Source organism: Nelumbo nucifera, chromosome 4 (assembly GCF_055504915.1).
Source record: "Nelumbo nucifera cultivar China Antique chromosome 4, China Antique-T2T, whole genome shotgun sequence".
Classification (NCBI taxonomy): domain Eukaryota; kingdom Viridiplantae; phylum Streptophyta; class Magnoliopsida; order Proteales; family Nelumbonaceae; genus Nelumbo; species Nelumbo nucifera.
In genome coordinates, this window is record NC_142652.1 from 92,883,592 (window position 1) to 93,114,485 (window position 230,894).

Consider the following 230,894-nt stretch of genomic DNA (forward strand, 5'->3'; position numbering starts at 1 on the left):
GTTTTTGTTCATAATATGTTTTACTTCTCTACAGGAATTCAAATTTTCGACTGCCAACAGGCTTCAGCATCATCCCCCGATTGAACTATTCAGCAAGGTAAAATTTAAACTTACAAAACCAGATCTGCTGTGATCATCTTTTTATTTTCCCACTCCTGGATCTCTCTTTCTCTCTCTGGCAAGCTCCCATATATTTCTCAAGTATTATAAATTGACTTTGTAATTTATTTATCTTGATTTCTTTTTTCTCATGAATTGTAGCTGTCCTTGGCATCTGAGCTGCAGCAGAATACTGTACCACAGCAGAAATTCCCTCAGAATACTTCTATACCTACCAAGGTTTTCTTTGTGCTTGTTAATAACTTTTGGAAAGTATAGCAACTTCCGGATTCCATTAAGTGCATAGTCACCCTGAATTTTCATATTTTTTGCCATATTGACATTTTTCTCTTATTTGACTTAAGGGCTTGAAAGAGAATATAGTGGGCCCTTCCCAAACAGAACATGGGGTAAGCTAGTATGAAAGTTTCTATCAGTTTCCAATGGATATCATTTTCTAGTCTTCTAGGTTTCTTAAAACAAGATTTCCTTATAAGAAAGTATTCTTTCTTGTCTACCTGCTTTCTTTATTTCTTGTCAGCTAATTTCTTCAATCTCAAAAAATCCAACTTCTAGGTGTCACATACTAGCAAAGAGAAATTACAACAGCTTGTGGGGAAGCAGCAGATTCAGTGTGGGACTGGTGGGCGGATATCTGAAACTGGGCATCGAGCCAACACTAGCAGGTACACAACACAACCTGTCAGTATAGAGTATAGATCTATTTTTCTTTTTTCCTTCCATATTGCATTTTATGTCATCAAATCTCTTAAAAATTAAAATTCATTTTGATTAAAGAAACGTTATTCTAGTTTGTTAGTTGTTACTTATATTGAATGAATCCATGCTAATAGGTAAATTGCACCAGAAAATTCAGACATGATTTTATATGTACACTGTGGCAACCATGCCAAAGTTTTCATGTATATCCCAACAGCAGGAAAGCTAAACTAGGATTTCCCTTTTGCCAGTAATACAGAGACCCACATGATAAATGTTATTAAATATTCAGAATCAGACCTTGACCTTGAAATTATTACAGGAGCTTGAGCATCCGTTGAGAGAAAAGGAGGCATCAATGAGGCTGGGTTTTGGAGTTCTATCAATGAAACGAGGGAAATGGAGAATTTTGTTTAAGCTGGGTCTTGCATGAGCTTTTGTTCTCCTGGTTTCCAGCATACTGGCGCAGGATCTCTCCTCTTGGTTGCTTCTTTCCTTCCTTTTTTTTTTTTTTTCTCTATATCAATTGTATCAAGGGTAAATGCAAAGATGCATTGTTCATTCAGAAATCAATAAAACGAAAAAAAAAGGCCAGAGTTGTACAGTTGCAATGGCCTTAAATTTTTAAATTGCATTATTTTTTTCCTTCTCTATTGCCATCTAGCAGTGTAAATTCCAGCTAAGGCACCACATGTAATGATAACCCTTGATGTAAAGAACGTTTTTATAATTATCAGTGTAAATTCCTTAGCTTTCATGTTCAGGTGAATATTAACTTGTTTTTAGAAGAGCCCCTGATTTAAGATTATGGCTTTTATTGACAAAAATTAAAATTAATTATATCAAGATGTTAGGCATGAATAACCATAACTGTCTCTTCTCGCTCTCGCTCTCTTTTGCTCTCTCTCTCTCTTCTCACTCGCTCGCTCTCTCTCTCTCTCTCCCTCCTATCTTCTCGCCACCGCCACCGCCGTTGCAGCTTGCAGCGGTTGCGGTTCCACCGCTCTCTCTCGCTTGCTCTCTCTCGCTCGCTCTCTCTCCTCGCCACCGCCATTGCCGCTCTCAGTCTCTCTTCTTTCTCTCTCTCTCTCTCCTATCTTCTCGCCACCGCCACCGCCGCTGTAACTTAGCGGCAGTTAATTATTTTTATTATTAATTATTTTTTATTAATTATTAATATTTAATAATTAATTTTTATTAAACATTACTAATATTAATTATTTTTATTAAATGATAATTTTTAATTATTACATTAATTTTTAAAAATTATTTTATTTTTATTTGTATAAATTATTAATTATCAGTTATTTTAATATTTTTAAATTATTAATTTTTTTTTTATTTTTAATCATTTCATTTATTAATTATTTTTTATGAGATAATGTAAATTGATCTCAACACTTGCAAATAATATGTTCTAGGGGTAAAATAATAAAATCGGTAATTTCAAATAATAATAAACTTATGAATTCAGAGCCTCTTAAAAAGTAAAAAAGCATCTATGCTTCTTTTTAGATTTCAGACACTTTTAATATCTTTTTAACTATTTAGATCTTAATTTTTAGGTTTACCAAACGCCACCTTAATTTATTTAGGTTAAGTACTTGTAATTTTAATTCCCCAATTTATAAGTTAATTAATTACTAATACATTTTTTAATAATACACCTCATCATATATTAATTTTAATTTAATATTAATGTTATTAATGTAGGTAGTGGTGATTCCGATCACCAAGCACAAGAAAGAACCATAAGACTTTTAAGTTTTAACAACCCTAGGAACATAGTTCTCTATGATTTTATCATCAATGTCAACAACCTTGGAACTAATTGGGAATTTTATTTATTGGGCTCTCTTGGCCCTAGCCCTTAGGATAGCTGAAGCCCAAACCTAATCTCAGCCAGGCTTCACCATGCATACATATATATGCATATGCACATTTATGTCAAAATTTAGTATAGGCTAAATGACCAATCTGAGCTCGGCCTAGGCGGAAATCCAACTCAATTACATCAAATTTCAGTGTATGCTGGGTATGGATTGGACAGATTGGATTTGACCTCAGGCTCAATCTAGGCAGGAGTAATAGGCCCAATTTGCACCCCGTAGGCAGAAAAACCTATATTTGAAGGACACCAAAAGTGAAAAATCTGGCTAGTAGGGCTGTTTTAAAGCTTCCTAACATATGACCGCACTTAGATTTTTAGAAAAAAAAACATTTAATATTAACAAACGGCAAAGGATTACAACCAGATTAGTCCAAAAAAAGGAGAAACCCAAATAACCTCCTGATCAAATGACTTGCTTCAAGAAGGTAGGGAGTGTACTAAAATATTTAAGCTCCTACCAATATGACAAAAAATAACAGTATCCAGAAAAGAGTAAACAAAATCAATATCATCTACAAGAACAAGGAATCATATAAGAGTTTCCATTCAACCCCAAAATAGCCACCGAAGAATCAGATTTCAACTGCTTATCACAAAGATATTTAGCTCTCATGAACCCACTTACATCTTTTGGGCCATATTTGGTTCGCTACTTTGGACAAGAATGAATAACATTATGAAAATTGGTACATGGGAATATGGACATCCATTTGTACCCTAATAATTTGCACAGAATCCATTTATTGGGGAGGAGGGGGGGGGGGGGGGGGGGGGGGGGGGGGGGGGGGGGGGGGTGTTATGTAGCATAGATGAGAAATTAGTGGGTGCCTACACCACACATTTTGATTCTATGTATCTCATATATAGTTTATGAAGTGATTTACACAATCGATCATAAATGTTTAATTTGTATAATTTATATAATAAATAAATTAAAAAAAAGGCTTTGACAATTGAATATTAACTAAAACAATATTAATTTCAACAAAAACGATAATAAAATAATTAAAAAAATAAATATTGTTATTTTATTGATAAAAATATTAAAAAATAATATTTAAACAAACAAAATAACGAATTATTACAAGATAAGCATAACATCAAACTATTTATACAAACTAACGAATTATGGTGGTTAGACTACGTTCGGGGGTCTCCTTGAAAAACGAAGGAAGATTGGGTGCAGGAGGTAGGCTTGGAGGCTGGGGCAAATGGAAGTGATAAGGCGGCATTATAGAATGATTGAATGATCAAATGATAATGGATGCGTTATGAGGTGGTATCTTATTTATAAGGGGAGATCCCGAGGTCCCTAAAAGGAGCCAAAAGTGTTTGATTCCCATTAGGAAAAGGAATTTTGGATTCGTTGTTGGTCATTAAGGAGCACTGCTAGGGTTTTGCCACATGTCTTATAAGACCTCTTAAGGACTGACTTTCCTTTCGTCTAAGGATTCTCATAATCCGCATGTGCTACTCCCTTTTGTGATCCATTCAACGGACGTGGCATTAGTGACTTTATCATTTAGCGGGCATACTTTTACTAAACCTACGTGGCGCCATACCACGCACGTAACTTAAGGTTGCACGTGTAGTCGGTACTTATTTCCATTTCACAGTGATCCCGCAATTTTGTAATGATCTCGGGTTCATCGCAAAATTGTGCGCATCCAAAGTTTATCGTAGAACCTCGCATATTCGAGGTTTATCGCAGAATCGTGCGCATCTAAGGTCCATCGCGAGTTCTCATTAACCAGAGTTCATCGTGAGTCCTCTTAAGTATGAGTTTGTTTCAATTGTGCGATAATGTCGTCCAATGGATTGTAAGCTCATCACAAGTAGTTGATGGGTTGTGAACTCATTGTAGGGGTCTATGGGGTACCAATTCAATTTCCTCTGTATTTTGATGGTCTGAGCGATCACTATGTACTTATAGAGAGATTCAGCGGAACACAGCGGTATAGATGTTTGGCGGTGGAGACCTTCAATGGTAATGTATAGGGTTTAGAGGATGATGTAGAGCAAGGTATTAAAATTGAACCTGGACCAACTCTATTCATGAAAAAATACTATTGATGATAATTTGGAGTATGGAAAGGGCCGATCCATGATATAACGTGGACTGGTCCCATCTATGACCAACCGAGGAAATTCATCATGTGGCGTGAGCTGAAACGGTCCACCAAGGAGATTGTGACATTATGTATCTGCTGCAAGTATCAAGTATGGAAACAAGACGGCAAGATGTGTAACAAGAAATCCGGAGTGAAGTCCTCCTCGGACCGTTACGGAATCTGGGTTATATGGATTCTGGAGCATATAAAATTTGGACATTTTTCATTCACAGTCATGTCATATAGATTTTGGAGTGATCTTGGACTTCTTGGACTTGTTAACAAAAGACAACTCCCTGCTGGGAAAAGAGCTAAAAACGGCAATGCAAACAAAATAGCGTTATCCACACTCAATCTCCTCTTTATCATCTGATCCTGCTGCCTGAAGTCTGTAGAGAGATTTGCTTCCCGAGAAATTAGACGACGGATGTCCATCAGAAAGCTCAACAAAGAAATCTGAACTCAGGCCATGCCCCAGAATTTTCCTACCCTGACACTCATCTTAAATTCGTAATGCCCTCTTTAGTGTAGTGACTACTGACGGAGATAGAGCTCCCTAGGCCATGGGTGGAATTCTCAGACAACATTAAAATAGCAACTGTGAATCCAATACCCAGTAGGTAAAAAAAACAGAGACTCTCACTTGCCTTTGTCTACCTCTCTGTTTTTGAAGTCTATTCCATTCCGCAGGATCAGCACTGCCACTGCGGCGTGGCAGAGTACTATTGCTAGCTGGTTGGTGGCTGCCTCCATGTACGTAACATCCTTTTGCTACAAAAGAGCTTTGCCTCTCAGCTTCTCTCATACAATACCCAATTATTTCTGGTTTCTCACCCTTTTTTTTGACTCTTGATTAACGTAACATCCTTTTAGGAAATCAATATTATGTAAAGTTCTGAGAAAAGAAATCGCTCAAAATATATAAAAGATTTCTCCTTTCACCCATGTCCCATCTTTTTCCCCCTCTCCGGGGCTTAAGTCACTGTCTTCACTATCAAACAGCAGTTAGACTGGGTTGCATCAGGCTGAAGTCCGTCTACTATTAAGAACCAGGGAAAATAAATAACAGAACGCTTCTTTTGAACCATCGAGCTACATGGTTAGGTCAGAAATTAGAGCAAATTGAGTAAAGGATTTCGAACAGACTAGTTTTGCTGAAGGACTGAGCTCGAATGTTAGGTGGGCTCCGATCACAGACGGGGATTGGTGGCCTGGTGGGTATGGGTGAATTAACATTTAAATATCAAACGGTTGAAGGTCGAGGGATTACTCCATATCCCCTTTCCAACTGGCCTGATGATCCAACGTAGCAAGTTGCATCTCTACTTATCGAGTGCCATCGAATATAAACTTCTACACCCTTCTTATACATGGATTCTCTGATAGTCTTTCAATCTGTCAAAATAACCACCCAATATTGCTGCTTCCTGTAATATGGATACTGGAAAGACAACGAATATAAACTTCTACACCCTTCTTATACATGGATTCCCTGATAGTTTTTCAATCTGTCAAAATAACCACCCAATATTGCTGCTTCCTGTAATATGGATACTGGAAAGACATTTACATTGTGGCACAAAAACCATGGAAAATACATCAACTTCGTAGCAAAAAGCACAAAACCATGTAAATACATTAACTTGGTAGAAGAGAAGATAAACAAAATTCATTTAACCCATCCTATATTGCTGCTTCGTGCAAGTCCAATTGTACAAGGATACGAGACGAGTTTAACAGTAAAATTACATCAAAAAGGTATTCTTCTGTTGATTTTCTCCTGTTCTTTTCTGAGTGAGATTTTACAAAATTCCCTACCGACCTAGATGTAAGACCAACGTGTGACCGCTTCAACAAAATCAGTCATCTCCTCTGTTTTCAAGTATGTGGATGATAGTAATCTATTTATAGGCTATTCTTAGAAATAACTTCGCCAAATTTCACAAACCACTGAGCATCTGAACTGTTGTTGTTATCTTGCTGCTGATGCTGATTCTGCTTTCCTTCCTTGTTCACCACAAACTGGGTATAGTTGAAAGGCTTTGGAAGGGCTGTGCAAGATTTCGAGCTTAGAGGTGGCAACAAGGAGACCAGAACCCGTGAGACCTCGTGCATGGTCGGTCTGTCAGATGGGTGCCTCTTTGTGCACAGCAGCGCAAGTTGAAAGGTCTTCCTAACAGCCCCCATGTCCATGCATGTCACAGATACCTCTGGATCAACCGCCTCCATCACTGTATTGTCATCTGCTTTCGACAGTATCTGAACCACAAAAACCCCATTTATGATGTTAGATAAATCAACAACACAGGAAGCAAATTAAAGTAACCAAAATAAGGCCTACAGACCAGTTGATGCAAGTTGGACTCGTTGTCAACAGCCTTCTTCCCTGTCAGCAGCTCCAAAAGAACAATCCCAAAGCTGTAAACATCCGATTTCTCATTCAACCGGGAGGTGCGTGCATACTCTGGATCAATATAGCCAATTGTACCCATTACAAAAGTCGAGGCATGGGTTTTCGCAGATGAAATGCACTTGGCAATCCCAAAATCAGAGAGATGTGCTTCGAAGTTCTCATCAAGAAGGATGTTTGAGGATTTAACATCTCTGTGGATAATCCTTGGGTTGCAGTCATGGTGGAGGTAGGCAAGTCCTTGAGCAGCTCCAACTGCTATTTTCAGCCTCGTGTCCCAGTCAAGTTTAACCTTCTTTGATGGTCCTGCTAGCACAAAGATACAGAAATTATCACCAAGTTCCATCAATAAATGCATAAAAGAAGGAACCACTTCACAAAGGAAAAACAGAAACAAGAGAACAAAGACACTAAACCATCTAACCATGAAGGAGATCCCAGAGGGACCCATTTTCCATGTAATCATAGAAGAGGAGGTTTCCATGTGGGGAGAGTGAATAGCCATGCAAGCTCACAAGGTTTCGGTGTTTAATGCTGCCAATGGTTTCTAGTTCAGTCTCAAACTCTCTAAAGTTGTGCGGATACTGAGTGTAAAGTCGCTTGATGGCAATGGGCTTGGAATTCTTTAGTACACATTTGTAAACAGTGCTTGAAGCACCATAGCCAATTATGTATTTCTCACTCAAATCTTCTGTAATCCTCATGATATCTTCATAGGTGTGAATAGCCATGTCCATGTGAAGTATGACAAGTTTTGGAGGACCTGGAATGAGAAGGAACAAAATTAAGTGACCATTTCAAGGGGGACAAAACCAAGTAAAACACATTAGTAATACACTAGTATCCTTGAAAGTAAACATGCCTTGCATAGTTCTGTTTGATCCCTTCAGGAATTCATTCTGTAGGCTGGCTCTATAAATTGCAACTACAATCATTGAGACTACCATCACACAGCCTAATGTTATACAGACAATAGCAGCTCTGGAAGAAATGGCTGCAAGAAAAATATATCAACTCAACGAGGACTCCAACCAACAATGGAGTAGGAAAGTTGACATGCATAATACAAAACCATCATATAATGACAATACCTTTCGATTCTCGCACATACGGTTCACATAATGACCCCATCCAGTACCCACACAACAATGGGTTTCCCAAGAAACTGATCACCATAAAAAGAATAAAATGAAACTTATTCAACCAATAAGTGAAATGTATAATTGAATATCAACGCACCTTTCCGGTGGAAACCTTGTAAAGTTTCGGGTAGGAGGAATAACACCTGATAAATTGTTATAAGAGATGTTCCTGCATCCAATAGTTGTCGGTGGTGAAAATGCTTTCAGAAAAACCAGAGTTAAAGTATAGTTAAGAAACTCACAGATTTACAAGGCTGAAACAATTGGTTAACTGAGGTGGAATTCCACCATGAAGGTTGTTGTTGTTCAGAATACTAGGAGCAGCAAACAGAAAAAAAAAAAATACCAAGACAATTAATAACCAACAAAAATAAATAAAATACGACCTCAAATCTAATAAATAATTAGACAAACTCACAGGGCAACAATGTTTTGCAATTGACCCAACTCTTCAGGGATTGCACCAGAGAGATTGTTGAACGACATATCACTACACAAGGTCAAATCAATATGGTAATTACAAGCAAGACATGTCCAAAACTATGACCTGAAAATAAAATCTGAAAATGATGTAGAAAAGAAATGAAAAATATATAACTAACATAATTTGGATACTTCTGAGATTTGCAAATTCTACTGGCAGAGGCCCATCGAGATGATTTCTGCTCAAGTTCCTACAGGGCACAGATATAGAACTTAAATTAAATAATATTTCCGCAAGTCCTTATGGTTTGATTTGTAATACCAATTCACCACGTACAGGGTTAGAAGATGCTCAAGATCACCAATAGAAGATGGAACAGGTCCTGAGAAATCATTACTAGATAGATCCCTGGATGATGTAAATGAGGCAGAAATTGTCAACTAGACGCTGTTAAGATAAAACCAAAAATAGCAATGTGACAACTCTCAACTCACAGTGTATCAAGATTGATGATTCTTCCCAATTGAACAGGTATCCCACCTTTGAAATTATTAGAAGACAGGTTCCTGCAATTGAAGTTGTCAAGTGCCAGGGCAATGAGCATCATTTTTTTTTGACAAGCAATGACTATCTAATTTTGCCAGATCCACAATGCAAATGTCATTACGAGGGAAGTCCAAACTCACATATAGGTTAAGCTCTCTAGATTCTGAAATCCAGAAGGAATGGAACCACTTAGCCTATTACCATGCACATTACTGAACAAAAAATAAGCATATTCAGCCATATGTTCATTTCACATTAACAATACAAAGAGTGAGAAAAATTGCGGTCTCACAATTGGTTGAGAGCTGAACAAGAGCTGATGTTTTGTGGGATGGGTCCTTCAAGATTGTTATTTGCAAGATTTCTGGAACATGGAATGTACAAAGCCTCACTTGAATTAACCAATAATGAAAGACATAAAAAATACAAGGCATCGAAACAAGACAGAAGAAAAGCTTACAGTTCAAATAGTTCCTCCAACTTCCCAAGTTCTGCAGGAATTCCACCAACCAGCTCATTATCATTCAGCTGCCTGCACATCATGCGGAATATCGGTTCCAAAACAAGAGTACTTTATCCACATGCAGAAAAATTATAAATTGGAATGCACACTTACAAATAGCTAAGTTTTGACATATTCCCCAGCTCCGGTGGAACTTTTCCAGTAAGCTTGTTTCCATGCAAGTACCTGTACGTCATCATCCACCATGATGTATTTATGGTATATAACAATGAAAACCAAGGAGATTTACAAGTATGCTGCTAAGGTCATTGAACTCACAATTTCCCTGTATACGACAGATTGCCAAGTATTGGTGGAATTGGACCAACCAGTTCATTCTCACTTAAATCACTGAAGAACAAAATGAAAAGGAGAAAGATAGAAACACCATGACTAACAGAACTTTCTGACAAACAAATCATCAAAAGAACATGCCACTTACAGAACGGCAAGAGCCTGCATTAGACCAATAACTTCAGGAATCTTCCCTGTAAGCCTGTTACCTTGAAGTGACCTAGCATGGGAAAAGATCAGCTTTAAAACACCGACAGGACCACAAACACAATCATTAACACCAAGAAGAATTGGAACAAGGCATACAAGGTGGCCACTTGTAGGAAACCAATATTGTAAGGAATTTCCCCAGTAATCTGGTTGTACGAAATATCCCTGCAATTTAAGAAACATACAGAATTGAGTGTAATGCGACATGTAAAGGCAACAAGGTACAAGATGGACATGATTTAAGAAACATACAGGATTTCAAAACTGGTACAGTTTCCAATGCTATCAGGGATTGTTCCTGTAAGGTTATTCCCCCTCACATCACTGTAACGAGAAAATAGAGATTTAAGCTTAAACACTCAGAACTATAATGGGTAATAAGAACATTGTTTAGAGCATACTCACAAATACCAAAGGCCAGTCAATTGGCACATATCAGGGGACAACGTTCCAGTCAATGAGTTGCCTCGAAACCCCCTGCAAAAAAGAATCATGACGTTGGAGAATCAACTTACCAAGGAAAAAAATGAAAAATAAAACGTCATCAAATCACAAAAAAGAAATATGGGTCGGGGACTCGGAGGAAACAAATGCTCACAGATATTGCAGAACTTCGTTCCAATAGATTAACCTGGGTATTTCACCTGTAAGCTGGTTCTGGGCAAGATCCCTGAAAAAACAGGTTACAAGTTTATAACATAATAGAGAGGTAGGTTATCAGACCTGAAGAGCACGACAAATTAGAAGTAGACACAATACACTGAAGATTAGGTTAACTCACAGAGTTTTGAGATTTGGAATCTGAGACAAAGTTGAAGGTATTGGGCCCGTCAATTGATTATTCTTCAAAATCCTGCATTAACAGATTAATGATGCTGCATATTCTTGCATAAAGGACTCTATTTCATTTAGAACTAGATATCCTCGGGGGCACGCAGTATAACTTACAAATCTTCAAGCTGTTTGAGTTTGGAGATTGAGAAAGGAATATCACCATAAAGAGAATTACTGGACAAGTCCCTGATCACAAGAGAAGAGCCCACATGGTCGTCAATCTTCACAAATTACATTCCCATTGAATTAAAACTCGGAAGAGATGGTCAAACTGATTTGAGGCGAGAAATTACAGAGTTTTAAGAGAAACGCAGTTGCCAATCTCATCTGGGATTTGCCCGGTTAATCTATTTCCTTTCAAGTCTCTGCCCATAAATAAATAAAAGAAGCTAACAGACATGCAAAAAGAAAGCGAGTGAGATTTGGAAGATAAAAGGGGGGGAAAAAGCGTACAAGGTCTGCAAAACCTTCAGGCCTCCAATGGAGGGTGAAATCTCCCCACCCAGATTCAAATTCGACAGGTTCCTGTGCAGAGAAAAGATAGATAAAATAAGCAAGCAGGAAAAGATTTAAAAAGGAAAAAGTTGAGATAGAATGAACTTTGAATGGTAAAACCTACAGAGACACAACAGAGAAAGTAATGTTATCGCAATTGACGCCTCGCCAAGAACAGTGATCCTCGTTGCGCGCAGCATCCCAGTCGAGAAGCACGTTGGCTACATCGCTAAAAGAAGCCTTAATCGACATGAGCGCATTTCCTGCACGATTATGCCACTTAAGCACACAGTAATCTACAATATTATTTAGGAATTTAAACACAGAAGAGGAAAAGCCGGAGCAATGGTAACTACTAAGGAGCTAGAGTAAAATACAGAGTTCATACGCTCCCAAATAGTTGAACGTTCAAAGATTATAAAAATGGGCACCACAATATCTAGAAAAAAGGGATACAACAGGCCAACATTTCCATAGTTTCGTTGTTCCTTTACTTTTCAGCTGCGGTAAAGCGAGTTGGGCAACTTGCTGCACCCAGTTTCTCTGTTGAGAAAGCTTACAGAGCTTAAAAGGTTATCATGCGAGCTACGAAGCTTTTAGAGTTTTTAAACGGTGAAGCAGAGCGGAGAAATAACAAAAAGTTAAAAGGAGAGAAGGAACCCACCTTCGTCGGAGAGTGGTAGAACAACCTGGAAGAAAAGAAAGAGCATGGCCATTACTGAGAGAATAGAAAACTTGTTCTGCAACAGCGCTCTGTTTTCCATTGTCGAACCAAAAATAAGAGAAAGAAAAAGAGGTAGAAGCAATGAGAAATTGGGTTTAATATGGAGAAATGCAGAGACGGGTGCAACTGCAAGCAGGGAAGAAGACGGGGGCCATTTGCAATTCCAGAGAGAGAAGAGTGATGAGCTGAGGACAGGCTTTTGGCGTGAACTGTAAGGATGGAGAGAGAGAGTGAGAGAGGTGGGGTGTGTTTATGTGTTATTAAGAGAGGGAAAATAGTAAACGGCGGTGAGGCGACGTTAGTGATTGACGTTGGCAGCGACCGTCGATCGTACTTCCGTTTCCCTAAGTGGTGTTACAATCAGAACAACTTGGCCACGGGACAGCCAGGTTCTACAGTAAATTGAGTGAGACATAGGGGAGGAGTGGACTGAGGAGGAGTCTCTCTCTGTGTCTGTGACTCTCCCGTCTCTCACTCTCTCTCTTTATAACTTTTTTTTGTTAATCAATTTTCTCTCTGAGCTGATTCCAATCGTACGGTTAAGAAGAGAGAGAGGACGAGCGTAAAGTGTGGCTGATTGATACCGGAAAGGGGGGCGAAGGATAGAAAATTAGAAATAGAAGTGTGTAGGGAGGCAGGCAGGCAAGAGGCACAGCTTGTTGGGACACTTCACACTTGGGAATTGCAATCGGAAACACGGCGACAGATAAAAGGTCTCTGGTGCTGGAGGGGCCTCTCTCTCTCTCTCTCTCTCTCCTATTTGTTGTTTGTTTCAACATCAACGCTGTCTTATGCAATTCTTCTGTTTTTGCAACTCTTTTGGCTGCTAGTTCTCATGAATTCCTTTTTATCATTCACTTCAAATATTATTTTTGCTTTTCTTCTCGATAAAAGAAAGAATTTCATTGCTAATAGATGATTGGCGCTGCATCGAGAGCAGGGCGGAGCAGTCTTACAACTTAAAAAAACTGTGGGTTCAGCGGCGGCATCGGTAGCATGTTTAATTCTTTTTGAAAATAAGGATCCGTTTGGTTCGCAGTAGAAATCGGAATTGGAATCGAAAACCTTGACAGTATTGGAATGGTTCATTCTCATTATCTATTTGATTTATACATGAAAATTAAAATCAATAAGAATGAAATTTTATTTCCAAGAAAGAGGCGGAGAATGGCTATTCTCTCAAATGAGATAATGCCATTCCAACCAAATGAGAATGGGATTCCAATTCTGCCTAATCAAACAGTTGGAATCGGAATAGCCCATTCTGATTCCGATTCTGGACCCCCTAACGAGCTCAAATGCTTATTATTCATAACCACTGAAATGAAAACACTTATTCTAAATAAGAATAAGAGTAAGATAAATAATGTGATAGACAAATTAGGGTTGTAGTGTAACTTGGTTGGGTTAGGATTGGAATTTTATCAAAATTTTAGTGAACCAAATTTGAGGTCGGACCTTAAAATTTGTGTTTTTAATTCCTCGTTAATCCAGTCGGTTTTTTTTTCCTCGAATCCAGCCGGTTGAATCATTCGAGTCCTCATTGGGCCAAGATTTTGGATCCACTTTTTTTTTATAACATCTGAAAAATAATTAAAATTATTTTTTTTTTTATCAAAAAACAACCAACCAGATGACCAATTGGTAACCCATGACTCAAGGTAAAAACAGTTAACCTCCGGGTTGATTTTTGAAGTTCTGAATCGCAGTTGATCCAGATAGTTGGGCCGTTTGACTTGGGAATTGTTCAGTCAATCAATTTTGTTTTATCTAAAATCTAGTTCTTAGCCAAAAATCGTTGAATTCACCATTGATCTATTAACCTGAATGATAAAACTGGTGATTCATTGACCCATTCAATGATTTGTGACCATTTTTTAATTTATTTTATCAGAATGAATCATTAATTTAGATAAAATAATAAAACCATTAACCCAAAAACCGGTAGTCAAAGCGATTCCTTCTGGATTGTTTTTTAAAACATTGCTTCAAACAATACAAAATGTTAATTCGAATCAACCCGAGTTGCATTTATTGGGCCATCACAGTAAAAAAAGAAATAAGTACTTATTAAATTATCATTTAAAAATAAACTCGAATTTTGAATTTCTCGAATAAATACTATTTTCAGAACAAATAATTATTTTGGACTTATTTCCAAAACGTCGGTAAACAGTTATTAGCGTGGCATCGACTATCGATCCAAAATAAGTACCTAATCAGATAAACACTTATCTTAAAAGAAGTATTTATCAGAATAAACGCTTATCTTAAAAGAAGTATCTATCAGATAAACGCTTATCTTAAAATAAGTATTTATCAGATAAACACTTATCTAATTATCTTAATCACTCCAAGCTTAATAAAAGTAAATCAAAGGATCAGGAGGTAGAAGGGGGGGGGGGTCTTTGCGTAGTTTTACTTTTACAACTCTATCACTCTCTTTTCCCACTCTATATGGACTACGGAAGATTAGCTAGCTGAGGCACCTGTGCCCTAATAAATAAAAGATGGACACGTGGCAATGAGTCACGCAACCCATGTCTGAAAATGGACAGTTATTAGCTGCGGGTGCAGCCAAAACCCGGCAATTTCTGCGCTGGTAGCTGCCGTCATTTTGCCGTCTCCGTCAGTCAATGCCGGTCTATTCTATCATACTACCCTTTTCATCGACTGACGGCGTGAGCCTACGCTGCCGCTTTTTGTTCCTACTTTGGACTTTGCACCAACGTCTAGATATAGGTAGGGCCTGCCCTATGCCTACGCATTCAATTCTGATTCAGCCTCTCTATTATTCACTTTTATTCGGAGAAAAGGGCAGACGAGATTTTGGCTTTTGGAGGGCATTTCCCAATTCCCCTTTTATCGAGGGAGAGTTTTTCACTTTTGCAGACACTGGCTACGGTCTGAGGAGTGGGGCCTGGCTAGTTGGGTTGTAGGACCCTCTTCAGTCCTAACTTGCCACGTGGATTATTCATTATCTGTACGATTCCCCATTTACAAAAAATAGTCATCATGATCAAACCAACGCATGCATTTGCATTTGATTCAGGCATCGTTTTCAGAGCCTCCAAAGTGTTTTATCATTTGTGTGCTGATTTAAGAACGCTGATCTTGGATTATGGCTCAATTAATATAGATTTTCGAACCCATATCCAAGTTTTATGGGATTAGCATATATCCACGTGTCCACAGGATTGCGAATTGCAGTAGACATGTCCCATCCATTATTATAGACACGTGTCCATGAACGACAACGTAGCACCACGTTGCCACACTATATCTGTAACACAAGAATACAAACAAAACAAAATATTGTATTTATTTATGGGATTGGCTTGTGTACGAGGCGTAACACCGAAAGCAGTCACTGTGGTGGACTGTAGGGGCCTCTAACTTACCCCGTGGGGTGGGGGATAGCAAGAATATCAACATTTGAAAACACTCAGGACCTGCTACCTATAAATTATTTACACATCCTTATCCATAGGGCACCGACATTGAGAACATCTCGTCGAAATGATAGGGAGATATTCTCGATGTAAAGCTGTAATGTCTTATGAGTAGAAATGTAGAAACATTTGTGTGTAGCAGATCCAACCCGGTTAAAATTAGGGTTGCTCACGGACCTATTTTTGAAACTAAACCGTTATTACCTTTTTTTAGAAAAACTAAAATCGAACCGAAATCTTTCGATCGATTAATCGGTTGATTAATTGGGTTTATTGATTTTTCAGTTTTTTATATTTATAATATATATTATAAAATATATATATAATATATAATATATAAAGAAATATATATATATATAGATATTGTTTTTTTATATTAGTTAAGCAAAACCGAATTGATACCTTCAATTTTTTTTTAAAATACAGAACCAAAACTGAACCAACTAATTTAATTAACTAAAATTTCAATTTCGATTGATCTTAAAATTTTTCGATTCTGTATAATTTTTTAATTTTTCTTGCTCCCCCCTACTTCAAACAAATTATATCTAATCACAATAAAAACTGTCCCAACATGCTTTCTATGTTCACACATTGACCATGAGATTGAGGCCCACCATAACTGTAAGACCAATCATGCTTTCAATGCACAGACATGGATCATGTAGGACAGATTTGTATTGTAATATGATCCGAACTCACTTTGAAATCTCTAGAGCTCAGATTACTCCCCACAAAGCCCATTCCCCTGTATTATGGGGAGATTCCCGATTTACGGAGGGGATGGGTTGTGGAGCGCTTGATTTCAAGTAGAACCCATTAAATTATAGGTCCCAATGACATCCAATTTGCTCTTCACAGAGCGCCTTTTACACCAATTTTACAGTGCATCGCATATGTGCATTAGGAACAACATCTCGAGAGATATTCTCAATATACGACTGCGATGTTTCTGTAAGTTGATTTAAGGCGCTTTATCTGAGGAGAAAATCCGAATTCGGTCCCAGTAATCCTGAATAAGACAAGACAGATGGATAGCTTATTAGGGCCCGCCCACCTGACCTTCTTTTGTGATTCGCTGAATAAGAAAAAATAAAAAGGTTAAAAAGGGGAGATAAAGGAAAACAGGAAAGAGAAAGAGAGAGAGACAGGCATGTGGTGGTGGGGATAAGATTACGAGAAGAAGGAGAAAGGGCCCACAACAATAAATAAGGGGAGGGGAAACAAAGTAAAACTTTAGATAGAATTGATTGCACACATTATAAAATCCGTGAAAGGGTGACACCTACACGTGTAATTAATATTTTATTTTCAAAAAATGAAGTGGGAGTGTATGGTTGGATGATGGAGACGAGAGATATGATGACGATATGCATGATTCATTCCAATTCCCTACCAACACAAATCGCATGAATCATCATCACCGTCATAATTTTCGACAACTCCTTTTCGCCGTTCTACTTCTACTCCCTCCTCTCCGTTGTGAATATTTTAGCCACGTGGATGATTCGGGTAATCCCGAATGCACTCGCAAAGACGACCGTTGTAGCTATCGTCCGTTTACTTATTGGCCTGGGCCTGGGCCCGCCATCCTCTTTCACCTTGCCCATTTTTAAAACGTTCTTATCGTTCGTTTCCCTTCATCAGAACGAATGAAGCTCTGAGGCGTGTCTGAAGACACTATCTTTAGAACGTTATTTGCTCCCATTCAATTTATTGAATTTATTATTGGGTTATAGGCAAATTCGTTCCCAAGATACAATAGAGCCTTGGGCGAGAATCTGCAACCAACAAAGTTGAAGAGTCTCCAGAGAAACCTTTTGTAAGACTGTAGCAGACCGGACTGAGAGAGAGTGAATTTCGAAATTGTGTGTTTTGGAATATGATTCATGCTCCTTAAATAATTTGTGAAGAGGTATGAAGAAAAGGTAGGTGTTAGTTTAGAGAAGGCACCTTGAACAGTCACAATTTCAAACATTGTGACGGTTTTAAAAGTAGTTAACAATTGGTGACTGTTAACTTTGAATTGTGCCTCTTGATCATACCCGATCGAATCGTGACCATTGATCTTATCAACAGCCATCAATGCACCAAAACCAAAGCCGCCCATCGCGAGCCACGCGGGTGCGAGCAAAGTGCGCCTCATTGCGCCGCACACATGCGTGTGCACGCGTTGCGTGGTATTGAATCCCCATACTCTCCTCTACTAATTCTAAGGAATGTAAATCAGCTCCTATTGAAATACTAAAAACAAAACTTATAATTTTCCAATGTGGGACAAGTTCAAAACTGGGTTTTGTAAGAGAAAAATTGATTTTTTCAATCAAATGTATAGGTGCAATTAAGGGTTCATTTGGTTTGTAGTTATAATTGGAATCATAATAGTTTATTCTTAATAGTCTGTTTGATTCAGACAAAAATGGTAATGAAAATTGGAATCAACAGGAATGAAATTTTATTTTCAAGGGAAGGGTAGGGAATGATCATTTTCTCAAATGGAGAGACGTCATTCCAACAAGAATGAGAATGAGATTCCAATTCCAAACCCCTATTCCCACAAACCAAATGGGGCCTAAAAAACAATGAAATGATTACATGATGAGAAATGGCCTAATTCATGGTTAATCTGATTCCATGATGATGAATTCATCATAGAACCTACGAATGCGTTTGGTTTGCAGTTGGAATCGGAATGGTCTATTCTCATAGTTTATTTGGTTCAGACAGAAATTCGAATGAAAATTTAAATAAATTGGAATAGGACTTTATTCCCAAGGGAGGAGGCGGAAATGACCATTCCCTCAAATGGGAGAATGTCATTCCACCAGGAGTGGGAACATGACTCCTGTTCCACCCAATCAAACAATTGGATACAAAATGGTCCATTCAAATTCCGATTCCAGACCCCATTCCCGTAAATCAAACAAGACCTAAGATTTTATTTTATTCTGTTTTTTGTAATATTGAACCTTAGGCAAATATAATGGTGAAGGGAAAGTTTTTCTCTTTAGGATAAAGCGGCTACAACGTTAGTAGAATCCTGAATAGGGTGATATTTTCAACCCAGCCAGGCTTGCACATATTAATATATAATTTATACATATTCAATATTTTACACATAAAAACTATAGGCCCATAATAAGATTTGGCCCGGCCCATGATCACCCCTTACACAGTTACACTTAAACTTGATACTCCCCATTCAATTGTAACCACATTTCATTTCACAAGTGGGTTTTTAGAAGGAGAAAGAGAAACAAACTGAGAAAGAGCCAAGTACATGACTCGTTGAACAAGCTTTTAGAAGGGTGAAGATGCAAAGACTCACCGAAAATAGGTAAACAACCTCCAGGAAGGGGCTAGCCAAAAATCAGTTAAACAAGATTTTAGAATATTGATGAATGTAGAGATGCTTGCCAGAAAATGATTAAACAAGCTCAAACAAGAGGAAATATACATTTCCTTTGCTTGAAATTGAGTTCATCTTCCTCCTCATTTTCCCTCAGCCATCTTCCATAATACTTCGGAATACTCGCCTTTGACATAGATTGCAAAACGAGTTTCCTTCCCATGGCCAATTCTACCGCACAGGAAGCAGAAAACCGGTAATTTTTCATATTTGACTGGGAGCCATTCCACCTCTCCATCTCTCTTCAACCATTTAACAGCTAGGATAAGTACATTAGTTATCCATCTCTCTTCAACCATTTAACAGTGGTGATGATTTACATGATAAGTACATTAGTTAGGATAACTCTATCCGTGATAGAGTTTGTGATATACAATAACTCTAAAGGATAACCTTATCATGAGTTACAACTCATGCAAGAGATAAGATAACTCGTGCAAAGGTGACGTGAATGTGAGAGACTCTAACTCAGCCATAATCTGGTTCTTTTACCTTCAAGATCGACAGAAGCAATAAATAATAAAGTGGAACAAAACGAAAAAACACAATGGGATGAAAGGCAAAACTCCCTTGAAAGATTAGTGGGGAAAGTATACAGAAGTAGTGTCTGCAAGCGTCTTCTAGGTTATCATCAGATTTCCCACAGCACATCCCATCTGTGTATTGGGAACATCTCCCAATGACAAATACAGGAGATGTTCTCAATGCACTCTGAGAAGTACAAATGAGGCACCCTTTGTGAGGCACAGATGTGAACTCAGATCCATCATACTTCATACATGCACTGATGGGTATGGGCTGCAGGCCATTCCTATCCATCTGAAGGGAAGAATGGAATTATGGGTTCTGGCCTTCTAGGAGCAAATTCGGAAATGAGATATGTATACGAGTAGAAACAATTGGTTACTCTTTAAGCTGGTCTGGATTGTCTGGGCTCAACTCATTCAACCCGATGCAATGTAGAAGAAAATTTTTCCTTTTACAATTTGGAATATTGTAAATATCTTTTTTGCCCTTTTAAGGTCAAAACAAAAATTTCAATCCTAGTGAAACGTACACAGCTGAGAGAAAGGGAAGAACGTTCTTCTAAGTTGCAAGAACCTGATCATTTGAATAAATTTTAATTTTAACATCTAAAACTCCTTTGTTTGCAATTCAAGTATCTTTTGCGTTTCTGTAAATGAATGGAAGTGCAAATTGGCTCAGTGAAAAATTCTGATTTACTTTTACTTTTTAGATTAACTCTATTTTGTTTGTTTGTAAAGCTCAGTTTGGAAGGAGTACAAATACTAATATGCAGAGTACAAAATCTTGTATTGTATGTATTTGTATTTGTACTCTTTCCAAACTGAGCTTGAGGCTGTATTTGGTTATAGTGCAATTTTATTTGCACTAGTACAAATGTATGGGAGTGCAAATGTAAAAAATGCAAATTCTCATTTAATTTTGTTTTGGATTTCACTTTATTCTGCTTCATGTCTTAATTTACTTTATTGTATGCAACCAAACAAAATAAGCTAGAATTCGAAACAAAAATATGTCAGAATTTACACTCAAATTTTAGCTGCAAGTCCTTGTCATTCATGATGAAGACTTGAAGTGTGTAAGTCATCTGACCAATGTAGAGCCACTACCGTTTAAAATTGATTTTCACTATTACTGTTTTTATATTTATATTATATATGTATATCACATGGAGAACAGAGTTGGCCTTTGATTAGTACCAAGTCATGAAAGGATAGTTTGACTTGGATACAGTTAAGGGCTTGTGGCAAGTTCTTATGCTCAGTTTGGAAGGAGTACAAATATAAATATGTAGAATACAAAACTTTAAATTTTTTACTATTTTCTATGTATTTGCACTGTACATATTCGTATTCTTTCCAAATTGAGCCTTAGGAGAAATTACAACCCTTAAAAACATTGTCTCAACAAGGAGGGATTGGACTAAACCAAGAGTCTTTGGGGTCAGTTTCAAGGCCCAACGTTCAAGCAGATATCATCAGCAAGTATAAATAGGGCTTTGGGCCCATAGCTCTTGAGCATGTGAGAGTTTAATTGTATCCTGAACGCATAACAAGGACAAGTTGTCAGATCATTTATTTTCAATATCTTTTGAAGGAATTATGATCACCTGCCAACAAAACAAGCTCCAACACCCTACCAACATCTCGCTATAAAACTAAGGCCCATCATAAAATTGGGACCCACCATGTGTGAGATGTGCGGTGTCAGATATTGTTGGTAGGGTGTTGGAACTTATTTTGTTGGCAGACGATCCAGACTCCTTTTGAAGGGCTAAACAATAGGGGGTAGCCCGTCCCCTAACCCATAACCCCCCCAAGGTGCATGTGGGAATTGATCCCAAGTTTCTGCCAAGACCAACAGGAGACCTTACCAACCAACTGATTGGAAACTTGCTAATCAAGACTCCTGGGCTTTCAATGATCCGCACTTCATATGAAACAGAAAGAAAACAAGAGTAAGTGAAACAAACAATGATGTAACCTCCACTTTATGTGGTGGAGAATTTAGGAAGGTGGTGCAAAATTTGCACTAATTTTGCAATGCATAATTTAAACTGCCAATGAGTGCAAAAGACAAAAAAAAGTGCAAATTTTTGTATGAGTTAGTAATGCAGATCTGAATTAGGTGCAAATTTTGTATCCATTTCAAATTTGCATTGTGAACACATAGAACCAAGGTCCAAAGTATATTGGGAACTTCCTGATACACCCCTACAGAGGGTGTGTGTATCAGGGTTTTGACCGATTCAAGGGATGGACGGACCTTAAACTGACCCCTCTGAACCGAATTAAAAAAAAAAACTAAAAAACCTATCAATACTGCCCAATATGCCTCTACAAGCATATCTATATTTTGAACCTTGCATAGAACCTGCAAACAATTTTTAGGAGAGCAAAAAAAGGCACCAGAGATGAGATGTATGATGTATCTAGTCCAAATAGTCCATTATCATATAGAAGGGTCAGTATATCAGTTCTCCATGCGGGACAAGAGTCCTTATCACTGCAAAATTCAAAGTCTCAATTATGAAACCGAATGAGTTCAGGGCATCATGGCCTGTGAGAGAGCATGCTTATTCGACTATGATTTGCATTTTTTCATGATATGAAGTTTGTGTTTTTTGTCTCATTTTCATTTATAGTAAGGTTTAAAACATCAATACAATACTCTTAATATAGGGTGTATGATATCAGTTTCCAAGCTAGGGCATGGGTGGAATGGCCAATATTGATGCCATTCCTCCATGCCAGTTTGTATCCGTGGATATCGATACCATTCCTTTCATGTCAATTTGTATTGGCCAAAACAAACCATACATTAATATGCACCAACAATTTTGGTAAATGAATTCAATTTCAAATTAGTTTCCATTTATTAATCCACCGTTCATGTCCCTTATTTGGGGATGGACAAAAATTAAGAAAGCAATGCTATTGGAAAGATTTGAACCTAGGATCTAAACTAAGGGCATTTACCACTAACCAATAAGCAATCTCCATTGACATAAAAATTATTAACGTAAAATAATATTTATTTAAATCAAGTGTCATATTTATAATTCAAATAACTATTTCTATATTAATCTATACTAGTGGAAGGGCACATGTTATGCACGTGTGTGTTAGGATAAAATATAAGTTGACATTATATAATCAAATTTAACTCTTATAATCCCCATAGAAACCAAGGCAAGGCAAGTATCCGCTTTACAATTGTATAGATTTATGCCAATAAATGCTTTTAAGATTTTTAGTAATTTTAATAAAAGTAGTAAAAAACAGGTTATTTTTTTACTAATGATATAATTTACAATAAACAATAGCATATTTATCATTTAAATAAAAAAAATATTGTCTATAAAATTAATTAAATTAACATTAGTAATCTGCAAGAAGATATATAGCCATTGCCTAATATATATAATCATTAGCTAGCATATTAATAATTTAACATCATGTTAACTTTTATGTTGGTAATATAAACGAATAAAATAATAGAATGTAAAATAAATTTTTAGTACTAAAATAATAACTCATGAGTTACATCTTAGGTCTTGGAGTTATGGATCTTTTACGTTCTTATAGATCTAGTGTATTTTTTAAATTAATTATATATTTTGGTAATTACTAATTAATGATTAAACTTAAATAAATTATACGATATTAATGGCCTTATACACGTAGTAATTTGTAAAATAATATATAGTATACCACTGGCACTCCCATGCATTTGTAATTTTGTATCCTTTTATACTCTCCTAGATTGACGTAAGGTAAAACCTAACGCAAAAGTTAACCAAAATCTGCACTCCCATGCATTTGCATTTTGCACCATGTAAAAGTAATAAAGAAAAGAAATTACAGTGCAAGCAAGGAGAACCAATCAACCCAATCCAATCTCATCGAAAACACATGCACACATACACCTTTATTTTCAGCAAATATGTTGCTAGCTAGCCACATACTTGATCGAGTTGCGCACTATCCACAGTTCCTTTTGAATGGATCCAAAATATAAATGCCTGGCTTTCTTCCTATGCTTCAATGCTTGCTTGAATTCTGCCCCAATTGACATTTCCTTTCCCTACGGGCTAAAGGAGCGTCTCTAACCTGCTGCTGATAGCCTTTTCTTTCTCTGTAATTTATATTCAATTCAAGGACAAAATCCTCTGTGCTTGTCCTTGCTAATGATTCTATTGTAGGCATTCATTCTTAGTTTCAAAAGAGCACGTTAGAATGACAAGAGAACAGGATTTTCATAAGCACGAGCTCAAGCGCCTGAATTAGGAAATGCTTTTCCAACAAAAGTGACTCAATTTCATGTATCTTAACTTCAGGCTTAATCCATCCAAATATTGCACTCCAGAATGGTGCCAACCGACAGAAGTCAGAGCTGTAAGCTGTTCCACTTCTAATAGTAGAGTCATTTTCCAGTGTTAAACCAGTAGATCAGGAGGAGCTCGGCTGAAGTTTGGTGTTAGGAAGGAGAAAAAAAAAACAGATCTGAAGGGCACCAGATTTGCAATACATCCATTAGTCGATTGAATATCATAAGAGCATAGACCACCAAGCATCAATTGACGCAAATGGTTCCGCAAGTAATTTTTTATTAAGAATTTATAACAATGAAAAGAATTGTTTCACAGAGAATCAGAGATAACAATTAAATTAAAATGCATTAAACAAAAAGAACCTAAAGAAAGGGCTATTTTTTCAGGAACTAACTATATTCCCAATGAGATCTAAGCATGAATACCTTTCAGTAACAAACACCCAATTTTCCAGAATAATTTCACAAACGCTAAAACCCACACTCCATCTGGAATTATGGATCTTTAATTTCAAACCAACAATTAAAAGAGTCTTTCAGATTAGACAACAAGCGCGTAAGTAGAGAAACAAAACCATCACCAATCTGGGAGAAACAATAGTTTCCTTATCAATTAATGGAGGAGCAGTTCAAGCGGAAGTTGATCTAGCTAGAGAGATCTTTCAGAAACAAAAACCTACAATCAACAGCTCAGAAACCAAACCATGTCTAAGCTACTCTGATTGCAGGCTTTACAGCACTTGATGACACCAATATCATCCACACAACAAGACTAGTTCACTAGCTACTTAGAGAAGTTCAATTCTCTGTTTTAATGTAAATCGCCCAATTACCAATTTACCACGGATGTATAGGCAGGAAGTTTCCGGCCTGTGCTGAAGAGCTTCCTACTAAAATAAGGTTGAATTGCAACTTGCAACCAATAACTGATTTTGGTGAGAACTACTACAATGACTACTAATCAACCAAAAAGTTAATCCCTCCAATGAAGCAACTAAGCACTTTGGTAGTTGGTACCAACAGAAAGACTTGACTTTCAAAGAATACCAAAAACAATACATCTTCTTAATATTATATAATTAAGATGGAACAAAATATTGGGAAAACATAAAAATAACAGAGTTCAAACAACAGGAGGGAAGGGTGCTCTCAAGTTTGATGAACTGGGAGAAGATATTGCTTAGCATTTACTTCTCCCTGCCACAAGGCTACAGAACACCCAAAAGAATCCCAATCAATCATCTGTGTTCTTGCCGCAAGAACCAACATGTAAGAATTACATATAGAAGCGAGTGGAAAAGAGAATTTCTTTGTTCAATTCTCACCACCCCCATCAGGATCAGAGAATAAAGGAAAAATAAGGAAATGGAAGAGATCGCTTTTCTTTACTCCACTGTTCACCCTATACAGTCGATTCGATTAGATTCGGTTCGATCTTTCTCTGTCTTTTTAGCTGTGGTCTGTAATTGATGAATTTGAAGGACAAAGGGAAAAAGCCATAAAGCACAAGATGGGGAAAAGCGCCTCCGGCATACCTGGCTAGTAATGGATAAATTTAATGAGCTGTAGCTTTGGATCTCTTCTTTGCTTCGCTGTAAAGCACAACCCCCATAATTGTGACGGCAAATCCCGTCATCCCCATTACCGTCACCGGATTTCTAAAGATCAACACTGAAACAACGGCCGCGACGGCAGCTTTCGCATTCCCTAGCACCTGAAGCGTCAATGCACTGGTATGCTTCGTGACCAAGAAATTTGTCAAATTCACCAAATAGGCGACAGTGGCATTCCCCAAAAGAAGGAATATAATAAAAGAATCATGTCTAGCCTTCTCTAGAGTAACCACCGTTACATTGCCCTCGATGTAAAGGGTAAACGGGAGCAAAATCAAAGCAGCCATAGGAGCCATGTACAGAAGCAAATTCATGGAATGAAGCTTCTCCGCCTCCGATGTCAAAAGTATCCCCTGAACCACCGATTTCAAAGCTCGGCCGGCGGTTGATCCCACACAGATCAAGAAGCCGAACAGATGGAACAATGGTTCGCTATTGCTAGCCAAAACGATACCGAAAACGACGGGCAACAGAGCAAGGTAGACTTCCGCCGATTCCTTCTTACAGGTAATGATGAAAGCAAAAACGGCAGTAAAGAAAGGGGTGGTGGCGCCGATAGCTTGGTTGAAGGAGACGGGAAGGTAACGAAGAGAAGTGTTTCCGCAGACGACGGAGAAGCAGAAGATTGCACTGAGAGCAGCGATCTTGAGGAACTGACGACGAGAGACGATGTGCTGGAAGGGGACGAGCTCCAACCAGTGGATGGCGATGAAGCTGTAGGCGGCGCAGGATAGCATGTGGATCATGGTAAGGAAGATGGGGTAACGATAACCGTAGTAACTTAGCAGGTACTTATTGAGGAGGAGGACTCCGATGTTGGAGAAGTACCATGATGCGATGATCAGGGCCGTCAATAGGTTAGGAGACAACGAACTCCCAATGCCGCTGTTCTGGTTCCGTACGTCGCCGGTTGGGGTCGCCGGAATGTCGAGCACCTGCTCGGACTCTAGTCTCGGGTTGCTCATCCGCCTCGTCGTCCATGTTTGTGCTTCAACCATGGCCTCTGGCACCGGCTTCACAACGGCAAAAGTGGAAACAATATGGCTTCTCTAATCTCTCTCTCTCTCACCTCTTTGCCGCAGAGCAGAGAGAATAGAGAGACAGAAAGAGGAAGTACAGATCTGGAAATGGCAGAGTGGGTGAAGGAGAAAGTGCAGAGCTGACGATTGATGATGATGTGATGATAGATGTTGGTTGGGAATTGGGAGTGTGGATAGATCTAATCGGACGGCTGCTGTTTAGATTTAAGTTAGAGAGGAGGGATCAAAGGCAGTGTAGGATGAAAGAAAGAAATGGAGACTTGGAGAGGAAGAATCATTAGATACCATCATACCACGTGAGGAGGAGGAGGCGCTGAATGCATAATAAGAGTGTCGGTATTGGTTGCTTTACCTTAATTAACTACTCTAGTAAGACCCCAAGATCTTTCGGGCCGGAAAATAATGCTGGTTTGGTGCCCAAATCCAAACGTGAGTGTCAAAAAGGAATTTTTTAAGTCTCCCTTGACTGTCATTTCTTTTTTTTTTTTCGCTTCATTGGGCTACACAATAGGGGGTAGCCCATCCCCTTTCCCTTAAGTCCTTAACCCCCAACTCCTGGTGGCAACGGGATTATTTGATCCTACGTCTCTACTCCGACGAATCAGAGAACCTACCAACTGACCCACCATCAGTTCGCACTATACCCAACCAATACAACTCCGCTCCAGGTCGATTTCTGAATATGGCCCAACACAACTCCACTCCAGGTCGATTCACACATAAATCTCTCGACTTTTATGGCCTTTTCCCTACTCCCTAGACCCCAGGGGTGCTAACGCTCACGGTTAACCGAACCGGCACTATTGGTTTTTGAAAATCGGTAATCGAAATCGAACCGGTGCCAATGGGTTAATTAGTTGAACGGTTTGGTCCGTTGATTTTTTTGTTTTATTTTTTATAATATATATTATAAAAGTATATAAATATATAATACAAAATTATAAATATATATAATATTATATTTTAAATAATAAATAATATATCATATATTATAAATATATTTGATGAGGCCAGATTTGACCCTCCGCTGACCTAACAACACGTGGCACGATAGGACCGTTGCATGACACTTCAATGCCACACGAACAGTTACGGATCCCACTAAGTCAAGGAGGTAGACCTCGTAACTAGTCCAAGCACCTCATATACAACTCAGACACCTCAATAGAATAGCTAGTAGCACCTCGTCTAGGTTTGACCTGTGGTACATCGTTGTTATCGATCCAATCGACTTCGGCGTGAGGAGCAACCTCCTTGAAGACTTGTCGACATGACTTGCCGACCTAACTAAGGTCCAGGTGGTGACCTATGAGACGTATTCACCGACCTCTGCATGCATCCCATCACTCCCAAGTCTCTTGAAAGTCGACTCCTGCACCAAATATTTTGGAGGAAACCAAATAAGGCACAAAGCTTGGTCTATGTGTGTGGCTACCTCCAAGGACTTCGGACCAGTCATGCACATCTTCTTGGAGATCTCGGACACGGTGCAAGAAGCCCACGCCAAACAATGCCTATATAAAGGTCTCAATCTCCTCCCTAAGAGAAAACGTACGTGCGATCTAGCTCTCAAATACTAGCAATCTTGCTTTCAACTCTCTCTAAAACCTCCAATTCGCTAACTTAAGCATTAGAGTGCCCACACCGGGTAAAGCACCCTGGACACTCTGACCTGTCTTCTTGTAGCTCGACTAGGCGACCTAACTAACTCGACGTCTGAGTTGTCCTCCGGCAAGGAGCACCAGATCACGCATCATCAATTGGCGTCGTTTGTGGGAACCACTATACAAAAGCTAAGTTCTCATTCGTTCTTCGAGTCTTAAGTAATGGCATCCTCAAGCAACAACAACAACACCTAGATCGAAAGAACTTCCCAAGGGAAAAATCAAAACAATCGGCCCAGATAAGTTCCAGTACCCTTGCTCGGACAAAATCTCCCAACCTTGACTGTGAGGCCGCTCCCGCATGTCGAGCCCTACATGCTCTCTGTGAGAGTTGACGACCAACAGATTGTGAGGCCACCCTACAGGTAGACCTGTTCATGGGTCGGGTAGCCCAATGGCCCGGCCCGCACCCCGATTGTGCTTGGTCATGAAATTAGGCCCACGGGCCTGACCTCGAGCCTAACAGAGTAAGCCCAACTGTGTTTCGGGCTGGGCTCGGGATTTGTCAAAAAAGCTCGACCCGGCCCGATTCAGCATTATATATTTTATAAAATACATAATGTGTATTTTATATATTATATAAAATATATAAATAATATAATATTTATTGAAATATATATATATATATATATTTATTTATAATTTAATATATACATTTTTTATAATTTTTCTCTCTCTCTCTATTCAGTCGCTTCAACAGTAGGAACAACATGGGCTAAATTTTGGGCTCGGGCCCAAGTTGTAGGCCTGATGGTCGGGTCGGGCTCGGGCCTTAGAAAAATCTGTTAATACAGAGTGAAAGCCCGGCCCTGCCCGGCCCATGAATAGGTCTACCTACAGGTCAAGCCCTCCTTGGTTATCGTGGGAGTTGATGGCCAACAGATTGCGTGACTACCCCGCAAGTCGAGCCCTCCATGGTTCCTATGGGAGTTGATGGCCAATAAACTGTGGAGTCACCCTCGCAAGTCAACACTGTCGAGGTGACAAGGTGTCTGTAGGCCGAGATGCTAAGAGCGAACTAGCCTGTTAAAATTTCAACGATTTGACTGAGACTCGCTTTGGTGACCTGGACCTGCCGGCTCTCAACATAAGTAATCAGCCCGAACAAGCCTCGTCATCTCTGTTCACGATGTCGCCCCTACAAGTTGAGCCTTTCGCGATTCCTGTGGGTGTCGATTGCCAATGGATTGCAACCGCCCTTACGGGTCAAGCCTTTCAAGGTTCCTATGCGAATTGGCGACTTGCAGTTAGTAGAGTTGTCCCCGTAGGTTGAGCTCCTTGTAGTATCGTAGTAGATGACTAGCGTGTCCGAGGACTGACGCAGTGTAGCCATGGCACGAACTCACCATTCAAACATTGATAGTGATGCACGTATCAATGGCACCATCACAAGGGGGCAGAAACTAAACAACCAGCCCGGGTGAGATTCAGCAATCTGGCCCAGATTGTCTCCCAGCCCAACTGGAGAGCTCACTATTGATCGAGCCCTCCATGGTTCCTGTGAGAGTGGGCAGCGAGATGAATGTGGAACTGGCCTCATAGGTCGAACCTTACATGGTTCCCATGAGGGTAGGCGACCCCGTAGACAGTTGAGCAACCACGTCAAGGTGAACCTTCCATGGCTCTCGGAGTAGACGACCAACAATTGAATGCAGACCCAAGAGAGTCAATTCTATGTGATGGCATAGATGCAACCATGTTTAAAGCTACTACATAATGATCATCTGCTTTGGCGACCTGGTTAAACTGAACTCTAAGGGTAAGCCAAAACCACTTTCAGCATGAAGGCCCCTAAGCCAACCTCGAAATGTGTCGGCAACAGGTAGTCCGCCCTATGTAGGTCGGCCCCCATCTATCTAGCTCGACATCATTTTGATGGCCAAAATTATAACTGCTTTGGCAACCTGGACGAGCCGACTTGCAATACGTGCTCATCGGCGAAAATCTACTGAGGGGAAGCCAAACCTCTTTTAGCTAAGGCCCCCTACGTCGACCTTAGGATAAATCAACAGTTCGACAGCTTGACATCATTTTGATAGCCAAAATTATGAGTAACCGCTTTGACAACCTGACCCAATCAAATTCTAAGGGGAAGCCAAATCGCTTTCAACATTGAGCCCCCCTAAGCCGACCTCAAAATGTGTCGGCAACAAGTAGGTCGACCTATGTAGGTCAACCTTCACCTATCTAGCTTCGCAGCATTTTTGACTTTGCCGCTACTACACTACATCGATTGCAAATGGCAAAGGTATCTCATCGCCGACCTGATAAAAAAAAAGAAAAAATAAACGAAGGAAAGGAAGACTTTAGAGTGGATTTCATACAACCAGCGAAATAGAGCGCAAGTCACCTCAAGCCTCATCTTCAAACAAGCTACACCCTTCGCCAAAATGACCTCGGCTCAAGTGTGGGGGGCAATTAATGAGGGCAAATTTGGCCCTCCGCTGATCAAGCAACATGTGGCACGATAGGAATGCTATATGACACCTTAATGCCACATGAAAAATTGCGGATCCCACTAAGTCAAGGAGGCAAACCTTGGAACCAGTCTGAGCACTTCGTACAAAACACAGGCACCTCGACAAGGTAGTTGGTAGCACCTCGTCCAAGGATGACTTGTGGTACCTCATCGTTACCGTTCCAATTGACCTCGACGTGAGGAACAACCACCTTGAGGACTTGCCAACTTGTGGTACCTAGTCAGTATTGGTCAAAGTGACCTTAGTGTGAGAAGTGACCTCCCTCGAGGACTTGCCGACCTAACTGAGGTCCAAGTGGTGACCTGCAAGATGTGCTCGCCGACCTCCTCTACATGCATCCCATCACTACCGGGTCTTTCGAAAACTGAATAAGGCATAAAGCTTGGTCTACGTGCGTTACTACCTCCGAGGACTTCGGACCGGTCAAGCACGTCTTCCTAGAGATCTCGAATACGGTGCATGAAACCCACGCCAAACAATGCCTTTATAAAGGTCTCATATCCTACCTGAAAGAACGTACGTGCGATCTAACTCTCAAATACTATCAATCTTGCTTTCAACTCTCTAAAACCTCCAATTCACTAACTTAAGCATCGAAGTGCTCACACCAGGTAAAGCACCCTAGACACTCTGACCTGTCTTCTCGCAGCTTGATTAGGCGACCTCACTAGCCCAACGTCCGAGCTATCCCCCAACAGGGAGCACCAGATCGCGCGCCATCAGTATATATAATATACATAAATATATAAAATATATAAAAATATATATGCCGATCGGTTCAGTTAACCATTAATTTTCTATATTGGTTAACCGAAACTGAATTGATATCTTCGGTTTTTTTAAAACACTGAACCAACCAGTTCGGTTTCAGTCGAAATGTTTTTTTGCTCACCCCTACTTTTCCCCCCAATTTTCACCCAAAAGACCCGATTATAATAAACTACTGAAAAATATATATATAATATTAATTTATTTAATATATAATCCCACACGTATATATAGATATATTGGGTCGGGTCTGCATTGGTTTGGGATTGAGTGGAACCAATCCCAAACCAATAAGAACCGGGGCAATGTATCAAAAACCGGAACTGACCGATAAGTTCCGGTTCTTGGACCAGGACCAACACAATCGGTTCGGGTCCATTTATCCATCGGGTCCAACCCGACCCATTGACAACCCCGCCGATTAGTAGGGTTATTCAATTTTCACCGGTGGTAGAAACTAGAAACTAAAAAGCAGTAGAGACCCCAGGAAGCACAAGGACGTGGTGGCATAGTGTTTTTGGTTTTCTGTCGGTTTGCACATTCAAAGCAACTTCCGTGGTGGCCAAGCCTGGCCCGTCCCTCGGAGGCTGGGTGGGACACGATCCAACAACTCACGATTGTGGTTGCCGATAGCCCAAATCTTCTTTGTTTTTTTATTTTTTTAAATGCGAGTAGCAGAGCACTAACCGGGTTAAGTGGGCATACTAATACAACTGCTAAGGATCCATCCACCAGAAAGATTGAAGCCACATCCCATAAAGCACAAACTGATGAGACGATGATCGCTGCATCTGGACATCCTTCTGATCATCCAAAGGAAATCAAATTGTTGTAGCAATAACAGCCAACACTCGTAACTGAAGAGCTGCGTCTGTCTTGCTTTCTATCTGCATTTATGATCCAGCAACAAATAGCTTTCTCACAGTGTGTCGGTATCCCCATTGAATAAAGGCCACGGACTTTTACAAATAACAGAATACAAACAAATTTATACATAATTACATAGAACTAAAAAGTTTAGCTACTCTCTGAAGACTATGCACACTCATAAGCCATTAGGGAGCCAAGGAGACGTTACGACTTACGACATGGGCAATTAATAAGCCGTGAAGTGCTAGATGCAACAGTTACGCAAGCTGCTCTCTATTTTGTCACTCTCTACTGGTCTCTTCCGTTACACTTCACAAAATGATCCTTATCCGTAGTAGACTCAATCGATCAATCAAAATTTTTTCATGACAAAATAATAGAACCTAACCTATAGTATTTATTTAGGATTTAGGAGGCGTTTGACAAGTCTTGTCACGTGATCTTTCGAGCTTTTTAAAGTTTGGAAAGACGAAATTTTGGTCTCTCTGTTTGACAATAAAAGTAGAAAGTTAAAACTAAAAATCTCATAAAACACATAAAATCTTTTATTTAACAGGTTTATAGATCATGTAGGTTAAAATACTTATCAAATAATCTAAACCTTTAAAAGACAAAATCCTAAAAACTTATTACATCTTTTGGCTATCTAGGCTGTCGAAAGATCTTCTTAAGAAGATTAACCAAGTGGCATCTTATTTATTGCATAAAATTGCTGGTTCATACTTCATACTCAAACCCGTTTCTGATCTTGTTAACTTAGGTCCTAACATTGATCTATGCCTAAATTATATAGTATTTTTTATAAGACAATTTGATCCATAATCAAGTGCATGGCATGGGATCTGCTGCGAATAAAAGTGTGTGAACCTGGACCATGAGTACAGAACACTGCCATGTTCGCTCACAATGGATTAATCACGTAGCCAGGTTTGCACACTTGTGTTCTCACCAGAACCGGGCAGTATCAGAAAAGTGGTAACCGATCAGTTTGTTTGTATTCATCAAAATTCAAAGCTCTTCCAGATACCGGCATCATAGATTTAGACATGCTTGCTCCACCGTTGACATTTAAGAACGGAAGGAGGAGCTCCGATTATGTAAGACTGGCAACATTCTGAATTAAGGCTGCTTGGGGTTGAGTGATTGCAATGAGTGCTAATGGCAGTACACATACATAACTGTTCCCCAAGAAACATCTGACCGTCATCAAAATATTGTTAGGACAGAACTCACAAACAAATAAGCGACATGAGGTGGTAAATACTGGAAGAGTCTGTCCCTTTCAACAATCAAAATGAACAAGATTAATGTGCAATTCCACTATCATTTTCATTTGAGATGCACGCAGGATACAACTGGGAAACAAGGAGAGAGGAGGTGATTTTACATTCACCACAGAAATGAATTTTACTACAAGTTCAGAGGCATGATAAAAGTTCACCAAAAAACTTGCCCAAGTCATAATAAGAACTCCTGATAATAAGAAAAAGCTTTGACTGTGTACTAAGAAGTGGTAGGAGTAGGAAAACAGGTGGTCTCAATATGGGTGTTAAGGTCTGATGGTGCACGATCTGGTCGCTTTTAGCTGGATGGCGGTTCGAACGTCGGTTGCCTAGCTAGCGGGTCGAACTGTAAGATAAGAAGGATTAGAGAACCTGGGGTGGCTAACCCGGCGTGGTCACTTCGATGCTTAAGTCAGTAACTGGCTGTATGTGAACTGACAACTTGTAAGTATGAGAGCTAGTGAGCAAATAATCACGCGTCTTACTTCTTTTCTTGTCAGGTTGGAGGTTAGGCCTTTCTATAGGCGTTGCTTGGCGTGGGCTTCACGCATCGCATCCGAGTTCTCCGGGAGGTCGTGGCCAACCGGTTCGAAGTCCATGAAGGTAGCCGTACACGTAGACCAGTCTTCGCACCTTGCTCGATCTCCTTCGGAACATTTGGTATGGGGCCAACTTCCGAGAGACCCGGTAGTGATGAGTCATGTATGCAAAATTGGTCGGTGAGCACGTCTCGCAAGTCGCCACTTGGACATCAATCAAGTTGGCAAACCCTTGAGGGAGGTCGCTCTTCGCGTCAAGGTCACTTTGGCCGGTGACGAGATGCTATAGGTCAGTCCTGGACGAGGTGCTTCTAGCCGGCCTAAGTTGTGGTCGAGGTCGCCAGGTCAAGGCGAAAACAAACCGCGATCTGAGACTCCTAATCATTGCTTAGGTGGTGTCTATGTATCATCCAACTACTCCAAAATGCCATGTGGCATGATGTCATTGGAGGCCAAATCTGCCCTCATCAATTACCCCCCACTCCCGAGCTGAGAGTAACTCGGCGAGGGAGTAGATTATTCCTTTTGGCCTGAAATGACTGATTCGATAGGCTCGTAGTCGTAACTCGTAAGCATCGGTCCAATTTGCTCCTCAGTTCGAAAGAGTCGAAGTGTTTGTAGCCTTACGCAAGACCTTGTCGTCTTGATTTTTGGGGCATGAGAGCGAATTCATCCGCTCGAGAGGTGGAGCAGGTACCCCAAGGACAACTACCTTACTAGGGATGCAACCATCAAGGGACCCAGCAATCCGACTAAATACCTCAAGAGCGAAGCTCATCATGTCGTCCTCAAGAGGGGGTTCTGTGATTGCCTCGTTAGGTCGCTCCACTCAGGTAGACTTCGATGCAATGTCGTTTGAGCCTGTTCTTCGACAAAGTAGCCAGCGAGGTCGATGCAAAGCCTGAAATCGAGGTAGAGGTTGGCTGTGAAGAGATCGGCGATTCTACAATGGTGCTAAAAGAGAACTAGTCGTCCCTTCATTTTTTTTTGGTGGCTAACGTCCTTTTAGATCAATTCAAGTGTGCTTCCGAGCTATATAAACGGGTGGGCCCACCTTTTGAGGTCGGCCTTCCTGTTGTCGTTAAGGTGGATAGTCATTCTATTGTGGCTTTAAAGGTGGTTGCTTCTATGTCGTCACTTGGGACTGGGTTCTTTGGGTAGGTGCTTGCGAGATCATGGCGTGCATGTATTGTACCTTCTCCTAGAACCACTGGTTGCCTACTACTGGAGTCATGGGAAGTCACCTGGAGGGGGTGTCTCTGTTGTCCGCGGGTCATCTACTCTCACGGGAACCACGAAGGGTTCAACCTGTGAGGCTGGTTCCCCATCCAGTTCGCTTCCAACTCTCACAAGAACTATACAGAGCTCGATCAGCAATGAGGCTTCGCAGTTCGGGCTGGGAGACAATCTGGGCCAGATCGCTGACACTTGTCTGGGGTAGTCGTTCATGTTCTGCTTCCCTCGTATGTTATTGTTAGCATTGGCCAGTAGTTCGATGCCACGGATACACTGCATCATTCCGCTGGTCGTTTACTTATACCAGAGCCACAAGGAGCTCGACCCGTGGGGGAAGCTCTACTAACTATAGGTCGCCAACTTGCTCGGGAGCCTTAGAAGGCTCGACCTGCAAGGGTGTTCGTGCAGTCCATTGGCCGCCTACTCCCACGAGAGGCACGAAGGGCTCGACCTATAAAGGCGACCTCGCGAAATAGAGTTGATGAGGCTTCGTCCAGGCTAACTTTTATTGAGAATAAACGTAGTATGAGTTTAGATCGGCGGGGCTTCTTCATAGTTTGTTGGCCATCAACTCCCGTGGAAATCACGAAGGGCTCAACCTGCGAGAGTGGCCTCACTCCGAGGTGCCTATCGCCGTATTGCTGGTTGTTGAGGTCGTTCTATTGCTGTTTATTCTGTTGTGGTATGAATGCACTGAACTGCTCTTCACGTGCCACATCTAGAGATCCATGCTTCAACTCATAAAACTGTCGTGCTTCAATCCCGACGGGACCCATTGATGGCTCTACAGCGGGGAGAGGGGCGTTCACATGAGGTAGCAACGTGTTTATCTGGGGTACTCGGAGTGCCAAGTTCAGCGTGGTTGCAGTAGATTGTCACGGGGGGGTTCTCAAGGTTCATCGTGGATGCTCTTGCCCCCCAGTAATTGATTCTTGTTCTTGATGTTAGTACTGCTAAAAAATGTCATTGATTTGATAAAACCAGGAATTAGAAGGTGAAAACTTAGCAATCCAGAATTAAGAATTCAGCTTTTTTTGAAGATGATAACTTAGTTTTTTGTTGTAGATCCCACAAATGGCACAAATTAATGATGCACGATCTAGTCGCTCTTAGTTGGATGGTGGCTCGAATGTCGGTTGCCTAACTGGCAGGTCAAATTACAAGACAAAAAAGATCAGAAAACCCGAGATGACTAAAGGAGCTGTTCAGGAGAAAGAAGAAGAAATTGGAAGAAAAGAGGAAGAGAAGAGAGTAGAAATTATCCCTCTCTCCCTTAATCCCTTTATATATGTGCTGGAATAAATAAAAGAGAAATTACATGGGCGCCCCTGGTTAGGCAGCTGACCCAAAAAAACATATCAAATAAAGGTTTTAAGGAACCATAGAGACAGCCCATTATATCAGAAGTAAAAACAGTTAAGGCCCATTCGGTCCAATCTCTCTACAACATCAGGCGATTCAGGCGGCAGTTCCTTAATCAAGCCAATTGAAGGATTACCTAAAGTGAGAACCTTCTTAGAGCTGTATACTCTTTTTCACCAAAGAAGATGAATACTCTCATAATCCTCCATATTTTTCTGCAAGAAATATCTTTCGTCTTTCACCACAAAGAATCAGAAAGGAAGAAAATCAGATTCCATATTGTGCTTAAACAATACACAGCCTCCAAAAAAGCTTTGAGGTGAGTAGGTTGCATGCCCACCTTACAACCACTGACCTACAAAGATCATTTTGTTTCACTTCTCTCCGTGACAAAAACTTCAATTTTCTATAATGTAATCTGATGAAGGAAGATTTGGCCCGACCTCGCAAATCACGCCACGTGGCAAAAAACAAGTAGCTCGGCACTTAAAGCAGCATACCGAGGGTACAAACACTACAAGGGGCCCGAACTCCCCTCGAGGAGACCAACTCCCTAAGAGGAGCCCGAACTCCCTACAAGGGGCCCGAACTCCCTAAAAGGAGCCCAACCTCCCTACTAAGAGCTCGAACTCCCTACGAGGAGCCTGGACTCTCCCTTTGGCCCCGAGCCACACAAAGCAGTGACCCGAACAGGCCCGTCTCATGACAGTTCGGGACACCCCCCCTATCCGAACTCAAGACTTTGCCTCACACCGCTCCAAGCACTTCGCCTCCAGAGCATTGAACTGGACGAACCACACCGTACCTGACACCGAAGGAGTCCATATCCAGGGGCGGCGCACCTGACTGACTTGGGATCTGATGCTTGACGGCCGCACTTCAACGGCCACCTGCCACCGTCACCTCGCAGCAGACTACCAGCAAGATCGGCAACCTCGCCCGCCTCACAGCTCGCAGGCGGATCGGGAACCTCGCCCGCAAGATCGGCACCTCGGCGCTCCAAGCCCGAGTTCCCGCTCATGGAAAACCGATTCGGCGCCCTGGCAGCAGACTACTAGCATTCCGGGCCCATCGAGCTCGGCAACACGGAGGCCAGCAGCGCCAGTACAAGGCCACTCAACAACGAAGGGGCCGGCGAAGTCACCGAACCGTCACCCGTGTCTTGTCAGAGCTCAGAGGCAAAGAAGAGACGAGCTCGGACGAGGTAGGAGCTGCCCCGATTCTCTCAGTTCCCTCCCCACTCGCATCAGAACTCCTGGCGGTCCCCTTGCCCAGAGATTTCAAGCTTCCACCTCTGGACAAGTATGACAGGTCCTTCGACCCCAACGACCACGTTGACGCTTTCCAGTCCCAAATGCACCTCGCCAGGGCCAGCGAATCGTGCATGTGCGTGGCCTTCACCACCACCTTCAGGGGGGTAGCCCGCACTTGGTACAAGAACCTGGCCCCCGGGTCAATAAAATGTTGGGCCCAGTTCGTGCAGGTCTTCACCGCACACTTTGTCACCAGTAAACAGTGCCCCAAAACAGAGGAAAGCATCTTCGGAGTAGTCCAAAGGGAAGGAGAATCCATCCGGGGCTACATCAAGCGATTCAATGAAGCATGCTTGCAGATACCGCGGTTAGACCCCGCGGTGCAGCTCGCGGCGGCCAAAAGAGGAGTAACGCAAAAAGAGTTCAAATGGCACATGGTAGCTAACCAGCCCGCAACCGTGGCCGAATTCCTCAAGCTCGCGGACAAGTTCATGAGGACAGAGGAAGAAATCAACCAACGAACCGAAGGCGGGAACGAGAAAAGAAAGAGGGAAGGCGAGCCCTCCAACCCAGTCGACAGAAAAAACCCGGCCCGGGAGCCGAAGCCGAACCAGTCGTTCCGAGCTCCCCTAGCAGTTCGGACGGATTACACGCCGTTAAACACGAGGCGGACCGAGGTCTTAATGACGATCAAGGACGCCCCATACGTGAAGTGGCCACTTCGCCTAAGGGGAAATCCGAACGAGAGAAATAAGAATTTGTGTTGTAGTTTCCATAGAGACCACGGTCATAGTAACGAGCAGTCTAATAATCTCCGGGACGAGATAGAGGGGCTCATCCATCGCGGATACTTAAGAAATTTTGTACAGCACAACAATAATAACAATAAGGCAAATCGGCAAGGGGAGCACGAAAAGGATGCCCCCGAATCTACCAGCAGACCTGCCGAACCGTTGCAGCGACAGCCTCCGGAAGAGAGGCCAGTTCGGGGATCCATGTAATTGTGGGAGGTTCGGTGGTAGCTGGGTGTACCTCGGCAGCAGCCCGGACTTCAGTTCGTGAAGCGGCCCTCGAGGAACGGAACCCCCCAAAAAGACCAAAGACCAAAAAACCAATCTTCTTCACGGAAAATGACGCGCGAGGGATCCACTACCCCCACGATGACGCGCTTGTCATTAAACTAAGGATCAGCGACTTCGAGGTCAGACGCGTACTCGTAGATTCGGGCAGCTCAGCGGACATCCACTTTAAATCAGCATTTGACCAGCTACAGTTACAGAGGAGCGAGCTGAAGCCCGTGAACACTCCTCTGGTGGGTTTCAGCGGAGAGGAAGTCAGGCCCCTCGGAAAAATAACAATACCTGTGAAAGTCGGCACATGGCCTTGTGCGGTCAGACTCAACCATGATTTCTTGGTGGTCGCGACCCCCTCCCCATAAAATGCCATAATAAGGCGGCCAATCACGCATATCCTACGGGCGGTGGTTTCCACCTACTATTTGGCCATGAAGTTCCCTACGGACTTCGGTGTGGGGGTAGCGCGGGGCGACCATCTCGAGTCCAGCAAGTGTTATGTTGCCGCCCTGAAGGGAAAAACCAAGGGGGCTGACAACCTTGAACTGGAGCGGCCTGCGGAGCAAGGCGAGGAACGAGCTTCGCCCATAGAGGAAACGGTCACAATCCCGACTTCGGCTACGGAGCCAGCTCGCACACTACAGATCGGTGCTTCCGTTGAGGAACCCCTACGAACCGAACTGTGAGTTTTTTACTTCAAAATTTAGATATTTTTGCCTGGTCCGCGGCCGACATGCCCAGTATTAGCCCCGGCCTGATAACTCACAAACTTAATACAAACCCTGTAGTCAGACCCGTTAGACAGAAGAAACGCAACTTAGACCAAGAGCGCTGGAGGGCGGTCGACGAGGAGGTCGAGAAGCTCCTCGCAGCAGACTTCATAAGGGAAGTTCATTACCCGAGCTGGGTGGCCATCCCAGTGCTAGTAAAAAAGGCGAACGGCAAGTGGCGCATGTGCGTCGACTACACCGACCTGAACCGAGCTTGCCCGAAAAATTGCTTCCCCCTCCCCAGAATTGACCGCCTAGTGGACGCAACATCGGGACATGAGTTGCTAAGCTTCCTAGACGCCTACTCAGGCTACAACCAAATCCGGATGGACCAGTCCGATGAGGAAAAAACCAGCTTCATAACCGAGTTCGGCCTGTACTGCTACAAGGTCATGCCCTTCGGATTAAAAAATGCCGGGGCGACATTCCAAAGACTTGTAAATAGGCTGTTTCGGCCCCTGATTGGCACAAAGATAGAATGTTATGTAGACGACATGGTCGTCATGACACAGTTTTCATAGGAATTAATACAAGACTTAGATTCTGTTTTCCAAATCCTGCATCAATTTAGCATGAAATTGAACCCTAACAAATGTGTCTTCGGCGTCACCTCGGGCAAATTCCTAGGGTACATTGTCAATCGGCGCGGTATTGAGGCCAACCCGGACAAGATAAAAGCCATCCTAGATATGAGACCACCCCGGAAAGTAAAAGAAGTTCAGAGGCTAAATGGCCGCATAACCGCTCTAAGCCGCTTCATGTCGAAATCAGCAGACCGCTGCCTACCTTTCTTCAAAGCAATCAAAGGCAAAGGGTTCGAGTGGACCCAAGACTGCTAGCTCGCGTTTGACGAGCTAAAAGCTTCCCTCGCTAGTGTGCCAACCTTAGCCCGGCCCGAGGAGGGCGAGGTCTTAGAACTGCACCTCTCGGCAAGCGACGAGGTGGTCAGTTCGGTACTAATAAAAGAAATAGACCGGGTCCAGCGACCCATATATTATGTTAGTAAAATTTTGCAAGGAGCAGAGACAAGGTACCCGCAGATAGAAAACTAGCATACGCACTAGTGATAGCAGCTCGGAAACTCCGCCCGTACTTCTAGGCTCACATCGTCATCGTCCTGACTGACAAACCTCTGAGGCAAGTTTTACTCAAACCCGAGGTTTCCGGTCAACTGGCGAATTGGGCCATCGAACTCAGCGAGTACGACCTCCAGCACAAGCCAAGAACTGCTATTAAGGCCCAAGCCTTGGCAGATTTTATCGCCGACTGCACGGTTAGCCTCGAAGCCCTTGGGCCGGTCGAGCCCGAAATCCCCAGTTCGGGCGAGCCCGGAGCTCCCAAGCCAATATAGTCTCAACCCCGTGAAGTAGCAGCCAGTGTAGCATCTTTCCTGGTCAGGCCAAACGCAAACTGGGATGAGGAGCCCTGGATCCTTCACGTAGATGGCTCCTCGAACCAGCAGGGCAGCGGGGCTGGAATAATGCTACGCGGCCCGAGCGGAACAAAATTGGAATACACACTACGCTTTGAGTTTGCAGCATCCAACAACGAGGCAGAGTACGAGGCACTGATAGCTGGGCTGAACCTAGCACAGAAGGTCGGAGCAAAGCACGTAGTTATCTGTAGTGATTCCCAGCTCGTGGTCAACCAGGTTATGGGCGAGTACGAAGCACGCGAGCTCACTATGATTGCATACTTTGCAAAAGTAAAGGAGGCTCTGCTCCACTTCCAGTCACACTTCATCAGGCAAATCCCAAGGTCAGAGAACACTGAGGCCGATGTCCTGTCCCGGTTAGCCAGCACGAGTCACAACGCCATGAGAACCGTGTACATAGATGACTTACCTCGGCCCAGCATTCTCGATGGGGCAGAAGAGGTCGCTCCCGTCCTCGAAGCAGAGCCGAGCTGGATCGACCCACTCGCGAGCTTCCTGATAGATGGAACCCTCCCTGCGGACCGCAATGCAGCCAAGAGGGTGCAGTGCCAGGCAGCCAAATACGTCATAATAGACAAACGGTTGTACCGACGATCCTACACGCTCCCCTACCTGCATTGCTTGCGACCTGCCGAAGCCGAGCTCGTACTCCGCGACACTCATGAAGGTCTGTGCGGCGGACACCTATGGGGCAGAGCCCTCGCCCAAAAGGCACTTCGACAAGGATACTACTGGCCAACGATGAAGGCAGAGGCCGTCGAGCTCATCAGAAAATGCGACAAGTGTCAGAAGCATGCCAATATCCACCATCAGCCTGCTGCCGACCTCAAGTACCTCACCAGTCCATGGCCCTTTGCACAATGGGGCATCGACCTTCTGGGGCCATTCCCGCCAGCAACAGGTGGGAGAAAGTTCCTAGTGGTGGCAGTAGATTACTTCACAAAATGGATATAAGCTGAACCTCTGGCAACAGTTACAGCCCGAAACATACAGAACTTCTTTTGGAAGAACATAGTATGTCGCTTCGGGCTACCCCGGATACTGATCTCCGACAACAGCAAACAGTTCGAGGATATCAAGTTCAAGAATGGTGCCAAAGTATGAGAATTAGTCAGAACTTCACGTCGGTCTCACACCCGCAGACAAACGGTTAAACAGAAGTAATGAACAGAGCCATCCTCCGCGGACTGAAAGCACGACTAGACTGAGCTAAAAGGTTGTGGGCGGACAAGCTACCAAGTGTTCTATGGGCTCACCGAACCAAGGAAAAAACTGCCACAGGAGAGACCCCCTTTAACCACACCTACGACACCGAAGCGGTAATCCCAGAGGAAATCGAAGTACCTACGTTGCAACTAGAAGCATACGACGAGCAGACAAACGGAGACGAGTTACGCACCAACCTCTACCTGCTTTACGAGGTGAGAGACCTCGCGTACATCCGAACTGCGGCCTACCAGCAAAAGGTAGCTCGGTACAATAACGCCAGAGTAAAGAAGAGGAATTTCCGCGTCGACGACCTGGTTCTCCGTAAGATCATGGTACCCGAACCCGGCGTAGGAAAACTCGGACCAAATTGGGAAGGACCCTACAGAGTAAAAAAAGCACTCGGGGGGGCATACGAGCTCGAAACCTTAGAGGGAAAGCAAGTACCTCGAGCATGGAACATTGTCAACCTAAGGCGATACTACCTATAGACCGCCAAGCAAAGTGGATAAAATCACCACCAAAACAGGCCGTGTGAGTGTGGTAGCTCGGACAGGAAACAGATCAGACGTATGATTAGTTCGGCAAATATGCTCAGTTCGGGAGAAAGAACAACCAACACTTAAGTAAAAGTCATTCCATTTCAAAAGTAAGGTCGTACATAAAAAAAAAAATTTACAAGCCCGGAGCTATTTCTTCATTATCATAAGGCACTTCAACAATACACAGAGGCCCCGCCTCGCCCTCGGAGTCTGGCTCACCGTCAGCAGCATTGGCCATCTCCTGAGTTATGCGCGAAGTGGATATGGCGCTAATATCGAGCTCAGCGTACGTATTCCGGATCATCCACTAGCTTAGTTTAAAACCCCTCCTGTATGAATCCACCATCAGATTATCAAAGCCCGGCGAAGCAATGTACTCATCGACAGCCTTCTTCTTGGCATCTTCGATACCTTGAGAAAAGATACGCATCCTCTCCCTGATGTCCTCCTGAAGGTACTCGAATTGATGCTGCAGATCCAGCCTCAAGTCCACCAAGTGCTTCACCACCACTCCCATGGCCTCGGCATCTCTCTGAGACCTCGCCTGCCTGATCCGTGAAAAATGAGTTGTCTCTTCGGCAGCACGAGCAACCTCCTCGGCAGCACGACGAGCCTCTTCGGCAGCTCGCGCCTGCCTCGAGCTTCTCTCCACTTGAGCCACCAAGGCGTGAATAGAAGAATTCACCTACCAAAAGGGACCAAGTGATCAAAAGAACCAACAAAACGAAAGCCAAAGAGCTCTAAAAAACGGAGAACACTTACCACCATGGCATGGGTAACGGCACGACAGGCCACTTGATGCAGAGGGAGATCAGTCCACGCCGCGACCTCCTCGGGGAAAATAGCCTCCTTACTCTTTTGAAGAGCATGGGTCGGCGACAACACACTCCTGAAATCCCCCGGGGCCCCCGAGCCCGAGAGCCCAGCTCGCGTATGAACAGACCCGGAGTAAGCAGGAGCACCGGAGTATGTAGGAGCCCCTGTGTAGGTAGTCTCAGCATAAGGGCCCCCTGTCGGCTCCTACATTGGAGGGAACATCTCAGGCTCCCTGGGCAGATCTTCTGGCTGATAGTCCGGCACCTCGGGCTCTGCATCCCGGGGCATCTCGGCGCGACTTCGCTTGGCAACCCGCTTTCTCCTCTTCATGCCTTGAAACAAGTGCCCACCCCGGGTCCCTCGAGAATCCATCACACCTGTGAAAAGAAGTTCGCCATCAGTAAAAAGCAAGAAAGACAGCAAGATAAGAATCTCTAAGTGAAGAACCTACCCAAACTCAGACCGTCCGCATTGAGTTTGGCCTCCATGAGATACTGTTGACACTTCAGCCCAAGCCGCGCCCATTGCCGGAGGCCCTTCGTCGTCTCTTTGTCAAGCGTGACCCCAGAGTCAGGAGCGGTCATCCCCCACCCGGTCTGAAACGGCCACCCCAGCACACTTCGCACCCCGAAATAGTCCCGCTTCCATGATGGGACCTTGTTGGGGAGCTCATGTAAAATCTTAAAGCCCGGGCGAGGAGACAGGTAGTAAGCCCGCCTACGCCCGGGGAGGGGACCCGCTTGCTTCTTAAGCATCAAGATTGAAGAAAAAATCTCCAAGTCCAACAGAAAGCTCTCTTCGCAAAATAAGGAGATTGTCCCCACCAAATTTCGAATGGAATTCGGGTGAAGATGGAAAGGCAATCGCAGCCCCGCCGACCGTCACGCCGAAGTGGTTCAAGACTTCGACAAAGAGGGGATGGAAAGGCAATCGCAACCCCGCGGCGAGCTGCTCCCGGAATATCACGATCTCATCAGAACCGTGTTCCCAAGGAAAGCTATCGAAGGTATGAAATAAGCGTACTCCCCGGGCAAGTTATAGTAGGTAATGAGGGATTGGAGCCCCTCGGGCGTCATGGTCGAAGGACCGAACTTGTCTAACATCCGACCCCAACGATAGGTGGACGCCAAACTACCCAAAGCGCCTCGGCCTACGAGCTCAAACTCTTCCTCGAGCTCTACCTCCGACTCGTTAGGGCTATCGGGGGATGCAACTCGGTTCGTAGAACCTGCATCAGACCCGCTGAAAGGACTATCTGAGCCATCCAAGCTAGACATCGGGGAGTGAGATGGGATCCAGGAAAGTACTCACCCAGACAAAGGCTGTAGACCACAGGAGCTCGGACGAGCGGAAGACCTTGAACGCGAACCGAACAAACCTGGACGCGAACTGGGTGCGAGCTGAAACTCGGACGCGAGCTCGAGAGAAATACAGAAGTGACAACAACTAGGGTCCCCCCCGCTATTTATACTCACAGTGACTGAAAGGCGACGGCTTACATCAAAGCCAATCCGACGGCCTACAGCCGCATAGACCGCATGTCCCCCGAGACCAAGACGTGATTGGCGCACGTCTTTCTGAAACTGACAGAGCGCCGGCGCACATCTTTTTGAAACTAACGGAACGCCAGCGCACGTCTCCTCAGTAAAAGCGGCAACGACACGTCTTTTTCAAATTTGAAAAGACGCCCGCTATCACGCCCCCCAAGCGGCACGCTTTTTTGAAATTTCGAAATAAAGCATGCCGCCACATCTATCAGCGTTTAGGCAAACCAGCACGCTTCCCGCCTAATGAACGCTTGAAGAAACCCAAGGAACCCTAACAACTCACCTCGCGCCGTCAGAACCAAGATTCAAAGTGCAGGGCAAATCTACCTGACACCTTGCGAACTCCCCGCGCCAGGGCAAGACCCTTAGCACGAGGAGTGGGGGGCAATTGGTGAAGGAAGATTTGGCCCGACCTCGCAAATCACGCCATGTGGCAAAAAACAAGTAGCTCGGCACTTAAAGCAGCATACCGAGGGTACAAACACCAAAGGGAAGAGACCAACGGTCCGAACTCCCCTCGAGGAGACCAACTCCCTAAGAAGAGCCCGAACTCCCTACAAGGGGCCCGAACTCCCTAAAAGGAGCCCGGCCTCCCTACTAAGAGCTTGAACTCCCTACGAGGAGCCCGAACTCTCCCTTTGGCCCCGAGTCACACAAAGCAGTGACCCGAACTGGCCCGTCTCATGACAGTTCTGGACACCCCCCCTATCCGAACTCAAGACTTCGCCTCACACCGCTCCAAGCACTTCGCCTCCAGAGCATTGAACTGGACGAACCACACCGTACCTGACACCGAAGGAGTCCGTATCCAGGGGCGGCGCAGCTGACTGACTTGGGATCTGACGCTTGACGGCTGCATTTCAACGGCCACCTGCCACCGTCACCTGCCACCGCCATCTCCAGTTACAGGGACGGCTTCGACAAAAAGAGCAGTGACGGTTCTGCCCCAGCAGAGGCAATGACGCCCGAACTGGCAGAAGCACGGAAGTAATCATTCCCGACCTGATAGAAGTCTAGGAGTGAGTGCGCGAGGTGATTATAAAAGGCTCTCCACTCCCCAAAGAGGTGGTATGCAAATTTTGCGCTATCTGGTTTTATTTGCCTTTGAATGATTCTAACTTGAACTTCGGAGCCTTTACACCAGGTTCCCCCCGGAGCTTCCTCATCTACCCGGATTGCGCATCATCATAACCACATGTCTAAGACTTCTTCAAAGCAAATAAGCATGCAACTCAATAAACATAACAGAAAATGGAATAGATTTCAGGAAGAAGATTGATTTGCAAACTGTAACAAAGATTCAAACCATTCTTAATCACAAACCTCAATGCCATTCAAAACACCCCCTTTACTACTCTTCGTCACTGTTAAACAATCATACCATTCCCCACAATAATCATCAGTTCATAATTTTGAGATAAGGAGGGAAGGGCAAGGGCATAGGAAGGGCGCAACCATCCCAAGAAAAAATACACAGGGCCAAATAGATACCATTCCCCACAATAATCATCAGTTCATAATTATGAGATAAGGAGGGAAGGGCAGAGCACAGGAATTGGGAAGGGCGCAACCATCCCAAGAAAAAAAATACACAGGGCCAAATAGATAGATCCTTTTTCCCTCTTCAAGTTCCAGCCAAAATAAAAACAAAACTGTGGAGAGTGAATGATAAGGCATGCCATGTTCAGTGGAGACATCATTGACATCTCTAACTAAATCATCTTCGTACCACAGCATTACATGTACTGGCGGCAGAGCCAGTGTCTGACATCTATCTGACTCAGGAGTCCTGGCACCAAGAGAAGAGGTCTAGATAACAATGTCAGGAGCATGGAACAATTTGTCCCTTGCAATATAGGTTTAAAGTCATACAGTGGCTGGAATATGTTCTTCAACATTTAAGTTGAGGTTTCCCAACCATTTTCTTGCCTTTGGAAAACCTCAACAGGATCAATACCAGTATGCGGTCTTTCTCTTTCAATTAAATTGCGGGCCATTAGAAAAGCGTATTTCCAGAACGGAAACACAAAGTTGAACACAAGCAGCACTAGGAAGAATATATAGAATAAAACTCTGACTAGCTCGCTTCCAAACCAATTGAATATAATTCAATCTAAAAATCAACTCATCTTCCATTTCTGCCTAACTGAACCTAATGGATATAAACTATGCCCGGAATGAGAAATAAGAAATTGTTAGCAGCAACTAGAAAATTCAAAACATTAAAAAGAAATCTCTTGCAACTTTAACCGTAAAAGTAAGCCAACCTACCGGCACGCAATAACTCTAGAAGCAAATTATGCTGTAAAATACGTTCTATGAATTAGCTCTAGCGATGCTGCAAGTGCGCAAGAAATTCAACATCAATAATGAGTTAATTGGCGCTATACTTACAGAGAATAATGCCGGAGAGAAAGAAATAAACCATCGAAATCAAGATATTGACGTTGAACCGGTGGACGTCGGATTTGAAATGCTAACGTTAGTTCTGAAGGGAATCAAATTCGGCTTCGCAAGTATTACAATGCAAGATTCTTGAGGTCCTGAACCAGATTTAAAATGCGAACGCTGCTCATATCTCGTGCGGCGGATCAAATGAAGAACTTCCGAAGTGAAGTTGGCTGAACGAAGAGAAGAAATTGGGTGGAACGTCCGACACTAGAACGCCAACTCATACCGCTGCTTGATCGTTGGATTTTAGTCTGTTACCACCGCGTTACGAAAATTTTCAGAAATAAAGGAGGGAAAAAAGGGTTCTTAAAACGAAAGAAACATTGGACAGCATGGGCTGTCAACAGGGGCCTTATTACAACACGTACCAGATACTTCAGCCGTGCATCGGGAATATCTTTTCCCACGATTGACAACGGAGATGATGTTCCTTATGCATGGCTATAGATAGTGACATTTTATTTGATAAATTAGCGGGGCCCATACAATGCACGGCATTTGTGAAGAAAAAAATGAGGCAGAATCAACTGAATAACGTTATGTTGCCATTCTTGCAGGGAAGTAAGTCATCTTCCATTCTTCCTCTCCTTCAGCAACCTATTGATCAAAAGCAGAGACAGATTTGGGTCAGGCACCACATTTTCAAAGATAAAATTATTTCTAGATTTCCAAATCACCCAAATAATTATTCCCGAGATGCTGAGCACTTCATCTTTCCTGGATTGAGAGACAGAGCAAGCTTTCACCCAGAATTTGAACCATTTTGCCAAACTTGTTAGATTCCTCAAGATTTAAAGAGCTACAAAACCAAACAACACTCGCATGATCACAAAACAGGTTCATAGAAAATTTTTTATTTTTGAGTCTATCTTAATTTTCCGGAGATCCCTCCACATATTTTTTCCTTCTAATTAGGGTCATATTTTTAGCTACAAAATACCTTGACCTGACCAATAGAAAGCACCATTCTCTGTCTTGGTCCACACTAGTTTATCTCTCCAATTTCCTACAGCTAGGGGGATTTTTAGGATATTCTCTGCTATGGGTTCCACAAAACTGTTTCTCACTGAGGTCTCATTCCATTTTCTGGTGGGACCCACTATTAGGTCCTTGACCTATATTAAATCTGACTGGAGGGGTCTGGGTGCTATGATTTTGAAATCCTGGATCATTGGCACAAAATTTTCACATCATCCCCCGTATTTACTGCTCCTTGCCTTAAAACTTCCCTTCCAGCCAGAAGCCTTTGCCAGCCCCAAGACCCTCTTTTTGGGAGGGCAAAGCTTAGAAAATTCCTTCCCCTTAGGTATTCGCCCCTTATTACATTGCCAGCTAGAAGGCATAGGCATAGGCATAGCCTCCAAGGCTTGCTAGACTGAAGCACAAGGGGTCCCTAAAGCCTAGTCTCCCATTCCCTTTGTTTTTACTACTAATCTTTCACCAACTTACCCAATGTGTGCCCTTTTATTGTCTCCTTTGCACCACCAGAATTTTCTTTGAATTTTAAAAGGATTGAGTCACACACTCCTTTTGCGAGTAGAGCAGGAAGCAAGAGATAGTATATGCAGGAATAGCCGAAACCACAGATTTTAGTAATATTTTTTACCTGCTTGTGAAAGTAGGAGTTCTTGCCACCCAATTGTTCTCTTCTCTGCCCTCTCAATGAGATGGTTAAACAGACTTCTCTTGGTTCTTCCTATTTCAGGGGGCAACCCAAGATAAACCGAAGGATATTCCACTCTTTTCATTCCTACGGAGGAACCCAGTAATATTTGGAGTTTATGGTGCAAGTTTCTACTAAAATAAGTTTCAGATTTTTCCAGATTTACCGATCGAGTCCAACAAGATTTGACCCTCGTTTGGAGCTGCCCTCGTGAATAGATAACTGGCATCTGCAAAAAATATATGTCAGACAATAGGGCAATCTCTATTCATCTTGACCCCAGAGATGTGTTGAGACAGAACAAGGGAGTTTAATTTTGCAAAGAGAGCTTTTGATACAAGGAGGAACAAATAGGGGGAAAGAGGATCCCCTTGCCTAATTCCTTTTTCTGGGTAGAGAGGTTTACTTGGGGAGCCATTTACTAGCACTCTATAGGAAACAGTGGTTACCCACTCCATTACCCAGGTCACCCATTTGGGGAGGCTTTTCCCTGCGGTGCGCAATTCGGATGGTTCTAGTTGTCAACGACCTTGTCTCTGAACGGAGTTACAGGGAGCCTGAAACAGAGAAAATGAGGAAGCTCCGGGGGAAACCCGGTATGAATGCTCCGAAGCTCAAGTTAGAATTCTTAGGCAAGATAAAACCAGATGGCGCAAAGTTCACGTACCTTGTTCTTGGGGGTAGGGAGCCTTTTATAGCCACCTCGTGCACTCACTCCTAAGCTTCTGTCAGGTCGGGTATGATTACCTCTGGTCTCCTGCCAGTTCGGGCGTCATCCCCTCTACTGGACAGAACTGCCACTGCTCCCTTTTGTCGGAGCCGTCTCTGCGACTGGTGATGACGGTGGCAGGTGGCGGTGGTAGGTGACCGTTGAAGTGCTGCTGTCAAGCGTCAGATCCCAAGTCAGTCAGGTGCGCCGCCCTCGGATACGGACCTCCTCGGTGTCAGGTATGGTACGTTTGCTCAGTTTGGCGTCCTGGAGGCGAAGTGCTAGAGTGGCGAACGAGGTGAAGTCTTGAGTTCGGATAGGGGAGTGTCCCGAACTGCCAGGAGGCGGGCCAGTTCGGGTCACTGCCTTGTGTGGCTCGGTGCCTAAGGGAGAGTTCGGGCTCCTCGTAGGGAGTTCGGGCTCTTAGTAGGGAGATCGGGCTCTTAGTAGGGAGGTCGGGCTCCTCGTAGGGAGCTCGAGCTCTTAGTAGGGAGGTCGGGCTCCTCGTAGGGAGTTCGGACTGCTGATTTCTTCCCTTTGGTGCTTGCGCCCTGGGTGCGCGGTTGTGCCGAGCTGTTTACCTTTGCCACGTGTTGAGTGATTACGAGGTCGGGCCAAATCTTCCTTCATCAATTACCTTGCGCGCTAAGTTCAGCCCGGCTATCAGTGTCTCGTACTCCGCCTCGTTGTTGGATGCCGCAAACTCAAAGCGTAGTGCGTATTCCAATTTTGTTCCGCTCGGGCCGCGTAGCATTATTCCAGCCCCGCTGCCCTACTGGTTCGAGGAGCCATCTATGTGAAGGATCCAGGGCTCCTCATCCCAGTTCGCGTTTGGCCTGACCAGGAAAGATGCTACACTGGCTGCTACTTCACGGGGTTGAGACTATATTGGCTTGGGAACTCCGGGCTCGCCCGAACTGGGGATCTCGGGCTCGACCGGCTCAGGGGTTTCGAGGCTAAACGTGCACTCGGCGATAAAATCCGCCAAGGCCTGGGCCTTAATAGCAGTTCTTGGCTTGTATTGGAGGTCGTACTCGCTGAGTTCGATGGCCCATTTCGTCAGTCGACCGGAAACCTCGGGCTTGAGTAAAACTTGCCTCAGAGGTTTGTCAGTCAGGACGATGACAGTGTGAGCCTGGAAGTACGGGCGGAGTTTCCGAGCTGCTATCACCAGTGTGTATGCTAGCTTTTCTATCTGCGGGTACCTTATCTCTACTCCTTGCAAAATTTTACTAACATAATAGATGAGTCGTTGGACCCGGTCTACTTCTTTTATTAGTACCGAACTGACCACCTCGTCGCTTGCCGAGAGGTACAGTTCTAAGACCTCGCCCTACTCGGGCCGGGCTAAGGTTGGCACACTAGCGAGGTAGCTTTTAAGCTCATCGAACGCGAGCTGGCAGTCTCGGGTCCATTCGAACCCTTTGCCTTTGATTGCCTTAAAGAAAGGCAGACAGCGATCTGCCGATTTTGACATGAAGCGGCTTAGAGCGACTATGCGGCCGTTTAACCTCTGAACCTCTTTTACTTTTCAGGGTGGTCTCATATCTAGGATGGCCTTTATCTTGTCCGGGTTGGCCTCAATATCGCGCTGGTTGACAATATACCCTAGGAACTTGCCCGAGTTGACACCGAAGACACATTTGTTAGGGTTCAGCTTCATGCTAAATTGACGCAGAATTTGGAAGACAGAATCTAAGTCTAGTATTAATTCCTGTGAAAACTATGTCTTGACGACCATGTCGTCTACATAACATTCTATTTTCGTGCCAATTAAGGGCCGAAACAGCTTATTCACAAGTCTTTGGAAGGTTGCCCCAGCATTTTTCAATCCGAAGGGCATGACCTTGTAGCAGTACAGGCCGAACTCGGTTATGAAGCTGGTTTTTTCCTCATCGGACTGGTCCATCCTGATTTGGTTGTAGCCCGAGTAGGCGTCCAAGAAGCTTAGAAACTCATGTCCCGAGGTCGTGTCCACTAGGCGGTCAATTCTGGGGAGGGGGAAGCAATCTTTCGAGCAAGCTCGGTTCAGGTCAGTGTAGTCGACGCACATGCGCCACTTGCCGTTTGCCTTTTTCACCAACACTGGGTTGGCTACCCAGCTCGGGCAATGGACTTCCCTTATGAAATCTGCTACGAGGAGCTTTTCGACCTCCTCGTCGACTGCCCTCCAGCACTCAGGGGCTAAGTTGCGTTTCTTCTGTCTAACGGGTCTGACTACAGGTCAGTATTAAGTTTGTGAGTTATCAGGCTGGGGTTAATACCGGGCATGTTGGCCGCGGACCAGGCAAAAATATCTAAATTTCAAAGTAAAAAACTCACTAGTTCAGTTCGTAGTGGTTCCTCGACGGAAGCACCGATCTGTAGTGTGTGAGTTGGGTCTGTAGCCGAAGTCGGGACTGCGACCATTTCCTCCGTGGGCGAAGCTCGTACCTCGCCTTGCTCCGTAGGCCGCTCTAGTTCAAGGTCATCGGCCACCTTGGTTTTGCCCTTCAGAGCGGAAACATAACACTTGTGGGACTCGAGCTGGTTGCCCCGCGCTACCCCCACACCGAAGTCTGTAGGGAACTTCATTGCCAAATAGTATGTGGAGACCACTGCCCACAGGATATGCGTAATTGGCCGCCCTATGGCATTGTATGGGGAGGGGGTCGCGACCACCAAGAAATCATGGTTGAGTCTGACCGCACAAGGCCATGTGCCGACTTCCACAGGTACTGTTATTCTTCCGAGGGGCCTGACTTCCTCTCCGCTGAAACCCACCAGAGGAGTGCTCGTGGGCTTCAGCTCGCCCCTCTGTAACTGTAGCTGGTCAAATGCTGACTTGAAGAGGATGTCCGTCGAGCTGCCCGAATCCACGAGTACGCGCCTGACCTCAAAGTCGCTGATCCTTAGTTTAATGACAAGTGCGTCATCGTGGGGGTAGCGGACCCCTCGCGCATCATCTTCCGTGAAGAAGATCGGCTCTTCAGTCTTTGGTCTTTTGGGGGGGTTCTATTCCTCTTGGGCCGCTTCGCGAACTGAAGTTTGGGCTGCTACCGAGGTACACCCTGCTACCACCGAACCTCCCACAATTACATGGATGGTTTCCCGAACTGGCCTCTCTTCTAGAGGCTGTCGCTGCAACGGCTCGACAGGTCTGCTGCTAGATTCGGGGGCATCCTTTTCGTGCTCCCCTTGCCGACCTGCCTTATTGTTATTATTGTTGTGTTGTACAAAATTTCTTAAGTATCCGCGACAGATGAGCCCCTCTATCTCGTCCCGGAGATTATTACACTGCTCGGTACTATGACCGTGGTCTCTATGGAAACTACAATACAAATTCTTATTTCTCTCGTTCGGATTTCCCTTTAGGCGAGGTGGCCACTTCACGTATGGGGCGTCCTTGATCATCATTAAGATCTCGGTCCGCCTCGTGTTTAATGGGGTGTAATCCGTCCAAACTGCTAGGGGAGCTCGGAATGACTGGTTTGGCTTCGGCTCCCGGGCCGGGTTTTTTCTATCGACTGGGTTGGAGGGCTCGCCTTCCCTCTTTCTTTTCTCGTTCCCGCCTTCGGTTCGTTGGTTGATTTCTTCCTCTATCCTCATGAACTTGTCCGCGAGCTTGAGGAATTCGGCCACGGTTGCGGGCTGGTTAGCTACCATGTGCCATTTGAACTCTTTGTGCGTTACTCCTCTTTTGGCCGCCATGAGCTGCACCACGGGGTCTAATCGCGGTATCTGTAAGCATGCTTCATTGAATCGCCTGATGTAGCCCTGGATGGATTCTCCTTCCCTTTGGACTACTCCGAAGATGCTTTCCTCTATTCTGGGCACCGTTTGCTGGTGACAAAGTGTGCGGTGAAGACCTGCACGAACTGGGCCCAGCATCTTATCGACCCGGGGGCCAGGTTCCTGTACCAAGTGCGGGCTACCCCCTGAAGGTTGTGGTGAAGGCCACGCACATGCACGATTCACTGGCCCTGGCGAGGTGCATTTGGGACTGAAAAGCATCAACGTGGTCGTTGGGGTCAAAGGACCCATCATACTTGTCCAAAGGTGGGAGCTTGAAATCTCTGGGCAAGGGGACCGCTAGGAGTTTTGATGCGAGGGGGGAAGGAACTGAGAGGATCGGGGCGGCTCTTACCTCGTCCGAGCTCGTCTCTTCCTTATCTTTGAGCTCGGGCAGGACACGGGTGGCAGTTCGGCGACTTCGCCGGCGCCTTCGTTGTTGAGTGGGCCTGGTACTGGCGCTCCTGGCCTCTGTGTTGCCGAGCTCGATGGGCCCGGAATGCTGGTAGTCTGCTGCCAGGACGCCGAATCGGTTTTCCGTGAGCGGGAACTCAGGCCTGGAGTGCCGAGGTGCTGACCTTGCGGGCGAGGTTCCTGACCCGCTTGCGAGCAGCGAGGCGGGGGTGATTTTTCTCTCTCTTCGGCCTGGGGACGAGGCCTGGCTGTTAGGGGGCTTCTAGGGTCGGGTGGCTTTTCCCTGGTGGGGGCGTCCATCTTGTGGGGAGGCCTTAACCGGCCTCGGAGCAGGTTGCCGAGGTGGAAGTAGTGGTTGGTTCAGCGGCAGTTGGGGGAACTGTTGTTGATAGTGATACTGGGAGATGTTGTGCAGTACTTGGTGCTGCTGGAGCTGGTGTTGCTGGAATTGTTGCATTTGGTCTTGCATTGCCCGCATGCATTGCATCAGGTTGTCCAACCGGTTTTGGCTGGTTGCCAGGGTGACGACAGTTGGTTCAGTAAAGGTTGTCTCGATAGGGGGAGGAAAGGGGATGCTCATGGCAGGAAGGTTTACAGGCACCACTGCTTGTGGCGCATTCAAGCTGGGGATCCCATCCACCGAAAGGGGGATGGTGAACTGCCCGACGCACACCACGGGGACTTGAAGTTGTTCCCCAGTGGTGTTTGTCTCCGTGCCACGTCCGACGTTGCTGGAAGAAGCCCTGAGTGTTGGGGTTCTTGAAGAAAAGAGGTTATGAGCGTTTAGAGGGAGGCTTTTAGAAGCGTTCCCACAGACGGCGCCAATTGATGGTGCGCAATCCAGCTGGTCCTAGCTGTCAACGACCTTGCCTCTGAACGGAGGAGCTACAGGGAGCCTGAAACAGAGAAGATGAGGAAGCTCCGGGGGGAACCCGGTATGAATGCTCCGAAGCTCAAGTTAGAATTCTTAGGCAAGATAAAACCAGTTGGCGCAAAGTTCACGTACCTTGTTCTTGGGGGTAGGGAGCCTTTTATAGCCACCTCGTGCACTCACTCCTAAGCTTCTGTCAGGTCGGGTATGATTACCTCTGGTCTCCTGCCAGTTCGGGTGTCATCTCCTCTCCTGGACAGAACCGCCGCAGCTCCCTTTTGTCGGAGCCGTCTCTGCGACTAGCGATGACGGTGGCAGGTGGCGGTGGTAGGTGACCGTTGAAGTGCGGCTGTCAAGCATCAGATTCCAAGTCAGTCAGGTGCGCCGCCCTCGGATACGGACCTCCTCGTTGTCAGGTATGGTACGTTTGCTCAGTTCGGCGTCCTGGAGGCGAAGTGCTGGAGTGGCGAACGAGGTGAAGTCTTGAGTTCGGATAGGGGAGTGTCCCGAACTGCCACGAGGCGGGCCAGTTCGGGTCACTGCCTTGTGTGGCTCGGTGCCTAAGGGAGAGTTTGGGCTCCTCGTAGGGAGTTCGGGCTCTTAGTAGGTAGATCGGGCTCTTAGTAGGGAGGTCGGGCTCCTCGTAGGGAGCTCAAGCTCTTAGTAGGGAGGTCGGGCTCCTCATAGGGAGCTCGAGCTCTTAGTAGGGAGGTCGGGCTCCTCGTAGGGAGTTCGGACTGCTGATTTCTTCCCTTTGGTGCTTGCGCCCTGGGTGTGCGGTTGTGCCGAGCTGTTTACCTTTGCAACGTGTTGAGTGATTACGAGGTCGGGCCAAATCTTCCTTCATCATTTCTAAAGCCTAGTCTTTGCATCACCTTTTTAAGGAATTCCCATTCTCTTATCATAAGCCTTATTCATATCAAGTTTTAAAGCCATCCAAGCTTTCTTCCCTTTTGCCTTTTTCATAAAGTTAATGACTTCATGGGCAATTAGGATATTATCCTGGATTAATCTTCCCGGGGTAAATGCACTTTGATTCTCGTTGATGATTTTGTTTAGGAGGGGCTTGAGTCTATTGATTAGTGTTGCAAAGACTAATTGGCCTATAATGATTAGACTCCTCTGGGTTTTTAACCTTTGGGATTAGGTTGAAGCATGTGAGGGATGCTTCACACCGTTAGTTAAGCAAATCCCATACCCTCCTCTCCTCTCCTCTCCTCTCCCTTGAGTGCCATAGAGTGACTCGTTCTCTTCTCCCTCTCTCTCCCCCATCCACCCGGCAGTGACTTAACATCCATTACCGCCATCAACAAACAACCATCAACGACAGATGGATCAACCTCAGGTATTGTCTTCTTTGCATCTCTTCTTCTTCCATGAAAATTAACCCTAATCGTTTTGGATGGCAAACTTGACTAACTGCAACTCCTCAACAAATGTCGATTTTTGACACCTTGTGAATGACTTGCCAAAGGGAGCAAGCTTCACCATCATCTCAAACTCCTACCACAACGGTAGCCTCATTGACAAGAAGAAAGAGCAAATCGGGCTTTTTGTTGCCAACGGTGCACGGCCAGCCCATCACCCCAAGACCCATCCCTCTGGACTCAATCCTACAGCACCTGATTTCACTCACAGGCATCGACTCACTAGACATTGGCACCCACCTATGCCAAGTCTTTGGCGGCGACGCAAACATCAAGTTCCGCGGCTGCCAGGCAAACGAGTCATCTGCGGACATGAATCCGACTAACGATGGAGACAAGGCATATGGGGCGTTTAGTAACGCTGTTCAGATGGTGTTGAAGGAGCATGAGACCAGACTTAGTAATAGAGAGTTGGTGACCATGGCGAGAGCTGTTTTGAGGGAACAAGGCTTCAAGCAGCAACCTCTCCCTGAGGTTGATCCGTCCGCCGGTGATGCTTATTTGTTAAGTGCCGGTGGTAATGGATGTTAAGTCGCCGCCAAGTGGAGAACGAGTACTCGAAAAATGGGTTTTGCTTAACTAACGACGTGAAGCATCCCTCGTATGCTTCAACTGTTTAGGAGGACGAATTGCGCGAACGGTGCCTGACTAAAGCCGAACTCGATAAAATATTGGTCTCCGCCTTCATTTTCTAACTAATGTCCAATCCAAGTCTAATTCGCGTTGTCCCTCCCTTGTACCATTCTACCAACTCCACTCTGCTCATCATGCAGGGCTCCTTCTCGACGGCGAGTGATCTCCTGAGAGAGGATCACCCGAAATTCCTTATCACTGGTGAAAAGATTTCTGATTTCATGCCTTGAGTTTTCACTATCCTAGAACAGACTTCTCCTCTCTATTGCTTTAACTCCACCGCAATAGTCTCTTCGAGTAACCGGTTCAGGTGAAACCATTAACTCAACCTCCATAGTGGCATTATAGGGTTCTAGTGGGGGAAGTGTCTTCTCCTCGCGATGCGCGCTTCTCTCTATATCGTTATTCTTTTCTTTTTGGTAAATTTCTTAAATACAGTTTAACTAATTGACTAAGTATACGCTACTGTTTGAAAATTGACTTTCTCTATCCTAACAATTGTCTAAATCTTCCCTCATTGTTAACGTCCCATCCTAAGACCCTCAAATGTCCCATCACGCGACTTTTATAACATTGAAAAATCCCAAAGTTACCCTTTTATGTTCAAAAGTGCCTTTTCAAAAATCCCACCAAGTTTGCCTTAAAATACCCTCATAGGGTTGAGCCACTCACTGGTGTCGGCTCGAGGGGGAGAAGGGGAGTCTCCGGCACTGGCATCGCTGTTTGAGTTTAAAGACTTTCGCATGGCGACTATGCACATCTAAATTTGTATTAGCACGAGGGAAGCACGAGAACTGCCACGTGGGAAGTACGAGAGGTAGTACTCAAGTTTGAAAACTCTCGTATGGCGACTGTTTCCCCTGCCTGGCTGCCTTGCTCTCTCTTTCCTTCAACTGCTCCCCCACTCGCCCTCGCCCTCTCGTCTCGTCTGTACAGAAATCGAAGACAACCCAGTCAATGGCGCCATTCTTCCACTCCCCCTCTCCCTCTCGTCCCGTCTGTACAGAAATCAAAGACAACCTAGTAAATGGCGTCATTCTTCCACTCCCCCTCTCCCTCTCCTCTCGTCTGTACAGAAATCAAAGACAACCCAGTAAATGGCGCCATTCTTCCACTCCTCCCCTCCCTCTCCCTCTCCCTCTCGTCGCGTCTACATGGTGCCATTCTTCCACTGTTCACCTTACTGTGCTGCTGTTGCTGGTACAGGGAAGCCATTAAATGGCGGCCATAGGGAAGTCAAATCCGTGTTAAGTACACTATACACACCATTAGACCAAAGAGAGCAAGCGACTTTAGCAGACTGTGTAGAGCTGATGGACTTGTCCATCGATTTCTTCCGAGCGGCTGCTCCGACAAGTGCAGAGAGAACTTACATCCCACTTTATGGTTTGAGAAAGAGTGATAGATAATAGGGAAGGGAAAGGGCGATGGAGGTGGAGACGAGACAGAGATCGTTGGGTTTTGATGAACCAACGTTTCTTTTCCCTTTTCCTTGTTTTATTTTAAAAATTTGAAGAAGAATAGAGTAAAATAGTCTTTTTGTTTTTCTATTAGCGGACGTTAAGGGTGAGGAAAGTATTAGTTAGTTGTCAAAAACAGTAAGGGTACACCAAGTCAATAAATTAAATTATAAGCGTAATTTAAGAAATTTACCCTTCCTTTTTTTGTTTATAACCTTAAATTCATCGCATCACTCTAAGATGGGACGCATATGATCCTCTCCGCCCCCTTCTTGTTCGACTGATTGGCTTTCCATTCTTCTTGCTAGCTCTTCCATCACCTGGCTATCCGTCATGCTTTTGCAGTTTCCTTCTTCATGTCCAATTAGACCACATCGCATGCAAAATGTTGGTAGCTTTTCATACCGGAAAGCATACCATACCTTTGTTCCATCTTCTTCAGTGTCGTAGTTGCCGATAGCCAGAGGCTTGTTCACATCCATCCTTATTACCCTGATTCGAAAAATTCTATTCCACAACGGTTCCTCCTCATCTCCTCTGAGTCATCATCCCTTATCTTTTTCTTCTTTGATCGGGGTACCCACCACTTTCACCAAGTTTGCTTTCCGGTAGGACCTTGAGGATTCTAACCTTTAAACATAAGGCTCCGAAATCCATCGTTCTAGTGTCCGCTTTCGGATACCATCGACGCAGCAGCAAGGGGAAACCCTTTACTAGCCACGGTTCCTGTGATAGAAATTCTTCCAGAAACTTTTCCTTTCTGAAAGAGATCCAGAGAGATCTTCGATAGAAATTCTTCCCGTATCTAATCTAGATTTGCTTCGCCTTTACTAGATTACCGGCACTGAGAATAAGAGAGAAAAATCCTGTTTCGTTTGAGAGGTCTTCCAGCTATAAGCAGGAGCAGCTACAGGTAGCTAACAGAGCGCACGGAGTGCAATGGTTGCATTGCAAGTTTATTTGCACTGATGTACAATAATGATAGTGCAAATGATATAAATGCAAATTCTGATTTATTTTTGTTTTAAATTTTACCTTATTTCTAGTGTCATACAAATGAAGTAAAATGGGATCTGAAACCAAATGGAATAAAACATAAAACAAAATTAAATCAGAATTTGCATTCTATTCATTTTCACTCTCGTGCATTTATAACAGTGTAAATAAAATTGCACTGCAACCAAATACAGCCTAAGAAGAGATATCTTAAACTACCCCTAAATTTTAGGGAATGGACTAGAACTTTCTTACAGTTTGTAAAACCCCTTAAAACTACCTGTAAGTTCTATCATGGAGTGTGATGAATCATCAATCGTTTTGTAGCTAGCACAATGGCCTATCTGCTCTCTCTATTTGTATAAAGGTCTCTTTAAATGAAAGGGAAAATGGAAGCCTTTTCCCATCCTTTTCATGGAAAAATATGGAAGTCCTCGGTCTCTTCAATTCTTCAAATGGGATTGTCGTTCAGCTTCTTTCACTAATTTCTGTTTCTTCCATCTAGCCTTAAACGTCCCACCTGCAAACCCAATTCCAATAGCAACACCATCAACCTCGAATATCTATGGAAGATGAAACCACTAGGTTTATTGCTCTCACAGTTGAATCAAACTAAACGTTCAAATTGGTCATTAGGCCTAGTTTTTTTCCTTTTTTAATGCAATTTTATTTTAATTGCTGCAAAAGCATAAAACCACAAATTAATGATCAATTGAATATTTCTACCAAAGAAAATAAAAGAGTTGAATGAAAATTCCAATATATTTTTGCTTTGAATTTTATTTGTTTTGTTTGTTTGCAAATTGCAGTATGAATGGAGTAAAATAAAATTAAAAACAAAGCAAAGGTGAACCAGAATTCAAACTTCTTTGATTTTTACTTCCATGTATATTTGTATAGTACAAATGAAATTGACGATTATTGAACTAATATTTTGATAATGCTATTAGACAAGACTGGGTAACACCTAGCATGCCCCCAACAGTCGGAAAAACAGACATCAACTAGGAACTTATACAAATAGAGGCAACGATTCTAAAATTAGGGCTGTTCATGGGTCGGGTTGGATTAGTTTAGTAGTGTTTTTTCAACTGACCCGATCTGGTCGAGTTATCTATTGATCAAATTGAAATCGACCATCTATTAACGGTCTCAAATTCTTGCCTTTTCTATTTAAGAAAGTTAGGATTACCAGAATGCCCACTCAAACATGATCCCGACTTTCTTAAATGAAAAAGGAAAAAATTTGAAGAAGTTCTACCCCAGAGCTGTATAGCCTTTCTGTTATCCTCCCGTTTTATTAATTTTTTCTCTCTACCTCTTTACCAATTTAAGTTTTGAACCTTTGACCTGTCTAGAGTAGAGACACACTCTTCACCAAAGAGGCTAAAACAAAACTTGATAAAAAGGGAAAATCTAATCAACATTCCACTTCTTTGTCCGGTGAATACCGGTTATCCTACATAACCGGTTTCAAAAACAATCATTTAAATTGTATTTCAAAAAAGAAATTCATTTCAAGATAAGAAAAATGTTAGTCTTCACCGTTAAACATCACCCAGAAGCTGTTCCGGCGGATGGGGGTGCACGATGGCTGGGAAAGCTCACTTCCGATGGTGAAGAACGGCTGCTTCGGACGGCTAGTACAGGGGGCCTCTGACAATCAAAGACAGTCGGGAGCAAGAGGTAAGCAGCCGTATGAGATCGAGAAACAGTGTTGATTTCTGGATATGATCTCTCTCTTCAATGCTTGTTCGAGTTTTCAGGAGTTTTTTTGTTTTCGCGTCGTCTAACGGTAACTAAACAGAGAATAGAAGAAAGATGCCTGGTACTGAGCAGGAGGTGCGCATTAACGACCACTCTTCCCCTTCTTCTATTGCTTTCCAAGCAAAACAAAACGGCATGACCAAGAAGCTCCCCTCTGACTCCGTTATTAACCTTGACCAGGAATTAAGCTTCCAATTTGAAGCCTGTGCGTTATTTGCTTCCATCATTTTCAATTACAGTTTGAAGTTGGGTTTTTGATATGTAGATCGTCCCAAGATACAGTAATTTCATATTCTCGGACTGACGCCTAATGGTATTTTTTATTTGACTTTTAACGGTGGTGATCCAAAAATGTTCGAGCCATATTGGCAGAAGATGGGGGACAAGTGCACAGTGGTGATCTCCGTCTGGCAATCGCTAAGCTACTTCTTCGACATTACAAACTTGTGCTGGTTTCTGAAGCCGGAATTAGCGGAAGAGATCAGACGCTTGCATCATTTGGTGGCCAACACTGAAACAGAAGGTTGTTACATCGTGGTTGGTACCGGTTCAACACAACTCTTTCAGGCAGCACTCTATGCTTTATCATCTCCCGATTCAGCAGAGCCGATCAACGTCGTTTCAGCCGTTCCATACTATTCGGTGAGTTTTCTCACAATCTCACTCTATACATTAGCTGTGAATTCACGACGCGTATCATTTGTTTCTAGATAACTAGCAGACTTTGTTTGCACGAGAATGACCCATCTGATGATATTGTTGTTGAGATTTGAATTAAGCCATCAGAATTGTTCAATACTTGCTTAAAATTCTTCTTCTTCAGCATTGTTTATCTTGGGACCTCATTACACGTTAGTGACCGTGTGTCTCATTAGGAATGGCAACGGGGCGGGTTCGGGGCGGAGATTACATTCTCCATCCCTGACCCTGACCCCCAAATCACCCTCCATCCCCGTCCCTGATCCCCGACGGATAAAGGAATCCCTCCTCCATCCCTGACCCAGACGGGGATGAATTTCCCATCAGAGGCCTAAATCCCCGACGAACTGAGAGGTTACAGAGAGATTGAGACTGAGAGAGAGAAAGAGAGGAGAGGACCGTTGGGAGAGTTAAGGTCGGCGACGACGGTCAGCGACGATAAACAAAGGTTAGAAGGACTGACAACTGAAACTCTTCTTTGAATATCTCTTCTCTATCACTCAAGAAGGCACGAAGCTAGGTGAATTGGCGACAAAGAATCAAAGACGAAAGAAGACGAAGGCATGCACGAAGCTAGGGTTCACTGGTTTAGCTGTTCCAAAGACATAGTTGAGAGTTCTCGACTTCTCTCTTCCCTTTGTCGAATGTTAAGAGTTTTAGTTTAGTGTTTTACACTTTTATTGTTTTTAAAGTTTTAATAATTAATATTTTAAAAACGAATAATATTATATATATATATATATATATATATATATATATATATTAATCGGGGATGGGAGCATTGCAAGGAATTTTTCATACGATAATGGTTTTCGATATTATAGTCGGACCCGGGTAAAAAAATTTGGATAAAATGACCACCCTTAAGTTGTACTGTACATTTGTTTTATTTTTATAGGCAATGGCCTTCAACTAACTACCTAACTGTGTGAGATCCCATCTCTCTTTATTATGTTCGGTAGGCATGTGATTCATTCACAATTATGAGACATTGACCTTGTGCCCGTGCACCGCTGCGCCGAGATCCAAAGTATTATTCACTGACATAGTTTGTTCAATGCTTCCACAATATTTTCACATCTATGTATCGTTTGGCATGAAATCTGGTAAGGGAGCTTTAATTTGGTCGACCAAGTAGCATTTGATAAAGGGCATAAGAGTGACCTATCATCAGTCAGATAGGAAGCCTTCCCTCTCACCAATCGCCCATCATCTACATCCTCATTGACAGTGATGCCAAGTCAAAGTATAAATATATATAAAAAAAAATAACAAATAGGCCTGGCTGCTTTTTGATAAGTTACTAGTTATTCATGTTTTTTTTTTAATTTATTTTTAAGGTAAAATACAAAAATCTCTCTTAAAGTTTCTGAAAATTATAAAAACCTCCATTTTAATTTCATTTAATAAAAATTCAAACAGAAAACTTCCTTCTGTCACTGATTAAACTGAAAATATATAAAATTACAAAACTATCCCTAATTAATCGTCAGGACATCCTACCTACGAAAAGAATTCAAGAAAAAGGAATGGCGTTCTTTTGTGGATGATACACTTCCAAACCCACAAAGGAGAAAGAAGAACAAGAGCCAATAAATATCAACAACCATAGTCCATTAAACAAGGAAAAAAACTGATGAGGTTTGATTAAAAAAAACTGATGGAATATATGCCAGTATTAAACTGATGGAATCAAACCTCATCCAATCTTTGTCTTCAAATGAGAAATTGTAATCAATAACCCAAAGCTTGAAGTAGATGGCGATCCCCATAAACAGCAGAAGCAACACCAAGCCAATAAAGATGGGGCCTTTCACATACACAGCCATTGGGATTTTTGGGCATTTTCACGACATAGACAGACCCAAAACCCACCCCTTATCAATTTTGGATAAAAAAAAAACAATGTTTTGTGGTATCATAAAAGTGGTAACCAATTAAGGTGGTTTTGATTTCATGAGGGGTTTTAAGCAATTGGGGTGGTTTTTTTTAAATTCACGACGGGTTTTTATAAAGATGGTAACCAACCAATTAAGGTGGTTTTCATTTCATGAGTGGTTTTAACCGTGGCTTTAAAAAACGACCCAGAAATAGAACCGTTCTAGCCACCAGTTTTCGAGTCGACGGTTCGAACAGACGGCTCATTTTGATAATAAAAATTAGAAAAAAAATAAAAAATAGCCAAAAAGCATTGAATGGGTTGATGGCTCAACGGTTCAACCGTCTGGGTCAACGGGTTATTGACCAATTCAACGGTTTTGACCAGAGACCAAATTTGGGGTAAAATAGAACCAATTGTCTAGACGGTTCCTGGGCCAAACAGTCTGACTGTTCGGGTCAATGATGACTCAAAAACCATGGGTTTTACCCAATTAGGGTGGGTTTTTTATTTTCTAAATTCACAAAGAACTTTGATTGATCAATGGTTTTTCTAGTATCATATCTTTTTGGCATGATAAATTTAATACTAAATTTTCCATTCAAAATTCAATGAATGTAGAATAAAAAACTGCCAAAATGTTGAAAATTCGATTGCTAAAGCACATTATCTCTTTTGAATTAAGGTGTGTGTGCCTAGGGGTTTCCACGGTTCGGTTAACTGAACCATGGCACTTTTTTGTAAACCAAACCGATGCTATCGGTTTTTCTAATTCTCCAAACCGAAATTGAATTGGTACTACCGGACTGGTTCATCGATTTCGGTTTTTGACTGGTTTGGTTCAGTTTTTTCGGTTTTTTATATTTATAATATATTATACAAATGTATGTACAATATTATATTATAAATAATAAATAATATATAATATATAATATATTATAAATATTTAAAAAATATATAATATAATATATATATATATATAAATAGATCATTATAAATATAATATAAGTATATATTTATATATATATAATGAATATATATTTATATATAATGCATAAAAAATGTGACATTAAAAATATATATAAAATATACATAAAAATATATATATCGATCGATTCAGTTAAAAATCGATTTTTTTGTAAAGTAACCAAAAATCAAGCCTGTCCTTCGGTTTTTCAAAAATCCCAAACCGAAATCGAACCGATCGGTTCGGTTAACTACATTTTACGTTTTGGTTTTTTCGGTTTAGTTCAATCTTTTGGTTTTTCGTGTACACCCCGAAACCCTCAACACAAATTCAATAAATTCTGTTTCACGTAAAATGGGCAATGGCCATGAAAAAAGTATTCCGAAATCTCCCCAGACCCCAACTCATTTTCAGATACCAGAATTCAGAATCATTCTCAAGAGTCGAGACTTCTCCGCTTTTCAGAGGTCAGGATTTAAAGATTTCTGAATCCTGGATGAAATTTTTGTGCCGGAGAAGGAGAGGGCAAAGAACCATTAATTCCTAATAGTTATGTCATGCCAGATGGCATACTTCAAAAGATTTTTCCATTTTATTTTCGTGAATTTTCTTTTAATAATAATAATAATAATAATAATAATAATAATAAGAATAATAAGAATAATAAGAATAATTTCCAGCTCATGCTAGGCTGTTTCCAAATTCTGGTCCCAAGTAGAACGAATGATGAAGTAATTTGCCATTTCTGTGGACTGTATCACTTTTAGCCAACCCCGATTTATGGAATAATAAGAAAAACCCTCCTTTATCCAACACACACTACTTCGGGTCGGATCCACTGAATTTGAATTCGGATTTGGATCTAGTATAGAAAGTTTACAGTGATCTACAGATCATATTTACCAGTAGGCTAGCAGACAAAAACCGAAAAGAGAGAAGCAGAGAGCCCCACATCATCCAACCAGCTCAAACATATTCACAGAGCTAGGAAAAGATTTACAGTTTCCACCCTTCCATGAATGAAATTGAAAGGCGAGAACACATTAAAAATTTAGAATGAATGGAGAAGGATGATATGAGCGAGCATAAGAGGAAAAGTAGAAGCATATATAAGATCTGAACAAACATGTAGGATCAGCTAAAAACATGATATTTCCCTTTAAACCTAAAAAGTTAACCAATGGTGGAACCCATCAGTTCTTTTCTCCCCCTCCACCAAACAAAACCAGCAATAACTGTCTCTCCCATTTGAAGCAAGGAGTTTTGATTGAATCCTTCAACAAACTGCACCCTAAAACCCTAAAACAAGAAGAGGGGAGAAGGGTCTCCCTGTTCACAATGAGGAGTCAGTTTTGCAGGTGCCACTTTGAAGGACACTCTTGGGAGAAAAACCCAAGCTTGGAGAAACATTAATACCAGCATTGCTGTTGCTGATGTTATTGCTGGTGTTGCTTCCACTGACATCGTTGTTGTTGTTGGTGTTGGTGTTGGTGGTGGTAGTGGTGGTGGTGAGTTCAAGATTTGCTGGGATTGAGATGGATAGATTGGTGTTTGAGTTCAGAGAATCGTTGTTTGTTTTGCTGGTTGTGGCGTTAACAGAAGAAGCAGCAGCAGCAGCACAAGGGGGAGTAGCACCACCTTGAGAGGCTTCCACATGCTTTCTTGAACATTTACGGCCTCTGTGCATGTGCCTCTCACAGTACTTTTGATCTGGAACAACATCCTTGGTGCAACGCCATTTCTTCCCATCTGTTCTTCTGCACCTCCCTGGTTCAGGTTCCATGCTGTTTCTGTAATCAAGGCACAGACTTGTGCAACCTAAGACTGCAAAGAGAGAAACAAAACAAAACCCAAATCAGATCACTAGCTAGTTCCTTTGCTTCCTCAACACAGAGAGAAAGAAAGTGACATCAGACAAAGAGGGACCTTCAAAAGAGAAACCCCCCTCAACCTCTCAAAGTAAAAAGCTTTAAATCAACCTAAAACCCATTTATTAGAAAATAAAAGTATGGAGAAACCAGAAAGAGGATAGCTTAAAAAACCAGAAACCCAGGTCAAAGGAAACGCATATTTGGGGACTTACAGCTTGGGTAGTGTTGATAGATCCCACCATTAACACCACCGTATGAGCTTACAACGCTCTTCCAGATAGGAAGGACGAGATGAACAGGCACAGGCACGCCTGCAACCATGTATTTAAAGATAAGAGCTTGGTGTTCTAGCTCCTGCAACTGAAGAAAGGTGAACCCAGACTTTCCATGGCTAAGCCCAGGCCCGAGCCCAAGTCCGAGCCCAAGCCCAACCGAAGGTGACCCTGCTCCCATCGACCCAATTCCTTCAAAAAATAAAAGAAAAAACCAAAAGAAAAAGAAGAGAAAAACTTCAGACTTGAGAGAGAGAGAGAGAGAGAGAGAGAGAGAAAGAGAGGGGGGGAAGAGAGAGAAAGAGGGAAGGAGAGAGAGAGAGAGTACCATTTTCAGCAACACGAGCAATCTTACAAGGTGGGCTTTGGGCTTCCATGCTTATACATGGGCTGGCTCCTCACTTAACCAGAGGAAAAGAAAACCAAAAGAGACCCAGTAGGAGTTAGGTATAACTATACTCTGAAACTGCAATAACAACAGATCTGCTGCAACTGAGAGAAAGGAAGGGAGGCTCTGGTGTCTGTGACTGGGTCTGGGAGGGGGAGAGAGAGAGAGAGAGAGAAAGATAAGAGCGGATGTTTTAAAAAGGAGTGTAAAAGCCAAAACCGCTTTGGAAGGCAAGAAAGCGGGGAGGAAATACCAGATACCACTCTTTTTGGGTCCAGAGAGAGAGAGAGGCGTACGGGGATGGGTCGATGGCATTAAAGTAGTGAAAGTCTTCTGACATGTCTTTCAGCTTTTTGCCGTTGCAGGGAAAAACAGGGAAATAATTGTGTGTATTTCTGCAGCCTAATACACGTCTCTATTTTCCGTTGCGATGTGGGCCTCGTCACGTATGGGTCCCATCTTGACATAAGCCCAACGAGCCAACTAACGGCTTCTCTCTCTCTTTCTCCTTGCTTTATCGTCTCCGTTGTCGTGGTGATTAGTGACGATCGACCAGAGGAGTATGGAAAGTAGGGTGTACGGACACGTGTCAATCAGGTAGAGGCTTGACAACGCTAAAGGCGACCACGTAAAAATCAACGGCCAAGGGCTTGACAACGGACGCCCCCATGTACGGCCCCACAAGATATTACCTTACCGCTCAGTTTGGCTTAACTCAATGCCAAGGACCAAGGAGACACAATGGTCTAAACCCCTGGACCGCCAGACTGAAAAGAAAGAAGGAAATTTACGGAATAGCCCACAACAATGTTATAGTTACGATAAAACCCTTATAAAGTATAAATTGTAAAATGAAATAGGGTCATTTACTAGAACTCGTTTATAGTTTCACGAGCTTACTTAAACCAATCGTATAGTTTTTTATTTTACTAAAACACTCTTTATACTTTTCAAATTTCAATCTAATTACTCGATTGACCTTAAAATATCCTTAATACAAAAATAAATTTAACCAAATAGAATGGTTATTTGTCTCTAATGTAATTTTTATTTTCTTTTAATTAAATTTACTCGAATGTCATTAGAGTTAAGGTTGACATTTTCTTTACTTTAATCTAATAAAAAGTCGATTAAATAAATCAATTGCAAGTTATAGAAGGTGTTTTAATAAAATGCAAACGAAAAGGTAAGTTTTAATAAATTTAAAAAATTAGAGGGGTATTCTAATAAATGACCCAATAGAATAGAGGGGACCATTTTTGAATTATAAATATTGATTTTTGAATGGCAAAGCAAAGGGGAGTTGCAGTACAGAGGTTTCACCTTTACCCACCACATGACTGGCACACTGTTTGACGTGTGAAGAGATCAACAGTTTAAAGAGTTCCAGTGTTCAACCGTTCAACCCCTCTCTCTCTCTCTCTCTATAGGCTGTGTAGCACGGAGCACTGTAGACTGTTGTCTCTCTTTAGTCTTGACCTCCTGCCCGTCTGACCCTGCTGTTTGACTAATAAGTAAATGGCTCGTGACTGTTGTTGGGTTTGGGTTTGGGTTTGGGTCCAGATCCAGAGCGGAAGTCTGATCTGATGACTGATGCGAAGGACGAAACTTCAGTGAGTCCTACCTATAGTAAAGTAACTCAACTCACTATCTATCAAGATTCAAGAATCTAGGACCGAAAACAAACTTATTATTATATGTATTTACGAAATTGCCACCGGTCGGATCCACGTGCAAGCATGCAGCATGGTTGGCAATGGCCATAAGCTTCTTTTTCTTTCTCTTTTTTGAGTTTTATTAAGAAGGGAGCACGTGCAGTGAATTGCAGTGCCCACGTCACCTCCACCAATTTCTCATTGATGAGGTATCAAATCTTCAAATTTTTTATTGGTTTAGTTGTGTTTGCCTGTTTGGTTTGAAGGAAAAGATAAGGGAAGAAGGGAAAGGTAAGGACAAACCAAACGCAGCATAACTTGGAGGTAGACGTTACAATTGGGTTAGGTCAAGACACTATTGGGTTGGGTCGGCGAAATGATAGACCCTAAGTCTAAATGTTTTGGTTTGGATCAATTTTTTGGTCTACTTAGAGGTGATGGGATCTGTTCCTCACAAATGGTCACTTCACATGCACATCCACCGTGCATTGGAAACATCTCCTATGAATAATGACTAATAAGTATGGGAGATGTTCCCAATGCATGGTAGGATATACGTGTAAGGAGTAGAGATTTGGTCAGTGTTTACCCCCACCCATAATCCCCTAATCTTTGTGGCAATGGGATTTGATCCCAAGTCTCTGCTATAACAAACCACAAACCCTACAAACGAAGAAACTTTAGCCAGGGCTTTCTAGGAGCTTCCTCCTATGACACACTATCTTCACTCAATCCTTTACTTGTAGCCTTGTACTAAAAGAATTTTGGTTGCAAGTACTCTTTTACCCTTTGCCTATGGTAACATGCCATGTGTAAGAAACTCATTCCTACAAACAAATTAGGCCATGTTTGGTTTGCTGCTATGAGCCTTATTCTTCTGATTCTTATTTATTCTAGGCAAGAATAAGATAACATGAGACCATTTGGTTACACAGTTATTGTCTTAGACTTTATTCTTTTTAGAATGAAAAATGAGCTTATAGCACAAAAATCAAGGTAGCTTGCAACATGAAAAAATAATTGTGTCCCATGCATCACGAAAAAATTAGGGTAACTTGCAACATAAAATGTCTGTCAATGCCTTAACAAACATTGACTGCCTGCCATCTATTGGTAAAATTCTATGTTGGTGATTTAGAGACCTTATGATCATTGTAAAGCTTCTTTGAAGAATGAAAAAGCTTTTGATTCCGAGTAACATTTTCTCATTCTACACATTTTGTCTATTGTAGAATTTCATTATTGAAGAGAATGAGTAAGAATGCGGGTTGAACCAAACATGGCCTAAGGCTCCATCTCGTTTCTTACTTTACAAGTAGTTTTTTCTATGTCAAATTAAGGTTGTTTGTTGTATAATAATACTTTACATTAACAAACAATTTATTGCAGCCAAGCTTTTAGTGTCTTGAACTCCCCACACCCATGTAATGAAAAGCCATGTCAACTCACTATTTTGAAAACTGGACTAGATTGGACAGTCAAACCATTTGGCCCAGGAATTGGTTAGGTCACTGGTCCTATTTTGGCCTTGAACCGTTATTTTGCAAAGAATTGTTCAAATGCTTAAGAGAAATGCTGACCCAAATGATTGAACCACTAAACCAGGAATTGGTTCACAGTTTAATAAAATACTTAATTTTTTATTTCAAAGATCATTAATAGAGAAAAAAATGATGTAGAGATGGGGGAGGGACTGAAATGAGATCTTAGATATGAGATCACTAAGATGAGAGAGAGAGAGAGAGAGCAGAAAGGGTCAAGGAAGAAATGTTGCCTCTGCTATTTGTTACAACCACTGTCGTCGTTGTCACATTCATCATCACCGGTGAGCATCTATTCCTTCTCTTTCTTCTTCCTTCCTTCCTTCCTTTCTTTCTCTTTCTTTCCTTTCTTTTTTTTTTCTTTCCTTTCTCGGCCGACAATAACCACCTATCTCTCTCTCTTTTGTCACAAAAGAATATATATATCATCAGTTTTATTCAATCATTCAGGTCGAACCACTGACCCGATAACTAGTGATCAAAGCGGTTCCACTTCTGAGTCGATTTTTAAAACCTTGTGTAAGCTTAAGTAAAAATATGGAGATTGATGTTTAAATTTTAAGGTTGTGATTGTGTTGTAATTATGTGTCTTTTCTATTTTAAATCCAAAATGTTAATCTATTTGTTTTATTACTTTCTAATTTAATTTATTTTATGCTACAATTAAAAGTATGGTTACTTATAAAAAATTTAAGTGCGCTGTTGGCTTACATTCTAATTACTTCGCTGCTCATATAGTCAGGTTTAAATATTTTTTTAACTTTATTTTCCCTTAAGGCTTTGTTTTGTTTGTGGGATGGGGATGAGAAAAAGGGAATATTCCAAAAATATTCCTTTTTCTCTCATTTGTTTCAAGGGAAATAGGGGGATGGGATGAGAAAAAAGTGGGATGCAAGATTCCAAAATTGTGCAATCGGAGCAGATCGTTGTTGTCAGAGTTAGAAAAGCACGACCATGCCGAAGGCAGTAGTGACGACGACGTCAACGTCGCTGATCGCGACCATTCAAAAGTTTAATAACTTTCAGGAAGATCATTCGAGACGAACAATGGAAGAAAACTGATGAAGGGGAATTTGGCCCGACCTCGCAATCACCCGACACGTGGCAAAAACAAGCAACTCAGGACAGTAGAGCGCCTGAAGCGAGCACCGAAAGCAAGTCCAAGCTCACTACTGAGCCCGAACTCCACCAGACCGCTCTAAAAGGAGCTCGAGCTCCCTACCAAGAGTCTGAGCTCCCTACGGGAAGTCCGAGCTCCCTATTAAGAACCCAAGCTCCCTACTGAGAACCCGAGCTCCCTGCAAGGAGCACGAACTATATTGGGCCCCAAGCCTCACAAAGCTATGACCCGAGCTGGCCCATGGCAGCTCGGAACACTCCCCAAACCGAACTCAAGACATCTCGCTCGCCACTCCAACACTTCGCTTCCGAAACACCAGGCTGACCAAACGTACCTGACACCAAGGACGTCCGTATCCAAGGGCGACGCACCTGACTGATTTGGGATCTAACGCCTGACAGCCGCACTTCAAACGGCCTCATGCTACCGCCACTTGCCACCGTCGTTACTAGCCGCAGAGACGGCTCCGACAAAAGGAGCAGTGGCGGTTCTGTCCGGCTAAAGGAAATGACATCCGAACTGGCAGGAGTTCAGAAGTAATCATGCCCGATCTGACGGAGGCCTGGAAGTGAGTGCGCGAGGTGGTTATAAAAGACTCCTACCCCCCAGGAACGAGGTATGCTAACTTTTGCGCTATCTGGTCTATCTTGCTTTTGAAAGACTCTAACTTGAGCTTCGGAGCCCTTACGTCGGGTTCTCCCCGGAGCTTCTCTTCTCCCTCTGTTTCAGGTCCCTGCCACCCAGTTCAGAGGCAAGATCGTTGACAGCTAAGATCGGCCGGATTGTGCATCATCAATTGGCGCCGTCTGTCGGAACGATTCAAAAGGCCTCCCTCCAAAACTCTCATACCCCTTTCTTCTTCTTTGAAAAACTCAATACTCATGGCCTCTTCCAGCAACGCCAGGTGCGGCACAGAGACAAACACCACTGGGGAACAGCCTCAAGTTCCCGTGGTGTGTGTTGGGCAGTTCACCATCCCCCTCTCGGTGGACGGAATTCCCAATTTGAATACGCCACAAGCAGTGGCGCCTGTAAACCTACCTGCCACAAACATCCCCTTTCCTCTCCCCATCGAGACTACCTTCACTGAACCAACCGCCGTCCCCCTGGCAGCTAGCCAAAATCGGTTGGACGACCAAATGCAGTGCATGCGGGCAATGCAAGCCCAGATGCAACAATTCCAGCAACACCAGCTTCACCAGCACCAAGTGTTGCACAACCTCTCCCAGTATCACTATCAACAGCAGTTCCCCCAACTGCCACCGAACCAACCACTACTTCCACTTCGCCACCCTGCTCCGAAGCCGGTCAAGGCCTCTCCGCAGGATGGGCGCCTCCACCAAGGAAAGGCCTCCAAGCCCCAGAACCCCCCAAACAGCCAGGCCTCATCCCCAGGCCGGAGAGAGAGAAAAGTCATCCCCGCCTCGCAGCTCGCAGGCGGGTCGGGAACCTCGCCCGCGAGATCGGCACCTCGGGGCTCCAAACCGGAGTTCCCACTTGTGGAAAACCGATTCGGCGCACTGGCAGCAGCGGACTACCAGCACTCTGGGTCCATCGAGCTCGGCAACACGGAGGCCAGCAGCGCCAGTACAAGGCCCACTCAACAGCGAAGGCGCCGTCGAGGTCGATGAACCGCCACCCGTGTCCTGTCAGAGCTCAGAGGCAAAGGCGAGATGAGCTCGGACGAGGTAGGAGTTGCCCCGATTCTCTCAGTTCCTTCCCCCCTCGCGTCAGAACTCCTGGCAGTCCCCTTGCCCAGAGATTTCAAGCTCCCACCTCTAGACAAGTATGACAGGTCCTTCGACCCCAACGACCACGTTGACGCTTTCCAGTCCCAAATGCACCTTGCCAGAGCCAGCGAATCATGCATGTGCGTGGCTTTCACCACCACCCTCAGGGGGGTAGCCCGCACTTGGTACAGGAACCTGGCCCCCGGGTCAATAAAGTGTTGGGCTCAGTTCGTGCAGGTCTTCACTGCACACTTTGTCACCAGCAAACGGTGCCCCAGAGCAGAGGAAAGCATCTTCGGGGTAGTCCAAAGGGAAGGGGAACCCATACTAGGCTACATCAAACGATTCAATGAAACATGCTTACAGATACCGCGGTTAGACCCCGCAGTGCAGCTCGCGGCAACAAAAAGAGGGGTGACGCACAAAGAGTTCAAATGGCACATGGTAGCTAACCAGCCCGCGACCGTGGCCGAATTTCTTAAGCTCGCGGACAAGTTCATGAGGACGGAGGAGGAAATCAATCAACGAACCGAAAGCGGAAACGAGAAAAGAAAGAGGGATGGCAAGCCCTCTAACTCAGCCGACCGAAAAAACCCGGCCCGGGACCCAAAACCGAACCAGTTGTTCCGAGCTCCCCAACCAATTCGGATGGATTACACAACACTGAACACAAGGCGGACCGAGATCTTAATGACGATCAAGGACGCCCCGTACGTGAAATGGCCACCTCGCCTAAAGGGAAATCCGAACGAAAAAAACAAGAATTTGTATTGTAGTTTCCATAGGGACCATGGTCATAGTACCGAGCAGTGCAATAACCTCTGAGACGAAATAGAGAGGCTCATCCGTCGCGGATACTTAAGAAACTTTGTACAGCACAACAATAATAGCAATAAAGCGGATCAACCAGGCGAGCACGAAAAGGATGCCCCCGAAACTAGCAGCAGGCCTGCCGAACCGTTGCAGCGACAGCCTCCGGTAGAGAGGCCAATTCGGGGAACCATCCATGTAATTGTGGGAGGTTCGGTGGTAGCGGGGTGTACATCGGCGGCAGCCCGGACTTCAGTTCGCGAAGCGGTCCTCGAGGAGCGGAACCCTCCAAAAAGACCAAAGACCGAAGAGCCAATCCTTCTCACGGAAGACGACGCGCAAGGAGTTCGCTACCCTCACGATGACGCACTTGTCATTAAACTAAGGATCAGCGACTTCGAGGTTAGACGCGTACTCATAGATTCGGGCAGCTCGGCGGACAACCTCTTCAAATCAGCGTTTGATCGGCTACAGCTGCCGAGGGGCGAACTAAAGCCCGCAAACACTCCCCTGGTGGGCTTCAGCGGAGAGGAAGTCAGGCCCCTTGGAAAAATAACAGTGCCTGTGGAAGTCGGCACGTGGCCTTGTGCGGTCAGACTCAACCACGACTTCCTGGTGGTCGTGACCCCCTCCCCATACAATGCCATAATAGGGCGGCCAATCATGCATATCCTGCGGGCGGTGGTCTCCATCTACTATTTGGCCCTGAAGTTCCCTACGGACTTCGGTGTGGGGGTAGCGCGGGGCGACCAGCTCGAGTCCCGCAAATGCTACGTTGCCTCCCTAAAGGGAAAGACCAAGGCGGCCAGCGACCTCGATCTAGAGCGGCCCATGGAACAAGGCGAAGAACGAGCCTCGCCCACAGAAGAAACAGTCGCGATCCCAACCTCGCCGACAGACCCAGCTCGTGCACTCCAGATTGGTGCTTCCGTCAAAGAACCCCTACGGACCGAACTGGTAAGTTTTTTACTTCGAAATTTAGATATTTTTGCATGGTCCGCGGCCGATATGCCCGGTATTGACCCTGGTCTTATAACTCACAAACTCAACACTGACCCTTTAGTCAGACCCATTAGACAGAAGAAACGGAACTTAGCCCCAGAGCGCTGGAAGGCGGTCGACGAGGAAGTCGAGAAGCTCCTCGCGGCAGACTTCATAAGGGAAGTCCATTACCCGAGCTGGGTGGCCAACCCTGTGCTGGTGAAAAAGGCGATCAGCAAGTGGCGCATGTGCGTCGATTACACCGACCTGAACCGAGCTTTCCCGAAAGACTGCTTCCCCCTTCCTAGGATCGACCGCCTAGTGAACGCGACCTCGGGACATGAATTGCTAAGCTTCCTGGATGCCTACTCAGGCTACAACCAAATCCGGATGGACCAGTCCGATGAGGAAAAAACCAGCTTCATAACCGAGTTCGGTCTATACTGTTACAAGGTCATGCCCTTCGGGTTAAAAAATGCCGGGGCGACCTTCCAAAGACTTGTAAATAGGCTGTTTCGGCCCCTGATTGGCACAAAGATAGAGTGTTATGTAGACGACATGGTCGTCAAGACACGGTTTTCACAAGAACTAAAAAAAGACTTGGACTCTGTCTTCCAAATCCTGCGTCAGTTTAGCATGAAATTGAACCCCAACAAATGTGTCTTTGGCGTCACCTCGGGCAAATTCCTAGGCTACGTTGTCAATCGACGCGGTATCGAGGCCAACCCGGATAAGATAAAAGCCATCCTAGATATGAGACCACATCGGAAAATAAAAGAAGTTCAAAGGCTAAACGGCCGCATAGCTGCTCTAAGCCGCTTCATGTCCAAGTCGGCAGATCGCTGCCTACCCTTCTTCAAAGCAATCAAAGGCAAAGGGTTCGAGTGGACCCAAGACTGTCAGCTCGCGTTTGATGAGCTAAAAGGTTACCTCGCCAGTGTGCCAACCTTAGCTCGGCCTGAGGAAGGCAAAGTCTTAGAACTGTACCTCTCGGCTAGCGATGAGGTGGTCAGTTCGGTACTAGTAAAGGAAGCAGACCGGGTCCAACGACCCATATATTATGTTAGTAAAATCTTGCAGGGAGCAGAGACAAGGTACCTGCAGATAGAAAAGCTAGCGTATGCACTGGTGATAGCAGCACGGAAACTCCGCCCGTACTTCCAGGCTCACGCCGTCATCGTCCTGACCGACAAACCTCTGAGACAAGTTTTACTCAAACCCGAGGTTTCCGGCCGACTGACGAAGTGGGCCATCGAACTCAGCGAGTACGATCTCCAGTACAAGACAAGAACTGCCATTAATGCCCAAGCCTTGGCAGATTTTATCGCAGAATGCACGTTTAGCCTCGAAGCCCCTGAGCCGATCGAGCCCGAGATCCCCAGTTCGGGCGAACTCGGAGCTCCCAAGCCAAACGAGTCCGAACCCCGTGAAGTAGCAGCCAGTGTGGCATCCCTCCTGGTCAGACCAAGCGCGAACTGGGATGAGGAGCCCTGGATCCTTCACGTAGATGGCTCCTCGAACCAACAAGGCAGCGGGGCTGGAATAGTGCTATGCGGCCCGAGCGAAACAAAGCTGGAATACGCACTATGCTTTGAGTTTGCGGCATCCAACAACGAGGCAGAGTACGAGGCACTGATAGCCGGGCTAAACCTAGCACACAAGGTTGGAGCAAAGCACATGGTTATCTGCAGTGATTCCTAGCTCGTGGTCAACCAAGTTACAGGCGAATACGAAGCGCGCGAGCTCACAATGATTGCATATTTGGCAAAAGTAAAGGAGGCTCTGCTCAGCTTCCAGTCACACTTCATCAAGCAAATCCCGAGGTCAGAGAACGCTGAGGCCGACGCCCTATCCCGACTAGCTAGCACGAGCCACAACGCCAGGAGAACCGTGTACGTAGAGGACTTACCTCGGCCCAGCATTCTCGGTGGGGCAGAAGAGGTCGCTCCCGTCACTGAAGCAGAGCCGAGCTAGATCGACCCACTCGCGAGCTTCCTACTAGATGGAACCCTCCCCGCGGACCGCAACGCAACCAAGAGGGTGCAGCGCCAGGCAGCCAAATACGTCATGATAGACGAACGGTTGTACCGACGATCCTACACGCTCCCCTACCTGCGATGCTTGCGCCCAGCCGAAGCCGAGTTGGTACTCCGTGACACCCATGAAGGCTTGTGCGGCGGACACCTGGGGGGCAGAGCCCCCGCCCAAAAAGCACTTCGACAAGGATACTACTGGCCAACAATGAAGACAGAGGCAATCGAGCTCGTCAGAAAATGCGACAAGTGTCAGAAGCATGCCAACATCCACCATCAGCCCGCTGCCGACCTCAAATACCTCACCAGCCCATGGCCCTTCGCCCAATGGGGCATCGACCTCCTGGGGCCATTCCCACCAGCGACAGGTGGGAGAAAATTCCTAGTGGTGGTAGTAGATTACTTCACAAAGTGGATAGAAACTGAACCCTTGGCAATAGTTACAGCCCGAAACATACAGAACTTCTTTTGGAAGAACATTGTATGTCACTTCGGGCTACCTCGGGTACTGATCTCCGACAACGGCAAACAGTTCGAAGATATCAAGTTCCAAGAATGGTGCCAAAGTATGGGAATTAGTCAGAACTTCATGTCGGTCGCACACCCGCAGGCAAATGGCCAAACAGAAGTAATGAACAGAGCCATCCTCCACGGATTGAAAGCACGATTAGACCGAGCCAAAGGTTTGTGGGCAGACGAACTACCAAGTGTTCTATGGGCTCACCGAACCACGGAAAAAACCGCCACAGGAGAGACCCCCTTTAACCTCACCTATGGCACCGAGGCGGTGATCCCGGCGGAAATCGAAGTGCCTACGTTGCGACTAGAAGCGTACGACGAACAAACAAACGAGGGCGAGTTACGCACCAACCTCGACCTACTGGACGAAGTGAGAGACCTCGCGTACATCCGAACTGCGGCCTACCAACAAAAGGTAGCTCGGTATTATAACGCGCGAGTAAAGAAGAGGAACTTCCGCGTCGGTGACCTGGTTCTCCGTAAGGTCATGGTGCCCAAACCCGGCGTAGGGAAACTTGGACCAAATTGGGAAGGGCCCTATAGAGTAAAGAAAGCACTCGGTGGGGGAGCATACGAGCTCGGAACCCTAGAAGGAAAACAAGTACCCCGAGCATGGAACGTCATCAACTTAAGAAGATACTACCTATAAACCACCAAGGCAAGTACCCCGAAGCCTAGGTAGAAAATGAACTGAAGGACCGAAATGGTCAGTTCGGCAAAAAACGGAGCTCGAAGACAGGACAACCAGCACTTAAACAAAAAGTCATTTCATTTCAGATAAAGGTGTTAGAAAATGAACTGAAGGACCGAAATGGTCAGTTCGGCAAAAAACGCAGCTCGAAGACAGGACAACCAGCACTTAAACAAAAAGCCATTTCATTTCAGATAAAGGTGTACATTCAAAAAAAAAAGAAGCCATATTACAAGCCAGGGGCTACTTCATCATTATCAAAAGCCACTTCGACAACACCCGAAGGACCTGCCTCCCCCTCGGAATCCGGTTCGGCATCCGCGGCATTAGCCATCTCTTGAGTAATGCGCAAAGTGGATATGGCACTGGTATCGAGCTCGGGGTACATATTCCGGATCATCCACCGGCTTAGCTTGAAACCCCTCTTGTAGGAGTCCACCATCAGATCATCAAAATCCGGCGAAGCAATATAATCACTGACAGCTTTCTTCTTCGCGTCTTCGATGCCTTGAGAGAAGATCTGAGTCCTCTCCCTGATATCCTCCTGAAGATACTCGACCTGGTGCTGCAGGTCCAGCTTCAATTCCGCCATATGTTTCACCACCACTCCCATGGCCTCGGCATCTCTCTGAGACCTCGCCTGCCTAGACCGCACGAGGCGAGCAGCAGCCTCAGCAGCACGAGCAGCCTCCTCGGCAGTTCGAGCAGCCTCCTCGGCAGTTCGAGCAGCCTCCTCGGCAGCTCGCGCCTGCCTCGAGCATCTCTCCACCTGGTTCGCTAAGGCGTGAATAGAAGAGTTCACCTATCAAAGGGAAACGGGATCAAAGGAACGGATAGAAGAATAAAGGCCGAAGGACTCTAAAGAAGGGAACACTTACCACCATAGCGTGAGTAACGGCATGGCAGGCCACTTGGTGCAGAGGGAGCTCGGTCCACGTCGCCACTTCCTCGGGAAACATCACCTCCTTACTCCGTTGAAGAGCATGAATAGGCGACAGCACACTCCTGAAGTCCCCCGGGGCCTCCGAGCCCGACGGCCCAGCTCGCGTATGGGCAGACTCGGAGTAAGCGGGAGCCCCTGTGTGTGTGGTTTCGGCATAAGGAGCCCCCGCCGGCTCCTGCATAGGAGGAACCATCTCGGGCTCCATAGGCTGATCCTCCGCCGGATAGTCCGGCACCTCGGGCTCCGCACCTTGGGGTGGTTCAGCGCGAGCTCGCTTAGCCACCCGTTTTCTCCTCTTCATGCCCTGGAACAAGTGCCCACCTCGGGTCCCCCGAGAGTCCATCGTACCTGCGAAAAGGAGTTCGGCATCAGTAAGACACGTAAAAGAAGAGCAAGACAGGATCGCTAGGGAAAGAACCTACCCGAACTCAGGCCCGCATCAATAAGCTTGGCCTCCGTCAGATACCGTTGACACTCCAGCCCAAGCCATGCCCATTGCCGGAGGCCCTTCGCCGTCTCCTTATCGAGTGTGACGCCGGAGTCGGGAGCGGCCATCCCCCAACCGGTCTGAAACGGCCACCCCAGCGCACTTCGCACCCCGAAATAGTCCCGCTTCCACGCCGGGACCTTATTAGGGAGTCCGTGTAAGAGCTTGAAGCCTGGGCGAGGAGACAGGTAGTATGCCCGCCTATTGGGGACCCGCTTGCTTTTTCAGCATTAAAATAGAGGAGAAAATCTCCAGATCCAAAGGAAAGTTCTCGTCACAAAATAAGGAGATCGTCCCCACTAAATTCCTAATGGAGTTCGGGTGAAGCTGGCCGACCGTCACACCGAAGTGGTTTAGAACCTCGACGAGAAGAGGATGAAAAGGCAGTCGCAGCCCCGCAGCGAGCTGTTCCCGGAAAATCACGATCTCATCAAGACCGTGTTCCCAAGGGAAGCTACCCGTAGGGATGAAGTAGGCGTGCTCCCCGGGCAAGTCGTAGTAGTCTATGAGGGATTGAAGTCCCTCAGGCGTCATAGTCGAAGGGCCGAACTGATCTAAAACCCGGCCACGACGGGAGGTGGACGCCGACCTACCCGAAGCACCTCGGCCTATAGGTTCAACCCCATCCTCAAGACCTACATCGGGCTCACTTGAACTACCGGGGGACGCAAATTGGTTCGTAGAACCTACATCAGACCCGCTTGAACAGTCTGAACCCTCCGAACTAGACATCAGAGAATGGAACGGGATTTCGAAAGCACTCACCCGAGAAGAAGACAAGTAGACCACGAAAGCTCGAACAAGCAAGGAACCTGGGACGCGAGCTGAAGAGCCTGGACACGAACTGAAACTTAGGCGCGAGCTCAAGAGGTACAACAGTAGCAAGGACAGGGCCCCCCCCCGCGCGCTATTTATATCCACAGTGGCCGGAAAGCGACGGCCCAGATCGAAGCCAATCCAACGGCCCACAGCCGCGCTAAACCGCACGTCTTCCGAAGCCAATCAGCGCACATCTTTCCGAAACTGACGAGGCGTCGCGCACATCCTGTTAGAGGACGGGTGTCAGCACGCACCTTCTCGAAACCGACGGGGTGTTGGCGCACATCTCCTCGCAATAAAAGCGTCTGCAACACAACTCTCGAACGACTGCCGTCACGTCTCCCAAATGTGCGCCCTTTTTTGAAAATCAAATTAAAGCGAGCACCCTCAGCACGGACCAAAACCCTCCTGCTACCTTACGAACTCCCTGCGCCAAGACAGGACCCTTGTCGCAGGGAGTGGGGGGCAATTGATGAAGGGGAATTTGGCCCGACCTCGCAATCACCCGACACGTGGCAAAAACAAGCAACTCAGGACAGTAGAGTGCCCGAAGCGAGCACCGAAAGCAAGTCCAAGCTCACTATTGAGCCCGAACTCCACCAGACTGCTCTAAAAGGAGCCCGAGCTCCCTACCAAGAGTCCGAGCTCCCTACGAGGAGTCCGAGCTCCCTATTAAGAACCCGAGCTCCCTACTGAGAACCCGAGCTCCCTGCAAGGAGCACGAACTATATTGGGCCCCAAGCCTCACAAAGCTGTGACCCGAGCTGGCCCATGGCAGCTCGGGACACTCCCCAAACCGAACTCAAGACATCTCGCTCGCCACTCCAACACTTTGCTTCTGAAACACCAGGCTGACCAAACGTACCTGACACCAAGGACGTTCGTATCCAAGGGCGACGCACCTGACTGATTTGGGATCTGACGCCTGACAGCCGCACTTCAAACGGCCTCATGCTACCGCCACTTGCCACCGTCGTTACTAGCCGTAGAGACGGCTCCGACAAAAGGAGCAGTGGCGGTTCTGTCCGGCTAGAGGAAATGACATCCGAACTGGCAAGAGTTTAGAAGTAATCATGCCCGATCTAACGGAGGCCTGGAAGTGAGTGCGCGAGGTGGTTATAAAAGGCTCCTACCCCCCAGGAACGAGGTATGCTAACTTTTGCGCTATCTGGTCTATCTTGCTTTTGAAAGACTCTAACTTGAGCTTCGGAGCCCTTACGCCGGGTTCTCCCCGGAGCTTCTCTTCTCCCTCCGTTTCAGGTCCCTGCCACCCAGTTCAGAGGCAAGATCGTTGACAGCTAAGATCGGTCGGATTGTGCATCATCAAAAACGTTCAACAACAGGAAGATCATTCGAAAGTTTAGGTGGAAAAAATGTTTCGAAGCAAGTTTGAAACTGAAACCCAAGAGTTCGAGTAGAATAGAAGGAAACATTGAGCTCTTTGGTTTCCGCATAACAGTTTTTTGGAGTAAACTATCAAAGAATAAAATCATCAACCATCGGTTCAGGAATTTAGTGGAATTAAATTTAATTAAAATAATAATAAAAAAGAATATGTCTCAAAAAGAAGGCCTCAAGGCCGTACAAGTTACAATGGCAATCGGGAATAAACAAAGAGGTTGAAACGAGAAGAAGAAGAAGAAGAAGAGAGGAGAAAGAGAGTGGGAGAAGTGGGAGATGAAGGGGGTAGCCGTCGCCTCTATTCATCTCAAATGAAGGAGGAAGATGAACAATGCCATTTCGGTCCCCCTTCTGTTGACCCCGTACTCGACTCACGGGAAGATCATTTTACACTTTCCCGTACCATCCCATATAAAACCAAACAATGGAAAGTTAGATTTTTACACTTTCCCATCCCACCCAAATCTTCTCAAAACTAAATGAAAACAAGATCTCTCTCTCTCTCTCTCTCTCTCTCTCTCTCTCTCTTAGCTAATATAAACTTGTATCTTCCTCCCTTTTCTCATATTTATAATTATATCTTCATTTATCAACATCATCACCCGAACCTTATCTCAAATAAACTAGTTCAGGGGCCAGGTTGGGCTAGGTTTGGGATAAGCTTTGGCTCTTTGTTAACAGAAAATATTTAGGCCTGAACCCGAGCCTAGCCTGACCATCGGGCCTAGATCTTAAGCCCAATTTTGACTCTTATATAAAACCCAAAGCCCAACCCTGAGCTTGAAGTCCAGTCTAAACATAAAAAAGTCCTATCTATAGTGTAATTTAATAAATTAATTCCTATTTCCTAAATCGTAAGTTGATGTATGATAATCATTTAATAGGTGATTCTCATCCTCATAATCCATCCAGAAAAAAAAAATTGGTTCTAGGTTTTCTTGATTCTAAGAATCTATATATGTGGGTGTTTGGCATAGAATGTTGATTCTTGATTCTAAAAATTAGAATGATGTTTGGCATAACCCTATTTCTTCAGATCAATTCTCTATTTTAGATCTAATATCCACCTAAATTCATCATATAATTTCCATTCTAGCTCCAAACAAATTAACAAAAACTGAGATAGCCATGTAATACCAATTCACAGAGTTCTACTGTGTGGTATGAATTTTAGATAGAAGTGGGAAAGCTTGGTACAATTGTTAATTTTGAAATTGGGAAAATTGGGTTTTGGTTTATAGAGTTATACCGTATTCTCATGTTAGCCAGATAATAATGTCCAAAATTCCAAACAACAATAATAATATTAAGACAAATCCACTGATAAACATACATTGATGTGGAGCAAATAACAAGTTTTGCTTATCTCCTGTGAAACTTAACCTTCCAAACATGGTGAGACCTATAAACAGACTAACTAGTAAGACAAATTGCCTTATTAGCATTTGTCTTTTCTAGCATTATCACCAAGAGATTCACATTAAAAGAAGCCAAATCCAAACTAACAAGCAATAATCACAATAGAGCTAGAGCCAAATCCAAATGAGCTTCACATTGACATCCATTGGTCCTTTCGATTTCTTTAGTTTTGATTAAGAGGGATTAATATTCAACTATAACAAAGAATAAGTTACATTACTTTTATTTTTGGGTATTGAATCACTCGCCTTTGCCCCTATATAAGCAGTATTTCAATTTTTCTTTGGTATAGTACAATACTTTTTTTAACAATATTAATAACTCTTCTCAAAGGTGACGAGAACCGAAAATGGGACTCAATTTCATTTTTTTAACTAAATGTGTGTATAAATTAGTTTGAAGCTTACCATTTAGTTATCAAAAATTAAATTAAAAAAAATTAATATGGGTCTTGCATCATTGTAATTGACAATCTATTCTGACCTATTTTATTTGAAACCCACTATTAATTTATGTTATTTTTAATTTGATTTAAGATATTGAATGAGATCTTATTGGTAAATAATAACTCACTTTATTTGGTATTTATTATTTATCTAATAAATATATTTTGAGTGATTTATTTTTAAAAGTTAAATTAGGTTGCTTCCTAAAAGTTAAATCAAGTTTCTAGTTAATAAAGTATTTTCTTTTTGAAAAAAAAAATCATTTAAAAACAATCATGGGTTTATGGTAATTTTTTAATGGGTCCCACCATTTATATTTAATAGACTATGGATAAACATGTGTTAAGGTAATAAATGTCTATTGAGAATGTATAGAAGTGAAACTACCCACTTTTTGAATCCTATTTCTTTAATTAATAGGATGTCACGTGTCTGAATGGTGGTAGTGGGCTGTGAGCTTTAGCAGCAACTCCTTAGAAAATGCCACATGCCTAACTTTCCAGAAAAATGAGGAGGCCACATGTTTGAATGGTGGGGGGTTGTACTCTGATAGTGAGTTGTGGGCTTTAGTAGGAATTTCTCAGAATTGCCACATGTCTATTTTTCTAGAAAATGAGAATGTCACATGTCTGAATAGTGAGTGTTGAAGCCTGAACTCAAATCTAATATATATATATATATATAAGGTTCAAAGTATCGATATGATACACCCCGTATCGAGCGTATCGTATCATATAGGTGTATCGAGACCCTCGTTTATTTCAGTAAAAAACCATTAAAAACATCTTTAAAAAAACAAATTTTAAAAACAAAAAACTAAAAAAAAACATTGAGCAGGTATTTTTTAGTACCGTTACGCCCCTGCCGATACACAGGGGTGTATCGATACTTTGAACCTATACGTGTGAATGTTATTAGATAATACACATATGTATCATATATAATTTTATAAAAGAAAAAGATAAATTTATTCATATAGAACGACTTAGACCCTTTGTGAGGTTAAGTCATTTTACCCAGAATCATAACACATTCCAACACAATCTGACACCACACATCTCATACATGGCGGGGGGAGACCGGATCTGCTCCTAACACAGGGCGCCTCACACGCACATCCTACCATGCATTGTGAACATCTCCTGTACTTATTAGTTATTATTCACGGGAGATGTTCTTAATGCACGGTGGATGTGCCTGTGAGGTGCCCATTTGTGAGGAGCAAATCTCGTTCCTGACAGGGGGTGTTGGAGATGAACCATGTAGGCAGTGGAACGGGATCTGCTCCTCACACATGGGCACCTCATAGGCACATCCATCGTGCATTGGGAACATCTCCCGTGAATAATAACTTATAAGTACGGGAGATGTTCCCAATGCATGGTAGAATGTACATGTTAAGTCAGTGTGAGGCGCCCCGTGTGAGGAGCAGATCTGGTGGGGCATGCATAGTTATGAACTATGTAAGAACAAATGGAAGCAAATATGGCATTAAAGTAAACATTGTTCATAATTTTGGACAAAGTTCTTGTTAGTTATTACATGCAATCAATGATAGCCTTGAAACCATCTTTGCTTGTGTGGTGTTACATTCTCCACTATTTTGCCAAAATGGGCTTACTTCTTGCAAGTTGCATAACATGGTCCCTCAAAATCCAACTGTCATCTCGGACCAACCCATCAAAGGGACAGGTAGACAGCTCTTTCATGTGTCCCAGAAATGGTGCTGAATTGCTGATTAGATTTACCGTGAACGTCCACGGTAGATGGGTCTCAGTTTTGGTTATCACTCCTCTTAAACTACTACTACGATCACATGGGTACCCCAAGTGGTGAGACTGTGAGAGAGGGTGAGGCACCAACCTCCAACTCTCCAAGAGTGCACTCGTTGCACCGAATGGTCCATCCATCCATGTCCAAGGATTGAATTAGTCACATAATTACATATCAGCTATTTTCACAAAGTAATTATCTGAGAAGGCAAAAACTGTAGAGTGCCCTCATGTATCAGTCTATGAGTCTATCTACTATTTTCCTCTTTTGTAATTCATTACTATTTTACCTTCTTCTATTACCAACCAGGTATAAATGTAGAAGTTCGGCCATTAATAGACCTGTCTGACTGCCTTATCATCTGACATGCCAGACAGTCTGAGCAAACAATGCTTTCATGAAGCCACCAAATTCTCCCCATCTGTTAAGTTCACAAGTATTCTGTGCTATGTCACGAGTCACTAGAGTTGGACCCGATCTCTTTCAACATTAAACCGCCAACGAGTACAACCAGATATTTCATCCTGAGAGCCCACACTAGGTAACGGTGAGCAGCACGAAGTTTCAAGCATCAGAACTCTATTGTAATACCCAAAAAAAAAAAAATGCAACCCTCTAGGTGGGACCAAGCAACTCATGACCAATTCGGCAATGCCAATGGAATGGCCCAGCTTCCTTACGTCTATGTATTGGAAAAATGCAACATAACGAGACAACCTATCATCAGGAGTCGAGAGAGAGAGAGAGAGGGACAATTATTTATCATTTTTTTGTTCTATATGCTCGCAAGGACAAAAGTGAAAAGACAATTATTTCTCAGTTCTCACATCACGTTTGTATGTATAGTGTGGGTCATTCCCAGGGTCATTGACGAAATTCCTCAACAGTTAAACGATCAACTAATCGTTTGTTATTATTTTTATATTTACAACATCAGGGAAAAAGAATATGCGATACAGTGAAATTTTACAAGGAACTTCTAATAAGCCGAGCTCCTCTGTGCAATTAAATCTTCTGAATTATCATTTAAGACTTCCAATCTGGGTCCCGGCGCAAGCCCTAAAGCTTAGAAGTCAGATGTATTTTTACATGTTATACTGGTTGCTTTAGGTGCAAGCACACACATCAGCATTACGTGGAAAATTATAGTAGTCTGTTATGTGCTTCAATCAGGTTAGCTCTCTCCTGCAAATACAGAGGGAATTCTCAGGATGTTTCAGTAACCAAAGTATAAATGGCATAATAACAGGGCTATGGAAATGGTCATCTGTGTGTGTGTGTGTGTGCGCATGCCTTTAAAAAACAGCAGTGAGATAACCATTAAATTAAATTACTTATGATTGATTGATGGCCGATGCACATGCCACCACAGTTTATGACTATTTTGCATTGTAGGCAGGGGTAGACTGTGGGGAGGGTGGAGCCCATGGCTCCCCACCAACAGAAGTTTTGAAAGAATGGTAAGATAGGAACCTCCCCCCACTCGTAAGATGATGGATTCATGCTCTACCTCTGCTTAAGATTGCCACAGAATGCAGTATTTGGACAGAACTTCAACAGCAGGTAAGGATATTTTGTCAAGAAATAATGGCAACAGATGTTATTCTATGACAATGGGATGAACCATGAAACAAATTCTTGCTGTGTTCAAGACAACTGTAAAAATAATGAGGATACTGCTAGGATGTTTCAGTAACCAAACTACAAATTACATTTCTTGTTATGCCACGGTTGCACGATATCTTAATGATTTTTGAAATGTGGATAGCTAATTATTTGTATAAAAATATTAATTATTAGACAACAAGGGCATATTAAATTATTGGGTGAAGACAAAGCAGGAATTTTTTGTTTTCTCTATGAATGATTCATTAGAAGATGGGTCAGTGGTGACTGCCACCCCAATACAAAGAAACAGATTGGATACACCTAGGATTCGCCCTCCTCAAAATAAAACTAAAATGAATTTTGGTGGTTGCAGCACCAGAAATCCAGCGGAGTTAGAAATTGGGGGTGTGTTTCATGATCATGGAGGAGACGTTCTTTTGGCTATGTCAGGACCAATGGAAGTAGGTAATTCAATCGAATTCGGATTAGCTGAACGCTTTAGCTGTTCAGCAGGCTGTGGAACCAATGGTGAGGTTCCACGCCAGTATTAAATTTATGGGCCCCACTGTAAAAGATGCGGGCCCCAAGTATTCAATACTGGTGTGGAACCTTATCATTGCTTAAGCTAAAGCGTTCAGCTAAACCTTGCTCAATTCAATCAGGGCAGAACTACTTGTAATACTTCAAGCGTTGAAGTAAGCAAATTCATCAAATTTCACAGACCTGATTGTTAGAGATTCCAAGATCATAGTGATTGGACCATGGAGTCTCAGACACCAGATTACGAGAAGCTAGATACCCAGTGTTGCATGGACACAGACACAAGAATTAGAATCCAACACATGCTCAACAGTCTGACTTGGCAAGGCAAAAAAAAAAAAAAGGGGACTCGTGGACCTATGGACAAGTATAACTATAAACTATTAAAATACTCCATATTTTATTGAATTTTAATTGAACAAGTTTTAAAAGCTTACCTTTGTTACTTCACAACATTTTTGTAAGAAAAATGACATTCAATGTGTAAATTAATCATTCATTTACATGAAATAAGCAATGAGAGATGGAAAGAATGTTAGAAGTGTTGTTCAAGAATCCATGGAGTGCTGCTGCCTAATATTTGTCCTAATGGACAATTAATCCATTTAGTAGAGACAATTCGACATATGGATAGCTGGCTCAGTGTTTACGCTACATGGATCTCTTATCCTGCTAACTCCCTTGTGGACTCTTAAACCCAATCGGGGTAGGTTTTTTTACCATTGATCGGGGTTTGGGGTGGGTTTTGGGGAAACCTGAAACTCTTGGGATCGGGGACAAAGCAGGGATAGTATTTGCCCACCCCACCTTGACCTCGGCCCTCAACCCACCCCGACCATATTATATTACAGAATATATGTAAAACTGTTAATATATATTATATTTAATTATAATATAATATATTATATTATATTATATTATATTATATTATATTACATAATATAATATAGTTCTAGGTAGGTTTCAAAAAAAATAAAAAGATAAATTTGCAAGTACTATTATTGTTTTAGTAATATTTTATTACTAGTTTATTAATAACTTATTATTTTATTATTATTCTTATGAGCTTATTAATTTATTATTACTTTAATGATATTATATTAATATTTTATTATAGTACTATTATTTTATTACATTTTAACAAATATTTAATTAGTTTTTTCATTATTACAATATTATTATTATTACCTTATTAATATTTTATTATTGTACTAATATTTTATTAATGTTACGGTTTGGGGGTTTTTTGTCAAGAGTTCTTTACTTTTTGAGAAGCCTTGGAATGGGAATCCCATTCTCAAGGGGCGGTGGGCTAGAATTGCCATTCAATTATATGGGGTAATCTCATTCCAACCAAATAAATTGGCTGGAATCATAATGGACCTTTTTTATTGCGATTCTAGGCACCTAATCCAGGGAACCAAATGGACCCTAAAAATAAAAGAATAATCACTATCATATGAAAACATATCCTGCACTTAACCGATGACAATGAAAATTTTAAATACAAATAAACTTTCGCCAAACGAATAAAACTCCTTTCCTTAGATGAAGTAACACAATTTTTGTGTGTAGTGAAACATCTACAAGTATAGCACATGTAAAAAAAGTGACTATACACTAGGAAAGGATGATAGGTGCATCTTAAGATTTTCCTCTTCCCCTTCCCCTTTGTCTCTCATCAAAATAATGTGCCTTCTGGATAACTTGTCCTAAAGATATTGTCGTACTCTTAAGAATCATTTCAGTTCTCCCCCCTTTTAAATACAACTAAACTTTGACCAAACGAATCAAGCTCCTTTCCTAAGATGAAGTAACACATTTTTTATGTGTAGTGAAACATCTACAATTATAGCCTATGTACAGTAAGTGACTATACACTAGAAAAGGATGATAGATGCAATGCTCCATAGGCTTCTTCTTCTTTCATTCAGGCCCTTCAACTTTCTACATAACCAGTAACTACAACACTCTCCTCAGACTATACCAATTGAAATTTACCATCTAAAAAAAAAAATGCAAATACTGCCAAGCTGAATTGGCAATGAATAAATAGGTGATATGCTATTTCCCATTCTTCATTACAGAAAACACATGCTGTTGGAGGGATGTCCAGACTCCATACCTTTATTGAACAGCTTGTCTCTTGTGAGACACCTGCCTAGTACAGATGTCCACACCGTGAGTTAGACTAGATCAAAGATGGTACAGGAGCATTCCAGATGGACTTATGGGGGAAAGTCCCCCTTAGTCAAGCATTGTGAAAGTTTCAGATATGTCCCATTTTCATATATGACTTTCTTCATGATTTAGTGTGGGATGGCTTGAATGTAGCAGATATAGTAGATTAGCCAGCTTCTCTACCTCCCAATACTTAAAATTTTCTGGAGGGATACCAGATTATAGTGTCTCCACTGGTTCTCTAACCACACCACAGATCAGTCCATAGATGGATTCTATTTCCCTGATACCCTTCTCAAAACATCATGTGTTCGTGATGCCTGGATCCCATTAGTGCTATAATAACCATTATCAAGTGTTCCAAACCCAGACCTCCTTCCTCTTTAGGCTTGCACACCTTATCCTAGTCTATAAGTGGTACTTCTGCTCTTTTTTCCTTCCCCTCTTCATAGACAATTCAAACTTTTAGTCTGGATAACTATAGAGGATATGTAAATGACCCTCACTAGAAGCAATATAAGAATATATAAATTTTAAAAAAATCCAGTTTTGACTTGTTTGCTCTTGCACCAGCTGGTGTCTTGTTTACTCCTTGGCATTATCATATCTAAGATTTTTTATTCTGATGCCAAAATGGGTCAAAATTATTTGGTGGAATGCACAGGTTAGAGTAGGCACCTCATCTCGAGAACGCATAAGGTAAACCCATGAAAATCGAAGGTAATCATCAACAATGAATAGGAAAAATCCGTACCCCCCCATTGTAGTAATGTGATATGGCCCCCAAATATCAGTATGAATAATTTCAAAAAGAACACTGCTTCTTTTATTACTTAAAGAATAGGTAGATCTTCAATACTTTGCAAGTTCACAACTCTCACAACTCAAACTGGACACTTGGACTGACTCAAACAAAGTAGGAAAAGACTCTTCAAAGACCCAAAAGATAAATGACCCAACCAATTGACTCACAAATTAAGAAACAAAAGTCCTCCCAACTTCTTTATTTCTCCCAGGTGATGCTCTAGCAAGTAGATTCCATTTGTCTCACAGCTAGTCCCAATCACCTTCTTTGTCACCAAACCATGGAAGACACATCGATCAGGAAAAAAGGTTACTGAGAAATTCTGATTTTTTATAAGACTACTAACTCAAGGCAAATTGGTGCTAAGTTTAGGAATATGTAGGACTGAGGACAAAGACATAGCATCAGACACTCTGATATCTCCCTTGCTAGAAATAGGTACAAGGGATCCATCAGCAATAGAAACTTTATCTCTACCAGAGGATAAGGACTAAGAGGTAAACTAATCATATGGTCTGAAGCACTTTGATCCAACAAACCAAAAAAAGACTAGTGTTACTTGTGGCTGAAGCATGATAGGCAGTAGCCCTGGTACCTGAGTGAGCAAAAGCCGAGGTGGGAGTAGCAGTGGATGTAGTGGCTGATGGATGAGATGATCATGAAGCTCCAACCTTACTCTCTAACTGAGTTAAGGCAACTCAAACTGTGGCTAAGGCATCTAGGGATGCGGATTTCATGGTGGAAGATGCACAATCAATAGTGACAGCTGCATTAGCATTCCCCTTCTTATTCTTGAGTCTTGCTGGAAAAAGACGAGGATACAGCTTCTAACAAGTATCCCTAGTGTGCTTTGGCTTCTTACAATGGTCACAAATTATCTCCTTCTTGTCTTCCCTTTTTTATATCCCTTTCCTTATCACCTATAGGCTTTGGTTTCACTACTGCCAATGCTAATTCCATGGGTGGGTTCATAATCTAAATTCAGCCCAGCAAGAAATTCAAACACTCTATTTGTCTCAACCAACTTCCTGTATATTGTTGCACCCTTATGGCTTTCCCATTCAATGGTTTCCAAGTGATCAATTTCATGTCACAGGGATTCCAAGGTAGAGAAATAAACAGATATAGATTTCTCCCCCTGTTTAAGATTGTTCACTTCACTTTTCAGCTCATAGGCCCTAACAACATTCAAGGGTTATGAGTAAGTTTCCTTCATATTCTCCCAAATTTCCTTAGCAGTTTTCACCCACAAGTAATTTCTATTGGTATGAGGCTGCATAGAGTTGCACAGCCAAGTCATAACTAGATAATTTTCTTGAACCCATGTAGCATAAGTTGGGTCTTCCTTTGCTGGTTGCTTTGTATCTCCAGTTATATATCCAAGCTTCCCCTTTCCTTCAATAGCCTCCAATAGCCATCATGGCTGATTTGGCCCATTCCAGGTAATTTGTGCCTTCAAACTTAACAGTGGTAATCTGAAAAGAATTGCCTGACATATTTCCAGGCCTCATAGATCCTTCCTCAAATGTCTTTGCTTCCTTTCCAACTGTCTCCATGATAATCACTCCACAAAACTCACGGGTATCTAAGGAAGAGGCTGAAAAAGGTTTCTGTACAGCAACCCAGTGACAGTTACAGCCCTGAAATAATCTTTCAGCAACCTAGTATCAATACCAATACCAGAAAAATAAGCATGATAGGCTAGAACCTTTAGACTGTTCTGTTTTCAGAGAAAAACCCTAGAACCAGCCTTAGAGAAAACCAGAAAATCCAGCCGCTCCTACCAGAAGAATCCAATCACTTTCTACAAGCTGTAGATCTCTGAAATAATGTATTTTCTACCCAGAAAAACCTGAGCACCACTCCCAATCAAGGTTAAAACCCTTAAACTTCTATCCGATCCCAAGTCTCTGATTCTTCCTGGGTGTTGGTGATCTCCAAGATTTCACAGGTCTTGGGCAGCAACAGACTTCTCCAAAAACTTCCAAGAATCACGCATACCAAGCTGAAAACTCCAGCTTTAATTTATCCTCATGTAGTCAGCTGGGAGAACCCTACATGAGAACCCTAACAGTCCCTAAACTTGGCTCTGATACAAGTTGTCTGATCTGTTCACAGTCGGCCTGTGTTCTGATGTAGTTTCAGCAAGAAACAAAAGAAAGAAAAGAAAAAAAAAGAATAGAATAAAGCAAGGGAGAAGCGAGAGAAGAAGAATAGAAGAAGAAAGGCACAGCTAGTGGGCCTGCTGTCCACTCTCTCAATTAGTACTTATATGTTTCTAATACAAAAAACAGTACAAAGACATAAATACCCCTGTCACCCAAGTAACTCTAACAGCAATATAACAGCAACTAAAAACATAATAAAAACTAACAGCAACTACAGTAACTAAATTACTGCACTATTTCTCCACATCATTCTTCAGCTGCATTTTAAAGTAGGTAGATGCTTATGAAAGGCATTTCATCTGAATTTCTATTTGAAGTTACTGTTTAAGTGGCAAGATGGGAATCTTTTATTTGGGTTTCTATTTGTAGGTACTATTACATTTTAGAGAGAGAGAGAGAGATCTTAAGTGGACTAACCTCATTTTGTGTGCTGCTCTCTGAAGGAAACCAGTGCAAGAGAACACCCAGGTGCATCACAGCAGGCATCAATTTGAACATAACAGGAGTTGTTACCTGTAGCATGTTTTACCATGAAAAACTTCAAAACAAAAATACAAACCCAACTGTAATCCCAAATAAAAGAAGCTTACCAGACTGAGAGCTGTTGTTCCTAGAAGAAGAAGATACATTTTCCCCTGAATAACACAAGACTTGAGTTAATAGTACTCTATATATATTATATAATAAGAATAACCATAATAATGGTAATAACAAAAATGACCAAAAGAGCAAAATAAAATAAGGCTAGGCAATTAGTGGCTATGGCTATGCTGGTACACCCAACCTGACCAAGATTTAGCACAGGTGAGATAGACAATAAAAGAAAAAGAAATGGTTTCTTTCACCTCATTTGTGCATCCTATGCAAGAGGAATTATGAGGATACTATCTCTTCTTTATCTTTTCCCTTCATTTTGTAAGTATGGAAATATTTCATCCTCTATTTCTCCCCATTCCTCACCACAAAAGAAAAGGGAGATGTTATGGGCATGCAACCGCGGGTGGGCCTTGGCGCAATGGTTGGGTTGCTCCATTGTCACTTGGCTGACCACAGTTCAAATCTTGGAAACAGTCTCTCTGTATGTGCAGGGGTAAGGCAGCGTATATTGGTGGGAGCTTCATGCACTGGGCTTCCCTTTTATGGGCATGCACCAGGGAAGTATGGAAATATTCTCTTCCTCGTTTTAGGACCAACAAACCCTATCATGTGGACGTTATCTCCCCATTGCCCACCACAACAGAAAAAAAAAAAAAGTTGCTATGGGCATGCACCTGGGAAGCAATGCTATGGAAATTTTGGGAATTGGGAAAAGTGAAATGCAAGTTTAATCAAAATAAGTGAGATCATCAAGCAGTAATTGAAATTGTTACAATAAGCATGACACATTAGGTTAACACCTGAGAATTTGAAGGTACCATGGAATCCATCACCATTGGCCAAGTATAGTTGGTTGGGACACGGTGTATATGATGATAAATCACGGTATCGATCAGATTGAGGGGGAGTGCTGAGAGTGTAAGGGCATTTTTATCCTTTTATATGTTTTTGGTATTAGGGTGCCTAGTTATGGGCATTTTTGTAATTTCTTCATTATGTTCAAATACCAAGTTTCTAGGTGTGAAGAAAAATAACACCTCATTCTCTCGACAAACTCTTCTTCTCTTCTCTTCTTTTCTTTTCTTTTTCCTTCCTTTCCTTATCACACAATATTTTATAACTAGATTAATTCTACTATACATATACATATAAATAGAGAGATCAACAATCACCTCAATAAGATGGAGATTGGAGGCACGGCTTAATAGAACAAATGCAAACTCTCCAATTTGAGCAAGTAGAACACCAACCTTTGAAAAACATTGAAAAAAATAAATAAACAACCAAAAGTTAGAGATTATTTGGATGAAGTAAACAAAATTTTCATTAAGAACATTATGTAACTTACATGGAATGATGTCCTGAGACTATATCCGAAGGCCTTGGTCACCATGGCAACTACAGCTGTCTTAACAACAACAACTAGAATGACAGATGCAAGCAGTATATCCACATGGCTCCATAAGAATTGTACATGTATGAGCATTCCAATACTAGAAAGAAACAGAGCTGCAAAAAGGTTACGGATTGGTTCCACCTGCAACATATAAAGCAAATTGTTGGAATCTTACAACCTTTTACATGAGACATAATAAAAGCACAAAAGAGACTCTAGAAACCACCTCCTAACTTTGGTAAATGAAGGAAGCAATCATAAAGAGTTATGTACAACATTTATAAAATAAATAAAATTATTTTTATATCATCCTTGTGGCCTCCACATTCTACTTGCTGGAAAGAACACATCTGATACCCCAATAACTACTAACAGAAGTAGCGTGTTAGCAACATGCATGAGAAGAAACAAGTGCCTTTTCATGCAAAATCATTACTTCATTCCTCTCTTTTCCTTTTGTTTATTCTAGCATCTCCTAGGCACAAGAACAGATTTCAAATACTCTCATTCGTTAATATTTTGCCTTGTCAACCTAAACATAAGTAAAAAGAGAAGAATGAATGAGAAATGTGTCCTTGCAGATATATAGAGAAAACAGATCTGTTGGTATTAATATAGAAAGAAAAACCGTTGATAATAAAAATCATAGGTAAGTTAACTGGACCTTAATCCAAAACAAAAGTAAAGGCAATCTGATGTCCTTAGTTGTAGTCTAAGGTGGTGTTTGGTAAAAATGAAGTTTGATGTCTAAAAAGTCAAAAAGCTATTTTTCAGGTCTGAAGTCTAAAAAGTGGCAGATATGTTATTCTGCTTTTTAGAGACTTCAAAAATATATTTGTGTTGGGGTGTTCTTCCGATGAGATCTTCTCACTGCAGGACAGCAGGAGTCCTCTTCAAGGGACACTCTGCCTCCTGAAATCAGAAAGAGAAGAAGAGGAGGAAATATAGAGAGAAAAGAAAATGAGAGGCAAAACTCTTCGATCCACTTCATTCATCTCGAGGGTTATTTATACATTTCCTCATTAAGATCCACCTAGTAGTGGGCTTACTTACATGGTGCTCTTTGTTAGAATGCTCGAGTCAGGGGTATTTTGGTCATTCTGGTGTATCTTATTGAAAGTGAAATGTCTATTGTATCTGAGTTTAAGTTATGTGTCCCATCTTCTATGAGGGACAAAATTGTCTTTCTTGTAACTTAAGTTTTATGAATAAAAGTCAAGTGGGTCGGCTAGGAGAGAGAGACTTTTACTTTTCTCTCTTCTAGTCTGGCCGAATATTCTTCTCCTTCTTTCTCTTTTCTTTCTTCTTCCTTCTTCTCTGCTTTAACCTAGAATGAACTAGGGTTTATTCACATGGTATCAGAGCTGTAAGGTCGTATCCTTATTTCTTTCTTGTTGCTGTTCTCTTTCTGGGTTCGCCGCCAGCTTTCACAGTCGTCTTCTTCTTTTTCGATTGACCTGAGTGGAGGTTCGATAAGGGGCTGAAAAGGAGCTGTCGTTTTGTGGGTCTGGAGGTGAGAATGCCTCCAGTCGTTGCTGTGGTGGTCGTTGAAGTGGTATACTAAACCCTCTAATCAGTATCAAAGAGGGCTGAATGTGGACAGGTATGAACACTACTGTTGTTTGTCCAAGTAAGGAACTGTAAATGTTTTCTTGTTGCTTCAAAAGTTGGTTGTGGTGATGCTTGGTGTGACTGATATGCATTTCAGTCGTATTCCTCTGCATTTCTCTTCATATGTATGCTGAAAGAAGAGTTGTCGACTGCTGAGGTTCACAACAGCAGTAGATTGGTGGTGGTTGTGTCGTGGTGATTGGTGGTAGTGGTGGTTGGGTCCTAGACCTAGTGTGTAATCAGTTCTGCAGTATGCAGCCTAAGTGTTTGATGTGAAGACTGAGTGATTTCAGTCTTAGTGTGTGGTGGTGAATGGTTTTGCAGTGTGCAGCCCAGGTGTTTGATGTTAAGACTGAATGATTTCAGCCTTAGTGTGTGGTGTGTAATGTGTATTTAAAGCTGGGATTGGTGGTGCTATAAGTGAGATAAGCCGTGTGAAAGAGTGTGTGGTTGTGTTGTATACTTGAAGGTGAAATAATGGAGATGGCTTCTTCCGTAGATGGGAATGACAACAAAACCAGCATCATGCTTTCTTCAGATTATATAAGTGTTCAAATGACATCCATCAAGTTGAATGGTGAGAACTATGTACCATGGGCAAAGTCTGTGGAGGTGTTTTTGAAGGCCAAGAGGAAAGTAAAACATGTGAGGAAGGAGAAACCTTCCTCTAATTCTCCTAGGTTCAGTGATTGGGAACAAGATGATGCACAGATAATGACATGGCTTTGGAACAGCATGGAACCAAAGATTAGTGTGAACTTCATGTTCCTAGATACAGCCAAAGAGATCCGGGATCATGCTAAAAAGTTGTACACTGGACAAGACAACACAACTAGGGTATATCAGTTGTACCAAGAGTACTTCAATTTGAAGCAAGGAAGTCAAAGCTTAGAGGAGTATTATGCAAGTTTGAGGAACATCCGCAATGAGCTAAATGTGTATCACCCTCTAACATCAGATGTCAAATATTGGGGGGATCAGCTCTCCATTTTAGCCCAACGTGTCCCTAAGAATGTATCAAAATCCTTATCTAAGCCAGAATGGAGAGATGCTATGAGAACTACAACAGAATCACTTCGTAAGAACAAAACTTGGCATATTGTAGACTTACCTATTGGGAAGAAGATTGTTGGTTGTGAATGGGCTTTCACCATAAAATACCATGCCAATGGGCAGATTGATAGGTATAACGCCTGCCTTGTTGCCAAGGGGTATACTCAGTAGCTAAGATGGCATTTGTGAAAGTTCTCTTGTCTTTGGCAGAAAATTATGATTGGCCTCTTTACCAGTTTGATGTCAAAAATGCCTTCTTGAATGATGACTTGGTAGAAGAGGCGTATATTCCCTTCCCCCTAGAATGTATGGTAAGGAGATGCAAGGTAAGGTATGTAAACTAAAGAAGTCTCTCTACGGACTTAAACAATCTCCTCGTGTTGGGTTTGATAGAATCAGGACTGCACTTATTCAGTTTGGTCATACATATAGTTAGACCACACTCTATTTGTGATGAGGAAAGCTTCTCATGTCATGTTACCTTCCTCATTGTTTATGTGGGCGGCATTGTTGTCACATGTAGTGATGCATAGGAAATTCGCGATCTCAAATACTTCCTTAAATCTAAATTTGAGATTAAAGATTTGGGGGAGTTGTGGTACTTCTTGGGCATTGAGGTTGCTAGGTGTAGAGAGGCTTTTCATCTCCTAGAGAAAGTATGTGTTGGACCTTCTCATTGAGACTGGGAAACTTGGTGCTAAGCCTACTTCCACTCCTATTGAAGGGGAGCTCTTGACTGATAGGGGAGTGTTTCAAAGACTGTTAGGGAAGCTTCTATACCTGTGCATGACACAACCAAACATTTCCTATGTTGTAAGTGTGATTAGCCAACTTCTAAATACTCCTAGAGACACACATATGGCCACTCTAGAAAGGGTGTTATGTTATCTTAAGGGGACTCCTGGGAAAGGTATACTTTTTGCTAAGCATGGACATATGAAGTTAGAAGCATATACAGATGTTGACTGGGCAAGCAGTATAGATGATAGAAGATCCGCATCAGGTTATTGTGCCATGGTGACTGGAAACATTGTCTCCTAGAGGAGTTAGAAGCAATATGTTGTTGCTCGATCTTCAACTGAGGTAAAGTATAGGGCTATGGCTTATGGGGTGTCAGACTCATATTGTTCCTAGAAGACATGGGAATTCATTATGATAGGTTGTTGATGTTGTATTGTGAAAATCAATCAAGCCCAGTGTTTTAAAAGTGCAAGGTCCAATTTGCACCTGAAGCGCAAGGCGCAAGGCGCAAGGCGAGGCGTACACCTTCTTAAGAAAGGCGCAAAACTCCAAAAAAAAAAAAAGCTAAAAAAAGTCAAAAAATTCCAAAAAAAATTTTTAAAAATGCAAAAATTTTAAAAAATATTAAACATAATGTTAACAAAAATATAAACATAAATTTTAAAATAAATGATTTAAAAAACCTATTATCTAAAATTAAAATACAAAAACATAACATGTAAAGTGTATTCAAATGAAAATTTAAAAATAAAAGCAAACATATAAAGCATTTTCAAGCATGTAAAACCCACAATCTCTTTTTTTCCATAATTGCATTGTTTCAAGTAGTTAATGTGATGTAAAACATATTGCATTCTTGATTCTATGAGTTGGCTTTGTAGCACGCCCCTCAAGGCAAGCCCAAACAAGTCTTCGCTTGCTCACCGAAGCTCCGAGAACCCCCTATTTGCTTATGTTGTTCATTCATTCATTGCACTAAAATATCTTCTTAAAAGGCAATGAAAGTTGTAAAATCATTATTTTTTATGTGAGAAATAAGAATTTCAGTCCCTAACATAGACTTGTTATGGGCTTGCCTCGAGGAGTGTGGTTGGGGGTCCGGGGATCGAGCACCCGGCCCAGCCGTTAGACTCAAAAAAAAAAAAAGCAAAAAGCGCAAAATTTAAAGAAGGCGCACACCTGGGCTGAGGCACAAGGCGCATCATGTGCACGCGTAGGCGTACCAAGTGCGCGCCTTTTGAAAGAGGTGCGCCTAGGACCTGGGCGAGGCGCATACCCCAAAATGTGCCTCGCCTGTGCGCCTAGGCGCACCTCAGGCACGCCTTTTAAATCACTAATCAAGCCACAATTAACGTAGCTCATAACCTTGTTCAGCATGACAGAACCAAATACATTGAGGTAGACAGACACTTCATACGAAAGAGAGTGGCCTTAGGAGAAGTGTGCCTCCCTTTCATCTCTTTAGAGGAACAACGAGCAAACATCTTGACCAAGAGAGTAGTACCTTAGGCGAAGCTTCAACACTATAAAAGTAAATTGGGCATGATTGACATCTATACTCAACTTGAGGGGGAGTGTAGAGAGAGTGGGCCAAAAGGGCCTTAGTTTAGTTCAGTTGTTTATTGTTTTTATTTCTGCTGTGATGGGTTATCTCTATGGGCCCTTGACACATTTAGTTCTTTTTTTTGGTCAGCCGCCTAACCAGGGGCACCCATGTAATTTCTCCTATAATTAGTCCAGCACATATATAAAGAGATTAAGGGAGTGAAAGAGGGACAATTTTTTCTACTCTCTTCCCTTCCTCTTTTCTTCCAACTTCTTCTTTCTCTTGAATAGAACTTCCTCTCTTCTTCCTTCTTATTTTCTTTGTTATAAAAGTAGGAAATTGTTGGACTGGTTTCCTTCGTGACTAAATCCCATACTTGTTTAGGAAGAGGAATGGGCTGCAACAAACCGACCGGGGATTGAATATCAAATTTATTCCTCTAGCAAACTGTACACTGAGCCTAATAATCTCGTACTTTTTTTATACCCACTCAACAAAAATGAGAAGCCAACCTTTGATATGTACAAAATATACCTGAATGCCCCCCAAGAGTCAATGCATGGAACAGCTCCAGTGAGGCTTCTATGTGGGCAGATTTTTGTGGAATCACCATTCGACCCTTGAACATAAGAGAACCATGACTGATAGTGTAGCCTAGTTGATAGGCCAAACCGGCCATAATCTGGGATTTAAGCTGAACAAGAGTGTCATCTTGTATGGCTTCTACCCTCAGCTGCACTGTAAGAGGATAAGACGGCCTTGAAGTTGTGAGTTGGGCCAACTCATGTTGTCTTGACAAGGCATCAGCCACAATATTTGAAGGCCCACCCTTGTACTCGATAGTATAGTCAAAACCTATCAACTTATATAGACACTTTTGTTGAATTTCATTGAGTACAAGTTGCTCCACCAAGTATCTCAGATTCTTGTGATTAGAACGAATAGTTAAATGGCGGCCCTATAGAGATACTTGACGTAATGTTGTTCTATGATCCCTGTTGTAATTATTCTTTTCTATCTTTAGCCCTTCAAGGGCCTCTTTGTAAATACATATAACTAATAAGATATATAGGCTCTTTGGGAGTGGGGGGAGACCATTCAGTTTGACACCCCTGAAACTCTTGGTGTTCTATCAACCTAGAAGATTGACAGGCCCAACAAGTAACCAAGCCATTTCTAAATGGCCAGCACAATGGCCATGAGTTTTTTTCATAGGTAGAGTATTTTTGGGCCTGAGAAGGAATAGCTTTGCAGAATAGGGAGATTGAATCCATTGCAGAATGCTTAGGTTGCAATATTTCTTCTTGGCCTTTGACATACTTAGGGCTACCCTTAGGAGCCAACCCTAAAGAAAGTAGTTTATGGGCCTTTGACATACTTAGGGCTACCCTTGGCGGCTTGGAAAAAGAATTACATTTCAATAGGGGGTAGGCTGACTTTAATTAAGGCTACACTTGCCAACCTTCCAACCTACTTCCTTTCTGTGTTCAGGATTCCTCCAAGGGAGGCTAAGAAACTGGAGAAGAGAATGTGGGACTTTCTATGGGAACCAGGAGAGGTGAAAAAGGATCACTTGATTAGATGGGAGATAATTAACAAACCAAAGGAAGAAGGGGGTTTAGGGATAGGGAACATAGTGCTGAAGAATGTAGCCCTTCTTGGGAAGTGGCTATGGAGATGGCCCCGAGAGAGAGAGAGAGAGAGATTATGGCATGAGGTGGTGGCAAGCATTCATGGTTGTGCAGGAAATGGTTGGGATTCCGAGATATCTCACCGAGCTACCCTTACTACACCTTGGAAGGCTATACATGGTATTCTCCCTCGCTTCCTCAGATTCATTAGGTATGATGCTTGTTCTAGTAATGCTATTCTGTTCTGGGAGGATATTTGGGTGGGTACTCAACCCCTCAAAGATTGTTTCCCCTCGCTCTATTCCATTTCCCTTCACAAACATGAGCCAATTGCAACTTTTCTCTCGAGCCCGTTAAACCCCTTATCTTTAAACTGGGACTCTGGATTTCGTAGAGGGTTAAGGGATGGTGAGTCAAATAGTGTTATTGAGCAAATTCATTTACTAGAATCCGTTTGCTTGGACCCCACTTCTTCTGATCAAAGGGTTTGGACTCCTCTTCCAAAAGGTACTTTTACTTTCTCTTCTTTTCTAAAATCCCTCAGTTCTAACCCCTTTTCCCAAGGATTCCCTGTCAAAGAAGTCTGGGCGCAACCTATTCCCCCAAAAATTGTTGTATTCTGCTGGGAAGTCTTCTATGGGAAGATCAATACTTTGGAAAACTTACAAAAAAAAAGACCCTCGCTTCGTCTTTCCCAAAATTGGTGTTCCTTGTGTAAGGCCGAGAATGAGGACTGTGTCCATTTGCTGATCTCTTGTTCCTTTGCTACAGCTATATGGAGGTGGAGCCTTTGTTTATTTGGAGGTAGGTGGTCTTTGCCTTCTGATTTAAGCTTGTTATTCAACCCATCTGTCTTTGTTTGGCACACTAGAAGAGGTAAGGTCAGGTGGAAATATGTTAGGGCAGCCACTCAGTGGACTCTTTGGGAGGAAAGCAATGCAAGAATTTTCTTAGAGAAGGAAAGAGGGTTAGATGAAATGAAGGATTGTATCCTAACAAGAGCAATCCATTGGCTGAAAACTGTGGATATCTTTGATGACTTCTCCTTTGATGATTTGTGGAGAAATTGGCTAGTAATAGCTAACACTTCAACAAAGAAGGATAGAATTCTGTCAGAATGGATTCTGCCTTTGGAAGGTGTCATCAAGCTGAACTTTGATGGAAGTAGCCAAGGCAACCCCGGGCCTTCAGGTATAGGGGGTATCCTGAGAAATAAGGACAGCAACATAATTTCCCTATTCTCAGGACCGGTGGGAGTGGGGGATTCCACAAAAGCAGAAATCCTTGCTGCAGTACAAGGAATTCAAATCGCCAACCAGCTTGGGGTGGAGCATCTCCTAATTGAAGGGGACTCTCAGGTGGTAACCAGGTGGCTCCTAAACTTAGATACCACCATTTGGGGCTACAAAGATCTCATCAAAAAAGTAAAGTGGTTAACCAGTAATATGAGAGTTGAGGTAAAATGGGTTAGTAGGTCTGCTAATTCTTTGGCTGATGCTTTAGCAAAACAAGGGGCTTTTAGGGAAGATCTTTTTTGTGCTTCTATGTAAGTTGTTATTAATTTGGAAATCTGTACTTAACTAGCCCGGAGAGGTTGCAACTCATACCTTTCCTTGAGGTCTTTGTACTATTGTCTATTGCTGTTTTATAAAATCATTTCAATTATCAAAAAAAAAAGGAATAGCTTTGCTAAAATAGGCCACAGGTCTGCCCTCCTATAGCAGAACAGCCCCAAGTCTTGTACCAAAGGCTTTCCATTGGCCAACTCTGATTCTTTGGCTTGGTTTATGGAGTTCACCATAGTTGACTTTCCGTTAGCCAATTGTGTTTTGGCAATTCTGTTGGCATATTTAATTATCTAGTTGTTTGACATGGTTGGTTCCTCAGTCCAGTCGTCATGTTCGGCCTTTTGATGGCTAACTTCGATTCTTTAGCATGGTGTGTGTTGGCTTTCTATTGGCCAACTTCAACATGATCATTTAGGTTTCTAACATTCAACTTTGGTTTCTAAGAGGCCTCTTCAACATCTCAATTTTCAAGGTTGCTGCTTCAATAGTACACTTGTTTTCATGGAGGTTGCTTCAACATCCTTACTTGCAAACTCAAACCGGTTTCCCCACCTTGAGTTTGAGAGAGGGTGTAGAGAAATATATTGGATTTGGTTGTATTTGGGTTTTTGGAGGTTATAGGGGTATATTTGTAATGTTGATAAATTTTGGGGACTTGTATGTATATGGGAGGAAGAGGGGCATGTGTGAAATTCTGATATAATGTGGCTTGTTACTTATTTAAGCCATTGGTTGTGTGGGATTAGGGTTGAGTGAGAGGATATTCTATTGAGTAGGAAGAGGGATCTGTGTGAAATTCTGATATAATATTATTGGTTGTGTGGGATTAGGGTTGAGTGAGAGTGGATATTTTGTTGTGAGTCTGTAGAGAGGTCAACATGCATCTCTTGTTCTCATAGTAGTATTTTTCCCTCTCTTCCTGTGGATGTAGGCTACCAAGCCGAACCACATTAAATGTTGGTGTTTTCTTTATTTCTTCTTCTTATTTTGTTCTTGATTTCCTATTCTACTTTATGTTAGTTGACAGAAGATTATTCTTAAGAATATGGGAATGTAGTTCAAAGAACCATTAAGAATTGTATTGTCTCAATTAAGTAGCAACCAATATAGCACATAATCTCATTTGGCATAATCGGACAAAATACATTTGAGGTAGATCAACACTTTATTAGAAAAAAAAATCTTGGAAAGAGAAGTTTGTTCACCTTTTGTAAAGTTGAAGGCCCAACTAGTTGATGTATTTACAAAAGAAGATATACAAGCCTAGCTTATAAGTCAATTGAGCAAGAAGTTAGGCATAATCAGTATACATGTTCAACTTGAGGACGAGTGCTAGAATTTGTACCACACCATCATAGGGGTGTTTTTGTAATTTTACTTCTTAGTTAAATATAAAAGGACTCCTTAGGTTGGCTAATTGAGTTAGGTCAACACTAATATTTTTCTTCTCTTCTTTCTCTTCTCCCTTCCTCTCTTCTCTTCTTCCTAATTCTTCATTTTGATTTTAGATCTTAGTATACGCCAAGTCAATCAAAGATGCACAATTGACATGGACAAATTTGGAAGAAATGCATGTGTCTCAAACTTTTAAAGTTAAATATGTGTTTTTTCTAGATTTCTTTTAACTGGTTAAACATTAATGACATAAATCAGATATTAGTGACACTGCTATACCTGATCTAATGTATGCTGTGCAAAGTCAGTTGTAGATATCATAACTCCAGCAACAAATGATCCCAATTCAAGACTTAGGCCAAGCTTATCACTGCACTGAAGAAAATCATATGACACGAGTATTAGATTACTGAAGAAATTTTCATAAAAGGCCAAACGTTTATGCAGAGGATCTTCAATATGTGGCATCTATCACCTTAATATTTGGTTGATTAGGATAGACAAAGAAATATTTTTTTCATGTTATTTTTTGTGCTAGTTCCTGACCCAATAAATTAAAAGATAAAAGGACATGTTATCTCCTGTGAACTGTGGTGCATTTCCATACAACACAAATCTACAAATTTCCATCTCCAAGTGTAGATATTTAACATAAATATGATGTATGATGGTGTGTAATTGGCAGGAGCCTTGTGCACTGGGCTGCCCTTTATGATGGTGTGTAATTCTTCCATTTTTTTATCAATAACGTTGTAATTCCTCTGCTCCTCCTTTTGACTATATTCAATACTTTTATGCATTTTTTTATAAGTGAATTTAGACTTTATTAATTCTGAAATATATAATCATTACAAGCATCCCTCAAAGAGGCACGAGATGCTACCTCTCTATAAACAAAACAGAAAAATTACAAGTGAGCCCAAAACAAAGATTGTCTATTCACCCCTTTCTTGGCTAGAGTAATAGCTAATCTGTTTGCCGATCTCCTCACCCATTGTATCCTCAAATTCTTATTCTTGGTGATCCATAAAAACCTTCTAATTCATCCCTGTAGCACCATATCACAGATTCTGGATCCTTTAACCACCCCACCACCAATTTTGAGTCCCCTTCAATCACCAAATTGGTTATGTTCAGCTCTTTTGCAATTTGTGCTCCTTGTAAGGCTACAAGCAAATCTGCCTTGAGAGGATCCCCATATCCCAGTGGACCAGAAAACAAGGCTATTAATTTGCCTTCCATGTCTCTCACAACCCCCCCCCAATGCCAGCAAGTCCTGGATTCCCCCTGCTACTCCCATTAAAATTCAGTTTTACGTAGTCCTGAGGTGGGGGTGCCATGCAACATTTATTCTTTCCTTTCTAGAAGAGCTTCTTGCAACACCTTCCCAATTCCTCCATAAATCGTGAGGAGAAATTTGAGAAAACAGGTCCAAAGATTTGATCCAATGGATCACTCTAACCATCACACAATCCTTTATCTCTTCCTTGCTTCTATCCTTATCAAAGAAGAGTCCAGCATTCCTCTCTTCCGAAATGGTCCAAACTAAGGCTGCTCAAACACACCTCCACATTACTCTTCCCTTCTTTTTTGGCCAAGTAAACATAGAGGGATCAAACAGCAAGTTAACCTCCTCTGGTAAGGACCACCTGCACCCAAACAAAGAAAAAAACCAATTCCATATATCTGCAACAAAAGAGCAAAAAATCAGTAAGTGATAGCAACTCTCATTATCAGATCTGCACAAAACACACCAGTTTGGAGAGAGACATAAATTGGGTCTCCTCTTCTGTAGCACTTCCAAAGTATTAATTTTCCCATTTGTTCCCAACTCTTGAAAGATATATGTTTTATTTTGCTCATTTCAGACCATTCTTCTCAACTGTTCTCTTTTACATTCTTGACCACTATTAGCAGAAGAAAAGAGAAGAGAGAGAGAGAGAGAGAGAGAGAAGAGAGCAAGGAGAAGAGAAGAGAAAGGTTTGGAGAGTTCTAATCTGTCTGGCGGTGCCAGCTTTTGTTATTATACATAGGGCAACCATAAATAAAAGGGAAAAGACCCTTATGCCCCTGTTGTAGTCAAAGTACATAAACAAAGGAAAAAATACTATTTTAACCAGACCAAACAGGCCCTAACTAAGCAAAATACAATCATAAATATAAAGAAAAACACTCCAACACTCTCACTCAAGTTGGGACATAGATGTCAATCATGCCTAACTTGTCACACAAATTACTATGCGCACATGATGAAGGCCCTTGGTGAAGATGTTTGCAAGTTGTTCTTCTGAACTGACATATGGAGTGCACACTTCTCCACTCACAAGTTTTTCTCTAATAAAATGCTTGTCCACTTCAATATGTTTTGTTCTATCATGGAGGATTGGATTAGCAGCAATGTTGATAGCAGCTTTATTGTCACAATAGTGACATAGGTTTGTTAACTGCAAAACCCAGTTCACCTAACAAGTTTTTTATCCACATGATTTCAGCAACTCCATGAGACATAGCTTTGTATTCCACTTTAACACTAGACCTAGCTACCACACTTTGCTTCTTACTTCTCTAGGTGACTAAGTTTCCTCCCACAAAGGTACAATACCCACAAGGGGTGCAAGTCAGGCAAGTTGGGCCGGGTTTATGGTCAACCCAGGCCCAGCCCTAAAATTTGGGCTTAAGACCCAAGCCTAGCTCGCCCAATAAATTGATGCACTCAGGTTGGGCTCGGGCTTGGGTTGGTCAATGAACCCACTCTAAAATTATACATATATAAATGTATTTATGCAAATACATATAGATATATTTATGTATGTATGTAAATGTGTATGCAAAATATCTATATAAATGTTATATATACAAATATGCATGTATATATATATATATATGTAAATATGTAAGCAGCATTTACATATATACACATATATAAGTATAAATGTATATAATTGGATCGGGCTCGAGCTGGGTTCAGGCTACCTAAGGGCTAGGCCCGAGCCCGGCCCAAAAAATAAAAAAAACTGACTTCTTGGGCCCGAGCCCAGCCCGAGGACCGAAAATCCAAGCCCAACCCATGTAAAATTTCGGGTTGGGCTGGTTCAGGCTCGGGTTGAGCCCACCCAAGTTGCACCCCTAATACCTACTGGTAGACTTTCTGTCATCAACTACCCCTGTCCAATCAGCATCTATATACACTTCAACCTTCAAATGCCCATGTTTCTGGAATAGAAAACCAGCTCCCGGGAACTTCTTGAGGCATCTAAGGATCCTTTCTACAGCTTCAAAGTGAGTTGTCCTAGGATTATGCATATGAACTGACTAAGGGCACCCACTGCATAGGCAATATCAGGCTTGGTCATAGACAAGTATAAGAGTCTCCTTACAAGTCTCTAGAACTTCTTCACATCTTTCAAAAACTCCCCCTGACTATCTCCCAACTGATGTTTAGGCTCAACGGTTGAATCAATTGGCTTCACCCCCAACTTGTTTGCATCCTCTAATAGATCTAGTACATATTTCCTTTGGGAAATAAAGATGCCCTTCTGAGAGCGGGCAACTTCAATCCCAAGGAAATAACGTAGGGGGCCTAGATCTTTCACCTCGAATTGAGTTGCTAAGAATTTCTTTAGCTTTTGTATTTTAGTCTTCCAGTTTCCTATAATCACTATGTCATCAACATACACAATTAAAGCTGCAATTTTTCCTTCACCTTTCTTCACAAACAGAGTATGACCTAATTGGCATTGTTTGAACCCCACCTACTGTACAACTAAGTGAAACTTACTAAACTAGGTCACCATTCAAGAATGCATTTTTAATATCCAATTGGCGAAGTTCCCAGTCAAGATTGGCTAGTAGTGAAAGGAGGATTCTGAAATTCACCTTGGCTACTGGAGCAAAGGTCTCTGCATAGTCTACTCCATATACTTGTGTAAACCCATTGGCCACCAATCAGACTTTGTACCTTTCTATCGTACCATCAGCCCTATGCTTCACTGTGAACACCCACTTGCATCCCGCTGGTTCTTTTCCTTCAGGAAGATCCACCAATTCCCAAGTGCCATTTTTGTGTAAGGCATTAGTTTCTTCCTTCATTGCATCTGTCCATTCAGGTTTGGATAAAGCTTCTACCACATTTTTAGGAAAAAAACACTATCAACGAAGGAAAGGAACATGCGATATGAAGGAGAAATATGATCATAGGACACAAAGTGAGAGATGGGATAATTAGTAGTACAAGATCGAACACCCTTTCTCTCAATGTACCTGGCTGATGTGGAGGATCTGCCTCTGGAGAGTCTGATCATATTGGTTGCATAGTTTCAGGTTCCACGGCTCTTGAGCTCTATTGGCTCTTATGGTGGTGAAGGAAGACATGAAATGGAGGAGGATCAGGAAGAAGAGGTAATTGAGTCTGAGTCTGGGTGTGTTTCTCCTCCTCAACCCTACTCTCCCCTTAAAGAGAAACAGAGAAAAAATGTTGACTCTCAAAGAAGGATACATCCATGAAAACACTTCTTGCGTGAGGCAGGGTCGTAACAACAATAACCCTTTTGAGATAAAGGGTAACCAGGAAAAGCACAAGGAATGGCACGAGGATCGAGCTTACCGCAAGAAGGGGACAAGTCATGAACAAAGCAACGACACCCAAAGACACACATTGGAATGGAGAACAGAGGAGCCGTAGGAAACAAAAGTTGATGTGGAACCTTATATCCTAGTAACTGAGATGGCATACGGTTGATGAGATATGTAATATACATAATAGCATCCATCCAAAAGTGTTTCGGAACATTCATATGGAATAATAAACCACGAGCTAGTTCAAGAAGATGACGATTTTTCCTTTCAGTAACACCATTTTGCTTGAGTGTCCTAGCACAAGAGCTCTAATGAAGAGATTCATACGAAGCAAAGAATTCCGTAATATCACTATGGAAGTACTCATTTGCATTGTCCGACTAGAAAATATGAATCTCAGTTTGAAATTAAGTAAAAATCATGTGTTAAAAATCTTTCACAATCTTTGGCACTTCATCTCTAGATCACATAGGATAAACCCATGCATATCTAGAGTAGTCATCAATCAAAGTAACAAAATACTTATATCCAGTCTTAGAAGGACTTGAAAGAAGAAGAAGAAGAATTGTTTACTGTATTACAGGTTTGAAGAGAAGAAAAGAGAGAGAGAGAGAGAGAGAGAGAGAAGAGTGAAGATTGGAGAAAAGAAAGAAGGGGTTCGGTGGTGAATAATCTATCGCCCCATACACTCCTTTATTTATAGATTTTAGGATCTTTACAAGAATAGGAAATAAACAAAAATTAGAAACAATAAGGCTTGCTGGCCCAACTTAATAGAAATTAGAAACTATTAACAAAACAAATTAGAAACAACTAGGTGTAGGTATGAAACCATACACACTAGAGCCTGAGTATGGGTATGGAACCCCACACTCGTGGCTAACCTACTATTTCTTCACTCCCCCTCAAGTTGGGAGTAGATATTTGTCATACCCAACTTGCGTAGATCTGTCTCCAATTTGCCTTTTGTGACTGCTTTGGTGAAGAGATCAGCTAACTACATGTCTGAGGCAATGTAAGGAAGGCATACTTCTTGAGATGCGACTCGTTCTCGAAAAAAATGTCTGTCAACCTCAATATGCTCAGTCCTGTCATGCTTTATTGGGTTGTAGGCAATATTAATTGCAGCTTGATTATCACAATACATTTTTGACAACCTCGATAATGCTCAGTCCTCTCAACTCCCTACATTTTTGACAACCTTCTTCACAACTCCCCCCCCAGTAACCGGGACAGGTAAAGGAACTCTTGGAGCTAAAACTGAAATCCCTTCCTCACTATTCTCCCCCTGAGGAGAAGCCTTATGATAGTAGGGCAAATCCTCAAAGAAGGTGACATCCATGGACACAAAGCGCTTCCCTGAAACTGGCTCATAACAGCAATATCCCTTTTGATTTTGTGCATACCCAAGGAAAATACACTTAGAGGCTTTGGGATCAAACTTGGAGCAACGAGGTCCAAGGGTTTGAACAAGACAAGTACACCCAAAAGTTTTGAGGGGAATAGTGAATAGGTCCTTATCTGGATATAGAAGATTGAACGGGGTTTGCATGTTTAGGACCAATGAAGGAACCCTGTTAATGAGGTATATGGCTGTACGGATTGCATCTCCCCAGAAGCGTATGGGAACATTGGAGTTGAGCATGATGCTTCTGGCTACCTCTAAAATATGTCTGTTTTTTCTCTCAGCAACCCCGTTTTGCAGAGGTGTGTGAGGATAGGTGCTCTGATGAATGATCCCATAATCAAGGAGATAAGATGCCAAGGGTTTTGCAAAGTATTCCTTGGCATTATCAGATCTAAGAATCTTGATCTTGGTTTCAAATTGAGTTAGGATCATCTAATGGAAAGTTTGGGTCAGAGGGGGGACCTCATCTCGAGAAGGCATAAGATAGACCCATGAAAAACGGGTATAGTCATCAACAAACAATAAGAAATATTTGTACCCCCCATGGTAGGAGTATGGAAGGGCCCCAAAAAATCGATATGCATAATCTCAAAAGGAAGGTTGCTTCTTTTATTACTTAAAGGATAAGATGATCTACTATGTTTTGCAAGTTCACAACTTTCATGTTTTAACCCAGACACTTCTACTAACTCAAACAAGTTTGGAAAAAGACTCTTTAAAGACCCAAAAGATAAATGACCTAAGCGGTTGTGCCAAAGCATAAACTTACTACAAGACTGAGAAACAAACAATTTCCCTGCTTCCCCCTGTGAATGTTCCAGCAGGTAAACTCCATTCATCTCACGGCCGATTCCAATCACCTTTGCTTCCAGATCTTGAAAAATACACCGATCAGGGAAAAAAGTTACCGAACAGTTTTGATTTTTAGTAATACTACTAACTGAAAGTAAGTTAGCACTAAGCTTGGGAACATGCAAAGCTGAGGATAGGGTGATGCTATCTAATAATCTGATGTCTCCCATGCCATAATTGGTACAAGAGAGCCATCAGCAATAGAAATTGTCTCTCCCAAAGAATAAACAATAGGTGCTAAATAGAGTAGATATGTTGGTCATATGATCTGAAGCACCTTAATCTATTACCCAGGAAGGTCTAGTATTACCTGGGACAGAAGCATGATAAGCAGTAGCTCTTGTACCTATATGAGCAAGGGCTGAAGTAGGTTGTTGAGCTGATGTAGGCTGAGCTGAATTACTAAATTCATTTTCTAGCTGAGTCAGAGCAGCTCAGACTGTAGCTAGAGTATCTAGAGGAATGCCTCTTGTGCTTGATGAAGTTGTACTATCAGTGTTGACAGCCATATTAGCATTCCCTTTCTTATTTTTGAGCTTTGTTGGAACTAGATGAGGGTGCAACTTCCAACAGGTGCCCTTAGTATGTTTAGGTTTCTTGCAGTGTTCACATACTATGTCCTTCTTAGCTTCCTTCTTCTCCTTATACCCCCCCCCCCCAGAATCAGGTCTAACTACTATCAAAGCTGATTAGGAGGGTTGTTGTTGCAACACAACCTTTTTCCTAGTTTCTTCACTATGCACTAGGGAATAGACTTGTGATAAAGTTACACTATCTCTTGTCAACAACTATTGTCTCACAATTCATATTCAAAGTTCAGACCAGCTAGGAACTCAAAAACCCTGTTAGTTTCAACCTGCTTTCTATATGTTTGTGCATCTTTCTGACTCTCCCACTCAATTGTTTCAAGATGGTCAATTTCATGCCACAAAGATTTTAAGGTTGAAAAGTAAACAGAGACCTGCTTCTCTCCTAGCAACATTAAGAGGCTGAGAATAGGTTTCCTTCATAGCATCCCATATTTCCTTAGTTGTTTTGGCCCACAAGTAGTTTCGGCTGATGTGTGGCTGCATAGAGTTGAACAGCCATGTCATCACCAAAAAATTCTCTTGGACCCACCTAGCATAAGTAGGGTCCTCCTTGGAGGGTTCCTTCACATTCCTTAGCAAGAAGTTCAATTTTCCTCTACCCGCAATAGCCACCATGGCTTATTGGGCCCATTCCAAGTAGTTTGATCCATCAAACTTAACAGTTGTAATCTGAAAGGTGTTTTCAGTCATGTTACCTGAACCACCAGTCCCAAAAGCACCTTCCCCTTGGTTCTTGTACTCCATTCTAAGACAAGAAGAGGCTTTAAACTACTGTGACAAGAAAAGGCTGTATTTCAAGGCTGATAACAGCCGACCTAGGACAATGATTTTGCAGTTAGATAACAGTCAACTACTGTCTTGGGATTGATATCAGTCTTGATATTTTCTATCTATACCTCTCTAAAGGAATAACAAAGTCCTTTTGAGTATCAATCTCAAGAAAAGGTACTTACTTTATGAAGAAAAAAGCCCAAAAAACTGATTGCTACCTTCGGTCTTAAAACTTGATCAATCGATTACTATTAGCACCTTGAATCTTGATCAAAGGTCCAAGAAAAAACTGATCAACACCTCCAATCTTGATCAAGAATCGATCTTGATCACTTAATTCCTGCCTGATTCTTCCTGATTACAAGATGCTCTCTCCAATCTTAAGGCAGCTGCTAAAGCCTCCTTGCAACCTCCAAGAATCAGCTAAAATAAGGATCTTACTGAACTTTCAGCCCTAAACAATTCTCATGTGGTCGGCTGAATTAAATCCACATGAGAAACCCTAGATCTAAGGCTTTGATACCAACTTGAAAGAAGAAGAAGAACTGTTTACTGTATTACAGGTTTGAAGAAAAGAGAGAGAGAGAGAGAGAGAGAAAAGAAAGAAGGGGTTCGGTGGTGAATAATCTGCTGCCCCATACACTCCATTATTTATAGCTTTTAGGATCCTTACAAGAATAGGAAATAAACAAAAATTATAAACAATAAGGCCAGCTGGCCCAACTTAACAGAAATTAGAAACTTCTAATAATAGGAATTAGAAACTACAGAAATTAAAAACTACTAAAAAGAAAATAGAAACTACTAATAAAACAAATTAGAAACAACTAGGAGTGGGTATGAAACCACACACACTAAAGTCTGAGTGTGGGTATGGAACCCCACACTCGTGGCTAACCAACTATTTCTTCAGAAGGTAGAGTAACATGGCCCTAAACATCAGAATAGACAGTATGAAATAGAAATTCAGATATTTTGATTCTTAAAGGAAATGAATTTCTACAATGTTTGCTCAACTGACATGTTTGACATTGTAACTCACTAACTGACAGAGTTAAATAACTCGGGAAACATAAGTTTCAAAGATTCAAATGAAAGATGACCAAGACGACTATGCCATAAGTAAGCATGACTCTCACTAGATGAACTTAAGGACTTTGTAGCCACAAGACTGGCTTTATTCTCCAACACGTAGAGACCACCCACCATGCTTCCTCTACCAATCATCTTCCCCGAGGCCAAATCCTGAAACACACACGAAGGAAAGAAGGTCACTGAATAAATCAAGGAGTGAGTAATACTGCTAATGGAAAGTAAATTAATAGGTAATTTAGGAACATGCAACACATTAGAGAGGGTAAGACCGAAAGGAAGGGAGATGGTTCCTTGACCGGCTATAATGGAGAATGATCCATCAACTAGTCTCACCTTATCTCTCCCAGAGATGAGGTTATATGCATGAAATAAAGTTGACTTACCAGTCATGTGGTTTAAGGCTCCAGAGTCAATTATCCAAGGGGAATCAAATGTATGACATAACACATGGAAAGCATTGACAATATTACCTAATGTAGATGCAAAGGAGGTAGGAGTAGGGCCAAAATCAGAGTGTCACTCCTAGGGTACCATGGGACTAGTCTCTTGAGATGCCACATTTGTTGAGTTTTATTTCTTCTAACTCTGCTAGGTGGCTTCTTACTCTGACCAAATGCTGATTTCTTACTCAATTCTTGAGCCCATTTAGGCTTGCCATGTGTAGAGAAGATGGGCCAAATGGCCCGTAGACTACTTTCTTATTTCTCTTCTTTATGTTCTTTGCTGTAATGGGCCTCAACATGGGCCTTTCTTATGTCTTTTTTAATTATTCGCCCAGTTAAGGGCCTCTCTGTAAATTACTGAAATTAAATTAATGAAAAGGAATTAGGGGTGTAAGAGAAGATTAGATTCGAAGACCTCTCCTTGAACCCTTATTGCCACCACCTTCTTCTTCCTCTTCTCTCTTCTCGATTCTTTATTTTTGTTGTTCTCTATCACTTTTCTGCACCTTTTTAAACAGTTCGTTTATTTCAGAAGGTTGTTTTTCTTCTTGGTATCAAAGCAGGCTCTTCTTTTCTCTCTTTCCTCCTCTTTCTTCCCATACACAGTGTGCATGGAGAACTGAATCGAATGAATAGTTAAAGAAAATTTTTCCAGTCCAGCTGTTAGTAGTTTTTTGGAGAGGAGGCTATCCTTGTCGTCACTTTGACAGTATCAAGTGTATTGCCCGAAACCCTAATTAATTGGAGAAATCCACTTGCAAGCCCCACAGAGAGTTTGACCTTGGCGCTCAGTGATTGAAAGACTTCATGTTCTTCATCTTAAAGATCGATTCAAGTTGCTCGGTGTTCTGTGAAGTCTACAAGGTACGGCTAGGTTTTTTCTGTTTCTCCTGGGTTCCGGGTGAGACGCAGTTAACAGGTATGGCTACATAGAGGTTGATTCACAACACATATTTTTTCCTATCTTCATTGATTATTATTTGAGAACAAGCATGTTGCTGAATCCAAATAGGTTCTGGGGGCTCCTGTTGACTATCTACTGGTTGTGACAACAGTTAAGCTAGATGGAACCAATTATCTGGCATGATCACAATTAGTAAAGATTCATGTTTGCAACAGAGGCAAGTGGGGGTATATCTCCGAGAGCAAGAAAGCTCCTGCAGAAGATGATCCATCCTATGAAAAATTGATGCAAGAAAATTATACTGTCATTGGATGGTTAGTAAATTCTATGCAACCTCAAATTAGTCAACACTATTTGTGGATGAATTCAGCAAAGAAAATATGGGACAGTGTTGCTGAAACCTATTCTTAGAAACTGAATGTAGCTAGGGCATATAAGCTAAGGAGTGATGTGAAAAATTTAAGGCAGGGGAAGAGACCTTTGGTTGTTTATTTCTCAATGCTGAAATCCCTTTGGCAAGAAATTGACTTGATGGAAACTATAGCCTAGTAAAGTACTAATGATGTTGAAACCTATAGAAAACTAGTTGAGAGAAACAGAGTATTTGAATTTTTGATGGGGCTGAATCTTAAGTATGACATCACAAAACAGAACTCACCCAAGGATAGCGTTTCATTGTCTCATACATATGCCTTGGAAAGTAGTGAAGAAAGCAGGAGACTAGTCCAGGTTCAAGGGGCTGGTCTAAATGACCACTTTGCTAACATGGGGCTGAAACCTAAGGGAACTATAGGAAGTCCAAGGTGGTTCAGGTAAGAAGGAAGTTATTTGTGAGTATTGTAAGAAGCCAAAGCATACAAAAGACAAGTGTTGGAAACTGCATCCGGAGCTGCTTCCCCTTCGTTTTCAAAAGAAGTCTGATAATATGAAGACAGGAAGTGCCAATATTGTTGTTGGTCCAAATAATGATAGATGCCTAACCAAAGAGAGGATAGCTACTGAACAGTTAGTAGTTATGAAGGCAGAGTATGAGAAGTATGGAAGGATGATCAGTCACCTAGAGAGTGTTGCCTCTTCTTCCAACCCTCCGGGAAATTCGACCTCTTCTGCATTTACCCATTTAGGTATACGGGCTTCTGCTAATCATGCAACTATCTCAGATAATCATAGGATCCCTTGGATTATTGATTATGGTGCTTCTGACCATATGACCAGCCTTTCCACCTTGTTTATTTTTTATGATTTGCTTCCTGGCCGTGATAAAATCACCCTAGCCAATGGCTCTCTTGCTCCTATCTCTGGGAAGGGAATCATCAAGGCTACAAACTCTCTATTACTTCCTTCCGCTCTTCATGTACCCAAACTAAATACAAATTTGTTATCTGTAAGCAGCCTAACTAAGTCTTTGAATTGCAGTGTAACATTTTTTCCTTCCTACTCTATTTTTTAGGATCTAGAATCTCAGAAAGTGATTGGAAGTGGCCATGAGGCGAATGGAATATATCTACTAGATACTCCTGGACAGAGCCAAGGACAACCTGGGAAAGCTGCCTTTGGATCTACATCTTCAAAGTCTGACAGTCGTGTCATGTTATGTCATTTTCGTTTGGGTCATCTTTCTTTTACTACATTGAGTCATTTATTCCCAAAACTATATAAGGGAATTAATTTGTCCAGTCTTCATTGTGAGTCTTGTGAGATGTCAAAACATTGTAGAAGCAATTAGCCATTGAATAATAAAAGATCTTCTCCATTCCATATTGTGCAATCTGATGTGCGAGGGCCTTACCACTTGCCCTCTATCCGTGGCTACAAATATTTTATCTTGTTCATTGATGATTTTTCACGATATACTTGGATATTTTTTATGAAGTCCCGTGATGAAGTTCCCAGACTTGTGAGGCAGTTCCATGAATTTGTTCTAACCCAATTTGATACTATAATCAAAATTTTCAGATCCGACAATGAAAAAGAATATTTTGAGAAAAATCTAACCTATTATCTCATAGATTTGGGGGTTATTCACCAAAGTTCTTGTGTTAGGACTCCAGAACAGAATGAAGTTGCTGAAAGAAAAAACCAACATATTGTTGAAGTTGTAAGAAGTATCCTATTTGCCTCAGATGTCCTTACAAGATTTTGGGGAGATGTTGTCCTCACTGCAACCTACACACACCAAGTACCCAGAGACATAAATTTGAACCAAAGGCCCACAAGTGCATTTTCCTTGGTTATGCCTCCACACAAAAGGGTTATTGTTGTTTTGATCCAAAGTCTGGAACTCGGCATGTCTCAATGGATGTCACCTTTGATGAGTCTTCTTCTTTCTATGATCCTTCTTCTTAGGAGAGGCATTGTCCAAAGGGGGAGAATTTGTCACAGTTGTTTGCTCTCCCCTTTCCTGTCCCAGTTGAGTCTTCTTTTGAGCCTCTTTCTACTTCAAATGAGTCAAGGGAGGAACAGTCATCTCATTCTCATTCCAATATTCCTATTCCTCCTTATCCCCTTTTTAATCCCAGGTTGTACCAGCGGCAGAGAACTAGAAGTGGGCAGATTGTTTCCTCTACATCACATGAGCCCCCTATACTTTCAATCACAAAAGAGGCAACAGGTACCAATACAGTCCCTTTGGAGCCATCCTTCCTAGACCTTGATGTCACTTTCTCTATTAGGAAAGGTAAAAAGAAGTGTATTGCACATTGCATTTCCAAACACCTTTCTTATAGTTTACTCTCTCCTTCATATTTTGGCTATCTTTCTTCTGTTGCTTCTAACCCAATACCCAAGTCAGTGTCAGAAGGTCTTATTATTCCATAATGGAGGGATGTTATGAGAACGGAAATTAATGCCCTGCATAAGAATGACACTTGGGAAGTGGTTGATTTGCCTAAAGGGAAGGAACCAGTGGGTTGTAAGTGGGTTTTCACCATCAAATATCATGTTGATAGCACCATTGAAAGGTACAAAGCTAGGCTGGTTGCAAAAGGTTATACACAGACATATGGAATTGACTATCTAGAGACCTTTGCTCCTGTTGCAAAGATGACCTCTGTGAGGGTTCTACAATCTCTAGTTGCTCATTCAGATTGGCCACTTTACCAGCTGGATGTGAAAAATGCATTCCTGAATGGAGAGTTACATGAGAAGGTCTATATGTCTTCCTCCGGGAATGTATGACACAGATATGGAGGGAAAAGTATGCAAGCTGAAGAAATCTCTTTATGGACTTAAACAGTCACCTAGGGCATGGTTTGAAAGGTTTAGGGCTGCCCTTATTAACTTTGGCTATATACAGACTCAGTCTGATCATACCCTCTTTGTGAAGAGGAGAGGTGATGGAGATCAGTCTATGCATTATAAGGCCTATTCTCGTAAGAAGAGGCCAACAAACAGGTTCTGATTTGGCATGGAGAAGACTCTTGGAAATTGGACTGATCCGGTCAGGGGTATTTTCGTCATTTCGACCAGCCCAATGGGAACTTAGGCTATAGCATCTTGTTCCTATAGCTTATTAGTGCTTGTCTTTCAATTTTTAGTTTAATTGCATTAGTAGATAGAAAGTTATTGTGTTTCTTGTTGCACAAGACAAAGAGTGGCACTTTTTGTAATTATGGTGAACAGTGTTCCGGGCCACACAAGTCACTCTATAAATAGATGCATTCTCTTCCTTTTGAGGCTAATGAATGAATGAAGCTTTCTTAAGAACTCTCTTGCTGTATCGAGTGATCCCTACAAACCCTAGAGCGATTCTAGGACTCCTTGGAGTGATTCCATGGGATTTCTCTCTCTTTTCTCTTTCTCTAACCTTTCTACTCTCTCTTCCTCTCTCTTTCTGTCTTGTGTTAGTTTGTTCCAGCCCTACTGCATCGCCCTACTGCATCGCCCTACTGCATCAAGAGGCTCTTTGGCAGTATATCTTATTGTTTATGTTGATGATATAGTTGTGACTGATAATGATGTCACAGGGATTAATGATCTTAAATTTTTCCTTTATACAGAGTTTGAGATCAAATATCTGAGGGAATTGAGATATTTTCTTGGCATAGAAGTTGCTCGATCTAAGGATGGGATCCTTACCTCTCAACGAAGATATGTGCTTGACTTGCTCACTGAAACAAGGAAGATGGGTGTTAGACCAGTTGCTACTCCTATTGATATGAGTCATAAACTCTCTGCCTCAGATGGAGTATTGTTGAAAGATAAGGGAGTCTTCCAGAGGTTACTTGGGAAGCTGCTCTATCTATGCATGACTCGGCCAGACAATGCATATGCTGTCAGCTGCATTAGTCAGTTCATGCATGCTCCCAGGGACACTCACATGGCAGCAGCAGAACGAATTCTATGTTATTTGAAGGGTTCTCCTAGAAAGGGAATTCTATTTGCTAAGCATGGTCATACGAAACTGGAGGCTTACACAGATGCTAATTGGGCCGGAAACATTGATGATAGAAGATCAACTTCTGGGTATCGTAGCTTGGTGGCAGGTAATACTGTTTCTTGGAGAAGCAAGAAACAATCAGTTGTTGTCAGATCTTCAGCCGAAGCTAAATATAGAGCCATGGATCATGGAGTTTCTGAGCTACTGTGGTTTCGATCCTTGATGGAGGAATTGGGTATTGAGTATGATAAGCCATTAATGTTATACTGTGATGATCAGGCTGCCATCAACATTGCTCACAATCCAGTGCAACATGACAAAACCAAACATATTGAAGTTGACAGACATTTTATTTGAGAAAGAGTGGCTTCTGGAGAAGTTTATCTACCTTTTATCTCTTCTGAAGGACAGTTAACTTATTTCCTTACCAAGGGCATCCCCAAGGCTAAACTTTAGCATGATTGACATCTATGCTTAGCTTGAGGGGGAGTGTAGAGAAGATGAACTAAATGGCCCATAGACTGTTTTCTTATTTCTTTTCTTCATGTTCTTTGTGTAATGGGCCTCAACTTGGGCCTTTCTTATGTTATGTCTTTTTTAATTATTCGCTCAGTTAAGGGCCTCCGTAAATTATTGAAATTAAGTTAATGAAAAGGAATTAAAAGTGTAAGAGGAGATCAGAATCGAAAATCTCTCTGAACCCTTATTGTCGCCACCTTCTTCTTCCTCTTCTCTCTTCTTGATTCTTTTTTTCTACTGTTCTCTATCACTTTTCTGCACCTTTTTAAACAGTCTGTTTATTTCACAAGGTTGTTTTTCTTCTCCATGGAATTCCCAACATGTGTCTCTAGTGTGCCTGGACTTCTAACAGTGGATGCACCAAAGCTTGTCTTTGTCATCCACTCTCTTTTGTGAATCACCCTTCTTAAAAGGGCCTCCGACATTTGAAATTGTACCTCCTTGGACTGCTAGTGCAATTGGCTCCTCCTCTGTACAATTCATCACACTTCTACTCTCTTAAAACTGAACTAAGGCGCAAATTTCCTAAACTGAAGGTAAGTTCTTACTTCCTAAGATTTGTACCCTCATGGACTCATATGTAGGATTCAGCCCCAAAAGAAAAGCAAATACTCGTTGTTGGGAGACAAGTGACTTGTAGGCCTTTGCATCTTCATACACTTCCAATTCACATTTTGATAAAGAATCAGTTCCTTCCAGATTGATGTCAGATCTGAGTAGTACACCGAGAGACTCCTCTCCCCCTGTATGCAAGTGCCTTTGCTCTGAATAGTTAGATTTTGCTTGTTCCCATATTTCACAAGTTGTTTCAGCCCACATAAATGTCTTCCTTACTTGTGACAACATGGAAACCAAGAACCATGACATCACCATACTATTTTCTTGGTCCCACCTGTCATGTTCAGCACTTCCAGACTTTGGTTCCTTCACTTTACCATTGATATACCCTATTTTCCACCTAACAGTAATGTAAAGTGTCGGCAAATTAAGAAAGATATGATTTGAGATTTGAATAAATTTAGGAAAGATTAGATTTGAATAAATTTAGGAAAGTCCGATCCTAGGATTAAGGGAAAGATTTAGTCAATCCCTGATTGAGAGAAATTCTAGGAGTTTGTCTCTCCTATCTTTTCTTATTTAAGGTGTATGCTCAATATGCTTTGTATCATCAATAAAGAAAATCTTCTTCTTTTCTCCCTCTATATTTCGCAACATGGTATCAGAGCCATAGGGTTCGATCATGAATATTAAGGCCGCCATGGTTGGCTCAGGTTCAGCATCTTCGGATGCTACTAGTGGTGTGACGTCTTCGGAGGGAGGTATTCAGCCTGCGGCTATTTCTCTTTCTGAGAATTCCCTTCAAATTACCATTCACAAACTCAATGGAAAAAATTATCTTGAGTGGTCTCAGTCCGTGTGGTTAGTGATTGACGGCAAAGGGAAACTCGGCTACTTGAATGGCGAAGTGAAACCACCAGCCACTGATGATCCAAAGTACAGGCAGTGGCGTTCTGAAAACTCTATGGTTACCGCCTGGTTGATCAACTCTATGGATCCGGTGGTTGGAAAACCATTCATGTTTCTGCTGACGACTCGCGATGTGTGGGAAGTTGTTAGGGAAACCTATTCAGATTTGGACAATCATTCACAATTGTTCGAACTGAATACCCGAATGTGGAAGATGCAACAAGGTGAATGTGAAGTAACAGCCTATTATAATGAGATGATGGTTGTTTGGCAGGAGTTGGATTTATTTGAAGAAGAAGAATGGGAAAGTCCCAGTGACAGTGCTCAGTACAAAAAGAAGATAGAAAGAGGCCGAGTTTTTGTCTTCTTGGCTGGTTTGAACAAAGAACTCGATGAGGTTCGGGAACATATCTTAGGACGAAAGCCCTTGCCAACTATAAGAGAGGTTTTTTCAGAAGTGCGTAGAGAAGAAGCACGGCGGCAAGTGATGTTAAAGAATGTTAGTGAAACAAAAACAAAGAATGAAGGGTCCACTCTTGTGGCCCAAGGTCCAGACTTAGACGGAGATAAACGAGGAGGAAAGCAAAGGCCTTGGTGTGATCATTGTAGAAAGCCATGGCATACTCAGGAAACCTGCTGGAAGCTGCACGGGAAACCGGCGGGTTGGAAGAAAAAATCAGGCAGTGACAACAAGTCAGGGGGAGATGTAAGCGCACTTCAAGTAAGCAACTCGGATCCAGGGCAGCAGTCATCCTCAGAGTCTCTTCCTTTCGCAAAAGAACAAATAGAGCACTTATATAAAATGTTTCAATCTCAATCGTTAAGAAACTCTAACCCATCCTGTTCTCTAGCTCAGTCAGGTAATTTCTTCACTGCATCCATTGCTTGTACCAAATCTAATGGTTCCTGGATACTAGATTCAGGTGCCACTAATCATATGACCGGCACTTCGCAATTCTTTTCTTCATATACACCCTGTGCAGGGAATCAAAAGGTTAAGATTGCAGATGGTTCCTTTGCTACTGTTGTTGGGAAAGGAACTGTACCTATTTCTCCTTCTCTAAACCTCAAAGATGTTCAGCATGTTCCTAACCTATCCTACAATCTCTTATCAGTCAGCAAACTTACCCTTGATCATAATTGTCGAGTTAATTTTTGGTCTTCTTGTTGTGAATTTCAGGATTTAACCTCGGGGAAGATGATTGAGGGTGCTAAACAGGATGGTGGTCTCTACCTCTTTAATAAAGGATCTACTTTTGGAAGGCAAGACCAACAGACTTGTTTCAGCTCTATCTTTGTTTCTAGTGACAATGATGTTTTGTTATGGCATTATCGATTAGGTCATCCTAGCTTTCAATATTTAAAGCATCTATTTCCCAAGTTATTCATGAATAAAAATCATTCAGTTTTCAAGTGTGAATCTTGTGAATTAGCAAAACATCATCGTGTTGTTTTTCAGTCTCAACCATATAAAAAATCAAAACCATTTACCATGATTCACAGTGATGTTTGGGGCGCTTCTAGAGTGACAACTCTTTCTGGAAAATGTTGGTTCATTACTTTTATTGATGATCATACTAGGGTAACTTGGGTTTTTCTTTTAAAAGAGAAATCTGATGCTGAAATTGTGTTCAAAAATTTCTATAACATGGTTCAAACACAATTTCAGACTCAGATTAAAATTTTTCAAAGTGATAATGGAAAGGAATTTTTTAACAATGTGTTAGGGAGTTTTTTTGCTGAGAAAGGAATTGTACACCAAAGTTCGTGTAATAATACACCTCAACAAAATAGGGTGGCTGAAAGGAAAAACAAACATCTCGTTGAAGTTGTTAGAGCCTTAAGTTTTCAAACTAAGTTTCCTAAGTATCTTTGGGGAGAAGCCGTTTTAACAGCCACTTATTTGATTAACAGAATGCCTACACGAATTTTGGATTTTAAAACACCCATACAGGTTTTCATTGACTGTTTTCCAAACTCTCGGCTAGTGACAAACATTCCCTTAAAAATTTTTGGAAGTGTGGCCTTTGTTCATAACCATGATCCTAAACGTTCCAAACTTGATCCAAAAGCACATAAATGTATTTTTGTAGGTTATCCCACTAATCAGAGAGGGTACAAATGCTTTGATCCAGTTTTGAAAAGGATGTTTGTGACTATGGATGTCACATCCTTTGAAGGAACCTCGTACTACAGCAACTCCCATCTTCAAGGGGAGAGCAACACTAGTGAAGATGGTTTTTTAGATGGTTCTGATTTAATGTTTGAATTTGTTCATAATGATGTTCCTCACAAGCAGTCACCGAAAGAAAGCGAGGTAGAAAATACAAAATTAGTGGAAACAAATGAATTAAATATTGAAAATGAACAACCTTTGGTGATGCCATCTCAAAATGAAAAAGCTGAAACAACAGAGATGCGTGTGAAACAGTATAAAGGCCTTGTATATTCAAGGGAATATCTAGCACAGAAAAGGAGAGGCACTATTCCGCATCATCAACAAGAATCTGATCTAAGGTTGGATCATGAAACTCATGATAATTCTCCAAAAATCCCTGAAAATATTCCTCAAAGTAATTCTAATTCTTCCTGTCACCTTGATCTTCCCATTGCTCTTAGGAAGGGTGTTAGGTCTTGTACAAAACATCCTGTCAAATTTTGTATCTTACAAAAATATTTCACCTTCATATTGTACCTTTATTTCACAAGTGTCTAGTGTATCCATTCCTAACAGTATCCAGGAGGCTCTAAATGTTCCTGAGTGGAAAGAAGTTGTTTTTAAGGAGATGAGAGCTTTGGAAAAGAATGCTACTTGGGAGAAAGTGGACCTGCCGGATGGAAAGACAGTTGTCGATTGTAAATGGGTGTTCACTCTGAAGTACAACTCAGATGGGTCCTTGGAGAGATACAAGGCTCGCCTAGTAGCGAAAGGCTTTACTCAGACATATGGAGTAGACTACTCTGAGACCTTTTCTCCAGTGGCAAAGCCAAATACAGTTCGAGTACTCTTATCTGTTGCAGCTAATCTTGAATGGCCACTGAATCAACTAGATGTGAAGAATGCCTTTTTGAATGGAGACTTGGAAGAAGAAGTATATATAGAGCCTCCACCTGGTTTCACTGAGAAGTTTGGAACTAAGGTATGCAAGCTAAAAAAATCTCTATATGGACTTAAACAGTCTCCCAGAGCTTGGTTTGAAAGATTCACAATGTTCGTCAAAAGTCAATGATATAGTCAAGGACAAGCTGATCATACTCTTTTCACAAAAAGATTCACAAAAGACAAGGTTTCGGTTCTGATTGTCTATGTTGATGACATAATCTTGACTGGAGATGATATTGAAGAGATGAGCAGACTAAAGTAGAGCCTAGCCAAGGAATTCGAGATTAAAGACTTAGGCCAGCTAAGGTACTTTCTTGGAATGGAAGTGGCAAGATCAAAGAAGGGCATTGTGGTTTCGCAACGAAAATATATTTTAGATCTCTTGAAAGAAACTGGAATGAGTGGTTGCAAACCTTCAGACACTCCGATAGAAGTTAATACTAAACTTGGAGAAGTTAAAGATAAGGTTCCAGTAGATACAAGAAAATACCAAAGGCTGGTAGGAAGAATGATTTACTTGTCACATACACGTCCTGATATTGCCTTCGCCGTGAGCATGGTGAGTCATATTATGCACTCCCCGTACGAAGAACATCTTTAAGTTGTGTATCGAATTCTTACGTACCTAAAAGGCACACCACGAAAAGGACTCTTCTTCAAGAAAAATGAGAAGAGGGGGGTTGAGGTGTATACAGATGCGGACTGGGCAGGCTCGATCACTGATAGAAGGTCAACTTCGGGGTACTGCACATTTCTTTGGGGCAATTTAGTTACTTGGAGAAGCAAGAAGCAAAGTGTAGTTGCTAGAAGTAGTGTTGAGGCTGAATTCAGATCAATGGCTCAAGGAGTGTGTGAGGTTCTTTGGCTAAAGAGGGTGGTGGCAGATCTCAAGATACCAGTGAGCTTTCCTATGAAACTGTATTGTGATAACAAGGCAGCTATCAGCATTGCTCATAATCCGGTTCTACATGACAGGACTAAACATGTTGAGATTGACAGACACTTTATAAAGGAGAAGCTTGAAGAAGAAATAATCTGCACTCCGTTTGTACCAACCACACAGCAAGTTGCAGATATTTTAACTAAGGGCTTGTTGAGACAGCCATTTGAACTTCAAGTTAGCAAGTCGGGCATGATAGATATCTTTGCACCAACTTGAGGGGGAGTGTCGGCAAATTAAGAAAGACAGGATTTGCGACAAATTAAGAAAGATATGATTTGAGATTTGAAAAAATTTAGGAAAGATTAAATTCGAATAAATTTAGGAAAGTCAGATCCAAGGATTAAGGGAAAGATTTAGTCAATCCCTGATTGAGAGAAATTCTAGAAGTTTGTCTCTCCTATCTTTTCTTATTTAAGGTGTATGCTCAATATGTTTTGTATCATCAATAAAGAAAATCTTCTTCTTTTCTCCCTCTATATTTCGCAACATAAAGTTTAATTCCCCAAGACCATTCAAGGTAGTTTAGTCCATCAAAGGGAATTACAGCCATGGGGAACTCATCCATCCCCCCACTCATTCCATTTTGACCTCCTGAAATCCCAGAAGTTGCAGAATTCTCAAAGGACATGATTCAATAACACTTTTCAGTTTCAATACACACCTTAAGATCTCTCCTAATACCCAAAAAGGTACAAAAAACACACTAGAGATGCAGTCCACATGCACACACTCTGGTCTGGATACAATCTGAACACAGACCAGCTCCAATTCTCTTTAAAAAAATATCAGGTTGATTTCAGCACTGCACAAGTTTAACAGTCCCAATCCACCAATTTTCCAAATCACCTAAACACAACTACTAGGAGAGATCACAAAGCAATGAAGTCACACCAAAACTTGGTAAAAAAGGTCATTCGTGACCTACAAGTAACCCATCACACGATCCACAGAAATGAGGTCTGAACCTCACAATTCCTCTGACTGCATTCAGCAGTCTTGTTTCATAGGGTTTTTCTTGGTACACGACCAAGTGAAAGGAAAAAAAAGGTAAAGCAAACTTGTACCAGTCATAGGTCAACTTCTCTGATCTCAGTTGAAGAAGACAGCAAGATAAAGAAGAAAGAAATAGTTCGATCTGCTCTCGGACCCAGTAGAACCGCTCTGATACCATATTAGCAGAAGAAAAGAGAAGAAATAAGGAAAAAGAAGAGAAGAGAGAGAGAACATAAAGGTTTTGAGAGTTCTAATCTGTCTGGCAGCACCAGCTTATGTTATTATATATAGGGCGACCATAAATAAAAGGGAAAAGACCCTTATACCCTGCTGTAGTCAAAGTACATAAACAAAGGAAAAAAAGCTATTTTAAGCAGACCAAACAGGCCCTAACTAAGCAGAATACGTTCATAAATATAAAGAAAAACATTCCAACAACCACAAAACAAGAATAAAATCCTGTACCCCTGCAATTTGTTTTTGCAAAATTAAAATAAATGATTCTTGCTCAACTAATCCATTGCTTTCTCTAAGGTTTTCGCTCACTCAAACACTAGTTCATTATCTTTCAAGCAATTAATATTTCGGGCATTGCTTTCAAGTTGTGAAAGGTGGCACAGCAGAGCTGCAATGGAGTTTGAACCATAAAAGAAAGAGAGGAGGAGGAGAGAAGAGAGGATAAGAGACAAAAGTGTCGATCTGTTTTAGAGAAGGATTAGACTTCATAATCCTCTCTTAGCAGTCGGCCCACCTTTTATATTAATAATAAGAGATGCCAAATTACATACATGCCCCTGTTTATGAAAAATAGTGGACAGGAGTGTCCAAAACATAAAATAAAAAAGACATCTCTGTCCTGCCGCACAATACACCCAGAAAGACTATTCTTTTAATACAAGTATTCAAGACAATTAATACATAATATTAAGATGCAACCTCTATGTTACTTAGTGTTTTAAAAGGCGTGGGAGGCATACTCCTGGAGGCGCAACTATAGGCGAGGCGCTCCCAAAACACCCTGAGGTGGCATACACCTCAGGTGCAAGAGGCGTACGCCTCATGCGCTTTTTTCATGAGGCGTGCTAGAGGCATACGCCTCATGCACCTCATGCACATCTTATATAAAAAGATAGAAAAAAAAAAGAAAGGAAAGGAAAGGAGGAGAAAGGGAAGGGAAAAAAAAGAAAGAGAAAAAAATGAAAGGAAAGGGAAGGGAAGAAAAGATAAGGGGAAAGAAAGTGGTTTGTCCCCCTTTCAACTAATGTTATGCATCTTTATTTTTCTTAGTATAAAAGATTTTTATTAAAAATAAAGAAAAAATGAGATCCCCCCTTCCTCTTCATCCTCCTCCCTCCCCTTCCTCCTTCCTCCTAACCCCCCTCCTCTTAAGGAGGCGCCTTCTTGTGTTTGGGAGGCTTATGCCTCTTGTGTTCTGAACTACGCCTCACACCTCTAGGTAGTGGAATGCCTCGCGTCAATCCTCCGTGTTTTAAAACATTGACTTAGATATGGCAAGGATGTAGCTGGACATGGTATCAGATCAGTAAATTAAACTAAAAGTTGAAGTATTCAACATAATATAGCACCTTGTACAGTGTTTTAAAAACTGACCTGGAGGCTGACCTGTTTTTTTCCTCTGGGTGGTGGGTCAGTAGTTCAACCATCCAGGTCAAATAGGTCAACCTTTGACATCATAAATAAATAATAAAAAATAGTAAAATATAAGATATATATAAATTATACATGCAGAAAATACTACATTCATGGATGTCCCATAAACATGGACATAGGTGTTATTAAAATTATTTAAACTCATATATTGTAACCTACCACTTGCAGCCCGGGTCATCCAAGTCGATGGTTCAACCGTCTAGGTCACCAGGCCTCTGAGCAAGTCTATGGGTTTTTTACTAAAGGCGGTTAGGGGTTAACCCAATCCAATATCATGACCGGGTGGTGGGTCAAAGGTTATAGCTGGCCAGGTCAATGACAAGTTGAAAACAGTGCCCTTGTATAAGCATCCAAGTATAGGGATGGCAACTTTCCCCATCCCCGACAGGTACCCAACTTCCTTGACCCGATGGGGTCAGGGATGGGGATTGCTTTGGCGGGACGGGGATGGGGACGGAGAATGAGGTCGGGGTTGGGGTTGGGGATGGAGAATGAGGTCCCTACCCCGCCCCGATCCTGATTATATATTAAATATATTATATATGATATTATTTATATATCAAAATATATTTATAATATTATTTATATGTTAAAATTTTTATTTATTAAGTAAATTTATTTTTCCAAAAATATTGTTAACTACAAAATTTTGGGGATTCAAGTCCCTGTGGGGAACCCATCCCCATCAAGGATTGGTGATGGAGGACAACTTTTATACCCGACGGGGATCGGGGCCGGGGACAAGGATTTATTCCAAAATCAAGGTCGAGGACGGGGAATATGATACCCACCCCATTGCCATTCCTATCCAGGTATCATATGTAGTTTTTCAACATCTCAATGTTAGCATGATCTTCCCAAGATTGTTGCATAAGACCTTGATTAGTTGGTATGCTAGAGGTATATAGAAAAGATTTGCCTAGAAGTCCATCCCTTTATCGGTTATTTCAATGGCGTGGAAGGAACTAAGATGATTCTTCATAAAATAATTGCTCAAGATCATGAAACCCAAAGGAGGGCAATTGCTAGGGTGTATTCTTGTTTATCAGCGCAGAATCTCTTCACGGATGTTCCTCAGTCCTCTTTCTGTTCTGTGTATACTATTTGTACTCAAATATGATCTTTTATTTACGGTTGATACTTTTATACAGTCACTCACTATATATGTGTTGATCAATACCTTTTGTATACCTCTTTAGTGCACTTGATGTTTTATTTGAATGAAATACCTTACCTTTCTTCAAAAAAATAAGACTAGTTTTTCAGCAGCATTTTAACATTTTATAATGAAAAGGAAAATAAAATACAAGCTATGGTAACCAAGCATATATAAAGTGAACCATGTATTAAACGGTACTCAATTTTTGTGATTGTTAACTGATTAAAGTTTTACTGATAATAAAAACCATACAGTATATATTTGCAGATGGTACAATCTTTCTTATGCTTCACAGACAAAAATGGAGCTATCTCACTCTTGCTCCCACACAGTTCCTAATAGAGCCCCAAGGCAGTAGCTGATTCAGATTTGAGAATGACTACTATACTGGCCCCAAATGAACGATTGTCTACTAACTCCCTCACAGGCTACGAAATTGACAAACAGCAAAAGAATTAGCAGACTGAGCATTCCATGAGAGTTCTGCTTCTAGAATGAGCCAAGTGCCTTGCTTCTCTGGTCTGATGTCTTAGTTGCCAAGGTCCTACCATTTCTCCTTTCAGCCAGGAGATGATGATTTATGAGTCCCCCTCAATAAGCAAATTATGAAAATCCGATATCACTACCAGTCTCAGCCCCTGAAGCATAGCTCTTAATCAAATACACTAATAGCATTTCCCCTGCAAGATTTCTAAAAACATCACTAATACATGAATCACCTGGATTTCCAAGGTTGCATCAATCAACATTCATCTTTACTGTCTTGTGGGGCAGGAGTCCCAAGGTATATTGCTTCTATTTCTACCAGTAGAAGTCATTGGCTCATTGACACCACTGGCCACCCTCCAAGGATGTCATCTGTAGAAAAACATGAGAACTCTTCCTTTGTCTGCACCCAGTGAGTAACTCTGATTTTAATCAAGCCTATTATAGATTCTCAAGACTGATATATGTTTTAAATGAACTTTTGAATTCAGTTATTCCCAGGTTGTCCATAATTATGGCAGCTCATGAACAAATTCTATAACATTTTGCCTCTTTTCCTTCTTATTAAATAGTATTCAATTCAAAACTATGGTTGCAGTAAGAGGCCAAGTGGCCAACCTTCAGCAGCATATTAACATTTTATGATCAAAATGAAAATAAAACACAAGCTATAGTAATGCAAGCATATATTGAGCAAATGATGCATTAAGTAGCATTAAAACTAAATTTGCTGTAAGATTTCAAGTTTTCAACCTTCTTGACCTCAATAAATAGAACAAAGTAGTTTGGTACTTACCCAAGCAGATAATAAACAGAATGCCACTGCAGCAAGCTGATAAAGTTCATTTGTCTGCAGTTCACATAAGAATATCAACTTAAAGAAATACTTGCAGAACTAGTCATGGCTTGCAAAATCCAGAAATAGGAAACTACTTGTACATAAAATTGAGCAACATTTGTACTTGTATATGTTACTTTTCAGAGCTTTTATTATCCTATTAAATAAAACCAACTTTGTGAAAGATAACAGGGAAGGAATATGGCAACACCGACATATATTGAGGGGCAAAATACCTAACAAGGAAACTGCTTATCAATTACAGATGGGTGCATAGATCAGCAAACAGCTTTGCTGACTCCTTAGCAAAGAATGGTAAACAGGGAAGAATTGTTTTGGGGGACAACCACCTAATGGTACTGTAAAAGTATGCAAAGGGGTCAGGTGGTAGCTACCAGCCTAACTCAAAGGATTGTCTTTATTGTACATAACATTCTTTATTTCCACCATTAATAAAGGTTACAAGTTACCTACCTGTCTATCTATCTATCTATCTATCTATGTATCCATCTTTCTCTCTCTCTCTCTCTCTCTCTCTCTCTCTCTTACAGCTTCATGGAAAGGATCCTACTTTTATTACTTTCTTGAATATATCATAAAAGAAACAAAAGAAATCCACACTCAATCACCGTTGAGAACTCACTTGAGAAGACAACCGTATCATCAGTTTCAAGAAGCGTGGAACAAATGACCAAGACAAAACAGTTGCAGCAGTAAGGAATATTGACAGAACCAGCAATCTGCATATTGTGATCATGAAAATAAAAACAAAGAATTAACAATTCCAGGAAAGAGAATCAATAAGAACATCCATATAAGGTCATTTGCTAACAAAAACACAAAACCCATGGTATCACCACAGAAAAATAAAGTATTTTGCATGATAATTTGTCATAATTTATAGAAATTTTAAATTTAGTGTCAATTTATATAGGCATAAAAAGTTACTGATCATGAAAAAATGTCAACAGGCATATAATATAAATGGCATTAACAAATTGAAGAAACATAATTATTAGGGCAGTAATACATCCAATAAGTAATGCCAAGCATGTAATACATGGAAATGAACTCACAGTTTTGACATTGAAATTATTCCTTGTAGAAGACCACCATTTCCACCCAAAACCGGCAGCAGAGCAAATAATAAGCCAACAGCACAGTCCTGGAACAACCCACAGTTAAACAAATGTAGATATAACTTGATCAAATACAAATATGTAGAGTGCAAAACCTTGTATTTTGTATTATCTTGTATGTATTTGTAATTTACATATTTGTATTTGTACTCTTTCCAAACTGAGCCTAAAGGAAGCTTCTTATGGGGTTTCACATAATTTAGCTCTACAAAGGCTGTAGGGAGAAGCAGAAATAGGCTGGCTTTTATGCAAAGAAGTGAATACAAAGTATAGTTACCATACAGGAATATACTTTGTACATTCTCTCAGGATATCAATAAAGCCATTGTCAATCACTCATCACAGAAATACAGTAAAAGAAATTACTCTCTGGGGGAAAAATTCAAAGTACTACCTGAAAAATAAGTGTCCCAATTGTGACTTGACCATGAAGAGCACTACTACTATTTCTTTCCACTAAAAACTTTACAACCTAGTCACAAGAAAAGATGTAGCATTAAATTGATAAAAGTCCAAAAAAGTGAGAAAAAGAGTTTTAATAAACAGGTAGAGAAGAATTACCACTGCAGTTGATGACATTGATAAAAAGGAACCAACAAATATGCCTTCTGACCACTTTGCACCACATAACTTCACCAGATTTAGAGATAAATGTCAAATTAAGCATATACTGAAATACATCAAGAAATCAGACAACCAATGCATCCTATTAAAATAAAATATGCATTCTAAGAATCATACCACAGCAGTTATGCCACATAAACACATAAGGATAATAATTTGAAGCACCCCTCCAAGAATAGCAACAGGCCCAACAACTTTTAACTGAAATGCAAACTTGAGTAAGATAACTTATACGGAGAAAGGAGATAGGTAGGAAGTATAATGATTATAAAAGGAAAAAAAAGAACAAACTTCAGTCATTCATTACATTTCTTTAGCTAGACATAGCATACCTTTGCCAAAGAAAACTCAAGGCCCAAAGCAAAAAGAAGAAAGACAACACCAAACTGTGCAAAAGTCTCAACCTGAAAAAAGAATCATATTAAGATATTGAAAAATAACCGCGCCATGCACTCAAACCAGATAATGACCCCAGCAAAGTGGGGCATCAAATAACAAATTATTTTTCTTAATAGCCATCTAATAACAAACTAGCAGCAGTACCAATTAGGAATGATCAATGTTCTACATACAACAAAATAAAGGAGAACATGCCTACAAAACTAGCAACACAGGTTCCAGAGTATCAAAGGCTTTGAAGTATAGATAAATAAGGCACAAATAAATGGCCCCAACTTTCTCAAATCACATCAGATTTACAAGATCTTGGTCTAGGTTACTCAAGAACCATTGGAACAACACTAAAATAGCCTAAAATCAAACAAAATGGATAAGTTTTGACTTCTAAAATAGCCTAAATAAAAGCAATGTCACTGCACATTCAACTTTTCCAAATTTAAAAAACTCTATAAAAAAAGGTCTTTAACTATTACAGCTCTTTATGATGACTAAGCCTAATAAATTAAAAAACATTTTGAAAAAACAAAAAGAAAAAAAAAACAAAATACAAAGCACCCAAAAGTGCAACATTACTATTTGTGCAAGAATATGAAGAAACCTGATTTCTTCTTTCATGATTTCTTACCTTACCTTCAAGTCATGAAACCATGTATTGATCTCTTAATTAAAGAATGGTGTATATCTGTACATCCCTCATAGGACTAGAATCTGCTACCTCACCCCTAAATGTTGTTTTTGATTTTCTATTAACTTCCCCTTGGGAAATCACCCCCAATAAAATTGATTTCTGATCATTCCTTGCCTTGCCAACATACCATATTGTTGGCTCGTCTCTATATCCATTGAAAAGTCATTCCTACTTCCCTACTATTTGTGATGTAATTGGGGCTACACTAGTAATATATATACGGCTGTACCAGGATTTTTGGGAAATTTTAAAAGAAGATTTAATGGCTGTCTTTGAGCAATTCCATCAAAAGGGGAAATTTTCACTAGAGGCAAATGCCACCTTCATGGCCCTAGTTCCAAAGAAGAAAGAGCCTAAAACTCCTAGGGACTATAAACCTATAAGCCTTGTGGGAAGCCTTTACAAGATCATTGAAAAAGTCCTGGCAAATAGGCTAAAGTCTATTCTACCCTTGGTGATATCCCAAATTCAAGGAGCTTTTGTAGAAGGGAGGAAAATAGTAGACCACATCTTTGTGGCAAATGAGTGTGTAGCAGTAAAGAAAAGGCAAGGAGGGAAAGGTCTAATCTGCAAGTTGGATTTGGAAAAGCCAATGATATGGTTGATTGGTCCTTCCTCTTATGCTTATTGGAGAAAATTGGGCTCAGAGCAAGGTGCAGGAAGTGGATTTTTGGTTGTGTGAAATCAGCGCACTTCTCAATTCTGCTAAACGGAGTGGCTAAAGACTTCTTTCTCCCGCTAAAAGAGGATCAAGGCAAGGAGGCCCTCTCTCCCCTTTCTTGTTTACCTTGGTGGCAAAGGTCCTGAGTCGACAAATCTTTAAGGCTGATAAAGAATGTCTGTTTAGAGGTTGGAGAATTGCTCAGGATAACGTTGTAGTGACTCACTTGCAGTTTGCAGATGACATAATTATCTTTTATGAAGATTGTGAAGAACCCACATTGAGGAACTTGAAAGCTTTAGTAGATGAATTCCAACGGGTCTCAATTGGAGTAAGAGTTGTGTGGTAGGAATCAACTTGGAAAAGCAGGTTGTACAGTCAATAGATATTTTGGGTTGTGTAGTGAACTCTTGGCCCCTAGAATATCTTGGTATGCCATTGGGAGGAAATCCGAAGTATGAGAACTTTTGGAAACCAATTGTAGAAAGATTCACCAAGAAACTAACCATGTGGAAGAGAAGTTGCATTTCAATGAGGGGTAGAATCACTTTGATTAGGTCCGCCCTAGTAAACTTGCCAACCTACTTACTTTCCACCTTTAGGATCCCAACAAAAGTAGCTAGGAAGCTGGAGAAGTTAATGAGGGATTTTTGTGGGAACCAAAAAAGGAAAAAAAAAAAAGACCATATGGTAAAATGGGAACAGGTTTGTAAACCCAAGGAGCAAGGTGGGTTAGGCTTTGGAAATGTGTTGAAAAGAAATACAGCTCTTCTAGGCAAATGGTTGTGCAGGTTTCCTCAAGAGAAAGAAAGACTTTGGCACAGGGTCATTGTAAGCATTCATGGTGTACCAAATAATGGTTGGGATGCAAAACTAGCTTCAAATACCAATTCAAGCTCCCCCTGGAACAACCGTTGAGGTATTGCCCACGTTCCTTGATTTCATTCGTCTAGATGTTGGGAATGGGAATAAAGTAGACCTGGCAAAAAGTTGACCCAAGCCACAAACCCGACCCAAACCAACCCAAAAAATAGGGTTAATGTCTCTTATTTAGCTACCTGAATTTGAGAGTGACCGGACCCGACCCAACCTGGAAAAAACTGGGTTGGGTTGGGTTGGGTCATGTGTCAACCCGATGACCCGATTGTCAAGTCTAATTGGGACTACTTATGCATTGTTAGAAGTGTCCAGTCTTTAATTTTTACTATTTAGTCTTTACTCTTTATTGTTTACTCTTTGAATTGTTAAAATGTTCAAGTTTTTTATTTTACATTTGGAATTTTAAGGTTAATTCCTTTAATTTTGGCATTTTTCATGTATTTTTTCTTTATTTTTTTAAATTTCAATTATTTTTTGGGATGACCCCATATGACCCATGGGTCAACCCTAACCCGAACATTTAGGGTTAGGGTCTAGCATTTGACAACCTAACCCGAAATTCAACTCGGCCTAAAATCAACCCGAAGTGTCTTGACCCAACCCAAACCTGACCCACCCAACCCAATTACCAGGTCTAGAATAAAGTGTTATTTTGGGAAGAACTTTGGCTTGGGGATCAGCCTCTTTGCTTTTCTCGAACCTCTACGCCATGTCAAACCTTATGGTTGAACCTGTTGCCAGGTTTGGCTTGTCCTTAAAAAGTGGGGAAAATTGGGATCTTGGATTCAGGAGAGGTGTGAGAGACTGTAAGTACAATTCCATCCTTCATCTACTTTCATTTTTCGAAAAGGTCTACTTGGATCAACTTGCCCCAAATAAAAGAAACTAGTTTCCAACCCTTGATGGTCTGTTTACCTGTGCTTCATTTCTTAACCAACTTACCCGTTCTAACTCCGAGGGAGTGACTTTTCATGTGAAAGAAATTGGGCGCAAACCAATCCCTCCTAAAGTTCAAGCTCTTTGTTGGGAAGTGTTTTTGGGGAACACCTGTGATGTGCTATAGAAAAGAAGGCTAAATAAGTGCCTCTCTCCTCATGTGTGCATCCTATGTAAGGCTTGTGGTGAAACCCTTCCTCACTTACTCGTATCCTGCTCCTTTGTTTATTATATTTGGGAATACTTCTGCTCTCTCTTTGGTTGCAAATGGGCTCCACCATAGGACGTAGTGAACTTGTTCAGCTCAAATTTCCTAAGGCAGCAAAAAAATAGGGGAAGATGTATGTGGAAGGTGGTCAGGGGAGCTGTGGTAATGGTCCATATGCAAAGAAAGAAACCAAAGGATATTCAATGAGAAATTCAAGTCAAGGGAGGAAGTGATTGAAATCATAAAGACCAAAACCGCACGTTGGGTTAAAACATTGGACCTCTTTAGAAATATATCTATAGACAATATACTAAGGAATTGGAGGGAAGTGGCACAATCAGAAATGCATAGAGAAAGGGTAAGAATGAGTTGGAAACCACCGGGACCAAATTGGCTAAAACTAAACTTTGATGGCAGCTCCTTTGGCAATCCAGGGAGGGTTGGGATAGGGGAGTTATTCGGAATCATCAAGGAGAAGTTGTGGCACTCTTCTATGGACCAATTGGCTTTGAAGACTCAATTCAGACTGAAACTCAGGCTCTCCTACAAGGTCTGAAACTGGCTGAGCAACTGGGAGTAAAAGAGCTGGACATTGAAGGGGATTCACTATTAGTTATTTAGTTATAAACTGGGCTAAACAAATTGACTTAGCACCTTGGAATCTTAGGTTCATCTTCAGAAAAACTGGCTCATTAGCAAGAAAATTCAATTCCAGTTTCGAGTGGGTCAAAAGGGAAGCAAATAGTATGGCAGATGCTTTAGAAAAACAGGGAGATGATAGACCCAATTTATTTTGGGAATGTTTGTAATATGTTGTAACTGGATCACGAAAAGCTAACTTGCATTGTATTCTAAAAGTCACTTTAATTAATAAAAGGTTTCTGTTTTACTACAGCAGGGGTAGTAGGGTTATTTTATTCTATATCCTCAGTTTTTTCCTCTTCTCTCTAATCTTTAACTGTTAAACTCTAATCACCATTCCTACCAATCTTTTCACCTCCCATATCACACGCCTATAAACCCAATTACCCATATTATTTTCCTTGAAGCAGACTACTACAACCCTCAAGTCTCCTTCAGCTCTTTTATTACTGATCAGCAACTTTCAGTTTTATGTTTTTGTAGTTTAGAGATTTCCCAAATCTTAGACCATGGCAATACACAGAAGGAAAATGAGTTGGGGGTAGAAAAACTTGAAATTGAGGGAGAATCAAAGACTGTAGTTAGTTGGTTGTTGAAGCATGAGAAGGCTCTATGGACTTACAAAAATTAGATCAAAAAAAAAGTTCGTGTAGTACAACAGAAATGCAGTTGAAGATTAATTGGGTTCAAAGGTCAGCTAACAGTTTGGTGGATAACTAGCAAAGCAAGGAGTAGAAAGATCTTCTCTGTGCTTGGCTACATTGTAAAATGGAGGATATTGTGAACCATGTACTGTGCTGTATAGCTTCTCTTCCTGTTATATATTCCTAATTCTTGATCTTTAATGAAATCATTATGTTATCAACCAAAAAAAAAAAAAAATCTGCCTTAATGGAGCTGGCATGCATTCTTTAGATGGAGTTCTATTCCCAAAATCTTGGGATAAAGGAACTCAGCTAAGATGTTTCTGGTTAGTTTGTATTTCTTTTTCTGTAAATATGAATGCAAACTCTTTCTTTCTTTGATAAATGACTTTAAATTTTATTAAGGCTTAAAAGTATAAACATTACAAGCATCCCTTAGAGTGGCACGAGATGCTACCTCTCTGTAAAAAACAAAAACATTACAAATGAGCCCAAAACAAACAAGACCTAACCACCCCTTTCTTGGCCAGAGTATCCACTAAGCCATTTGCTGATCTCCTCACCCATTGTATCCTTAAGTTCATGTTCTTGGTGATCCTTTTGAATTTTTTCATCTCACCCCTGTAGCACCATATTACAGACCCTGGATCTTTTAGCCAACGCACCACCAATTTTGAGTCCCCTTCAATCATCACATTAGCTATATTCAATTCATTAGCAATCTGTACTCCTTGTAAAGCCGCAAGCAGTTCTGCTTTAAGAGAATCCCCCAACCCCACAGGGCCAGAAAACAAGGCTATAAGTTTACCTTCCATATCTCGCAAAACCCCTCCTATACCATCAGGTCCTGGATTACCCCTCCTACTCCCATCAAAACTCAACTTCACATAGCCTTCAGGTGGAGGTACCCATTCAACACTTGCTCTTTCCTTTCCCAGTTTCTCCAAATATGAATGCAATCTCTATTAATAGGAGAAACCATAGTTTGTATTAATAAGAGAAACTCCTGTAGAAAGATAATTTTAGCACCACAATACTTCCCATCCCCTTTTGGTTGCATTGCATCAAGAAACTTTGAATGTCTGATAATATGTAAGAAAATCTTGTGGCACCAAATTCATAATTTTGGAATCTAATATAATCTTCAAGAGCTCAATAAAAGCTTGCAGTAGGGGTGGTTTCTATTGATTTTCCTCTTGTTTCAATGTATTTATTCCTTCTAGTCATTCTTAAAATTGCATTGAGGTGCAAAAAGAAAGAAAGATAAACCACCAAAGCTTTTTCTTTCCATTATTGTAAAGCAAACTATAGGAAACGTGTGTATCCATGTAGAATTTGAAAGGGAAATACCATGCAGTTGTCAGTATGTTTTATAAGCCTATAAAACTTCTCCCCTCCCTATTTATTCTAGGAAAATTTTGTACACTTACAATTCAATAACTCTATTTAAATTAAGTCTCTGTGATTATTGTCTTTTTTTTTTTTGATGAATAATAATAAGTTTATTGATTCAGAAGCAAATTAGAGTGAGTTCATACATCATCCCAACGAGAGGCGCGAGCTACAGCCCCTCCTTGAAACTTACAAGTAAACTAGGAAAGAAAAACGAGAATCACAACTGAGCCCAAAATAATTCTTCCCTATTTACCCCTTGCTTAGCTAACACATCTGACAAGGTATTTGCTGATCTCCCCACCCACTGTACAGTGACCAACATATTCCTTGTCAACCAACTAAATTTCTTCATTTCATTCTTGTATCGCCACATAGCCTCTTCAGAATTTTTCAACCAACCCACCACCACTTTGGAATCCCCCTCGATTATTAGGTGTTGTACCCCCAGCTGGTTTGCAAATTGGACCCCTTGTACAGCAGCTAAAAGTTCTGCCCTGATGGAATTCCCAATTCCCAAAGGACCTGAGTAGAGCAACAAAATCTCTCCCTTCTCATTTCTCAAAGCACCCCCCACTCAGGATAATCCCGGATTACCCATGCTGCTTCCATCAAAGTTCAACTTAATTGAACCTTCGGGTGGAGGAAACCAGCTTGTAATTGATTTGGCCTTTAAAGATGAACACCTTGCTACTGCTGGCCAATTTCTCCAAATGTCATTAAAGGAGAATTGATGAAAGATTTCCAAGGTCTTCAGCCAATGTATTGCCCTATTTAACACACAGTCTTTCAAATCTTGGTTGTTCCTTTCCTTATCTTGAAAAATTCTGAGATTCCTTTCTTCCCAAAGAGTCCAAGTCAAGGCAGCACGAGCACATCTCCACATAATTCTCCCTATTTTTGTAGGCCAATAAAAGGTAGAATGGTTGAAGAGCATGTGAACTTCTGCTGGTAGACTCCAACTACCCCCAAACAACGAAAGTAGCCAAGCCCAAAGGTCTGCAGAAAAGGGACAAGATACTAATAGATGGTAACAATCCTCACCGTGAGCTCTATAGAGGATACACCAATTAGGAGAAATACAGAGAAAGGGTCTTCTCTTTTGTAGGTTGTCTAAAGTGTTTACTTTCCCATGGAAAACTTCCCAACAAAAAGCAATAATTTTTGGGGGAACTGGCCTACACCAAATTTCTTTTGACGGAAAGGGTTGGTGAGTAGAAAGTTGAGAGATGGACTTGAAAAAAGAAGCACAAGTGAAGGTTCCATTGAGTCTAGGAGTCCAAACCCTCTTATCTGGCTTGGAGGGATCCAAACAAACCTGATTAAGACACCCAAGCAAAAAAGAAAGAGACTCAATTTCATCAAAATGAATAGAAGTCTGTTGTAGTTGCTCCTACATCTATAGCATAGTTCTTGACAAAGAAACTCTTACAAAAAGTAAATAACCAACATGCTCACTAAATGACAAACAACTGTTATCTGCCAAGGTATGTTTGCATATCTGACAACCAAAACAGCATAAACAAAGAGGATTCTGGTTGGCCAAACTCTGGTTTTCATTTTCCCCTTCTAGCCTAGGTGGCATGTCATGCTTCATGGTGCATGCTTTGTTCCCCTCCGTGCTTATGTTTTATTAAACAGATTCTCCTGTAATGAAAATTTGATCTTTACAAAAATAACAAGGACCATGAAAAAAGTGTCTCTATTTTTAGGTTACTGATTCTACAAAATAAAAACTGGAAATAAGATTTTCTGTTCAGTAACTGATCAATTTATTAATTAATAAATGAAAGAATGAAATGCACACATAAGTAGTGCCTAACACCCCTGCAAATGAGCTAGACAATCGGAAATAACTTCTAAATAAAACATAAAGAAAAAAACTTCTAAACAGCTATAACTAACAGAAAATTAGCAGCATACCTGTACCATTTCACTGATGAAACGCAAACCACCAGGTCCAATAATAGAACCAGCAAGAAGATAACCAACAATAACCTATCATTCATAGTCACAAAGATACACAGAACCCCGCAATCAGAAGATTTAATAAGGGTTGTGACCCAAGCTGAAATGACCTTTCAGAACAGGTTAAAAATTAGGAGGATTTTATCCATTAATCAGTCTTAGGTATACACACCGGTTGGCCCAAACAGGAAAAGGTAATCCCACCAATTGTAGAAGAAACAATTACAACCACCAAATCCGATATTAATCTGCAGTAAACAAGTGCAATAAAACAGAAGCATGGATCACAATTGAAAGAATAATGAAAAGTATGTTCACAAATTGTGGCAGAAATAGTCATGACCAGCATTCAAATAAAAATCGAAGTATGATTCACAAGAAAAAGATTAAATCAAAAGATCAACAAACTTATTACTGAAAAAAAAAAAAAGATCAACAACCTCGCTAACAAATCTCAATAAAAAACAACTACTATTTAGTGCATAAAGCTACACAGAAAGATATACTAAAATGATAAGCAGTGGCTAAGGTAATCAATTGAAACATTGACCTGGATATTTTCCAAAAACCTGGAAAACATCTTGAACATGCAAACCCAATGGACTAGGATCTAGGTCAAACACATTGGTTCTAATGCATTTTTCTTACCCCACCTATCTCACTCTAGGCCCTCTTTCCCAGGACGGTTTTCACTTCAGGCTTAATAGATAAACTAGTATTACAAACTTGTAATATGATGAGACACCAGAGTCCAAGATTACTCATGATTTTCAGAAGAGCAAAAGCAGATAAAAGCAATTGACCTTAGATCTACTTGAAGAATTGGATACTTCGATTTCCTGTTGGACATAACAAATACATTATCCTGCAATGAACAAAGTGAAAGAAGTTATCTGAAGCAATCATATTCTAGTCACTATGTCAAAGATGTCTTAACATCAGCACACCTTTCTGTCTATCAAGGTTGTCATATCATCAGATCCTTCATTTTCCAGAGAAAAGACATCTTGAAGCTGGAATGATCTAGTGCCACTGCAAGAAAAGCATTAACACACTAAGCAAATAGAAATGTTTTTAAATTCTGGATATTGGCATGATGAAGATGATAAGTTTTGGAAGACACTAAAGATTCAATTCTTAATATAATGTATTTTATATTGTAAATCATTGCTCCTTTATCTTATTAATTCTTTGGCCTTCAGAATCAGGAAAACTTAAACTCAGATGTCATTCCCCCACCAATAGGAAAAGTTTTATTTTGAATTATGGAACTTTTTTTGGTTAGAGATTTATGGCACTTAAGAGAAATGAAGATTATGGTCTCTGCAAAAAGGAGAAACAAGGCTCTTCTCTATTTCTCCAAAAGAGGTGCAAGGCTCTTTGCCCACATTGCATGATATTCATAAGGGAAATGAGTTGGTAGATAACCTCTTCGTTCATTATAAGATAATGAGGAAAATTTGAAATCTCATTCTCAATCTAAGCAGATACTTGTGGAACTCTCTCTTAACATCAATGAACTTATCAACCAATGAGTTGGAGAGCCACTTGGAAAACTGAACATGCTTGGATTTCATCTCCACTTGCAGTCCTTGGTGCATGTGAGAAGGAAGAGTGTTTTGGGGATCAAATAAAAGCCTAAAATCTGCATCCTTTTGATAGGATATGAAAGCAAAGATTGAATATTGAGTTTGCACATCTGAAGAAACTCAGGGGTAGGCCATCAGCAATGAGATTTGAGAAAGCGACAGTTCCAGTGTCCTCGCTAATCTCTTGAGTTGTTGAACATAGCTGAAGCAAAGAAGCAAAGAAGCAAAGAAGCAAAGAAGCAAAAAAGTGTCCTCAACCCTCACTGTTAAAGGATACCCATAAGGAATTGAACAGGAAATATCATGCAAGGGCATACTGCTATATGCAATTACTTGTGATTAAATAAAAGGAAAGGGCCATAGAGGGGCTTTCATGCATTACTTGAAAGTTTATTCTCCCAATTCCTATGCTGGCCAAAAAGAAAGATGATTTGCTTGCAAAGGGAGCAGTAACCGGATCTAGGTTATGATCCACATGGCCATCCCTTTGCAGTTTGCCTTTTCTCTGATGTATTCCAGATTGCTTAGGCTGCTAAGATATTGCATTGAGCTCTCTTTCTTTCTGTAATTCTATCTCCCTTATCAATAAAAATTTCCTAGGTGTTCATTGAAAATAATGGAAAAGAAAAAGGAAAAGGAAAAGGAAAAAAAGACATGGTAAAGTCATTTTCTTCTTACAAACCCAAGTTTATAGTTTTTCATACTTTGCCTCTTGTGTATCATTTTTCCTGGACTTTTCATGAGTAATTTTTGCCACAGTTTCCAATACAGCCTGAAAAAAAATAAGCATACCATTTCAGCTGATAACATCAGTCATAGATAAAATGAATGGTATTAACTTTGAAAGACGAAAAACATACTTGAAATGAAGCTTAAAGATGCCACTATACAGGTTTAATGACTTTTACCTGCACATAGTTTTCAACTAGATCTAAAGGGTAAGTGCTGCATGAGACAAATAACAATGCAGGACAGATTACTGGTCAGAAACTCTTTCCTAATACCATCTAAGGATTCCATGGATGGATTATTAATAGAATCTGAAATATGCAATTAATTGGAATACTTTAAAAGGTCTGCCAAGACTTTAATTTTAAAGATCGATATGTCCAGCTTTATGTTCTTTTTAACAAGGCAAAATCATTTTAAAGTTGGTAAATCTGCGGTGTGAGCATGAGAATGTGAAATCCATCACTGAAACAGCATACAAATGGTTCCAAAAGGCAAGTGAGACATACTTGTTGATCTGCTACCGTGCTGTTGAAGCTGCTGGTATTGGGTCCTGACAACAATAGGAAGCACTATCATTTAAACGGTACCAACAAGAACAAGCTACCTGATTCAAATTAAAACTACTAAGAAGAAAATAACGTAAATGGAAGAATCACATATTATGAGAAAATCACTTGTTTGATGTGGGACAAGACAAAATAATGTATTTGGTGAGGTTCAATTTTTTTTCCTAAGTTTAAGAGTTTATTTACTTGCAAACTTTAGTCAATGGAAGTTTTTACCCAATCTCTTTTTCCTATTTAGTCAACACAAGTTAGAAACTTTTTTTCATCGAATAGGTTTACGTGTTTAAACCAAAGTAGAAAGAGGCACCAAAGGAATCCTAAAAGAGTGTTGTCTGCAACCCTAAGTCTCCAGCTAATAGAAAAAATACATAAAAATAGGAAAAAAAAGCGGGGAAAATCGGTGGTTTGGTTTCTCTACTTAGGATTCCTAGCAATCGAAACAGAAAATAAAAAAGCATCTGCATTTCTTTTCACGATGGTATTTAGTACATACTGAATGTTCCCATAAATACAAACAATTTATATTTCTCTAATTTCCATTTGTTTGTGCGGTCAATATTCTCAATTCTACGAACATTCCCATAACATTTTTTTTAATCAATTGAACCAAATTTATTGTCAATCTCAGTTAGACTAAATACTGCAATCCAATCCACGAGTTCGCATTTCAGCAGTTTACGCAATTCAGAATTTCAGATACAAAGAAAACAAAATGCAAGCCAAGCCTAAAACAGAATAGCAAACAAGGAAATTTTTCTAGATAGACAGAAAAATAAATGGAAGAAGATTGAAGCTGATGAATAAAATCCTAACCTTCAGGTTGATCATTCTCCGAGAATTCCTTCTCCAGCACACGATCGAATATCTTCGCAATACTCCCGTCATCGGAATCAGGAGGCGACGCATCCATGGAAAAATTACCATAAAACCTTTCTCTGATTTCCTTGTCTGGTCTCGCCGAAACAAAAGTCCTCGAAAGAAACGTGACAATTACAAGCCAAGACAAGAATCCAGATCTTTCTCGGCTTAAATTCGCCATTGAAGACAAAACAAAGATCTGAGCCTTACAGCAGACGGAAATACAGAAAGAGAAGACACTATCTGTAAAGAACAAAATAGAGATCGATGGCGAAACTGGTTCTTAGATCTCTGGAATCCATTTCTAGATGACTAGATCTACTGATAAAATCTCGTCTTTCGTTTCTTTAAATTTCAATTTAACGTTTTTTGGGGATTTCCGCAACCGAGGAGGAAGAAGAAGAGTTCTGAAGGACTCGTCAATTGATTACTGTTTTAAGTTTTAAGCGGGATATTATTTATTATTTCTTTTATATCACAACTTCACAAGGTTGAAACCTGAAGAGAAGGATCTCTATTTTTTTCATTTATTTGTATTTATTTATTAATTTATTAACGTAAATAGTTTCACACTTTCACGTTGCATTGTTTCAGTTGAGTTGAGCTGGTTGGCTAGGTAGAAAGCCATTCTCACTGAGCAATACTCCACAGCCGCACATCGGGAACATCTTCCCACGAATGCAACGATGTTTGTGAAAAGCTTTTGGGCCAGCCGAACTGCGTCTCATGGTCAGCAGATGCCCGTGAATTTGGCATCAATATACGGTCGGGATTCATTCCACCCATATAGTGGAGTTAAGATTTATAAGGGTAAACTGAACAATTAAACCTCCGTCCCCCCCAAAAAAAGAGATAGGATTAGCTGAACGCTTTATTGTTCACTTGTTCAGCCAAATCTTATCATCTTAAATGAGTAATTAGAAATTTTTTTTGCCACATACCCTTTTAGCAGGCTGTGAGTAGACCTGTTCATAGGCCGAGTAGCCCGATAGGCTGGTCCAGCTCCCGGATAGCTTTGAACACAGATTTAAGCCCACAGGCTTGACCTCGGGCCTAAAAGCCTGAGCTTGACTATTTTATGGGCCGAGCTTGGGATTTGTTAAAAAAGCCCGGCCCGACCCAACTTTTAAGTTAAACCAAAAAACCTAAAATAGTTCTCTCTTCTTAGTAGTCGAACACTCACCGGCGCAACCAATGAACTCTGGCGGACCGGCGGTGAGTCCTCTCTCTCTCTCTCTCTCTCACACACACACACAAACGCGAACTCAACACCAATGGACACAGTCATCGGCAGTGAGTCCTTTCTCTTTGTCATCTGATGAATCAATTTTGGTTATGTATCAATTTTTTGGCTAAGTACCTCGTCATTTGGTCTGCTTCCAAGTGGCTGATGACTCAGAGGCCGAAGTGGAGAACTTTTGTTGGATGAGGACCTGGATGCCGAGCTGACCAAGCCAAGCTGGGGGCAGATTAGGTGCCGAACTGACTGGGTCAAGCTAGGTAGGTTAGGTGTCGAACTGACTGGGTCGAGCTGGGCAAGTTAGGTGTCAAACTGACTGGGCCAAGCTGGGCAGGTTAGGTGCCAAACTGACTAGGCCGAGTTGCATATTAGGTGACAAGCTGACCAGAGTGTCGAGATGCCTATTAGGTGTCGAGCTGACTGGTGGCGAGCTGGATTGATTGTTGAGCTTCGTAGTTCTTTAGGCCTGCAAGGAATCAATGTTAGAGGACCCGGGGTGGCTAACCCGGCGAGGTTGCTCCGATGCTTAAGTTAGTACTCTCATAGTAGACTGCATGTCAAATTTGTCGGCGAGCACGTCTCGCAGGTCGCCAGGTCGGCGCTTGTGCCAGGCCACCAGCTTGGCGCGTGTGCCAGGATGCCAACTGGGACACCATCATCTTGGCTAAGGCAAGTTGTTGCCTAAGTGGTTCTGGATGTCACCTAGTTGTTCCGAGATGCCATGTGTCACAGTGTCATTGGAGGGCCAAATCTGCCCTCATCACCATCTTTCTATTAGGTCAAGCTTCGGGCTTTTTATTAGGGTCGGGCTCAGGCCTAACAAAATCCTGTTTATGAAGAGTAAAAGCCTAGCCCGAGCCTAGCCCAACCCGGCCAATGAACAGGTCTAGCTGTGAGTCCCTTATATTTTAAGACTGATGGGGAGTTTTATCATTGGTTCCACAGCCTGCTGAACAGCTAAAACGTTCAGTTAATCTGAATTCGAAAAAGAGTCACTCAGTCAACTCGAACATACTGGTTATTGTGAGTTTGAATCCTCTACAATTCTACTCGTAATAATTATTAAGCCAATCATGACACCCCACGTCACTTCCATACACTTGAACACAATTGGCAAGGTGTCAAAATCGGAACGGGATCTGCTCCTCACATAGGGACGCCTCACAGGCACATCCACCATGCATTGGGAACATCTCCCGTGAATAATAACTTATAAGTATGGGAGATGTTCCCAGTGCATGATAGGATGTGCGTGTGAGGTCGATGTGAGGTGCCCAGTGTGAGGAGTAGATCCAGTTTCGTCAAAACCCTACACCTAAGGCCTCGTTTGGTTTTAGCCACATTGCTACCTCGTGTTGTTATTGCCACACCATTCTAAAAAAAAGAAAAAAAAAAGAAACTATTAGCTTATCCTTTTTTATTTATTTGGTAGGAAAGCTATTAGTTTGTCCATAACACAATAATTAGAATGTGCTGTGGTATTAAGAAGGGTGGACCAGCTTTTGCATTTTTTTTCCTAGACATCTCGTTGGCTTTCCAAGTGGGTTTTTCTCAAAATGCACAAAGGTCATGGTTGAAAGTATATGAGTTGCGGATGACAACATAATCGTTTCTGTTCTTGAAAACAAAAACAAAAATTATAATGTCTTTTGTTTCTAAAAATAAATCAGGTTATCAAACACCCCTTAGATGATCGTTTGGCTTCCCTTAAAAAATGTAGGCGTAGGACGTGATCAAACCTGTTGTATGTTCTTTCTAACAAGATCAATGAACTTGTTCTTCGGTCTCCATCCCTTAATCTCCTGCAATGTGTGTTATTTTTTAAGTGTATGTAATGTGTATATTATTTTTAAGTGTATGTAATGTGTATTATTTATAAGTGTATACTATATAATACCAAGAAAAGAGCACTAGTTTTATTCCTTAGCTATGATTTTAACCAGCTTTAAATTCCACAATTCAAGTATGGTGAAAAAATAAATAAAAGGAAAAATGGACTTTGTTTAAAATATTTTGTTTTTGCCATTGTTGTACCGAGCTATCCACCCAAATAGTAAGATTTGAATCCCTAAAGACTGGGTTTTCATAATTGGAGTCTGATTTAGGTTTATAGATTAAAGTTGTGTTTGGTAGTGTTGACATGGTCGATTTATAGCTATTAAGTAAACCTAGAAGTAGCATTGTGATATGGATTGATATAATAGGCAACCATGTTTTGTGATGAAAATGCATGAAGTTAGTTGTTATCAAGCAGCCCTTGTAATTTGGTTCCAACTTTATAACATTGTTAATTGTTATCCAAGCCTAACTTCAACCGTTCAAGATAACCTAATCAAAATTAGACTGTTTTAGGTTTAAGTAAATTTTAGGTTAGGCACATTATAATCAACGTTTTGGTTCTCTTTCTCTTTGCACTACGGATACATGTAAATCATGTATTGTTGTATACGACCTAATATCATACACCTTCAAATTTAACATTGCATATGTAACATATAGATATTGCAGTGTCCATGCAAAGTGCACCAGGAAATGTCACTATCACCTAGAAAACGCCTTGTCAACTATGTTTTCAGTTGTTATTATTGACTCCTAACTTAGTTGTACCTGCATGATCACATATCCCCTTCAATTTAATGAAAGCAAGTCACATGAACATTAACATGGGGAATGCCAACAGTTTTGTTGTACCAACTAGATCTTGGAAGTACTTGTTCTCAATGTAGCCAAACTGTCCATATTTTTCAACAAACCACAATCACATCAAATATTCATCTATGGTGATCTAGACCACCATAATGTATGATTCTTTAAGTGTGGTTCAGTGTCTCAGTCAACCTGTCTAGTGAATCCCTTATATATGGATTGGTTAATTCTTAAATTGGGATGTCTATGGTGTTTGTCTTCTTGCTTTGTGTTTGTGTATAGTTCTTTTTGCTTATTTTCACCATCCAATTTGATATGACCTTATTTAATCTTTCTGCAGGCTATGTTGAGCTGTCAGCTTTCCATTTTCAAGAGGTAGAAAATGGTATGGGAATAGCAGAGATACTGTTGAATGATTGCATCTGTTAACTCAATGTGGTTGTGGCCTGGTGTTGTATTGGCTGTTTACAAAAGAAAAGCCCCATGTTGAATGCATAAATACCAAATAGCACCAGTAAGACATACCTTTTAACAAATGAGTTATGAGTTAAGTCTAAGAACATTTCTTCACAAAATCAGTATCAATATTACTCTGGCTTTCAAACAACGATTAAGAGAAATCTTCACCTTGGCAAGGGAGATTGGGGTACAATTTAAATGGGCAAGAAGATCAACAAATGGAATGGCTAAAGAGTTAGCTTAAGGAGTCAATAGACAATAATTGTTTTGGGCTTCTTTGTAAGATTGATTCTATCAAAAGGCTCTCCATATAGCCTTTGGATGGTGATAGTTGTACCCCATATCTTTTATTATTATTAATGAAAGTTATCGTTTCCCATAAAGAAATTATTACCATGGGTTTTTTATAGTTGGGCTAAGTCCATTGGTAAGATATTCTTCAATTCAAGCTTCTCAGATATACGATCATTCTGTTGGGTTCCACAAATTATATTATCAACCTATTCAAGAGGTTGGGTCCTATTGTTTGCCTTAGAATATCCAACTTTACCATTCAAACTTCTCATGAACAGTAAATATTGTATCCTAGAGTGATCTTCGACAACTGGCAAATACACAATTTACAGTTCCCCGTTTACCATCGGTTTCTCACCTAATGGAAGTCCCATGTCATAGCAGGATTCTCATTCCTACCCAACAAATCCACGTTATTCTCATTCTCTTGACTAAACTTATTCCACATGCCTGAATGGTTTCAAAAGCATGGAATATGTCATGTTTGGCTTGGCAACATGTATTATTATCATCATGTATACAAATGCCATCGGAAAAAACTACCAGGTATTTGCAATGAAATTTGCCACATATGTTGCTACAACATACTAGAAAATATGTGTTTAGGATTGATTAACTAAAACTTTTGTAATTTGATTATATGTTTCCATTTTTTGAGCATTAAGGATTTTTTTTTTAAGTTTTGTAAAGTTCATTTTAGTAACTTGATCAACCAACGAGTAAATCGAACATCTTATTCTGTTTTCTTCTTGATGAGCAATTGGAACAATTGTTAGGACTTTGGTATTCAACCTTATTGTTAAAACAAGAGAATTGGCATTTAGCTTTAAAGATCAAAGCATCTAAAACACGCATTCATATGAACATTAAATTGAACAAACAAAATTGAAAAAGAATCTAGTATTTATATATCCAATGAAATTGAGGGGATACAAATAAAACAAACATAGTAGAGAGAGATAGAGAGAGAGAAAATTCCTTTTGTTAAGAAGTGATATAAATTATCAAAAAGAATATGGGGCATGACAAATAAAATATGAACCCACCACACATGATTCTATATTTCTATGAATGTAAAAGTATAACCCATAACTCATCCTTCATGTTCTACACAACTTTCTCTGAAAACTATTATCAAGCCCTTTAATGACAACCTTTTGTGATTTATTTTTGCTTTGGCCATCATTTAATACAAAGTCTCATTGGAAGAGCTAATGCAACACCTAAAATACAAAGGGACAAATAACAATCAATAATAATAATGGTAAAAGTGGAAAATGCTTAACCCACCAATCCAACTAAAAACATTTTAGGCCCTTTCAAGCACAACTCTATAGCTATAGGGGAAAAGAGGCAAAGACTTTAATTACTTGCTAAAAGAGGATAATAAATAGAAATATTTATAAGTGGAGTTATTTATACCATTAACACAAAGATAATTAAACTAAGCAATTGCATATTAGCCCTTAAAGTGTAAATATAAAAGTAGGGTTGTTCATTAAATGGTTCAGACCGATGAAACCGACCAAACCAGCCCGACCTGACCTGACCTGTTTTGGTTTAGTTAATTATAAACTAATTTGAACTAACTATTTATACTATTACTACATATCCCAGAAAAATCATAGCTTTTACATTATTCTATTTTGGGATAATAGCATATAAGGTAACTTTTGGGCCCTAATATTAGTAAAAGTAATATTTTTAAAAAATTTTCAAAAATAGGGTAACTTTTGAAAAATAATATCAATAAAGGGCAGAGTCACTGTTCATCTTCTTCCTCTTGTAGTCTATTCACCAGTGCCGCCGCCCGCCATCTTTCGCCTCCGCCTCCGCCTCCGACAGCGTTGCCAGAGGTGGGCGGAGGTGGTGGCATTGGGCAAAGAAATAACCACCAGTGCCGCCACCGTTGCCCACCTCTGGAAACATTGCCGGAAGCAGAGGCGGAGGTGGGCGGAGGCATTGTCGGAGGCAGCGGCGGCGCTGATGAATAGACCGCAAGAGGAAGAATATGAACAGTGATTCTGCCCTTTATTGATATTATTTTTCAAAAGTTACCCTATTTTTGATTTTTTTTAAATATTACTTTTACTTATATTAGGGCCCAAAATTTGCCCTTATATGCTATTATCCCTTATATTTTTCATTATGAGTTTTTTTTTTGTTTTTTATTTGACTTTTTCAGCCACTTGGCACTAGCACCTAATCCTTTGTCTCTCTCCTAGGGGCTAGACCTATAGATTCACGTACGATGACCTCACTCTAGCTTTCGGTTTGTATTTCATTACTCAGATCGGGAGTCATTTACACTTAGAATATTTGTTGTACAAGGAATTACTCAGAAAAGTTTGTATTTCATTAATGAAAAGTGTAAGTACAGAGATTTCATTGTAACTCGAGCTCGGTGGCCTCGAGGTGTACATCCAAAACACAGAAAGAAGAAAAAGCCAGAATCGCTCCTGAGGACTGTCAGTCGGGTCGGTCTTAATATGCTCTTCCACGTCTTCGACTTCGTCGTCGCTTTCCTCCTCTGATGAGTTGGGCTCTTCGTTCGCCGCCTCCACCACCTCGGGGGTAAGGCCCAACATAGAGACGATTCCGAGATCAAGATCGGGGAACTTCTACCACACCAAGTACCTGTACAGATTGAAACCAGAACGATAGGAGATCAATCCATATTCGACTTGGAGATTGTGGAACTCTGAGGATTCCTTGAAGCGTTCGATGGCATGGCTTCTCTCTTCAGCTCGCACCTCTTAGATGGGGGTCTCGAAGATCTTAGTTCGCTCCTGGATCGTCGCTTCGAGATTCTCGATCTCTTGTTGAAGCTTTGCCTTCTCCTCGGTCAATGTTGAGATTTGCTCCTGTTGCTTCATTTTTTTCTCGATCAATGCGAAGATTAGTCCCTGTTGCTTCTCCTTCTCCTCAGTCATGGCCAAGATCAGCTTCTGCTGGCTTCAAGCTCCATTCTTGGCCCGAAGTATCTCACCCCGAGCTAGGTCCAATTCGCGATGAAGCTACTGTGCCTTTTCCTCGGCATCCCGAGCCTGCTTCAGATGGATCTCGGACTGACACATTAACGAATGAATGGCGGAGTTCACCTAGAAAATAAAACCGAGGTAAGTACATTTGAAATTGACAAAGAAATAAAATGTAAAGTAAGATACTTACCACCATGCAATAACTGACAACTTGGCTTCCGAGCATGGCCGTAGAGATGTCAACCCACTCCGCGACCTCGTCAGGAAAGACGGCATCCCTGCTCTTGTGCATTCCGACCTGAAGAGTCATTATGCTCTCCTTGGAGGACTTGGGCCTCGGTGCAGAAGCGCTCTATGGCCTGGGAGGTTGGACGCTTTTCCTACTCGGGTACAGAAGTGCTCCCCGGTTCTGACGCTGAGCATCCTCCTCCTAGTCGTCATCCAGGTCCACCACGGGGGTTGAGGACGGACCTCTTCCTCAGGGAGATCAGCAGAGATCGGCTCCACGGCAAGAACTTCGGATGGAGCAAGGGCTAAAGGACCGGCCTTCCGGCGAGGCTTCTTCGAAGCCTTCCTCTTCTTCCCTCTCTTAACACTTTTGAGAAGGTCCTTAGCATTGACCTCCGACATGGTAACTGTAAGAGCAAAAGGTTAGCCACGAATTAAAGAAAACCTTAAAGTAAAAAAAGAAAGGTGGAAACCTACCAGGAGGGCTCAGACCAGCTCGCACAAGCTTCTCCTCAAGCCAAGAAATCTTTCATCTCGAGGCCGAGGTCCCTCCACAAGTTGATAACTGCCCTAGTTTTTGCATCTAAGCTCACCCCGAGATCCTTGATAGCCACCCTCTAGTGAGTTGGAAAAGACCACCCTTCAGGATTTCAGACAGTAAAGTACCTCCTCTTCCAGGTTGGAACCCTATTCGGGCAGCCAAACAGGATTTTGAACCCAGGCTGAGGTGAGATGTAATAGCTTTGTCTGACGTCCCCGCGCAGACAAGCAAAATTTTGCTTGATTGCACAGATCGAGCTGAAGGTATCTAGGGACAGAGGCCGATTATATGTGTGGAACAAGGAGATAGTACCAACTATATTCCTAATAGAGTTCGGGTGTAGTTGGTCGATGGTAATGTTAAAAAACTTGACTACCTCTGATGAAAGGGTGAAGCGGGACGCGCAGCCCGGCCGCGAGGTGCTCCTCAAAGACCGCGAGCTCATGAGCCTAAGGATACTAACCTAGAGGAAGACTCAAGACTAAGCTATCGGGAAGACGATAGCGAGCTACTAGGTACATTAGCCTATCCGATGTCAGAGTAGAAGGACCGAAGTCATCTGGATCCCGACCACGAGAAGAAGACGGGGCTTTCGTTCTAGAGGATGGACACTCCTCCCGAACCTCAGTCTCCCCGAGCTGAGATGGCTCAACTTCGGGAATGAAAGTTTCCTCTAAAGACTGAAGAGGGGAGTCACCCAGCGGTGAGCTAACCTCCCCAGCAGAGGCCGCGGATTGCACCATGACACTCTCAACCTCACTAGAGCTACCTAAAAGCCTGTCTACGCTAAAACTAGACATGATTAAAAAGCAAATGAGAAACAAACGAAGGAAAACACAAACTCACCAAAAAGAAGGACGACCTCGGAACACAAAGAGAAAGAGAGTTGAAAGACTCCGACCCGACCTCGGGAAAGCTCAATCACAGAATTTGTGATGAGAAAAATGAGTCACGGACCCCCTATTTATAGCCGCTATGTCCGAGAACTAACGGTCGAGATCAAAGCAATCCAACGTCTCCTAGGAAAACCGGTTGTGCGACCCCCGAGGATAAAATCAGTTTAGCGCGTTTTTTGACGTCCGCGGAGTTTATAGATCGTGTGACGTCCGCGCGTAGGCCAGACACGACCTGGGTTTTCCTAGTTGAGTCGGGTAGCCGATCAAGTTTGACCCGTGATTCATCTAGCTAGTTGCTTGGACTTCGGACCAAATCCACTTGGTTCGTCATGAACTCCCCGCATCGGGCCAGGACCCCTGGCTCGGGGAGTGGGGGCAATTGATGTAGGGTGATTTGGCCCAACCTAGTCATAGGGGGACACATGGACACAACCTAACTAGCAGGGTGACAGCTCAGTCGACACACCAAGCCTACAACGAATCGAGCTCGGATAACTAAACCACCTCGGGACAAGTTCACCTCAGGGCACGATTGCATTAGGACCACCTCGGTCCAAGGCACTTCGGCATTCGTACCAGGTCGGATCCAAAGGGCACTAGCTCGGGTAATATTGACCGACCAAAGCATGGCAACCCCGAAGATCTCTCCACCAGATTTCACGCCTTACGAGATCATGCCTCATAGCAGCTAGCATTATCTCCCCCGTCCGATTTGGGCGGAAGTGATGAATCTTATCAGTTGACAGCGTTATCCCCAATTAACACGGAAAACGGACCTCATCGTAACGAGGATCCCGGAACCACTCCGCGAAACCCACGAAGGCTCCACCCCCCGGGGGTGAAAGGTACGCGTAATCTCTGCTCACTAACTCTCTTGCATTCTAAGCTATTATCAGCTCACAACCAACTACTAACTTAAGCATCGGAGCGACCTCGCCGGGTAAGCAACCCCAAGTTCTCTGATTCGCTTTTTGTAGATCAACTGAGTTCGTCGTCTATTGGAAGCCAGATCACCTCCAGCTGGGAGCATTCGGATTGTGCAACATCAATATGTACCTTGATTTTTCGTCTGTATCCATGCATATCCAAAACATATCCCCATACATCTTTTAAAATTGACTTTCTTTAAACCTTGCATCTAATGCATTTTAAATGCATTATTGGTAGGGATGCCAATGGGTCGGGTTTGGCACGAGTTTACCTCAACCCTAACCTAACCCTCCAGCACCCCAACCCGAGCCTGACTCGAACTGGCTTAAAAACACATCATTCTCGAACCCGACCCAACCATATAGGGTTTAACTCAATTCCAACCCGACTTGACCTGTATAATTTCAAATGTATTTTAACACATTTTGAAGACCTAAAATACATTAATTTAAGTATGGCAATTGTTTTATAAATTCTAAGGTGTTATTTTTTCCACTTAAAAAATAAAAAAAAATCAAAAGCAACATATAAATAAATTATAAACTTTAATCCTATAAAGTTAGAATTGAAAAATTTGTAAGAATACTTGGTATATATGCGGATATCATGACCTAATGGGATGAATTAGCCAAAACCCAAACCTAATTCGAGTAAAAAATTCAAAACCCTAACTCGACCCTAAACCAAATATAGTTGAACCTAACCCAACCGGGTTTACCATTTAACCCGACCTATTGACATCTCTAAATATTCGTGCAACAGTCCTGGAGTATTCGGATTTGGTTAGCGTGTCATTTCTTGGTCCACCCAAATTTATCCCTCAGGCCTCAACCATGAGAGCGTGCTCTCCACAAGTTTGCCTCACTCTCCCAGCAAAAAAGTGTTCACACACTCGAACGCACCTACCCACCCATCCACCAACCTTCTCTCTCATTGCAAACAACAGTTCAGAAGAACACAGATCTGATCTGGGGATTAGAAACATAGAGGTAGAATGGCGTTCATCTTAAACATGGCCGGCGCTCGATTCTCGTACAGCCCATCGCCGGTGGATGGATTGGCAACGCATTATTGTCGGCACGGTGATGGAATTGGACGCGGAGGAAGCGTTAAGCCGATTTTCTCTCCGGCGCCTTTGTACACGAGTTCCAGGCGTAGTATGGTTGTTAGAGCAGAAGCAATAAATCCAGAAATCAGAAAAAGCGAAGAGAAGGTGGTCGACTCCGTCATCGTCTCCGAGCTATCCAAGCCCCTCACCGCCTACTGCAGGTAATATCTACAAGAATATTCTGCTAATTAAGTGTAAGGATTGTGAACATGTGCGATTGATAGTAGTTATATCGGCAGGTGTTGGAGATCGGGAACTTTCCCTCTGTGCGACGGGAGTCATGTGAAACATAATAAAGCCACTGGGGACAATGTTGGCCCTCTGCTCTTGAAGAAGCAATAGGTACAATAGTACTGATGGTGAATTAATAATGGAAAATTCTGCTTCTGAAACTGTGAACTGTCTTCGTCTTTTACCTTTCTCTCTCAATTAAGGAATTTCCATGTGGCTTCTGTTTGAGATTGGGATTAGTTGATGAATTGTTCAGGCTTTGCTAAATTGGATCAATTGATTTAGTAATCTATTAGCTATTGAGCAAAACTACTTCTTTCCATGTAAAAGGGGTGAAAATATAATTGAAATTTTAACAGATTGAAAAACTTTTACAGGAGCAACAATTGTTAATTTTAATTTCAAAGGGTTACCAAACCAAAATACGAGTAAGAGGAAAACAAGGTAGAAGAATCCTCCATGATGAGTCCGAATCCTTAGCCTTGGGTTTCATTTGCACTTGCATCCAGGAAACGGGAGGGAAAAACCTTGTTTTACTTGCAGAGATTCAAATCAAATACGGGATATCAATGGAATTCAAATTGCAATCGATTTAATAAATTAATTAAAAATGATCAGGATATCTTATAATATTAATAAAATGAATTTGATATTGTATATCGTGAATAAAATAATGAACTTTATGAAACTTGAACCAGTGACTCTTTTGATCAAAATACATCATTCGAAATACTAAGTGTATATATCGAACTAAAAGGGGTGAATCCATACTCAATCCAATTACGAAGGAATTGCATTCCGATCAATTTAACTGGATCAAATTTGAATTTAGATATTCCCTGAAACCAAATACATGTTCTTGAATTCCTTGGTTTTAAAACATGTTTTTATCTGATTATTTCCATAAAACATGTAATTTCTATACTATAAAACTTGTTTTTGTTTTATAAACCATTATTTTGATGATTCCAAAATTATTATTATTTTTTTAAATAAAACCAACTTATTTTTTCCTTTGAAAACAAAAACAGAATTGAAGAGCATGTTTTTATTTTTTTGCTGCTGTGGCAATTCCAAAAGCAAATGAAAACAAAAAGATTCATGTTCTAGAATGCCCCCTATATGTTGTTAAGGCTGCATTTGTTTGCAATACAAAACATTAAACCCAGGTGTAAATACTCCAGTTTGGATTTGTGAGTGTTTATTTGTCATACAAAAGTAAAATGATAAGAGGGGGAAATGTTCTCTCATATTGAGGAGAGTGCATTACTGTATCCATTCAATGAATACAAACTTATACTCTTTGGATCTCAACACAAGTAGGCTGAGAGAGAGAGACCACCATACAACTCTTTACATTGATTTTAAACAAACAAAAAGAGAACAAAATGGGTTTACAACAGTGAACCATTTTGCATTCATTAACCGAAGAAAATGTATTAATGTAAAGTGCATATTTGCGTTTGTATCACAAACAAACACAGCCTAAACTTCTGTTTCATTGTATCAGGGACTTAAAGGCAATACAATCCAGCATTTTTTTTGTTTATTTTATGTTATTTGGAATTCAAAATAAATAAGTTTCAATTTGTTCTTGCACTGCTACTTCTTATTTTTGTCTCACTCCTCCCTCCCAACAAACACATACACATAATACCTTTCTCCCTCTCATTGTGAAGTTGAGGAATTTGGTTCCTCGACTTCCTTCAATTCAGTCAAATTTGAATTCGACATCATGAAGGTCCCAACAACTGGTCCAACAGCCTTTGCAATGATGCATTGGGAACATCTCCCTCCTCCTCTATGAGAGTTATTCCCAATGCACAGCTGCAATGGCTGTTGGGACCCTTGTTGGCATCACATCCCGTCCCACCTGATTGCTTTTGGTGAATTTGAATTTGATTTAAAGTACAAGAAAGAAGATTATAACTTGAATATTAAACCAAATTGAATTATTTTTAAAATAGCATTCTAGTTCGAAATATGACCCGATTCAATTCAAATTCACCTGTTTTACATCCCTAACTCTTGGAATAGTTTATAAGGCCAAAGCTTACTATTACATATCTTATCTTGATGTAACTTTGGTGAATCCGGATCTATTATACATGGTGTCTTGCACCGGTGGAACACCAGCGGAGAACTGCACACCTGAAACACACAATACAAATACTAACATTGACCTTTTTCTCAAATTTGTTAATTAAATTAGCAACTAGAATCTCAGAATAAAGGGGATCACAGATTTCTACATTTGATGTATAAAATATACCAAGTCAAACAAATTCTGATTTAATTTATTTTATTTGGAAAAGTTTAAACTCTATGGCACCAAAGTATAAACATTATGAAAAATCGCCTTCGGCATTTAGTTCAACTTTACCATTGTTGCATCACGATTTTATATTCTAGTCTAGAGGAGACGACACATACCTCGCATCCACATCCAAAATCTAGCCCAAACTCTCATATGCCTCACCTTGATACATTCAAGACAAAAGGTCAAGCATATTACCTGTATTGTTCCTCTCAAGTGGTGTTGTGTCGCTGGTCTGACAGTGCTCAGGCATACTTAGGATAGGTCTGATTAGCAGCCAGAATTGGGATGGTCTATTCACATAGTCTGTTTGATCTAGATAGAAATTAAAATGGAAATTAGAATCAGATGAAATGAGATTTTTTTCACAAGGGAGGGGGAGGGAATGACCATTCCCTCAAATGGGGGAATGTCATTCCACCAAGAATGGGTATGGTATGGAATTCTAATTTCGCCCAACCAAACAGTTGGAATCGGAATTGATCATTCCAATTTCGAATCCAGACCCCTATTCCTGCAAATCGGAGGAAGAAGAAACCCACTCTTTCAAATTGAACCCCCCCCCCCCCCCCCTCCCACGTGAATTTCCCCTATGATCATCATTCCAATGGTAAAAACGGGAGTAGGTACAAGGATTCCCTAAGGCTGTATTTGATTTGAAGGAAAAAGTAGGGAAAGGCAAGCCTATGCAATTCGGTCAATGGAATGGTTCGCAGATGGCTTTAGCATCCAGAGATGATTTGTTGAAGCTTTAAAGATTAACCTACTTCCACAAAGTTAGGATCATAACATTTTTACATCACTGATCTTTTTACTGGCAAGAAATTAAAAGGGACTTAACTATGCTATTTTACTCTCCAAATCAGGATCTTCACGTTAAGTTCATGCAGTGTATCTCCATCTGTACATGGCTCAGTTTGAAAAGAATAAAAATACAAATATATACAAAATAACATTAAAATACAAGGTTTTGCACTTTTCATATTTACATTTATACTCCTTACAAAGATAGCCTTAAATTCAGAGGATTTGAAATTGTACAAGGTCCTTTTGAGTTCATTCAGTTTATTAATATGTTGTGTTTTCACTTGCCAATATGATTATTGAATCAAGCTAGCCTTGACAAATCCAATCAGCTAAAGTATAAGGCTAATAAATAAAGATATGCTCATAAATAAACTAAAATACCATTATAATACTATCAGTACTGCTCCACCCTACCTATAAAGATGCACTAATTAAAACTACAACCATCTAATTGAATTTACAACACTCATATATGATCTTTGACACTAAGCTGGCATATATATTTGTATTTACACTCTTTCCAAATCGAGTCTAATTGCATTTATCATGTCATCAACATCATGCGAGCCTTTCATTCATCCTAAGCATCGTCCTCATGTTCATCATCATTAATCGAGTCACACCGAGCAAAGTAGTCACACTTTCTTTACTTGGAACTACCTACATATGATAAAACGTGAATGGAATTTAAAATTATGATGTTGATTTCTTAACTTTTTATCTTAGGTAATAGGGTTGAATTCTTTACTTTGAAATCATTATGTTTTTAATGAGCACTAAAAAAACCAACGAGCACTAATAAATCAAAACATATATTTGAAAGACCTTGTAATGGTACCCCATACTGTAGGGTGTGTATTAAAAAATCCGATTTTGGATTTGAGATTCGATATAATCGAATCGAATTTGAATATGATTTAACTTGATTTGATTTGATAAATATCCAGATTTGACCAATTATTTAATTATTATATATAATATATAATATATAAAATATTTAAATGTTTTATATAATTTATATATAATAATTAAATTATATATTTATATATTTTATATAAATAAAATATTTATTAATTACCTAAAATAATTAATTGGTCAAATTCAAATCGAATCGAATATTTGAATATTTAATCGAATTCAAATTTGAATATTTATTTTCAATATCCATCAGATATCAAATTGAATTCGGATATTACCTGATTCGATTCAAATTCGATCCATTTTAGGGTTGTCAATGGTCCGGGTTTGATTCAGGACAGGGAAGAATCATTCCGAACCAACTGCTAAAACCGATAGTACCGGAACTGAATTAGACTCGATCGATTCTATTATTTCACAACCGGTATAAAACCAACGGGCCAGTCGAAACAATTGGGTCTAACCCGATTGGACCCGATTCAATAAAAATCCATACTTAAGATGGTAAGAACTGTAGTTGTTGATAAAATATTCTATATTAATTAATTAATTAATTAATATTACTAATGAATACAACAGAAAAAAATGACTTACTTGATGCTAATTTGATAAGAAAATAACATTTTTTTCAATAACTTGTTATCAGTACGATATTTGTAAAAAAACACTTGTTATACTTATATAATCTTGCTAAAAATCAATTTGTAAATAGCCTACAATCCTATATAATTCCAGTTTAACCTTACTAAAAACAAAATAATAGCAATTAAATTGAAGCTAATGGGAAAAAACTAAGAAAACATGCATATATCAGTGATCTTGAAATCAAACTGCCTCCTCATTCAAGAATTGAAATATCCATCAATTAAGTTAGAGTCCACTTACTAGTTGTCCATTTATCTGGTACTCCCAATCTGAGGTTCACATGGGTGGTTAAACTGTGATAAGCTTTTTTTATTCTACCCCATCTTCTCTTTTTCTTTGTCCATGGTAGAGCCTGGTGTATAGGAGGCGATGGTGACTGAGAATCGGTGAGACGTGGAGACGACGATGAGAACCTTTCTCAAAGAAAGAAAAAGCGAATAGTAGAACTTTAGAAGCTAAAGCCTCAAGCAGCAAAAGCAAAACGAAAGGGTAAAGGCCAAAAGGTTTTGAACTCAAGGGTTTTAGATGTTAAAAGTAAAATTACAATTTTAGGCATACCTATAACTCTAAAACATGTATATATAATTGGTTCGGGACAGTCAAAGCTGATCCCAAACCGATATTAATGGGACACATAAAATAAAATCAGAACCGATCTGTCAGAATAAATCATAGAACCATAACCGATAAATACAATTCGGATGGTTCGGGTCAATCAGGTAGGCCTAACCCATTGACAGTCCTAATCCGTTTACACCCCTACTAGACTGTCATTCTTAACCCTTGTAATGGTACCCCATACTAGGTTGTCGATCTTAACCCATACCCTCGTCAGCTTGGCTTGGTACCCCGTACTAGACTTTCAAGGTTACTACCCCTTCCCTTGTCGGAACACATGTACCATCTTTTGCCAATCTTTTTTTCTTTTCTATTTTCTTAATATCACTTGCCAACCTGATTATGCCCCGTTTGGTTTGCAGGAATATGGGTCTAGAATTAAAGCCGGAATAGGCTATTCCGATTTCAACTGTTTGGTTGGGTGGAATCGGAATACCATTCCCATTCCTACTAGAATTGTATTCTCTCACTTGAGAGAATGACCATTCTCTGCCCCTCTCTTAGGAACGAAATCTCATTCCTGTTAATTTTAATTCTCATTCACATTTCTATCTGAACCAAACAAACTATTGGAGTAGGCCATTCCGAATGATTCTGATTCCAGTTTCAATTGCAAACCAAACATGACCTAAGTATATTTTTCGTAAAACAATAGCAAGTTATTGTTAATAAAATGGATTTGTTAACTTTTCAATGGTGATCAGAACTTATTGGAATCGGAATGGGTTATTCCAAATCCAACTATTTGGTTGGACGGAATCAGAATCCCATTCTCATTCCTGCTGGAATGGCATTCCCTCATTTGAGGGAATGACCATTCCTTGCTCCTCACTTGGGAATGAAATCCCATCATTGCTGATTTCAATTCCCATTCCCATTTTTGTATGAACCAAACAAACTATGGGAATAGGGCATTCCGATTCCGATTCAAATTCCAAACCAAATAGACCCTTAAACATTTTTAGGGTTCATTTGGTTCATAATTGGAATCCGAATCTCTTGAAATCGAAATCAGAATGGTCTACTCTCATAGTCTGTTTGGTTCAGACAGGAACTAGAATGGAAAATAGAGTTAACTAGAATAGGATTTCATTCCCAAGGGAGAGGGAGGAAATGACCATCCCCTCAAATATGGAAATGTCATTCCATCGGGAATGGAAATGGGATTCCAATTCCGTCCAGCCAAACTGTTGGAATCAGAATGGCTCATTCCAATTGTGATTCCAGACCCATTCTCATAAGCCAAACAGGCCCTTAATTGTGATGAGAATTCCCTAATGATCATATGTGGCCTAAACTTAAGCAACCCGAAACTTATGATAAATATTGGGATGAGAATTCCACCCCTAAAAAGTTTACGTGAATAACCAATATCCATGAATTTAATCCCATTTTTTTTTTAAGTTTAAAATCTTTTTTGACTTTTTTTCCTTACAAAACCATCACCATCTCAAAAGGTCCTCAAATGGCCCCTTAGTGTCTATCTATATAAAATACTTGAAATATCGGTGCCATGGAACTTTAGGAATGACACATAACATTTTCCAAATTTAGAATTGCCATGGAACTTTACGTTGAAGAACACCCCCTCTCACACATGATTGGCATAACTCTAGGAACTTTAGGATAGTCAAATAAACAAATTTTGACTATCCTTTAAGAACTTTAGGATTGCCAAAGTGGAAGCCAGTCTCAACCCATTCTTACATTATTTCCATGGAGGACAATTACAACCAAATAGGTGGTTCAACTGTCATACCAAAGAATCAAAGAATGGTGAGGATCCCAAGTTTTTTACCACCAAGCTTAGTAATCTACAACATGGTATATATATAGTAGTGATAAACCAGGTTTAGATACTTAAATGTGACTAGAATATCAAAGGGTTTTGAAGGGTAACTAAGCTGGATAGAGGGTTTTATAGGGTTAAACACTTCTACCTTATGATGAAAATTAATGTAGAACGATGGGTTAAACACCTCAAACTTAGGGTTAAACAACATTATTTTCTAATATAGAGGGGTTTAAAGGTTTAAACACCCATATACCTTAGGATGGGAAATGCGTTAAACAACCATTTTTCTGATACAAAAGAAACATAGCCTAGGATTGGTATGTAGAATAAGGGGTTTAGGCTCAAACACTTACCAAATTTTTAATGCAGAAGAAATGTAGTCTTTCTGGTTTGCCATTGATTTAGAAGCCCTTATCACAACCTTCAGCCCAAGATCACATAAATATGTACGTGTGTGAGGGCCTGAGGGGGGGGGGTTGTTTTGTCGACCCCTCAAGCAGAGACTATTGGCGGTTTGAAATGAAGATGGGTTAGGCTGCATTAGGCATTCATTCTGTTAATATAAAAACTCAGTATTCATAAGAGTATTTTATTTTAATATAAAAAAGAAGTTAAATCCTTAAAATAAGGAATGCCAAATGCAACCTGATTCGATCTAGGCATCATATAAATAAGAGAGGGGGTGTAGGTGCAAATGCATTGGATCCTGATCCTGATCTGATCCTATTTGGTCAAATTCAGATCACTTTGATTTGGATCTTTGGATCGGATAATAGTATCTGATCAGAAATCGGAACATCACTCCCTTATCCGATTTGAGAAGATTCGATCCGATATATGTTATATATTTATTTATAAATATATTATTTATATTGTATTTTTATAAATTTGTCATATTATTTATTTTTTATAAAAAACATGTATATATATATATATGATGGAAATAATTAAAAATACTTGTATTTTTTGTTTTTTTTTTTTATATTTAAATTGGTATGTTTTATTTTTATTTTAATAATTTATTAGTTTTTAAAGAAAACAAGTCAGATCGGATCAGATCCGAAGATCTGACTTATATATAGGATTCAAATTCAGATTAAGGCCTATCAGATCCGATCGGATCGGATTCGCCATGAACAATGTCATATCAGATTTGGATATACCCTTATTCGAATATGATCAAATCCGTTTGCATCCCTATGCAACGATGACAAAAAGTGTAAAAGCTAAATACTTTTTCTAAGGTATTATGTTCAATGTAAAATTTAGGGTTCATTTGGTTCATAGTGGAATTGGAACCAAAATACATTGGAATTGGAATTAGAATGGTCTATTCGTATATTTTGTTTGGTTCGGATAATAATGAAAACGAGAATTTAAATCAACATGAATGGGATTTCATTCCCAAAGAAAGGGGAGGGAATGACCATTCCCTCAAAAGGGGAATGCCATTCCACCAGGAATGGGAATGGGATTTCGATTTTGCCCAACCAAACTGTTGGAATTGGAATAACCTATTCCATTCCGGTTCCAATTCCAGACCTTATTCCCGCGAACCAAATAGGCCATAGTGTTTTATTATTTTTATTAAAGGGCAATCTTGGCATTTAAAAATGTTGGGATGATAACATCAACTTTCGTTAACATTTTAATGTCTAGTTAATAGGAAGGGGTGTAGATACAAGGATGTTGAAAAAACAAGGGATATAGTGCAATTAGCATAAAATAAGGTACTGAACTACAACTTTTAGAATATTTAGCAATTTATATAAACAAGTAAGATCAAATCAGATCCAAAGATTCGACTTATAGATAGGATTCAAATTCAGATTGAGCCTATTAGATCCAATCGGATCGGATTTGCCATGAACAATGTTGAAATGGATTTGAACATACCTTGTTCGAATCCGATCAAATCCATTTGCATCCCTATGCAACCATGTCAAAAAGTGTAAAAGCTAAATACTTTTTCTGAGGTATTATGTTCAATGTAAAATTTAGGGCTCATTTGGTTCATAGTGGAATTAGAATCAAAATTATTTGGAATTGGAATTAGAATGGTCTGTTTGGTTCAGATAAGAATGAAAATGAGAATTGTAATCAACATGAATGGGATTTCATTCCCAAGGGAGGGGGAGGGAATGACCATTTACTCAAAAGGAGAATGCCATTCCACCAAGAATGGGAATGAGAATTTGATTCTGCCCAATCAAACAGTTGGAATCGGAATAACCCATTCCTGTTCCAATTCCAGACTTTATTCCCGCAAACCAAACGGGCCATAGTGTTTTACTGTTGTCATTAAAGGGCAATCTTGGCATCTAAAAATGTTGGGATGATAAATTCAGCAACTTCCGTTAACCTTTTAATGTCGAGTTAACAGGAAGGGGTGTAGATACAAGGATGTTGAAAAAGCAGGGGATATAGTGAAATTAGCATAAAATAAGGTACTGAACTTCAACTTTCAAAATATTTAGCAATTTATAAAAAGGTAAGAAAATTTCATAAAGTTGGCGTCGCCCGGACTCGAACCGGAGACCTTCAGTGTGTTAGACTGACGTGATAACCAACTACACCACGACACCCTGATGTCATTGATATGCTAGGTTTATTTACTTGAAATATTGAAATATTACGACAACAAAAGGTTCCACAGTCCTATAAAACCCAAACCCTAACACTTCCCGCTCCCTCTTTCTCTCCTGCAACTGCGCCATTCTGGACATACCCTCTATAGCAGGAGAGTTGTTTCTGTTCTTGTGACTTTAAACTCTATTATTCGTCATGCCTTCACTTGCAATTGCAGAATCGTTCTTCTCCGAAGAACCAAAAGACAAGAAACAGAAGAAGAAAGAGAAGATGGCAACGAAGAACGCTACCCTCCTCGAAAACCCAAATTCCAAATCAATCGAGAAGAAAAAAAGCAAGGAGAAAACTCATAAGAAGATCAATTCAAATCCACCCGACTCCGAAGAAGAAGAATTGAACAGTGACGATTCACAACAGAGCTGGTTGGAGAAGAAGAAACACAAGAAAAAAAGCAGCGAACAGAAGGATAAAAAGAAGAAGAGAAAGGCTGTTGAAGTAGCGGATGGGGAGGAGGAGAAGAGCGAGACCAGCTCTGAACTGGTCGAACCGTTGGGTTCGAAGCCTGTGGCAGTCAATGGTTCCTCAAAGAAGAAGCCTAGACTGGTTGAGAACACCGACGATGAGGGAGGGGAGGCAGATGCTGACGGAAAAGCAAACCCTAACGCGGTTTCAAATTTCAGAATTTCCAAGGCTTTGAGGGAGCAGTTGAAGTCAAAAGGGATCGAATCCCTCTTCCCTATCCAGGCCATGACATTCGATACCATTGTTGATGGTTCTGATATGGTCGGTCGGGCTCGCACTGGTCAGGTAAGCTAATCATTTCAAACCTTTGTGCTTTTCTAGGTAGAAACTTATAAAAGGTGTTAATTTCAACTGCCTAAATAAAACCTCCCAATATTGTTACTATCTTCCCAAAACGCAATATGTCGGATGGTTGAGATCATTATATGATGACTATAAGGCTATGCGCAATCTCATTCAATTAAAAGAGACATTCCTTGGAATAATTTCTGTGAATGTGACATTTGGATTTATAATTAGTAGTTACAATTTCCTTGAGACATGAGAAAATTTGCAGCTTTCTGCATCATTTTAATACCTTAAACCGTTTTTCTTGAGCGAACTGCACTTCCAGGTTCCCAATTTTAATCCGCACGCTCATACGTGAAGCTGAATCTTGTAATAGATTAGTCCTGGCTTGATGCGATGCTCTAATTTATTATGCTATATTGATTATTCATCAATTAATCTATTCATGTTTTATTTTTGTCTTGCACTGAAGATAATAGTTTCTCTGAATTTGATTTTGGAACTATTATAGGGCAAAACCCTGGCATTTGTTCTTCCCATATTAGAGTCTTTAACAAATGGACCTACAAAAGCATCAAGGAAGACAGGATATGGAAGGGCACCGAGTGTCCTGGTTCTTCTGCCAACAAGGGAGTTGGCCAAACAGGTACCACCATTACTATGCTTGGAAGGGTTGTGATAATCTGGGAAAATGGCATATTTCTTTATGTGCTTGACCTGCCTTCTGATTTCAGGTCCATGAAGATTTCGAAGTTTATGGTGGGGCAGTGGGATTAACTTCATGCTGCTTATACGGGGGAGCTCCTTATCAATCTCAAGAGATTAAACTGAGAAGAGGGGTTGATATAGTTATTGGAACTCCTGGGCGTGTCAAGGTATTTTATTTATCTAGTGTCAAAAAGGTTTTGTTAAGGCTATTTAAGGCATAACTCACAAGCTTTTTTGTTTATTTAGTTGTCCTACATTCTAACCTCCACAAACTTATTGTGTAGGATCATATAGAGAGGGGAAATATTGACTTAACTGAATTAAAATTTCGTGTCCTTGATGAGGCTGATGAGATGCTGAGGATGGGTTTTGTTGAAGATGTTGAACTTATTCTAGGTACATTTTTTGCCATATTAACAATTGCAATTCCTATGTGGTTTTCTTCCAGCACAAGTTGTATAATGTTCTACATATTCATGATTAAAATCTAGCATGATGTGGTTTCAGTAGCAATCTAGCATGATTCTGTTTAAGTTGCTTTGCTATGGAACAAATTTCCATGTCCTTATTTTCTTTTCCTTGGGCATACGATTGTCTGGAGTCACAGATTAACTCAACTATCTTTCTCACTTTCCAAATCTCTGGCATTGACTCCTATATTCAGCATTAACTTTGTACTTAAAGCATTCATGTTCATGCATTAATGCCTATATATAAGGCTATTATTCAGATTCAAAGTTGTCTAATTGACTTCCTCAAATGCCATTAAATCCTGCTAATTACTATAACCCATGTTTTTTTGGTATAAAACTATAAGTAAGAAGATTTAAACGTTGGTCTTTAGGTTGAAAAACAACAGATCCACCACTATACCATGCTTTAATTACTTGTCAAAAGTAACTATGCCTTGTCCTTTCGAAAAGCTATCATTGAACTTCAGAAATCTGCCGCAGCACTTGCCAATGTCCTTAAATGTTAAAATGCTTTAGGAAAGCAGTGGAATGCCTTCCACTCTGATCCACACTGGACATTTTCTTCTGCCTGCAAATATCCCTTCAACCGCTGGGAACCACCAATCCAACCTCAAGTCAAACTCTCTTCTCTTCAAATTTTTTGTTTCCAAAATCCACTCTGCATACTGTCAATTTTGTAACATGAATAGAAGAAGTCCTTGTTCAACTTTCTTACTCCCATTACCTTCTTCTTCCCCCATTCCATCACTGCTCGTGCTTCTATTTTCTCCACTTCCATTTCCTTTCCCACAACTCTGCCTACCAGGCGCACATGCAGTACTCTTATTCTTTCCACCACCTTCCCTACCCTCCTAGCATCAACGACGCCTCCTTCACATCTCTGAGAGATAAGCTCCTAATCACTGCCATCTCAATACCTCATACACACTTGCTATCGTTTACTATATAAATATACAATAGTATGCTTATCTGAATCATATGCATCACAGAAATATTTATCTATTGGTTTAAATGCTTTTTGTATAATATAATTGGATGTTTTATGTGTGTTTAATCTATTTAACAGTATAAATAATAACAGACGACAAGGAGGCACTTTACAAGTTAAGAAAATATTTGAGTAATGTCATGTTTTCTTCTATGTTCTTTATATTTTCTTAAGCTAAATAAATGGTTGGGGGAAAAATAAACTGGTTCCTAGCATATTTGGTGGACCATGTGCAGCATTGGATTTTGAGGGGGTGGGAGGACTGGGGCGTTAAGTCCATATTGGCAATCTGTTTATGAGCTTCACTGCATTGGGTAAAGAAAGCTCATTATGATCTAAATTACTATCTATCTTAAAAGGCCTCAAATGAGATTATTCTTCAGAATAGAATGGATCAGTGACAAAGGGTACTGCCAAGTGGTGATTATTTGGATATTATTAGCAGAAAAAGGTCCTTGTTTCATATGACCTTTGTAAACAATGGCTCCTTTGCTTTAATGAAGAGAGGCAAAGGAAGAGGCTCTGGTTTCCCTTCTGAAAATCTTGTTAGCATAGATTCCTATCCTAGATTAGAAAACGCCTTGACTGGTTCTTTGGTTGGGGGAAGGGTATGGAGGCCAGACCTTGTTTTGTGGGCTCCAGTCGCAGGCGTTAGATAGGAATCCTGAGTATTTTCTTTGCTTTGGTCTTTTTTTTGGCCTATAAATAAAAAACTGTTTAACCAGCTTCCGTTTTGCTGTGCTGCTATTAGGAAATCCTTTTAAGAGGGGTTCTCTCTCTATATGGTTTATGAAAAATTTACTGCTCATTATTGACTAAAATATTGACTACCTTGGTGAAGCTTTGGTGTCAAATAGCTAGAAAATGGTGTGATTAATTTCATTTCAGAATGATGATATTGCATCAGTATTAGGGAACCATTGAGAAGGGTTAACCATCCCAACCTTGGACATTGCAGGGAATGTGAAGGATGCAAGCAAAGTTCAGACACTTCTTTTCAGTGCTACATTGCCTGATTGGGTGAAGCAGGTTCGTCCCTAAACCACTCTGTTAGATTTGCTTTTATGATATGTATTTGAAGTTTATATTTCCCTAAACATTCTCTAAAGAGAGGGAAAGAAAGGCTGTCTGATTCCTGTTTTATTAATTGCCAGATTGCTTCCAGATTTCTAAAGCCAGATAAGAAAACAGCAGATCTTGTTGGCAATGAAAAAATGAAGGCTAGTGCCAATGTTAGACATATAGTTCTCCCCTGTTCTGGTTCTGCCAGATCTCAGGTTATTCCAGATATTATTCGCTGTTATAGCAGGTCTGTTTATTTCTAATGTGCTGATCACAATCTTCTTTATTATTCTCTAGTATGTCTTGTAACTTGAGTTTTCTCTTATCTACTGATTCAGTGGGGGTCGCACAATTATTTTCACTGAGACAAAGGATTCTGCTTCTGAACTTGCTGGGTTACTTCCGGGAGCAAGAGCTTTGCATGGGGACATACAACAGTCCCAACGTGAGGTAAGTTACTTATCATCATCATCATCATCATCTCATCCAGGCCTTCCCCCAAGTAATAACTATATAGGGTCAGTACATGGCTCCTATTTTTCCAGTCCATTTTGTTTAATCCCATAACTATATAGGGTCAGTATATTCCTTTGCCCTTCTAGCCCCTTCAACTTGAGGTAAGTTACTTCTGATGGAAAAATATGCTGACCTTTCAATCTTCAAAATATATCCAGTTGATTCACCAAAAAATAACTTAAGGTAATCAGTATCTGTTTTTATAGAACTGTCTAGTTTCCATTCTAACATCCCATTCAGCTTTCTGATCAAAGATGTTGGACTACCCTGTTATGATTTCCTTTTTTTATTGTTCAAAAAATTATTTACTCTTGGGTTTTGATGATCTCTTGTAGGTCACACTTTCTGGTTTCAGATCTGGGAAGTTTATGATATTAGTAGCCACAAATGTTGCAGCACGTGGTTTAGATATCAATGATGTACAGTTGATCATTCAGGTTGGCATATCTTCTCTTTTCTATATTTTGTTGGATCAGTGTTTTAAAAGGCGTGGGAGGTGTACGCCTGGAGGCGTGCTTCCAGGCAAGGCGCTCCCAAAACGCCCTGAGGCGTATGTCAGAGGTGCTGACCTCTGAGGCATATGCCTCAGGTGCAAGAGGCGTACGCCTCATGCGCTTTTTTCATGAGGTGTGCGCCTTATGCACCTCATGCGCATCTTATATAAAAAGACAGAAAAAAAGAAAGAAAAAAAAGGAAAGGAATGGATAAGAAAGGGAAGGGAAAGAAAAAGAAAGAGAAGAAAAAAGACAAAATGAAAGAAAAGAAAAGGAAAGGGAAGGGAAGAAAAGATAAGGGGAAAGAAAGTGGTTTGCCCCTTTCTCCTTCGGCTGGGGGGCTTTGCCCCCCAGACCCCCCCTCCCTTTCAACAAATGTTATGCATCTTTGTTCTTAATATAAAATATTTTTATTAAAAATAAAGAAAAAATGAGATCCCCCCTTCCTCTTCATCCTCCTCCTAACCTTCCTCTTAAGGAGGCTTATGCCTCATTGTGTTTGGGAGGCTTACACCTGTTGCGTTCTGAACTATGCCTCACGCCTCTAGGTAGTGGAATGCCTTGTGTATGCCTCCGTGTTTTAAAACATTGTGTTGGATTACATTTATCTCAGTTATCTTTACTGATTATGATTTTTCCAGTGTGAGCCCCCTCGAGATGTAGAAGCATATATCCATCGATCTGGTCGCACAGGGAGAGCAGGTAATTTCCCTGTCATTTTTAATGTTCACTTTGGGTTTTGGGCTTTGGATTTTTATGAGCTGTTGACATGTTGGTCATGGACTTCTATAGGAAATACCGGGGTTGCTGTTATGCTTTATGATCCTAGGAGGTCAAACATTTCTAAGATAGAGAGAGAATCAGGGGTGAAATTTGAGCACATTTCTGCTCCCCAGCCAGCTGATGTTGCCAAGGCTGCTGGTTTAGAAGCAGCTGAAACAATTGCTCGAGTCTCGGATAGGTATTTCTTCATCTTGTATGTTATCTTCAATATGTTTTTGTTAATTCCGTCTCTACATATTGAATATCTTGTTGTATAGTGTAATTCCTGCATTCAAGTCGGCAGCAGAGGAACTTCTGAGTACATCTGGTCTCTCAGCAGCAGAATTACTTGCAAAAGCACTTGCTAAGGCAGCTGTATGTCATTGTATTTCCTCCAGTTTTCAATTATTAATTCTGTTGGTTGAGATACTGATCTGACCACTTTACACAGGGTTATACTGAAATAAAGAGTAGGTCACTTCTTACATCTATGGAGAACTATGCTACTGTACTTCTTGAGACTGGACAAACCTTCTACTCACCATCGTGAGTTTTTGAAATTTTACCCTTTAATATTCATGTTGCATTTCTTAGTTTTTACGTATTCTATTCTGATACTATTATTAGAATAAATTTCACAAACATCCATTCAGGTTTGCAAGAAATTTGAAAATCTCCCATTGTGTTTCTTATATAACTATAATTCACTGAAGAATGAGGTACTCCTTTCTTCAGGATCCATTCTTTTAGGCACAGATTTTTATCACTCTTAGCTGACAAATAACATCAATTGCCATTTAAGATGCATATCTCAAGTGCACCCTGGCAGGGGTATTTTTAAGAACACATTTGTGAAAACACATTTAATGGTCTTGTCATTCAAAAGCTTCTTAAGAGAAGATTGAGTGATGTGAACATCTATGTCATTAGAAAGGTCATTCATAGACCCTTTCAGACAGAGGCCCATAAAATTTATCCCTTGTGGATACTCAGATGATTGGTTTCACTCTTTAACTAGGACCAACCAATTAGTGGGCCATACCTGTGATAGTAGGATTTCAGGGTAATTCAATGTTTGGAACCATTGGATTGGCAATATTTTTGTGACCATTGGATTTCTTTTGACGAGTTAAACTTCACAGTATGCCAAAGTCAAGACATAAGCGATAGTTAATATCTGAGCTAATCTATCTATTGCCATATAGCTTATTTATGTTATTGCAAGAATGTGCTCAAGTATGTAAGAATGCTCAAGTATGGTGTGGTCTTAAATACTGTTGCAATTACAACTAGAGAAAAGAAACTATCCTGTGTTTCTTGTACTTACTGGCTGCTAAAAAATTGCCGAATTATGTGCTGATTCTATACCTTTTGAATTTTGTATCAGGTTTGCTTATAGTGTCTTGAGGAGGTTCTTACCTGAGGAAAAGGTTGAGACAGTGAAGGGGCTTACCCTTACAGCTGATGGGAATGGTGCAGTGTTTGATGTGCCATCTGAAGATTTGGACACATTTATTGCAGGTATATTTTCTTATTAAGATCAATGAAGAATATTTGCTAAAGTTAACCCAAAACTGTTGGTCGTTTATTTTATGTTCCTTTCATGGCAGTTAAAGTCTGGGTATTAACAGTGTTGGTTTAAGGTATTAAATTTTTGGTAAAATGGTTGAGCACTTCTAACTACAAGCATGGGTGAAATTAGCTCTTTTCTGGATTTTACCTCAGTTTGGCTCGACGATTAGAGTCTTGTCCTTGGTTTACCTTCACCATTTTATATTGGTTCCTTTTATGTGCTAGAATGCTTGATCCTTAATTATTGTTTGATAGTTGGTACCACACTTAACAGTGACGAACATATTTCTTGCAGGTCAAGAAAGTGCAGCAAATGTGAGCATTGAGGTGGTGAAAGCATTGCCACGCTTACAAGAAAGAGACCTGTCAAGAGGACGATTTGGTGGTGGTGGTGGTGGTTTCTCTGATAGGAGAAGTGGTGGTGGAAGATTTTCTGGTGGAAGAGGAGGAGTCAGCAGGGGAAATGGTAGATTTTCCAATGGTTTCAATGGTCGCAGAGGAGCTAGCAATGGAAACAAGTGGGGGAGAAGGAGCTAGGTTGGAAACCGGCAATAAGTGGGAACGTTAACAGGTGCTGTCAGAGATTTCAAAGGAACATTAGAAACTGATTTGCGTTAAGGTAGCTAGGTTACAGGAACAGGAGAGAGTAAGACCGCAATTGGAAACTGTTCATTCAGGTCAGTCGGGCCCATATTCAAGTTGAAAATCATTCTGATGAAATTTATTACAGTATAGTCTGTTCTTTAAAGTTTTGGTCGTATCCTATTTTTACCAGGATTTTTTTCCTCATCCTGGTTCTTTTCTTCCAATTCTATTAGAAGTTTGCCTTTTTTGTACTGTAGGACCAATCACCTGGTGTTCTGATTGGTTAACTCTTCAGGTACTGTAAGACTTGATTTACAAAAAAATTGTCAAGTTTGTTAAGTTCACAAAATTAGTAGTGTTGTTTGAAAAGGTAATGTCATGTCAGGGTATATAAAATCGCCACAAAAAGAGTGAAATGACTCTCCTTTGTATTGTTTACTTCTCAAGGATAGAGGGCTTAAGGGTGTCGTACCTGCACTGTCCCATGTCGAATCCGGATCACCCCGATGCGATAGTAGGAGATAATAGGATCCAATCATAAATAGGATTGGATTCGATTTGATATATAATATATATAATACATATATGTTATATATTTATTTATAAATATATTATTTATATTGTATTTTTATTTAATTTGTTATATTATTTATTTTCTATATATATATATATATGATGAAAATAATTAAAAAATATTTATATTTTTTGTTTTATTTAAATTGGTATATTTTTTTTCCTTTAACAATTTATTAATTTTTCAAGAAAACAAATCAGATTGGAACAGATCTGAATATCCGACTTACTGATTGGATTTGAATTCAGATCCAGGCCTATCAAATCTTGGATTGGATTAGATATGCAATGAACAGTATTGGATCTGATTCAGATATACCTTGATTCGTGATCTGATCTGTTTGCATCCTTGGAAAGTTGGCCGTAGGGGTGTCAATTGGACTGGATTTGGTCCAATCCTCTCCAGTGCAATGAATATTTTGGACTATTTTGGACTGGTCCAGAGATTGTTCAATCTGTTCAAATTTCTGTTAATTTAGATTGATTTTAACTCAAACCTGGTCCATTGACAATTATGTCCTTATCTTTTATCAATGGACCAGATATTGGCTCAATCCAATATAAATTCATTATGGATGGATCAGGTCCAATCCAATATGTTATATTGGTCTGTCCAGTTCGTCCAAATTCAATGTTTTATTGGTCCATCCAATCTGTCCAAATGGATTTTGATTTGGACGGAGTCCAACCCAAAACCGGTCCATTGACACCCCTATATGTGGGTTTTATGGAAAACTTATTTTCCCTGGGGATCATTTATATGAGTATGTGTACCCTATCTCCTAAATAAGTTACTAACATTTTGATGAAACAAAATTTTTAATAATGGTTTTTCATGGCTAAAATGGTTATTATCTTATTTATTTAAAAAATAAAAAATGTATAAATGTATTTACTAGGGAAGTATTTAATTATTCTTTTTAATAATGATTTTTCATAACTAAAATAATTATTATCTTGTTTACATAGTAAATAAAAGATATAAATGCATTTACTCGGACTAGGTAATTTTCTGAAAATGGAGTGTGCCAAAACTAAAGCGACACCTACTTCGTAGACAGCATAACTTCATGGTCCATCACTACATCTTTCATCATCATCATCCAGCACCATGGGTATTATCATGATGACATGATCTACTTCCCTCTGTTTCGTTCCCGTCTTGATGCATCTCCCATGGACACCATGCCTATCCATGACTGCAACTTGTATCAATTTGCAATTGGATTTGCCGAATTGAATCGAGGTTCGAATTAGGGATGAAAAATATGAAATCAAACTTTCGGTTGGGTAAAAGATGAGGTCTTGGGCAATATATGGCCCAACCCTAACTTGACCTGTCATCATATTTGTATGCATTTATATCATATGAATACTCAAGTATGTATATGTGAAACTATTCATTTGAAATGTATGCATTTATAATTTTATATACGACAATTTTAAATTACTCAAAACTAGTGAGATGTTTTCTAAAAAAACAAAACGCATAAACTTTTTAGTAGGACATAAATATAATACTCCTGAAATACCATAATTTTGTCATTTTCTATATATTGTAATAATAGTTGTGACTTAAATCTTGACTTACTAACCTTAAATCCAAGAAAAAGAATAAGATTTAGCAAAAGAAGGAAATCAGACCAACCTGAACAGCTGTAACTCAATTGGAAGACTAGGTTTGTAAATCCGATTGGATGTATATACATTTAAGGCCCCATTTGCTTTTTAGTAAGTTACTTACCCTGGTAAATGTATTTACCTAGGTAAGTGTTTCTTATCCAGAAAATATTTATCCAGGTAAGTGTATTTACCCATATTCTTCTATTTTCCATGTAAATAAGGCAAAGACCATTTTAGTCATAAAAATTCATTATTATAAGGGGTATTTTTGTCCCATTCAAGTGTTGTCAGCTTTCCCCCAAGGTGGGAAAGTTATTTACCCAGGTAAGAGATGGGTATTACTTATCCGGGTAAGTGATACCCAGGAAAATAAACTTTCCCTGGTCCCACATAAATCTGAAAAAAGAACATGAGATTCTTGGTCAATGGGAATCAAAATACCATTGATCAACTTTCCCCCCTCTCAAAATCCAGAAAAAGAATGCCTCCTAAGTTCAATTTGATAATGAAAACCTCCCAATGGAATTCCATTTGAACTCCGATTGGATGCATGAAAAATCAATCTAAGTTCAAGTTCAACCGGAAGCATCTGATTTTGGATTTGACATGAGTTTGAAAATATAATAAAAAAAAGGTAAAATATAAAATCCTCCCTTGAAGTTTCATTTTAACAAAAACCTCTGCTGTAGTTTTGAAAAATCTTGCGGTTAACTCTCTTCCATCATTGTTTGAGTTCATTATTAAGAAAAATATATTGTTGTCTCCAAAACAGAAACTTTAAAGTAATAAAATTGCCCTTATTATTTGTTAGGAAATCTTTTAATATAATCAAAATGCCAGATTTATTCTTTTAGATTTCACTCAATCATATTGAATTTATAAAACTAAATTACTTTACTCTTTAATTTGATCTAGGGATTTTTTTTTAATAAAAAACTAAAAGTTTTTTTTTGGAGTATTTTAGTTAGGGATGGTAATTTCTACCCTATTCGGTGGGTACCCACTCCCTACCTCTTCTCAATGGGGCAGGTTTTTTTTTTGCTTGAAGAACGGGTTTTGGGATTTTACAACCTATACGGGTATGAGTAAGGTATGATATTAGGCTAAACCTGACCTTCCCCAATCCGCATATTGAAAGCATATAAACTTTATGTATTAGGTCTTGAATTTAATAATATTTTGAATTTTACATGAAGGATAATTGATAGTTTATGTGATTTTACATGCCTTAATCAAATAATTGGAAATTTTGTTGTTTATTTATGTTATTTTACTTATTTATTGCTTAAATATAACAAGAAATAATAGAAAATTAGATGTGGGTTCTAAACCCAACTCACTCCTACCCTTGAATGCAGGGGAGGGTTTTGCATTTTCATGTATAGGGAAGGTTTGATTCTCAAAATCCAAGGCAATATAGGTTTTAGAGTGGGTTTGGTTTGGGAGGTGAATAGGATCTAGAATTTATAAAACTCTTTTCGAATCCGCCCCATTCTCATCCCTAATTTTAGTAAATCTCTATCTAAATTGATAGACATAAGGGTAAAATGGGTATTTTCAAAAAAAAATAATACATTAGACCAACGTTTTTTTGGAAGAATGACTATTCAGTCCACCCTAGAATTCTTAGCCCCACCCTAGAATGACTATTCATGACCATAATGCAGTTTATAGGGAGCTACTAATAGACTAGGGAGGGCTGTAATTTTAGATTTTTGCCGTGGAGTGATGTATACTTTGCAAGGATAATAATGGAAGAGGCAATTGCAGCTCTATGCATCTACATTAAAAATAGGGAAAATTCCCGATTAATACCCTGTATTTTGGGCCCAGTGCCACTTTGGTCCCCAAACTTTAAAATGCGACAATTCAATACCCAAGCTTTTAAAACGTGACATGCCGTTAACTAGTTAAGTGACATTTGAAAAAGACACAAATGCCCTTCAAGTGTTATTTAATTTTCTTTATCAACCATCTAAACGTTGACAACAAATTAACAGTCCCAAATCTTTGCCTTTTCCATTCAAGAAAGTTGGGGTCACGTTTGAGTGGGCATTCTGGTGACCCCAACTTTCTTGAATAGTAGAGGCAAAGATTTGAAACTGTTAATTTTTTGTCATTGTTTAGTTGGTTGATAAAGAAAATTAGATAACACTCAAAGGGCATTTATGTCTTTTTCAAATGCCACTTAACGGCTGGTTAACAACTAATTAACAAATACTGAATTGTCATGTTTTTAAAGTTCAATCACTGAATTGTCGCATTTTAAAGTTTGAAGACCAAAATGACATTAGGCCCAAAGTACAGGTATTAATAAGGATTTTTCCCTTGAAAATATCAATGGGTTTTTATGGTTCAGTCCACTCCTAGGTAGAGTTAAGATTTTTTAGGATGAATTGAATCTACCCGTGATGCTAAATTCATGGGCAGAGCATGGTTTATAGAAGGGCTACTAGTAGAATAGGAGGGGGCTGCAAATCAGAATTCTAAGGTAGAGTGTAGGCTAAAAATCCCAAATATTATCAAAACATTGAAGTACGGGGATATTCCCCATTCACCACTACGTGAGTACCGTTTGTGAGGGTTTAATCCGGTTTCACAGCAAACGAGCAAACTCCTACAGGATGAAAAATCTGTAACGTTTAATGTGAAGGAAGTTTGTGTCTTTTCACGTGGTGGTGCTTTGGCAATTACGACACGTTTACACGTTAGAAGATTTTTGACATACCGGTAAAACCCACACCCACCGGCCACCTCCACTGGAGCAGAGCAGCGCCGGATGGTTGAAGCGTCATGGCTCAATCTCAGGAACGCATTGGCTCGCTTACTCGACGAATGCAAGAACATGAAAGAGCTGAAACAAATCCATTCCCACATTATAACATCTCCCGGTATACCCATACACGACCATTACTTCCTTGTCACTCGACTCCTCTTCTTCTGCGCCACCTCCCATTCGGGCTCTCTCAGTTACGCCACCAACGTTTTTCACCACATCGAACACCCCAATGTTTTCGTTTACAACACCATGATCAGAGCCCATGCCACTAGGATGATCAATGATGGCAGCGATGCCCATTCATGCCCGTCCCTTATTCTCTACAAACAAATGTTCAGGAATGGCGTCCGGCCTGACCACCTCACGTTCCCGTTCCTTGCAAAGGAATGCACGCGACGTCTCGATGCGCACGCGGGCAAAAGCATACACGTCCAGGTCATCAAGGTTGGGTTGTCCGAGGATTTGTTTGTTCAGAACTCCATGATCAACATGTATGCCTCATGTGGGTTCTTAAACCATGCACGATGTATATTCGATGAAATGTCTGCACGAGATGTCGTTTCATGGAATTCGATGATTATTGGGTTTTTAAGGGGTGGGGATCTTGACTCCGCATTTGATCTGTTCAAGATGATGAAGAAGAGAAATGTCATTACTTGGAACTCGATCATTACAGGGTTTGTTCAAGGCGGTCGACCAAAGGAGGCCTTGGATTTCTTCCATGAGATGCAGGTTTTGGATGATGATGGTACGGTTAGACCAGACAAAATAACTGTAGCTAGCGCTCTTTCGGCTTGTGCGTCGTTTGGTGCACTCGATCATGGGAAATGGATACACAGTTACTTAAAGAGAAGCGGGTTGGAGTGCGATATGGTGATTAGTAGTGCCCTTGTGGATATGTACGGGAAATGCGGTTGTGTGGAGAGGGCGATTGAAGTCTTCAAGGAGATGCCTGAAAAGGATGTCCTGGCATGGACTACCATGATTTCTGTATTAGCTCTTCATGGGTTTGCAGAAGAAGCATTTGATCTTTTCAAAGAAATGCAAATCCAAGGAACGAAGCCTAACCATGTGACGTTTGTCGGGCTTTTATCTGCTAGTGCTCATTCTGGTCTGGTAGAGGCTGGCCGCTGGTGTTTTGATGTGATGACGCAAGTTTACTCGATAGAACCACAGGCTCAACACTACGCCTGCATGGTTGATATACTTTCTCGAGCTGGGTTGTTTGAAGAGGCAGAAGGGCTTATTCAAAGCATGCCGATGGAGCCGGATGTGTTTGTTTGGGGTGCATTGCTTGGAGGCTGTCATATGCATGGTAATGTAGAGATGGCAGAAAGCGTTGCACACCATCTTTTTGATTTGGAGCCTCTGAACCATGCTTTTTATGTAACCTTGTCCGAGATATACGCCAAGGCTAATAGGTTTGATGATGAGAAGAGAATTAGAGCCTTTATGAAAGAAAGAGGGATCAAGAAGACAGTGCCTGGTTGTAGTATGATTGAAGTCAATGGCATAGTTCAAGAGTTCTCAGTGGGAGGGTCGCCCCAAGTTTTGATGGAAGAGATTGAATGGGTTCTTAATGGTCTCTGTGAGGAGATGAAGATGGGAGACCACCCTCCAGATATTAACAGTGGAGACTGAGACTGAGAGTACTTGCAAAGAGTAAGGAATACTTCCCCAACTTCTTGGGGCAAATTCTTTTATATTATCTGCCCAAAAATATACCTCAGAAGAAGCAAGATATAGGTATGTCAACCGAAATGTATAGTCAATAGACATTCAAAATCACTGAAATATATCGGTAATCGATTCCCAGCTAAAAAGCCTTAAGAAAAATATGAGGCCTCAAAATTTTCAATTTTTTTTTTTTTTTTTTATCACCTTGATTCAATATGCAACCGTAAAATACCAAACAATAAAGGGCAAGATGTACCATTAAGGATATCTCTTTAAACTGTAAATTCCTCTATTGTTAGGTCTGAAATGATTCTCTTATATATGCAGGTGGCAGGGGGAAATCATGGTTTTAAAAACTGGACCAGAAACGGAACCGTTTCGGCCACTGGTTCCCGGTGTTCGGGTCATGGATGAGTTGGCCGAAGATGCCATGTGGCATCCTCCATGGCCATCCTCTCTCTTAAGCCACGACGACAACACGTATGATGGAAGAGCACGACTAAGAAGGAGTGTTCTGCATGGACAATGAAGCGGATTCCGTCGGTGAAAAGGAAACCTCTCGGAGACTTTGGTGGACGACCTCATCCCAACAACCCCGGAAGCCTTATCCATCTGGAACATGGACATCCAACTATAAATAGGTATTCCTCGCTTGAGGTAAGGGACTTTTTGGAACGGCACTCTGAGTACCCCTTTGCATTATTTCTTCGGCCCGAACTAGCATTGTTCTTACTTGCTCGGTTCGGCCACCTCTTCTGCCCAATTGACTTGAGTGTCGGAGTACCTACCTGGGGATTAATTCCTCGGGCCTCTGACCTTTCTCCTGGTTGCAGATCTCAATGTGTGGCTTCGTTCTTTCACCTCGGCTTCGTCCAGTTGGCAAGATTATTTGATTGTCTTTAGTTCACAACACCTTGGATTGAATGGTATCAGATTGGTCAAATGGTTTGACCATCCAATAATTCTTACCTGCTCGGTTCGGCCACCTCTTATGCCCAATTAACTTGAGCGTCGGAGTACCTACTTGGGGATTAACTCCTCGGGCCTCTGACCTTTCTCCTGGTTGCAGATCTCAGTGCATGGTTTCGTCCTTTCACCTCGGCTTTGTCCAGTTGGCAAGATTATTTGATTGTGTCTTTAGTTCGAAACACCTAAAATCAGACAGTATCAGATTGGTCAAATGGTTCGACCATCCAATAAGTTTGGTTGGACGGTTTGGGGTCCAAAAGTAGACCTAGAGCCATGACTAGTTCCTAGGTCAACTGGTTTGACCATTCAGTGTGATCCTATTTTAAAACCATGGGGGAAAGTCTGTCCCTAGGATATGACACCCCTGGTAACTTGTTTTGTTAAAATGAAAGGTGCACTTTTTAGATCTAAGGTGAATATGCTACACAAAATTTTGAATAAAATGAAGCAAAATTACTGAAACTTCCCTTTTACTGCTCAGCGGGCTAAACAGCCATCGCTTTCTGCTAAACCTTGCTCCCATTAGAGATCGTGACATGTATTAATTGAAGGCCGTCACATGACATTCACAAATTTTATAAATCCAAAAGTATCTTGTCATTGCAAATTTAGATGTATTGATTCCAGTTGATTGGCTAATGGAGAGAAGTTTATATTAGTTATCCAAAACCAAACCATTTGGTTCGGTTAAGCCGATTTTTCAGTTTTTGATGAATACCCTTAAATCCCTAATCCAAGGGCGAAAGCTACATTATATGTACTAAAAAAAAAGTAAGAAAACAAAGGAAATGTAAAATGAAAGAGAGAGGAATTGCATGGACAAAAAGAGAAAAAAAGGCATTTACCGAATTTTGGTACTTTGGGGATGGACTGGATTTAGACACAACATTGGCAGTTTCTGCACAAAAGTGGCTACTCTCACTGTTGTAACAAAATTGATTCAACCTTTGGCATTTTTTACATGAACCAATGGCCCCAGTAACAAAAAGGGAAAAATAGATACAATTTTTCTATATTTGTTTGTGGCTTCATTAATTATAGTATGCAAGAGATAGAAAGAAAGAGACGATTCCATGCAACAGCGTACAGTGTGGATCTTTATAAATTTTAGGGTTTTATGGTTGAGGGAGGAGAGTATGCACAAGGGATACCAGATAACACCCAGAGACGTATTACTCACTTATTATCTTCCCCTTAAAATAAATTATGTGGGAGCAGGTTTCCTAAGTTGGGTTATTTGGTAATATTCCTTAAAGGGACAAGGGATCTTATATACGGAAAATCAGTTTCTCTTCCCACCATAAATTTTGGGTCAAGACACTTTCCCAACTTTGAAAAATAAGCCTACTTAATAAGTTTTATATTGAAAAAAAAAGGAAACTTCCACAAACATTACAAAAAAAAAAAGAAAAATTAATAATGGTTTACACAATAACACCAACACAAGGTGGGGGCATATGACTGATATAGACTATGTGGTGAACCCTATAGGTCCCATATCTAGACAGTTTGGATCGGTTACAGGATCTTGAATGAAAGAAATGGATTCATGTAGTAATTCTCCCTATATGTAACTCTCTAGTGAACCTTTTTTAAACTTATTTTCAAATTTCAATTTGCTTTGGCAATTGTTTTTGTTTTCTTTAACAAAACCATACATGTTGGCAAAACACCCTCTATATTGATCGGTAGTAGTTATCCAGGGGTGAGCATGGGTCAAGTTTGGTTTGGTTTTAAGGCAGAACCTGGAACCTACTTTATGATGGTCTATTTCAGGTCTTTTGAACCAAAAGGTTCAAAATCTACCCTATCAACATTGGTTCTAGCCTTCGCGGTTTCAAGACCAGCTCTAAGGTCTACCTATGGAACCTCTTCTTTAAAAAAATTATAATATGCTGTTATTTTTTTTTTCTCTTTACAATCTTTGACCTTGGATAACAATTTATCATAAACATTCCACATTTCAGATCCATAATAGTCATTCAATCTCAAAGATACTAAAACGTAATCCATATACAACTTAAGTAATATCACATAATCATAATTAATCCATATACAACTTTCATGGTCGGCTCTAAGGTCTACCCATGGAACCTATTCTTTAAAAAAATTATAATATGCTGTTATTTTTTTCATATTTTTTTTACAAGTTTGACGTTGGACAACAGTTTATAATAAGCATTCTACATTTCAAATCGATATAGTCATTCAATCTCAAAGAAAATAAAACGTAATCCACATATACAGCTTAAGTAATATCACATAATCATTATTAATCCATAATCTATATTTCACACACATTCCACAATTTAGTTAAATCAATCTCAATGCAAATAGAATACAATCCATAATCATCCCAAGCAATACAACATAACTAATGCATAATAATCCATAAACCTATATGCTAAGTTCAAATTACATTTAGGCCGGTTATTTGGGTCGGTTCAGGTAGGTAAACCCCCAAACCCTGGAACCAGCCTAGGTGGGAATCAGTTCCAAGAATTTGGAACCGGACCCTATCCAATGCTAGTTCAAGGTTGGTTCCAAACTTCCGATCTGTTTTGGGTAGAACTGATCCATTTGCTCACACTTATAGTTATCTATAAGCTCTACAATCTCTCTCTCTCTCTCTCTCTCTATATATATATATATATGTTTTACATGATATACTAATATTTTTTTTTGAAGCCTAATCAGGCTAAATTCATTCAAAAAGTTCAGGATACTTCTTTCTCAATAGCAATAGCAAGAACATCAGGGATCCTCGCCCAGGTATGAACGAGAGAGAGAGAGAGAGAGAGTACTTTGCTACAAGATAGGCTGTTGTATTAGCAATTCTTGGTGTGTAAGCCACTAAACAGCAGGAGAGTGGGACATGTAAGCTCTGCAATCAGCTAAGATAGTTCTTACTCGCCATAGAGGATTTAGAAGTTCCTCCAACAAAACTTTGATCACCACAAGCATATCTCCCATGATCAAAATCTGATCAATACCTATCTCCAGTGCAAACTCCAAAGGTGTACCGCCCATCCATGATTCCTCAAGAGTAAGCCCACCCCTGAATTACTCATACCATTAACACCATCGAAACTGATCAGTTTCAACGAGTTGCATGGGGATTGTCCATCTAACTTCTTCTACATAGCAAGGAACTAGATCAATGCTGCCATTGATAGCTTATGGTGAACAAAATTTTCAATTTCCTCAATTTGTGTCTGAGCTCTAACAATGGTAGCTTGAATATTAACCTTTGCATGTTCCAAAGCAATAGGTGATAAAATGAGAGAAAGTAGAATAAGATGATTTGGTTATGTGCATACAAGACCACACCCATAGGAAGACAAAAAAAAAATTAAGGGGCTATAAGGGGTAGGGGTAGACAAAAAAAAAATACATGGGCTAAAGTAGTAAGTAATAGTTTAAGTGCTAATAATATAATGGACATGTCATTAAATGGAACATAATAGAGAAACATGAATCATGAAGGCAATCCCATATATATAGTTGGGATAAGGCTTGGATGATGATGATGATGATGACAATATAATATTAAAAGAACATAATAAATTATACTACATAAAATATATAAAATAATATAATGAGATAATATATTTGTATTATATATAATACTATAATATAGTAATATATAATATGCAATTATGCATATAATTCTATAAAAAATATATATTTTTAACAACAGTTAAATTAGAAAACTACATTCAAAACTTCATATTTACCAAACACGACTTTGGAGTTTTTCCAAAAAGTATGTATGGAAAATACTAATGAAAAACACATTAGTGAAACAACAACTTAGCAAACCACTAGAAAAAAAATATAGTGCAACCAAAAAACAATTAAAGTTGCCAACTGGCTTATCTAGTAAAGCTAGTGGATGTAGTTCTAATTGGCTTAGTGTCGAATCTTGCTTCGCCCTTCTCCCCCGACCTCTAGGTTTGCCTACAAAACAAAATTAATAAATGTATCATTAAGAGTAGAAGAATCTTAATTAATGCATTTAATGACTAAATAAGCGGTTTTGCTTTAACATTGTAATTCTCGTCAACCGGGGTGGTTTTTTAAGCTAGTTTGCAAAACCCTGAGTGTTTTCTTTAACCATAGAAATTGTATAAATAGGAAAATTTGAGACCGGTGAGTAGAAAGCATCAAGTAAACAAAAATTTTCTTTTTCTATACTAGGTTAGAGCTACAGAGAAAGTTGATCAATTTTAAGAAGGCGAAACCTCTCTCTTCTCTCTCTCGATCAAAGTTTTCACAATCGGAGAATTATAACAGGTAAAAGGCTATATTTTTTTTTCAAGTTTTAGCTTTGCTTTACTCTCCATCATTAGAAGTTTGCTTGCAAATATAGTTTGTTTCTCTTCCTTTTTTTGTACATATTATTATATATATATAGAAAGCGATTATCTTTTAATTTTTATTTTTACATAAATATCAATACAAAGAAATTCATTGGTTTTATTTTTGGTCCTTTAAGCTTTATATCCTATTTGATAGGTGAAAGGCTATATTTTTTCTCAAGTTATACTCTTAATCATTAGAAGTTTGCTTATTGCAAATATAGTTTGTTTCTCTTCCTTTTTAGTACATATTATTATTATATATAGAAAGCAATCATCTTTTAATAATTATTATTTTTACATAAATATCAATACAAAGAAAAATTCATTTTTTTTTTTGTTTTTGGGCCTTTGAGCTTTGTTTCTTAATTGATTTATACTTTTAGGCCCTTAGGATTTCCTATTAGTATATATTCATATATTGAAGTCCATCTTAGTTTTCTTTGGTAGGAAGGTCCATCATAGTCTACAATCTACATCAGAGCATAAAGCTCTAAATGATTCTTCTAAATATTATCATTAATCACTTGCCCATTAATGAAAAACTTTTGTATATTTTCAAGCTTTTCTTTTCTATGATAATAGATTTATTTTAATTATCTAGATTGAAGTGAGATAATTTTTCATGTAGATTGTTCTTGAATCTTATATTTCTTCATTTTTTCTAATTTAGGATGATTGTAAGATGAATTGATTAAATATATTTTTGGTTTGATTTTCTAGTTAATGAATATATCAACCTAGTAGCTCACTTTCTATAAAAGAAAATCCTTTTTCTAAGCTTTTCTTTTCCAAGCTTGTAGATGTTCTTCATTTTTAATGATTTAGGAGTTGATTTTGCATTTTTTGCTTTATTGCTTTATATTCTTTATCATTAAAAATTAATTTGATTTATAAGTCTTATTCATTTTTTTTCTCTTCTTTTCAATTAGTAATGATATTATAATTAGGTTTCCTTTTTTTTCTCATTCCTCTAAATGAATATTCTGGATTTATTTCAATAATCAACTAATAAAATTAGGTTTTGGTTATTACACAATAGATTTTATTGGTATATTTTACTTTTCTTTTTTCTTCATTATTTACTTTTGCATGGTAGTTTGAGATATCATATATTTATGGTAGATCCCTATTGAAAATAGACAAGAAGCTCCAATTTATAATGATAAAAATAAGTACATTCGGGTACTTTTGTTTCTAAAATAAATTACATTTACAATTATTAATTTCTGTGCTTTTAATGTCATTTCATGTTTATATTGATTCAGGTGATAGGTTTTATTGTTGCCTCATTTGTAATGACTGATGAAGATTGTAGTTATTGCATGCTGGAATTTTCTTTTCTTCCTTCTTCATTTTAATTAAACTTATTGATTATTTAGAGAATCTTTGTAAATATGTGTAATTTTGTTTCTTAAAATGAAATGAATTACTACATCAATAAAAACATATGGCAAACATCACCTTAGTGTGTTGCTGTTAGGATATATATGTGATTTTGGTGGGGAAGAAACACTACACTCAAACTAAGCTCAAAAAGAAAATGCAAGACAAGTTCTATTTGGGACTAGGGACATCAAGTTGAGTTGAATAGTAATCCCACCTTGACATGATCCTATTAGACCAGGGTCAGATCTAGCTTAATTGACTTTTGGGTTAAGTTCAAAGTTGAGGTCAGCCTACTTCAAACCTGGCACATTGATATAATTAATAGTATTGAAACATTAATTATAAACATAGCCCTCATTGACTCTTAGGATACTATTTGTAGGATAGATTGGTTAGTTTTGGACTGTTTGGTACCTTGTTGTATTTAGATAGATTGGGTTGGGTTCAAGTAGAGCAAAACCCATATTGAACTCAACTTGATAATATCCCATGTTAGAACAAGAATTTGATAATCTTAGCTTGGATTGGATTTAGGTGGCATTTGGTAAAATTGAACTTTGATCTCTAGTCAGAAAAAAACTTTTGGAAATAGTTTTGAGTCCTGACCTTCAAAAATTTGCTTCCATACTTTTCTATATATCTGAATGCAACGAAAAAAAAAAAAAAAATAAAGTCGTTTGGTAATATAAACATTACAAACACTAATAAATATCTATTTTACAATTTTGCTGCTATGGATGGATTTGTTTTGTTATTTTGCATTTGTTAGTATTGAGTATTATATATTTTATTTATTTTACATAATTATTAGTATTTAAATTAATTTTTAAAATTAATAATTCATTAAATATTTAATTAAAATTAACAAGTAAGTAAAATAAAAGCTATAACTAAAATTAGTAATATATATTATAAAAAGCACTTAAATTCAAAAGTTACATAAGATAAATTAAAAGTGAATTTAAATATAGAAATAATTAAAATAAAAAATTATTACCAGCTATTTAAATAATTTTAAAATTATTAATAAGCAAACTAAAAAATTAATAAATATTTAATGAAAATAAATTGTTTAGAAATAATAAATAGAGAAAATAATTGTTAAAATTATTAAATTTAATTTAAATATTGAAAAGGTTTTTAAATATAAAAAGAACGAAATTATAAATAGATTTAAATATTGAAATAATTAAAACTAAAAATAATTGAAAATTGTTTAAATAGTTTAATAAAAATTAAATTGATCTCAAATAATGTTAAAAATTATTAACATTTATAATTTTTAATTATAAATGTTTTGCATTTTATTTATTATATTTACTATACTTGTAGATGTTTTTTACCATTCTATTATTTTTTAGTTGTTATTTATGTGGATTTTTAAATATTTTAAACACTTTTAAATTTCTTTGTTTAGTAATTATTTTAGTTTTTTTTGTAACTTTCCATTTGTCTAACATTTTTACAATTATTTATTGTTTTTGATTAATTTTTATCTAAGTTATTGTTTTTTAAATTATATTTATGTAAATTTAGTATTTTTAAATGTTTATTTTTAATTTTAAATTGTTTAAACTTTTAAAACAATGGTTAGTATATTTTCATATAAATTATTTTAATATTAAAATTTGTTTTTATTTATTCAAAGTATAATGTATTTAAATACCTTTTTCATTATTTAATTTAAATAATTAATTGATTTTTCGTTATGTAAATATAGTTAAGTTTATTTATTTTTTAATTAATTGATTTTTAATATTATTAGCATTAGCAATGGAGGTATATGATAGAAAGGAAAGAATAGGTTTTTTTGGGTTAAAAGTTATAACAAGGGCAATATTGGTACTTTGATTGTTTAACAAGGGCATACATCATGTCCTAAAAAGTTTTCCGCTACCTTTAATCGTGTTTGAAGCTTGAAGGTAGTGGATTCATTGAGTAAACGGAGGTGAAAACAGATGTACAAATTGGCATCCAAATGTTTTACCAAACAACCCTCCAGGGGAGTTCGGATTTGCTCCTCACAGAGTGTGCCTCACACCATCCTCACAGCATATTGTAAGTGTGCAATGAGAATATCTCCCGTACATGATGTTATCATTCGTGGATAGATGTTTCCAATGCACAATGGGGATATAGAGCTGAAAAATCAAATGCAACTCTTTCAGGTTTTGGAGGGCCATTCTGCTACAAAACGACACCTTAGATATGCCGAGTAAGACTTTTCTTGGGGTCTGTTTTGGAGGGCTAATGCTTTGATTGAACTTCTCGTAAGAAGTTTTTAAAAGGAAAGCCTTTTTTCTAAACAATAACAAATATGGGCTTTCCAAATTTTTTCACAAAGCAAAAAGCTACCACTTGAAGCCCTCCCAAAGGAGCACTGCATTTGGCCAGGCCTCCGGCTTTTGTTGGCCTATGGTTTATTCAACCCACTCAAGTGTCAAGATTCACTTTAGCCCAAAATATGGGTCCTGTAACAGTGCTTAAGTTAGTGTGCTTGGTGATCAAATCCTTCTCCATATTGAATGCCTTTGCCACATGGACAAACTAATTTCATTTATCAAGTTGTGCACATAGTAAGGTAGTCCAGAAGTTTTTCTATCTGATGGACAAATGGATTCGCTATAAGCTCCCTGAACATACTTGTAGGAGAGGTCATCTAAAGAAGGGAAAGTGACCCGTTGAGTAAACTGTAGATGAAGATAGAAACTTGGATTTAGGGTTGTAAATATACGCCCATAATTAGGGAATTCGACTGTTTCCTCAAGGAGCATGGATTTTTCACTTGAATAGACCATTCATATAGATTAACTAGCCTAGAAATCAGCTTGAAATTTGATCTCAAATGGAATAGTGGACAAACTTATATTTAGAATTGTAAATCCTATCAAAAGTCTGATTTAGTGGAGATCTGACATAATTGAATCAAATTTGAATAATTTGAATAATAGTGATATGGCCTGATTTGATGGGATAAATATCTAAACCGATTATACATGAGATTACCTAAAATACCCTTTATTTCTCTCTAGTCTCTAATAAAATTATATTGCAGGTTGTTTCTTTATTTTATGAAGAGTATAATTGTATAACAATTACATTAGATCTAGTTCACATTCAAATGTTTCAATTAATTGGTAGATTTCGACTCATTGGTTCTTAATCATATTTGAATCTAGATATGACCTGATTTGTTTCTATAGACCCCTCCTTATATTAGAGACTCTTGAAAAACAAAAAAAAAATTAATGTAGCTAATTTTCTTTAGCCCCTTGTTATATGGGTCTCAGCTTAAGCTCTTATGTGAGGTCCTTGAATAGGATTCTATTCTCTAATACACCCCCTCACACGAAATTTGGTTTGAAGCGTGATCAAGTGTGCAAGCCCACCTATACAACTACTTGGTCAAACATGCTCTGATAGGCGATCGCTCAATTAGGTGAGGTACTTGAATAGGTTTTTATTCTCTAATGCATATCCCCGGTAATTTCTGATTTTTTCCTTTTATTTTCAGTACTTCAGTACTGAGTTAATGTTCAAAGATTGAAGATGATAGAAATACTGGTCCTATCTATACCGAGGTGGCATAACCTGAATTCATCTTCTGTACTTATAATCTTTTTGATTTCTAATTAAACAGCAGAAAGAAATAGAAATGGAGAGGCTTAGAAGAAATGAGTTGGGAATGGACCGTATCAGTAGCTTACCAGATTCAGTTCTAGTCCACATACTTTCTTTTCTGCCAACACATGAAGCTGTGAAGACCACCTTCATATCAAAGAAATGGAAATTCCTATGGACTCAAATTCCTGTTCTAGACCTCGATGAGTTCACCTTCTGTGATGAGCGGTCTATGGTTGAGCTGTATAATGCACTTGAAACGGGTAGATACTTTCTAAGTTCTATGAGGTTGGACAGACAAAGAAAGAGGTTTGCAGACTTTGTAGACCGAGCACTTCTGCACCATGATATCGAAAGTATACGCCAAATTCAGCTCTCATTTTGTTATCATGAGGATTACGAGTTTACTTCTCGTGTCGATCAGTGGATTAGATTCGCAATTGCAAGCAATGCCACTGCTCTAGAACTCAATTTTGCAAGTAGAAGTCCTTCTCGTGATCCACGGATTGAAGGGTGTTATGAATTGCCTCATTGTCCTCTACCTCAGTCCTTGAAGTTTCTGAGATTGAACTTCTGTGAATTTAGACCCTTAAGGCATGGGAGTTTTGATCATCTTGAGATTGTAGAACTACTGCAAGCAAAGTTACCGGATGGCTCAGTTCAGGACTTGATTTCTAACTGTCCATGCCTAGAAAGCCTACATTTATTGTCCTGTTGTGTGCCTCATCATTTAGTTATTTCTGCTCCAGAATCAGAACTTAAGTGCTTATTGTTGGATTCATGCTCTTCTTATGAGATGAATGGAATAGTTTACAAATATGAGATAGATGCTCCAAAGCTTCAACACTTTAAGTTTGTGGGAATGATGTTGCATGAATTTTCTGTAAAGAGATTAAGGCATCTAGTTGAGGCACATCTGGATGTCAGACAAAACTTTATCTCTCAGATGCATTGTTCAATGCTTACTGAACTTTTGAAGGATCTTGGTCATGCTAGTTGTCTATCCTTGTCTAGTTGGTGTTTGCAGGTATGTTATTACATCCTTAATTGATGGTTGCTTTATAATTTGTTTGGTTGACATGCTCTTGTGTTTTTGTAGGTAAGACTAATCTAAGACAAACTAGATTAATTGCCCTGAATACTATGATTTGATATGGAACTAAAGCCTATACTAGTGAACTATGTGCTCAATTAAGGTTTCCACTGTGAACTAATAAATGTAGATGTAAGTCTGAGGACCAAAATGATCAGAAAGCAGCGTTAGACAGACAAGGCCTATTAGGCAGGTTCCAAATATATGAAATAGTCTTTTAAGTCATAATGGAGCCCATTAACATGTTAGTGAGCCTAAAACATATAGCTTACACATATTAAAATTTTAGGCTGTGTTGGGTTGCGGTGCAAATTCATTTTCACTAGCATAAATGTGCGCATGAGAACATGAGTAGGGTGAGTGTAAATTCTGGTTTACTTTGCTTCATATTTGACCTTGCCTTGTTTGTTTGTAGAAAGTAGCGTTTGAAGTCAAATGGTGTGGTCACACCTTATCCTACAATCCCTGACATCACCAATCTTTGATATATCCCTCTATCTAAAAGAACTTTCCCTTCAATAGCACTCAACTTGTGGTTAGGGTCAATTGGAGGTTCTATAGGCTTATACCCTAATTTCCCAACATTATGGATCAAGTCAAGAACATACTTCCATTGTGAAAAAAAGATTCCCTTCTTGGATCTTGCAACTATAATGCCAAGAAAGTATTTGAGATCACCAAAATTCTTTTATCTCAAATTTTAAAGCAAGGAAGGATTTTAATTGAAAGATACTTGTGATGTCATCACTTGTCACAACAATGGTCTACCTAAGATTGAGAGAATCCAATTTTTAAGATAACTTTTCTATATCTATCAAACTAAGCTCTAGGGCACTACTTGAGCTCCTACAAAGACTTCTTTGGGTGGTAAACTTTCCCTTCACTATTAGGAAAGCTTAATTTAGGTGGTAAATTCATATATGCTTCTTATTGGAGGTCCTCATTAATAAAGACATTTTTCACATTCATCTAATATAAATGCCAAGAGTAGGGAGCAATAAAAGACATAAACACCCGAATTGAGTACATTTTAGCAACTGGAGCAAAGGTTCCGGATAGTCAATGCCATAGGTTTGAGTGTATCATTTGGCCACTAGTCGGACCTTGTATCTCTCAATTAAATCATATATCTTGTGCTTTATAGTGTACTCATACTTACACACGTAATAGAAATTTTATCATTGGGACAAGGAATAATCTCTCAAGTTTAGTTTTATGGGGGCCTCAATCTCTTGATTCATACCTTCCTTTTAGTGATGAGACTGCATTACCTTTATAATAGTATAAGGGATGGAAATAGAAAAAATGACAGAAATATAGGCACAACAGGAGGATGAAAGAGCATCATAAGACACATAATTAGTAATGTGATACTTGTTGCATGCCTTCTTTCCTTTTCAAATAGCAATAGGAAGATCAAAGTCAATATTAATAACAAAACTGTTAGGTGGTTCAAGATTACCAAGGTTTGAGAGATTAGAGTGTGATGGGCATTCAACTTCAAGAGTCACCCTCTTAATACACGTAATGAAGAATTACTATCAGGACTAAGGCTAGGGGTGTCAATTGGACTGGATTTGGTTCAATTTGATCCAATCCAATATGAGTCCATTACATATGGACTAGGTACAATCCAATCCAATGAATACTTTGGACCATTTTGGAATGGTCCAATTCAATGTCTAAACCATCCAATATGTTCAAATTGGTTTTTATTTAGATTGGTTCCAACACAAACTTGGTTTATTGGGGCTTGTATTCTTATCTTCTATCAATGGACCAAACATTGGTTTGATCAAACCCAACCAAAATCAATCCATTACAGATGGACCAGGTCCAATCCAATCCAATAAATACTTTGGAAAATTAAATCTAGATTGATCCAAATTGATGTCTTATTAGTTCGTCCAATCCATCCAAATTGATTTTGATTTGGATGGGGTCCAACCCAAAACCAATCCATTAACACCTAATACATAAGAGAAGGAGGAACATAGGGAATATCATTGTTACAAGGATGAGAGGAAGGAGAATGAGATACATGGACAGGAATAGGAAGACAGAAGGGAGTCTGATCTTCACTTGCATTCTCCCCCTAAAGAGAAGGATGGGATGATTGGAAAAATGAGGAAAACTCTAGAAATGTAACATTTTTATAAACTTATCTCTTTCTGGAGAGAGGATCAAAACATTTGTAACCTTTCTAGATTAAAGAGTAACTAAGGAATACACATTTGACTGATTTATGATCAAACTTTTGTTGGGAAGGATTTTGAACAAAACTAACATAACCAAAGATCTGAGGGGTAAGTTAAAGAGAGATTCATTAAGGAGGAGAATCTGGTGAGGAGACTGAAGGTTAAGGACCCTTGATGGAAATTGGTTAGTAAGATACACAATCGTCTTTATAGCATTTACCCCATAAATGGGTGGAAATATGAATTTGAAACAGTAAAACTTGAGCAACTTCAACCACATGTTTGTTTTTCCTCTCAGCAACTCCATTTTGTTGAGGAGTATGATTGCATGAACTCTAGTGAATAATTCTCTAATCTTCAAGAAACCTACTTTGCAAATTTCGGGTCTTCAGGTTTTGATTTCACCTCTTTTCTTGTAATGAATCCCAGTTTACCCTCCTTGTAATGGCAAGCTTAATAGTAGGAATGGCAACGGGGTGGGTTCAGGGAGATGATCATATTCCTCGTCCTCGACCTCAATTCTGAAATAAATCCCTGTCCTCGACCACAATCCTCTTTGGGGATAAAAATTATCCTCTATCCCCGATCCCCGACGAGGACGAGTTCCCTGCGAGGACCTGAATCCTTGAAATGTTTTAGTTAACAATATTTTTTGGAAAGTAAATTTAATTAAAATAAATAAAAATTTTTAAACATAAATAATATTTTGATATATACAAATAATATCATATATAATATATATGTATATATTTAATATGAATAATATTTAAGGTTGGGGATCCCTATTAATCCTTGTCCCCGTCCTTGCCCCACCAAAGCAATCCCATCCCCGAATGGGTCGACGAAGTCGGGTACCCATTGGGGTGGGGAAAATTGCCATCCCTACTTTACAGATTGGGACCACTCCAAAAAGTTGGTTCCATTGAGTTTAACAATGGTTATAATGCGAGTATAAATATCTACATTGTCCGAGAGCACACTTGAACCCATTTGTACATCCTTAGATGATTTCATATTTTAGCAAAACACTTTCCCATCAAACCAAAGGATCCCCAACCCTCAACCAAAGCTAAAAGACCTAAGAAAATAGGTTACCACACAGTTAAGGGAGACAAAAAGGCCAAAAAACTAAGTTGGCGACAATATAGAGGGAGAAAAAAATCTCCCAAAATCTTGTAGGTCTTAGAAAATTATAGGACCACTTCCCATCATTACTAAAATGTAAAATGACCCAAATATCTAGGTTTTGTAGCATAAAACTCCACTAAACATGCTATATAAGGCTCAACATCAAATCTAGAATTTTTGAAAATTTCCTTTCAAAAAATCCACAAAAATCACAAAATCATCAAACAACTATAATTAAACCAAACCAGGTAGGATTCATAGGCTTTCGTTGTCACTTGTACAAATTGTTGACATCATCCGACGGTGGTCTAACGTCAGCATGTCATCCTATGGGAGAAGATCAGTAGAAATGAATCTACCTAAGAGCTTCTATTTGCTATGAAACCCAGTAGTCAATCTAGGGTTTCTAGAGAGGAAGAAGAAGATACTATCTTATAACCTGATATTTAGAGATACTATCTTAGAACCCGATATTTATATTTTGAGGAAGAATTATAAGAAAGCCCTTAATTACTTGGGTGCCAAATATAAAATGATAAGGAAGACCAAAAACACCCTGCCCAAGCATTCTAAGTACTCATATGGATAATCTCTAGATGGTCAATTAGTAAAGTTATAATGAATATAGAATCCAAAGAAATACAAAGATTAATTGAAACTTGAAAAAAAAAAATTGCTGCGTTGTAGTGAGGCACATTAATTTATAGTTTTTTGGGTGTTATTTAATTATTATAAAGATGATGAACTTGTGAAGAAATTGTAGTGTTTTACTAAATTTCATTAAATTCAAATATTTAATAATTATAAATTTTATTTTCTTTTAACTTGTCTTTAGTTATTATAACAGAACTTGGATCATATGTTACTTTGTTATTACCTTTATTACTTAAATAAATGATAAGCCATTAAACATTGACATTTTGATGATCAAAATGTAAATTGATGATTTAGTGATAAATCTACATGAATCAAGAAATGAGCTTCCACAGAAAGAAGAGTTGAAAAGGATGAGATACATGTAAATCATTTGATAGAATCTTTACAAATGTATTTTCATGCTCTTACTAATGTTTTGTATTTGAAGGTCCTCTCATTCAAGGATGAGATACATGTAAATCATGAAATTGCGCTCTCCTCACTTCACAGGCTGAATAATCTAACAGTGCAGACAAGGCTTGACAGTTTCGATCTCCTTGGTCTAGCATGCTTGTTGAGGAGCTCTCCGAATTTGGAATTCCTTACCATAGATATTGACAACCATAAAGACCTGAATCTGGTATTGAAAACTGTGAATTTCTTTGATTCTGATTCCTCATTACTAGTCTCAGTTTTATAATTTTTAGTGTTGCTTTGCAGGAGTACTTGGATCATCCAATGCTTCCAAATGCTCGTCATTTTGATGAGATGTCCTTCTGGGAGAACCAATCATCACCCTTCCAATGCTTAGCTAAACTTGAGAAAGTCACCATTAATGACTTTTCAGGACAAGATAATGAAATGGGGTTGGTAAAATTTTTGCTCAAGAATTGTCTGGTTTTGAAGGAAATGTCTATTAGGTATGTGATATTCCAACCAGTGTCTACCATATCAGGAAGGGGAATAGACAGGGAACACTTGGAATTTTTACAAGCTCAACTAGATATTACTCAGGAGCTACTGACTTTCCCAAGGGTTTCTACTTGTGCTCAAGTTTTTTGCTCCTGAAGTTTTGTTAAACCATTATGGATATCTCTTTTAGTTACATTTTTCATATTATATTCTGTAATTAAACGTGTAGGAGGAATGTAATGTGAAACCTCCATATACCAAAAACCTACTTTCTTAATGGATCTAACTATCTTTGATTCTGGAATACATATGATGTTCTACAATTTAGCCTTTATTTTGATTTCCATTTGCTCCTACCATATTTGGGTGGTTCATCTAGCATGTCATGTTGTCTGGTTGGAGGTTCTATCTTTAGTCCATATTATACATAGAGAAGAAAAGGAACTCTAGAGATGTAAAACGGCCCAAGCCCATGCAGGCCTGTGCCATGCCGTGCCACGGGCCAGACTGGTCCATGGGTCGAGCCTTGGGTCTGGTTGGGCCATGGATCATGAAAGATTTATTTAAAAAAATTGAAAAAAAAGTCTTAAAATTTTTATTTTATATGAATTTTGATATATACAATAATTAAATAAAATAGTATAATAAAAATGAAAACAAATGTCTATTTTATTAATATATTATATACTATATATTATATATAATATACAATATATTATATATTATTTATATAAATATTATATATATAATATACATATATATGGGCCGTGCTAGCCCGTAGGTCATAGGTGGCACGGCCCGCACTGTCGTGTCATGCTAGCTCTAGCCCGGCCCGGCCCGTGGACCTGAAACCCCAAGCCCGACATGATCTATACAATCGTGTTGGGCTGTATGCATGGCCTGTGAATCATCGGGCCGGGCTGTGGGTTACAAGCCCAACACGGCCTCTAAGGAATTCTCTTTAAGATATTGATTTTGTATATTTTGCTTTTATGCATTTTAGCTTATGGTTAAGTTTGTGATAGGCTTTCGCTTGGTTGCTATGAATGAGATTTGATGTTCTTCATTTCTTTTCCTTACTTTGTAGCTAGTTAATTGTGGTAATTGATGATTTTTTGGGAAGATTGGACAGGATTTTGTTATCCATTTAATTTATACATTCTACCATCATTTTGGATCAATATTGTCTCACTAGCTAGGAATGTGGATCAATTAAAGTTATGTTTGGTTTGAAGGAAAAAGGTAGGGAAAGGAATGGAAAGACAAGACAATCAATACAAGGTTTGTAAAAGTTTCCCTACCGATACACGAATTAACAAAAAGTTTACTGTTTAGGTTTGCTTCAGTGGTTCAACTGGCAAGATTGAGCGATTTACCCACTTCAAGCCATTCAAGTGGTTGGTTGATGGCGTAGTTTAGTTTTGATGCATATCTCCAATCTAAGACTAAATGGACTATTCATTTGCTCTTGTCTTGATTAACTAGTTTGCCCAGTTGGCCTGGATAAGGCCTTATATATAGGTTTATACTGCTTAATACAACTGCTAAATCATCTTTAGTTGTTAACAAATCTCCTTTGGTCATTCAAATCCAATTGATTACTGGTAGTTATGAAAATTGTCCACTATTCTATGGATAGAAATGTTTTGGGCGAGTCCAGATCTCCTGCAATCAAAAACTCTACCCACATATAATAACTACACATTCAGAATATCTCCGGTACATGTATGTTAAATTCATAGAGAGATATTCTCGATGTGCATTGGATGTCATGCTTGCAGAGTGTGTGCAAAGTTTTTGACTGCACGCAAGAGATCTTGTTGCATTTTGGGTGGTTTTTGATTAGTGGTTCTAAAAAAGGGGTGATGTGGTTTCAAAACCAACCATACCTTTTTTTTTTTGAAATGATAATTCCTTTTATTTTCAACAAATTGTGCCATCATTTTATGTAAAAAAAAAGACCTGGAAATGAAACCGTTCTGGCCATCGATTTCTAGGTCGATGGTTTGACCATCCAATTTGAATAGACGGCCCATTCTAATAAAAAGTTAAAAAATAAAAAAATAATAAAAAAAAAATGACCGAAAACCGTTGAATGGGTCAACGGGTTGTTGATTGATTCAACGATTTTTTTGCTAGGGATCGGGTTTGGGTTAAAACAGAACCGGTTGCCTGTACTGTTCTCGGGCCGAACGATTTGAAAACCATGATTCTAGGAACACCATCAAGGAACTGTTCAACCTAGAAGCTCAAGTCTTAAGTGAGATCCTCAAATATGTTTTTATTCTTTAACATACCCCCTCACATTAAAGCCAATCAGCCATTAAACTTGAAGCATGGACAAATACAGATCTATCCTGCTATCCATACCTTGTGCTGAAATTTAATTAATCCTAATGAAGGTAAAGAGGATCGGACACTCAACCACTTTGTTAAATTGTCTCTAATAACATCTCAAGAAACCAGTTAACCTAAAAGCTTAAACTATTAAGTAAGGTCCAGTTTTTATTTTCTATCACTACTAAATATAACCTCATTGGCTGAGGATAGATGATGATATTCCATAAAAGAAACAAGATGGTGACAAGTAGACCTGTTCATGGGCCGGGCTCGGGCTGGGCTTTTAGTGTTCATTAACAAAAAAAATAATAGGCCCGAGCCCGAGCCCGACCAACGGGCCTAGAACTTGGGCCCGAGCTCGGCCCTGATAAAAAGCCCGAAGCCCGAAGCCCGATCTAATAAAAGAAAATCAAAATTTTCCCTATTCAAATAGATATTATCTATTTTAATTCAGATGTTTTTTTCCCCTATTTAAATGAACAATGGGCCTACAAGTGAATCGACAACCTTCTCAAATCAAAAAATTTATTCAAATGGACATCACATAGGGTTTTTACTTAGGTTTAATTATAGGTCAGGCCGGGTTTACTTAGGTTTAATTATAGGTCAGGCCGGGTTTACTTAGGTTTAACTATAGGTCGGGCCAGGTCGGGCTCGGGCCGGGCTATTTTGGCAAAGCCCGAACCCGGCTCGAATTTTATGCAGGCCAGGCTTTTTGACCCGAGGTTAAGCCCGCAGGCCATGAACAGGTCTAGTGACAACTGACAAGTTATTAGGCTAGTTTATAGACAAAACGCATACATGTGATATTGATTGTATATTAGGCAACACAGACACGGGAGCCGAAATCCAATACATGTGATATGTCCAAATTGCGGACATACATGCTTCATTCGGTCAACTTCTCCATTTGGAAAGTTAGACCATTGATGGTATTGGTACGACGAGTGTATGACTCATTTAACATGCTACTGGTTTTTCTTTTGTATTATTTTAGTTTTATTGATTTTTCTATGATAATGACATCATGAGTCGATTTATTATTTTAACTCAAATTCTATTATAATTTTTTCAGTTTATTTTTTATTTTATATATAATTGTAATATCTTATTCATTAAATTCAAATGAAATAAAATTTTTGAAAATTTAGTTTCATTTTATGGAGAAATACGAACAGGCCCAATGCAAATCTCTGAATTCCACTGCAGATTTATAAACGTTCAAAATGTCAAAAGCCCCCACTCTATATATCAATGCCTGCCTATGAATTAACATCAATTTCGAACTGACACCCACGCCAACCACCGTACTTTGGGCCTAAAAATTCTGACCTTAAGCTAAATCGTCATCCTCCCTTTATTTTATTGTCTATTTTGTATTTATTAAATGTTTTTTTGTTAACTTTTTATTTTTACAGTTTTTTATCACTCTTACTTATAAAAAAAAAAGAAAAAAAAACCTAATCTGACTCAGCCCAGGCCATGGCCTGGCACAGCATGAGCCCGCTCGATCGGACTCATGCTGTGCCGTGCTGGAGACCTGACCTTTGACTCTTTGAAGGGTTTCGGCAGTGGGCCCTGTGTGACCTACATTTTACCTTTTCATGGCAAAAAGAAAGTGGGCCCGGCAAGCAAACTACTAGAGCTTAGCTATTTTGTCTCTAAAAAGGGTATTAGCCTTCAAAATTAGCCACATGTCCTAATTCCCCGTATGTATCATATATACTATTACTTTGAACCTTGGTCTAATCAATTGCAACTTTTGGGTTTAATATAATAAAAGTAATATATTTAAAAAATTTTAAAAATATATTAAATTTTTAAAAATAATATCAATAAAGGGTAAAAATACTGTTCATCTTCTTCTGTTTGCCATTTGTTCACCAGAACTGCCGTCCGCTGCTGCCGACCACCATTTGCCATCGCCCACTACCACCTGCCACTGCCAACCGCAGCCGCCTGCCGCTGCCTCCGCCCACCTCTGCCCTTGCCTTCGGCAATGTTACTAGAGGTGGCCAAAGGCAGAGGTGGCGGTGGCAATGCTGGTGGTTTCTCTGTCCAATGCCGCCACCTCCACCCACCTTTGCCTCTGCCTTCGACAACGTTGCTGGAGATGGATGGAGACAGAGGTGGCGGCAAAGGTGGGTAGAGGAATGACCACCGGTGCTGTCGCTGCCACCTCTGCCTCCGACCACCTTTGGCAACGTTACCGGAGGCGGAGGTGGGTAGAGGTGGCAGTGGGCGATAGCGAACGGCGATGGCGGTTGGCGGTGGACGGCAGCTCTGGTGAAGAAATGGCAAGAAAAAGAAGATGAATAATATTTTTACCCCATTTAGGATCAAAATTTTGTCACGTATTAATCGATACATATCATATTGGAGCCTTCCTGATATATCTCTACATAAATGGTTTAGATGATAGACTAGTTTTAAATCGGCCCATGAACCAGTTTAAAAAATAATAATAAAAAAACATAAAAAACATCTATCCCACCTAATCTGATTTTTTAATATAAAAAATAAATCCTACTACGATTGTAACCTTCCCACCCCGGAGCCGGGGCGCGCCCCTCCCTCCCCCACCAGGCGCCCCACCCACCACCACCACCACCACACTGCCACACACACCTTCCATTTGGTTTGGACTTTGGTGTACGGTGTACCAAACTACTCTGGAACTGGAAGTGAGGTGTGGGCCAGAGCCGAGATGATCAGAGCCGTTAAAAATATACGTCTTTTGTCCCTAGCGGCTAGCGCTGGATTTTCTGTTATTTCGACCCAGCCGTCCAGGTTGCTGGGTCAACTGGTGGTAGACCGTGCAGATTAATGATTGTCCTCGTTTTACGTCACACTGTTCCGGTGGGGCCTACTTGAAGTGAATGACTCGACATGCCTCTCCACTCCATACTCCATTGAGAGACGAGGGGGCGCCGACAAGTCCACGACAGTTTGGATTTCCGCCGTCTATCAAGCTTCCTCTCCTTCCCTGATACCACGCACGACGTGTCGAGTGTCTTGCTTAGCTGGAATAATGAATTAACGTGTCAGATTGCATTGGTGGGGTGGCCGAACTGAAGGATCGTATCCAAGCCGTCGGTGGGGGATCTCCGAACGTGGACACTCCTCTCTCTCTCTCTCTCTTCAATGACGGTTCGAAGCTCTAAAGTCTAAATTCTAAAGTGCAAGTTGAAGGGTCTTGATTAGACCCTTTGCTCGCCCTTTCTACTTCCGGTTTCAGCTTGGGGGGGTGAGAGAGGGGTATGTGAAAATTCTTCTGATATTTCGTATTAATTGTTTTTCTTATGTTAGCCATGATAATATCTTTCTTGTCTGTTATTTTTTTTTTTTGTTTCTTTCATTTCTTTGTATTGTTTATGTTGATTTTTACTTCTTTGTTTGAGCCCATAATCTCCTAAACGCCTTGACAACTATGGTATGTGCTTTGCTTGAACCCAGGTGCAACCCCTTTCAAAAGCCGCATCCCTGGTGTGCCTCAGTCCAGGTGTTTCCCTTTTTTATAAATATGGGCCAAAAATTTAGCTTGGAGGACACTTCCCTAAACCTCTTCATGGCCATTTCGGCTTGCCTCAAGGGACTATTCAGAGGCAGTCAATTTCCTAAGGTTAGGAATGAAAGATGTTTAACATCACCTTATCTACTTGAAGTCATACAACTAGAAGATAAATAAAGAAATTGAAAGTTTTACATACTTGAATTGTTGAGTGCTTGAAGCACTTTGGTATGATCCATATATGTTTGCATACACATCCACATTTTAATTTAAACCAATACATTTATTTCTTTTTAAAATTTAGGTTTGCATTTATATGTATTTTGGTTATTATTTTTTGAATAATTTCAAAAATTTCTGCCTTGCTTCGAAATGGTGCACACCTTGCGTCTTGCCTTGCACTTTGTGTCTTAGGCACTAGAAGGCCTTTGTGCTTTTCTTGCACCTCATGGTTTTAAAACACTGTTCTTGTCTTTCATGTTGAAAGATTTTTTTGCTACATCATCAATAACAAAATATCTTAATTCTGTTATTGAGGAGTATTGAAATGTACTAGGGACAAAACCACAAATCATGTAATATAAAATTAGGAAAAACAAAGAGTCATTTACACTTCACATCTGCAGATCTATGATGTTTAGCTATATCAAATTGATATTAGTTGTAATAGATCTACATTTTTTGCAGGCTTACTGTGGGTCTAGGCTGGGCCAGGCCTAGGAGAAATGTGGCTACCTCGGCCCAAAAATTTGCAGGCCTAGCAAGCTTGGAAACTTCATAAACAAGCATCCCTAGTATGCCATCGTCATTATCAACCATGGCTTATCCTAACTATATGGGGTTGGTTACATGAATCCTGATTCGCTAATCCATTCAATTTAAAATCATATCCATTGTTAAATTATTAATGCCTAAATCATTTCTTACTACTACCCATGTTCCTTTTGCTCTACTCCCTAGCTCTTGTATCACCCATTGATCTCTTGTATTTTAGGTCATGGAGGCTGTGCAAATGTGAAGTATAAATGACTATTTGTTTTTTCTAATTTTGTATTACATGATTTATGGTTTTGTAGGTAATTCTCCACCTTCTTGGCTACATGAAATATCATTATTAAACTCATTTTCAAATGTAATCTATGTAGTATGTACATAAACTCATAAATACATTGCAACATATCAAGTCATGATTGACACCATATCCAATAAAAAGAAATAACAAAAAAGAATTTCATAAATGCATTTGCAATGTGAAAATCATTTAAAATTATCCCCACTATTTATCCACTACATAAAAGCTTAGTTGCCAAAACATTCAAAAAGTGAGCATAAGTTATTCAACAACCATATTTAACAAACAACTTTTCACCATGAAATGTTAGGCATGGGTTGGATAAAAGTAAACTGTTTGAAAAATTCCCTGAATACTATTTACGGATATAAGAAATATATGCACCCTCATTGTGAGAGTGAGAGCAACCATTTTAAGCAAAATAAAATGCCAAAGGTTAAGAGTAAGGACTATCCAATTTACCCTTCCCAAGATCCTAGATAGCAGGAGCTAGAATTGGATAATGGTCTTTCCAGATATCTACACACTTTACAAGGAAATCCCAACTATTGTCTATCTTAAGTTTGAGATGCAACTGTGCAAATCACAATTATTGGTCTTTACAACATCATAGTCCATGATAGCACTGTCGACACGCCCTATGGTAAAAGAAAGAGGACTTAGTCAAGAGTCAAGTAAAGTGGGGGAGGCACGAATTCAAATGGGGTCCACTTTATGGAAGTCAAATTGGATAGAGCAAAATTGAGCCTCCAAATGAGCGGTTTGGGAAGTTAGGAGGGGAAAGGGTTCCATCCAGAAACGGGCAACCAAAAGGCTGAGTTGGAATAAACTAAAGAGCAAGAACTTAGGAGCTCAGGAAGACAAATGGGTTTGGTTGGTTGCTTATTTTGAATGAGAAAAAACAGTGAGTTTCTCGGTCTCTTATGAAATACGAAACCACAAAGTGACTATGACAAGGAAGCATGACCATCGTCCCAATCCAGTGACTGCTATTGGTCTCGGGAAAGGTGAATCTAGTGCAGCAACAACCAAACAAAGGAATCTCAAGAGTTGGAAGGTTAAACTTCGTTCTAGGCAACCCAAGAGGAAGAGATACGAATTCCTGAAATCTTCAATTCCTTCAGTCTCCAAGTCGGTGGGAGAGCATCAATTGAGGGAGGAGAAGAAGACAAGGGGAAGGGAAGGAGAAGGAGTCCGGGGGAAAAAGTGTACAATTGAAAGAGAAGATTGGAAGGAGGCAACCTAGGTATCAAAGGAGAGGAGTCGGGGGAAAAAGATACGGAAGAGGGGCAAGAGGATCGAAGAAGGGAGAGAGGGGAGCAGGGGAGAAGGGGTGAGAAGCCAGGTGGATTGGAGAGTGCTCAAAAAGATGTAGTGGAGATTGACAAACTCGCGGAAAGGAAGGTATCGCTAGGTAAGTCCCTAGGATTGCTTTTCTAGGGGGGGAGAGGAATTTGCAAGAAGAACCTTCACACAATTTGAAAAGGACGAGAGGGAGAAGGGTAAGAGAAAGGAACTAAGTGGGTTTAACAAGGAGTGGGACGAGGAAGGGGGCGAACAAGAAATGCTAGAAGAGGATATGTGAGAATTGAGAAAGAGCTGCTCTAAGGAGTGTGGAAGAGGGAAGGATGAGGGTACTGAGCTGGAATGTGAGGGGCCTTGGGGAAAGTTATAGGAGGGTTGCCATGGACAGCATCCTAACAACTGATCATTTGAAGAGTTGAGGATTTTATATGGCAAGCATTTGTGCGATGTGAAGTTCAGATGAAGAATCTGTTCTACATTTATTTTCCACCTGCAAGACTGCAAGAATCATGTGGAGTTATTACATTTCTTTATTTAGGAAAAGAGCCATTCAGCCAAGTTCAGGAGCAGAAATTTTCTCTGCCTGGCCAAGATTTGGGGAAGTAGGAAAGCAAGGATAGTATCCCCTTTGTAGTGTGTTGGATATTGTGGAACGAAAGGAATAAGAGGATCTTTGGAGACAAATTCAAGAAAACAGAAGTTCTGGTGGCTCTGGTGGGGAAGTTAATTGCAGATTGGGTATGGGTTTTACCAGATTTTGATCAAGTGAGCAGATCAGATTTGGGGGAAAATTTTTAGAGCATGCTTGAGATTCAGTTGATGTAAATTGTATCAGTCTTAGTTTGGACTCTGCCTTAGTTCAGTATTTCTGTTTTGTAAGCTAGGTGCCACCTTGTCACCTATGGCATATAACTGATTTTTTCTATTTAATAAAATTTCTATTTTATATGAGAGCAGTGTCGATTGTTAACATATATAAGAACTTTTTAATTTGTTAAATATGCTTAAGTTCTTAGTTTTACATGCCATCAAGAATAATAATTTAATGGGCGATTATTTAAGTAGAATAATGCTTTCACGTATACATCATAATTATCTATAAAACCTTTTTACAATGAACAATATATGTTAGAAACCACAAGTATATGCACGAGTAACATAAATACAAAGGCTTGCATCTAACTAATACTCATTCACTGCATTTTAAACTAGAGCATATAATGGAGAAACATCTAAGTCGGGATTCAAACCTCCTAAAATGGTCATCCCTTGGTCCTGAACTACATCAAAAGCATACAATGGAGAAACATTCTTTCTGTACTTGCGAGTGTTCTTACTTTTTCCTTTCTGGTCATTATCTTTGTAATGCTTGTATTTGTTCTCGAGGCTGCTGTGTTTTGGGTTAGTGAGATCCGAACTGGGTTTGTCTTCTCTCGTATTAGTAGTCCGGTGAGTCTGGTTCTGTGACGGTGACAACGTTGAGGGATTAGAGTGAACGAATGACTTGACAGTCCAGCCCTACCACATTGTATTGCGTAATTCCGAAGCATACTCTAAAGGAGAGGAAGAGACAGAAAGGGTTGATACAGATTCGTTCCGTTTTCGCCAAGGGTATTCCTTTAAATCCATGCAGTGAGTTTCCTCTCGGACATTGTAGCCAATCTATAAACCACTAGTCCCCCTGTTTTTCATGCTTCTGGGTTTCCATCTGCCTTTTCCTGTGTTTTCTCTGTCACTACCTGGAGAGATCAAAACAGAGAAATGGATAGCCCTCTGTTCTCCAATGCACCATCTATGAACTACATCAAAAGCCAAAGAAAATGGTCACCCCTTGGTCCCCACCCAGTAGAGCTTTAAAGAGATCAAAAGCCGAAGAAAATAAATAAATAGAAAAGAAGAATCAACATCTTCGGAAACCCATCTATGAACTACGTCAAAAGCATAAAAAGAGAAAGAACAGTATAGACACACAACTGTCAATTTAAAAACTAAAGAACCTTAGAACATCAAAAACCATCAAATCCAGAACCCATTAAACGAAGAAAAGGAAAACAGGAAAGAAGCAAATAGTATCAAAAAGCCCATCAATATAAATTACATCAAGAAGAGAAAATTAAGGAGAACAATAAAACGAATTCAAGAACAAGACGCAGAAGCCAAACGCCATCCTCAATTAAATCCAGAGCTTAAAATCAACCACGGACCAAAAAAGAATTAAAGGCAAGATGGTGTAAGGATTGTAGGTACTCCGATGGGAAAATCGACGATCCCATCCTGCAAGATTTGGCGGTGCCTTACCCTGTCACGAGCTCTACGCTCACTCAACTCAACTATCTGGTTCACCGGAAGGCGCTTTCGAGTTTCAGGCTCTTTGGAAATCCACAAAACACCACCACCGGCAAGAAGACGGTGACCAAAACCTAATCCGCCATGACGAAACGCTGGCATTTCCTTTTGATTTGCTTCTCCCGACAACAACAATAAAACAAACGGTTCTTAAATTATAAACCCATACAATTCAGAGGCGAAGATGGAGGTCTGTGTCTTTATATATCACCGAAAGTTCAGAAAGAGAAGAAAAGAGTGTGCATGAGAAAGAAAGCAAGAAGAGAGAATAAAAAAGACGTTCCATGAAACCACCACAACGGCCACCAACAGAGGATTCAAAATCAGATTACGTTGCTCTGTAAAATGTAAATATATATGTTTTCTTCCTTACTTCCACCTTCTAACCTCTAAACTACAACGAGTGCGTACAACGAAATCATTTTATCCAATTCACCGGCCCAGATGGTAACAGCCCGTGGGCCCCCAACGAAATCATTTTTTCCAATTCACCGGCCCGTGGGCCCCCAGTTCACCGGCCCAGATGGCCTTGTGTATCCATCCATTTTATCCAATTTTTAGATACACGAAATCATTCCTTTCTTCGAATCCAACGGATGATATTCTCAAATGATGGGCTATTGAGTTCACATCTGCGCTCCCAGGCCCTACAAAAAGGGGCACCCCACAACGTCCAACAGCACATCTCCACCGTGTATTAGAAATATCTCCCGATAATGTACCAAAAATGATGATAGTATGATCATGAGATGTTCTTGATACATGGCGGGGATGTGCAAGACGTTGTGGAGCACCCCCCTTGTGGGGTGCAGATCTGAACTCGTAACCGTAAAAAAAATACGAACTCAAATCTGCGCCCCATGGGCTTCCACCCTACCAACGTCCCAACAATGGGAGTGCACCATTTGTTCAGCCGCACATGTGTAGGGCTAACGGGACGGCTGTTAGCTTCTTGTCCAGTCAATTCCAAAATGAACCCAAACCCATTTTGTGTATTCCCGCTCTCGAGTCCCGCTTTCGACTTAAAACCCTCTGACCCTCGAGTTCAAATATGCGCCCCACGGCCGGACGCCCCACAAACGCCCCGCACAATCGCAAGGTGCCAAGTGTCCTTCCACACGATTTCCACCTCAGCACGTGTGGAGCTAACAGGACAGATGTTACCTCATCCCATTAGCTCCAAATTCCAACTCTTGATCTGGCCTCATCTCTTGATCCTTGCACTCGTCCATCCGAACTAATGGCGAGAACTGTCAAAGACGACCACTCCGACAAATACACTAGGTGTACTCCCCGTCCCTCTCATCTCATCCCTCTTTAATATCCTTTACATGTTTTGCTAAGTTATTTTATTTTTTCAATACAAAACACAGAAGGGAAGGGAGATCATCCCAATCATTATACAGGTTCTGTTTTTCCCAATTCACTCTCATCTATTTTTTTTTTTTTTAATTGCATCAAAACTTGGATTTTCTAATAAAAATAGAAAAAGTGAATTTTATGTAAAAACACCCCACATTCAAAAATAAGAATATCCATATTTAATGAATGCCTCAAATTTTGTCCTTTTTCTACTGTTAAAATAAGGTGAATCCTATTTTGTGCAATAAAAAAAGAACATCCATATTCAAGTAATGCGCCAAAATGTTGACGCTCACCTACATTGGCGATGGAACCAGAGCCAGGCGAGAGAACTCTCACTAGGGAACACCAAATCATTCTCCTCCAGGGCAAGCGCTTCCCCAAGGATTATAGCTTCCCGACGCTGGATACCAAAGTGTAGAACCGCCATAACGGAGATAGTTCGACGTCATTGGCTTCTTGGCCCCGTCCAGAATAATGCTTAGTAGGTTGGGGGGAGAATAATGCTTGCTCGATAGAGAGAGGTCTGCAATCTATAATGCAAAGGTGGCGGAGAAAAGTTCCAAAAAAGGGAACCTTTGAGTTGAACAAATTTAGGCCCGCAAATCTCATTTCTAGTCCATTATGACTTTTATTGAAGGTAAAAGGATTTTGGAATGAGTGTTGTTTACTGGTGAATGTCTTAACTCAAGACTATAGGGCTGATTGATAACAGCTCAAGGGGCTGAACTGAATGACTTATTGATTTGTTTTTTAATGGATAAAATAACGAAGTAATGAAATATTCGAGTGAAGCTCCAGGTTGTTATATTATAGGCAATTATAGATATCAAGTATAATTGGATCTAATCGGATCAGTTTGGTACTGGTCTACCTTGTCCCAAACCAGCCCCAACCTACTGTCTTATTGACAGCTCAAGGCTTAACTTATAAAAGTATTATTAGTAAATGTCTTGAATTAAGAGATAACCAGGTGGTTTGGTGCCTTACATTTAGATGATTTTTATGGGATTGGGAGCTTGAGTGCATTTCTATGCTTAGAAAACTTGAAGCTGAAAATTTTCTCTCCTTCAGAAACTGATGCTGGATGGCAGTAAAAAATACCGCAAATCAGTTTATGGTTGGTGACATTGGACAGTATTTTCACAATTGACCATTTAAGGAAGAGGGACTTTTTCCCTTAAACTTTCACAGGTCTCATAACCACTAAAAGGAATCCATCGCAGTTGACAATAGTATACTTTCCAGACGAATCATCAGAAAACAAAGTAGTTGGTCAACCTACACTAAGATAACCCAACCCCAGCTATTACAACCCCAAAGAACTACTGACACCACCTTCAATCAACTGCACAGAGAACATAACCCATTCAAGTTTGACAATAGTCAGACCCTAGATTTCTATTTCCAAGTTAACAAATTAGTCATCAACTAAAAACAAAAAATCCATCTAAACGGGGAAGAAAAAATGAACATCACCCAGAAACTGCGATTTAAAAGTGCAAATCTCAAAAAAAAAAAAAAAATGCAAGGGGCAATTCTGCCTGAGGCACAAGGCAAGGTACACACCTTTTCAAAGCAAGACGCAAAAAAAAAAAAAAAGTAAAAACAATAGGGCCCCGGTACAACGAGAAATTGTACAGTGGGGAAGGCAATAAAACTCAATTAAGTCAACCCCCAATCAACCCAAAATAGCACTATATGTTTCTTACAAAAAGGAAATCAAGCTCAAAAAAGGAACAAGTATGTCTATTATTAAAAAGTGAGTGATTTGTCATCCACGAAAACACCATTCCCAAAATCCTGTTGAGCACCTTTCTTTTGACTTGTGTCTCCCTTCAAAAAGTCTGTTATTTCTTTCACCCCACAAAACAGCAGAGGGGATGATGCTCCAAGCTACCTTACCAGCCTTGCTAAGGCCTCCTAAGAACCAAGCCTATGAGCCTTTTTTTTTTTTTTTTGATCATTAACAGATTCATTCAATTCATTGAAATATCAAAATATTTACAGCAAGGAAAACAAGAACTCTTATCTTCCGAATACAACTTAAACCCTCCAAAGAGAGAAAAAGAGAAAAAGAAACAAAAGAAACAATTAAGTTACAGCTTAGCCCAAAACATTGCTTCCCTTTCTATCCCTTGTTTAGCTAATCCATCAGCTAAAGAGTTAGCTGATCTCTTAACCCAACTCATCCTGATTTCCATCTCCCACACCAGCCACCTGAATTTCCTCTTCTCATTTCTGTAGTTCCATAAACCGCAGTCATCTTTAATCAGCTACCCTATCACCACCTCCGAGTCCCCTTCAATTATGAGTTTCCTGACATTCATCTCCTTGGCTTTCTGAGCTCCTTCCATAACTGCCAAGATCTCAGCTCTAAGGGAATCCCCCACACCAATTGGGCCTGAGAACAGGGCATAAATGAACCTGTTCTCATCCCTAAAAACACCTCCAATCCCTGATTGTCCCGGATTCCCCCTACAACTCCCATCAAAATTTAACTTTAAGAAGCCAGCAGGTGGGGGAGTCCAGGACACTCTTATTATTGGTTTGACCTGAGTGCAGTTTGCAATCTCGCCCCACTTTCTCAACATGTCTTCCACTGTGTAATCTGTGAATAGTTCTAGTGATTTCAGCCACTGTACTGCCCTTATGTGGATCACAGCCCTCAATTCTTCAGCCCCTCTCTCATTTTCTAAGAAGATCCTAGTATTTCTTTCTTCCCATAATTTCCAGCATACTGCAGCCCTCAGACCTCTCCACATAGTCCTTCCCCTTTTCATGTGCCACCTGAAAAAGGAAGGGGAAAATAGGCTCTGCAAGCAACCTTACCCAAAGCTCCAGCCTATGAGCCCTCAGCCTATGAGCCCTTCACATCAACCAGGAAGCACATTTTAACTCCCAAAGCTCCAGCAACCTTACCAAGATCCAGTAAGTGAGGTCACAGTGCAGTAATAGAGCAGTCTCCACATTTCCATTACATAAGGTGCAGTCCGGATCCGCCAACTCTAGGCCTCTTTTAACTAAGTTTTCCTTGGGTGGAATCTTATCAAGTACTGCAGTCCAAACAAAGAAGGATAGCTTTGATGGTACAGACCTGACCCAGATCTTTTTTCTTGGGAAGAGAGAGGTATCCTCCCTTGATAAACCATTAAAGAAGGATTTCACTGAGAAAGAGGCTGACTTCTCAAACAGCCATTTCCTTTTGTCCTCTCCTGCACCAGAGATCTCGGAGTTGTATAAAATCTGCAACAAGTTTACCAGAGACTCTACTTCCCAGTCATTTAAGTTCCTCACTTCCTCCTGAAAAGAGAGTTCCAGGTACAATGTCCATTTTGTTTCTCCATGTAATCAGCTACTAAAGCATCCTTATTTACAGCTATCTCGAACAGATCAAGGAATAGGGTCATTAGGGGGCCATCCCCGCACCAGTAACCTTCCAAAAAAGCACCCTATGGCCACTTCCCACTTCATATTTTATGCCCTTTAAAAACTGAGGATGGATTTTTTGGATTGCCTTCCAAACTGAACATCCATAGTGTAATCTTACCTCTTCTGTCTCCCACTCACTGTTACCAGAACCATACTTTGAAACAACTAATCTTCTCCATAAACTGTCAGTATTCTCATTGAATCTCCACAGCCATTTCCCTAGCAAGGTTGTGTTAACTCCTTCACTGATCTTATCCCTAAATCCCCCTTGGCCCTGGATGTGCAGATTTTCTTCCAATTTACCAGATAACATTTAGATTCCCCCTTCCAACACCTCCATAAGAAGTCTCTCATCTTTTTTTCTAACACTGCAGCCCATTTAGCTGGAATTTGGAATAAAGACAGATAGTAAACAGGAAGGGAGGATAAAACACTCTTGATTAAGGTGACTTCTCCCCTTTTAGAAAAGGTATTTAATTTTCCACGAGGCCAGCTTTCCATTGACTTTCTCAATTATGGGTTCCCAGATAGTTTTAGATGTGAATCAGTCCTCTAATATCAGGTTTAAAATCAGTGATTAACAGTACAAATCAGATTTGAATGATAGTGCAAGAGCTGTGTATGCCGAAGAGAAGAGGTAAGAGAAGAAGAAGTCGAATTAGTCTTCCTTCTCCTCTAACCCTATTTTTTTTATTAATCTCTAAAACAAATTGATGATGACAAGTATACCCTTAAGTGGGCGGTCAGCTTGGCAGTTACATAAAGAAAATAAAATAAGAACAAATAACAGGCCCATTAAGTGAGGCCCATCAACATAAAATAAAAGATAAAATAAAGGATATCACATAAGAGGCTGTTAGGGCCCATTCGGCCTAGTCTCTTTACACTCCCCCTCAAGCTGAGCATAGATGTCAATCATGCCCAGCTTGCTTATATAGTGTGTCAATTTCCCCTTGGGAACTCCCTTGGTCAAGATATCAGCCAGTTGCTCTTCTGATGTGATAAATGGTAAACAGATTTCTCTTGAAGAGACTCTTTCCCTTATGAAATGCCTATCAACCTCAATGTGCTTAGTTTTGTCATGCTAAACCGGATTATGTGCAATGTTTATAGCAGCTTGTTTGTCACAATAGAGCATCATTGGTTGCTCGTAGTCCACCCCCAATTCCTCTAGAAGGGATCGTAGCCATAGTAATTCTGACACACCATGAGCCATTGCCCTGTATTCTGCTTCAGCTGAGGATCTAGCAACTACTGGTTGTTTCTTACTCCTCCAAGACACAATATTCTCAGCAACCAGAGCACAATAACCAGAGGTGGACCTTCTGTCATCAATACATCCTGCCCAATCTGCATTAGTAAAGGCTTCCAGCTTCATGTGACCATGCTTAGCAAATAGAATCCCTTTCCCTGGAGTACCTTTCAAGTAACACAGAACCCTTTCTGCAGCAGCTAGATGAGTATCTCTGGGAGAATGCATAAACTGACTGAGAACACTTACTGCATAGGAAATATCTGGCCGAGTCATGCAAAGGTATAACAACTTCCCAAGCAGTCTCTAAAACACTCCCTTATCAGACAACGGTGCACCATCTGTGGCAGAAAGCTTATGATTAGGATCAATGGGAGTGGAGATGGGTTTAGCTCCAAGTTTACCAGTGTCAGCAAGAAGATCAAGGACATATTTGCGCTGAGAAATGAATATACCATCCTTAGATCGAGCAACTTCAATGCCTAAGAAATACCGAAGATCTCCCAAATCTTTAATTTCAAATTCAGAGTGGAGAAATGCTTTTAGTTTACTGGCCTCTTCAATGTCATTACCCGTGACTACAATATCATCAACATAAACAATCAAGAAAGTCACCAGAGAGTCATTTCTTTTCAAGAACAATGTATGATCAGATTGTGTTTGAATGTAGCCAATGGAGACAAGAGCAGCCCGAAATCTCTCAAACCAAACCCGAGGAGATTGTTTGAGACCATAAAGGGATTTGTGTAGTTTACACACCTTGCCTTTCATTTCTTTCTCATACACTCCTGGAGGTAGAGACATATAGACCTCTTCATGTAGATCTCCATTCAAGAAAGCATTTTTAACATCAAACTGGTGTAGGGGCCAGTCAAAGGTAGCTGCTAGAGAAAGCAAGACCCTAACTGAAGTCATCTTAGCTACAGGAGCAAAGGTCTCAAGATAGTCAATGCCATACATTTGGGTGTAACCCTTGGCAACCAACCTAGCCTTATACCTCTCAACTGAGCCATCAGAGTGATATTTAATGGTAAACACCTATTTACACCCCATTGGTTCCTTCCCTTCCGGCAAGTCCACAACATCCTAGGTATGGTTCTTATGTAATGCTTCAAGTTCAGTCATCATAGCATCCCTCCATTCAGGTTGAGACAATGCTTCCGGTACAGATCTGGGTATCACATGTGAAGAGACAGAAGCAAGGAAGGAGTAGTAGGAAGGAGAGAGAAGGCTATAAGATAAATGTTTGGAGATGCAATGGGCTGTACACTTCCGCTTGCCCTTGCGAAGAACAATAGGAAGGTCAAGGTTAGGGACGGCCGAAGGTGGGTTATTAGAGGGCTGACCTGTTTCCTCAGGAACTATGGGAGTGGCCAGATGCTCTTCTGAAGGAGTGGAAACAACCTGCATATGTCTGAATCTCCGCCTTTGGTAACACCTTTGGAGAGTAGGAGCAGAAGCAAGAGGAGGATCAGGGGTGGGTCCAATGGAAGAGGTGGACACCCCATGATCAAACTCACAAGGGATGGGAAGAGGAACAACTGTAGACATAGCAAAGGATTCATCAGATTTCTCCCCCTTAGGAGGAACACTAAAGAAAGGAGTCAACTCTGCAAAGGTGACATCCCGAGATACAAAGCGGGTGCCACGAACTGGATCAAAATAACAATAACCCTTTTGTGTAGAGGCATATCCCAGAAACACACACTTATGAGCTTTAGGTTCAAATTTATGCCTTTGGTGACTATGAATATGCACATAACAAGTACTCCCAAATACACGGAGAGGGAGAGAAAAGAGATCCTCATCCGGGAAGAGAAGACTAAAGGGGGTTTTAAAGCCAATGACCCTGGAGGGCATACGGTTGATTAGGTAGGTAGCAATATGAACAACATCTCCCCAAAACCTTACAGGAACATGGGATGCAAATAAAAGGGATCTGGCAACCTCAACCACATGTCTGTTCTTTCTTTCCGCCACCCCGTTTTGTTGTGGAGTGTAGGAACAAGAGCTTTGATGAATAACCCCAAAAGTTTCAAGGTAGGTGGAGAGGGCTTTCTCAAAATACTCCTTAGCATTATCAGAGCGGAATATTTTGATACGGGTATTAAACTGGGTGATGATGAGTTCATGAAAATTTTTCACAATGATTGGTACTTCATCCCAGGATTTCATGAGATAAACCCAAGTATAACGAGAATAATCATCAATAAAAAGGATAAAATACCTGTAGCCCCCCATGGTTGGCATGTGATATGGCCCCCACACATCAGAGTGAACAATATGGAAAGGAGAAAGAGATCTTTTATTACTGATTGAATAGGAATGTCTACAATGCTTTGCTAGCTCACATGACTCACAATGAAGACTAGATAAAGACACTCCTTTAAACATATCTGGGAACAGATGACTTAAAGCAGAAAAAGACAAATGACCAAACCGAAAATGACATAACAAAATTTTGTTAACAAACTCTGACACAACTGACTCTAAAGCAACTCCATGAGGTGATCCCAAGGCTTGATCTAGTGTGTCCAACAGGTATATTCCGTTCGCCTCATGGCCACTCCCAATCGTCCTCTAAGACTGCAGGTCCTAAAAAACACAATGAGTGGGAAAGAAGGTTATGCTGCAGTTCATGGACTTTGTTAAGCTACTAACAGATAAAAGGTTTGTGTTAAGCTTAGGAACATGGAGAACATAAGATAAGAACAAGGTGTCAGAGGTCTTTATATCTCCTTTACCAGAGATGGGGGCAAGTGACCCATCGGCCAGGGATATTTTCTCTTTCCCAGAGAGGAGATGGTATGAACAAAAAAGGTTAGATAGGCTGGTCATATGGTCTGATGCACCGGAATCTATAATCCAAGGGAGTTTATGATTACCTGAAACTGAAGCATGATTTGCTGAGGCATATGTACTTGAGTGAGCAAAAGCCGATGAAGATGATGTACTGTTGGAAGGGTGAGTTGAAGAAACCGTAGCTTCCAGGTGATTTAGGAGCCTCCCATACTTCTCAAAATCCAGTTTCATTGCAGCCAATTGCTCAATAGTTAATTTTTCTTCACTTTCCTTACTTCCCCCCTCAGGCACTGTAGCAGCATTAGCAGTCTTGGATTTTCCCACCTGACTACCCTTCTTAGGGTTATTATTGTTCTTAAACCTATCGGGAAGAAGTTCAGGATGAAGCTTCTAGCATGTGTCCTTTGTATGCCGTGGTTTCTTGCAATATTCACACAACTGCTATCTTTTCTCAGTAGGGCCCTTTGGTTTCATTCCCGCATGTGCAAAATGTTCTGTAGATGGACTCTGCAACTGCACCTACCGCCTACTCTCCTCACTACTTATCATAGCATATGCCTGTGAAAGAGTAACCTCATCCCTGGCCAAAACGTTCTACCTGATAATATCAAACTCAGGGTTGAGTCCAGTGAGAAACTCAAACACCCTATTTCTCTCCACTAGCTTTCTATACATTTCAGCATCCTTTTTACTCTCCCATACCACTATTTCCATAACATCAATTTCCTGCCATAGGGACTTTAGTATGGAGTAGTAGATTGCCACACTCTTCTCCCCCTGTCTCAGGTTCTTCACATCACTTTTCAATTTGTATGCTCTGGCTACATTCAGTTTCTGTGAATAGGTCTCAGTTACACTGTCCCATATCTCCTTAGCCGAAGACATCCAGAGATAGTGCTGGCTTATATGAGGTTGCATAGAGTTGACTAACCATCCTATAACAGTATAGTTCTCTTGCATCCATCTTTCAAATTCAGGGTCTGTCTCTTCGGGTTTCACCTTGCTGCCTGTGAGATACCCGAGTTTTCCTCTACTACAAACATAGATTTTTATAGACTGTGCCCAAGCAAGATAGTTCATCCCATCTAGCTTAATTGTGGTAACACCCGTCAAAACGGAATCTACTAGAACAGGTCCAGAAGCTGGCACCTGCTTGAACTCACTTCCATATGTCTCCATTAATCAAACGGAAATCAAAGAACAGAAAATTTTGACTATGTGAACTTACTTGAAGTCAAACCAGAACTTGGGTGCTTCAAAAGCTAGGGTTTTGCTCCGTCCAGTAGATGGGCGGGAGAGAGAAGACACTGCCGCACCTACCAGAGTAACCCAAGCTCTTCCAAACCTGAACCGCCCTCCTTTAGCAGCCACAAGACACCTTCCAAGCACAGAGCGCCACACCCAAGCTTCACCTTTCCTGGTAACTCGAAAATCTCTAGTCGGCTACGGTTTCGGGCAGCAGCAAGACAACATCACTTCTTGGCAAAATCTGGCCAGAACTAAATTCTCTAAACCCTTCTACCAACTAGGCAAGTGATTCTCTATACTATAGAGAACCTATCTCTCCATACACTCTCTTGATTTTAGAGTGTGCAGGAACAAAGAAAAAGAAGGAAGAGGAACTGAACCCGCTCTGATACCAAAATGTGAATCAGTCCTCTAATATCAGGTTTAAAATCAATGATTAACAATACAAATCAGATCTGAATGATAGTGCAAGAGCTGTGTATGCCAAAGAGAAGAGGTAAGAGAAGAAGAAGTTGAATTAGTCTTCCTTCTCCTCTAACCCTATTTTTTTTATTAATCTCTAAAACAAATTGATGATGACAAGTATACCCTTAAGTGGGCGGCCAGCTTGGCAGTTACATAAAGAAAATAAAATAAGAACAAATAACAGGCCCATTAAGTGAGGCCCATCAACATAAAATAAAAGATAAAATAAAGGATATCACATAAGAGGCTGTTAGGGCCCATTCGGCCTAGTCTCTTTACAGTTTTGGATTTACAGTTTTCTACTAAAGACATACCCAGGTATTTTGATGGGAGTTTACCCACTCTGCATCCCCAATCATCTGCCCAAGATTCCAGATTTGCCACTTCCCCAACAGTCATAATCTCACTCTTTTGAATGCCAACATGTAAGCCTATAACAACCTCAAAGTTTCAAACCATCTTAGGATTGCTTTTACATTCCAGATTTGATCCCATGAAGCATCACAGAAAAAAAGAGTGTCACATGCAAATTGCAGAAGAGAGATCTCTACTTCCCCATTACCTACTTGGAAAACTTCCAACAGCCCTCCCACCCTTGCTCTCTCTACCATCCTGAAGAGGGCTTCTATTACACAGATGAATAAGAGAGGGGAGAGGGGGTCCCCTTGTCAGAGACCTCTAGTGCTCCTGAATAATCCAAACGAAGAACCATTTACAAGGACTGAAAATGAGGAAGAAGAGAAACAGACTTTTATCCAATTTCTCCATTTCACACCAAAGTTTATCCTCTTCAACATGTAGTCTAGAAAGTTCCAGTTAAGAGAGGGGAGAGGGGGTCCCCTTGTCAGAGACCTCTAGTGCTCCTGAATAATCCAAACGAAGAACCATTTACAAGGACTGAAAATGAGGAAGAAGAGAAACAGACTTTTATCCAATTTCTCCATTTCACACCAAAGTTTATCCTCTTCAACATGTAGTCTAGAAAGTTCCAGTTTACATGGTCGTATGCCTTTTTTTTTATCAATTTCATGGTCATATGCCTTCTCCATGTCTACTAACAGTCCCACACGGCCACTTCTCTTCCTCAAATCAATTACTTCATTAGCAATATTTTGGAAAAACCTATTATCTAAAAGTATTAAACATAATATTCATTAAAAATATAAACTTAAATTTTAAAATAAATATTTTAGAAAAACTTATTATCTAAAGTTAAAATACATAAAAATAACATGTAAAACATATTCAAATGAAATTTTAAAAATAAAATCAAACATATAAAACATGTTGAAGCATGTAAAGCCCTCAATCTCTTTTTTTTCCCAATTGCATTACTTCAAATAGCTAATTTGATGTAAAATATTTTGCATCCTGAATTTATGAGCTGCCTTCATACCAAACCCCATTAGTTGAGGCAAGCCCAAATAACTCCATGTTAGGCTCTTAAATTCTTAATCCTGATACAAAAAAAAAAACAAAAAAAGATTTTATAATTTTAATTGCCTTTAAAGAAGATATTTTATTAGGATGAATTAATGATCATCATTAGCAAATAGATGGTTCTAAAAAAATAACAAAAAGTACAAAAAAAAATAAAAAAAGGTGCATGCCAGGGCTTGAAGCTCAAGGTACACCAGGCATGTGCCTTTTGAAATTGTTCTGCCTAGGGCTTAGGCAAGGCACATACCTTAAAATGCATCTCACCTGTGTGCCTAGGTGCACCTTTTTAAATCACTGCCCAAAAATCCTCTCTCTCTAGCCAAATAGTTGAATACAACTAGTCTCATTTCAGAGTTAAAATATCCGAAGAATTGTCAGTCAAAGTGTAGAACAAAATTCAAGTCATTAAGAAGAAACCCTAACTCATCAATTTAAATTTTGCAGTAAAGGAAAAAAAAAACAGACAGTTCTCATTTAAAGAAGAGGAACTTGAATACTATGAGTTTATATTACATGTTCAATAATCAATAATGGTGATGAAGACATGAGGCATTATTCTTGCAGTGTGGCGGATTTTCTTTTATTATGATGAGGATATGATTGTGGATTGGGTTTTAGTGCTGCTGGAATTCTCAGGGGCGGATAGAACTTCCTTTGGTTCAAGTTTCTGGAGACTCTTGAATTGAAATTTGATGTTGTAATCTGAATTAAAATATGAGTGCTGTTTTTTGTTGTCTGCACCTTCTTTTTGGATTGTCATGCTATCTCAACACCCTATTTGTTAGTGTATCTTTATTTAATGAAGTTTCTCTTTTATTTATTATCAAAAAATGATGGTTTCTGTATGTTTTGCACGGGCAACTTCTCTAAGACACAACCTGCCCAAGATTCTCCTTTTGTTTCAAGCCTCATGGCTTGTATTTATTACCTGATCTTACAAATTAATACAATACTTTAATGATCTTCTAACCCATCCAACAATTACACCAATCTCTTCTGATAGGCATCTAATCTGCCTCGTAGCCTGCCTATGAATCCAAATCAGGTTGCCCATATCCTTTGTTGCGCAATCTATCCCTTTTCAGCCTAATGCAGGTATTTTCATTTTCTGGCCAAGCCGCTAGGTAAATAGTTCTCTAGATTGACCACATGTTTAGAGCAGTTAAAAGTAGCAAGTACCAGTGGAAACATCTAATTGAGGTGTCTCCAGCAATACCAATTATGCTTCAAACAACATATATTGAATTTTGAAAGTCCAAGCAGGAGATAAGAATATGCTGTTCAGCTTTCATTCAGTAAAATTGTGGAAAGGACTTGGCAGTGACCAAACAGAATTTATGTTGTTAGTCCAAGCAGCAGACATAACTTGGTTCAAACTAAATGGTTAATAGTTTAGATGGCACAGATTAACATTTACCAAAATTATATATCTCAACAATCCTTAAACCATGCAAAAACCTTAAAGATTTTTGGTAGATATTTCATGTGAATTTCTGGTGAGACAATTAGACAAAAATAAAATAAAGGAGAAAAAACAAAAACGGGTAGCATGAATGTAAGCAGTCTATGTTCTTTATTTTTCTCCTTCAGGTGGATGACGGATTGCAAATGAGCCATGATAAAGGATTCCAAATTAGAAAGATAAATTTTTGAACAAATTAGCAGGCACTTAGGCCTGGAGCACAGCATAACCTGTAGAAGTTTCAATTAAATCCTGATATTCTAAGCAGAATGACGAACCAAAATGATTACAATACAAAGACTCATCACAAATGAAGTAGTATAAGTGATGGGTGAAAAATCACTAGCATGCAGCTTATCAAGGTTCCGATGATGGAGGTGGCAAATATAAACAAACACAAATTGACGAAGCAACATAAGAAATAAGCATGCCACCAACTTAGGCAACATAAGAGAATGCAGGAGACACCCAATTGAGAATCACAAGGCATAACAGAATTGAAGACCATGAAAAAAAAAAAAATAAAACACTCTGTTTAGTCCAATCTAACGCATCACATTTTTTGTACAAGGCATTGGTGCTAAAGCTTAATCAATTGGTTCAATTAATGAATCCTACAAATTTCAGTTTTGTTGCACAGCAAACAAAGTTTATTAAATAGCAGACTAATAGACAAAAAGGAATTAATTTGTACCTAACTTTACTCGTGCATTCCATATATCTTTCTCCAAAAGTCTCCACCATCAACTCCTCCGATTTGGCCTTGTATCCATAATACAACAAACAAACCACTACCATAAATGGAAAGCTGAGTGGCGCCCGGAGTGCAAAACAGTAAGTTGAAAAGAGAAGCATCGTGGATGCATATATCGGATGGCGGACCCATCTATATGGCCCAAATTACGCCATTAGTCCATCCTCCAGGCGTGAGATGCAATGCCGGTCCTTCAGATGCTGCCAGCCATAACTCCAACACAAAACCCAAGCCGATGAGAATTGGATGGACTAACATCCCATTTGGGATCATGGGATCGAGGATAGTAGTCGCCATACAGGCGTTTCCTGACACTGACATTGAAGAAGAAAAAATAGTGGTAAACAAAGAAGAAAACAAACGGCCTTCCTTCCAGATAGCCGTTAAAATGGGCGGGTGGAACAAGAGTGAGCCAAGTAAATGTCGAGGTCACTACGACTAGCTGTTCAAAGATGTTTGCTTCACCACGAAAGTGTTTTCGTAGGCAATAAAGTCCATAGAGTGCAAGACTGATGGCTAGGAACCAAGGCCAGAAAAGCCAGGTCCAGCTGAAATACATCCAGAAGAAAGGATCCAATAGGAGATTTACAGTCCATTTTGTTGTTGCAATGGAGATGGAGAGAATAGCAGACCATTTGCAGACGTCCGGAGGGGTAAGATTAGAAATGGTACTCTTCAACAAAGAAAGAGAAAGGTTCTTGAGGGTTCTGGCTGATGAGTTTTGGAATCCAGAGTTGTCGGAATAAGAGCATTTAAGAGGATGAAAGGATTCGATTCTTCCTCCCTGTCTTTTTCGTTGATAATGGTGATGCGAAAACGGGATTTTTCAGGGTTTTGCTTTATGAATTTTGAGATATACATGAGTACGAGCATTCCAAAGGGGTTTTGATGATTCCGAAATTCCTCAAGTTCCAAGAGCGTTCATTAAGAAGATGAGCTTGTAGTTGTTTGTTTCGTTGTCTGAGAGAGAGCTGATTGGTTTTTGCAAAAGAGAAACCAAACAGGATTGCTTTCGAGTGAAGGAAAACTGAAGTGGCCTCCATAATAGATTGAAGAAAGAGAAGCCCTGCAGAAATGATAGATGTTAACCCGATTATTTGAAAAAAGGAACACAATCTAAAAGGTGAAATATGGAGACATAACAATCTGCTTATTTCATACCGTGCAATGCCGGGCGGAGTGCTCAGTCCACTAGAAAGATGACCATCCAACAGATGTGCTTCAGGTGCAAGCCTGGGTATTAAGTCAGAACTTATCATGCTAGGAGTACTAAGTTAGAAACATCTACAACCCCATAAAGACCCAGTAAACTCCGGAGCTTATGCGAACTAAATCAATCCAATATGAAGAAAACCACACCATCATAAAAATTAGAGTTCAGTATTAAGCTAACCGAAAAAAAAAAAAAAAAGAAAACTAATGGAAATGGCAACTGGCAACAAGGTTAACATGGATGAGAAGGAAAAAAGCAAAGTTGGCTTTTATCATAGAGGCTATAGGTTAATGTGTTAGGTTTGAGAGACCCTATATTAAATCAATTCCATGCTTGATTTATTTAAACAAATGCCTATGCTGCTTTGTTTTGGATTGTCAAGAAAGCCCCCTAAAGATTAATGAACATGTACTAAACAGAGGAGGGCTTCCACTAAATGCCATAAGCCAATTTTCAGGAGTCCCGATGGCCCATTTTGTGTCAATATTTAATGAGCCAACATGACAAGTTTGGGTGGAGAATTAAAAACATATTGAACTTTGACAGAGGGGAACTGGTCTTTCTCTTCCTCAATAAAACCCACAATTTCAGGGTACAATATCACTAAAACAATTCATGTAGTTGACAGTTGGATGTTGACGGAGGAAGTAGTGTCCCTTTAAAGTAGTGATTGGTGAGTGGTTTCCACATGGTCTGCAATAAAGGAAGGAAACCTACACGAAGTTGCTATAATATTAATAGAAACAATTAATTGCATATATTTTAATTTAAATTGATTGACCAGTTGAAGTGATACCATGAGTTTGCCATTGTTTACTAAATCCATGAAAAAGACAGTTCTACCAGTACAAAAATTGTAATGTACATTGCCATGAATTTGCTTTTAAATTATATCTACAATTTCGGAGGAGCAAAACAAACATGTTTCCAAGATTCGATTTCAATCTTTAGTTTAATAAATTAAATGGCCAAATGGGATTCATGTAAGCAACTCCATATATGTTCAAATGGGCAATTCCTGTGATACAGGAAAATTATTTTATAGTCAGAAACCCATGTGAATTTGAATGAACTCCAGTGGATTGGTGACAGAAACTAGAATAACATTATTCACTAGAATTCACTGAAACTGGAATAACATTTATCTTCTCTTAGAAGATAAGAGAATTTGGATTGAAAGTTAATCTGAGGAGTAAGAAATAAGAGAAGCAGTCTTTGATATGGACGAAGATAGAGCCCCTGGGCCCGATGGTTTCCCAATCTTCTTCTTTTAGATCTGTTGGGAATTGTAAGAGTGGATCTTTTGAAGGTCTTTAAAGAATTCCACTCCATGGGGGTTGTAAACAAAGGAATTAATTCTACTTTTATTTGCCTCATTCCAAAGAAAAATGGTGTCTTGGAAGTGAAAAACTACAGACCAACAAGTCTTGTAGGGAGTGTGTACAAAATTATGGCAGAGGTGTTGGCAAAAAAACTTAGAGAAGTCCTAAAAGAGCTGGTTTCTCAAAATCAGCTTGCATTTGTGAAAAGAAGACAGATTGTAGACAACATCCTAGTTGCAAACAAAGTTGTAGAAGATAGAAGGAAGAGTGGAAGGATGGGCCTTCCTGTGAAACTAGATATTGAAAAAGCTTATGATAAAGTAGATTGAGACCACCTTCTCCAGGTTTTGAATTTGAGGGGTTTTGGAACGAAATAGCTGCAATGGATGAAAGGATGTATAAGTTCAACTTGGTTCTCGATCATGATCAATGGAGAGCCCAAATGTTACTTTAAAGCTAGTAGGGGTCTACATCAGGGCTGTCCTCTCTCCCCGTTCCTCTTCACCATGGTAATGGATGTCTTTAACCAGCTTATGGTGAAAGCCAAAAACCTTAACTTAATCAAAGGTTTTGAGGTAGGAAGAGATGCCATAAATGTTTCCCATCTCCTTTTTGCTGATGATGTGATACTGTTCCTAGAAGCCAATTTGGAGAATATATTAAATGTGAAAAGAGTACTTCAATGATTTGAATTAGTCTTGGGTTTGAAGGTAAATTACTCAAAGAGTAGCCTAGCAGCTATAAACCAAATTAAAGGTTCCCTGTTAGAAAAGTTCAAGGAAACTCTGAATTGCCAAGTGGAAAATCTCCCCTATCTTATTTGGGCATGCCACTAGGCGGGAATCCATAAAAACCAAGTTTCTGGGAGCTAGTGATGGAAAAATGTGAAAAGAAGTTAGCTACTTGGAAAAGTTGCTATCTCTCAAAAGGGGGCAGAATTACTCTCATTAAGGCTTCCCTTGCAAATATGCCTGTCTATTTCCTTTTAGTGTTTCAGATCCCTGCTAAAATCATATTACAGATCGAAAAACTTCAAAGAGATTTCCTTTGGGAAGGTGGAGGTGTTAAAAAAGGGCATTTAGTAAATTAGAGTCAGGTCTGTAAACCAAAAGAGGATGGAGGGCTGGGAATTGAACACCTAAAAGAGAAGAATAATGCCCTCTTTGAAAAATGGTTGTGGAGATTCCCCTTGGAATCAAACTCCCTTTGGGCAGCTATCATCACCAGCAAGTATGGGTTAAATGTAAACAGTTGGAACTGCAATCTCCACTCAAACCAATCAGCTTCCTCAAATCCTTAGAAATGTATCTCTTCCATTCACAACCTCTTTCTTTCTTTCATAAGATATAGGGTGGGTAATGGAACAAGAATAAAGTTCTGGAATGATCTATGGTGGAGCAACTCCACATTAGCAGAATCCCAATGATGGATTGGGATTCATTCATTTATTTCCCTCTGTTCTTCCACACCTTAAAAATGTTAATGAGGTACAATGACTCCAATAGTATGTGCACTTAGTTCTATGTATGTGGATGAAGGTGTCTATGTTAGACAGTTTTGTATGCCCTTAGCTTCAATCATTTTGATGTACTTTTGTTATTTAGTGGAAATAAATAAAGTGCATGTTTGATTCATGTTGTTTGGTTTAATTCTGTGTAAAACCCTAAAACTGGACATTTGTAGAGACTCATGTTAGTTTTAAATGTTCACAGCCGTTGGATAAGTCTGGGGAGATTTATCCTGCCAAGGCTGATACTGGTGTGCCACCAAGTGTTGGGATGGCCTGTCTCAGCCATCAGGGTAAGACCCGAGGCACATACAGCATGGGATTACTTGAATCCTTGAACCGGACCAGATTTCCAGTCTTGCCCTGGACCTTGGAGATAGATGGGCAAAACTGGAAAGTTACACCTGACCCCTAGACTCGATTATGACACTTCACTAGGTGCTGGATCAGCCTGCCTTTGATATGCCAATCAGTGAGATCCTTAGTGGGGATCAAAACCTGGGTATGTTGGGGCAGTTTGAGAATTCATCTGAGTGGGTGGTCATAGTGACAGAATCAGCCACTTTGTCGGACAAAGGGTAATGATCGGGAATGCACTCTCTCTGATGGAAACCAAACTGCCGGCAGTTGATTTCAATCGTTGGAATTTTGTTTTTGCAAAATTAATATATTTACATATATATGTACGGTTTCAAAATGTTTGCAAATGGTTTTAATTCCCGTGATCCATGTGAGAGGAGAGTGCAGCACTGTTCCTTGCAGCCGAGGGAGAGGTCCTCTCTTGTCGGGCAGTGCTTGATCATTAAGGGCTGAGAGGTTAAGTGTAAGACCATTTAGGATAATACTTGATGGGCTAATCTTGCACCTGCCCACAGTCCCTGGGTTTTTATAAGATGGCTTGGCCCAGGGACCACTTAATGTAAGTGTTGGGCCCATAGGGTTCATACGATGGACTCAAGGGGTTCATTGAGATTTTCAGTGAATTCGGCTGGGCCTTGTATTAAAGGCTGGGCCGAACCCATGTGGCTGGTGTGTAGATCAATGCTTGGGTCCCACGCCATACAAAGAAGCCCAACTGGGCAGCAGATTGGAAACTAATTAAACACTGAATACTTAATGGGCCAAAAGCCCATTTCGAGGTGGGCTGATATGATCACCCATCCATGGGGCGAATTTGAGATTGAAGTTAGCAAAAAGGATTGGGCTCTTAGCCTTATCCACTCTTAGAGACCAAATTCAAATCAGATTTGAATCTGGTAACCTCCTGATAAGAACAGGAGTAAGCTAACTCTATCTGGGAAAGGGATTAAGATTATCCCCTATCCAAATACTGATTTGGATTGGGATAACTCCTAATTAGGAGATTTCTTAATCAAGAAGAAAGGAGGAGATTTCGAATGTACCAAGAGGGAGAGAAATCAGATTTCGATCCAAGGGGTTTTGGTAAGCAAGAAGGGTTCCTGCGATTTGAGATTAGATCTCATACTCTCCAGAAAAGAAAACAGTTCAGCCTTTTCGTTTCTGGAAATCTCCTCCTGCCGCCGCCATCTGCATTATTGCAAGATTTGATCTTTGCAGAAAAGAAAGTCAAGAAACCAGTTCTTGACATTAGTCTTGCAAGAAAGACTGAAAGAATTCAGTGTTTAGTACATCCAGGGGATTCTTGTGAAGGATCCAATGTGTAGGACGCACCCTGCTGGTTCTGTTCCATCCACAGCTGTGTCATCTTCAGCAGGGACAGATCTTGGAGCATTCTTTGGGCGTGAACACCAACTTTGGGAGATACTGCTTCTCCGGATCAGGTATAATCCTCCCATTTATCTTTTGGTACAGATCTGGTTTGATTAGGGTTCAAGTAGATCCTTGAATATTGTATTCTAAATTCAGGGAATATGATTCCCAGTTGGGAGAAGGTAGGAAATTTTTGAAATTCGCCCCACCCATTCCGCAACCTTTATGGCGTCCATCAGATGGATCCTACCATTCTTTCAGTCTACTGAGCATTGATTGAGGGAGCCATGAGGATGAGGAGAAGAGATAGAAGTAGCTCCATGAAGAAGAAGCCAGATGGGGAGAAACTAGAATTATTATAAGCTTAAATGAAGAGAGTGAGACAGCCCAAAAGCAAAGTTGTATGTGAAAAAGTAGAATAGTGCAGTCGGTTAAAATAAGGAGATTGGAGGACCCACCACACAAATGGGTGATAGGGAGTCATGAATGAAGACAAAACCACATGGGAAAATTACTGATGATAAAAGCAAAGTGGAAAGAGAAATCTGAACTTGTAAATCCAAGTTAGTGATTACACAACAAACCAGAACTGAATTCATGTAGCACCAAACTAAATTCATTTCCTTGGAATATTTAGCATTCATGGTCTTCCAATGAATAGAGATCTGGATAATTTCCATGAAATTTTTGATAATCACCTTTGTCTCTTCAACCAAATTTTACCTTGATTGACAAACCATATGGATTTACTTGTATTGCTCTTATAAAGTTTTATACTAATTGGAAAGGCATAATAAAGCTTTAATAGTTGTGATTGTCTATTCAATAGAAAAGACCATGAAACCAATAATATCATTAAGTCTATATATTCTATCTCTTAATGACAAGTTCACCATGTATTCTAATATGGACAAGTTTTGACTAGCCTTAATCTTGCCTACTAGGATAAGCCATAACTTAAAGACATTGGGTAGAAGAATGGAAATAACCTGGTTTTTGGTATCTGAATTTCTCAATATATGGCTTCATAACTGAAGGGAAAGACAACTAGAATTGTTTCATCCTATCAGACTTTAATATGTAATTCATTACTTGCCAAGAGATTGGGTAGTAGTAATCCATTTTTTGGGGTCATGTGTTAACATCTTCTTGATAAGATCCTTTGTTGAATCTGATATGGAAGGACAGGGTGAAGTTTTGAAGTCAACTTGTCCTTGTTTGATGGTATCATTTAATCCTTTCTTAGTGAAACAAATTTATTCATGAGAAAAGTTCAAATACTAGTTTCAGATTCCAATAAATTGAATTAAAATTGGTCTGTCCAAGCACTAGGTTATGTTGATCTTCTTCAATTTTTTGTCACATATTAGAGTTGTTAAAGCATTGGTTATTTGTTTCACTTGGCCATGAGAATTCCAAATGAATGGGGCTGCTCTTTTTTCCTAGTCATGGTCAAACCCAAGTAAACTGTAGGCTGCTCTTTTTGATGTGGTAAATCAATTTCTCAGTAGAGGCCATTCAAACCACTCAAATGGCTTATTCTATTCAGTTTACATTTCTAATATTGGCTTAAATGTGTTAACCTTTAATGTCATAAATAAATAATAAAATATAAAAATACAAAAATAAAAAATAAAAAATACATAAATTTTGCAAAAAAAAATGCAAGCACATGTATAATATCGTATATCTATTTCTTTGTTTGAGAAATGGTATAAAAGTCATGTTATTATAATTTTAATGCCAGCTTTAGTGGTTACTAAAATGCCTATATTTATGTATTTAATCCATCTCTAATTGCAGGGGTTGAAAATGTAACTTCAATTATTATTTCCCATCTTATTTAATTCTCTCATTAAGTCTTATACTTAAGCTATTAAATCTCATTCTCTCTTATTAAATCTTATATTTTTAAGTTATTTTCCACTAATAAATGCTATTAATTAGATCCGTGTCAATATTTTTAACAATATAAACCAATATATTTTAAAACTAAATCAAAAACAAAATTATTCTTTATCCAAGTGATGGCTAAGGAATTCAACCATTCGAACCAAATTGATCAACCTATAAAGTGATAGTTAGGTAATAATTTTTTTAAAATAAAAATAAATGTAGAAAATTACAGAAAATATAGAAAAAGCATCTTTGTGATAATTTTATTAATCAAATTTGAAAACAAATAAGTGTAATAAAAATGATTATTTTTAATGATAATGAAAATGAAATACATAGTTTACAACTGACCAAAAATGAAATATAAAAAATAATAATAAATAGTTTAACTTTTGGGTTAAATGTGTTAATCTTTAATGCCATAAATAAATAGTAAAAAACTAATAAAATATTAAAAAATATAAATTTTGCAAAAAAATCATTTAGACACATGCATAATATCATGTATTCATCATATTGAAAAAAAGTAAGTGTAGCATATCAAAATGATTTTTACACACAAAAATACAAAAAAAAATAAAGAAAAAATTGAGTGCATCTATAGTTCTATATTTACACTACTATTAAAAATATGAATAAGATTGTGGAATGCTTTGGCTTTTGGTTTTTGTATCAACTATTCAACCGTCCAATTTGAGTGGGTCAAATCGGTAATTAAGATGTAAAATATAATGTCACTTTTTATTTTGATTGTTAGATTAGAGTTAGGTTAAAGTCCACCATATATATACATTATCATGAGAGGGGAGTGTGATACTTTGAGAAGGAGGCAGATGGTTAAAAGTGAGAAGAAGAAGAAGAAGAAGAAGAAGAAGAGAAAGAAGTGCCACTGGAGGTGGTTGTCACTATGTTTATCATTATTTTTTGCAGAATTATTTGTCGGCCCTAAGAAGAAGAAGAAGAAGAGGTGGTTGTCACCATGTTCATCGTGTTTGTTGTTGCAGAATTATTTGCCCTAAGAAGAAGAGGAAGAAGAAGAAGAGGAGGAGGAGGAAGAGGAAGGAACTGTTGCTGGTGGC

General features: G+C 40.2%; 7 protein-coding genes, 1 long non-coding RNA gene, 1 other non-coding gene and 2 pseudogenes across 23 annotated transcripts in view; 5 read left to right on the forward strand and 6 right to left on the reverse strand.

Moving 5' to 3' along the window:
* The window catches only part of LOC104610910 (protein TPX2-like), an 8,750-nt gene extending 7,168 nt beyond the window's left edge, over positions 1–1,582 (forward strand). For both annotated transcript variants that reach the window (XM_010277775.3, XM_010277768.3), the window contains 5 exons: positions 35–97; positions 262–339; positions 465–509; positions 676–785; positions 1,142–1,582. In XM_010277775.3, the coding sequence (XP_010276077.1) occupies positions 35–97; positions 262–339; positions 465–509; positions 676–785; positions 1,142–1,160 (315 nt within the window). In that variant the 3' untranslated portion in view covers positions 1,161–1,582. The remainder of the gene's footprint in view (positions 1–34; positions 98–261; positions 340–464; positions 510–675; positions 786–1,141) is intronic.
* A 4,886-nt stretch (positions 1,583–6,468) lies between these two features.
* On the reverse strand, positions 6,469–12,859 carry ERL1 (ERECTA-like 1). Its single transcript, XM_010277746.3, has 27 exons — positions 12,343–12,859; positions 11,803–11,941; positions 11,637–11,708; positions 11,477–11,548; positions 11,298–11,369; positions 11,131–11,202; positions 10,948–11,019; positions 10,755–10,826; positions 10,602–10,673; positions 10,446–10,514; positions 10,288–10,359; positions 10,125–10,196; positions 9,960–10,031; positions 9,804–9,875; positions 9,636–9,707; positions 9,484–9,555; positions 9,292–9,363; positions 9,134–9,205; positions 8,976–9,047; positions 8,792–8,863; positions 8,616–8,687; positions 8,471–8,542; positions 8,323–8,396; positions 8,094–8,225; positions 7,656–7,994; positions 7,167–7,537; positions 6,469–7,080 (listed from the first exon to the last, which is right to left on the reverse strand). The coding sequence occupies exons 1-27, from the start codon at positions 12,440–12,442 to the stop codon at positions 6,727–6,729; spliced, it is 2,946 nt and encodes a 981-aa protein (XP_010276048.1). The 5' UTR covers positions 12,443–12,859; the 3' UTR covers positions 6,469–6,726.
* A 12,305-nt stretch (positions 12,860–25,164) lies between these two features.
* LOC104610891 (putative sugar phosphate/phosphate translocator At1g12500 pseudogene) lies at positions 25,165–27,272 on the reverse strand (annotated as a pseudogene). Its single transcript, XR_016085876.1, has one exon. The product of XR_016085876.1 is annotated as a putative sugar phosphate/phosphate translocator At1g12500 pseudogene (transcript).
* A 34,179-nt stretch (positions 27,273–61,451) lies between these two features.
* Positions 61,452–63,990, forward strand: LOC148800857 (uncharacterized). Its single transcript, XR_016085880.1, has 2 exons — positions 61,452–62,421; positions 62,655–63,990. It is a non-coding gene; the product is annotated as an uncharacterized LOC148800857 (long non-coding RNA).
* Positions 63,991–66,400: 2,410 nt separating this feature from the next.
* Positions 66,401–68,043, reverse strand: LOC104610885 (growth-regulating factor 5). Its single transcript, XM_010277721.3, has 3 exons — positions 67,796–68,043; positions 67,408–67,659; positions 66,401–67,148 (listed from the first exon to the last, which is right to left on the reverse strand). Exons 1-3 carry the CDS (start codon positions 67,842–67,844, stop codon positions 66,658–66,660), a joined length of 792 nt encoding a protein of 263 aa, XP_010276023.1. The 5' UTR covers positions 67,845–68,043; the 3' UTR covers positions 66,401–66,657.
* Positions 68,044–86,963: 18,920 nt separating this feature from the next.
* Positions 86,964–145,627, reverse strand: KEA5 (K+ efflux antiporter 5). Of its 3 annotated transcripts, XM_088903168.1 has the most exons (21): positions 145,139–145,627; positions 144,266–144,309; positions 143,732–143,799; positions 142,386–142,470; positions 142,242–142,303; positions 141,611–141,686; positions 141,394–141,468; positions 133,354–133,425; positions 133,139–133,222; positions 132,959–133,027; positions 132,792–132,869; positions 132,335–132,423; positions 131,902–131,998; positions 131,217–131,270; positions 114,466–114,504; positions 105,343–105,438; positions 95,471–95,659; positions 95,295–95,372; positions 94,116–94,160; positions 93,943–94,038; positions 86,964–87,408 (listed from the first exon to the last, which is right to left on the reverse strand). In XM_088903168.1, the coding sequence occupies exons 1-21, from the start codon at positions 145,362–145,364 to the stop codon at positions 87,367–87,369; spliced, it is 1,764 nt and encodes a 587-aa protein (XP_088759294.1). In that variant the 5' UTR covers positions 145,365–145,627; the 3' UTR covers positions 86,964–87,366. The 3 variants fall into 3 exon arrangements, with proteins under 3 accessions (XP_088759294.1, XP_010275993.1, XP_010276011.1); XM_010277691.3 differs by lacking the exon at positions 114,466–114,504; XM_010277709.3 differs by lacking the exons at positions 105,343–105,438; positions 114,466–114,504.
* Positions 145,628–156,258: 10,631 nt separating this feature from the next.
* On the forward strand, positions 156,259–157,046 carry NEET (2 iron, 2 sulfur cluster binding protein). Its single transcript, XM_010277686.3, has 2 exons — positions 156,259–156,667; positions 156,746–157,046. Exons 1-2 carry the CDS (start codon positions 156,393–156,395, stop codon positions 156,846–156,848), a joined length of 378 nt encoding a protein of 125 aa, XP_010275988.1. The 5' UTR covers positions 156,259–156,392; the 3' UTR covers positions 156,849–157,046.
* A 9,302-nt stretch (positions 157,047–166,348) lies between these two features.
* Positions 166,349–166,422, reverse strand: TRNAV-AAC (transfer RNA valine (anticodon AAC)). Its single transcript has one exon. It is a non-coding gene; the product is annotated as a tRNA-Val (tRNA).
* Positions 166,423–166,519: 97 nt separating this feature from the next.
* Positions 166,520–174,745, forward strand: PRH75 (DEAD box RNA helicase (PRH75)). The gene is made up of 14 exons (XM_010277679.3): positions 166,520–167,233; positions 167,748–167,882; positions 167,971–168,111; positions 168,229–168,340; positions 170,364–170,434; positions 170,560–170,714; positions 170,806–170,917; positions 171,319–171,420; positions 172,119–172,179; positions 172,270–172,438; positions 172,518–172,614; positions 172,691–172,785; positions 173,627–173,760; positions 174,107–174,745. The coding sequence occupies exons 1-14, from the start codon at positions 166,622–166,624 to the stop codon at positions 174,346–174,348; spliced, it is 2,238 nt and encodes a 745-aa protein (XP_010275981.1). The 5' UTR covers positions 166,520–166,621; the 3' UTR covers positions 174,349–174,745.
* Positions 174,746–178,967: 4,222 nt separating this feature from the next.
* On the forward strand, positions 178,968–197,674 carry LOC104610842 (pentatricopeptide repeat-containing protein At2g20540-like). Of its 10 annotated transcripts, XM_088886520.1 has the most exons (6): positions 181,376–181,705; positions 186,218–186,313; positions 191,134–191,206; positions 191,408–192,415; positions 196,892–197,083; positions 197,164–197,674. In XM_088886520.1, the coding sequence occupies exons 4-6, from the start codon at positions 191,423–191,425 to the stop codon at positions 197,509–197,511; spliced, it is 1,533 nt and encodes a 510-aa protein (XP_088742646.1). In that variant the 5' UTR covers positions 181,376–181,705; positions 186,218–186,313; positions 191,134–191,206; positions 191,408–191,422; the 3' UTR covers positions 197,512–197,674. The 10 variants fall into 10 exon arrangements, 4 of the variants coding, with proteins under 4 accessions (XP_010275968.1, XP_088742646.1, XP_088742647.1 ...); XM_088886521.1 differs by lacking the exon at positions 191,134–191,206; XR_016068607.1 differs by lacking the exons at positions 191,134–191,206; positions 191,408–192,415; positions 197,164–197,674 and adding an exon at positions 178,970–181,117 and having other exon boundaries at positions 196,892–197,023.
* Positions 197,675–206,644: 8,970 nt separating this feature from the next.
* On the reverse strand, positions 206,645–222,969 carry LOC148800858 (uncharacterized; annotated as a pseudogene). The gene is made up of 2 exons (XR_016085677.1): positions 207,882–222,969; positions 206,645–207,382 (listed from the first exon to the last, which is right to left on the reverse strand). The product of XR_016085677.1 is annotated as an uncharacterized LOC148800858 (transcript).
* Positions 222,970–230,894: the final 7,925 nt, after the last annotated feature.

What these genes read in the sequence shown, in the direction of transcription:
- NEET (XM_010277686.3), top strand. Translation starts at nt 156,393, where the DNA reads ATGGCGTTCATCTTAAACATGGCCGGCGCTCGATTCTCGTACAGCCCA. An exon ending in CCCCTCACCGCCTACTGCAG is followed by an intron (nt 156,668 to 156,745) that starts GTAATATCTACA and finishes TTATATCGGCAG; the next exon opens with GTGTTGGAGATCGGGAACTT.
- PRH75 (XM_010277679.3), top strand. Translation starts at nt 166,622, where the DNA reads ATGCCTTCACTTGCAATTGCAGAATCGTTCTTCTCCGAAGAACCAAAA. An exon ending in ATTATTCGCTGTTATAGCAG is followed by an intron (nt 170,715 to 170,805) that starts GTCTGTTTATTT and finishes CTACTGATTCAG; the next exon opens with TGGGGGTCGCACAATTATTT. An exon ending in CAAACCTTCTACTCACCATC is followed by an intron (nt 172,786 to 173,626) that starts GTGAGTTTTTGA and finishes ATTTTGTATCAG; the next exon opens with GTTTGCTTATAGTGTCTTGA.
- KEA5 (XM_088903168.1), bottom strand. Translation starts at nt 145,364, where the DNA reads ATGGCGAATTTAAGCCGAGAAAGATCTGGATTCTTGTCTTGGCTTGTA. An exon ending in GCACGGTAGCAGATCAACAA is followed by an intron (nt 143,800 to 144,265) that starts GTATGTCTCACT and finishes ATTTTTTTTCAG; the next exon opens with GCTGTATTGGAAACTGTGGC. An exon ending in TGATACGGTTGTCTTCTCAA is followed by an intron (nt 131,271 to 131,901) that starts GTGAGTTCTCAA and finishes TGTGAACTGCAG; the next exon opens with ACAAATGAACTTTATCAGCT.
- ERL1 (XM_010277746.3), bottom strand. Translation starts at nt 12,442, where the DNA reads ATGGAAAACAGAGCGCTGTTGCAGAACAAGTTTTCTATTCTCTCAGTA. An exon ending in ATCATCAATCTTGATACACT is followed by an intron (nt 9,206 to 9,291) that starts GTGAGTTGAGAG and finishes TACATCATCCAG; the next exon opens with GGATCTATCTAGTAATGATT. An exon ending in TTGCAAAACATTGTTGCCCT is followed by an intron (nt 8,688 to 8,791) that starts GTGAGTTTGTCT and finishes TGCTGCTCCTAG; the next exon opens with TATTCTGAACAACAACAACC.
- LOC104610885 (XM_010277721.3), bottom strand. Translation starts at nt 67,844, where the DNA reads ATGGAAGCCCAAAGCCCACCTTGTAAGATTGCTCGTGTTGCTGAAAAT. An exon ending in TGCTCGTGTTGCTGAAAATG is followed by an intron (nt 67,660 to 67,795) that starts GTACTCTCTCTC and finishes TATTTTTTGAAG; the next exon opens with GAATTGGGTCGATGGGAGCA. An exon ending in CTATCAACACTACCCAAGCT is followed by an intron (nt 67,149 to 67,407) that starts GTAAGTCCCCAA and finishes CTCTCTTTGCAG; the next exon opens with TCTTAGGTTGCACAAGTCTG.
- LOC104610842 (XM_010277666.3), top strand. Translation starts at nt 179,372, where the DNA reads ATGGTTGAAGCGTCATGGCTCAATCTCAGGAACGCATTGGCTCGCTTA.